This window comes from Patiria miniata, unplaced genomic scaffold (genome assembly GCF_015706575.1).
Source record: "Patiria miniata isolate m_02_andy unplaced genomic scaffold, ASM1570657v1 HiC_scaffold_18, whole genome shotgun sequence".
Taxonomy (NCBI): domain Eukaryota; kingdom Metazoa; phylum Echinodermata; class Asteroidea; order Valvatida; family Asterinidae; genus Patiria; species Patiria miniata.
In genome coordinates, this window is record NW_024037056.1 from 16,128,852 (window position 1) to 16,382,131 (window position 253,280).

Consider the following 253,280-nt stretch of genomic DNA (forward strand, 5'->3'; position numbering starts at 1 on the left):
ATCTCTGCATATCGTTCGTCGCCATGGTTTCTGGGTAAACAAACTCGGCGATTATAGTGCTGGTTGCCGGTCATCAGGCTTTTTTCCGAATCACTTCGCAATTTCAGAGTTGAAGTGGGTTATCCTTTCCTGCACCCCCCCCCCCCCCCTTGGAACATCGTAAAATTTTGAAGCAATGTAGGGAAATTTTCGTTTGAAAAATCATGCCTTTATTTGAACACAAATAATTTAAAAACTCTTTTAAATATCAAACCAATACTCGCCAGAGATAAAGTTCAGATTCCAATCTTTAAAATGGTATAAAAATGATGGCGGTTACGTGTTTCCGTGCCGACGATAGAGCCTCGCGAAAAAAAACGTTGCGCGTACTTCGGGACGCCCTGTACGTATCGGCACTTATACGAAGTCCTTCGAATTCACTGATGCAACTAGGCATAGGCCTATAATTATACTAAGACAAAAATGTAAAAGTACAAAGGGGCTATATCGAATCCGTCAGAATTGTATCAAGCTTTCTCAAAATCGAAACGTCGGGCTCTGTACTAGCAACATTGAAAAAAAATCTGATTTCCGTTCACTGTATTATGCTGCATGCTTACGTGCGGATTCGAACGCCTGATCCTTGTAGTAAACTCGGTCATGGTTAAAAAATGACAAACTGTCTCAGATCATGTCAACGCAAGAATTTCATTTGTAAAGGTGTGTACAAAATGAACTATTGTTGGGAAAGAAAAGGGCCCTGGTCTCCATGGATTCGGGTAAACAAATAGTGAAGGTACAAAAATGTTGCCGCAGGGTAGGACAGCCCTATACATAATTCCATGAACGGGTGCAATTATGTATATGTGCACTATTTTCTGGTTATAGGCCTATACTTGATCCTCACAATATATTGGAAAGTAATGAAATCAAATTTGAAGGGACCATTTACGGATGATGTAACGAACAAGTTCTTCCAAAGCAGTATATTAGTCATCGTGCCGATAGCAAACACTCCAGAAATAATTAAAAACCTTCAAGCGGTTTGTTTCTCCGATTCGCTGTCAGTTTGAGGATCAGACAATCACAGGTAGAGCCACACTACAGGGTGGATAAAAAAAACCCAACGAAACCGAGATATTATTGCTAATTGGAACAGAAGTAGGGCACGTGTGAATCAAAGGGAGATATCCTCTGTTAGGGTTGAATCTCCTCTTTGAAATGACACCCTGATCATGTCATTACATTCACGGTTGACTGAGCAGTGACAGATTTTATGAAAGGGTCTATGCGCCACTTTTCATGGTGAAATCTCTTTCTTTTTTCCCCCCACCTGCCTTGATTGGCAACCATAGCCTTTCACTCTGTGACAAATGACGCAACAAAAACCACAATTGAAAAGTGGCGCAATTCTCTAAACAGACCCTTTCATAAAATTGGTCACTGCTCAGTTAACCGTGAAAGTAATGACATGATGAGGCTGTCATTTTAAAGAAGAAATTCAACTTTAACAGAGGATATCTCCCTTTGATTCACATGTGCCCTACTTCTGTTCCAATTAGCAATAATATCTCGGTTTCGTTTTTTTTTATCCCCCCTGTACAACGTCTGATATATCCAAGCATGCTAATTTTATGCAAACCCCGCGCGCCAGCAGCAAATCGGAGCCGCCTTTAGAACTTGTGACGTCATTTAGAGTATAAATCAGGCAAAGCTGTTGATTGGTCAATAGCTGCCTTGTTTTGTTATCATGCAACATCGGGTTACCGAAGACACGATAGAAGGCGCCCGCTGAATGGTCAGAATCTGGAGGAGTAGATGCAGCGTTGTTTCGGTTAATAAGTTGTAGGCATACCACAAAAGCTTGCTGTCATAGGCTTCTCGGTCAATGGACTTCTGCAAAATGTTTATCAACCGATTCTGCATTGTAACTCAACTTGGGGCTCGTACGAAAAGAGAAATTAATCTTTGGACGTTGAATTGCTACACTTTTCAGGTGGCTGCAGAGTGAAATTCAATCAGATTAAGCAAAACAAAAGTCGGTCAATAAATGACCAACCTTTTAAGAAAAGTGTCACTCGTTATTGACACAATGTTCGACAGCACAGCAACTAATAAGCCTTACAGAAGTGCACATTGTCTATTCTCTTTCAGAAAGGTCTGCGCAAAGTTTATGCAACTAAAATCTTAAGTGTATGCCCACTTTATCTTCTATTTGAGTTAAGTCAGTGAAGAGGCAGATAACATTCATGTTGAAAGAATTTTGACCTTTTATTGCGACGCAATGTCTGGGCAGCGCTACTTAATCACTTGGATATTATCACGCGACATTTATGATGAACAGAGTGTATTCTCGCACCCCCAAGGGCGGATTTAGCTTTAAGGAAATGGGGGGGGGGGGTCTACGATGTTTTCTAAGGCAATTCGAGAATAAATTTAGGAACTTTATCGGTCCATCTATTATTTTTGGCCCCATTGTACTGTAATAATAACATTAGTCAGTGCCTGAACGTGGGGGGGGGGGGGGGGGGCTCCTCTAAATCCGTCACTGCTACTTGGTTCTTTCGACCAATCATATTGAATACTGAAACAATGACGTCATGACCTAATTAGTGACGCCTTTTCTGATTGGTTTGCACCAAGGGCCACTCACTTGCGGGGTCACAAGTTCTAGCTCACAAAGTCACGCTATCACGCGAGACAAAAGAAAACCCCACATTGAAATAAGCGTTAATGATGAAAAGTCAGCAATCAAAAATGTGCATGCGTCATCGATCATGGAGTCCTGCCAAGTTTTGGAAATTGAAAAAAAAACACCTTTGTGCACATGCGCAACTGATTAAATACAAACCGGTTACGCAAGGCAATCAATCAGCTGATGTGAGAATTGGGCCACGGTGACACATTACATAAAACAATTGCATGCGCTTGCGCAACTGTCCAAATACAAATCCATCACGGAAACAGAAACTTAATTGGAATAAGGCAGAATTGGCAATCGTTCAGCTGATTTGAAAATTGTGCCACGCTAGCCAAGAACTGGAACAGTCAAGATAACACACCTCGATCTCCGATCCAGGAAGATCAAGAGCTTTGAACCGGGATTTCATCGACCGCGGAAAACAATTTTTACCTTGAAAATAATTCGAGGTACCTGCGCATTTCCTGGATGTGGTAACCAATTTCAATAGTATGCCATGCGTCGTGGACGAAAAAATATTGCACCAAAAGTGAAACTTTGACGGTTTATTTCAGAACACAAAAAGGATAAATTTTTGCCAAAATTAAGAAATATCCCAATTAGTGTGTACAAGGTTTTAGTTAATGTGCTGTGGTTTTGCCGTGTTTCATAAATTCCCTGATGAAAATTCCTAACTGTCCTGAGTGCTTTTTTTTCTCTGAAGACAATATGACAAAATTGAAAATATTTTACACATTGAAAAAATCTTTGAATTAAAATATGTTGATATGACACTTTCTTTTTTACCTTGTCGTTCTGATTACTTGAATGACTTACTTGTAGTCAATCCATTTAAGACAATGCCGTGAAATTGCGCAGTTGCCAAGAATGTCTCCGATTTCTTCGGTACATTTTGTTTTGAATTATTCGGAATCTTTTTTTCGCCAAGATGAACAGTTGAATAAAGGCAGATGAATTTTAATAATTATACAGCGTGTTAAAAAATAAACGAATCCTCAAAGCCCCCTCTTTTTCACAGATTTAAGAAAAAACCTTAATACACTGTATATCGGAATACATGTGGAGAGTATAGTTCATAAGCTTTTCACCAACGAAAAGATCTTGCCAATCCGGTAAATATTTATTGAGTTTTGTCAAATTTAAAATACCTGACGATTTTTTAATCTGTCAACGGTCTCATTTAATTGTCATTTGATAGGAATGTAATACATTTGGGGCGAGAGTAGTTTTGCTTTCTTTAATGATTTAATCTTCATTCTTTATTTGGTTCTTTTTCCTTTTTTTGCAACAATGGTCATTTATCCTTTTGGAAGTAATGGTAGTCCTGAAAAGGATTGTTTGGTTAACTTCTGTTTACTGTGCTGCTCTGTCTCTGCCCCGGCCTCTACTTGGTAGCCGGCTTTTTCACAAAAATGCAAGTTTCGGCCCGTGTTCATATTGCGGCAGTCAAAATATCAGTCGCCATGGACAAAATGAAAAAGCGGTACTTGTACTAAATTGGCCATAACTCAATGAATATCAACCCGATTGGAAAGATTTTTCGGTGTCGAAATGCTAATGAAATATACACTCTAAATGTGTATCGATATTTGCGACGTATTTTTTTAAAAGCTGTGAAAAACAGGGGACTTTGAGTGTTTTTTTTTTAAGACACCCTGTATGATTTTTATAAGAATTCGTTTCACGAAGCTGACGCGGACAATAAAATACATGTGCATTTTGTTGTCTTCAATGACGAACAAGAAGATAACTGGGCCTTGTTATACCAGTGAAATATAATTATTATATAGGCCTGCAACACGCCTATATAAGTAAGAATTCATTGTGGGGGTGTGGCCTTGTGATAGGGTTCATGACTAATGATTAGAGGGGGTCAGGGATTCGAATTCAGCTGCTGGCCATTATGTTGTGTTCTTTGGCAAGCCACTTTATCCCTACTTGCCTCTCTCCACCCAGGAGTATAACTGGGTACCGACATTAGCTGGGGAGCAACCTGCGATGGACTGGCATCCCATCCAGGGGAGTAGAAAAACTCTCGGTGATTTAATGCCATTGAAACCGGAGATAAACGCCAGCATGATGGGCCACATTGGTTCGTGACAGACTTCACTAACTCTCCCGACATATGGGCCTATGTGTTCCGGTCAGTTGACGTTCTTCACGTTTGCACGCCTCCATTCTCCCCTTTTTTGACCACAACACAAAACACGAGATCATCTCTAAACGTATATTCAGTATATACTTGCGAATGGCCATAGCATTATGAAATTAACCATAATTTGCATTACATGCATGGGTGGCTTACATGGCACCCACAAACACCACACAAAAGTTTGATAGTGTCTATACAGGTTACTGTAACATGACCTAGGTACGCAAATTGTCACTGTACAGGGTGATTAAGAAAAAAACGAAACCCAAATGGCAGGACCCATTTTTGAATGAAGTTTTGCCTGTAGCACTTCCAAAATCTAGGATATGAAAGCCCAGTCATTAAGCTTTCTTTTAGTACAAGTATCATTCAAATCACTCATGTACTTTTCAGGTTACGGAATTTTGAACACAAACACCGTTTTAAAGTTCTGTCCACGGATCATAAAAAAGAACCGGTATAAGTGTTTTTTTGCAGCAAAACGAAAACAATTCTCATAGGGATGCATGTGAACTGTTTTCGTTTTGCTGAAAGAACACTTACCTTTTTTGTTATAGCCTAAGCCATGGTTTCTTTCAGTCAAATCTGAAATGTTCCCTCGCAATGAGGCTCATATCGACGAGGCCAGAGACACATAGGACTACAGCCTCGTGGTCTCCGAGTCTGTGCGTTTTAAGTCATGCAGGAGTTGTATAATGTGCACATTTCGGGGCTCGAGTTCAGCCTGAGGGAGCGGTGTGTGTCCTAGGGCAAGGCACTTTGTCACAATTATGTTGCATCTTCCCATCGTTTGAATTAGCAATTTTCGCCTAATGGCAGCATAGAGGTTTATCCCGAGGAGCCGACAGAAATGTTTATAAGCCTAATGAACAAAATTCTACCTTTACAAAGTCACATTTCCTGGAGCCCAAGACTGTGTTAACCGGATACCTACCTCCGGACCCAAGCGAGTTGCCAGCACCAGGCCCAGAGCCGGCATCATACCCGGCCCCGTCCGCCGATATCCGGCCCGTGTTGGCGACCGTCACGCTCGCCGCTCTCAGAGTCACGTACGACGAGCTCGTGGACTGGAACAGCAGGGTCCCCCGGACCTCCAAGCTCGCCAGCTCCCCCGACAGACCCGGTGGGTCGATGTAGCAGGTGGACCCCGCGGGGACGATCAGATCCCCACCGGAGAGGGGGTCAGCACAGGGTGTGGTGGACCAGGCAACCCCGGCCCCATGCAAGACCACCAATAGCATCAGCATCGGCACTGCGATGCCCGCATCCCGAACTTGGAATGCAGTAGTTCCTTTCCTGCGCATTTTCGAATCCCAGAGCATCAGTTGATGCACAGAATAACCTAAAAGAAACTCACATGAATGAAGAAACTCCCCATCCTCACATCTCCTACAAATAAGTATACCCTTCCACCAGACAGAATGATAAAAGTCGTGGCTTTCAGAACCAAAGATTCAAGTTGAACTGAAATAAAGTCCGATTGTTCTCCAAACTGTCATTCATGTGTGACTTCTCGCACGTGTACAAAACGGAGTGCGCTTCGTATTGCGACCCGGGCCTATTCACTGCCTGGTAATAACTAAGTGTTGGCAAGTACAGCTCTGTGCTTTTATTTGAACAGTCGAAGTGTGTACGGCGGTTTGCGTGCCGGCAGGTCATGCAAATTCGCGAACACCCCACAATACACGAAACTGCAGCCAACGTACAAACACAATAATCAAAAGATCCCTCCTGGTTTGTTTTTTTATCTGTACATAACAGCTCCCCACAAAGGAAGTTTTCTTTTTTTGGTGTCCCGACATGACTGGCGCACGTGCGGCCCCACACAGAGCCGAAAAAGCGGAACTTCCTTTGAAATTCTACCTGGAAACTCAAGCCAACTTCCCCTCAATTTCTAATACGCCATTGCAAGCCTATTAGCTCACACAAAAGAATACATTTCTAAAATATCTGAGTTAAGTTTCGCGTTTTGTTAATATTCGGCTATTGATTTCTGGTGAACGAAGTCTTCTCTCATTTAAGTTTATGGATCGGATCTTGGATTAAGCTGAATAATTCTGCCACGATAATAGAATTAATCAAAACTGGAATGTGTGTTGGTTTTGTTGTTCAACTTTATTAAGTGCATTTAGTACACTGAAGTTCCAAAGTCTGTAGTTAATGTGATTTGAGACATTGTGTGGTGAAGAGTGCAACTTGTCATAGAAATTGTGTAATGCAGTGATGACTGGCTCTATGAGAGAGTTATAGGCGTAAAGCTAAACACTATATACACTCAGAGAACTATTATACTCAGGCTTTGCGAGAAAAACCTTCTTCACAAGCTTACTCGAACCCACGACCTCCTGCTTACTAGTGCAGACGTCTTACCACTCGACCACCGAGCTTGCCTTGGCTGCTACTTCGAATCTGATAAAATAAAGAGGTGCTGCAACCGAAATATGTATAGGATGGAATATGCGTTTAGACATGTACATTGAGTATTGGATTTTACCCTTCTTTTGACCATCTTCTTTTGAAGACGGTCAGATGATACTGACCGAAACGTCTTCTCTTAACCACTTCGCCTTGAGATACGTCACATTTTGAATCTTCCAATTCTAATCCAGCCCGGTACCTTATCTAGACTATCGACAGCGTTTTATCGTCTTATTAACAGAGGCTTATTTTTCCTGAAGCCAACCTGAACTCCGTAATTCGGTGAAGGACACATTGTCATTTGATATATCCGAGTACATTTTGTACCTTATAGTTCCTGTCCAAACACCGCCACGGTGAGCTGTGTAATTGGCAACTATCAGTTAGCTTTGTACGGAAGGGTATAGACCAGCCAAGTTACCGAGTTACTGAGATAGTGTATCGTAGAAACACACACAGCTGCCACACGAAAACACAGATTTCACCGATAACTTGAAACTGAAATAAAAACATTAAGTGGTAACAAAATCGGGAAAACCCACATTTCAGCGAATCATCCCAGTAACGCGGTTTGGCATAATACGCTTCCGTATAAGCTTTGTAATGGGCACTTCACCGAAATAGTATGGTTGACCACTAGTGACCATTAAAAGCTCACTGCTATGAGATTCAAACGTCCTTGGGGAATGTAGTGAATCTTTACCTATTTTATTGGACAATATAAGGCTTATAGGCTGATGAATCGAGAATTAAATAATGGATTTGCTTCAAATTTTGCTCCTTGGTGTGATTGTGACTGCAGGCATGACTCGTTATGTGTTTTCTATGACATTTCCGCAGTAAGAAGATGGTGCTGGCTAGTATAAAAGGATGCAATAATGGAACCATTCGAACATTATATTCAGGCTTAATAGTCCATTGCAACGTACGGTCAAACGAAACGACTATCATGATTCAACCGACCATTGAAACTTCATGTGTAGCAAAAGATTGTTCACTAGCAAATTGGTACACGAATCAGTGTTGTCAACATCTTACGTAAAAGGGATCCTCAACAGATTGACCGTTCGTAACCCAGCCATGTGCCATAATTTTTTAGAGCTCTCACATAATAGGCATACTTGTATTAAAAACGCGCGGTCGTCTTACAAGGGCGGATCCAGAACACAATTTTGTTGGGTTTGTTTTGGGGGATGTTGGGCAAAAAATAGGTCCAAAAAATTACGGCGTGGGGTTCGGGGCCGCTTAAGGGCCCCGAAAATTGGTTTTTTTTTTTATTCTAGACGCTCTATGGTGTGATCTGAGGCAATTTCCGACCGCTTAATTTAACCAATATTAAGAGGAAAAGGTGGTGGTGTACGCAGTATCTGCCTTTACTGCGACGTCACTTAAGACAAATGTTTTTTTTATGGGGGGGGATGGCCCCCGTTGGCAAACCCCACAGATCCGCCCTTGTCGTCTTAACGGGTGTAATAATTTATGTACGGTATGCAAAAGTACTAAAAACTCATAGGTGTTCAGGCTGCACAGGAAAAAAAATGATGATCCACATGTTGTATTTCATTTTCCGTTCAATTCTTGGTTGGTTGACTAATGAATGAGAATGATAAATTCCCACAGAGACCAGTGATAAATCCGGGTAAAATCCCCATAGTTCACAATTCTTTTAAATGTTCTCAAAACTCTCTCAGGCTGCACAGAAAAATGACGATCAACATGTTGTCTTTCATTTCCGTTCCATTCTTAAACAATGACTTAATAAGTTGAAAAATGTTCACCCAAATAAGAAGACCACCCTTGGAATGAATTTTCCAAACTGGAAAAGTAGCCATTTTGAAAAAAAATAGATCCCTCCACAACATGGCTAAATAGCGCCACTTTCGCACCCAATGACATCCAAAATGCTCAGAATTGTTTTTGTATGCGGTGTCTGGGGTAAAAACAGAGCCAACTTAATTCGTCGCAGCGCGCGAGCACGGCAGGAGTTACGATAACACGATTTTTTTAAAATTAAACTGTTACGATCTTATCGAGACAACATGCAGTATCATATTTAATATTAATGTGAACAAATTGGAAAGGAAATTAGTATTTTCGAGAAGGCATGGACGAATGTTCGCGAAAACACGTACTGCACGTTGTGAATAACAACACCAAGTACACGATAAAAATCCATTACTAGCCAATTGCGGTATCGAATCAGGATACAGGAAGAAAGTTTCCTCTCCAGGGCTTACTATTGGAAACGAGGTTGGAAATAAAGTAAGCACTGGGGTTGAGGTTGTAGCGTCATAACCTTGGCCGTTGGATCCAGGGCATTTTACTGAATCAGGAAGCGAACCTTGGTGACTACAGTCGAATCACAATCATGTTCGAATCACAATCCCATTTCCAAAAGAGTTTACAAGGTCCACACATTGGTTTTATTCACGAGTCAGCCATATTAAATTGAAAGCGAGGTAGGATCTTCATTTTTTGGAACTTGCGAATAGGAATGAAAGCAATGGCATAAAGTTACTTTAATACCAGTCTGCTCTGATGAATAATTTTAAATTTGTGATTAATATAGCCTAATGTTTTAAGCCACATTTAAAAAAAAAATGCAAAAATAGTCTGGCACCCTTCCATTTCAACTGTTCACAAAAAATCTATAAAATACATTCAGGGAACACGACCAAAAATAGATTCTCCTCGTGAATAATTAGGTGCATACGCACGCGTTTCAAACTGATTGGAGATATCATCTACCGGCTTTTCGTGTTAAAGAACCTTTGCAGCAGTCTCATTACTGTCAAACGGATCCGCTTAACGCCCTCTCGCGAAGTTGAACTTTGCCGGCCGTTCCGCGCACTGTGCGCAGTCTGCATAATTAAGCCTAACGTCGAAACTATTATTCATGCAGTCGACGGTCTTCATCTTTGCAAAGCCATGCTTTTCATTCCAAATTTCAGACGCTTCTTGTCGCTTTCTAGTATCCAGAGAATGGCTATAAGGATCAATCAACAACTTTTAACATAGTACACTAACAGCCAGTATTATTGAATCTATTCAATTGTTATTTCTTTCCAGTGGAAAATATAGAGATATACACAATAATTTATTGTTCCATTTCATTGATCATCACTTTCTTCGCTTTTGGCAAAATATATGAATTCCGTGCAGACAATTATTGTTGCAATTCACGCTTCAAGTTATAATGTTGATCATTCATCATCATCTGGAACATTCCCATGATCAGGAAGTTAAGAGTACACGTATATATTTCCAGAGAATGATGAGATTATACACACCGTACTTTCATCTGCAAAACAGTTATAGTTGTATTCGTAAATACATGTATACCAAACTTCGTGGAGGTTTGATATTAGGGAAAATTGAGGTTAGAGTTGGAAATGTTGTGCACAACACAATGGGAATGCCTCTCTTATGTACGATCTTCGGTTATTGTTATTAGCTTTCCAAATGCCATCATGACAGTCGTCCTGATATGCACTGAATATATTTTCTGTTTCTGGCAAAATTGAGGTATATTTTTAAAAGTTGTGGCTATTTCATGAAAGAAGAGAGATGTATCGACCTGTAGGAGTGATTTGAAGCTGCGATAGCTTATAGGGACATTGTTTATAAGTGTTTAAATGTTTTCACAATTACAATAATGTTGAAATAATATTTTTGAAAAGGTCACTGCTTGCTCAAACGTACCAAAAAAATCCTTCCATTGAACATAAAGCTCACATTATAGTGAAACACATTCTAATCCGTCATTCATATTTGATTTGGGATGAAGGTAAAACAAATAAATGGTACTAGATAGATAACATCAGAACATAACTTGATATTATTCTACAACATGTTGCAATTTCTACAAAGAGTATCACTACACGTTTTAAATGATAAGGCCCAATTCATCCCTTAGACAAATCTTACATTATTTGACTTGACATTTGGCAAACAAATAACTAGGCGATAACAGGAACAATGCTGAAATATTTGACACTGGCTGTTTAGAGCTATCCAAAATGATATCACTAGGCCTACACATTAAAAAATAGACACTTCCACAAATCAGACATCCAAATGAAATATGGTATAGTATTAAAATAAACAAAACATACACTTTTGTAACAAGGATAAGAATTCTGTATTATACAACGACCGAATATATCCCCGTCATCTGATTGGAGCGTCTGTCGTTGATCAAATTATTCGTCCCATTTCCCCACTGCCCAGCCGCACCGCAAAAATAGAAGTTCCATTCCACGGTAATAGAAGTTCAGATGACGAGGATATATTCGGGCGTTGTATCATTGAACGAATAGGCATAATCAATATTTTACAGTCGTGCAATGGAAAGAATAATTTCGTTCAGTGATATATAGGAATGTTGTACCTTTCACGTCATGAAATTATTCTTACCATTGCACTCATAAACATTTACTGCTTGTACATTATTCTACAATCTTCGGTTCATTGTGCTCTAGGCCCTTATGGCTCTCACTACATGCTTTAAATCGTTTTTCACAGTCAGTCAAAATGAGGATGTTCAAATGATGTTTGGTTATTTAGAAACAAAGCATTAAAGCTGATAATTCTAACATATTTTAAATATAATCGCTCAAGACAAGCAGCCAACAATAGGCCTACTGAATATACGAAAACTATATGAACGTACAAGCATGTAATATCGTACTTACTTCTTGAAAATTAACCATGATAGTATACATGTATAAAAGATTTTCGGACTATATTTTTTTAAACAAATGTATAGTGTACTATTACTGAGAATTCTATGGGATCTCCGTTTACCAAAAACCATCCCGTTACTCGCTTTATAATGCATCCCTGCATATTTTCATTTTTGACATAGTAGTAAAAGTACTTTAACGTACGGTGATATTCCAATCAATGTTTTAAAGAAACTATATCTGTTAAAGTGAAACTTTCTGATTTAACACCTTGCCAAATCTGTTCTCATTTCTTAATAAATCTTTTTACTGCTGTGTATACCACACATTATAGCTCTATCCAATGCTACGGTATGAAAGCTAACAATAATTTGCTATCTATTTCAAATAAATGCTTATGACATTCCAATATATTGAAGACAAGCATTTTAGCTTCGCGGGTGCCCCTATCATACTTTTTCAACATTATTATCCGAATATCTTTTCGTGTAATGTAAAAAAAAAAACACAAAATAAACACACGAAAAGTTGCTGTTTCTACGCCTTTATCATCTCGCAAATTTTCGACTGTGAGGAAAAAAATCTTCATTTAAACACATGAAAAGAGCGGCTCGATTTTGTGGCGATCAAGAATTAAGCGTTGGGAAAGTTCCGTTAGCGAAACTGGATGGTACAGCATTAGTAATGAGACTGTCCTTTCTTGCAAGGTTAACTCCAATAACGTGGTAAACAAATTACTCTTTGGAGCATTTGGGGCATGCTGGTTCCTGCTGCTCTGCTTGTTTGTCATTCTCAAGACAGAACACGTGACCTCGAGGGCATCTCAACCATCTACCTACTGCGAAGGACACACTTGAAGAAGCACCCTTACCCGAAGAAGTAGAAGTCATATACAACCCAGAGAACATTGTTCTCCTTTGGTTGCACTTCTTTTTGGCTGCATCAACTGATTTCTTTATAATACCAAGAGTATCCTGATAACGAGGGCAGCTCAATATTGGTTCCTTGCATTTGGGACATAGCAGGGAACGAATTTCGAAGAATCCGGTCCTTAAGTGACTTTGGATATTAGCTACCATTCTGTCGAGGGTTCGAGTCTCGCAAAGGTGGCCGCAGTCTGGTAGGTAGATGAAAGTGTCTTTTTGGCGAATGTTTTTGGGCATATCAGCTTTCCATTTAAATTCGTCACAGACATTGCATAATGGTGGACAAGGTTCCCCGCATACACCGATGCAGGTATGTTTTCCACGTTTGCAGAGCTGGGTGCAACGAAGTATGCAGGCCTTAGATTTCAGTTGACGGTTTCTCATGCCACGATGGGTACATCGGTAAGTCTCTAAATCCTGCGACTCGTGCCGACTTGAGCGACTCTGATTTGATCTGGAATTTCTCCTGCAGCTTATGCAGTCCGGTGGACAAACTGTATCACATTCGTGAAGGCATGTGTGGCCGCACAGAAGCTGCCGTTCACAGCTTTCTTCACACGGTACGTGTTTTTCGCCTTCCTCACAGTCATCACAGTTACCACGACATCTGTGGCCACAGGCTAGGACGCCGGTGCACGGTTCAGAGCACGCGTGGTCCGAGTCACCAGCAGACCTGCAAGCCATATCTTGTTCATGACCACAAGTCAAGATCTTCCGGACGTTCGCTTCACATACTGTATGGCGCGGCCGGTGCACTGTTGGCTCATCTTCGTTTGACGAAGTATCATCTTCGAAGCAGTCACTGCATGTATTGGGACACTGGTGACCGCACGGAAGAATCTGCTCACACCTTTCACTGCAATATACCGTCTTGATATCTTTGAAGCATGGGAGGTCAACACTGTGATCACAATCCAGAAACTCTTTCCTCACAATTTCAGTGCATCTTCTTGCAGGAGTTCTTGCTGCTGTTGCTGCAAAACGAAGTAAGCTGCTCGGTTCATCTTCGTCGGAGAGCAACGCCCCTTCAGTGGGGCAAGGCTCCCCACATTTGTTGGGGCACCCGTGCTCACATGCAAGTTTCCTCTCGCACTTCTCTTGACATTCATAGGAACTTAAATCTAGATAGCAAGAAAGTCGAACGGTGTGATCACAATTGGGCAGCGTTTTCAGCACGCTACGGAGGCATTTGCAAGCAATTCCACATTTGTTTTTACAGACGTGGCCGCAGGACAACGTCTTACCACAAATTTCAGAGCAGGATAAAGCTGAGACATCCTTGTGGCATTCCACTTCAGCAGTGTGACCACAACCAGGGAGCTTCTTCTTAACAAGTTTCTCGCACTTTGTCGAGACGCCTACCATGAAAGAACCATACAACAAGTGTACATCACCAGGACAGGGTTCACTACATTTGTTCGGACACACATGACCGCATGACAGTACCTTCTTGCATTTGTCTCTACAATATCCAGAAAAATCGAACTCGTGCTTTACATAAAAATATATCATTCTTCTACTGAGTTTTTCTTTCGGGCACGGCTCTGAACATTTCTTAGGACACAGATGACCGCATGACAATATCTTCTTGCATATTTCAGTACAAGGTACCTCACACACATCCTTATGACATGGGAGCTTAATGACATGACTACAAGACGGATAAGACTTCTCCACAATTACTTCACAAACTTTCAAGTCATCAATCTCTTCGAAAGCGTCCAGATAAGAAATTGCCAGTATCGGCGAGATGTCGGAAGCCTCACACGGTTTCCCACAAGCATTTGGACACTGATGGCCGCAGCGAAGAACTTTGTTGCATCTGTCCGTGCAATCTCTTGAATTGGGATCAATGTAGCAGGGCATAGCTTTTTGGTGCCCACAGCTCTTCCGTTGTTTGACCACAGACTTCTTGCATTTGACCTTTCCAGGATCCTCACAGCAATCCACCAGGACATCATGGCCACATGAAGGATGAGTTTTGGTCACAAGTCTTGTGCACTGGAATGCTTCAGGGCTTTCACCGCACTCCATGAGAACCTTGTGCTGACACTTCGACAAGATTCTCGTGACCTTAACCTTACAATAAGATGTGCAAGTCTCCTTACAAAGCTCTTTGCAGGGATGACCACACATTAGCTTCCTTCCACACTTTTCAGGACAGGCTTCCAAACAACTTTCACCGCATGTCCTCCGGCATTGGTGCTGACAGCTCGAAAAAAGCTTGGGACACGGTTTGGGACAGGGAATCTCAGTTTGACTGCAGTCCATCGTGACTTCATGACCACACGTCTCCAGGATTCTCTTGACTCTGACTTCGCAGTATGTGTTACATGGCCTTCCGCAGGGCTCCGTGCATGGATGGCAACAAACCAGTGACTCCTCACATTTCTCTGGACATGTCTCACACCGCTCACTGCATTTTCTCTGACAAGGATGACCACAGCTGGCAAAAACCTTCTTACAGGGTTCAGGACAAGAGACCGTGTCAAATTGATGACACAAAACCTGCGTTTCATGTCCACACATTTGGAATAATTTCTGAACCTTCTTGTAGCAAGCCCCGCATGATTCATGACACTCAAGGGGACATTTATGCTCCCCCCGTTGACAAAATCTCTGACATGGTTCGTGGCACTCGTAGTCTTTGTGCTGGCGGTCGTATGGATGACAAAATAAACGACAAACGTGACCACAAGTAAGTGTTTGACCACATAATCTGTCACATCCACCACAAGAGGCCTTCTCTTCGAAGTCTTTGGAAGTGGCAACCCTTGTAACTTTGGAAGGATGGTTTTGACAGACTAATGAAAGCCACCGGTCGATCTTTTTCTGAGCCTCAAGAGTAGTAATGATGTCTTTCCAGATATGGGCCTTCTTTAAGATGGTGAAGTTTCCGATGCAGTAAAACCCCATCTTAGCTCTGGACAGCGCAACACACACGCGGTTTTGAGTGCGGAGAAACCCGATGGAACCCTCCTCGTTGCTTCGTACAAGAGATAACAGAATGATATCATTCTCTTCTCCTTGGAAATTGTCTACAACAGACACACGAACCCCGTCAAAGGTTGCTCTATCCATGAGTCGCCTAATACAGAACAACTGACCCTTGTATGTGGTGAGTATAGTTATCTGGGAGCGATCGTAGCCTTGATCCAACAAATACTTGCATAAGCCCACCAAGACCTCGGCTTCGTGCTGATTGGACCTCGTCCTGTTGTCATCAAGCCCATCCTCTAATCGTTGATGGTTGATGAAAAACATGTTGTGTTGCATCCCCATGACGTTCTCCATATCCAGTACACATGTATCATCGTGCAGCCGTTTATAGAAATGTCTCTTCATGAGTTGTGAGATTTCAGGACGCATGCGATGTTGATGTGACAGTGTCTTGCAAGGGACACCGTTGTTGATCATCCTCTCAAATAGGGATGTATCCAAGTTGAACAGCTTCGCCAGGCGGTAGACAGTTGGATTAGGCTTCAGCTGTTGGTGGTCACCAATGAGAATGAGATGCTGGCATTTTTCAGTCAGGGTGGTGATGATGTGTGCTTCTAGGACCTCTGCAGCCTCTTCCACCACTACAATTCGAGGACCAAGACGCTGCAGAACATTCCGACATCTTGCCGCACCAGTTGTCGTCATACCAATCACGTTGGCCTCGCGTAGAACCTCGAGGTCACCCTGAGCTTTCAAAGTCTCCCGCTCCTTAGAAAAGGCCTCAAATCGCTCTCGATGCTCAACTAGCCTTGCCCCGTGTCTGTCTTTGTATCTTTTGACCCAGAGCCTGTACAGACGCCAACGGTCACTCAAGTCAAGCTTCCAGATGCGTTTTAATCTGTCAGCCCGCTGATCTGTCATTACATCAGATTTTTGCATCTCTGCCACTGACTTAGAATCTAGAGTACGCTCCATGGTATGCGCAGCATTTTCACTGCAAATCGCGCGCTCTAGAGCTTGCCTGTGCTGGTCACGATCTGTGACAAAGTCATCGTCAGAGTCGTCAATTTGACGCTCCCGCTGAATTTCCGCTCCCTCATCTTCCACTTCCATTGGATCTTCGACATCACCAGTATCTTCCGACTCCTTGTCCGAAACTTTCTCCACCTTTTCATTTGGTTCATCACCGACGTCAAGCCAATTCATAAGTTTAGCTTCTTTTTCACTCTGCGGCTGCTTTGATGACAGTTCCCTGAAGTTGTCCATGCTCATGAAGTCTTGCAGAGCTTTAACATCAAGAATAACCTTGCTTGGAAGATGAAACATAAAGAGAATGCGTTGAATTGCTAGGTCTAGCTTTGCTAGTTCTTCCTCAACTATTTTGAGTCTTTCCTTTTCTTCCCGATAAATATCGGCTGGTCTGTGTCTCCTCAACATGGCCAGGTTCTTATTCTTAAGTTTGACACTGGAGCTTCGGCTTCCAATACGAACCACGTTATGTTCACCGAATTCAATAATACCCTCAAGGAACTGATCCAGTGCGTGATTTGTGTAGCAGACCACAAGGATCGGTGAGGTCTTGGCTTCTTCGGGTTGGTTGTTATTCCAGGGTGAGTTATACAGAAGCAGTTCAACTATCTTCAGACCGATGTAGGTCTTCCCTGTACCTGGAGGGCCTTGGATGATGGCAAACTCCTTGGTCAGAGCTGTTTGCAAGGAAGTCAACTGAGAGTCATCAAGGTGTAGGATTTTTGCACTCGGCCAATTCCCTGGGTCCAAGATTGGCACATAGGATGCATTGACGATGTCTTTCACTGTCTGCGGGTCTTGGAAATCCAACTGCTCAACAGGACCTTGGACAAGTGGTCTCAGGTCGTACGTAACTTCTTCATCATCTTGTAGATAAGCAGGTGGCTCTACTTTGGAGGCTACATCTACGATGTATTTCTTGAATGGGAAATTTTTCTCATTCATTTGCTGGAGCCCCTTAAGTACGTGCCGATAAGCCTCGAAGTAAGCAGCTGATTCAGCCATGATGAAGGGACCCTTACATTTAAGAGGCACCTCTGTCAGAAAGCGAACATGCACCCTTCCATCTTCAAGATCCGTCAAATCCCTATTCTCCACAGTAGCACACAAAATGTGCTTAAAGTTATCGCTTGATAGACAGACGAAGGACCCATACAAGAGACGCTTGCTGGTCTCCCATCGCTCAGGTCGGCGACGCCTCAACTCAAACTTCAGTGTGTGCACGATTCCATTTGATGCTGTCTTCGCAGCCTCTACAAAGACATCGTAATATATACGAATGTCTTGGAGACGGCCGTGGGTGGTGGAGAGAAATTCGGTTATTCCTTCCCGCATCGGCGCCACAAAGTCTTCCCTCAATAAGCGGAACTGAACGTCAAGGTAATGCTCAACACTGTCGTATCTGCCTCGAACAATGTTCTTCCTCAGAAAGGGCTTGCCCATCTGGCGAAGCTCTGTGCTCCTTGGGAAGATGGGAATGTCCCTGAAATCGTCTGGAGGTGGCTTCTCCTTGACACGTTCTCTAGCTGTCTTCTGCGACTCCTCCATGCAGTTACAACATTCCTTGACCACCTCTACCTTAGCCATCCGAGAACCCTCTGGGTCGAACTCACTGTTATTCAATGCTGCCGTAGTCACTACTTTCTGTAAGAGAACCATAACTACGCCTACCTCCGAGAAAGCAGAGGGTTTTGTTATCAGAAACAGCTTAAGAATGTCCAAGATCATGTCTACATCCTCTGCAAGGTTCCTCACATCTTTGGTTTCTTCATCGTCGCAATCGTCTGCCTGCTTTGAACACAAGCCAACTAGGTACCTAGACAAATGCTTACTGAGAAACAAAGATGATTCAATCATACTTAGAATTATGCTTACTTCTCGAGTGTACGCTGTTTTAGAGACTTGATCTAAATGACACATACAGGACAAAACACGTATTATCAACAACAGTGTGTTTTCATCTAGGTCACTAGCAGACAAGATGCCCTCAAGCTTGTCCTTTTGACTCTCCAGTTTCAGGAGAGCATCTTGGGATTTTTCGTCCAGGAGGTTTTCAAGTTCTTGAACTGTGAAGGAAGGTCCGGTGGTTTTACGTCTCAGCTGAGTCCTGTGCAGATATGGTGCGTGAGTTTGCCTCTGCTGGCTTGTAGACTCATCTACGTAACGGTCGTAACCAACCGAGTTGGAATCACTGTAAAAAACAAATTACATGACGGCAGTCAAGAAAAAGCATCAGTAAAATGTCCCACCCTTTCGAAACTCTTTCTAAACAGATTTTACCCTCTGACCAGTACTTGAAACAATCATGAAAATGAAGAATCTAAAAAGTACGAGTTCCATCTATACAAATGATCTATTTTCTGTTGTTAGGTGATATATTTTATCGCAAGTAAAACATTATTCTTAATTGAGTGAAACGGGTTTTTATATTTCACACAAACGATGTAGACGTACACCTCACAAGGCCAAAAGTAATTTTTGCTTACACAACTACACGAGTTAGTAAAACAGCTAGGGCAAAATGTAGGCCCCACATGCACCGTGTACATTTTCCCACGAAACGCTAAAACATTTAATCCAAACATTTCATATATAGGAATCATTAACTTCACTGCACTTTGTCGATTATAGTTCAAGTTTGACAGAAACAGCTCCGTTAAGAAATCTACCAAGCCACCATTAGGTTTTCTGACGATGCAGGTGATTACGTTTGTCAACAAACTTCGTGACCTTTGAACCTTTGGCTGTCTACGGCTGTTTTCGGATGTATTTGTCCTGACAACTCATGTTTGAATATCGTCCATGCAAGTCCCGCGAATTCGCGTGGACTGGTAACTCTTTTGGTCCGCTATGAATTAATATGCGTGCATGAATATCTTCTCGGACATGTTTAATTAATACAAATTTGTAGGATTTCTTTTAAAATATCAAATGAAACAAAGTTGTTTTGGAGGAGCACCGATTAGCATAACGTGGCAGTCGTGATACAAACAAAATGTCGGCTGTTTGAAAATATATGTAATATGCAAGAACAACCTATGAAGAAGGACGTATGTCCGAAAGATTGGGAATTACTTTGGTAAGCACTGCTTTTGAAATGTTCTCTATTGTTTATATAACATGTATTGTGGTTTCGGCGCATTCTTTCCATTAATTATTGACAGTATCAATACACCAGATTTATAACGGAATCGTTACACCCATTAATAGGTGTATTGATAACTTACTTGTAAAATGTTTCTCCATCTTCAGTGAAGCCTCCAAAATCTTCATCTTCCTCGGAAGGTTCGGCTTGTAGTTTTTGTTCTCGGTGTTTTCTCCAGCTGGCTGCATCGGGGCCGTCTTGCACTACTTCCAGTGCAAGAAGGGTGTCGGCGTCTCCCTCCGATTTGGTATTCTTGGCGGCTGCTCTTCCGGGCTTCCTGAAGAAATCCCTGGAGATGCCTGCTCCTGATTCTTGAAGGCGCCCTCCCGAAGGCACAGCTTCGATCCTTTTGTCTTCTTCTGATGATTTTGTGTTTCTCCAGGTAGCTGCATTCGACCCTTCTCCGGGAGAATAACGCGTGGACAAGGAGGTCCTGTCTCGGAAGCTACTAGAACTGCTCCAAGATCTTCCGATTTCTCGGCTGTCTCCTGGGTTCCTCCAGTTTGAAGAATCAAATCCACGTCTAGGAGCCTCCTCTGTCATCAAGGATCTTTCGTCCGTATTTCGAAAGTTTTGACCGCGTTGGCCCCCTCTAGCGCCACCAGTACCCCACGGATTGGAAGAGTGCCGCAGGTTCGCATCATCCCCGAACCCGAAGGTGTCAAAAACATCATCGTCTTCAGGAGGCCTTCTCCATTGTTCAGATGTTCCCTGTGGGTTAGTGTTTCTTGCAGACGAATCAGAAGACTGTTTTTCATGTGAATAGACTAGTTCCTTGCTGGGATCAAATCCATTTGCCATGGCTGAAATAAAAAGACGGGGAAAACGAGCTTCATTTTCAATATCTTTCGGATTTGCTGCAGTTAATTGCATGGATTTCTAAGCTTAAAGTGATAATTACGGACTGTTCTGTCCACGGATCACAAATAAGCAGTGGCGTAGCCAGGAATTTTTCAGTGGGGGCGCTGGGGGGGGGGGGGCTGGAACATTTCATGGGGGGCGTCATGTAGATCAATGATAAAAAAAAATTTGAAACTCAAAATCTCCGTGGGGGGGCCGACTGGGGGGGGGGGGGGGGCGACAAGGTTTCGGGGGGGGGGGGCTGTCGCCCCCCACGCCCCCCCCCGTGGCTTTGCCACTGCAAATAAGGTGTGCGTAGTTTCAGCAAAACGAAAACAATTCACACGCATCCCTATGTGATTTGTTTTCGTGTTGCTGAAAGTGAAACAACACTTACCTTTTTGTGATCCGTGGACAGAACTTTAAAAGGGTGGTTGTGTTTAAAATTCCGTAACTTGAAAATTACATTAGTGATTTAAAAGATTCTTGTACTAAAAGAAAGCTTATGAATTGGGCTTTCAGATTCTAGATTTTGAAAGTGCTACATGCAGAACTTCACTTAAAGGGAATGTACAACATTTGCTTTTGCTGCAATTTTTAGAAATAAATGGATTTGGAGGATTATCATGTTATACAAATATTGTTAAAATTACTTTTTTCCATGTTTTGGGCTTGTAGATGTTGGAAAAACCAGGAAAACCAATCTGTTCTTGCAGTCTTGTTCCCTGACCCCACTTAAGATGACATGGAGCAATTTATAGACTTTGGGGGAATTGTAAGGTCAGAGAATCAGTATAGCAGACTTGTACCCCTTCACATGTGTGTAATCAATTGCAAAGAAAATGTGGAATAAGTAATTATGAAAATTCGGAGCAGTTTTTGAAGAAAAAAAAAGCCAGTTTTCTCCAACGCTGGTCGGCCGACCAGCGTTGGAAAAATACCATTTTTCTTGAATATGTCAGCACACCAGGAGCCACGATTTTACAGGATGCTTTAAACTGTCATTCCCTAACAATCCAGTAAGGTATTTCGTGATAATTTGATAATTTCGTTTTATGATGCTTGCAAATGTTGTATCTTCCGTTTAAACAATGGTCCCGACATTTGGGTTTCGGGTTTTTTTTTTACTCACCACGTACATTACAATAACACTATAAAGTTTTCTTCTTTTGTCGTTTACTTTTCTTGCCACTTATTCAACTTTGCCCTCGGAGCCTGCCGTGAATCCAAGCTTCTTGGGTGTGACTGCTCTATGCTCCGACACCCCTATGTTCCGACTGCTCAACCTATCTTCCGACACCCCTATGTACCGACAACCCGCACATAATAAGATTGTGTTAGCCCGTTTAGACTGCTGCGTTGGGGCCAGAGATCAGCCTATGCACTATGTCGGAACATAGGGGTGTCAAACATCGGGATGTCAGAACAAAGGTGGAACAGTCGGAACATGGGGGCTTCGGAACATTTACTTAGGGTGTCAAAACATAGGGATGTCTGAACACAGGGGTATCGGAATTACATAGGCTGAGCAGTCGGAACACGGTGTCGGAACATCTATGTCGGGATACAGGTATATTACCTATTTGGGATATACACTCCCTCCAAAATGGAACTAGGCCTACATGTGTAATTATTACGTCAGGTGGACGAACACATTGGTTAAAAAAAATGGGAACATGATTCCCGAGCCGACTATTTCTAACTGCACAACTTACCTGCAATGGATGACAATTCATCAAAAGAAGTCAAGTAAAACTGGCCATGATGACGGCATTTTCACTGGGCGAAGAGTTTTAAGGAACTTGTGCAGTTGTATAAAAGGACCCCTTTCCTTATCATCATCCACGTCCAGTAATGTATGTACACGTAGGTCTGCACGCACAGAACTCGAATAGGCCCAACATGAACTAGTGCGCAACTTTGCAACGCCCATGCTGCAGATTTCTTAGCCATGTTTCAAGGTGCCGAAATGTTATGAATAATACCCATCACTGAGGCGTACAATCGGCGGTTGGTTGAGGCGCCTTGATCAGAGGCTATAAATGCCTATGCAAATGAGTCGAGTTCAAGTTCGGAAACTGCATTTCACATCCTGGGAATTTCCAAAAAGTGCAATAAATAACCATTATTCCACACAACCATTGTGGGACATACAAAGTCAACATGGCGTGTCACTCGAGTGGAAACTTCTCATCAAAATAAAAAAAAGCCCAACAAGGGTGAAACTTTCAGGAGAAATGAAACATAATGGCCTGTTTTGCCGGCCTGCAACCTACAGTATTATTAAATTTAATGGTTGACATCAGTCGATTGATAAAGTTGATAAGGCCAAACCGCTTCTGGCCGTTCTTGAAACAGTCCAAACATCTGTCGTACAGGTTCGATAGTAGATAGAGGTTTCATGGAAACGTTTCGCGTATATACTTTCCAAACGCAACAGTAAATGTCAATTAAGTGTCAATAATAAAAATGTTGTTTCTCCCTTTCTTTCCATTGACCTATCGTGCGAACGCAATCAGCCAGTTGTGGACCGTACGTAGGGATCTTTGTTTAACAATTACTGAAACTTAAAACAAAAATGTCCTCTTTTTCAGACTTCTTTCTAAATGTTTTCAAAGTGCCAACCTCGACAAATTTCAAACAAAACACAACAAAACCAACAAACAAAACACACTTTAAACGAATTTAAAAAAACCTACCCCCCCCCCCGGATTAAGAACGGCAGGAAGAGAAATGTCTGTTTGAATGACTCACATTATTGTTTGCTTTTTATCATAATACTTGCGCAGTGTATTGCACGGCGTGGGGAATTCCCGAACTGAGTAATCCAGTCGTAACATTTGCATACTGGGCAGCCGTTAACCTCCGTTCCAGGCGTATCTGCCAATTACATGCCTTGTTTGTGACAGTTAAAATGTTCAGGACACCTTGAAACACGTCTACGAAAGCAAATTCATGGACATTGCAGAATGTTGCGCACTATAATAGTGCAGTAAGTCGTCTACGTGTACATGATATATCTATGCTCGTCTGCATTATAAAAAATATTTTCCTGAGCTATATCCTCATCACACACAGTGGCAAGGTGTTGAAAATGGCGAAGCTAGCGGAGTGCATAAGCCTACTACAGCACTCGTGCCGAGTTTTACTTGATGAATAACGACTGCGGGTAAGTTCAGTGAGTGTGATGATGTGGAATGGTCGGCTTGGGAGTCATGTTCCCATTTTGTAATCGTTTGAAGGAAATAAGTCCTTTCATATTTAAGCTTAGATTCACAAAACAAAATGTGTTGTCTCCTTTTCATGACTTGCTAGCGGAAGTTAGACACATATGCTTCGGTTTATTTTATTGTCGTCATTCCTCCACAAAGTTATTTGCTTTTGGTGTCAATAGTTGTCCCATAAATGGTTAAAAACTCTTAATGTTACATTGAAAATAAAACTGAACATTATTCTTTCTCCCTTTCGATGCGTGATTTCATTCCAGAAACCACTATCAAATGGGATATTTCATTCTTAATTACTGCAAGCTTTTTAGACCTATCATGCTTGGATCAAATAGCTAAGACCCGTTTTAATTAACATTGTTTGAAAAATCTTGCAGGAATAATATTCAGACATGTTGCACTAGCTAGTATAGCTAAAATAATGGAATATTAAGGTTTAAAAACTACCCCTGTTGCAGAATTGTAAGACTGATTCCCTTTATGTGTGTTATATTTGTCAACAAAAACATTCAAACTGCACTATGCACCACCGTAGAAACCTTAAGATTATCGTACTTGACATAATCAGTATTACCATTTGATACAATAACAAAAATAGCAGACGAAACTGATTTCATGTTTTTTTTCTTCAAATGCAGTCATGGCTACTGGGTACGACCCCAGCAAAGTACGTTATTCCCGTGACAGACAGTCTTCTGATTCGTCTGGAAGATACACTCGATCACAAGGAAGAGTCGAAGGATGGAGAGGAGATCCTCAAGACGATGATGTTTTTGACAGCTCCGGGTTTGGAGGTGCTGCAAACCCCCGACGCGGCTCTCCAACGCCATTGGGGACTGGAGACGCAAGATCTCGAGGGGGCCCCCGCGGCCGAAACTTTCGGAACACGGATGGACATTCCTACAGGAGAGGACCTTCGAGAGGGGGCTCTTCAAACTGGAGGAATCCAGGAGGCAGACGTGGAAATCGTGGAAGATCCTGGAGCAGTTCAGATAGCTACCGAGGCAGAACCTCTTATTCCACACGTAATTCTCTCGGAGAAGGATCAGAAGTCGGCAACTTGAGAGACACAACATCACAAGGAGGCGAAAGGAACCGAGCTGTGCCTTCGAGAGGGAGGCACCAAGAATCAGCAGGCATCACGAGGGACTTCTTCAGGAGGCCCGGAAGAGGAGCCGCCAAGACCAAGTCGGTGGGAGACTCCGTCCCCTATTTTGCTGAGGAGACCACAGGAGAGGTTCAAGATGGTCCTGATGTGGCTAGTTGGAGAAACACAAGGGGATCACAAGGCAGTGAGCAAGCCGAATGTCTGGAGGAAGATGAAGATTCTAGAACCTTCACTGAAGATGAAGACCAGTAAGTAGGCCATCATTTGGTAATCTTTTTGTGTAAAACTGTTATGAATGTATTTTAAAAAGTGTGCGGAGAGAAATTGGAGAATCAGCCGACTTTTTTTCGTTTCACGACTGTCACATATTACGTCAATCGGTGCTTTTTCCAAGACAATTATTTCGTCATATTAATAAATTGAGATACCGATGTTAATTCACTTCACTGAAGCCAACCATGTATCGTGTTGGACTGGGTAAAAAAAGGAAGAAAAAAGTCATTCACGGACGGACGTCGAGATCTCGAATTTTTATTCACTCGCAGCAGAATGAAACAGCCGTTGACAACCAAAGGTTCAAGGTTACCAATTTATTATTGACGGTGTAGCGTGAATATCCGACTCCATGAAATGTGGACTCATTGGTAGTACTGCGCACGCGTGAGTACGATACTATGCTAAAGAGTGCTGGAGAGTGACCAGTCACGTGCGAGGGATTAACCAATAATAGGGAAAAAGGGTTCCGATTTTCATAGGAGTCGGATTTTCATGTGACAACGGTATGTTTGTACATAATGTGGGGCCCAGAGTGTTACGTACGTACATTCACACTACACACACACACGTTAGTAATGGAATGGCGTTCTATCTGGTTAATTTGATCTGACATGTAGCTGTTTTGTTTATTTTTATGTCAAGTTAGAAAATTTGAGTTACAGCAGTGTCAATGTTACAGCAGTGTCGATGTTACAGCAGTGTCGATGTTACAGCAGTGTCGATGTTACAGCAGTGCGAATGATTTAGTAGATCTATTGAATAATTGGAATCAGTTTAAATGTATACATTTTGTCTGTATTTTTTGTGAATTGTGTCGTGTTTCCCGAATCGGTAAACACGATGTAATCCATGCAGGCAACGGAATACTTTTTTGTCCTCCGGTTTGAGGTATAGACCCTTTACATGTTGCGACATGACAGAGAGCAGGTCTTTGTTCCTGTGTGATACACTTGCTTATAGGCACTTAGTGCTTTCATTGTAACTGAATTTAAATAACAAAACAGAGGTGCACTGTCATGGCGTACCGTGCAAAGGGTCTACCGCCTGCATGTTGCTCGAACATTCAAAGAGCACTTTTGAAAAAAATAATAGCATCGGGAAGGAATTTTTAAAGGTCAAACTTCAATAAAACTTTCGAATGCAGACAACGATTAGAAATTGAACATATACTCATTCTTCATTTTCATGTTCAGAAAATGAGGCCTGTTGTTCTAGACGCATTATGAACATCTTCATCCCTTAAAAATTCATTAAAGAGCCATTTTCCCTTGAATTTACCGTGAATTAAATTTTCACGGATTTTTCAACATATTCGGGGGAAAAGGATCGTGAAAACACCCTTAAGGAAGTCCTTTGTTTACCCATGGAGATAGACCCAGTGTACCGTTATGTATAACCAATGATAATCCTCAGTGGCCAGGGTCATTAAAAAAACGTGAAAATACTCTTACATGATTAGTCCTATAAGCGCCCAGGAAAATATCCGTGAAACATCTCTTAAAGATTAATTTCAAGGAGAAGTGGACTTTTAACGAAAATTTAAGGGTTCAGATGTTCATAGTAATGATCGCGCGCAGTTATCTTTAATTTGCCGCAAGATCCCTCGTCTACAACTCAGTAGTTGCTGTAAACGCCGAACGTAAATTTGTGGAACTTTAATGCACCCAGAGTAATGCAACAGATCAAGCAGTTCAATAAACTTTCAGCGCGATCAAAATATTCGCATGCGCGTTCCTAAAATGTTTCAACCTACTTGAAATTGAATAGGGTTCGGCACGGCACTGCCACACTGATGACCGTTCGGGGCGACAGCGGGGCAGCCCGACGATAGCGCGGCAGCCGTGCCGAACTCAATTTACCGATCCAAATAGTTCTAAACGCCGTGTGGTATCGCCGTGCCAAATTGAAAACTGTCACATTAACTGAGTTCGGCACGGCGTCCAGAACGGGCCTAACATAATTATGCTCTTTCATTTACTTGTTGCAGTGATTCCAACTCGGCAAGCTATGCAGATGAGTCTACAAGCCAGCATTGGCGAACCTATGCATCAGATCTGCACAAGACTCAGCAGAGACGCAAGACCACCGGGCCTTCCTTCACGGACCAAGAACTTGAAAGCTTCCTGGACGAAAACTCCCAAGATGCTCTCCTGAATCTTGTCAGTCAGAAGAAGAAATTTGAGGCCCTTTTGTCTGCTAATGAACTAGATGAAAACACGCTAATGTTAACAATACGTGTTTTGTCCTGTATGTGTCATTTAGATCAAGTCTATGAGGCGATGTACACTCGAGAAGTAATCGTGATTTTAAGTATGATTGAATCATCCTCGTTTCTCACTAAGCATTTGACTAGGTACCTAGTTGGTTTATCCTTGAAGCAAGCAGACGATTGCGATGTTGAAGACACCGTAGGTGCGAAGAACCTTGCAGAGGAAGTTAACATGATGTTGGACATTCTGAAGCTGTTCCTGCAGCGGAAGCCATCTGCTTGCGCAGCGGTGAACGTAGTTTTGGTTTTCTTACAGAAAGTAGTGACCACGGCAGCGTTGAGTAACAGTGAGTTCGACCCAGAGGGCTCTCGGATGGCGAAGGTAGAAGAGGTCAAGGAATGCTGTCACTCCTTGGACGAGTCGCAGAAGACAGCTAGAGAACGCGTCAAGGAGAAACCACCTCCGGACAATTACAGGGACATTCCCATCTTCCCAAAGAGCACAGAGCTTCGCCAGATGGGCAAGCCCTTCCTGAGAAAGAACATTGTTCGAGGCAGATATGAAAGTGTTGAGCATTACCTTGACGTTCAGTTCCGCTTGTTGAGGGAAGACTTTGTGGCGCCGATGCGGGAAGGAGTAACTGAATTTCTCTCCAACCCCCGTGGCCGTCTCCAAGACATCCGTATGTACTACGATGTCTTTTTAGAAGCCCAGAAGATGGCAACGAATGGAATTGTTCACACACTGAAGTTTGTGTTGAGGCGTCGAAGACCTGAGCGATGGGAGACCAGCAAGCGTCTCTTGTATGGGTCCTTCGTCTGTCTTTCCAGCGATAACTTCAATAGCATTTTGTGTGCCACTGTGGAGAACAGGAATTTGAAAGATCTTCAAAATGGAAGGGTGCATGTTCGCTTTCTGACCGAGGTGCCTCGTAAATACAAAGGTCCCTTCATCATGGCTGAATCAGCTGCTTACTTCGAGGCTTATCGCCACGTACTCCAGGGGCTTCAGCAAATGAACGAGAGAAACTTTGCCTTCAAGAAATACATCGTAGATGTGGCCTCCAAGGTAGAGCCACCTGCTTATCTAGCAGGTGATGAAGAAGTTGCGTATGATCTAAGACCACTTGTTCTTGGTTCTGATGAGGAGTCCGATAATAACCAAGACATCGTCAATGCAGCTTATGTGCCAATCCTAGATCCAGGGAATTGGCCGAGTGCAGAAGCCCTACACCTTGACGACTCTCAGTTAGCTGCCTTGCAAACAGCTCTGACCAAGGAGTTCGCCATCATCCAAGGCCCTCCAGGTACAGGGAAGACCTACATCGGTCTGAAGATAGTTGAGCTGCTTCTGTATAACGCACCTTGGAATAGCAACCAACCTGAAGAGGTTAAGACCTCACCGATCCTTGTGGTCTGCTACACAAATCACGCACTGGATCAGTTCCTTAAGGGTATCATTGACTTCGGTGAGCAGAATGTGGTTCGTGTTGGCAGCCGAAGCTCCAGTGAGGAACTTGAGAAGAAGAACCTAGCCCGTATGAGAAGAGACAGACCATTCAAAGAGTATGCACAAGAAAAGGAGAGACTCAAAAAAGTTGAACAAGAACTAGCAGAGCTGGATAAGTTAATTCAACGCGTACTCCTTCAGCTTCAACTTCCAGGCAAGGTAGTTCTTAATGTTATGGCACTGATACACTTCATGAGTCCGGGTCACTTTAAAGAACTTTCTCCAAAGCAGCTGCAGAGTGAAGAGAAATTGAACGAAACACGATCAGCTAATCTTTTGAAGTGGCTTAAGGTTGGTGATGCTTCAAATGAAAAGGAGGAAAAAGTAGCAGACCCAGACCGGAAAGAATTGGATGCTGCTGTGGAAGCCAAGGATCTTACAGAGATGGAGGATGAGGGAGAGGAGATCCAGCGGGAGCGTCAAATCGACGACTCTGATGACCTTGTCAAGGACCGTGAGATACAAAGGCAAGCTCTGGAGCAGGAGATTTGCAGTAAAAGTTCTGCACATGCCTTGGAGCGTAGTCTGGATTCTAATTCAGTGACAGAGATGCAAAAATCTGATGTAATGACGGATCAACAGGCTGGCAGATTAAAACGCATCTGGAAGCTTGACTTAAGTGACCGTTGGCGTCTCTACAGGCTCTGGGTCAAAAGATACAAAGATACACATGGTACGAGACTGGGTCAGCTTCGGGAGAAATACGAGGCACTTTTAAAGGAGCAGGAGACTTTGAATGCTCAGGGTGACCTGGAGATTCTCCAAGAAGCTAACGTGATTGGTATGACAACCACTGGTGCGGCAAGATGCCGGAATGTTCTGCAGCGACTAGGTCCTCGAATTGTTGTGGTAGAAGAGGCTGCTGAGGTCCTGGAGGCACACATCATCACCACCCTGACTGCAAAATGCGAGCATTTGATTCTCATCGGTGACCACCAACAGCTGAAGCCTAATCCAACTGTCTACCGCCTGGCGAAGCTGTTCAACTTGGATACATCCCTGTTTGAGAGGATGATCAACAACGGTGTCCCTTGCAAGACACTGTCACATCAACACCGCATGCGTCCTGAAATCTCACAGCTTATGAAGAGACATTTCTATAAACGGCTGTACGATGATAAATGTGTACTGGATATGGAGAACGTCATGGGGATGCAACACAACATGTTTTTCATCAACCATCAACGATTAGAGGATGGGCTTGATGACGACAGGACGAGATCCAATCAGCACGAAGCCGAGGTCTTGGTGGGCTTATGCAAGTATCTATTGGATCAAGGTTACGATCACTCCCAGATAACTATACTCACCACATACAAGGGTCAGTTGTTCTGTATTAGGCGACTCATGGATAGAGCAACCTTTGAGGGGGTTCGTGTGTCTGTTGTAGACAATTTCCAAGGAGAAGAGAATGATATCATACTGTTGTCTCTCGTACGAAGCAATGAGGAGGGTTCCATTGGGTTTCTCCGCACTCCAAACCGTGTTTGTGTTGCACTGTCCAGAGCTCGGATGGGATTTTACTGCATCGGCAACTTCAACATCCTGAAGAAGGCCCAAATCTGGAAGGACATCATTGCTAATCTTGAGGCCGAGCATAAGATTGCCACGTCCCTTCCGTTAAAGTGTCAAAATCATCCCGACAAAATCTCCCAGGTTGCCACTGCAAAGGACTTTAAGGAACAGGCTCCCTGTGGTGGATGTGACAAGTCGTGCGAGTATAGGTTACCGTGTGGCCATGTTTGCCGTTTATCCTGCCACCCCTACGATCCTCAGCATCAGAATTATCAATGCCAGAAACCATGCACGAAAAGTTGTTCAAGAGTGGAGCACAGTTGTCCGCTTAAATGTCATGAGTCATGTAAACCCTGTCAGGAAGAGGTTGAGAAATTGATGCCTGATTGTGGACATGAGATTCGGGTTTCCTGTTTTCAATTTGAAACAATTTCTTGTCCTGAACCGTGCGAGAAGCTCTACACTAACTGTTGCCATCCTTGTCGGAGGAAATGTGGTCAGCGCTGCCATGTGACATGTCCAGAGAAATGTGAGAGGTCACTGGTTTGTTGCCATCCATGCACGGAGCCGTGCGGAAGGCCATGTAACACATACTGCAAAGTTAGAGTCAAGAGAATCCTGGAGACGTGTGGTCATGAAGTCACGATGGACTGCAGTCAAACTGAGATTCCCTGTCCAAAACCGTGTCCCAAGCTTTTCTCGAGCTGTCAGCACCAATGCCGGAGGAAATGTGGTGAAAGTTGTTTGGAAGCCTGTCCTGAAAAGTGTGAAAGGAAGCTGGTATGTGGTCATTCCTGCGAAGAGCTTTGTAAGGAGACTTGCACATCTTATTGTAAGGTTGAGGTCACGAGAATCTTGTCGAAGTGTCGGCACAAGGTTGTCATGGACTGTGGAGAAAACCCGGAAGCATTCCAGTGCACAAGACTTGTGACCAAAACTCATCCTTCATGTGGCCATGATGTCCTGGTCGATTGCTGTGAGGATCCTGGAGAGGTGGAATGCAAGAAGTTTGTGATCAAAAAAAGGAAGAGCTGTGGGCACCGAAAAGCTATGCCCTGCTACATTGATCCCGATTCAAGAGATTGCACTAAGAGATGTAACAAAATTCTTCGATGTGGCCATCAGTGTCCAAATGCTTGTGGGAAACCGTGTGAGGCTTCTGACATCTCGCCTAGATCTTATCTGGATGCTTTTGAAGAGACGGATGACTTGAAAGTTTGTGAAGTGATTGTGGAGAAGTCTTATCCTTCTTGTAGTCATGTCATTAAGCTTCCGTGTCATAAGGATGTGGCTAAGGTACCTTGTACTGAAATCTGCAAGAAACTTTTGTCATGCGGTCATCGATGTCCTAGGAAATGTTCAGAGTCATGCCCGAAAGAAAGGTTGAGCAATTCATTATTGAGAATTCATGCTAGGTGGGGGGAACAGTTTTCTGGATTTTGTACAGACAAATGCAAAAAGGAATTGTTATGTGGTCACATGTGTCCCAACAAATGTGGTGAACCCTGTCCAAGTGATGTAGGCGTAATGCATTGTTCCTCCTTGGTAAGCTTTTCAACAAAGTGCAAGGAACTTGTGGAGAAGAAGCTCCCTGGTTGTGGCCATACTGCTGAAGTGGAATGCCACAAAGATGTCTCAGCTTTATCCTGCTCTCAAATTTGTGGTAAGAAGTTGTCCTGCGGCCACGTCTGCATGAACTTATGTGGCATTCCTTGCAAATGCCTCCGCAGTGTACGGAAGATGCTGCCGCATTGTGATCACACTGCTCTACTTTCCTGCTATCTTGATGTGAGCTCCTATGAATGCCCAAAGAAGTGTGAGAGGAAACTTGCATGTGGGCACAGGTGCCCCAACAAATGTGGGGAGCCTTGTCCTGGTAATGGGGATAGCTCGACCGACGAAGATGAACCGAGCAGGTTACTTCTTTCTGCAAGAGCAGCGAAAACGCCGGCAAGAAGATGCACCGAAATGGTGAAGAAGGACTTTCTGGATTGCGATCACAGTGTTGACTTGCCGTGCTTCAAGGATATCAGTACAGTGAAATGCCATCAGAGGTGCTTACGGCTTCTTTCGTGCGGTCATCAGTGCCCCAATAGGTGCAGTGATTGCATCGAAGAAGATGCTTCGTCGAGCGAAGACGAAATGACAGGGCACCGACCGCGCCATACGAAGTGTAAGGTGAAAGTACGGAAGATGTTGCCTTGCGGTCATGCCCAGGATGTGGCTTGCTGGTTTGTCGACTCCACCCATGCTTGTCTGGAGCCGTGCACCGAAGTCTTAGCCTGTGGCCACAAATGTCATGGCAACTGTGATAAATGTAAGCAAGGCAAACAACACGCAGGGTGTGGACAGAGCTGTAAGCGTCAGCTTTTATGCGGCCACACATGCAGAGACATCTGTGGTAAAGTTTGTCCACCAGACTGCCGTAGCTGCACAAGAGACGCTGTATGGCAGCGTCATTTGAGCCTACGCGTGGCACAGGGTTTGGAGACTTATCCATGTACACAAAACATAAGAAACCGTCAACTGAAGTCTAATGCTTGCATTCTTCATTGCACCCGGCGCTGCAAACATGGCAAACATCCCTGCATCGGTGTATGTGGGGAGCCTTGCCCACCATTTTGCATTATATGTACAAGACGTGCAACTATAGACGCGATGCCCAACAAAAATATTCGCCCAAAAGACACGTTCATCTACCTTCCAGACTGCGAACACATGTGTGAGACTCGAACCTTAGATAGGATGGTAGCTAGTATCCAGAGTCCCTTAAAGAACGGATTCTTTGAGATTCGCTCCCTGCTATGTCCCAAATGCAAAGACCCAATACTGAACTGCCCCCGTTACAAGGAGACCCTTGATATTATTAAGAAATCAATTGAAGCAGCCAAGGAGAAGCATAACCCAAACAGGCAAACAGTTTCTGGGTTGTCTAGGCATTGTGCCAAGTATGTATCAAGTATGTCATTTGCAGTGGGTAGATGGTTGAGATGCCCTGAAGGTCACGTCTTCTATCTTGAGGATGACAAACAAGCGGGACAACAGGATCTAGCATGCCCTGAATGCCCCCAACTCAAAGTGCATGATGAGGAATTTTTTGATTAACCGGATTAAGCGATTATACTGTAAAGTCTGGGAGAGGAATGTGCATTGTCAGTGCTGCACAATTAAAACTCGGGCAGGTTGGTCAGTAACTGGCTACAGTATTGAGCAAAGTGTCAGTTAAAATGTAGGCCTATTTGGAAATTACTCAGATCAAACTTTATAGTGCGAGACAACATAACGTGTTCATCATACTGTAAATAAGCCTATACTCCAAATGACTAACCATGCATTATATAAGGGATATATATACATATACATATACATTGTATAGTAGTTAACACAGTTTTGGTATATTAATTAAGTAAACCTTTCATTTACCGCTTAACACAAGACGGTTACGATATCTTATACCTGTCAGTAACTGCCTGCAGTGGTATGAGCAAATTGTCAGTTAATATACGTTTGGAAATTACTCAAATCAAACTTTATGTTAGATAACTGTAACGTGATCATCATACTGTAAATATACTCCACTTTCAAGGGATAGATATATATACACATTGTATATGGCGGGTTTGCAGTTAACACAGTTTGGGTATGCATGTGTATAAGTAAACCTTTTATTTGCCGCTTGTCATAATGCTTTTTTACGATAACTTATACCTGTGGTTCATTTAGTAAACTAACAATGTAGGCCTACCACTTTATCATGAAACTAGTTCCGGTATATATTCGGTGAACATGACCTTCTATTTGCTGTTTGTATGAGAATTGTGGTATCAATTACACACTTAGGTCTGGTTTCTTTAACATTTACCGCTTATCATCAGACTTGTACGTTTATCGTGTAGTTTGGGTGTATTCAGTTAACCTAGCATTCACTTTTCTTGAGATTTGACACTATCATCTCATGAAATTTACTTCCAGTAAATTCAGTAAGGCCGACATACGTTATCATTATTACATTTTTTGTAGATACACTTACCGCTTGTCATGATCATAATACTTTTACGTTATCATATTTTTCTGGTATATTATTCAATAAACCTTTCATTTACCGTTTATCTTTAAAGACATATGTTATCAAACAGTTCTGGTTTAACCAGTAAACATATTTGTCTTTAACTTAACGTTATCATTATATTCAGAAAACCTTTGGTATTACTCGGTTACGGCTTTATCATAACAGTTCTGGTATAATATATTCAGTAAACATTATTTACCGGTTGTCTTGAGACTTATACCTTTTATAGTTTTGGTGTATATTGTTACAATCGCTTTTGTCTGGCCTACTATCATTTCAATATCATATTTGACCTGTTGAGGTTTTTTTTTTTTACGTGTGCGCATGCAATGGGACTACTATGTTCTCAGTTAGGGGCCGAACTGTGCCTTGAAATATAACACAAATATAGTTTGTTTTGTTTCTCATTTGTCATCAAGTGACGAAATAACTGATACAATACTGTGAAGTGTTCCGATTTTGTTCACAATGTTGTTTTTTTTTAGTAAGTAGCCAACAGTTACATAAACTTTCAGAACTGTTATTGTTTTTGCGATTTGTGACTTCATTGCCAAATATCACGTCATTGTCAAATTATAGCCTAGTTACAAAGTGTTGCGATATTTTAGCTCGATGGACCAATGTCCGTAGTACATAGAGTTGTAGAATATCGGATTAGAATTGTTGTTAAAACAGCTTTATTTTACGCCTTCTCCACTACCAAATGACGTCTGAATATCGAATATGCAAATGATGAAATAACAATTTAGAATGTGTGGTGATATTTTAGTGCAATGGAACGATAACATTTATGTTTATAAAAGGAACAGCACATATTTTTATGTAATTTACTGTATTTCAATGTTTTGTGTCTACATTGTCCAAATCTTATTGAATGTAAAAATTGTGAAAGTGACATAATAACTACAAAATGTATATATATGTAGTCAAATTTGAGCACAGTAGGTGGATGAAACCAATTTAACAACCAGATGCAGGTTATAGTTAAACATTTCCTTTCTGTCACTTATATTTTGTTTGTTTCATTATCAGACTCAAGAAGATTGGTTATACACAAGTTTGTAATTCCAGTTCCAATCCGGTTCATAAATGACTTCGTCATATACGCCCATGAATGGACCGATCCAGTAAGCACCGCCCCATGGTATTCTGGCCAATCACAGCCGTGATTATGTTCGACATGCGTGCACAAAAGTCCGACATGCGTGCACGCGCGTATGATGCGCGCGGCAGGAAAATGCAGTGTGGCATTGGAGAGGAGCACTGGACGGTGTCAATTTGCCCACGTGCGCAGTGGGAGGGGCTTACTGGATCGGTCCATTACTGAGTACTAGTGCCCATTGGCTAAACACGCCACTTCTGGTTCCTATGCTACTCCATGTGCAGTGGGCATGGTTTAAATGGAAGTGATGTCACACTTGCAAACCGGATGGTTCTATTAATGCAACTCCGTGTGCAGTGGGCGTGGTTTAGGTTGAAATGATGTCACACTTGTAAACTGGTTTTGACATAAATCATAGCTGTGCTGGTCAAAAACAATTGACCTTTTGTGGTAGAATCGCGTCAACCCAGCTTGTGAAATATTGTCCAATTACATGTTATACAAATGGACGCGAAACGCGCAAAATCTGAGACAAAAAAAAAGTAGTGTACAAAACTCCATATGGTTGTCTAAGGGGCGTGGCTAGCTCACAACCGGCGATAGGTCATTTGTTGGGCGGAGCTTATATAAAATGGCTCGGTCAATTGGCTCAATTAATGCAACAAGCCAGAAATGGAATTAATTGTATGCCCCTCATAAGTTTGAGGGTCACGCCCATCAGATAGGACTATAAGCTGGTACTTTACTTATTACGTAAATCATGCATATGAATGAAAATAGACATTTTGTTTGTGAAAAACTTAACTTACGCGCGTTTATTTGGTCGAGCGATTCACCAAAGTACATTTAAAACGGTACTGAAATTTGGTCACTTAACGAACAATAATTAATTATGGTACACATGTATATTACATTACACGTACTTTGTAGCAGACCTAATACATCGTGGACACTTCTAAACATTTAAAACGGAATGCCCTTAGAGGGCATTCCAGGTCTATTAAATACCCCGAATTTAAATGGTGTCTGCATGAATTAAAATGGTTGTTGAACATTATGCTGAAAGATTCCCTTTTTTTTGCTGTCTCCAAGGACCGGCCTAGAGTCCTCTTTGATGAACTGACACACCGACTGACTGACTGACTGACTCAATTACTGTCATTTGTGAGCCGGGCAGTGCCATCATGTAGGATTACCCTGTACTACTAATGCCAATTAGGGGGCTAAAAACCCAGCCCACTGTAAAGACATGTGTGAAAAGACTTCCAGTGAATAGCCATTCTGAGCAAATTGAACGTAATTTTGTGGGAAAGATTTCCATATACGAAGTTCACTCAACACTCTGTGTACAAACCCTATGAGAGTGGACTGAAAAATTCTAAGTGTTTCTTAAGAAAATGCTTGTATTTTCTCACTCCTCAAATTGACTTTGATGACATGAAATTGCTGTCTGTTAGTCAATACTGAGAAAATTAGTGAACTTCGCATATGGTAATCTTGCCATTTTGTGCACTCTTGGCCAGTTTCACTAGGGTTGCCTTCTCTTGTTTTGTATATGTACAGACGAACACTGACATAAAGAGCACTGTTAATACGAGACCCTGCTTATAACAAGCACAATTTTAGGTCCCAAGTCTTTGTTTTTCTTTGTTTTCCATTACTGATAATACAAGGTACAGTCGAGTCTCGTTAAAACAAACTCGTTCGGACCTAACCAAATTGTTTGTTATATCAGAATTTTGTATTAAGAGGAACATCAGTCCCATTCGTTGCGCACATAAATGCACAGTCGGGACCAAGGCTTTGTGTTTGTTATAACCAGAATTTTGTATTAACGAGTTTGTACTAACGAGAGTGGACTGTACCTGTTATAACAAGGTTATTCGTAAAGTCCCAAGGACCTTGTTATAAAGGTGTTCGACTATATATCGTCACAGCAGCAGTATAATTAGTTACAGCTCAAGGTGAGTACAATTTTGCTTACCACGAATATAACTCCTAAGCATAAACGGTTACAAGCCAATAGTGTTTTGCAATGTAGTCTCATCCACTGCTTCTCAGTTACCATTCTGCTAATAACACAGTGTACAGTACATAATTTTCTCGAAAAGCAGTTGAGTTAACGACAAAAGGCTTCTGTGGAAAGCTGCCAAATTTTCCAGTTCTTGGATCTGATAATTTTGTTACATTTACAAGTACTTTGTAATGCGCATTACTTCTGAGTTTCCAAACCTGCATATTAAAAAAAGCTCTGTTTTTACGATTGGCCATAATATTTACGAGACCATTACAAGGCCAGTTTTGTAAAAAAAAAAAATTACCTTACAGTTAAATCGATTAAAAATTAACCCTGCATAATCTTCTTGAAAGACATCGGTCTAAAAACGTCACACTTATTGTCATACAACAGGACTCGCATAAAACTACATAATTTTAAGGCAGATCATGGGCTACTATGTTCCTTGAAAATTCCAAATCTTCAGGACTAAGTTAAAAAGTAAGGAATAGGAATAAGTTATCCCTATACATTGTAAATCAGGAAGTTAAAAAACATAACTGACAGAACGGACACCATATCCTGGGGAGGAGGGCGCTATATGGATACACTTAGTGGTTTTCAAGAAGGATGACAACTTATCCTCGTACCCAATGACACAAACGACTTCAAAGACAAAGCAAAAACAAACATTGCGTACCAAAAGTGCATTGAAAAACCACAATTCACTCCATAATTATTATGCATCAAAAACCATCATTCAATTCACTTTCTACTTGGGATACACGAGTACAATCTGAACCCATCTATAGATGAATTTCTTATTGGCACTGAAAACGAGGCCTTGGTGCTGTCTTTTGTTGAGAGGATTAGGAAAAGAGAAGATCCTCGATTCATACAATGGCTCAGTAGCGCCGAGAGCCTCGGTTTCATGCTAATTTGAAATTCTACCATATAATTATTTTTGACCAAGTGAGGGCGCTATAACGGCGCCATATAGGTGCAACAAATACATGTGTTAATTACTTAATGTGTTGCTATAATTCAAGAATTCACATGTTTACAACATTCAATGTATAAATTGAAGTGAAGCAACTAAACCTGACGTTTCTACACATTTGCATCTCCTAGTCTTGTGGTTCAAGCGCCCCCATTTGATCGAAAATAGCCAATTCTGAATACATCTCTTCAGGTGAAAGACAATTATAACCATACTTTCAAAACTATTAATCATCAATAATGCAGACCTTGAATTAAAAAAAAATCAACCCTGCATTATTAAAGGCTCACTTTAAAAACAGCACCAATTTATATATTTGGCATTTAAAACTAAAACAATACCCTTAAAAATCTTGCATTAATTACTTGAATATACATTTGCTGAAAAGGTAATAATTATACATTTGCGAGCCAGCTAGTCTGGTTCCCTGACCTGACGATTCCCCGTTCTCTATAAATTACTCTGTTTTGTTTGAAGTAGGGTCAGGGAGCCAGACTATAAGAATTGCATTTTTTTTTTCTTGGCACTTCCAGCATCTACATGTATGAACACAAAACTTTACAAAGTCTGTTAATATTTGCTATAAATACTAACCCCCAAATCTATCCATTTCTGAAAATTACCGCAAAAGCAAATGTTGTATATATTACCTTTAAAGGGACACTAGATCCTGGAACAGCCCAATTGGGCTACAAACCATGCTTTGAATGAGATGATGTTAATCGGAAAGAACATTTAAAAGTTGGATATAAACATCCACACAACTATCCTTTCAAAACTGGACGTTTTGTGTTATTCCTGTATTATGCGTGCGAGAACGAATTTCGGGGTCCAGTTTTGCGACCCCATAAATTCGAGCTGTTTGAATGCTAGTTGTGATTTCATTCGTAAAGTGTTCGCCTTTTGCGGACGTTGAAGAAACCATTTTTTTTGCATTGGTGATTGGTCACTGCTGTTCCTGAGACACACAACGTGTATATCATACACTTAGAACGACACGAGAAACGTATTCGTACTCCGTCATGTCCGACGTAAACAAGCGGGTTTGTTTTCGTCTTTTCTCGGGAACGGTAAGGCATTAGGTTGTTTCCTTTCAACCAGATTTTTGAAATAGGCTAAGTAAACAATCCAAAACATAGAATTTTCGGGGATTTTCAGGACCTAGTGCCCCTTTAAACTGAATACAATTATACATGCATTACATGGTGGCTTGTTGCTGCACTAAATGACATCTCCACGATTTCTGAGTTTGGGAATAAAAAACATCCCAACATTTCTAAAAAAGTGTTTAAATAAGTTTGAGTACTTCTTACCCTGGGCATATTACATGTTTAGTACTCTTTATTAATTTAAAAAAGTTCGGCAAAATTATTTGAAAGATTATTTTGTTTTAAACAAACGAAAATCTCACCAACCAAGTTTTAGTTTTCAGCCTCATCAAATTGTTGCTTGACATTTCTAATGCCTCCCTAAAAAAATACAAACCTCTGATTGGTCCATTTCAGACCTTTGTCAGGTGTGATGGGTCCTGATTGGATGTCTGAGGGTCATGTGACTCTTCTGCGTACCCTGCATTGTCGACTGCTTGCATCTCCTCACCAGTTTCCTGAAATTTGAATATAAAGTGTCAGAATCAATTAAAATTTATTTCATATTCTTTCCGGAACCAGGCAGTTCCACCGTATGGTTTTCATAGAAATGTTCTTTCTGGAAGTCTCGTAGTCGTTTCCATCACAAATATATCACAAAACCATCACAAGTCTTAAGAAAATTCTTAAGCACAGAAAATTGCTAATCACATAAAAATGTTTTCTTGGTGGAAACAGGTTACCAGCCAAAAAGTCATATAATCCACATGTCTATTTTTTTAACTGGTTCCCAGCTAATTTTTGCTTAACCAGTAAACAAGCTTTAAGGTTTTTTTCCACTCGGCAATTTAATGAATTATTAGGGACCAAATTCAAAATTTTGCTAAGCTGAAAATACATTCGCTAAGCAAAACTTGGTCACCAACCAAAATGTCACAGGATATGTACTGCTTGTGACCGGTTCCCTGCTCCTTTCTGCTTAGCAAGAAAATCTGCTGAGCAGAATTGTCTGCTAAGCAGCTACATGAATCTGGTTCCCTGAAGCCAAATGTGTGTTAAGTAAATGGTCCTGATCAGGGTACTATACCTTTGGTAATTCTATGTGTGTGTTCATCGACTGTAGTGCCATGGTTAAGCTTTTCCGCCACTGTGGATCTTTCAAGGCCAGCGTGCTGCTGTTTGAGTAGTCCTCCCTGCTTACTTTAATCGAGGGTTTCTTGCTAAGCACGTTTCGCCTGGTTCTCATCCACAAGAGTAAGCATAGAACGATAACTGCAGATGAAAGAACAATTTGAAATCAGGGCGGGAAACTGACTATGTGGTTATAATAATTTGTTAAAGTTGAACAAAGAGATTGATGAGTGGGGTTTGAACCTGTGACCTCCGGATTGCCGTTCCAGTGCTCTACCAACTGAGCTATCCAGCCCTATGTTGGCGGCTCCCCATTTTGTCAATGTCTTTGTTCAAGGGTGCAAGTCAGCAGCCATAAACCCATATATGCCATGTAGCCAGGGATCACACTCAAAGTCACGATGCTAGCAACATTAGCAATGCTGCAAACCTGGGAAATAGCAAATGGGGATCACTCAAAGAAGATACGTCTTTTTTAATTACAACTTCATAAAGGACCGTTGACTTTAACAAAACTTACCCACTATTGCAACAAACATCCCGATGGCGACACCAATTCCTATCCATTGTTCTGTCGTCAGTGACGACCCACCTGGCATTAACCTTGTTGCTGCAGTGGTAACTGCTGTTGATGTTGTATCAAAAATAAAAACCGTAGATGCAGCACTGGTTTTGACATTGTTTGACGTTGATTTTGGTGTTTGTGTTGCAATGTTGTGAGGCGATGTGTAAAAAGTACTAGTTTCTGGAGTAGAGATGGTTGTTTTTGGTGTTGTGTGTGGTGTTTCGGTAGTTACACTTTGAGATGGCGTGACGAAAGTACTGGTAGTGGTGGGCGTGGTTTGGGCTGGATTTGTGGGGCCTTCCCTTGTTGTGTATATAGATGTTGTTTCTGGTGCTTCAGTTGAAGTATCTTGAGACAATGTTGAAATAGTACTGTTGGGTGTGGCTTGGGATTTGGTGGGTGTGGCTTGGGATGGGGTGGGTGTGGCTTGGGATGGGCTGGGTGTGGCTTGGGATGGGGTGGGTGTGTCCGACCGAGTGGCTGAGGTCAGTGGTGCTACAGATGTCAAAATTCGGGTTACAGAGATACCGGCGGTAAAAAAGCTTTCTGTGGCAGTTGTTTGTGAAACAGTATTTGCGGTGCTCATTTTTGTAGTTTGGTTGACATTTGTCGATACTTCTCTTAAATTTGTCGTTGATTCTGTTAAAGAGTTGGTAGCTGAGGTTAACGGTGTTTCGTAACTTGAATGTGGTTCATTGTTTTTGTCTGGAATGGTAGTTGAAATTTCTGAGGTTGGTGTGCGAGTTGGTCCATGTGTAAGGTTTAACGTCTTTGTTGCGCTGCTAAGTTGCGTTGATAGAGCAGCATTTCTTGAAGTTGAAGGTGTAGAGTCAGTTGGCGTTGCAATGCTTCCTGTTGATACTCCCTCTGTAGGTGGCTGTTGCGAACTGGTATTTACCGGTGTTGCTATGGATTCAGAGGGTGGGGCGACAGTTGTTGCAACAACGCAAGGCGTGAGAATTAGAATAAGGAGAGTTGTGACTGAAAACAAAATAATAAGTGATTACAGATAAAGGAAAGGTTTGGTGTTAAATCATGGTTAAATCTGCTTTTTTATCATAATTGTTGAACTTATTTGATATAAATAATAGCATGTAACCACAATTAAGGTATAAATCATAAACTCCATAAAATTACCGATAATTTTCCAAAAGTCAGTGTGGTGAAAATCACTTCCTGTTTGACATGTTTGATGACCTTCCTGGCATGCCTGAGAACAGTTTGTATCATCCATTATTGCAGCATTTTCTGTCACTGGAAAAAAGACAAAAAAAAAAAAATCAGAAAGAATGTTTATCAAGACGCCACTTCTTTGGTTGTACTACAATTCAAGTCTAAGGAGAGTCGAGTGCATTTTCAAAGTATTTTCTACCAAAATTAGAAATGTCTCAGTCCCAGATTCATGTCTTTGCAATGACTGACGTTAATTGTCATTGATGATGAACAAAAGTGCCTTCAAGATGCAACATTCTTTCCAAAAATTTTTAACAAGAAGGGTAGACACGGTGACCAATAAGTCAATGATTTTCCCTCTTTACGTAAATGCACAAGACAAAGAAATCTTGGTTTACCATGTCATGATGCCATGTGTGTGACATGTTTACGTGTGGACTGAGGCATTGAATTGGCAGTCATGGCAGTACGACGACGAGGCCGCCCGCGCGCCGACATCGACACTGCACTGCCTAAACCAAATGACCAAATTAAAACCCAACTGATGCTGAACTGCCATCCCAACATGCCCAATTCTCAAATCTTCAGTTCTCAGCCCTTGAGGCAATATTAATCTGTCTGTGTTCAATGAAAAATATCAGAAAACCTACCTCCTCGACGTCAATCAATCAACAACAACCCGATCCGGAAGTACCAGCACATTTCGCACGCATGTCATGCATATCGCATGGAGCCCAAATGGGTATTCCGTTTCACTAAAAGAACCGGCAACTTTTGTGCTACAGCCGAGCATTTCTAGGCGCTAAAATAGCCCAAAATTAAAAGGGCGATATATAGCGCCCTCTTTCTTGATTTTTTTTTTACCACATCGGCGGGGGTGCAACCCTCGAGCTGTAAAAAAATAGTTTTAAACAGCTAGCGCTATGGGTGCAACCCAGGAAATAAATTCCCATCGATACCAGTGTTGAATCCCCATACTTCAAAATTCTTTTACAAATACTCAGAACTCTCGCAGGTGTTCAGGCTACACACTTATGAAAGTGCACCACATAAAAAAATCCCCATAGACAACAGTGATAAATGCCCATGCTTCAAAATTCTTTTAAAAATTCTCAAAACTCTCACAGGTGTTCAGGCTGCACAGAAAAATGAACAACATGTCTTTCATTTTTCTTTCAATTTTTGGTGGGTTGACCAATGAATTTTTAGAGAAATTCTCACCCAAGAACATGATCACCCCTCAAACGAATGATATCTCCCAAACTGGAAAAGAAGCCACTTGCGAACTTCGCTCGTACCCCCCCCCCCGCCCTGTTTGCAGGTCTCGAACTTGCAAACTGGATTGGATGGACAGACGCACGTGTTTTTTTGCCCACGTGCGAAGTGGGCGTGGCCTCATAGCTCGGTCTATTTATATTTCTCAAAACAAAACACACTGCGCACACGCTTTCCATATGTCAATATTTATTCTCTGAAAGCATACAAATGTTTATTTTTCTCTCAAAATAATCAGCAGACACAAAAGAGTAAAATACCTTTAAGCCACAGCAAAAAGCATAAACAGAGTTATACATTGCAACAAATAAATAAAAACGATGTTGTTAATTCATAATTATTGTGCTGCGAGTGGGATAACATACATTACCTACTGACTTTATGACTATTTTTAGATAATGGAAAAGTACTACGTTAACTGATAAACTTTTACGGCAATATTGCGTCAAAAATTCTCTAACATTCAGACACTTTCATGTTGGTCTCGAATAAAAGAAAATTTGATTTGAAAACGAAACTTGACTCACATGTTAGTCATTTCTTGAAACCAACTCTGTCAAGGATTTTAAGAAGTTGGTACTTGTGCCCTTTTGTATAGATAATGTTGAAGATTGCAGTAAAATTATTTCAGGATACAACTGTAAATTAGACTCACGGCATCTTCAAAAAATATTTGACCAATATGCATAATCTAGGCTACACCTACATGATATAATCTGTGTAGTAGCTATGTATGATATATTTGACCTATGGTCACAATGAGGCTTTGTTGCACCTACGTAGAAGCTACAATCTCGCCTGGGTAGGACCGATGTTACATTGAGGACCACTGTGGAATCTATATCATTGATGGCAATTTACGACTACAGTATCTTGCATGGCCTATATATGTAGGATCTATTTGACCTATGGTCACAGTGAGGCTAATTGTGGCACCAACGTAGGTGCTACAATCTCACCTGTGTAGGACCAATGATACATTGAGGACCACTGTGGAATCTATGTCATTGATGGCAATTTACGACTACAGTATCTTGCATGGCCTATATATGTAGGATCTATTTGACCTATGGTCACAATGAGGATTTGTGGCACCTATGTAGGTGCTACAATCTCAGCTGGGTAGGACCAATGTTACATTGAGGACCACTGTGGAATATATATCATTGATGGCGATTTACGACAACAGTATCTTGCATGGCCTATATATGTAGGATCTATTTGACCTATGGTCACAATGAGGCTTTGTGGCACCTATGTAGGTGCTACAATCTCACCTGGGTAGGACCAATGTTACATTGAGGAACACTTTGGAATACTGTGGGATCTATTACGACTACAGTACCTTGCATGGCCTATCTCACCTATGATCCATAGGATCAGGTACAAAGGACCTATGTAGGATTCACTTAAAGCAAGAACTCTTTGGATCGGGCTCACCTTTACAACGGTCTGGGTCTAACACCTACACTGGATCTACATGTCACATACTGAGAAAGAATACGATCATAGGCTCACAGGTTTCTCACCTACAAAGGACCTATGAGTGGGAACAATCCCAAATTACAGGACCTATATTGGATCGTACATGTACAAAATCAGTCAAATTATGTCCTAACATTGCATATGACCAATTAAAGGAACATTATCTTTACTAAAAAGGACCTACACCAGATCGTACAAAAAAGCCCTGTAAAGATGCCCTACCCCTGTAAAGGACCTATGCATTGACCCTTCAGGTCCAATAATAGATCCTACATAATTCGTGTCAAATAAACTACTGTTTCCTGTCAATTCTAAACCTCCATATGCATTTTATCTTCACATTTTGCAGCACAAAACAGCCGTAGACTGTTCTGAATCCACATCAAAACAAAAATTGCAGCATATAATTCAACGTCCAAAGCAACACTCTGAACAAAACAATACCACAACTTTTAAAGATACAATCAGAACAAAATTCCACCAACATTTTCGGATTTTTTTTTAGATTTCACAAAATTTTCGAACAAGCTATGACAACAAACATGGTTTTATCAGAAAACAGACAACTACACCTTAATTTTAACCTACTTACGGCTCCACTTTCATTAAGAAAAAAAAAATAATGGCTCATCACTGCAAAATTTTCCTTCTTATAAGTAATCAGTAAATCAATTCAGAAAACAAATATGTAGATAATCAAATAGAAATAAACACATATAAAAATTTAAAATGAATGGTATTTTTTTTGGCTCAAAAGTAGGAATTATTTCTACCCCACTAATATACATGTAGTTAGAAAAACTAGAGCACTGTAACAAATTGAATTGAGGTTTTAAGGTTGTAGTTTCAACTGGAACCAGTTGGAGATTTTGTACTTATCAGAGTAAAAGCTAGGAAACTATAAGTATACACCTACAGTGCAATGACTGTTTACGAGTGCAATAGTAAGAATAATTTCATGAGGTGACAGATGGAATGTTGGTCTCGTGGCATGGAACATTCAATCTGTCACCGAATGAAAATACAAAAGTGAAACACTTATTATTTGTTTTATACAACACCTGAATAAATCCTCGTCATCTGATTGGTCAGAGCCACAATGGTGTGACCGTGCAATAGAATTTCTATTTACCGTGGAATAGAGCTAATCTTGTGGTGCGGCTGGGCCATGGGTTGGGACAAACGACTCAATGTGTAGGGGATAACAGGGATTTATTCAGGTATTGTATAATTGATCTCAAACAACGATAGTCTGAAGTTATACACACAAACGGCATAGTTTCTGATCTACCATCTCAAAATTGTTGCGATGGTAGTTACTGTTCTGAGAAAACAAAATCACACCAAGAAATGAAACTTTCATCTAACTTTATCTACAAATCACGTCAACACGAAAAAAACACTTATCCATCTAAAACTAATGATTAGATTGATCATGATTTCGTTTTCTTTTCAAAATGTTTATATTACACAAAAACCCATGACACTTTTTCTTTTCAATTTTTATTGGCCGGCGCGGACTATTGCTATATTTTTCAATTATATTTATTAATAAATATTTGTTTTTTGTTATTTCAAAAGTCATAACTATTGCATTTTCTTGTTCCGTTATTTTACCTCATGAGTCCAGCACCACGAGGGCAAATCTCAGGAATCTGCTTAATCACGGGAAAAACCTGCTTAGCGGAAATGGGATACCAGCCAAGATGCCATGCGATGTCAATGACTTGTGACCGGTTCTCAACTTATCTTTCGCTTAGCGCATAAAGCTTCTAAGCATTTTCGGCAAAGCAGCTTCCTGAAATTGGTCCCAGTCAATAATACACACACGCCACTATGACCTTTGAACTTTACCCTGAACTCTGCACTGTGAACTCTGACCTCTGCACTTTGACCTTTAAACCTTTACACGAATAGTACGTTCTCACCCAAGAACAATTCTCAAAGTCACATTGTCATGAAAATGGCAATGTAATGACGCATTTCATAAATTTGACAGTTATAGGTATTTTTCTCTGAACTTTTAAGTTGTTTTATCGCTAGATACATAAGTTATGGAGATATGAGATCTTATCGTTCCAATTAATACCAGAAATGATGAAATTTCTAAATTTTGAAAGCAAGACCAGTAAACTGAAAAATATATTTACAGGAGTCAAAATTTCTGCACAAAATGTGACATGATTTGCTTCAACGCAAGTTAACATCTCTCAAACTATTTCTTTCTTCAGACATGAAATAGCCACACCGACACTATTAACTGTACATGATAAATCGTTCTAAACACTACGACTATTTCATGTGTTGATTATTTACAAAGACCACTTTGTGCATAGTGTGAGGTGATTGCAGTGAAGTTAAACAAGCGCGAGTGTTTAAATTTTTTTTTTTATATAATGCAACGCTCGACTGATCCACAGGCACATACACACGTTTACGGAAAATGTAAATATATTCTAGCCATAGAAAAACAAGACGAGGCAAACCTAATAAAGCCGGTCCCAGAGTACACAGAATTCTCTTCAATTGATTCACATGACTATTAACTGTAAAGCCTTGAAGCTCAGATTGCCACACAGTGAGTTTTTTGCCTCAAAAAAAAAAAAAAATCAGGCAGGATAGATATCTACCTCACGACCTTGCGAGGCAGAAAACTCAGCAAAAATTTACCGCACACTGGGACATTTTGTGAGCTACGTGCTGAGCATACGGCCTTGAATGACTTTTTGCTAAGCACGTAGCTCTCGTGTGCGGCGGGCTCGAGTCTCTCCATGCATGTGGTGTACACATTAGGCTGATTCAGCCCATCCGTTGGCATTACAAGGTAATCCTATACAACAGCACTGCCCGGCTTACAGTCAGTCCAACAGATACAAAGGGAACACTAGGCTGGCCCTCTGGGACCAGCAAAAATCAATAAATAAACAAGTCAAGTTAGAGACTACATGTACAGACTCCAATATTGATTTCAAGAAGTCTAAGAAAGTCAACCACTTTTGTGACTTTTTAAGGTTGAATTTCAAGGGACATGTAATATTATAACTGTACATTATTGTCGGGCTCACTGGTCCAAATACATTACATGGTGTGCTTTGCAGCGCATTTTAACTGTTGGCTACTTGGTATTAATTAAACATGGTTCCACAAGTACATTTCATGGATCATTTTTGACATCACAGAGGGCTACAAAAAATCCAAGGATTACTTTTGGCATCAAATATGGCTCACTAGTAATCCTGGACGAATACTAAGGGGGGGGGGGGGGGGGAGGAAACCACGTAACAAGTTCCGCTGTTTTTAAATAGTCAATGTATACAATGTATAACATACTTCATGAATGGCCAATCCAGTTACGACTGACTCGTAGTGCTGTAAGTAGTAAACCTGGACCTTATTGGACTAGAGAGGGCAGGCTTCTGATAGGGCAGTCCCGAAGAGAGTCATTATTCTTAGTGCTACACAGTCAGTGTAGTTCTCTAAAGGTTAGCAAAGAACTCATGTTCAGATAACATTAAGCATTGTGTGGAAATAAACAGGGTGAAAATTGCAAGGCTAAGTCAAGAAATTGTAGGAATATCACTTTCTATCTTATTGCAACAATCGGGTGGAAAGTTAAAAAACATCTGGGCAAATTGGACACAACGTCCACAGAGTTGATTAAGAAAACATTATTGAGATTAATTTTGTATGCAAAGAAGACTTAGAAAACCACTCAAATAATTACAACGGCCAAAGTTGCTTACAACGACAAAACGAAAATTGCTTAGCCCAATAGAGTTGTGCCGAGCTTAAAAACTGGTAACCGCGCAAAACGGCATGTAATGTACAATGTACATTGCTTTTCACTGGTCCCCAGCTCATCTTTTCTCGAGAGACATATTTGCTTAGCCTTTTGTGTTTCAGCTTGGAATTTCTGCTTAGAAAAAAAGTCACGTCAAACTCTAAGTAGCTGAACACTGGTATCTGCTTAACACAAAAAGCTTCAGCTAAGCGAAAACAGAATGGTTACCAGCTCAAAACTCATGTGATGCATATTACTCAGTAACTGGTTTCCGGCCCAGCTTTGGCTTAGCGTCAAATGTGCTGAGCAATGTTTTTGAGCTCTTACTGTTTCACGCAACGGACAACATTACCCTTATGATTCCTTCTGCGCACCCTGCTAAGTGAAAATGCTAAGCGAAATACATGACCCGGAGAATGTCGTCGTGGACTTTCACCGCCCTCATCATCTCCTCTATGCTCCGCCCCCCGCTGGTACTTGTAGTGTGGCTACCATCACCACTGGTGGAAAAAATAAAAATAAAGGGAAAAAACATCAATCTCCGGAAAATGATATGTGACCTGCCATAGCATAACGAGGAATAACCACACCTTTGACTTTTCACGTTGTGTACATCATGTTTAAGCGCAAATCATTGGCTTTCCAATGATACCAAATTTATTTCTGGAGCTTAATTTATTCCAAAGATATGACGCAGGAACTTCAACAGTGTCCTGCCAACTTTCTTTAACTTCATTTCGAGAAAAACGGCTTTGAAAAAAAATTAAAACGTATTGCGCCGCCAAGGACAAAATGTTCTTCAGTTTTTTCCACTTTTGTAGGTATTTTTTTCCCAACAAAAATGCATAGTGTGATCGTTGATACCTTTGCTACTCAAAAATACAAAATAATCACTATCAATTTTCACATGATTTTTCTGGTATATCCGACTTCAGGCGTCGATTATTCACATAGAACAATTAAAATTACAGCAAAATAATTTGTTAATGACTTTCTTAATATTTCATTTCAGCAACACATCTCTTATACCAGTACATTAGATACACATGTGAATCTAATTTTTATTCTTCAAGGCTCGCGTATAAGCTGCCCTGTGTATAAGCTGCAGTAAACATTTACATGGGCAAAATCAATGTATAAGCCGTGGCTTATATTCCGAAAATTATGATACTCACTTGCTGTTGGTTCCTGAATGATGACCACTGTGGGAGAAAATGGCAAAAAGAAGAAGAAATTATTCATTAATAAGTTGAAATAAAAGTTGTGGAAACGAAAGGTATTTTGCATGGCGTACAACTATGGTTGTTAAAACGATCATTTAGGTATTGGTGTGTAGACCTTTCGTACGCTATATCAATGTAGTTTTTGCCAAAATGGTTTGCAAACTTTGGTTGGCCGTTGCAAAAACAGAACCAAAACTAACCAATTTAAACAAAAAATCATTAAGAGCACTGAGTAGTCTAACAACATTTTGATAACTATAACCAATTTTCAAATAAACGTCATAGGAAAACTGACTAGGTGCATTATAATAATTTTAAAGTTGAACAAAGAAAGTGACTTGAGCTAGGTTTGAACCTGCTTCCTCTGGATTGATGTTCCGGTGCTCTACCAACTGAGCTATCAAGCTCTATTTCTGTCAATGTCTTTCTTCAAGGGGCGCTAGTCGGAAGACATAAACCTGAACCCCCAACATAGGGCTGGATAGCTCAGTTGGTAGAGCACTGGAACGGCAATCCGGAGGATGCAGGTTCAAACTCTGCCACATTCAATTTCAAGTTCAACTTTAAGGACGTAACCACTTGATAAATACTGAGGACGTAAATGTTCACTTTGAGGCAAACCACGGCTGAAATTTGTGGTCAATAACTTTTTTTTAAAAAACCTCTAAGTTTTTAAAACCAAACTCTACGTTTTCATAAAATTAAAGAAAGGTTTACTTGTAGGTTTTTATAAAACAAATGTTTCATTATCACTACACTTAATTTGTCTCATAATGTGCACAATATTTTTTGTTTCAAATCGTCAGGGCTCGTCATAAGTGTAAATTCTAAAACTTTTTCTTGCCTGATTATTATAACAGTTGCCTTTTTTTGTTTTTTTCGTACCTGACATAACCGTCGTGGTCCTTCTCGACAAGATGGTAGCGCGCCCGGAACGCCACCAGATGCGCGTAGTAGGCCGGTGCCGGGATGGAGACGCTGCGTGTGCAGCGCACGTAGGTATGGCACAGTTGATAGGTCAGGCACTGCAGGTCATCGGCGGTGAAATCGTTGTCGTCCCACAGGACGTGGTAGTGGGACGGACGACTTGTCCCCTAAAAGAAGAAGAAGAAAAAAGAAGAAGAAAAAAGAAGAAGAAGAAAAAAGAAGAAGAAGAAAAAAGAAGAAGAAGAAAAAAGAAGAAGAAGAAAAAAGAAGAAGAAGAAAAAAAAAGAAGAAGAAAAAAGAAGAAGAAGAAAAAAGAAGAAGAAGAAAAAAGAAGAAGAAGAAAAAAGAAGAAGAAGAAAAAAGAAGAAGAAGAAAAAAGAAGAAGAAGAAAAAAGAAGAAGAAAAAAGAAAAAAAATCGAAACAAATTCAAATGGTGTTCCATGACTGTCAGATAAGCATGGTTTTAACAACCCTGACTTTGAGCATTCCATGCGCCATGCGCGAACAAAAGAGGGCGCTATTTCACCTACGAGAGCCATGTGGATGGGACACGACACGTGTACGCACGACTTCCTGAATGTGCAAAAGCTAAAGCCACCGTGTCTTCACGTGAGCGTCAGGCGTCGTCGGTGCACGGATACGTTCGAATTCAACTTGTGAAGGTCTCCGAAACTAATCCCTGCCTCCAATAACTTTGGATACATACGAAATACGCAGTGGATGTATCGAGAGCCAGCCTAGATCTTCCCCAACTATCCTTTTCTGGCCGTTGATGGGGTACTTGTGCACGGAGCCCATAGCCAAAGGTTCGCATGGCTTATTTTATGAGTGAGTCTTCGCGTGAGTGTCGGGCATCGTCGGCAATGCCCGCCACTTGTACAGAACTCATCCCGGACGTGAAATGAGACGGGCCTTTACCTGGATACCAGCGTGACTGCAGAGGTAGAAGTCAAACTCGTTAGGGTGGGTGATACCGGTGTCCACCGTGGTACCGGCTGGAATGTTACCACTCTTGCCAATCTACGAGAATGAAAATGACAGAAACCAGTGAAAACGACGCCGAATATGTCTTAATCCTCCCTTTGCTTAAGAGGTCACCAATGGTCAAAATTGTCTTCCTCACCTCCTGGCCTACTGTGTACAAACCAATGGGGGGTCTTGACCAATATTGACCCAAGTAATAAGCAGGCTGACAATGCATGTTACCATAGGCGGGTTATTCGAATGAGAAACTCTAACAATGCATTGTTGGGGGATAAACACACGTGAGTGCAAAGTCATTGTTGTAAATTTAAATATTTCTACAGCTCTAAAATTACATTTTAACATTTTTTAGAAAGTTAGCAAACGGCTTCAATAAATGGGATTTTTCTAGTGTCCGTACCAAGAAAATTGTGTCATTACGACAACTCTTTTGCTAAAAATATTGAGGATCCTTTTCTTCAAAATGAAGAGTAACAAGAAACTGTTAAAAGTTTTGAAGTTGTGCACTGAAGAAGGGGAGTGTTGCCTAGTGGTTAGGCTTCGTGAGTCATTACCAGAGGGTCAGGGGTTCGAATCAAGCTACTGGCCATTTGTTGTGTCCTTGGGCAAGCCCTTTCACCCCAACTTGCCTCTCCCACCTGCGAAGAACTGGCATCCCGTTCAGGAGAAATAGGAGTATTCCCCATTATTTCATGTCAAGGAAACCAGAGATAAACGCTGGCCTGATTGGCCATATTGCTCATGACAGACTTTGTTACTGAAGATAGAGTGCCGAATCTGTCATACCTGTTCCTTCTTGTCAGCACAGAACAGCCTAGTATGGTGCCGCTTCTGCACAGCGATGAATGTGATTCCGGGCTGGTACCCCGCCTCCAGGGACATACAGGCCTCGCGGATTGCACGCAGCTCGTGGTTCAGAACCTGATGGTAAAAAAAACCCACAAAATTTCAAATAAAAAAGTTACGAAACAAAAGAATCCACAATGATGTTCGTCATTTCAATTCTGCTGAAATCCCAACCCTTTTGATCAAAGTACGAAGGCCTGAAATATATTTCAATTTTTTGATGCAGTTATCCTCGACTCTTCCAAACTTCAATTGTTCACGTACTTAATGAACTTTTAGTTTGGAATTGTCTGGTTTGATGCGACTCTAGAATACCACACTGATATGGGTGTAGGAAATTGGTATGTTCCCATTTTCAGGTCGCTCTTCTTACCTGTGGGAACTGGCCTTCGCTCACACCGTCCCGGTACAGGATAATACGGGCTGGCTTGAAGCGCGTCGTTTGGTAGAACTGGATTAGAATCTCTCTGACCATGACCTTGAGGTCGACGATGATCTCTTGACGGTGCTGCTGGACGTGAACGCTGGCTGTATAGCGGCTGGGATGGGCGTCCATGCTACCCACAACCTGCAAGTGCAATATTCAAGTTTGTATATAATGACCAGTCAATAGTTTTATATCGGCTGGTCAATAGTTATATATCGGCTGGTCAATATTGGTACATTGGCCAGTCAATATGTGTAGGCTGTCTGGTCAATCAATCTGTATATTTGCCAATCAATATTTATAATATTGGCCAGTCAATATTTATATATAAGCCAGTCAATATTCATATATTAGCCAGTCAATATTTATATATTAGCCAGACAATATTTATATATTGGCCAGTCACTATTGCAATACTGACCTGTCAATATGTGTAAACTACCCGTAAATGTATTATGACTGGCCAATCATAAGTTATGTTGGTTATTCAATATTTTTATGTGGACCGGACAATAGTTGTATATTGCCCAGTTAAAATGTGTATAATGCCCAGTCAATAATTGAATATTGCCCAGTCAATATCTGCATATTTTACAGCAATGTCAACAAATTTCTCATGCTTCCTCCTTACAGCAGCAATGGAAGGTTTCTTGTCATCTCCAGCAGGTGGATGAGTCACATCAGCACCCAGGAAAATGACTGGCTGACGGAACAACGCTGGTCTGCAAGATGTAAAAATAAAATAAAATAAAATATAGTTATCAAAAAAGTGGTTATCATTCATCACTTTCTCAGCAACTTCAGGACCATGATGATCTTTGTGATCAGCAAATGGAATGGATGTTGACAAGTTAAGGATACTGTTTTAGATCCTCATGTATAGCAAACCTCTATGTCTATAAAGAGGTGTTATAGCGCCCTCTACAGTGAATGCACAGAGCCAATACTGAGCTCTGGCTAGTAGGAACAAGGATAAATGACCCTTTAAAGCTACAGCAGAGTTTAAAGGATCTAGGAATACTTGGGTCACATTTGAAAAGTTAATCGTCTTGTACCAGCATTTTGATTGAGACCAGTGGATACGAGTTCAACGTAGACACGTAATATCGCCCTCTGCGGTGCATGCGCGGAGCCAATACTGACCTCTGGTTGGGCACCAGGATGTTGTTGACCCCTCCAAGCTTGACGTTGATCTTGAGGCAGAGGTTGGACAGGGTCTGGGCGGTGGTGCGGTTGACGTTCTTCATCTGGACGCACTGGGTGGCGATGCCCAGAAGCGTGTCGCCTATTCTCTTGACCTCAGCTGGAAAAAGAAAACCACAACGCATTGAACAAAGTATTGTTTTCTTCCAAGTTTAGTAATTCAGCTGGAGTAATTTCACAGGGTATTTGTACCAGTCCTATCTTCTCATGAAATCAGCGGGTGTGTTACTGAGCAATGTAGCGGCTCCACGTGCCTTTATTAATTATCCCTAACCGCCCTGAATCCTTCAAAATCCTCTTTGCCAAAGTGGAGGAATTTGGAGGATTGAGGTTACATGGCAAAAGTGTGATACTGATTCCGTGGGATGCACTTTGTCGAGGTCTTGGGCCGGACCTTGTGTTGTTTTGCTCAGCCACGCATAAATATAGGCATGGATTATGCTTGAAATCCTCCGTACTGCTCCAGGATGTCACTGGCCAAGCCTGAACATATTGACAGTCACTGCCGCAGGATTTTGCAGGATTCAGGCAGTGGTTACCCCTCAACGGACCATATTCAAGAAATAATGGAGGAATTTGCAGGATTGAGGCTATATGCTATTTTTCCATGAGGCCAATTGGAGTATTTTGCAGGATTGAGGCGACATCCTAGCAAAAAGGCCTAGGGAGTTAGGGTTAAGGATCTTCTTTAGAAAGTCCTGAAAGTTTTTTTCAGATCCTCACCGTAAACGGGCGTCTTTCCCGGGAGGACCACCACGATGAGCTGTAAATCGGGGAACTGTCTCTTGAGATAGCGGAACATGGGTTCCACCTGGTCAGCGCCCTGGGCGTACTTGCAGAACACGGGCTGGCAGCCGATGGGCATGCCGGCGTCGCTGGAGATCTTCTGGAGTTGACTGGTAAAATTCCTAGCGTGGAAGATGAAAGCAAATTTGCTTAGCATAAACAAGTACTGCTGAGTGTAAAAAAGGATCTTCTGAGCAAGAAAGGGTAACCAGCTTAAATGGCACACGATTATATTGCTTGTGACTGGTATTCAGCCAAATTTCATGCCGGCGTCGCTGGAGATCTTCTGGAGTTGACTGGTGAAATTCCTAGCGTGGAAGAAGAAAGGAAATTTGCTTAGCATGAACAGGTACTGCTGAGCGTAAAAAAGGATCTTCTGAGCAAGAAAGGGTAACCAGCTTAAATGGCACACGATTATATTGCTTGTGACTGGTATTCAGCCAAATTTCATGCTGGCGTCGCTGGAGATCTTCTGGAGTTGACTGGGGCAATTCCTAATGTGGAAGATGAATGGAAATTTGCTTAGCATAAACAAGTACTGCTGAGCATTAAAAAAAATCTGCTGAGCAAGAAAGGGTTACCAGCTGAAATGGCACATGATTATATTGCTTGTGACTGGTATTCAGCCAAATTTCATGCCGGCGTCGCTGGAGATCTTCTGGAGTTGACTGGTGAAATTCCTAGCATGGAAGAAGAAAGGAAATTTGCTTAGCATGAACAAGTACTGCTGAGCATTAAAAAACAATCTGCTTAGCAAGAAAGGGTTACCAGCCTAAATGGCACATGATTATATTGCTTGTGACTGGTATTCAGCCAAATTTCATGCCGGCGTCGCTGAAGATCTTCTGGAGTTGGCTGGTGAAATTCCTAGCGTGGAAGGTATGAAAATTGCTTAACAGCATGCACATATTTGCTTAGTGGAAAAAAAATATCTGCTGAGAAAAAATACATTAGCAGCCTTTACGATCTGTACTCCTTGTGACTGTATTCAGCCAACTTTTGCTTAAAAGCGGGTAGTCATAAGTCATCGTAAGTCATCACAAGTCATCACAAGTCATTCACTAGTCATTCACTAGTCTTCTAGTCTGGAGCCATGCAACAAGCCACTCAAATGAGAAGTAACAAGGCCTTTCTTTTATCATTGTTCATTTTGTGATTGACCTGTGATGAGCTAGTGATGGACTTGTCAATGACATGTGACTGACTTGTGTTTTACTAGTGATTTTCTTGCCGATTGTCTTGTGAAAGCTTGTGAAGGAGTTGTGATCGATTTGTGATTACGTTTGAGGTGGAGCTGTTGTACTTGACCTGCTATTGACTTAGGAATGACTTATGATGGACCTGTGATTGACTTATGATTGGCTTTTGCCTGATCTGTGATAGCCTTGTGATGAAACTTATGCTTGATCTGTGATGGACTTGTGATTGACTAGTGATGGCTTGTGCCTGATCTGTGATAGCCTTGTGATGAAACTTATGCTTGATCTGTGATGGACTTGTGATTGACTAGTGATGGCTTGTGCCTGATCTGTGATAGCCTTGTGATGAAACTTATGCTTGATCTGTGATGGACTTGTGATTGACTAGTGATGGCTTGTGCCTGATCTGTGATAGCCTTGTGATGAAACTTATGCTTGATCTGTGATGGACTTGTGACCACACTGATGTTTCACTACTTACTTGAGTGCTTCTTCTTTACACTGGTGCTGTTGTGCGAAGCAGGCGATGGCCCAGGTGCTGATCTTGACTCCCGTGTGGAACTGCTTTCCCCGCATGTCCCAGACGCCCTGCGTAGGCACCGCCAACATTCTGCCACTCTGTTGCTGTACGAATTGAACAAACAAAAAGGTCACCCATTGCGAAAGGGAATCCATGTTTAACTTGGCGTGGGTTGTAATCGAGTCCTTCATAAGTCTTTCACAAGAACCCAGTCATCCCTGAGCAGGATGATGAACTCTTTCCAATTAGGTTAAGCCTAATGTTCAATCAATGTTGCTGGAATCTAAATAATTAATATAAAACCAGGCATTTGTTATTTTTTTATTTCGGAGTGTTAAGCGTTAAAAATTGGAAGAATGGAGGAATGTTTACACCCACTCGTCCTCCGTATTGGATCTTCGGAGCCGGCAGGACACGCCCCTCGATGCGAACCATGTCCGTGCTGATGTTGAGGCTGAACTCCTGCACGTAGGGGTCGTTGTTGAACTGTGCCCTGTGAACCTTTGTTGATCAGAACAAAATGCAAAAGTGGTGTCAGCGGTGGGATTACGGCCAATGACAGAGTAGTTTAGATTATACAACACAGTGGTTGTTATTGAATTGTGCCCTGTGGACCTATACGGATCACAACATGAAGAAATGTGGTGTCAGCGGTGGGATTATGGCTAATGACAATTTAGATTATACAACACAGTGGTTATTATTGAACTGTGCCCTGTGGACCTATACGGATCAGAGCAACATGAAGAAATGTGGTGTCAGCGGTGGGATTACGGCAAATGACAGAGTAATTTAGATTATACAACACAGTGGTTATTGAACTGTGTCCTGTGAATCTATACGGATCAGAACAACATGAAGAAATGTGGTGGCAGCGGTGGGATTACGGCCAATGACACAGTAATTTAGATTATACAACACAGTGGATGTTATTGAACTGTGCTCTGTGAACCTATAAGGATCAGAACATGAAGAAATGTGGTGTCAGTGGTGGGATTACAGCCAATGGCAGGGTAATTAAGATTATACAACGAAGTTATTAAACTGTTCTCTTCACAGAAAATACTCACCAGGTTGTTGATTTCTCGCTCTCTGTCTGGGGCTGAGCGTGCAGTTGCCTGATTAAAAAAGTAAATAAATAAATCCTTGTAAACAACGTGTCCAAAACAATGTGTCCAAAACAATGATTGTATCTGCACATTTTTGCAGAAGGATACAGCACAATGGCTGAAAATTTTGTGGCAACATTAATGGCACTATTTCGATCAAAATAACTGGTCAGTTGAGATTCATACAAGATAAAAATTTGTCATTTCAGTAACTGAAGTAATAACAAGTACAATTCTTACACAATAATAAAAATGGTCAAGTAATACTTAAACAGTAATATCTACCAGTTCATATTTGAAAATATTTTCCATTTCTATAAAATTGTTGTGTACATACTATCACAACATGTTCAAAATAATTTGAGAAAATACAAAACAAGATGAATACATACCATTTTGAATGAATACAGAAGTTTTTTTGTTAGCTAAATGTATCTAACTAACTAATGCTCCAAATGTATTGTTAAAATAGCGGTTTAATTTTTAAGCACATAGCTCCTGAGAGATCTGAAAAAAAATTCTGACAAGAACCTACACTGCCTGTTGCTAGGTTATATCTACTGTATCTTGATGTAAATCTTCTGCAAAATATGTCATTTGGAAGTTACCATGAAAAAAATGAGACTATTGGCGAAAGGTTTTGAAAAGACTAATAAAAAAAAATGGTATCTACAATAATCTAAGCCTGTTCTACAAGCAGCTGTAAGCGCTTGTAGGTTTCAAGTAAGGGAAGCCTCCACACAATGTATCCAATCCAAATCAATTTTTTTCTTTCCGGTCCAGAGTAAAATAAAGTTGTTGAAGTTATACTTGAAAAGATCAACTGCTTCTGAGCTAACGTTTCCAAGGAATTGCAACATGAAAGATTCAAATAGCTAAAACTTGTCTACAAGAGCGCAAGATTAAGAAAAGTCAGTAAAAAGCTGTAAGCTATAAATAAATCTCCATCATCATTTTGAGAACGTTGCACATTCCCATTGTATTTTTAAGACGAACAGTCCGTTCTCAATCAAGAATGCAAAGCAAGTGTATAGAGAAGTTTGGCTTTTTACAAAAAAGAAAAGTGTTATTAATTGAAACTGACAGAAACTTAATCAGTTTGTAACTTCTACAGACAGATTACTAAACACCGCAAAAAAAAAGGTCCACACTCATTGGAGGGGTCATAATTTTTAATTTGATCGTCTTATGACGATGTCATTTATATCCATTGGGGAATTTTGTTAGCTACATTTTGATACTCCGTTTACTATCAAAGATTATACAACACCTGAATAAAACCCCGTCATCTGATTGGTAAATTGTAGATCACGTGACATATTATTATTCGGTATAATGCACGGTGCGACCATGCGTTATACCCATGCGTTATACCGTTTCACTTTGCGCTTCTTCCATGACGCGGTATTTGCGTGCAAAATGCATGCTGGTGTGCACGTTCAGCGTAGCGCGTATTGTTCCAAAGAGCCAGCGCTACAGCGTTGGGTTCAAACATTTTCGTGAAGGGGTAGTTCAACATCTTTAAAATCAAAATAAATTGTAGTTTATAATTTACCAATCAAATGACGAGAATTTATTCTGGTGTTGTATAAAACAAATAACGAATGTTTTACGTTCGTGCGATGGAAAGAATAATTTCATTCGGTGACAGATTGAATGTTCTATTCCACTCGGCTTCGCCTCGTGGAATAGAACATTCAATCTGTCACCTCATGAAATTATTCTTACCATCGCACTCACAAACATTCGTTATTTGTATACTGTAAAGTGTCCAAGATTGACAACTGTTTATGAAAAATGATGCAGTTTGAATATTTGCAAATTAAAAACACACATGCCCTTAATTGGCCCTATCGACTGCACAGTGCCCGAACTAAGCCCGGGTAATTCAATTTTGCGTGCTCTATGCATGCAAGCACTGTGCAGTGGATATTCCCTACCAGTCATTTTGGGCACTGTGACATTGTAACGCAGCAATTTCCACTCACGCACTCTTTAAATTTGCAACTTTTTTCAAACTGCATCATTTTTCATACACCGTCGTCAATCTTGGATGATTTATGGTCTTTGGTAGCAAACGGGGTATCAAAATGTAGCTAACAACATTCCCAAAGGTCTATATAAATGACGGCATCATAAGACGATCAGATTCAAAATTAGGACCCCTCCAATGAGTGTGGATTTTTTTTTTTTGTGGTGTTCATTAACACATGTTTTGAATGCAAATTGTGCTCATCTAATTATTACAAAAGCAGAAGGCATCTGTTCAAGTGAAACTCCAACAATGTGGGTTTTCTGAGGGTTTTTCTGACCGAATTTGTCTGAGAATTCAAAGTTTGATTTGGAGGGGACACACGTGAGGAGACGGCAACTTATTTGAGCAACCTTGATCATGGTAGAGGTTTGCATGTCGGTTAGTTTCTTTATGCAGCGCTGGCCTGGCACTATGTTGCAAACCTGCAAAGAATGAGAGAAATAAAAATAAGAAACAAAAGATTTGGTAAACAACAACAACAATAAACAAATTCAGCCACAATGTAACATCAACCTTCTTACTTTAAAAATTAAGTAAATGCACTTTTTGATATCTGACAATTTTCAATGGGAGGTTTAAAATACAAAGTACACGTACACACTACAAACACGTGCTCTTTATCAAAAAGAAAAAGAAACGAAAAGGAAAAGCTTAAAAACAAATTTGAACAAAAACAAAAGGTATGCAGAGTCTGCATTTCTCAGGTTAAAATAATAATATCTCGAAAAGAGACAAAAAACTTGACCAGTAACAAAAGGTATTCAAAGTCTACATACCACAGCCAAAGAGAAAAATAAAATCTAAGAAAAAAAAGAAAATAAAAATTTTTTTGAACAATTACAAAAGGTGTTCAGAATCAGTGTTTACCTCTAGAGGCAAGTACGTGTGGCGCTGTTCTTGTCCAACTTGCAAGCAAGGCAAAAACGGGTACCTAGGGTAGAAAATTGACAGGAAAATGGAACAAATTATATTTGATCTTTGGTTCAATAAGGTTCAATTCTAGGGGAAGTGTGGCCTAGTGGTTAGGGTTCTTGACTCATGATCAGAGGGTCAGGGGTTCGAATCCAGCTGCTGGTTATATGTTGTGTCCTTGGGCAAGCCACTTCATCCCCACTTGCCTCTTTCCACCCAGAGTATAAATGGGTACCGGCAATAGCTAGGGAGTAACCTGCGATGGACTGGCATCCCATCCAGGGGGAGTAGAAATTTTCTCAGTCGTTTCATGCCACTGAAACCGGAGATAAACGCCAGCCTGATGGGCCATATTGGCTCGGGACAGACTTTAATTTTTACTAGGTTCAATTTGGGACGGAATCAGAAAAATGAAAAATAAGGGTCAAGTCTAACAATTTTCAGGAATAAGCCAACGTTACTGATAAAATACAACGAGTGGCTTGCCAGTCAACAATAAACCTTGATTTAGACGAGAAAAACCAAGGGGTTAAGAATCTTGAAATCACGACGAAATGAGGAATTTGACTAACTGTAATATACGCCTGTGTCGGTCCTTGAAATACTTGGCCACTGTGCATTCCACCGTCTGTCCGTTCTCCAACTCCAGAGGGAATCTGCAATGAGAAATAAAAATATCAAAAAAGTAACATTTATGAAACATTTAGGTGTCCTTCATGGGCTTCCATGGATAGGTAGCATAGTGCCCTCTATATGCATGCAAAGAGCCAATATGTAAAACAATACAATGGACGAGTTCTCATGTAACGAAAAGAAGTTTAAAAGTGCAAAAGAAAAAAATCATGAAACAGATGGGTGTCCTTCAATGGCTGACATGGGTCGCTGTATAGCGCCATCTATGGTCCATGCACAGACCAAATGTGGTTTAAATGTACAATGGACAACTACTCACGTCTGTGCTTGAGCAACTCTCCTGGTGACGTTACACACGCGGTACTTGCGACGCATGTTACCACAATGTGTAATCTCAATCTTCAATCCTACAAAAAAAAAACAAAACAAGCCTATTAACCTACACGGTAGAATCGCATCAATGCAGCTTGAAAAACATTGTCCAATTACATGATATACAAATGGACGCGAAACGCGCAAAATCTGAGACAAACAAAACTTAACCTACAAAACTCCATAGGGTTGTCCAAGGGGCGTAGCTAACTCGCAAACGGTGATAGGTCAGTTGGAGCTGGTCCCAAAGTGCACAAAATTATATTCCGGTGATTTGGAATGGCTATTCACTGGAAGTCTTTTCTTTTAAGTAGTGCACACAATGGGTAATCCTACAGGGTAAACCTATACAATAGCACTGCCAGGTTCTTTTCACAAGCAAACAACAAGGCTAGGTGTAAGTCACACGTGGCAGGCATCAGTGAGTCAATCAAGGAGGTTTAAAGAGAGGTGGCCCATCTGGGCCGAGCAAAAATGGTTCAAACTTCTTTAACCCTAACTGAACCCAACCCATCTAAGTTCAACAGCAGGTTTTGTTTAAATCTGTTGGGATAGGTACAGTACCCCTAAACTGATGGTCTTTTACACTGGGGTTGGCATACCTCCAGAAACTAAGTCCAACAGTGTGTGTGTGTACAATTTCCCATGTGGGTGTTGCAATTTGCTTGAATGGGTACGCTTCCTAGTAAATTATGCTGGGGAGTTAGGGTTAATAGGGGTGTCACTAGCAAAAATGTTGTCCAATGTTGTTCAAAATTTAATTCAAACTCCCCAACACAGAAAGGAAATAAATGACAAATAAATATCTGACCCTTGATTTCTTTGGTGAATTTGACTCTCTGTGAGTCGGTGAGCGGTCGGCGCTGGTCACTGCTGGTTCCGATGTCTAGAACCTCGCACATAAAGTCTATGACAGGCTGGGCTTTGTAGAACGCAGTGGCTGACACTGAAAAACAAAATAAAGAATATAACCGTCAAAAAAGGTTGAAAATGTCACCTCAAACTAAGCCATTAGCTTAGGTTGTATCTGGCTCACTCGGCTACAGCCGAAAAATAACACACGCACCTATGGAAGCCGCTGGCTAGCCGCTGTAGCCACTTCACATAGACTTGTGTGTTATTGATGGCCGTAGCCATGTGATTTGTTTACTTCCTTTTTTATAGTCTGGTGCCGTTCCGACTTACCGTCAATGTTCAGCATCATTTTCCACTTGGACGGCCGGACGCTCTGATGGAAGCCAAACCATACCTCCCGCCCCCCACCCAGGGGGTGGAAGTAATCGTCAGGGGGTGAGAAGAAGGATCGCCCCACTGGGGTGTAACTACAAAAAACAATTAACAACAGTTCAGTCAAAATTGATACACAAACTTCTTTTTCTTTACCGGAAACCAAAGTAGTCACCATGATTGTTTGCTCAATAAGCCATTTGCGAGTGACCTATACCCTTTGGGATTTAAATTTGAAAAACGTCTGGTACACTGACTTGCTCAGAATGCTTGGCACATTTTAACTTTGAATTCTCCAGACCAAAGACACTGTTGCTAATCACATGATTCGGGGCAAGCTCTTGCATAGTTAAGTAAGAGACGCTCAGCACCAATACATTGTTCACAATGGGTGAGAATGGCACAAAGACACCAGACCAAGCCGGAGCTGGGGGTTGCTAGCATAAGGCTTGCCCCGAATCATGTGATTCTTTGGTCGGGAGAATGCAAAGTTAAAACGTGCAAAGCATTTGATTAAGTCAGCGTTCCAGATTTTATTCAAATTTTACTCGCAAATGGCTTATTTAGGAAGTCTCTGCAAAACTAAGACTGTGACTGTCTCAAAATTGGCAGTTGTGCTGCTCCTGTGGACTGCTGAAAAGCGACAAGTTCCAACTAATTTGTACATTGTACTGATTTGTCATGAAGCAAGTTTTAACCCTGACAGACACAATGCAGTGCAACAGTCTGTGGGACCTTGCTGCATTTGCTATCAACTGCCAATTCTGAGACAATGACAGCTAGTCCCATTGAACAACGCCACAGTTGCATCCTGCTGCAGTTGGCAACCATGTACTCTGAGGCAGTTTGACCTGTATCTTGTTTAAATTGTGTAGGCTTCTCACTATGACAAAGTGTTGTGTTGGGCATGGTTGGGTATGGTCTGGACAAATTGCCCTTGAGGATGAGAGGTAATTGTTTACATGTACTTCCTGATGTCTTGCGTGCAGCATAAGGGTTGAGGTTTTAAGATTCAAAATATCGATTGGGACTCACGTCATGGAGGGTAGATGTCTCATGACGACGTCCAACGCCAGGACCGGATCATGGGGGATGATGTTGACCCTTCCTTCCAAGGCATCGGCCAGGGACTGCAGGCTGACCTTGGCTACATACCGGATGGACACCTTGAAAGACCGCTCTTTGCCTTCCCCTGGCAGGGTCACCTCCAGGTCAACCTGAGGTCAAAGGTCAAAGGTCAAAGTGTTTTTAGAAAATGATGTAGACCCTGCCTTCCAAGGGCGTACGTTGGCCATTAGCATCAATTGGTGAAAATGGTTTTGAAACCTACAGATTCTGAACCCTAACCTTCCAAAATCCTTCAAAATCCGCTTTGCAAAAAGGAGGATTTTGCAGGATTGAGGCTATATGGCAAAAATGTGTGGCTGATTTTGGAGGATGCACTCTGTCAAGGTATTAGGCCGGACCCTGTTTTGTAAATGCTCAGACGTGCATACATTTAGGCCTGGATTATACTTGAAATCCTCCGCACTGCTTCAGGATGTCACTGGCTCTGCCTCAACATATTGACAGTGATTGCTGGAGGATTTTGCAGGATTGAGGCAGTGGTCACCCCTCCAAGAACGTCATTCAAGAAATAACAGAGGATTATGCAGGATTGAGGCTGCATGCAAGTTTTACATGGAGGCAGTTGGAGGATTTTGCAGGATTGACGTTGCATCCTAGCAAAATGCCTAGGGGGTAGGGTTAACCAATGTAATCTAAGAGCAATTTACAGAGATGCCAGGGGATTGTCAGATAAGCCGACATGACTAATGCAAATGCACACAAGGTCACAAAAAACCCCAAAGCCAATTTCTCCTTCTTAAATTGATCAAGACCACACTACCTTCTCTTTGCCAATGGGCAACTCCTGTCGGCAGTACAGGTTCTTACGCCCATCAAAGACCGGTTTGATGTTCTGGAATATTCTGTTGGTGTGTTTGACCAAGGTGTCCATCACTTCCCTGGGAAACAAGAACGAAAGAACCAAAGTGGTTGATATAATAACACTAGTATCACCAGTAAATATGTAATTACAGTCGAACCCTGACAAGAAGAGCACTGTTAATACAAGGACCTGCTTATAACAAGCAAAAATTTAAAAGGTCCCAAGTCTTTGTTGTTCTTTGAGTTCCTTTGTGTTCCATTACTGTTAATACAAGGTACCTGTTATAACAAGGTAATTCGTTAAAGGGAATATACAACATTTGCAAACATCGAAAAATAAAACTACCAAGTTTTTAAGAGATACCTTACTAGGATGTTGGTAAATGACAGTCTAAAGCATCCTGTAAAATTATGGCACCTGGTGTGAAGTCATTTGCAAGAAAATGGTATTTTTGTATACATTTCCAATGGTGGTCGGCCGACCACCGTTGGAAAAACCTAACTATATTTCAACTACTGCTCCAAATTTACCTTTTTCCAGTCCAAATTTTGTTTGGTATTGGTTACATGTTCATGAACGGGTGCAGGCCAGCTAGACTGGTTCCCTTACCTTACAATTTTCTGGCAACTATAAGTTGATCCATTTCATCTTTAGTGGAGTCAGGGAGCCAGACTACTTGAACAATTTTGTTTTTCTTGGTTTTTCCAGCATTTTCGAACATAAAACTTCAAACATGTCAGTGTAACAATATTTGATATATTATACTAACCCCTCAAATACTCCATTTCTGAAAATTACAGCAAAAGCCAATGATGTACATTCCCTTTAAGTCCCAAGGACCTTGTTATAAAGGTGTTCGACTGTATCTGAATATCCAACGTTTGAATTTTGTTGTTGTTGTAATACTTGGAAATAAAATGCAATTAAAATGCAATTAAATAAAAAGAAAAGAACAAATTTGCTTTTTACCGGAATTGTATTTCTCATCTTTTTCTTTCATTTGATGAAACCTTTTCAAAGCATGTGCATTTGACATCCTGCATATTCTATCCTAAAGTTAATAATTTGTCCTTCTTTTGTTTATGTGCAACACCACACACATATATGCTAAAAGCGTTCGGAAGCATTGAAAATAAGCCAACAGCTTTGACACACACAAAAATCCAACTGAAGTCACACACGTGCGCCACCAAAGTTGAAAAACTGCAGGGGCTTGAACCTGTGAACTCCGGGTTGCCGTTCCGGTGCTCTACCAACTTGGCTATCCAGCCCTATGTTGGCGGTTTCTCATTTTGTCAATCTCTTTGTTCAAGGGGCGCTAGTCAGAAGCCATAAACCTGTAAATCCCACGTAGCCAGGGATCACATCCTAAGTCGCCATGCTAGCAACGTTAGCAAGATGCTGCAAACCTGGGCAAAAGCAGACTGCGAAAATGGCCAACAGTATGCTCTTGTGGCGCACTACGTTGTGAATTTTATTCATGTTACCTGTTCACCCTACGTGGACACTTCTCAGGCACGATGGTCACCTCGTAATGGTTGATAGTGTCGTGTGGGATGGTAATCTTGAAGTGGTTGGCACGCAGCGTGATGGCCCGTCCTTCTTTGCCGAACCCGGGCCGCGAGGGCATCTTGGAATCCAACTTGGGCGGGGATGGGGGTAAGGGCAGGGTCGGGGGGAGTAGAGGGGGCATGCCCATGTGCAGCATGGGCGGCCGGATGGGTGGCTGGCCGGGCGCCGGTGGTATACCCATGGCGGCTGACAAGAAAAAATAATGAAATAAAGGGAGTGTACATGTGACTGTGAACCGGTCCCCGATTGTTTTTTTCTTTGTATCGGCACTGCACTGAACATGTGCAGTTAGTGTCTTTTTGGACTTAGAAATTTGTATGGTGACAAATCTTAGTCTGGTTGCACGCCAGCATGGGATAGGAATCAGACCATTTACAATTTTGGACTTTATTTCCCTTTAAAATAAATCCTCCAAAGCCACGAATCAGACAAAGAATACTCTGTAAATAAATGTAGGAGTCAATGTAAAATAATAAAAGAAGAATATTCTTATTTCTTGTGATTAAAAAAAAAAACAACGAAAATGTCAGATGAGCGCAACAGGGAAATCGAACCTGGGATCTCTCTCACTTACATTTCAGGCGCGCCATCGACGGCTGTTGCGTAATAAAAAAGTCATGCAACAGCCACCGTGCAGCCGGTTAGCATGAATTTAGAATATGGAAATACGGAATTGTTGCGCATGCCGAACATGCATAACCGGTCACATGAGAAGGCTTAACCAATAATTTGGAAAAGTGAGTCCAATTTTCACGGAGAGTCTGATTTTCATATTACACCGACCGCGCGCTGCGAGCAAAACATCCACTGCCTTACAGCCAACAACATCCAAATAAAATCCCAAAATAAAATCCATCATCAACATTTTCGCATAACTGGATGTGCTTTTATAAAAAAAACAAAAACAAACAAACAAATAAATTTAATTTTCATGATGTTCATTCAGAACTTCAGCAAATCATGCCAAACATCATGAACTTAGACCGAAATTTAATATTACATAAACAGATAAGAGCAGTTGTCTTATCCAAAATTATTTCATCAGTTGAAGGCCTAACGTGATGAGGCAAAAAGTAATCAAAACAAAAGATATTAAAGTCAAACGATCATGTCCGAATACTGGGCCACCAGTCCATATTCAATCTGCGTGAGAAAACTTCGTCGCAATTTTTCGACCACTAATTTGTTCTTATACTCACCAAAATCGAGCGGCTGATGTGGCTGATACATGTCTTACTATCTGAAGAAAACCCCTTCAAATAAATTAACAGTGTTCACGAACCCAATGGTATATTTTGAGGGTTATTTCTTCCGGTCATTGTTTTGTTCTAGTTCTGTTTTTTTGGTCAAAATGGCCGCTGCTTTCGGTTTACGAATGTCGATTCTCTGAATTGTTGCCAATGGCTCAGATAGAATATAATCGATACCAGAAACGATCCTTTAAAATGCACGCAACATGGATTTGACCCACGATTATCGATACTAGCATACCATTCTTCTTTTTTTTTAATCCGAATACATCAAGCTATGAAACTAGCGCTTTATTTATGCATTTCCCTGTACTTTACGAAGTTTCGATTCCACTATTCGGTTTTGTCACTCCATCCAAAACCAAAAACACAAGGAACGCGCGTGCGTGCCATTCCTTAACTTTAAAGGGTTGAATGAGGGGGGGGGGTGGTAATTATGAAGAAAAAAACCACCCCGCACTCACCCCTCACCCCTACTCCTAAACCTCGCTTTTTTATAGCCAGTGAAAAAAATGTTGTTTTTTAAAGTATTTTTAACCTTTTATAAAACAAAAACGATTTCTTTTTCTGACACTGTTTGGTCATGCTGATCGAAATATTTTAAGTGAAATGTTGTCATTTTGCACACCAGTCCGTTTCACCATGGTTGCACAAAGGTCAGCAGAAAATCTAAATAAATACACAGGAAACAGAGTGCTCGGTTCGACCATGGATTTTATTCATGCGGTGTACCCCTTTAATTAAAATTAAGGTCACATCAGGTGCCGTTGCACTGTATATGAATTTCAAATTGAAGTAGTCAGGTCACCAGAGAACATGATATTAGACTGGTTCCTGAGATTAAGAATGCTCTTTCGTGTAATTTGTATACGCTCAAACTAGGTTTCCGACGAAGGGGAATTACCGTGCTGAGGCAATGCACGAAAAAGTTAGCGCAGATCCGGCACGTCGAGCTAGGAAAAACTTCTTCAGTAAATCAGGAGATGTAAGCCAAATTCGGTGATGAATTTTCATTTATAGAAAGTCATTGATAGAAGACAAGTTTCTGAAAGTTACTATCGACTGATCTTCGAAATTAATGTCAAAAGTAACAGATTTTATAGTTTCACATTTGTCATGCTTGTTTCCTCATGTTCCTCGCTATAAGCTTTCGAGTCAACTCGTACCTTGGGCGACTCGTACCTTGGACAACTCGTACCTTGGACAACTCGTACCTTGGACATCTCGTACCTTGGATAACTCGTACCTTGGACAACTCGTACCTTCAATTAAGACGACTCGTACCATCAGAATAAAAAGTAGAGTACACTGTACGTGCGTGACTTAGTGTGTGGTTCCTTGATTCCGAAACGATATGATTCTTTTCAAGTCAAAGTTAATTTCTATCTCACAGAACCACATTCAAGATCTAATGGCTTTGCCAGGCAGCATGATTTTCCGCATTGGACCTGGCGGGCCGGCCTCCGAGGGCGCGAGCAGCGGTCGGTCGTGCGCGGTACCGATGCCGGTGACTCGGAAGCGGCCGGCCTGCGAGCTGCGCGGCGCGCGCGGCAGTGCCATTCTGTTTTTAATGGATAAGTTAAGATAGATTGAATTTTACAGTGGAGAAACTTCAGATGCGGATTTGGTGTGGTTTAATTATGCAATACAGCCTAACCACCGTAACATCCTGTTTCCAGAGCGAGCTTTATTAAACTCTATTAAAACCAACCGACAAAATATTAGAAAGCAAATTTAAACATTTAATTTGTCTAAATAAAGTAATTTCTGCGTTTTCTTGTGAAGTCTAATAACCAAAGTATACAAGATCAGTCAGTACTTTTAAATGATTCAGTCCTTTCCTAGCTATAAGTCTGAAAGTCTAAAATGTAAAAAAAAATTTCACAGTTGGTTTATTCATCAACTGGTTTATTCGAAACATTTACAAATTGGGGGCGGGGGTTTGGCCAGATGTTTCGTCATAGTCCGACTTGTTGAAATGAAATGATGAACAGCAGACAAGCAATCGTCTCTTGAGCAGCGCAATGGTTCATCAGAAACCCGCAAGATCATCTGAAAAAAAAAATTAGCGGTTAGCACATAGTTTTGGGATGAAAATATATCGATTCCGTAATACATGTATTTGCAATTTTTTAAGTAGGCCTAATTAGGAAATTAGTATTTCCTAACAAAATTGGAAATATTTGTCAGTCCAAGATTCACGTCTTATCATTTTTGCGGGAAAAAAAAAAGTAGTTCAGGCGATTATAGGGATCAATAATAGGAAAAATGTTGCAACCTGACGCCACTTTTTTCTTCATATATATATATATATCATCTCAATGATGGTCATTCATTGCAAAAATGATGGTAAGACGTGAATCTTGGATAAAAACATCAGTTCCATAATATTTTCACGTAGCCTAAGTCTCTAAACGTAACGGCAGACTGCATCAATGTCACCGTGCACAGACGTCCATATTGACCGGTCAGCGCGGCGCAAGAACCGTGTCACTTTGCAGGGATGCCGCGTGGGCCTGTGCATGCCGCGCACACAGTAAGCTGCCGCGGCCGGCTTCGCGCTAAATAAATTCCTCTTTTTGGGGGGAAAGAGAGCCCATACCAAAAAGAGATTCACCTTTTTTTTAATAAGCAGTCCACTTTCAATGAGTTACGGTCCACTTTATTCAGCCTCGGATCATTATCCTGATTGACGGTACGACTTGACTTACGCGTGATGGTACGAGTCGTCTTAACTGAAGGTACGACTTGCCGAAGGTACGAGTTATCCAAGGTACGACTCGGTATAATGACGTCGAGTTGAAGGTACGAGTTGTCCAAGGTACGAGTTGCCCAAGGTACGAGATGACCTGTTACCTGTTCCTCCACCAATATCCATTGCAATTTTGCATTGGTGTGACCACAGACTGACGTGATGAGTTATCTGGAGGCTAGGCCAATTCAGACTAGAATGAGAGACTTATAAGACGTTGGTGGCAGCAAACATACCGGTCCTTTTCAATTGTTTACGTCATATTTATGGCAAAGCGCGCATGCTCATGAATATGACGTAGACAATGGAAAAAGGACCGGTGTTGGAAAAAATTCCATACTCGATCGCCACTTTTTCAATTAATTTTCAAGAGCCAAAAGTTGCATCCTTTATCATTGGTTATTCCCTCCACTTTCCCTCCTCTACTCTCACCCTCTCCTTTCCTTTATTTCTATTTATTAATCAGTCGCTTACTTCATCGAGATTCGAACCTCGGACTCTTGCTTGAAACACGGGACTCTTAACCGCTAGGCCGCGCACGATCGCTGTTGCAATAATCAATCTTTGGACGTATTTGAAGTAGCCATTAAAATAAACTAAATATTCATGAGAAAATAAATATTCATAAAAAGTATTGCACTATCATTGGCCGGCTCATGCGACGTCATGGTTGTCGATGTCATGCGTATAACGTACCGCTGTCTTTCAGCCACTTCAATCAGTTTCGACCGGCTGCTTCAACTTAGTTCTGCACGACGTGTGCATCCAAAATGTGCTCTAAAAACACATTTTGCCTAATTTGTTTTCGCATTTACACAGCTTCCTGGATTCCTCTTGGGTGAAATCACAAGGTGAGGTGAAAATTGATGTGTTTGGTGGCAGTTAAAGTGGCGATCGAGTATGGAAATTTTCCCTAATTATAGGATGTCCGTTTTCGAATAATTTAGTATTCGATTACTCGAAACTGCATTTGACCGAATATTCGGATATCTTGGTGTTACAACTGTTCACTAAGCACTAAAGCAGCTAAGCATGCCAAGTTACTTTCAATATGTAACAGTTACAGATAAAATATTTTCCTGGTGAATTTGCTCACCGAGTGAGTCTGGCAGGTCTTTTTTTCCATTAAGCTACAAGTACAACTCTCTCTGATTGGTGAAATCCCAATTTGCATTAGGTCTGATTCCCATCTCCAGAATAGTCACAACAGTGATGTAATCACGATACCAGACAGCAAGCCACGATAATCAGGATAATAAAGCATTTATTCATAACAGCAGCAGTCCATCTAGCCCCATAAATGTGGCCTATTTACTGGACTGCCTCCGTAAACATAGGCCACACGTCCACATGTACAAAAATCGTGTCGACTTTGCCAAATTTTGATTTTCACATTAAGGCTTAGTTTGTAGGATTTTTTTGCTTTAGAAGCATACTCACCCACTTTATAGGCTAATCAGAAAGTGCTGCCTTTTTCAGATGTATATTTTTCGTGAAATTTCCAGATTCATTTTTACACGTTTGCGTATCAAAATTTCAACATGAAATTTCACAAAAATTAGACATCTGAAAAAGGCAGCACTTTCTGACTAGCCTATAAAGTGGGTGAGTATGCTTCTAAAGCAAAACAATCCTACAAACTAAGCCTTAATGTGAAAATCAAAATTTGGCAAAGTCGACACGATTTTTGTACATGTGGACGTGTGGCCTATGTTTACGGAGGCAGTCCAGTAAATAGGCCACATTTATGGGGCTACAGTCCATCATGTCCATGGTTGATTGATTTATATTATTGAAATTGTTATTTTATCCTTCACAGAAAGCCAGGCGATTGTAAGCTGAAAACATGGCTGGTCCTCAATCTGGTTTCGACAATCTTCTAGGGTCAGCGTCACCATCATCTGGACCTGTTCCCCTCCATCACATGGATTATGCGTACATCGGACTTTGCAGGAATGTCAAGGAGCTGGAGAAGATCTTGAAAGCTCTCAGGTTTGTCCTCAGTGTCTGGTCTTGTTGTAGTCCATCTGAAGTCCTCACTTATCAATCACAAGTCCCCATAGGTCATGAGTCCATCACAAGTGTATCACAAGTCCTCACAAGTTCATCACAAGTTCATCACAAGTGAGGCTGTCGTGAGTCCATCACAAGTATCACAAGTCCTCACTAGTCATCACAAGTCCTCACTAGTCATCACAAGTCCCCACAAGTCATCACATGTCATCACAAGTCCTCACAAGTCCTCAAGTCAAATGACATCCCAAGTCACCACAAGTCATCATGTGTTGTCCTAAGTCCTCAGAAGTCTATCACAAGCCCTCAGAAGTCTATCACAAGCCATCTTAAATGTATCTTAAGTCCAAATTCTTCACACATTTCTTTGTTTTTCTAGATCGGGCGCGGATGGCTACTATCCGGATTTGATTAAGTGTTGTGAGCAGAGAATTGCAACTCTGGATCCAAAAAGGTAAGACTAGGCCTATGTCTATTGTCCGAGGAAGGTAAAGCGGTCAGTCCCATTACTTTGAATGAGGCTTGATGTACTTGAATTTTGAAACTTAGGTACAAAGATTGTGCCATTGGTTCTTGCACAGTGGAGGATTTTGTAGGATTGAGGAAGATAGAGCAAGGCACTATTACTTTACATGGCGCTTGATGCACTTGAAACTTGGTAGGTACGAAGAGTGTGCCATTGGGTTCCTGCAAAGTGGAGGATTTTGTAGGATTGAGGAAAGTAGAGCCAATCCACTATTACTTTACATGGGGCTTGATGCTCCTTGAAACTTGGTAGGTACAAAGAGTGTGCCATTGGGTTCCTGCACAGTTGGGGATTTTGTTGGATTGAGGAAGGTCTAAAGAGCCCAGCCACTATTACTTTACATGGGGCTTGATGCCTTGAAACTTGGTAGATACAAAGAGTGTGCCATTGGGTTACTGCACAGTGGAGGATTTTGTAGGATTGAGGAAAGTAGAGCCCAGCCACTATTACTTACATGGGGCTTGATGCATCTTGAAACTTGGTGGGTACAAAGAGTGTGCCATTGGGTTCCTGCACAGTGGAGGATTTTGTAGGATTGACATTGCTTTGTCTGTAATATCTGCTACTGAAATGAGTCCCACGTTCAGAGCTCACTGGTTATAGACCTAATGTATGGCAGCCATCTTAGAGGGCATCTTTTGTGATTTTAATTCAGTAACAGTGACTGTGCAAAAAGGTTCACTTATGCATGTCCCATTTCTGTGGTCTGTTTCGCCTTTTGTTCACAGCAAGGCGTTGCGGAAGGACAAACCCCCAGCCTCAAAAGGCGACTTGGGCAAGGAAGAATGGCAGCAAATCAACTCCGATATCAAGGTATCCCGAGACAAATTTCCTCATTCTAACATGAATTGTTTTGATATTAACCCTAACCCTCCCAGACGCAACACCGTGCAGCAGGTGTACAAGTCTGTGGGATCTTGCTGCATTGAGCCATCAACACCAGTGCATAAACGGCCAATTCTGAGACAATGAGAGCTAGTCCCATTGAACAATGCCACAGTTGTATCCTACTGCACTTGATGACCATAGACTCTGAGGCAGTTTGGCGTGGAGATTTTTTTGACTGTATGAATCTCAGGCTGCATCCGAATCAACTGTCTAGAGCTAGGTCTAGGTCTGTGCCCATTGAAATATGCGGGACGCGCTGACAATAGACGTAGCCGTAGCTCTGGAAGCCCGTTTCGGACACGGCCTCACATTTATTTGGATCTTTGTTTTAACTTTTTTCAAGTATCGCGCAAGGTATGGTATTGTGAGGTGTGTGTTGTGGTGTGTGTTATATCGTGTCACAGACATATTTTTTTCACACCTATCAATGTGACGAATATCAATTTGTGCTGGTTTCAGAGGACCACCCTAGTAACTGACAGACTGACTGACAGACTCCCCGTCACTTGACATACTTCATGGGAAAGCAAGTGCGAAGCGAAATTCATGTCGTCAACAATGGAGGACGCGCTACAAACTTATTGTTGATGTCACGAATTACGCTTCGCTTTCGCGTGAAGTACGAACCGGGCTTATGACTGGTGGAGTGAGCTGGGCAGTGCTATTGTATAGGATTACCTGTGACACCAATGAATTGGCTAATTTGGCTTATTGTGAGAACCAGTTGCATGAAAAGACTTGCAGTGCATAGCCATCCTGAATCGCTTGAAGAGAAGTTTGTGTAATCTGAGATCTGCTTTACTAGGCTTGGCCTTTTTTTATCATCTTGCTCCTGGGATTTTCGCTACTCTTCTGATCGTAAGTTTCTTCTCGTTAATCTCAGGACTGGACAACTGAGATGGGCAAGGAGTCTGCCTCAAGCTCAGTGCGGAGCAACGACGACAAAACGCTGCCGCCGATTCGGCAACCGGCCACCGTGGATACCAGCGGAAAGAAGAAAAAAGTGAGTTTTGATTTTATTTTAGTCAGCAGTTATGTTTATTTCAGCAGTTGTAATATATCATGCAAGTCTTAAATGTGAGGCATTCTTGCAAAATGAGATGGAACTGGCCACAGGTCGTAGTGGAAAAAAATGAAAAATAAAAACCGACTGGGATGTTTTTCTATTCTTCTATTTTCAGATTCATTGGTAATTGTAATTTTTGATACAGCGTACGTCTACTGTTTTAAAGGAAAAGTATGTTAATTGTGGGATGTCACTCTGTTTCTCTAGTGTCGTGAATGTTATTGTTTTGTAAGTAAAAGGCCCCTTTATAGGTGAGAGGCACACACAAGTGACACAACACTGCCTGACTAACACGGCTGCCCACCCATTTCTTTGCTAATCCCTGTTGTTAGTTATGACTCATTCCATTTTGGTTAGGTACGCTGAAAATCAAGTAAGATTTGAGGCTTTGCGTGGTGGAGATACTAAATAATGAAAGGTTTGCGGAAACACCATGTGCGAATAATTTCTCAACTAAGAGAATGGTTCTGAAAAGAACCAGAGGTATAAACTCGACGTTCCGGTCAGTATGCTCTGACCGTCTTCAGGAGAGTGCCTAAACTCTAAGAAGAAAATTGTCCTTACTAACTGCCTGTACATGTACATGTATGCAAAATGCCAGCATGCCGGGGGATCGAGAAGTTTTACCTGCAGTATTTTTTTCCATAAAAGGACGAAGACAAAGTCTGGGCGAAGCCGTCCAAGGAGCGAATCAAATCCTCCGATTACCGATCCTGGGATAAATTTGATGCCGAAAAGGCGGCGGAAGAAGCGGACCTGAAGAAACACGGCAAGAAAGACAGCAAGCAATTGAAGAAGTCATCTGCGGCACTATCCAGCATCATTAACACCGATGGTCAGTGTTCATTTGCATAAATCTGCATATTGGTCAACATCAATTTACATAAATTTGCATATTGGGATGATTTTTGTTCTTCATGTTCATAAAGATTGCGATTCTTCATATAAGATGTAAAGGGGTAAAAATGAGTATTTATGAAGTACATTTTTAGAGAGGAATTCAGTTTACTGTTCTGATCGTCCTTTAATTTTTTAGAAATTTGGCTTAGTATTCCCAACCCTATCACCCGTTACATTTCTATTTATGTACTCAGGCATGACTGATAAAGAACGGGAGCTTGTGGCCAACAAGGAAAAGGACAAAGGCAACGAGGTACACACGGTGTTGGGATTTGTTTTTAAGCCTTTAGCACTTTGACGGTTTAATTGTATTACATTGCATTTACTCCTCCGTGAATCCATAAAACGATAGAGTGCAGGGAAGGTTCAGGGAAATATTGCGAGTGAAGACTATTTTCCATATCGAGGTAAGAAACGCGGAGAGCAATGCACAGAGCAATGCAAACAAGACCTAAACTGCAACGCAGACATGTGGAAACATTTCATCTGTAAATGTCACCGACAACCGCAGACAGATGCAAACTATCTCGCAGTCGATTGCCGACGATTCCGCGTACTGTCTGCAGAATCTGCATTCGCTTAGCGTTGATATGGTAACTAGGCTTAACAGATAACACATTGTTGCTATGCATTTCGAGCGTGCCGCAAGTCTTCACACAACTTCCATCAGGTAAATTTAAAAAAAACTAAAAATTGTAAAAATGTTTGCTATGGCAGCAGAAATGGATACCGTGGACGTCAGTCGTAATGCAATGAAGACGTCCTCCAACCTGGGCCGAATTCACGGCGCTGCTAAGCACACGATTGAAAGCTAACAGAGCCTCCGTCTATTTCATGGAGACTGTAAGCATAAGCACAGCAAAAGGCACGCTTACTTCAGAGGAAAAATTTGCTTAACTTAGTGACGTAACAATAGAAATCTCCATGCACGCGCGAGCGTTAGCACGTCCACGCCGTGAAATAGTGCTAAGGGTTAGCAAATTTTTCTGCTTTGCTTAGCACACCTTTTCTGCTAACTGTTAAGCAGCGCCTTGAAATTGGGCCCAGGGCTAAGGCCACACCCATCATTTTATTTCAGCTTAATTTTTCAAGATGAAGTTATTTTCAACTTAGTAAGCTGATAAAAATGAGTTCCTTGTCCACAAGTTAATGATAATGAAAATAACTTGCAGAAAGTCGTTCAACAATTTGGCCTGCTTTACCAGCCTGAAGCTGCCCTTCCTACTGACCCCTGACCTCTGACCTCAACCCATCGTCTTCTGTGCTTGATATTACTTTTACAGGCTTTCAAAGCTGGAGATTATGAAGAGGCCGTGCAGTATTACAGCCGAAGCATCTCTGTTATACCGTCGGCACCGGCCTACAACAACCGCTCTCTTGCAAGTAAGATTTAATAGACCATCTTCATTTAAACAATTCTGAAATATGCCAAGTTTTAAGAAATGCACGTTTTGTTTGAAAATTCCCTAGATTAAATATGATGTAATTATGCTGCAGTTTTTTCATAGATGTTTTACTAAAATAGTGTTTTAATGAAATGTGTATTAAATATGATGAGATTGAAAAAATAAAAATAGTTACGACATTTTCCATTTCTTACTCTGTGGTTTGAAGGAATCAAGTTGTGTCAGTTCATCGCAGCTGTAGAAGACTGCACTAAGGTTTTGGAGCTGGAGCCTGAGAACATCAAAGGTTTGTTTTCTTTGTCCTATAAATTCAGTTAGTTTGTCCTGATTAGGGTTTGCGACTCATGATCAGAGAGTCGGGGGTTCGAATCCAGCTGCTGGTCATATGTTGTGTCCTTGGGCAAGCCACTTCACCTCCACCTGCCTCTCTCCACCCAGAAGTATAAACGGGTACCGGCATTAGCTGGGGAGTAACCAGGGATGGATTAGCATCCCATCCAGGGGGATTAGAAATATTCTCAGTCGTTTCGTGTCAAGGAAGCTGGAGATAAACACAGGCCCGATGGGCTTATTAGCTCATGATAGACTTGACTTGAAATCATTTAAAACTGTTTTTGATATTCTTTTGTCTTAGCTTTACTCAGACGTGGTACCGCCTTAAAGTCGTTGAGACAGTTCACTGCTGCGAAAACTGACTTGGAAGCTGTCTTGAATGCTGAGTCAAACAACAAACAAGCTCTGGTAGGTGTCTGCATTGTTTTTACGTAATATGCAACATTTGCAAACATAAAAAAACAGAACTACCAAGGTACCTTCCTTGACTGTAAGTGAATAACAGTCTCAAGCATCCTGTGAAATCATGGCACCAGGGCCGAAGTTCACGGCCCTGCTTAACAGTTAGCAGAAAAAAACTAAGCATAGCAGAAAAATTTGCTAACCTTAAGCACTATTTCACGGCTTGCATGTGCTAACGGTCGCGCGTGCATGGAGATTTCTATTGTTACGTTACTAAGTTAGGCACAATTTTCCTCTGAAGTAAGCGTGCCTTTTGCTGTGCTTATGCTTACGGTCTCCATGAAATAGACGGAGGCTCTGTTAGCAGCAAATCGTGTGGCCCAATATTAACACAAAAGATAAAGTTATTCAAAATGCGAAAACTTTTCTGTGTCTGTAAAAGTGAGAATTTTTTGTTTTGTTTTTGTGTTGCAGGATCTTTTGGCAGATATTATGTTAAAAGAAACGGTGGAGCAGAATTCGCCGAAACCGTACAAGGAACGTGATGTCGAAATGGAACCAACACATGTGGGGCAGGCCGCACCGCCGGGGCGACGGATGATCATTCAAGAGGTCGAAGACGAGAGCGACAGCGAAGAGGAGGATGCTGGGAAGGGTCAGGGGTCACTCGTCAACGGAAGGGGAGCACCAAATTCTGACGAGGGCGCTGTGAATGGCGCAACCAAAGCGAGCGCCATGGCAACTGAAAACCAAGATGGTGGCCAAGGTGCGGTTTCTGCAGAGACCTCTCTTCCATCCAGCAACGGAATCCCCGTACAAGACGGGCCAGTTGCTGCGGCAACCCCGCCGGTGTCCAATCCGATCCCGGCGCTGCCCCTGCCTGATGATGTCATCGCACTGAAGGATTCTGGGAATGAGCTGTTCAAGGCAGGGCAGTACGGCAACGCCATGGAGAAATATTCTTTAGCCATCAAAAAGATCCTTCCAGGTAGGAATACTTCCCAACTTGCTCAGCCATTTTGTGCCATCATGTAATTTCCAGTCAGTACTGTTCAGTGGTAGCCAGACCTTTAGTTGTGCCACGCTTAATAAGTTGCTCGTCTGTCCTTTTCAACAGATTAAAATTTGGAGTTTCAATATGTATGTTTCAGTTTTGGTGTCTGCAACCCTCTGATAAAAAAGTCTTTTCTTTTCGGTTAATTTTACACTGCTAATGCTCAAAGAGATCCGCTTGAATTATTTGGGGCCATCAATAATTCAAAAGTTGTGAAGTACTGAATCGATAACTAAACGTTGATGGATTTTATTTTTGGTCAGTGTCTCATTCATAAGGAATTATTTTTGCCTTGTTGATTTTTTTTAGTTATTTATTAAAAAAACAATTCTTTAGGGCTTTTTCACTGATCCACGTGACCCGGCCTACATCCAGGTACTGGAAAGTCAGCGTCGCCATTGTAGTAGGCAAAAAACCTTCAAAGCTGTGATTGCCATCCATGGCAGAAACTGAGAAAAACTGGAAGCCAATTTCAAGTGCTGCGTTAGCACGATTTTGACAACCGTACACTGCACAGGTAGTGACCATTTGGCCATTTGGTAAAGAAATTCGCAATTGTTTTACGTGAAAATAATCCATACTGTCTAGCTGACAACGCATGACGTGTTTGCTAACCAAACGCTTGCCTACTGCAATGTCGGCTGATAAACCGGATGGTCACGTGGTTCTTGGACGTCACCTATTTCGGTGGTGAAGCTGGAAAACAGAAACTTTAACGTCAATCAATTTTAACTCCAACAGATAAGGAGTCTTTCACCGCCGCCCTCGCCTCCCTCTACAACAACCGCTCTGCCTGCAACTCCAAGACGGGCCACTTGAAGGAGACTATAGAAGACTGCGATGCGGCGTTGGAGATTCAGCCCTACAGCGCGAAGGCTTTGGTGCGTCGAGGAGCTGCTTACGATGCTCTGGAAAAGTAAATAATACATTTTGTTTATTATTTTGCGAATGTTAGGACACCCCCAGAAAAGTACTTTTGCCTCGAGTTACCCAACTCACCCTAATTTTACAGCTCTCAAAACTGTTTTTTTTTTAATCATTTTGTGAATTTTTTTAAAATCCTCTTCCCCCAAATATGCTCCCAAAATGCTCACAATCTCTTTGCCATTACCCTAAAGCCCGGTTCATGCTTCATGCGAAAGCGAATGCAAAGCGAATTTGACGTCATGAAACATTCGCTGCGAAATTCGCCCGAGTTGAAGTATGTTTACGAATTCGCAGCGCGAATACTTGCCATGACGTCACAAATTCACTTTCGCGCCGAGTATAGATCGGGCTCTAGGTAGTTTGGCCTTGAGACTTTTGGCCCGATGCATTTGGTTCACTGGGTAGGTTCTCCACTTAGTCAAGTGTTACATGCTGCTACGTTTGGCGGGGTTCTGGCAAACATACCCTGGAGGGTTAGGGTCAAGAGGAAATAAATGTGTTCGTGATTGATTGATTGATTGATTGTTTGTTTTTGATAGGTATCGTCACGCCTACGTTGACTACCAAACTGCCATGAAGGTGGACGCTGCGAACCAATTGGCACAGAGTGGAGCAGCAAGGTAATCCAATATTACTTTAAAGGGAAAATACAACATTTGCAAACATCAAAAAATAAAACTACCAAATCATTTTGAAATACCTTGCTGGACTGTTAGTGAATGACAGTGTAAAGCATCCTGTAAAATCATGGCACCTGGTATACTGTCATTTTCAAGAAAAGTGGTATTTTTGTATCAATTTCCAACGCTGATCGGCCGATCAGCGTTAGAAACAACTGGCTTTTTTTCAAATACTGGCCCCAATTGACCATCGCACTTGTTTGCAATCGATTACAAACCTATGAACGGGTACGAGCCAGCTAGACTGGTTCCCTGACCTTACAATTCCCCAATGTATGTAAACTGCTCTGTTTCTTCTTTTATGGAGTCAGGGAACCAGACTACAGGAAAATGATTGTTTTTCTTGGTTTTTATAGCATTTTCGAACCCAAAACCTCAAAAAAGTCAGTGTAACTAAATTTGCTATATATTTCCAATCCCCCAATTCCATCCATTTCTGAAACTTACAGTAAAAGCAAATGATGTATATTCCCTTTAAATGCTTTGCACAATTTATTGAAATAAAAAATCTTCTCAAAATGCATGATCTTGTTCTGCACCCCAATGTTTTTTCACCTCCCACACGCAACATTGACCAATCAAATTAGATCATGTGCTCATTAATATGCATTAATTGTAAATATTAATGAATTGTAAATAATGTGTAAAAAAGTGTCTCGAAATGCATTATATTGTTCTGGATACCTTAGTTTTTTTTTGCCTCCCAAGTGGAATATCCTAGGCATTTTTGAAACTTCCTAGGCATTTTTGCTAGGATGCAACCTCAATCCTGCAAAATCCTCCAACTGCCTCCATGTAAAAATTGCATACACCCTCAATCCTGCAAAATGCTCCGTTATTTCTTTAATGTGGTCCTTGGAGAGGTGACCACTGCCTCAATCCTGCAAAATCCTTCATCAGTCACTGTCGGTATGTTGAGGCAGAGCCAGTGACATCTTGGAGCAGTGCGGAGGATTTCAAGTATAATATAGGCCTAAGTTTATGTACAGCTGATCATAAACAACACAAGGTCCGGCCCAAGACCTTGACACTGTGCATCCTCCAAAATCAGCCACACATATTTGCCATATAGCCTCAATGTATGTATGATACAGCTATGGACAAAATTTGTAATGCATCTGATAGTTTAATTGATTTGAATTGTGACTGGTCTATACTCTTTTTTTCAGAGTGATGAAAATCCTGTCGGAGCAGGACGGACCAAAATGGCGTGAGAAACTCCCCTCCACCCCCTCCCCGCTTGGCTTGCCCCTCCCACCCCCTTCCCTGACCACCATGGCCCCTAGCAACGCACCGGTTCCCAGCGTCACCTCCACCACCAGTGTAACCAACCAGCCGTCCATGGCAACCAGCCAGGTCAAAGGTCAAGATGTCCAAGGTCAAAAGGTCGAGCCGAAACCCAGCGCCCAGGACCAACCCGACACGGCTCCGGTACCCAATGCGAATGCAAGCAAGGGGTCATCGGAAAAGGCCAAAGCCGAGTCGGAGGTCAAGGGTCAAGCTGACCCCGTGGCAATGACTGATCCCAAGCTGAGCGTGGAGGACAACTTCCTGAAGTTGAAGACGAAAGGAAACACGCTGGTTCAGCAGGTGGGTAGTCTTTGTTCAAGTCTGTAGTTGTTTTTTGTTGTAATGCAGACTGTCCTGATCCCTTGCAGGGGCAGTATATTATCAAGCTGCGGTAGCACTAGAGGGCGCTGTCAACAACACAAATCCAGCCCTGGGAACTTTGGCACTGCGAACCACAAAGTTCCAAGCAAACCTCACGGGTAAGCAGTAGCTCGAATACAGCCCACGTGAGGTATGCCCAAGATTTCATGGGTCGCAGTGCCAATATTCCTAAGACTTGATTTGGAACATCTTCTCAATAGCACCCTTTACCGTCTCTAAATTGTTGATAGCGCTTACAAGGGATTTGGACCGGCTAAATCAGGAAAACATTTCTAGACTAAAATGTTTGTGTCTTTAGAAATCTGCACAAGGTATGATATTGAAGTGGTTATTTGTACAGGGGAACTATGAGAAGGCAGCGGAGTTCTACACAGCCTGTATCGCGTTGGATCCCAAGCAACTTGTGAGCTACACTAACAGGGCACTGTGCTTCATCAAACTACTCAAGGTACTTTTGTTTTATTTTGCAAATAGGGTGTTCTGTTTAAAATTCTAAAGGAGATCGTTAACGGGAGAACAATGCAAGTACCCCCGAACTCCCATCTGCGCGGATGGCCATATCCCCGTATGTATGTTAAAGTTGAGGTGAAGTTTTTGAAAACAATGTATAACTTCTACATGCTTTCTTGGATTTTGATGAAACTTGGATGCAGTGACCCTTGGGTGGGAAGACACAATTTGTCATCGGATTACTGAGGTCAAAGGTCATGTATAGGTCATTAGAGGTCATTAGTGGTCATTGCTCAAATATGCTTCAAATGTTGCTTTGTCTATAGAATGTGATGGATTTGAATGATACTTGGATGGAGTGATCCTTGGATGGGGGTTCATAACAAGTCTTCAAAAATTGGAGGTCAAAGGTCATCCAGGGGTTTGAGGTCGTAAAAAAATTCAAAAAATTTGACTTTTTTTAAGAACACAAAACATATAGGGATCGACACGTGCGATCCGCTGATAACCTTGTTTTGACTCATGGTGATGTAAATTTAATATTGTTCTCAAGTTGTATTGACATGAAACCTTTGAATAAGAACTAATTTTTATAAAAATGAATTTATTTATGGCAGGGCAATGAAGCAGAGGCTGACTGTACTCAAGCATTGGAACTGGACGATGGGAGCATCAAGGCCTTGTATAGGAGAGCTCTGGCTAGAAAGGTAAAAATAGATATTATCCCGAAATCCTTGTTAATTAAGAGTGGGAATGGAACCTGTGACCATTGAAATGCCGAACCATTGCACTACCAACTGAACAATCCAGACCTTATATGCTGTTCTTCACATTTGTCATGCCGTGAATCCCTCTTAAAACTCCCTTCATTTTTTTTTTCAAATTTCAGATGCTGCACAAGTACAGCGATGGCATTCGCGACCTGATGACCTTGCTCAAGATTGAGCCCCACAACGCCTCGGCGAAGAAAGAGTTGGATTTAGTCAAAGAGCTGTGGCGGCAGGTAAGTTAGTGTTTTACACCCATGAATTTGAAACAGTTTTTGTTTTAATTGGCCTTACATAAAACATGTCATGTAAGAAAAAATAAATGTTCATATTTGGTCGCCATTATCTAGGAGCTAAAAGATAACCAGCAGAAAACTACTGAGAAGCCGAAGCAAACCACCCAACCACCGCCAGCTCAACAGAAGTCAGAGGACAAGGTCAAGCCAGAGGTCAACTCGGCCGAGGTCAAGCCCGCAGAGGTCAAACCAGCTAAGGGCAAAATCTCTGAGGTCAAACCGGCAGAGGTCAAATCCTCGGAGGCCAAACCAGCTGACGTTAAACCTGCAGAGATGAAACCAGCAAAGGGCAAATCCGCCGAGGTCAAAACCTCAGAGGTCAAATCCTCAGAGGTCAAACCAGCGGAGGTCAAACCGGCCCAGAAGAAGAAAAAGAAGGGCAAACGGATGCAGATCCAGGAAGTGGAAGGAAACAGTGAAGATGAGGTTAGATTTCTTTTAAATAGACCTGACCTTTAACTGCATTTGATATATTTTTTTTTAAATTTAGTAGCCTCGAAGAAACATTTGTGCTTAATACATTGTCAACAGTTCAAGTTCAATAAGACAAAGCATCTACAGTCGAACCCTGATAAGAGCACTGTTAATACAACATCCTGCTTATAGCAAGCACAATTTAGGTCCAAATTCTTTGTTTTCCATTACTGTTAATACAAGATATCTGTTATAACAAGATAATTTGTAAATTATCATTTGTAAATTATCAATTAATCAATTACCCACATAGTAAGCATTGCATTCGATGTATTCGTGTGCTTGAATGTTCGGCCAAGCTGATTTAAAAGACAAAAGAAGGTGTAGCAACTAATGAAATCTAACAAGGACCTTGTTATAAAGGTGATCGACTGTATAATTATGATCCTAAATATTATACCACGTGTCTGTCCACGAATGAGTGTGTCTTTCCATACACAGAAAATGAGGGACAAACCAGTTTTGAAGTATGTTATGAAAATTTGACATTTTGCAAAAATGCTTTGTCCAAGTTTTATGAAGTTTGTTTCAAAATGTCAAGACATTAATCTACAAAACTCAAATGCTGGGTATGGAAAAGTAAAGGGCTGCAATGATTTCAGAAAAATTGTACGGTAAATTTGCAGAAAACCTGGTCACCAAAATCATGTGACTGAGTTGAAATTAGAAAATGGCCGACATAGATTTTCATTGGTTGTATGAATTGTTTTTATCAGAATGATGTTAAAAAGGCCAGCCCTAAACCCACCGAGAAACCACCCGCAAAGGACAAGAAGGGCAGCAAGACCCCCAAAGACACAGGGAGCCAGAAGGGTGGCAAGACCCCAGGGGGAGAGGACGACAAAGTCACTGTGCCAAAGCTGACCAAGGTATGTGTCGCTCTTTTCTGTTGGCAAAAGCACTTGAGAAAATTATGGCTACGGGCGAAAGCAGAAATATTATTAACAACAAACGTAAACATACAGTGAATTTTTTATTAGAACTACTTCAAATAGCTAAAAGCATTGTAAAAGCAAACGAGCAATGTAATCTATGAGAAAACAATTGCATTCACACTTAGGCGTTGGAATGAAACTACTTTTTCCAAGATCTCAAATTTTTGTTACACTGCACCATTGACTCATCACCACCTTTTGTTTAGACTAAACACCACAAAAAAAGAAAGTCCACGTTCATTGCAGGGGTCATAATTTTGAATCTGATCATCTTATGATGATGTCATTTATATAGACCTTTGGGGAATGTTGTTAGCTACATTGTGGTACCCTTTTGCTACAAAAGACTGTAAATCGTCCAAGATTGGTAATGGTTTATGAAAAATGATGCAGTTTAAAAATTTGCAAATTTAAAAACTACGCGAGGAGAACTTGCTTAGCGCAAACACACATGCCCGTAATTTGCCACTATCGACTGCACAGTGCCTGAACAAAGCGCAGGTAATTCAATGTTGCGAGGAGAAATTGCTAAGGGCAAACACAAACACACATCATGCCCATAATTGGTCCCTATCGACTGTACAGTGCCTGAACAAAGCCCGGGTAATTCAATGTCACGTGCTCCCATGCATGCAAGCACTGTGCGATCGATATTCCCTGTCCTTCGTTTCTGGCAGTATAACATTGTCACGCAGCAATATTGTTTCATCTACATGTAAAGGACTCCTCTTTCCCACATTTAAAATCTTACATATCACAAAAACCTTCAGTGCCCCCCCGCCCCCTGAAAAAATTTGTGTTTTTCTCTTAAATTAATCAATATGAGCTGCTTCTATTTGTAATTACCAACCACTCAAAATTTCATCAATGATGCGTTGCCGCGGAAACCCACCGGAAACGCTCCTGGATCATTTCCTGTTGTCGTCTGGTCAATTAGATTCGCCCCAGTGGTTGAAGTAATTGCATGTTTCATATATATGACATTTTGTAATTGTACACATCGTACGCTACCCATGAGGTTTCAAACGGCTTTGAGGATATGTGACGTATTCTGGCAAAAATGAGACAGAACTGGGCAGAGGTCGAAATGAGGGTTTGCTGGTGTTGTAATATAGAACAAATTTTCCTTACAAAACTGTTTGTTGTACTTCAATCAGACATTCCGTTGACAAGTTATGGCTGTTTAGAGTTGGCAGTTATCGACATGTCAAAATCTAAATACTGTGAAAAAGGCTTTTAAAGTTCGACTGTTTTGTAGTTGTGGAAATAAAAGATGCCAATTGTTTTTCCTAAAGGAAACTTTTATTCCACAATTTTTGTACTATTTCTTTAAACTATGTGTAGTAGACATGTCAACTATTACAAATATCAATAAATCTGAAATTCGAAATAAATCATTCAGCATATTTTTTTTGCATTTTTCTCCACAACAGCTTGTTCCTAGTTTCATCTCTTTTTTGCCAGAGCGCCTCTCACATATATACACAACAGACAATTTTAAAGAAATCCAATCTTTTTTTTTACAATTTTTCAAATGAACCACAAATTGTTTTTACATTCAACCACAAATTGTTTTTCCAAATAATAAATTCATGAATTAACCCTCCTAGTCTTCTGCACTTCACAACCCGTCAAGTTTCGCAAAACCACTTTCGGCACTCACACTTCAAGTTCGTTCGAGGTGTTTTCAGTGGAGTATGGATAACACTTCAAATCCCGGCACAATTCTTTTGTGTGGTTCAGCTCAGGGCAAGCAGGCAGATTCGGTCTGGTGTTTTGTGTGTGTGCAGTGACTCTCTGTGTGACACAGTAACATGTACTTCATATCCCTGCACTTGAAACTGACGTGCAGGGTTTTAAAGGGTTTCCATGAATAATATTGACGTCTCACTAGGAGGGTTAATTATAAAATAAACTCACTACCACAGTTAACTGACACTATTAGTTATCCCGCGAGCGTGAGTGGAACACGGAATAATGTAGTGCGTCTGTGTCCCACATACCAGGAGGCCGAAGACCGAGTTGTATGTGGGGCACAGTCGCACTACATTTTCCGTGTTCCACGAGCGCGAGCGTGTTAACGAATTTATCTTCAAGCAAACTTGACGCACTTCAACAGATTGAATAGCTTGCAGTTCACAAACCTTTCAGCGGTTATCCTATTACACGTGCATGTTTGTACAGAATGGCGCGTGCATCTTGGAATAGCACAATACGTGGAGTGCGGTATGGAACGTGGCCGTGCTACATGGTTTTATGTAGGACGGTTTGTTGCCATGGATCAGCCAATCAGGATCGAGGATTCAAGTTTACTTGAAGATAAAGTTTTATCTACTTTCATGACATTTCATATTCAGAAGTATCCACACCACACTTGTGTCCATAAAAATTGATCAGAAATTCAACAAACGCTGAAATCATTGCTTGAAAGAAGAAACATTTTGATCTTTTTTTTTTTATCTACATTGGGTCCTAAATTGATTTAGTACAATAAATGTAATGATTTACCACAGTTTACCAATACAGTATTATCTACCTACAAGACATCTCATAGAGTATCCACACCACATTTTTCTCCATTTAAGTTGATCAGAAATTCTACAAACGCTGTAATAATGTCTCCAATTATGAAACATTTTCATATTTTTATCTACATTGGGTCCTAAAAGGATTTAGCTCAAATGTAGTGATTGCTCTTCTGTTGAGCCAAAGTGGCTCTTGTACATGTACATCATCATGTTTTACTCAAGCGCAGCAAAGATTTTGTGCTGGTCCCAGAGGGCAAGCTTTTGCCTTCTTTTTACCTATGTCACTGACTGACTGTCACCTGCAAGCCGGGCAGTGCTATTGTATAGGATTAACCTGTAACACCACTGAATGGGCTAAATCCACCCCTCATTTAAACTACATACATGTAAAGAATTCCAGTGAATAGCCATTCTAAATCAATTGAATAGAATTTTTGTGTGCTCTGGGACCAGCCTTGATAAGCTTTCCTTGTCTCGTTACATTGACTTTATTAACTCGCAAATTATTGGTTCATGTACTTTTACAATAGACGCCTGTCTCAAAAAGTCTCTCGAGTAGAACCACGTCCTGAAATATCTGTGCATCTACAGATGCTCTTGAAGGATTTTTTGGTCTCCAACACACTTTTTTTCCAAGCAAAGTCTGCCAACAGTTCTTTCTGCATGTTGGAGAAATCAGTCTGGTGAAGTCTTATTTGATATTTAATATTTTTGCCATTTCGCACATGAAATTAAAGTGCGAACGGCACTGTAGATCATCCCATGCCTTCTTTTCCCCGCTTTAAAAAGCGCAGTCCAGATTACCACCAAAATTATTAGGTTCCCGCTATTTCAACCATTGAATCCAACACGATATCCATCGGTCCAAACCAAGTCTTGGTTACACAACCACCATTTTACACATGAAGTTGTAAGAATTGCCACATTCTTTGTCATCCCAACGGCCCCCCTCAGCTGGATCCACAAATGCACAGTCTTGACCTCCTCCCCAGTCATTTGGTTCTCCTGGTATCCAGTTATCAAAGTTCCCAGAACTTCTGTCTGTCCAAACGAACTTGTTTTCGAGTACTCTGTCACTGTATCCGATCCAGACAAACTCGCTGCTCACTGCCTTTGCATACTGAAACACAAAGTCACTTTCTGTGCGGTCAGATATAGACACGAGGTGGGCCGATCTTCCAGGGTTGGAGAGATTTTGGCAGTAGCGCTCAGCATCCATGAATGGTGTTGGTTGCATCACGTACAGGTAGCAGTGATTCCTAAAGGCCAACCAAGGTGGAGGACATTTGCTGGACATACGTGTGCGAGCCATGTCCATGCAGCCTGCTGAACTTAATTCCAACACCGCGAAGATCAGAGTCAGCTGAAGCAAAAGCATTTTTTTTCCAACAATGGATTGTTTGTTGGTTCAGTCTGAAATTCTCGTTGAATTCTTGACACTTAGTTTTCTTCCTAACAAATGTGTTCATTCAACTCCCAACAGCATGCACAGTCTGCAATTTCATTCTCCATTAACTGGGCCTCTAGTGTAATCCAGCATTTCATGTAAATTACATTTGTAGCAATTCACATAAGGACTGACAAATTGAACACCGTTCAGGTACTTTAAAGGTATTCACATGAAAAGTGCCACCGTACTCCTAGTTGAAACCTGCTCTTGAGAATAACGCAGTTTTTTGGTAAGCTGTGTGAGTACATGCATTGTACCGGTATTTGCAAGTGGGCCTACTGGCAGTAACAAAATTGTCCACATCGACTGACACCTTGACGGAGAAATATATTAAAAATGCTGCTCAAATTAATTACTTCAGGAGACACACTTGTGCGTCACACTAGTTTCTCATCGACTGTAACTCGGAAACCCATTCAAAGAGTTCAGTGAAGAATGAACAAAACATTGATTTTTGTTTGGGATGGAAGCAACTACTCGGTACTGCATGACTATTTTGTGTTTCTCCAGTTACTTGAAGTAATAAACAGAGAGAGCCAATAACGTTCACAAACGCTCTCCCCAGAAATGCCCTTCACCGTTTAGCAGAAAATCATCAGCAGAAATAGGGTTGTCACGAATATACCGAATATTCGAATATACGATCATCAACTGAATATTTGAATAGTTTTTGCCTGTTTGAATATTCAAAAAAGAGAAAGAACATACACACATTAAGTACAACACTGCTGTAATGTTATTTCCATCGTAAAGTTGCGCTTTTTTTAATTGTCAAATGCCACTTTTGGTCCCATTCTTTCAGCTGATGGGTAAATCTCTGGTCAGTTATACAGTATTTTAATACTGTAAAACACTCCAGCGGCCCATAATGGGCTCCCTGCACCAACAAAGAGGGCGCGTTTTTACCACTTTTGAGAGCATAGTGGATGGGGCACACAGCGTGCGTGTACTGTACGGTACAGGTTTTGTGCAAGAAGTATGCACGACTTCCTGGATGTGCCAAAGCTATTAGGCACAGCGGCTTCACATGAGTGTTAGAATTTAACTTGCGATTGTCTCCCAGTCTAATCCCAGCCCCCAATAACTTTGGATCATTCGAAATACGCAGTGGATGGACCGGGAACCAGTCTAGGTCTCCCCCAACTCTCCTTTTCTGGCCGTTGAAGGAGTACTTGTGCACGGAGCCAATATCCATCACTGCATGCAAATCTAACTGACGCGCTTTGTATGCAACTTTTGACCTGCAGCTGGCATACTGTGTAAAACTTGATCGGCGAGTTTCGAATATTCGAATATTTGGTCAAGTGCAGTTTCGATTAATCAAATAGTAAATTATTCGAAAATAGACAGCCCTAAACAGAAAGCCTGTTTGAACAATGCATGTATTGATTTTAATACAGCGACATAACCGCACTACATGTGTATTGTGTATTTCCCCAGTTCACCCCAGAGGTAAATTTTCATCCAGAGTTCAGTACTCATATTTAACCAATAATTGCAGAACCCAAAAACATTTTTCTTCATCTCCCTTGTGGACAATTTCATTACTATTTTTGGTGGTTCAAGTCGAAACAAACGTTTGCCGACATTTGAATAGTTGGTTTTGCCCTTAACCGATGTACGCATTCAGAATTTAAATAAGTCATGCCTATTTTGGGCCATATGTGTGCCAACCAGTACATACATGTACATGGTTCCTTATGGGGGAGAAAACACAATGGAACAATTGATCCCATAAGGAAGTCTTTAGGAATCAATCTGCCCCATAAGGGAAATGCTATGGAGTTCGAGATTTCAATAGGAACAAAAGAGAACAAAAGAAGGGAAACAATGGGGCTTTCGAAAGTATTCACAAAGCGCCATCTAAGGTTCGTGCCTTGGTTACACAACCACCATTTTACACATGAAGTTGAAGGGAACGGCACATTCCTTGTCATCCCAACTTCTTCCCTCAGTTGGGTACATAAAACCGCAGTCTTGAACTCCCCCAAAGTTATTTGGTTCTCCTGATAGCCAGTTATCAAAGTGCCCAGGATTTCTGTCTGTCCAAATGAAGTTGCCTTCAAGAACAATGTCATTGTATCCGATCCAGAATATCTCGCTGCTCACTGCCTTTGCATACTGAAACACAAAGTTACTTTCCATGCGGTCAGATATGGACACGAGGTGGGCCGATCTTCCAGGGTTGGAGAGAGTTTGGCAGTAGTGCTCAGCATCCATGAATGGTGTTGGTTGCATCACGTACAAGTAGCAGTGGTTCCGAAAGGCCAACCAAGGTGGAGGGCAGGTGCTGGATATACGTGTTTGAGCCATGTCCATGCGGCCTGCTGAACTTAATTCCAACATCGCAAAGATCAGAAACAGCTGAAGCAAAACCATTTTTAAAACGAGGGATTATTGTTTTTAATTCAGTCTGAAATATCGGTTATCTTCTGTCAAAATAGACTTTAATCATGTTGGTGTTTGTAGGGGTTCCCGTGCTGAAATGCACGTCATTCGAGAGTCGGTTATTTGAGATTCATTTGAAATTCTAAACAGCTGCATCTGTCTTCAGTTAAACAGTTGATTCTCTCCTGTGCCACAAGGGTTTCTGTCTGGGCTCTCGAGTTATCCTCTCCCGCAGAATTCAACACTTTCGTTCTCTGGCTGTTTTCAGTGGTCAGACATGGGTCATATCACGGCAGTCTTTATAAGGCGTCTTTACTTGCCTTTGGCTCCAGCACGTTGTAGCTTCTGAGTTGCGAGTATGAACATTTAGCCACCTCCCGCAATTACACATCAAAATTGCCACCAAGTAAAGAGATAGTCTAAAGAAAAGACCAAATACTGTGAGCCGTTGGCTAAATGTTAATTGCAGATCGGCGTAGTGGCAGTAAACAAAATTTGTCCATATCTGTTCACAGTCTGATGGAGAACATCAATTATAAATTGAATATGCTGCTCTTGTTAATTAAAAGAAAGCCATTCACTATGCACACACATGCCCTTGATCACTGAGCAGGAGATAATTTCACAGACAGCTAGCTCACTTCCAAATGACAAACGATGTATTGATTTTTTTTTTCTATTAAGGGCCCTGCATCGTGCAATCATTCGAACTTCGCCGTTTACTTGAATTAATAAACTGTGAATGGAATTCACACACGCTCTCCAGAAATGACTTTTATGGTTTAGCAGAGACCCATTAACAAAAAGCGTAGGCCAAAAAAAAAAAAAAACCTTGAGAGGCCACATAAAGCTTATAAGATCGTAACCCCATCTAAAAACACGTTAAAATTGTGCAGCAGCAGGATTCCAGTCAAACCAGTGAGTTTGGCGGTTTTGAGACATCATCTTTCATTGAAAAAAAAAACTTTTTAATTTTGCCAACGCGCATGCAGACCAGAAACCGGAGAGTTTTTTTTTGGCCTTAAACAAGAATAAACAATTTGTTGATTTTTGTTTTTAATGGCAGCACCCGCTCGGCACTGCAAAAACATTTTGTGTTTCTCCAGTAACTTGGAGTAATGAGCTGAGAAAGCAGATGTAGTGCACACACACTACCAATGAATGTCCTTCAGTGTCTTGAACAAAGCTCAATTATGAGTAAACAATAAAAAAAATATTGATTTTGTTTGTTTGATGGCAGTAGCAACAATGCACGTCAAAAGCATTTTGTGTTTCTCCAGTATTGAAGTAAGGAACTCAGAAAGCAGATGTAATTCACACACGCTACCAATGAATGCCCTTCAGTGTCTTGCAGAAAATCATGAACAGAAAGCTCAATTATGAGTGAACAATAAAAAAAATATTGATTTTGTTTCTTTAATGGCAGTGACAACCATGCTCTGGAAAAACATTATGTGTTTCTTCACTTATTTGAAGTATAAAGAAAAAAGTCAGTACAAAAAAAAATGTCCATCAGCATTTAACAGAAAGACATTAGCAGAAACCTCATCAGAGTGAACCAATTTATCTTGGTGTTAATGGCATGGTGGCCTTGCACTTAAACAGTACGTTACTGGAAGTATGTTTTCAGTCTGATTGCAGATTGAATTTTTAGCTGCTGGTAGCAGCTCAACAGATCATCATGTCTCTCTGTTAGTTATTAATTAGTTCGTAACAAACTTTGACATTGTCTATTGCTCCAAAATACTTTGACTGATTTAACCAAACTTTGTCAAAAGTATCAGTAGCCCAGCCCCAACATGTCACATGACCAAACCAGGGTCAAAGGTCATCATGGGGTCAGTGCATGGGGTCAAAAACCTGATTTTTTTAAACTCAAAACACTTCTCCTTCCAGAAATTCCATGGCACAATAACGTGACTCGTGCATGGCAATGCGAATTCATTGGCCTGCAGCTTCCGAGATCCGATTGAGCTTGTTCATGAGTAAATGACAGAACAAAAATGGATCAATTTTGTTACTTTTGCTTTGAGCAATGCCTTCATTGTTTTCAAGGGCAAATCCTCAGGTTGAAGTTTACGTCTCACAGATGTTTACATTGATTTTGTGTGCTTTAAATTTAATTTCTAGTGTGTAATGAAAATTTGATCAGCCTACAATTTGAATTGGAGATTACTGAAATAATAGTAAAATTCAATAACAATGAATGCATAATAGGTGTAGTCATGCGTATCCCTGTAGAACAAAAACACATACCTTCAAGATGATAAATGGTCTATTGTATAATTATGATATCAAACTTAATTCATCACTGTGTCGTTCATTTGAAAAAAAAATAGTTCATTAAGGCCAAAAAAAAAAAGTCTCCGGTTTCTGGTATGCGCGCGCGTCGCCGTAGCCATGCGCGTCGGCAAAATGAAAAAGTTTTTTTTTAATGAAAGATGATGTCTCAAAACCGCCAAACTCATTGGTTTGACTGGAATTCTGCTGCTGCGCAATTTCAACGTGTTTTTAGATGGGGTTATGATCGAGAATAAGCTTTATGTGGCCTCTCTGGACTCCCATATATTTGCACTAAGTTTAGTCGAGCACCATTTGCAGTCATCAGCTGACATTTGAAGCAAAAAAGTCGGGTAAAAAAAAAAAAAAAAAAAAAAGCCGCGTCGCCGCACCACTTTTTGGACAAGCTCCATACCAGAAACCGGAGACTTTTTTTTTTTGGCCTAAGAGAGGTGTTGTCAATTAAGTTAAAAAACTAAAATCATCTACATCCTTTGCTTTGAAAAAAAAACTTTGTTAATTTTTGTTTTAATTTGGTTCAAGGTTACAGCCTATGAGTTCCTTCAAGCTTGGACGTCTCTGAAGCGTCAACGAAGCATGCTCGCCTATGCGGAGTTACTCAAACAGATCTCACCAGAGGAACTACCAGAAGGTATGAGTATTGAGCCCTAGCCCTCCCAGATCCAAGCCAATTCACCGGCTTGAAGGGTTTGGTAGATTTTGTAGGAGTGAGAAAGTTGGGCATTATTTGCCACTATTAATTTACATGCTTTAAACCTTACATTTCTGTTCTTTAATCTGTAGTTTTGACCAACAAACTCGATGGAGACATGGTTGTCAATATCGTCAAGGCTGTTTGTGAACATCTCGTAGAGTCTGGTAAGTTATATGTAAACCAATTTTTTTTATAGTCAGGTTTTCTTCTGAAAGTCCAAGAAGTATACTGATAAGTAATATGGACCTGGTTCAGTTGGAATTACCTTAAACTAGAAGTTGTGATCTAGAATGCTTTAAAAAAAAATGGGTTTTCAATTTATCGTAGTCTGAACACTATGATAAAAAATTATATTGAAATGTCCAAAATCTTGCAAAAAGACCTGGACTCAAGTCGGAGTCCGAAAAGTTGCTTTCAAAGGGTAGGTAGCATAGTGGAGTAAGAATCCCCCAATTGCATTGCGATTTTGCTGTTGTAGGGTAAAAGTGCTCCTCTTTTTGGAAGATTTATGTGATAATATTATATTTAAATCAATTTTGTTTTTGTTTTTTGCAGATGGGGATCTGAGCTATGGCTTGCTGGCTAATCTACCCAAGGTGGAGAGGTTTAAGGCTGTCGTCATGTTCCTATCGACTAGCGATAAGAAACGTAAGTTTTTCATGTTTTTATTTTTTAAGAAAATACTCTGGGTATGTGGTGGAGTTGTCATGTGCATCACACTCAGGAGGACAGAGCACACCGTCCGAAACGTTGAGTTCTACACTCAACCAACCGGTTCTTTTTATAGGCCATCAGCCTCGGTCCAAAATTTTGGCCACTGGTATCAAATGAGGGGAATGATGCTTATAGCGATTTTTGGCAAGGCACCTCCAGAATTGGAAAATATGTGATAGCATTGCAGCGGTGGCAGCTTTTTGGGTGTTATCACCCTTTTTTTCAAAATGTCCATCAAAATGCTTGTTACCACTCTAGGGGCGGTATAACTTGCGCATGAGCACTATAATCATTTATGCCCTGATTTGATACCGACCAACTCCCAGGCTGATGGCCTATTAAAATCACATTTCTTCCAAGAAGAGATTACTTGCGTGTATACTACCTGAGCGCAACTTATGCAAGCCTGGTGCCACCTCAGATTATGGCTGTTGCCGACTTAGTCTGTACATTGAGAAGAGTGTGTTCAGTTAAGGTTACAATAAAGTTTTCACTCTGGCAAAATTGACATCAAGCATGTCAAAAGATTGACATCAAGCATGTCAAAAAATTGACATCAAGCATGGTATCAAGCATGTCAAAAGATTGACATCAAGCATGTCAAAAAGTTGACATCAAGCATGTCAAAAAGTTGACATCAAGCATGTCAAAAAGTTGACATCAAGCATGTCAAAAGATTGACATCAAGCATGTCAAAAAGTTGACATCAAGCATGTCAAAAAGTTGACATCAAGCATGTCAAAAAATTGACATCAAGCATGTCAAAAAATTGACATCAAGCATGTTAAAAAAATTAACCTCAAGCATGTCAAAACATTGACACCAAGCTTGTCAAAAAATTGACATCAAGCTTGTCAACAGCCGAAGATCATAGAGCACCATTTAAACAAAATTCTGTTTTTTGTTTTTGTGCTCTAGGTCTGCGGAACTCACTGAAGAAGTTGGGGTCTAGGAAGAGTGAAGCGTATGTAGAGTCAGACATCGAGAAACTGCGACAGCACTACAGCCTCAAATAATTATTGGTTCAAATCTTCTTGCATCATTGAACAAAAAATTGTCGTTCAAGTCTGAAATGTGAACCTAAATTGAAAAAAAAAAATTCTAATCCTGTTTAAACTGCTCAAAAACCAGTCAATTACCTTAATTCTTCCACAACTTTCTCAATGCATTAGGAGATCTTGAAGGATTTTGTAGGATTGAGGAAGGTTTCTAGCCAAAAATGCTGACAGAATTTCAGCTGGAAAATCTGTGATTATTTATTTCTTGCATGAAAGGGTCCATGAAATTATATTTTTCTTTTCTTAGGAATACCTTTTGTGCAACTTTCCACTCTTAAATGTATGAAACTATTTGACACCCCTTTTGGGTTAATTTTACTGAAAAGTGCACTTCTGTAAGGACTTCAGATTTTCCATACTTTTCTGGACAACTGAAGGCACTATTGCTGTGATGTCATTTCAGGAAGACACTGTTCAGTTTAGGGGTTTTCTGTTCAAATTGTGAACCTAAAAGTTTGCTGAAAACATCTGTGAGAATAGTTTGCACTGTTACAACAACGAATCCCCAAAGAACAGAAAATGTATGACGGCAAAATATCCAAAATTCTGGCAACTTTTGATGATGAAATAACTGTAACATTCGCTCTTTTCACACACTCTGCCATTGGGCATGAAGGGCCTCGATCTGGCAACTTTACACAATAAAAATAGCCGGCTCAGTGATCTGAACCCCGACACGGGAATCACTGAACCGACTGTATTTATTGTGTAAAGTTGCCAGATCAAGGCTCTGCATGCCCATGGCGGAAGTGTGAAAAGAACGAATTGAGGGTTCTGCCTGAATTTACAAACTACTTTTGCTCATGAATATAGAAATTTGCATAGAAAGGTCTTCCCCAAATCCAGAACTTTTTTAGTTTCCTTGATTTTTGGTCGAAAAAAGACAAAAGATATCCGGTCTGAATTAACAATGTATGAAATACGCCAACCTTTAATTTGAGAGTGTCTCTAGATTTTATTTGGTTAAGTCTGATTTTTTTAGGTTGTTTTTTTTTAGTTTCTTTTACTGTTTCCACCAGTTAATGTCTTTTCAATAATTGGCGTCATTAAAAAAAAAATTTCAAAGAATAATATTAATCCACAAACAGAGTAAAGTATTCTCAGACTAATATCACTTGTTCAAACTACAACTACAATGTATATCTATGTTGGAAATTCCCCAAGAAAATTCCAGTAAATTGAAATATTTTGATTTGAATATCAAAGGTGAATTTTGATTGCAGCTGTAATGAGTTTGTGACTTTTTTTTTTAGAAATACATGTATAGCAAAAAGTGGTTTCAATTGAAAAATGTTGAGAGTTCGCACTGAGAAAAGTTAAATATTTTTTTAATTTTTATTTTCAGTTTGTCCCGTTACAAAGTTTGTAATTTCTTGGTGTTGAGATTGGAATTTATTCCAGAACATGAAATGAATAAAATGCCAATGAGAAGATTCATTGAGAACTAATGCAACTGAGTAGTTGTTAGCGTGTCATTTTGTTCTTAGAAGTCACTTAGGGAAGAATTCTGTGCGTCGACATCTCTTATTTTTCCCTGCAGTGACCTGTTAGCCATCAGAAAGCGATAAACATGTTCTAAAAAGTCGAATTTAGCAGGGAAAATATTAAAGCATTTACTGAGAAAACACTTGGAATTTTTCTGACCAGTCACATAGGGTTTGTACACAGGGTGTCAAGTGATGCCCAGGTATGGAACACTTTCCGTGACTTGATTTGAAAAGTTGCACCTTAAATACCCAAATTCCTTTTTTTTTAATTGGCCTATTTTTTAGATGATGGACAACCTAAGTAGACATAAAAATGCATTATACTTATTTTTTGTACAAGTTTGACAACAATTTGGTCAACAATTTTTGATTATTTCAAACTCGGGGGGGGGGGGGGGGGAAGACGGAACTTCAACAAACCAGGCAATTAATATAAACGTTCTTTTATTTCCAATGTAAAATAATGTAACATGGTCAATCATGGTTATATATCCGTCACTAAACTAAACCTGGGGGCCAGCCAAAAAATACGTAACTACATCAAAGAAAAAGTCAACAGATTTGCAGTTTCGTCTCGATCTTAATTACGCTGTGCTTGAAATAAAAATGCACCAAAAACAATAGAATAATATTATAAAACTTGTTACATTGTAGAATACACACACTGACAAGCATTGTGTTCTCTTCGATCCATTCAAACATGTACATACATACATACAGTCGTGAATTTCTATACGCCTGAGGACAATGCTTTGTGTTTCTCTTTGTCCCTGTAATATAACACTCTCCCATAGACGAAGCACATAACTCTAGGATCAAGGACAGTTTCCAACAAAAGACCCAACGCTCGAGGACTGAAAGGATCTTTTGTTTTTCCTTTGTGTGTCTGTTCTCTATCGTAAAGCCACACATGTACAAAGTCAAAAGTACAGTTTGTTCCAACATGAAATTGTTTGGAGAAATTAACTGCAGGACAGAATTAAAAAAATGTAAAGAATTGAAATATGCTAAATTCTCAGAGAATGCGAGGAAAAAATAAAAGTCAATGGATGCCACCAAAACAAAAGATAAAAGAGGAAAAGATGTTAAGGAAAACAAGGGTGGTTTACAACTGACCTTTAACCCTTAGCAACTCCATCAAAATCTGTCGTCCCCCCCCCCCCTCCAATTTTGGGAGATATTAGCAGAAAAGCCACATGTACCAAGTCCATCAAAATCCACCAGCACCAGTGGTGGATTTCAACGGATTTGGTCCTGAAGCATTATGTGAAGCAGAGTCGGTGATGGATTTTGACGGACAGGTCTCCCAAGTAGAAAGTTGGGTTTAAGAACCAAAAATAAAAGTGGCTAATGAACACTTAATACAGGTATCTTATCTGGATAATCAATGCATTAAAAGCGAATTTTTGTTATAAAATTCTGAGGTAATTATGGGAGTAAGGATCCCCCAAAACTTGACAGCAATATATTTCTTACTACGCTTCAGTACACATGCCCGAAGGGTTATGCCTGTCTTTGTGTTCAATACCCTTAGTTTTTGAGACAAACTGTTTTGGCACTGCAAAAACAATTTGTCACATAAGCTAAGTGTATGTTTCTTCTCTACAGTATCATTTTTTGTTGACTAAATCTTCATACCAAAGATACATTTCAATGGAATGCTACAATGAAATAAACATGATGAATCAAAATAAATACGATGCATACTTTAAAACAAGAGAGAAAAAAAAACCTACACAGGCAACTACTTTCATAGCAGATTCTGAAAACTGATTTTCTACACAATCATCCGTAAGTAAGAAATCCGATTAATTAATATTTACACTATCACAAGTGGAATTGGAGTCTTTTCATTTTTCAGGTTTCAGGAAGTTGTGTTTTTTTTAAGACTTGGCCAAACTGATCAAAAGAAGTAAAATTGAAGAAACAGTTTCTCAAAAATTGTGGGAAAACCTGATATGATAAAGGCTGTACCATGGAAGATTCCATTGTATATTCAGGGGTGTCATGCTCTGTTAGGCCGAGGGGGCATTGGCCACTGGCGTCCTGGTGTCATGATGTTATGTGATGAACCTCAGAAGACCTGTAAAAGAAAAAAAAAGGAGGGGAGTAAATAACATGTAATTTATCTAAATTTATTTTGGAAGAGGGTTATTATGGGCCCAAGTTTGGGGACTGGGAACATGGACCATTCCAAATTTGGCTGGGCGCCCCGCCCACCTTTGGTTGATTCTGTGGTCACCTGACCAAAAGTCGTGATCTCATTGGTCAATGCACACTGTCTGACTGACAGGCAGGGCGGGTCCATTGGCCTACTGATCACATCTTTGGTCACCTGACCAAAAAGCCGTGATCTGATTGGTCAATGGGCACTGTTTGATTGACAGGCAGGGCGAGTCCATTGGCCTACTGATCACATATTTGGTCACCTGACCAAAAGTTGTGATCTCATTGGTCAATGCGCACTGTTTGATTAACAGGCAGGGCGGGTCCAATGGCCCACTGATCACATCTTTGGTCACCTGACCAAAAGTCATGATCTCATTGGTCAATGCGAACTGTTTGATTGACAGGCAGGGCGGGTCCATTGGCCTACTGATCACATATTTGGTCACCTGACCAAAAGCTGTGATCTCATTGGTCAATGCGCACTGTTTGATTGACAGGCAGGGCAGGTCCATTGGCCCACTGATCACATCTTTGGTCACCTGACCAAAAGCTGTAATCTTATTGGTCAATGCGCACTGTTTGATTAACAGGCAGGGCGGGTCCACTGGCCCACTGATCACATCTTGTGTTTTGGAAGTTTGATGCACTAGCTGTAAGTACACTTACTGTTGTTGCTTTTGCTGTTGTATCTAGGAATGCCTGTCATCACGCGCTGGCGGTCTGCAGTTCAGCAGGCAGGGGGCTCTTGGGGTGCTTACTCTCGAAGTGTTGCTTGTAGGTCTTGGGATCCGGCATTTGACTCTGTGAAATTTAGAAGCATTATGATTGAAAGTTAGAACAGTAGTAAAAACTAGTATCATTAGAAGAAGATTAATAAAATGATTACGATGATGAAGGTGGTTAGAAGGGACAGTGATCCCGGGCGAGTAGTCAATTTTCAGTTCAAGTACTTGCAGCAGATAATCTCCTGATGCATTTTGACCATTTTAACTGGTGCCCTTACTTTGCAGACGGTGCATGTGTAGGTGAGTGCCTTGGCGGCTGAAGCCTTTTGACTGGTCCCCTTCTTCAGTTTGGCCATTTTCTCGGCGTTCTTCTGCTGGGATTGGATCTTCTGTTGGCCGCGCGCCATGTTGGTTGATCACGATCAGAAACACGAGGGCTTGGTAAAGCTGTGAAGAAGAAAAAGCATTACAATTTTAAAAGAATACTTCAATTGTCAAATTCGTGTTTATGACCAGGTGCAGTTTTAGGTGGGGTGGAGGTGGGACTGGAGGTGGGGCTGGGGAATTCGGAGGGAGGCTAATCGCGCGATAGTGGCTCGAACTTGGGATCTGACATGGTCAATTTACGAGTCAGGTGCGCGTGCACTGCGCTATCCACTCAGACACACGTGCTCCTTGAACGATGATGGTGATTTGTAGTTGTACTTGTAGGCCTTCTCATATATGCGTCAAAGAGGGCGCTGTTCGATCTGCCGGCTTAATATAGTTTACTAAAATAAAGCCGGTGCCGGCCAAATATCCATTTGAACATGTGGAAAGACTGGGCATAGCCATTGTGACGTGAATGGCTGACTTGAGACAGGACATGCAGAAAAAAAAAGTGGCGATCGTGTAGTGTAACGTTCACGTTAGGGCCCCTGTTTTGTTTCAATCAAATGAGAGTCAAGAGTGTTTTTTATAATTCAAAAATTATGTTTTCAACCTAAAGCAGACTTCTCACAATTTTTTAATGACAACTTTTTGTAATTTTTGAACAGATTCTTAAGCGCTGAGTAGAAATTACGATATTCCTCCGGCGTCACGGTTTATGGTTGGTGCCGTCCGATTCAGCGCGCCTTGCACGCTCACGGTACATCGCACGTTGTCGCCATCTTTATTTTTGTACTTCTGTCGTCGTCATTGTGCCATTTTATCCCCAAACTTCTCTCAAAAAATTAAAACCCTGCCCTTTATCTATGACATACCATATGTTCTTAATGTCGCCAACTAGTTTGGTAGGTCAAATAATGGATTTTGTTCCCTTTACTAGGAATCGGGCCCGTAGATACACGATCGCCCAAAAAGTGACCGGAAATCTTGCACAACGTCATGAACGTCAATGCAAATTTGGCGTTGCAATTTTTAATGGACAAAAAAAAATGCGTTTGCAATTGAAAATAACAAAGCACTGACCGATAGATGTCAAAGTTAACATTTAAAGAAATTCTGCAGTCAGTTAATTATGTATAAAAACTTACTTGAATCAAAAACTTGGTATCTTTTTCTTCAGCAAAACATAAAATCGCAAGAAAGCACAGCGCCAGCGATCAATCCGCCATTCGCTGATTTCGCTAATCCGGTACGGTGGCCTATATCGGCTGTGGTTTGGAACTCCAAACAATGTGCATTGTCAAAATTGTTCATCGGGTAATGAATACAATAACACAGAAAAAAATTCAAATTACGTAAATATAATTATAGGCCTATATTTTGTGATCATTTCACTTCCAACTCAAATGTTTCTTAGCTACGTAAGTTAAGAAAAAACCCACTTTATAATTACCATTTTGCTGGGGCTGTGTCCTCTCTTGGCATACGTAGAATACGATTCAAAAGCGCGCCACCATGAGACAAGACGGATAAGCACGTGCAGTGCTAAATTTTATAAAACTGAGATATGTCAGTGTGTTGAGCGTTCAGTTGTTGGTTCTTTTCTAAATTCAGGTTTTGTGTTAAGGTAAGCTTCAAAACCGAAAGTAAAGTTGAAACAGTCTGTTTATCAAGGGGAAAAGTGCAAGTTACCTAAATGTTGTCATTAAAATCTTGTTTCACAACATGTTAATTACGGCCGGCTGTGCTGCGAATTAGAAAAGTAATTCCATTTTTTTTTTGATAGTGGATATTTTGCCGGAGGTAATGACGGCAAACTAACGATTACTAAAGGTTTGCCGGCGGCAATCCATATCAACAGAGGGCGCTGTACTCTTGAAAATAGGGCTGAATTATAAGATGTATTAAATTCCCACCAAAAGTTGTGTAGCACGGTTGGTGTAATGGTTAAGCAAAGGCTCTAGTAAGCGGGATGACTCACGTTCGATTCCGACCGCACCACATTTTAAAGTTTTTTTTCTCATCCCCAAATAAATATGAATATTCTTCTTTTATTATTTTAACATGTCTCAAACATTTTTTGCAGAGTAGGCCTATTACATTTTCTTTTTCAGATTTGTGGCTCTGGAGTCGGATCAAACATAATCAAGATTTTCTATCTATGAGTAGGACTACAAGGCAGGATTCTTCATGGTCGGCTGGCACATCTTCAAGTTCAACTCTTGACCTACATTGACAACTTCCCACTTAAGAACTTGAAGGATGAAAGTTAATTGACGAGTCTTCAAAATTTCAGTTGTCGAGCTGATTGTGTTATTGAAAGAACAGCCCACAAGAAGAAATGACAAATTGAAAAAAAAACCTGAAATGCACCATTTATAAGTTAAAAATTTCAAACCAACATGAGTGCCTGTCAATTCGTGAAATTCTGGCAAACATGGCAAACTGCTCCAAAAGTCTCAGTGAAGAAATTTTTGGGGAGTCTGAGTTCAGTGATCTGAACCCCGACACGGGAATCACTGAACCGGCTAGATCTATTGTGTAAATTTGCCAGATCGAGGCTCTGCATGCCCATGGCGGAAGTTTGAAAAGAACGAATTGAGGGTTCTGCCTGAATTTACAAACTACTTTTGCTCATGAATATGGAAATTTGCATAGAAAGGTCTTCCCCAAATCCAGAACTTTTTTAGTTTCCTTGATTTTTGGTCGAAAAAAGACAAAAAATATCCGGTCTGAATTAACAATGTATGAAATACGCCAACCTTTAATTTGAGAGTGTCTCTAGATTTTATTTGGTTAAGTCTGATTTTTTTAGGTTTTTTTTTTTTAGTTTCTTTTACTGTTTCCACCAGTTAAGGTCTTTTCAGTAATTGGCGTCATTAAAAATTTTTTTCAAAGAATAATATTAATCCACAAACAGAGTAAAGTATTCTAAGACTAATATCACTTCTTCAAACTACAACTACAATGTATATCTATTTTGGAAATTCTCCAAGAAAATTCCAGTAAATTGAAATATTTTGATTTGAATATCAAACGTGAATTTTGATTGCAGCTGCAATGAGTTTGTGACTTTTTTTTTTAGAAATACATGTATAGCAAAAAGTGGTTTCAATTGAAAAATGTTCCTAGTGTGTTGAGAGTTCGCACTGAGAAAAGTTAAATATTTTTTTAATTTTTATTTTCAGTTTGTCCCGTTACAAAGTTTGTAATTTCTTGGTGTTGAGATTGGAATTTATTCCAGAACATGAAATGAATAAAATGCCAATGAGAAGATTCATTGAGAACTAATGCAACTGAGTAGTTGTTAGCGTGTCATTTTGTTCTTAGAAGTCACTTAGGGAAGAATTCTGTGCGTGGACATCTCTTATTTTTCCCTGCAGTGACCTGTTAGCCATCAGAAAGCGATAAACATGTTCTAAAACGTCGAATTTAGCAGGGAAAATATTAAAGCATTTACTGAGAAAACACTTGGAATTTTTCAGACCAGTCACATAGGGTTTGTACACAGGGTGTCAAGTGATGCCCAGGTATGGAACACTTTCCGTGACTTGATTTGAAAAGTTGCACCATAAATACCAAAATTCCTTTTTTTTTTTAATTGGCCTATTTTTTAGATGATGGACAACCTAAGTAGACATAAAAATGCATTATACTTATTTTTTGTACAATTTTGACAACAATTTGGTCAATAATTTTTGATTATTTCAAACTCAGAGAAAAGAAGGAACAGCAACAAACCAGCCAATTAATATAAACGTTCTTTTATTTCCAATGTAAAATAATGTAACATGGTCAATCATGGTTATATATCCGTCACTAAACTAAACCTGGGGGCCAGCCAAAAAATACGTAACAACATCAAAGAAAAAGTCAACAGATTTGCAGTTTCGTCTCGATCTTAATTACGCTGTGCTTGAAATAAAAATGCACCAAAAACAATAGAATAATATTATAAAACTTGTTACATTGTAGAATACACACACTGACCATCATTGTGTTCTCTTCGATCCAGTCAAACATGTACATACATTCATACAGTCGTGAATTTCTATACGCCTGAGGACAATGCTTTGTGTTTCTCTTTGTCCCTGTAATATAACACTCTCCCATAGACGAAGCACATAACTCTAGGATCGATGACCAAAAAGCCGTGATCTGATTGGTCAATGGGCACTGTTTGATTGACAGGCAGGGCGAGTCCATTGGCCTACTGATCACATATTTGGTCACCTGACCAAAAGTTGTGATCTCATTGGTCAATGCGCACTGTTTGATTAACAGGCAGGGCGGGTCCAATGGCCCACTGATCACATCTTTGGTCACCTGACCAAAAGTCATGATCTCATTGGTCAATGCGAACTGTTTGATTGACAGGCAGGGCGGGTCCATTGGCCTACTGATCACATATTTGGTCACCTGACCAAAAGCTGTGATCTCATTGGTCAATGCGCACTGTTTGATTGACAGGCAGGGCAGGTCCATTGGCCCACTGATCACATCTTTGGTCACCTGACCAAAAGCTGTAATCTTATTGGTCAATGCGCACTGTTTGATTAACAGGCAGGGCGGGTCCACTGGCCCACTGATCACATCTTGTGTTTTGGAAGTTTGATGCACTAGCTGTAAGTACACTTACTGTTGTTGCTTTTGCTGTTGTATCTAGGAATGCCTGTCATCACGCGCTGGCGGTCTGCAGTTCAGCAGGCAGGGGGCTCTTGGGGTGCTTACTCTCGAAGTGTTGCTTGTAGGTCTTGGGATCCGGCATTTGACTCTGTGAAATTTAGAAGCATTATGATTGAAAGTTAGAACAGTAGTAAAAACTAGTATCATTAGAAGAAGATTAATAAAATGATTACGATGATGAAGGTGGTTAGAAGGGACAGTGATCCCGGGCGAGTAGTCAATTTTCAGTTCAAGTACTTGCAGCAGATAATCTCCTGATGCATTTTGACCATTTTAACTGGTGCCCTTACTTTGCAGACGGTGCATGTGTAGGTGAGTGCCTTGGCGGCTGAAGCCTTTTGACTGGTCCCCTTCTTCAGTTTGGCCATTTTCTCGGCGTTCTTCTGCTGGGATTGGATCTTCTGTTGGCCGCGCGCCATGTTGGTTGATCACGATCAGAAACACGAGGGCTTGGTAAAGCTGTGAAGAAGAAAAAGCATTACAATTTTAAAAGAATACTTCAATTGTCAAATTCGTGTTTATGACCAGGTGCAGTTTTAGGTGGGGTGGAGGTGGGACTGGAGGTGGGGCTGGGGAATTCGGAGGGAGGCTAATCGCGCGATAGTGGCTCGAACTTGGGATCTGACATGGTCAATTTACGAGTCAGGTGCGCGTGCACTGCGCTATCCACTCAGACACACGTGCTCCTTGAACGATGATGGTGATTTGTAGTTGTACTTGTAGGCCTTCTCATATATGCGTCAAAGAGGGCGCTGTTCGATCTGCCGGCTTAATATAGTTTACTAAAATAAAGCCGGTGCCGGCCAAATATCCATTTGAACATGTGGAAAGACTGGGCATAGCCATTGTGACGTGAATGGCTGACTTGAGACAGGACATGCAGAAAAAAAAAGTGGCGATCGTGTAGTGTAACGTTCACGTTAGGGCCCCTGTTTTGTTTCAATCAAATGAGAGTCAAGAGTGTTTTTTATAATTCAAAAATTATGTTTTCAACCTAAAGCAGACTTCTCACAATTTTTTAATGACAACTTTTTGTAATTTTTGAACAGATTCTTAAGCGCTGAGTAGAAATTACGATATTCCTCCGGCGTCACGGTTTATGGTTGGTGCCGTCCGATTCAGCGCGCCTTGCACGCTCACGGTACATCGCACGTTGTCGCCATCTTTATTTTTGTACTTCTGTCGTCGTCATTGTGCCATTTTATCCCCAAACTTCTCTCAAAAAATTAAAACCCTGCCCTTTATCTATGACATACCATATGTTCTTAATGTCGCCAACTAGTTTGGTAGGTCAAATAATGGATTTTGTTCCCTTTACTAGGAATCGGGCCCGTAGATACACGATCGCCCAAAAAGTGACCGGAAATCTTGCACAACGTCATGAACGTCAATGCAAATTTGGCGTTGCAATTTTTAATGGACAAAAAAAAATGCGTTTGCAATTGAAAATAACAAAGCACTGACCGATAGATGTCAAAGTTAACATTTAAAGAAATTCTGCAGTCAGTTAATTATGTATAAAAACTTACTTGAATCAAAAACTTGGTATCTTTTTCTTCAGCAAAACATAAAATCGCAAGAAAGCACAGCGCCAGCGATCAATCCGCCATTCGCTGATTTCGCTAATCCGGTACGGTGGCCTATATCGGCTGTGGTTTGGAACTCCAAACAATGTGCATTGTCAAAATTGTTCATCGGGTAATGAATACAATAACACAGAAAAAAATTCAAATTACGTAAATATAATTATAGGCCTATATTTTGTGATCATTTCACTTCCAACTCAAATGTTTCTTAGCTACGTAAGTTAAGAAAAAACCCACTTTATAATTACCATTTTGCTGGGGCTGTGTCCTCTCTTGGCATACGTAGAATACGATTCAAAAGCGCGCCACCATGAGACAAGACGGATAAGCACGTGCAGTGCTAAATTTTATAAAACTGAGATATGTCAGTGTGTTGAGCGTTCAGTTGTTGGTTCTTTTCTAAATTCAGGTTTTGTGTTAAGGTAAGCTTCAAAACCGAAAGTAAAGTTGAAACAGTCTGTTTATCAAGGGGAAAAGTGCAAGTTACCTAAATGTTGTCATTAAAATCTTGTTTCACAACATGTTAATTACGGCCGGCTGTGCTGCGAATTAGAAAAGTAATTCCATTTTTTTTTTGATAGTGGATATTTTGCCGGAGGTAATGACGGCAAACTAACGATTACTAAAGGTTTGCCGGCGGCAATCCATATCAACAGAGGGCGCTGTACTCTTGAAAATAGGGCTGAATTATAAGATGTATTAAATTCCCACCAAAAGTTGTGTAGCACGGTTGGTGTAATGGTTAAGCAAAGGCTCTAGTAAGCGGGATGACTCACGTTCGATTCCGACCGCACCACATTTTAAAGTTTTTTTTCTCATCCCCAAATAAATATGAATATTCTTCTTTTATTATTTTAACATGTCTCAAACATTTTTTGCAGAGTAGGCCTATTACATTTTCTTTTTCAGATTTGTGGCTCTGGAGTCGGATCAAACATAATCAAGATTTTCTATCTATGAGTAGGACTACAAGGCAGGATTCTTCATGGTCGGCTGGCACATCTTCAAGTTCAACTCTTGACCTACATTGACAACTTCCCACTTAAGAACTTGAAGGATGAAAGTTAATTGACGAGTCTTCAAAATTTCAGTTGTCGAGCTGATTGTGTTATTGAAAGAACAGCCCACAAGAAGAAATGACAAATTGAAAAAAAAACCTGAAATGCACCATTTATAAGTTAAAAATTTCAAACCAACATGAGTGCCTGTCAATTCGTGAAATTCTGGCAAACATGGCAAACTGCTCCAAAAGTCTCAGTGAAGAAATTTTTGGGGAGTCTGAAGCCCATTCAGCATGTATTTGCTGCTAGGACTGGCAGTTGCAAGCTTTATGTCACCAACTACGTGACCAAAATCCCTTGCCGGAAGAGTTTGGTCAACTATGGTTGCAGGACTGCCGTCACGGCAATAAGAACAACACCAAGTTGTAATTTCTCAACTTCAGCAGTATCTTCGTCGAAGATTTCTACTCCGTCCTCGTTACCACCGTCCTCCGAGGCGCAACGGAGACAGGAAGAGGCGAGTGACATGGCAACGACTCAACTCGTCGGCAAACACAGGAGACGTCAGGATCGAGTATACGTCTGGGGGCTGTCATACACCGGCGCGCTGGGAATTCCAAGTTTCGTCAAGCCGAAACAGAAAGGGAAAGATCGTAAGCCTAGAAGGAAGTACCAGTCTTCCCCGTACTTGCTTCAGCAAAATGAAAAGGTGAAATATTGTTGTCAAAAGGGTGCAACCTAAGGGTGCAACCTAGTAGGTTTTTAGACTGCACAATGCTGAAACCAATAAAATCTAAGTAATTGACTTATGATTGACTTGTGATCAACTTGTGAATGACTTGGAACAGACTTGTGATTGACTTATGATCGACTTGTGATTTACTTGTGATTGGCCTGTGATGAAATTGAGAGTGAGTTGTAATTGAATTGTGATTTGATTTGTTGTTGACTTGTGATTGACTTGTGATTGACTTGTGATTGACTTGTGATTGACTTCAGATTGACTTGTGATTGACTTGTGATTGACTTGTGCTTGACTTCAGATTGACTTGTGATTGAGTTAAGATTGACTTCAGATTGACTTGAGATTGACTTGGGATTGACTTGGGATTGAGTAAAGATTGAGTTAAGATTGACCTTTGATTGACTTGTGACTGACTTGTGATGGACTTGCGATGGACTTGTAGTTGACTTGCAATTGACAGTCGGTTGACTCGTGATTGACTTGTGATTGACTTGAGGTTGACTTGTGATTGACTTGTGATTGACTTGCAATTAACTGTGATTGTGTCGTAATTGACTTGTGATTTCATTTGTGATTTACTTTTGATTGACTTGGGGCTGACAGTGATCGACTTATGATTGACTTGTGATTTGATTTGTTATTGACTAGTGTTTGACTTGTGGTTGACTTGTGATTAACGTGATCTGGTCATTTCATTTTCAGATTACCTCCATTGCGTGTGGATACGGCTTCACCCTGCTAGCGAGCAACACACTACAAACCACCAAAGTCTGGGGAACCGGTATCAACACGGACTCACAGCTTGGGTTCCAGCCCAGAAGCATAGAGAAAGGTACTGGTGAGAAAGTTTGCTTTAAATTCCTTGGGCAATAGAATATGGAGATATTGTATTACCCTCAAGCCACATACAAATTATGGGGCTACGGCTAAAAATAATGCACAGGTCTATGGGAAGTCACTGCAGCCGCTTCCAAAGCCAAGTAATAAGCCATTTGCAAGTAACGTCTACCCTTTGGAATTTACATTTCAAAAACATCTGGTACACTGACTTGCTCAGAATGCTTGGCACATTTTTACTTTGAATTCTTCAGACCAAAGACGCTGTTGCTAATCACACGATTCAGGGCAAGCTCTTGCATAGTTACGTAAGAGACGCTCAGCACCAATACATTGTTCACAATGGGTGAGAATGGCACAAAGACACCAGACCATGCCGGAGCGAATCACGTGATATAGTAACAGTGTCTTTGGTCGGGAGAATGCAAAGTTAAAACGTGCAAAGCATTGGATTAAGTCAGCGTTCCACATTTTAATCAAATTTAACTCGCAAATGCCTTATTCAGACATGGCAAAGCATCTAAGACATTCGCAAGCTGAAGAAACCATAGAAAGAAGACAGGGAAGAAATTACATTTTTTAGAGGTGGGAGGAAAACCTCAGAAGAATATTCTGGAGAAAACCAGAAATTTTAATCAAATTTAACTCGCAAATGCCTTATTCAGACATGGCAAAGCATCTCAGACATTCGCAAGCTGAAGAAACCATAGAGAGAAGACAAAGAAGAAATTAGATTTTTAGAGGTGGGAGGAAAACCCCAGAAGAATATTCTGGAGAAAACCAGAAATTTAAATCCAATTTAACTCGCAAATGCCTTATTCAGACATGGCAAAGCATCTTAGACATTCGCAAGCTGAAGAAACCATAGAGAGAAGACAAAGAAGAAATTAGATTTTTAGAGGTGGGAGGAAAACCCCAGAAGAATATTCTGGAGAAAACCAGAAATTTAAATCCAATTTAACTCGCAAATGCCTTATTCAGACATGGCAAAGCATCTTAGACATTCGCAAGCTGGAGAAACCATAGAGAGAAGACAGAGAAGAAATTGCATTTTTAGAGGTGGGAGGAAAACCCCAGAAGAATATTCTGGAGAAAACCCCACGGAATCAGGTAGGGACTGAAAACCCAATCCACGTGTGGAACAGGGCAGGAATCGAACCCGGGCCACAGCGATGGAAGGCGAGGAAAGAACCACTTCACCAATTAACCTAACTCCTTGTTTTATTTTGTTGCTAATTTTAGAGGAAGGTATGGATTATATACTGGCCCCTGTTCCCATCGATCTGCCGCTGACCAGACCGCGAGCAACCAGAGTCGCCCAGGTGTCGTGTGGGAGGGCCCACTCACTCATACTCACCGACAACGAAGGAGGTAGCTGGAAGGGTCAATTCAGAAAGGGCAGAGGGAATTTTGTCAATTTTTGATAAAAAATTAAAAACAAACAATTTAAAAAGATAGTCTGTTGTGTTTTTTATACGGCAGAGGAAGGGGAAAACAAGATTACGAGTGCCTACTCATCAAGCAGTACCTGATTATGTTAAATGACTCACTCACTTACTCATCAAGTTGGTCAGTGACTCGCTCAGTAAGAGAACGCTAGGTTGGTTCCTCCGGGCCCAGCAATAGGTTTCTCTCAAATGACGTCACTTCCTACTGATTGCCACCTGCATTGGCATTTCGGGCGTCAATTGTTTTGACGCGCATCGGCTGCACCGTATTTCGAAGAATTTTTTAGCGACACGCGCACGTGTTTAGAACATTTTGCACACTGCGCGCACACGCACCTGATGGCGTTGAATACGCAGTTGTAATTTTCCTACGAAGAGGAGGTCCTATGAGAGAGATCTATACATTTTTTAAGATTTAAGAACCATCGCAGTCCGGCAGTGAGTACAATAGTACTGTTTCAAATGTTGTTGAAACCAGTAGAAGGGCGGATCCAAAACCAAAGTTTCCGGGGGGGGGGGGGGGGGGGGGGCTAGAGGGCAAGTATTTTTTTCCAAGAAGGAGAAAGGGATTAAGTATTGAGTATCGTGTGTTATTTCCACATTGTAATATTAAAACTAAAGGGTATGTGTAGCTGATGGCTTGCGAGGGCGATACGCACCGTTTTAATTAATTTCCTGAAAATTTAAGACAAAAAGGTGTCTTCACTCCTCCGATTAAAAAAACTTGTTGGGGGGGGGGGGGGTAGCTGCCATGGCCCCTTTTGCCCCCCTCCTGGAGTCGCCAGTGAACTAGTATTGAAAGAAAAATGGAAACTGATTACATACTTTTATCTTCCTTTTCCTATCCCTTGTGCTAACATCCATGTTGTTCTTTACATTGTTGTAAGAAAAATGTACTTTTTTGTTTAGTTTTTAGTTTAGGAAACAATGCCCACGGACAGTGCGGAAGAACCATCATTGAGACTGAGAACTACAGATCCAACGCAGTCATTCATAACATCAAAGGAATCGAAGGAACAGTGACGCAGGTAATGCTGAAAAACTTGTGTTGGAGTTTCTTTATCCTTAACCCTTCAAATTCCAACAGAATCCATGAGGTGTTTTTTAAAAGGATTTTGAAGGAACAGTGACACGGGTAATGCTGAAAAACTTGTGTTGGAGTTTCTTTATCCTTAACCCTTCAGATTCCAACAAAATCCATGAGGTGTTTTTAGAGGATTTTGTTGGACTGATCTGGAGCATCCCATAGGCGTTTTTACAATAAATTTGCTTGATGCCCTATGAAAGTGAATTGCGAAGAATGTGTTATTTGTTTCCTACGCAGTGGTGGATTTTGGAGGATTCAGGAATGCTCACAGCAAAAATTCATGGGGAGTCAAAGTTAGCATAGTGCTTGTTAATTCTTTGGCATCTCTAACATATTCAGGCTAATATTTTACCCAAAATTGGTAAAACTATATTTTCACAACTTTTGCAATCAAATTCCACATTCCCGTCATGTGTTTATTTTCATTAGCCATTTGAGATATTTTGTACTGAATTTTTTTCGTTATCGTAGGTTGAGTGCGGTCACGACCATAGCCTTTTCCTGACAGAAGAGGGCGCTGTTTACAGCTGCGGCTGGGGCGCAGACGGCCAGACTGGTAAGAACGTGATTATTAGAATGTTCATAGTGATTATACTTAAGTATTGGATGCCTCACATGATTTTTACTACCCCTGATTGATGAGATTATACTCATTTCTGGCTCAGACCGTAACCGATCACTTGGCTAATGCCAGGAATAACATGCACACCTATGGAAGCCACTGGCTAGCGGCTACAACCACTTCCCATAGCCTCGTGTGTTATCTCCAGCCGTAGCCATATGTGATTTGGACACGGCTTCAACTGTTAAATTTTCTTTCCTTCAACAAGGACTGGGTCACTACGAGAGCGTTGACCATCCAGTGCCACTTGAGGGCGACATTAAAGGAGAGAAAATCATCAAAATATCTACATTTGCTGACTGCTGCCTTGCAGTGTCTGGTGAGATTTGAAAAATTGTTGAAGGTTTATGGTAACACCATGAAAAGATATCTTTGTTGGGGATATATGTCTTTTTAAAGTACAGGATTATTAATTTATAATAATTATGATAATGTAGTGCTTATATGGGCTCCGTGCCCCGACGAAAGAGGGCGCCCTTTTACATAGCAACGACGTCCCATGGGCGGGACATTTCGCTGGTTAGTGACGCGCACCGTTCCTTGTGTGTGACGCACGTACACCAGGGGATTTGTGCTATGTACACGCAGTGGCCGCGCTTCGCGGCAAATGAATTGCAGTCAGGCAAGATGGCGTTGGTTGGTCACCCCCAACTGTACTCTCTTTGCCGGTGAGAGGGTACTTGTGAACGGAGCGGCTAGCACTCAGTAGTAGAGTCTCAAAGTACTGCATAATATTACCCCCGTTCATTTATTAGGCACGGCAACCAGTTTTCTATAGCAGCTCGAGATCAGCACAGTCTGGTCTCTACCCTCACAGATACTAATTCGTACTCCTGAATTGAGATAGGCAATTGTTGCAAAGTGTCTTGCCCAAGAACACAAACATCACGTTCTTGTCAAAGATTAAACCCACATACCATTGCACATGTATAGTGTAAAGGGAATAAACATCATTTGCTTTTGGTTGGATTTAGGGGGTTAGAATTTTATAGCAAATATTGTTACACTAACTTGTTTGAAGTTTTGTGTTCGTAGATGATGGAAAACCAAGAAAAACAATCATGTTCCTGTGGTCTGGTTCCCTGACCCCACTCAAACTGAAATTTATAGACATCATGAAATTGTAAGGTCAGGGAACCAGTCTAGCTGGCTTATACCCATTCAAAGCTGTGTAATCGATTGTGCACAAACAAATATGGACAAATTATGTTAATGCCATGGTCAGCCGACCAGCGTTGGAAATTGATACAAAAATACCACTTTTCTTGAAAATAACAACACACGTGGTGCCACGGTTTTATAGGATGCTTTAGACTGTCATTCAGTCCAGTAAGGTATGTCATAATAATTTGGTAGTTTTCTTTTTTGATGTTTGCAAATGTTGTATATCCCCTTTAAAATCCCTTTCTTAAATTGAAATTGTGGATTTTAAATTTTTTTTACAGAGAAAGGTGATATATTTGGATGGGGCAACTCGGAGTACAATCAGCTTAACAGCGTCACAGAAGAAATGCAGGTAGTTCATTTAAATTATTTCTTATATGGCCTTCACATTGTAAGATTGCTTTACCCTCCTCATTACCTCAAATAATAAATGGTATGGTCTTGACTGTGTGTAGGTGTACGAGCCAAGGCGTCTTCCATTCAGCGGTGTAGGGAAGGTAGTGGGTGCTGCAGCTGGAGGGACCATTTGCCAGCTTGTTAATGGTGAGAAAATGTGCATTTTAAAAGACACAAATGTACCATCATACAATTAAAATCGTAAGGACTTACGATGACTTGCAATAACTTGTGATGACTTGTGATGATGTACTTATGATGACTTGTGAACACTTACGATGACTTATGATGACTTATGATGGCTTGTGATGACTTGTGATAGCTTATGATGGCTTATGATGGCTTATGATGACTTGTGATGACTTATGATGGCTTATGATGGCTTATGATGGCTTATGATGACTTGTGTTGAAGGATTTGATTTAACTTTTGGAGGAAATTAACACAAAAAAATTGACAGTTATGTGTTGCATTTTCACAGCTTTGGTTAAATGGACAGACTGCTTCTCAGTGTCTCTTATTTTGAATATTCAAATTCGTGTATGAATATTCATGTTTGCAGACGCCGGCGATGTTTTCGTTTGGGGCTATGGCATTCTGGGTAAAGGACCCAAGCTGAGCGAGAGTAAATATCCGGAGCACGTCCCGGCCATCTTGTTTGGACAGACAAAGCTGAAGCGGGACGTCATGGTAACCCAAGTGCATTGTGGGTTGCATCACTTCGCTGCAGTTACAAGTGAGTGAAAGAGATCCAAAAAACGATAATTGCTGATTTTTTACTAAACAGGACGGAATTTCAGTTCTTATTTTCTATTATGTATCTTTGCCCCTGCCGCATGATGAAGTACACCTGAAGTGTCAACCTTGTACCCAGGGTATACTTCAAATTTTGTCTCAACAGTAGACCCTGGATGATAACTTGCTCCCTGTTGTCTGATTTGTTTCCACGGTAACAATTAAACTTCAAGGATTGTGCACATAGGTGATTTAAAATTGGACATGTATCATATATTTTTTTGTAGACATCATTGTAGATATCATGTTCGATCTACAGTATGTCTCCAAATCAAAAATCCGTCTGACTATTTTTGAAATAACTTCAAAATCATAAGTGACTTTGGAAATGTTTTAATTGTGCTAATACTCCTTATCCTTGGCCCAAACCCCTATGAGTTTCATTCAATTTCAGTCACGCATCACTACACAATTGTCAGTTCATCACAACATTTTTTGGACACTGACCAAGTTCCTTGCCTTAATCAATTTCAGTACTGTGTTAAGTAAGCTGTGTAAAATCCTTCATGTTGTGAAAAGGGCTGCGGTTGGGATTGGAATCATTTGCCTGGCTATCAGTCATCATGGCAAGACCTCAGTTTAATGCTCAAGGGCAAATGATTCCAATCCCAAACCACATCAGCCTTTTTTTTCCAACGTGCAGGATTTTACACAGCTTACATAGCACAGCACTGAAATTGATTATTAAAGGCAAGGAACTTCGTCACAGTTTAATAGATGGACACTGTTTTTGGGACAAACTGTATTTTTTTCAGAAGCAAATCTGCCTATTTCCATTTTGCCGAGTATTATTTGAAGTGTAATTAAATTTGTTTCAAATTTTAAAAGATAATTTTTCATCTTTTTTTGTTTTGTAGATCATGGAGATCTGTACACCTGGGGAACGAACGACTCAGGCCATCTGGGCTTGGCAAGTCTGCAAAACCAATTCTTCCCACTCAGGGTAAGTAGAAAACTCTGTATTAAAGAACCCCGTGTGTAAAAATATGAAGAACATTATTGTGGATGGACACTTTTGAAGAATTTTCGTGGTTTTTTTTTTGACCACAGGTGTGTATGGCAGCAGAAGTCAAAACAGTGGCCTGCGGTGTGGATCACACGGTGGCGCTCTGCAAAACATTTGTCTGATACAGGTAAAAACATGAATGAGATAACTGTTTTAAAAATGGCAACTTTAAAATCCAGTGGAAAGTTTACCGGATTTTGAAGGATTGAGGAAGGTAGAGCCCAGCTAATTTTGCTATACATGAGGCTTGATGCTCCTTGAAACTTGGTGGGTACAAAGAGTGTGCCTTTGGATTCCTGCACAGTGGAGGATTTTGTAGGATTGAGGAAGGTAGAGCCCAGCCACTTACTTTACATGGGGTTTGATGTAATACTTGAAACTTGGTAGGTACAAAGAGTGTGTGTGCCATCGATCCTGCACAGTGGAAGATTTTGTAGGATTGAGGAAGGTAGAGCCCAGCCACTATTACTTTACATGGGGCTTGATGCTACTTGAAACTTGGTAGGTACAAAGAGTGTGCCATTGGGTTCCTGCACAGTGGAGGATTTTGTAGAATTGAGGAAGGTAGAGCCCAACCACTATTACTGTACATGGGGCTTGGTTCATCTTGAAACTTGGTAGGTACAAAGAGTGTGCCATTGGGTTCCTACACAGTGGAGGATTTTGTAGTATTGAGGAAGGTAAAGCCAGGCACTATTACTTTACATGGGGCTTGATGCACTTAAAACTTGGTAGGTACAAAGAGGGTGCCATTGGGTTCCTGCACAGTGGAGGATTTTGTAGGATTGAGGAAGGTAGAGCCCAGCCACTATTACTTTACAAGAAAAGTAATAGTAAAAGTAAATTTTCACTTTAGAAGTTCACAGAATTGCCCAGCTTTCACTATACATTTAATCATGCTGCAAATTGAAGGGCCCCGTCTCAATTCATATCTGGGACGAGTTCCGGACAAGTTGCGGGGAGAATCATTCACTCCGTACGGAAGAAACTCTGCATTTGTCCCGGACATGTTCCGGGGAAATTTTCATTAGCAACTGCTTGATGACTCACCAATACTGATAGCGTCATTGCAGGAAGATTGCGGGGAAGTCGTTTAGAACCCTGCAACTTATACCCGATACAATGTCTGCAACTTGTCTGGGCTATGAATTGAGATAGGCTCTTTAATCTTATTAAACTATCGCGGTAGAATTGCGTTAACGCAGCATGTGAAATATTGTCCAATTGCATAGTAGAGAAATGGATGTGGAATGCGTGAAATCTGAGACAAACTCAACTTAGCTTACAAAAATAGGGTTGTCTAAGGGGCCTGGGTAATCATAAACGGCGATAGGTCAATTGTAAGGAAAACAATAATGACATTATATTATGACATTGTATTTAAACGTTCCATTCAGCATGGAGAACAACTTTATTGTAAAAATTTACCACCATCTTACCCAAAGATTCGTTTACATACATCGCTCAAATTAACATGACAAAATATTTCTATAGAAGTTGAAACATGAAGATATCGATGCATACATGCATATAATATGTACAGTATGATTTCTAATAATGTTTAGGCAAACTTTAATAAACTTTAAACCTCTTCATTTCAAATATTTGTTAACTATTTTGTCTTGTTCTTTCATGCTTTTTGTACATAGAATTAACTATGAAATATAATTTCTAAATAATATAGCTATTTAATGCATCTTGCAAAATATTAATTCACCTTACCAAAAATTGAACCTTTTTTTTGGTCTGAAATGACTTACCCCTTGAAATAAAATCTTATAGTACAATTTTTTTGTTTGTTAATAAAATTCTTCAACAACTGAAAATTTCAAATTGCATTGACATGAAAACAGGAATTAAGGGAAAAAGCAATTTAAACAATTCTACATTTTGGAAGTCTGCGCATCTTTACAAAAATACATATTCTGACCCAAATAACATGTTTTTATCAGATTCATACAAAACTCATTTTTCTTAATAATGAAATTCTTAGTCATAAACAGGGTAACATATTCTATTTTTTTTACCCAGGATTTTTTTGTTTTTTACAATTAAGAGCATCTCTCAGAATTTTTTTTTTTAGAACTATTGGATTATAACTTAAAAACAATGGGTTGAACAACCAGTGGCGCCAGACTCTACACATTTTTTAATTTTTTTTTTTTTTGGGGGGGGGAGGGTAGTCTATGAAATAGACCCTGGCCCAGGCGAAGCCAACCATGGTCTATGATATGTAAACAGACTCGGCAGTTAATTATGCAACTAGACTGCGTATGACCTCAAAAAACTGACCAATCAGCAGGTGCCTCCTATACGTGCGTAATTCGAGCTCCCGTGTGCGTAAACATCACACCCACGATGAGTAGCATTTTTGACAAGGTTAATTGTATTACAAAATGCAGCATCAATTGACCTATCACAATCTTAGTCCTGATTTCGGAATGAATGACGTCAAGCATGCTTAGATTTTCTGATCTGAAAATTAATGTGGCCTGACATTGCGAACTTAACAAGTTCTTCTTCAGAGGCTAAAACAGAAATGACAGAGGTACATACATTAACATGGGGGTGCACAAAAACATGCAGGGCTGAAAGAAGAAACACAAAAGGAGGATTAGGTGGGAAAGGTGTGGAAAGATGCAGGGGAGGGTGGATGAGAGAACAAAGAAACAAAGGGAGATGGCAAACCACAAGGGGTCTGGTATAAACAAGGGAGGGACCAGATTTTCTGATGTTAGAAGATTTTCTGATGTTAAAAGGGAGACTAGGCTCCATGGATAATGGGTGATACTCAGACTGGGAGGGGGGGGGGGAGGAGGGGTGTTTCTCAAATCTTATAGGTCAAAGTGGAAAATACATGTACAAACAAAAATCACACTTTGAAATGAATCTTCAGAACTTCTCCATATACAATTTGTAGCATCGGCCATTATAGAGAAAATGTTAAGTGCTTTTGTACAAATCTGTACTATACAAAGCATGCCCGACATTTAGAAGTACGTGTATATTATGTATGAATATAGGACTGCCCATTTTCTGCTCAGGAATACAAATGCAAAGCAAGATGTGTCAGTCTGCGTATTATATCGTACAAGCACAATAAGACAACTTGGAAGCCAGTTCACATAAAATGATAAGTGATGAAGGTTATCTGCATATATTGAAATTGTAGAAATGCACCCAAAACATGCCTTTCAGACGAAGCCGTTTTTAACAGATATATTTGTACAGCTTTTATGCTCTGTTTTCTCATTTCAGGTTTATTGTATCTCGTCAGAAGATTTCGTCAGCCAGAGCCTCGCGCTGTTTCTGCTTGGCCTTGGCCCAGACGCGGCGCCCTCCGTTGACCGAATATGGGTCCTCGGGCACTTCAATATCCTGGGCCCCGGTCTCCTGGAAACGCTTCAGACTCCGCTGGCGGAAAGCAGCTGAAACACGATAAGTAATTACAAGACATTTAGTGCCTTTAAAATGACGTCGGCAGTCGGAGGAAATGTTGCAATAAATTGATTATAGAAAATAGTGGATGCATCATGTGTTAGTTTGAAATCCGAGGTGTTCTCTCGGTCACTAGTACTTTCGATGTGGAGTCAACTTTAAGGAAAGTCTCTGTGTACGAAACTATTGCCGGAGTAAACAATATGCTATGACCTTTGAGCAGTTGGGTCAACTTGTTCGCAAAGATCTGAGGCTGGACACCATACTGAAAGCATATTAATGAGGTGCTGATATAGTGCTTTATACCAAAGGTCTCAAAATGCTTCGCGATTATTACCCCTGTTCATCAGGCCATGAGACCTGTTTTACAGAACCTCGAGATCAGCGCATCTACCTTCACAGGTACCCATTTATACTCCTGGATGGAGAGATGCAATTGTAGTAAAGTGTCTTGCCCAAGAACACAAGCGCCATGGTCTCAACCCTCACAGGTACCTATTTATACTCCTGGTTGGAGAGAGGCAATTGTAGTAAAGTGTCTTGCCCAAGAACACAAGCGCCATGGTCTCAACCATCACAGGTACCTATTTATACTCCTGGTTGGAGAGAGGCAATTGTAGTAAAGTGTCTTGCCCAAGAACACAAGCGCCATGGTCTCAACCCTCACAGGTACCTAATTATACTCCTGAATGGAGAGATGCAATTGTAGTTAAGTGTCTTGCCCAAGAACACAAGCACCGTGTTCCCCATCAAAGTTTGAACCCTAGTACCATGGGGCGTGAGTCAACACCGTAACCATTCGACCACAGCGCTCCACCAGAGTTTTTATGTCACGCCAAGTTACACACTGCAAATGTGCTATGTGGTTGAAACAGCATATTAAGCAGCAAATTATTTATGAAATTATCTTGGCTGCACATTCGTGTAAAATGTAAGATTAGACCGTGAAATCCTAGACTTGCGTCATGCTTACCAGCATTACGGACCGACAGGGAGCGCAACACTGCGCGTCGTACCGACGAGCTTTGATATCCTCCCTCGTCACCTTGGTACAGACTGGATCCAGTGTCGCTGTCGTTGGAAACGATAGACAGACGGTCCATTTCTTTGGTCACAGCTGCAAATTAAACGGAAAACATAAAAATTGAAAAAAACATTGCCAGCTCTCTTGAATGATGCAGTGTGTTATTATGCACAAAATAACTGGAAATGAGGTCACAAGTCTATGAACCCATGAGTGACCACACGAGGGTCCAGTAATTCAGCTTTTGGAAATAGGACCATTGAAAGGTTACTCACAGGCGTGAGGGAGCATACATGTGATGCGATCAAGCTAAATGAGTCGTTTGTCGGGAAAATTCATTTGGAGATTCAGGCCAAAATACTTCACATCACTTTATCAGATTTCGTGGTGTTGCGACTTCCATAAGTTTTGAACTAAAGATGGTACCAGCATGCTATTTTCGCAGCAGGAATGCTGAGATTGTGCTCTTTTAAAATCTGTAAAAAAACAACAAATTGACCTGGGTCGACAAACGACTCATTTAGCTTGATCGCATCACAAATATGCACAAGTGCCCAAAATTAATAGTTATGTGTTTTATAACACTCCTCAATCCGCAAAGTTGCTATTTGTTATGACAATAGATGAGCCTTTTAATAACCTTGAACAAAAGTTTGGTGTATAAAGCCAGACTGGGCACAACATTATATAATTCCATTTCAAGACCTTTATTTTGAGCATCAGAAAGGTCCAGGAGGAAAAATGTTCACTCATTTATTCTCAAGACTCACCAGGCTGGTTTCCTTTGTCGTCCTTGGGGTTCTCCCAGCTGTACATGGCTTCCATGCCCATTTTCTTAGCTTTCTCCATTTCGTTCAGTCTCGCTTTCCGTCCGTCCTTCTTGGTGTTCTCCTTCTCAAAGTTGGAGCGGCGCATGTTGGACTTGGCCCACTTGCGGCTCGCCTGTTTTAAAACACAGGACAAAATTGGATTCAGTTTCTTTTCAATCTTGTATGCATCAATTCTAAAGGACTTGGATTTGGACAGTTGTAAGGACCAGTTCATACTAAGTATTAGCCCAGGTTGGACTCGGTTGTGTACACGCGACGGAGTCCAGCGTATAAACGTCTGCTGCCATTCTACATTATGAACACTGAATCATCATTAACTTTCTGTACTATCAACTTAACATTGCAACATGTGCAATATTGGCATTGAGGCATGTCAGTCCATGACACATTCTCAATAAAAACTTTTGACCTAATTGTGAAAAAAGGTCTAACACAAGATAAGACACTACCCTTCCCAGACCTCCATCTTATACCGCAATGTCATCCTTCAATTCTCTCGAGACCATCCCAGTTAAATCTTTACACCTTACAAGTCTTTGCTAAAATTTGACACAAATTACTCATAGCGTTTTATCAGATCTTTTCTCCGGTTTAGTCTAAGGCCAAATATCCCATGCATTTCCTTGTTTTGTGATGCGGGTCCTGATACTGTCTTTTCTCATATAAGCAAGTGGCCTCAATGATAAACGTGTAAGAATGGTTAAGTCTTTGGGATTAAGCAGGATTTTGAAGAACTTAAAAGATTAAAGGATTAAGACTTAAGGCAGTCTTGATTTTGAACTTGGTTTGTAAGTGTCAGTGAAGAACTAAATTTCATCTGCCTAGAAGAGCCATTTTAGAAGATTGCTGAAAATGCCTCTTTAATCCAGATAATTTGGAAAGGATTAAGAGCTTAGTCAATAATTATTTAATCCCATTACTCATAAGGCTAGACTTGAGGTAGAATTTGAATCATATCTGTGAATTGTACATTGTTCTAGAACAATTTCTATGGACGTTTATAAAGTGCCTCTCTCCCACATTTGATCAAATTCTCTTATCCATAGCCTACAAGAAAATAAAAGCCGGATATAATATGATAAAAGTGATCATTTCTTTTGTAGATTTCTTTGCTACATTTCTTTTGCAGATGTTTTTTCATGTATTCCAACTTTGTGTATGAACATGTTCACTAACTTACCGATCGGCCCATTTCACTGGATTCTATCTGCTTCGCTGTTCGGTAAACGGACAGAATCTTGGTAGCATCTTGCAGGACTGCCAAAGAAAACAAATAATTAACATTAACTCACGTTAAAAATCTGGCATCAGAAACTTAACGGATATTTAACCACATACAATCTAAAAACCATACTTTTAGCTTTTTTGCCCCACCTCACCTTTCACATTCCAGAAATGATTTATAATAATTTTTTCATAAATTTATATCGCACAAATTCCATATGAGTATGATCAAATGCCCATCACAATTATTATTATCCCTGGTCATCAGGAATGAGACTCTGCAGCAGGTCAAGATTTGTGCATTCTGGTCTCTACCTTCACAGGTACCCATTTATACTCCAGGGTGGAGAGAGGCAATTGTAGTAAAGTGTCTTGCCCAAGAACACAAGCACCATGTTCCCTGTCCGGATTCGAACCCATGTATCACACACACAAGTCGAACACCGTAACCATTGGACCACAGTGCCCTACAAGAAATTAAAGTTACCATCAGCCTCTGGCATAACAGTTGCTTTAAAAATATTGTGTCTTATCAAATGTTATGCTGAATTATAAATGCATTTGACAATGTTAACAGAACTCAGCACTACAGTCAATGTCCACTAAAACAACACACAATGAAAAGCACATTACAATACAACTTGGAGTTTAGACTTTTTTTGTAGGATTGAGTGTATATAATAGGATTGAAGATAAATAAAAGAATCATTCACTTTCAAATTTTGAAAGAAAGGAGCATCCTACTCCTTATCCCCAAAAGGTTGGGTATGTATGTATTCAATCTTCATGTTTAGTATGTAATGAAAACAGTGTTTCGGGAAGACCATTGGTGAGTGCAGGGTGTATAATTGTGCTACATGTATGTAGTGTTGTGAAAGCATTTCCTGTGTTTGGAAGAGAGGATATTGCAAAGCTGCTTCTTCAATTGAAAGCTTATTTTTGTTTTGAAGTATGTTACTTTTCAGCTTCTCAAACACATGTGCAAATCATCTTTGAAAAATGCTGACTTAAATAAACTACAGCAGAACTATCTAAGTGATAAATATCATAAACTACAACTACTTTTGCTTTGCTATGTAATTAGGAGTACATGAAGTGATGATATCTGTATCTAGAAATCGTTCTGAAAGTATCAAATTTAAGGAGGTGCTATTCCAGTGCAATGTCTACTGAAGTCTTCATTGTTAGTCATGGTTTCGATTGTGGAAACAGGATATTCGAAACCAACCTGAACAATAAATTAAGCCTTCCAGTTTTTGGTGACACAGGCTATAAAGAAAACAACTGGCCCAATTTGCTCCTCGGACTCTGATTGTAACTGCATTCACTTACTGGTGGTCATCTGGGTATTTGTCCATCTTATCAGAGACTACTCATTCATTGTATTCAACATTACAGCTCTGAAGTGTTTTTGTAAAGACCCAGGGGTCACTGAATCCTGCAAACTATACCCAGTCATTGGGAGGGCATTCTATGCGGCAACTCACTCGTCACTTTTTGTTGGCATGACTGAGCTGGATGGGAACTTCTGGTGAAATCGGATAACTGTTGAGCCCAATTTTTAAGTGTACTTCATGCCAATGCTAATGCGAAGCGAATTTGACATCACCAAGCGGTCGCTTCGAAATTCGCTGAAGTTGAAATGTGTTCAACTTTTGCGAATTCACGGCACAAAAACTTGCCCTGACGTCGCAAAGTCACGTTCACGTTCGCGACGAGTATGAGCCGGCTTTTATTCCGTTTGAAACAATCATTAGGGTACAATGTAACTAGATTTTGAAATATGTAGATTTGCGGTCTAATTAACGCAAGTATGAACAGAGCACTACAGCAAAGCATGATTTTGCTATGTCGCTACTCCAAGCTTTAAGCATTGACACTCTGCAGTTTTTGACGCATCTTCTTACCATCTGCAAATTTGTTACCAAAGGGCACACCTGTCATTGCTTGAAGGACTACAGATAAAATAAAACATCATGCATCAACAGAAGAAAAAATGAACAATGACTGCATGACAATGAAAACTTTTCTGATGTTGCTATGTGGGAAGGAAGGAAGAACTGTTCTACCAATATTTTCATGATAGGTGCACCTATAGGTTGCAGACAGTAATTAAACTGCCATTATCCTCAGTGATAATTACGCCCTCTTCCCAAAATTATGAAATATACTCACAACTCTCCAAGGTGTTTGAGACAAGCATCAAAGTAAAGCTTATTTTATCATAGTACGTGTACATGTACGTTGTCTCAACCTTGGTTCCCCTTTTAAGGTGTTGTACAGGAGACCTGGCTTTTGGAAACTTACTTTTGGGGTTGTCCAGTCGGAGAGCTGGTAGCACCACGATGCTTATCCAGCAAGGCGTGTTGACATCCTCCACAGCATCCTTGACAAAGCTGAGTGAGACGTTACAGAGTTGCTTGAGTCGCTTCTTGTCGATCTCCGACTGGTCTGACTTCTTGGCCTCTAGAGCCAGCTGGATCTTGTACTCCTTGATGTCAAACACCTGCGACAACGGAGATTGAACAACTGAGAACCTTATTGTTGGATCTGTGTTGTAGTCGTGTCTATCATAAGTCTTATCAAGTCAATCACAAGTAAATCAAAAGTGAATCACAAGTCCATTCTGGATAGTCCCTACAGAAGCTCCTTGAGAGTTAGTCACGGAGGCACTGAACTTTACCTTCATTGGGACGTTGGTCTCTAGGTGGCCCATCCTCTCGATGACGTCGGCGGAGATGCAGTGGTTCTCAGGATCAAAGCATCCCTTGACGAAGACCTCGTTCTTGCCCAGCCTGGTCGCCCAGACGTTCCCCTCTTTGTCCACTTCAACCTGGACGCCTTTGCCGATGTGGCCGCGGACCTTTTCTGTCTGCTTGTCACGGAGGGGGTTGTGAAGAGCCCCAAAGCCAAGCCTTGGCCAAAAAAATTGTGATTGCTCAATTATTGTTTACTAGGTAATGAACTTTGGGGTTCCTCGAAAGTGCACAGGCACTGTAGCTAGTAAGCCTGAGTGTTGACAGTCATAAAGATGAATAAGGGCATTGGCAGATCTGTGGGGGAGGGAGTTCAGCTGCCAAAAAATGGAAACATATGCATAAAAACGTAGCACTTGTCTGCTAACTCCTTTCCCTTGGCAGCTAACCCTCGGCTCTTGAGCCAAAGCTAGATCCACCCCTGGAATGTTCAATTTCGGTGGTGGGAACAAATTATGCTGAATGATATTTCAGGGAGCCCACAGAATCAGATGTACTCTCTGAAAGCCTGTAGGATGTGGGATCACAGATAAGGCATGAAAAACACTACTGTGCCAGCCTGAACCCCATAGGGAAGATCAAGGAGGGTTCCTTGTGGCAAATTATGACAAGGGAGTTAGGATTAAATCTGTCTTTGATGACAAATGGTAGTCCAACATTGCAATCCCCTCACTTATTCTTCCCCAAATTCATCAGGTGCACCACAAACTTTCAATGCAGCATCCACGAAGTGATGGATTGTGTGGACTTTGTTTAGACTGTCACAACATGGTGCGGCAACGAACCACGATATGTCAGTTCATGGTGCCACTGACGATTTTTAATTTCAATTAGACTTGCATGTACCTTCCTGGATACTGGAATTTAGATCCATCCACGATGACTGCAGCCGACTTGATGTTGAAGTCTACCAGTCGGCACCGTTTCTCAAGGAAGTAAACCTTGGCCCAAGCATCTGGGTCTATCCTAGGAAGCTGATACCCCAGTTCCTCAAGGAGTTCCTGGAAAGATAGTTATACAAGGTTCTTTAAGAATCTGTACCGTGAGGTTTTGAAGGGCCTGGATGCTCCTTGATAGTTAAATTACAAACAGGGTGCCTTTGGGTTCCAATCCATCAATGCTGTGGATGGAAATTTGGAGGTTTCGGGAAGGTTTCAGAGTTCTTTGAAGTTCTTATTTCAATCCTAACAGATCCTTCAGAATATATTCTGAGGTGTCTGAGGCTTTGTCATCGGGCCGTTGAGGTATTCGAGACTGCGCGTATGCAGGCTCAGGAGGTGCGCAGGCTTCGGATGCGCAGCAGCAGCGTCCCCCTCCGGGTGATAGTATCCCTTGCCAGGTCTGGGAGCGTTGTGCCTCTAAATCTGCCCTACTAAGCCATATGAGATAGATCACATGCACCCAGTAATAACCTTTTGTTATTTTGGAGATTTGTGAGGACATCATCGTTGATTCGACGGACAACCACTACACAAGGTTATGTCAAAATAAAGTTAAAAGTGCAAAGAATTCGCTATTGTTTCTTGGCACAGTGGAGGATTTTGGAGAATTTACAAAGGTTACCTCCCCCCCCCCCAAAAAAAACCCCCCGACTTTTGAGTAAAGGGTAAACCTTTCTTGTGAAAAAAAGGAACGAGGTGTGCTTCTGGAGTAGGAAGGGGAAGGCCAACCAAAAAATGTGTTTCTAAAAAGATGGTTGTTGCTTCATTAACGGAAGACCTCTAAGATGCTTTATCTCACCTCTTCGATTTTGCTCTTCCTAGTCGGTATCTGCGTCCTCTCCGTGGGCACCCCATTGGTTGCTGCAACCACTGGTACCCCGTAGCTGTATCTCTTGGGTGCTGTGGGAGGAGGGACCTTCTTGCGTTCGTTCTGCTCTACGATGAGTCGCTGCCTCTCATCTGTTTTGACTCGTAGTTCGCCCAGCAACATCTGAGAAGAATTGTATCAGTTTTTACACAGTGTTAATGGTGTCCACATGTGTGACAAATTTCCTTTTGTTCAGTAGGGCTTATTATAATAGAGGCTAAGGTACCTTTCCTTTGAAGGATGCGGAATTTTCAATGGCAGAATTAAAAATCAGGAACAATCCAAGATCTAGCTAAATACGAGCACGGGCAGAGGTTTGTTTGAATTTTTGGAATTTATTAGCATCGTGGACCATATTTTAAATTGTTTCCGTATTTAAATTACATAAATTAACTCCCAAAATAAGAATATCCCAAAGTACATCTCACTATTAATGTCACCAAACTACACGTATACAGACACATTGCCACTGGCACTATTAGTGCATGCCTAACTTTCACCGGAACTCATTTTTGTTCACAGAACTGTGCATGTGCTTGCAGGATATTTTCGCGCGTATACACCCATGGTCACAAAGCCGCCACGGGAAGAACTTCATAAAATGTTACATTCTCAAGAGAAAAATATTAATGATCACCATTTGCTGTCGAACACGTCATAGTTAATCATTCCTATATGACCGACCGTAAATTAATTATACCACTGAACGATGTGTTTCATAGCTCAATGCTTATACCAAGCATCCCAAAAAGTCGGAATATTGTTTTGGTAAAAGAGACTGTAATTAGTACACAGCGCTCGATTTTGTTTTATTCGTGATACTTCGTGATTCATCGTTTCACCACCCTCAGTTATATTGTTTTATTGGGTTTTCCAAAAGTGTAGTGCAGCCGGATGCTCCACTAACATTCTTTCCAAAAATATCTCGCGGCTAATGGCCAATTCCGATGTTGACTAACATGAGTGAAACAACGTTAACTTCGATTAAAAAGCTGTATAGAGTGAATTCTTTTTTTTTGCCAGTCAAGCATGTGTGTAAGCACATGGATGACTTTGTCACTTACGCACACTGTCGTCGCTGTTTGACCTTTATGACAAATCTACAATTACTTCAAAGTGGAAGATGTCAACAGGTGCTTTTGATTCACTTCTTTCCCGATTTTGTTTTAATGGATTTGAACTGAGTTGGCGTTTGTTTCAAAGATTGAATACGAAAATGTTTAGTGGCAGATTTTTAACATTGTAATTGGAAGCTGTGGGGAAAACCGTAATACACAAACACGTGTTTTCCGTATACGAGGACTGCAATACAAAGGGAGGACAACATATTCAATTTTGTCCTCAGACGTAAACGATTTGTCGAGAACGTCCTCGAAACGAACGTGCGTCTGCGTGCTTAGTCTATGGGAGAGTGTTCTATTATATAAAACATATGGAACACAATGCCTGGCCCTCGGACGTAAAGGTAAAGTTCGACTGCTGTGTGTACAAGCACGTGTTTGAAAGACGGCTATTTCGGCGCTTGTTTAAGTATAAGCTTCGACCGAATTTATACGTACCAACATAAAAAAGTAGTGAACGGTCCTCGAACGTACGTCCGTGTGCTTAGTCTACGGAAGAGTGTTATTATAGTATAGAAAGAAACGGAACACAATGCGTCCTCGGACGTAAAGATAAAGTGCAACTGCTGTGTGTACAGGCACGTGTTTGAACGATGGCTATTTCGGCGCTTGTTTTTGAAACAAGTATAAGCTTCGACCGATATTATGCGTACCAACTTAAAAAGTACGCAAGAATAAACATGATAAAACTACTTACTTTGCGTGAAGGCAGGGGACGCATTGCAACACACATCATTGTAATTATCTCTGATTTAACACCAACACACCTTTAGCTGATATCTGAACTTGAAGTGATTTCAACGCATCAGATATCTACCTTATATACAGGGTTAACTCTCGGTCACCGCAACGCGTCGCCACGGCAACCGATGTGACGTCATCATCAGCTTGGAAACCCCTCTCAGGAGGAAGTTGTGAATCACCTCCTACCCGTTTAATGAACGCGTCGCTATCAGCTCGGTGCCCTAATTGGCCCAATTTCCCCTCCAGGAAAAGTTGGAATGTTTCTATACAAAGGTCTGTCCCCAGCCTCTAGTGATCCCATTCTATGGCACTGGGTAGTTTGGCTATCGGGATTTACGCACGTAACATCCTGACTTAAAACGGACCAGTGTGTCTAAACATAGACGTTTGTCTATTTTTAAAATGGTACATTATTTGTATTGTGGTCCCTGGATATACCAAGTTGAATAACTGAAATCGGAGGTAGCCCTCGATAACCAACTATATCCTTGGCCTGATTTTACAGGGCTAACTTCGAGAGAAATTTAGGTATTGTATACCATTAAAACATTTCATTGTAATTAAACAATAAATTGTGAAATAAATTGAATTTTCTAAAGGTGCATTTTATTTCGCGTCATATTATGTCGAATGCACCTTAAAAAATTGGGTCGAATTTTACTCCTTTTTTTTAAAAACATGTTTCAATAAAAAGACGATTGTCCACCCGATAAGCTTCGTTTTCGCGTTCCCATATTAGTCGTACCAAATCCTGTATTGTACATAAAGCTCATCTTTTTCGGCTACCACAAAACGGAAGCCATTTTTGTTGCACCACGTTCACGTGCGAATGTTGCACGCTATCTCAAATTTAAAGCCACTCGTTAATTTTGTTGACACAATTTTATTAGTCGAAAGTGCAACGAGTCTCAGTGGTTTGGCAAACATCGGTAATGCGGTCGCGGGTTCTTGTAGTCTGAAAACTGCAGCTTTTGAGACGTTCCATCAAAGTTTGCCTGACATTTTGTGGAATCGACCGAAGGGAACTCGAACTTGACTCGGGGACATTTCCGTCTCGGGCCTGGCCTCGAAAACAAATTTGCAATTTCCGGTACTTCAGCCAAAGTACATCCGTCTTACTTGGCCCTTTTCCCAGAATTTGCCCCCCAATTTGTTCCCCAAAGATACAAAACAAAAATGGCCTTAACGTTTAATACAGATATAGATCCGGAAGTACCCATTATTCTGTCGGACAAGTGACTCTAAAACATCAATGTCGGAGTGAATAACATGACTCAAAGTCGAAATAAGAAAAGGAACTCTAAATGTCAAGCACCGAAAATGACAGTGTGAGCACATAATGTGTCATGCATTTCAATGCTGCTTTGGGGGTATTTAGGAAACGCGAGTTCCCCAGTTGCCGAACGAACACCCCCGCTTCCTTCCTGTTCACCCACATGGCTGTCGGGTGTTCATAACTCAGAACCTTTTTTTGATTTCCACGTCCTCAAATCTCCTTTTCTCCCGATATACACGTGTACTGTTCAGATGTGACACCTATTAGTTTCTTCGCTGTTAAAGGATGTTGTGTGTGCGTGTTTATGGTGTAAATCGAGGACACACACGTGTAACATCATCGATGAATTGAGGACAGGAGCCATATCGAGGACTCTAAATAATGTGACATCTATCTTCGCTGTTAAAGGATGTGTGTGTGCGCGTTTGTTAATTGTATAAATCGAGGACACACACGTGTAACATCATCGATGAATTGAGGACGGGAACCAAATCGAGGACTCCTCGGTTAGAAAACGTGTACAAACCCCCCCCCCCCCGTTTGTTTATGGTGTAAATCGAGGATTTTCTATTGTTCCTTTTCCATTTTCCTTTGTTTATACTCCGGAGGTCGCAGGTTAAAACACCGCTCCAGTGAATATTTTTGTTGAACTTTAAAATTATTAGAAGATTAAAATTGTTTCTAGGTATAACTGAGTAGCGCCCCTTGAACAACAACACTGACAAATTGGGGAACCGCAAAGATAGGGCTGGATAGCTTAGTTGTTAGAGCACCAGAACGTCAATCCGGAGGTTGCAGGTTCAAACCCCGCTCCAGTCAATTTCTTTGTTCAACTTTGAAAACAAAATTAATAGATATAACTAAGAAATATTGGTAACGAACCTGTCTCTTCTTAGCTTCGAATCGCTCCTTATCGTGCTTGTCCATCTTCACCATCAACCTTAAGATCTTCTCGTTGTATAACTCGACGTCCTCCAGGAAACCGGCCACGGCACCGCGTTGCTTCCAACCCTTCTCGCGGACGGATCGCGTGAATTTACGGCCCAGCCTCCCGCGCACGTACCGCTGGCAAGTCACCACGCTGGACACGAGTTGGTCCAAGCGAGTGTCGAGTTTCTCCGAGTGCCAATACTTGAGAAATACCTATTGGGTGAGGGTGGGGGAGTATAAAAAGTAAGGTGGGTGGGATGAGCGAGAATGAGTATTGATATCAGTTGGCTCGTGGGTAGATGTACTTGGCAATGTGACAGAATGTGGTTACAGAGTTTTAAAAGATTTGAGGGGAAAAAACCGCATTCTCTGAAGCTGATTTGATGCATTATCGATGCTACTTCAGCTTATGTACTCGACGAACATTTATCACTGAAAACAAACTAATCATGACTGCCCGATACCACGATGAGTACTGGACAGCACTTCAGTTGAATAAATCTAAGCTAGAAATTAACACGAAATATAAACGAAACAAGTGCCAAAATAAAACAACGTATCTTTACAAACTGGCGATCGGTCGACCTTACGAGATGTCTTCAAAGACAAAGACTGCATTCTACAAATGGTTATCGTGGCTCGTTTTTATACTTTCTAGTTTGTTTGTGAAAACCAATTCGATGCAAAAAGCACGTGGAGTTGCGGTTAGAACAACGCGCGCCCGTTCTAAAAATGAAAACCGGAAACACGTCACAGTTATCTTCCCAGGCACAACATAACTTTTTGCGCACGTATATCCAGCGGTGTTCATCACAAATTACTCCCAGGGACCAATGCTTATTTGACTGCGAGTATTTTAGACCATTGTATTGTTATAGAACTGTTATTTTAGAACTACTAGAAGGTCAGAGAAGGGTCAGATACAGGGTGAGTAAAGTCTGGACCATTCCGAGCTTACTATCACTGTATATTCTTGGTGACCCCTTTCAATGGCGATATCATTGTGCTAGCTATTGTTCAGATAATGCCGTGGGGTCTTTGCTTTGTACAATAGCATGCACAATGTTTTCGCCATTGAAGGGGGCCTCTGTAAGTAAACAGGGCGAGTGAAAAAACCGGCAACCTAAATGGCAGGATTAACTTTTGAAAGAATTTTTGCCTGTAGCACTTTCAAAATCTAGGATAAGAAAGCTCAATCAATGAGCTTTCTTTTAGTACAAGAATCATTCTGATCACTCATGCACTTTTCAAGTTACGGAATTTTGAACACAAACACCGTTTTAAAATTCTGTCCACAGATCACAAAAAAGGGTAAGTGTTCTTTCAGCAAAACGGAAAACAATGCACATGCATGAGATACAAAATTGGTCCTGCCATTTGGGTTGCGGGTTTTTTTAACTCGCCCTCTACAGTGACTGCAAGCTAGGATTGGTCAGGCTTGGTCCTACAATAGGCCTACATAATTAGTCTTTGGCAAAACGTTTTGTTGTTGAGAATCGTAAACCACGAGACAGATCGACATAAGGTGGTAGCTATAAACACAACAAAGGAAACAAGTTAAAGAAAGAGAAGGAATGCTTTGATAAGTTTCAAGAAGGGGAACGCAAGATACACAGACCCTGGGTAAGGTGATCTTGAAATCCCCACCCCACTAAATGTGACCCCTGGGTACCCCTCTCATCCCAGGGGGAGGCAAGGTGCAGTACGTCACCAATGACGCAAGTCATGCTTGCCAATATGTATGCAGAATATTGATAAGTAAATTGCTTTCATGATGAGGTCAGCGTTTCGGTCACGTATGACCCCATTTGACCCCATTGATTGTTCCTCATTGCACCTCACGATTTATTTAATGAGCATTTTTGTTATTCTGAATTTTGTTTATTAATGAATATTAAAAACAACAACAATTATAACATCTTAAAAAGCCATTTTTTTCACACAGGTACCATGGAAGATTTTAACTTGCTGACAAAAAAAGGACGTTATGGAAGATGCATAGAAACGAATAAAATTCTTAAAATAAAAATACATGTGATTAGAAAGCGATAGGCCTAGGCCATACAGTGCAGTTTTCTAACAGAAACACCATTTTTTTTTTAAACATCCACCAAAATACACAGTTGCTTTCCCTTGTTCCTTCGATAGGATAAAACCATGATCAAGTGCAAATCTATCGGCTGAATGCCACCTTAGTCGTCTGATGAATTAACTCAACTTGAAGCCCTGCATAGTGAGAAACTCCTCATGCATATTCAAGCAGCGCGTCTGTCGTCATCCCATGACGTCATCATAAACTTGTCAAGTCTCGCGCGCGCTCCGTGACAGTTATCAGATTTGACAGCACACATAAGCCAGGGGTTTTACACGCCTAACGAGTCGTAAAGCGCGTCGGGGATTACCTAATTTGGGCAAGTCTTGTTTGGGAAAGCGGGATAATCCTGGGGCTCCAGGCTCTGAGTGAAGATAGCGAGAATACGTCAGCTTCTCGCTTAAATGTTCATTTTTGTGTGGACTTAATTTCAATACAACACAGGTGTGATGAATCAGTAGAAAATAATGCGATTGTTTTATGGCTTGTGATCTGGACGCTCGTGATTAAAGGTACGTCATTGAAGATTTTTTTTATACAGGAAAACACTGCAGAGTATGCGTCAAATTGTACTTTCTATGTCGTCATCTGAACGTAACTAAAACGGTTTTGAAATCGATACAATGTATATCTTAACAAAATTAAGTACTTTGACGAGTAGGCCCCCTACATCGATACTGTTTAAGTACACACCATCCACCTTTGCCAAAACATCTCACCGTACCCGAAACCCTGCTAACAAGACACAATCATTAACCTAGTTTTTTGTGTTTGAATGTAACCAGTGCATGTTTAATATGTTCAAATAAGGATTCAGCTTTAATAAAAAGTTAGCTCTGCGATTTTCGATCAACATTATCGGCCAATAACTCTGACGAAAATTGATTTTTATTACTTGAAATTCATCAACTACTTTTGCTGTGACGTAGAAAATGTATTTCACGGTCAGACAATTGGAAAAATAAAGAGAAGAAATATATAAATTACCTTTGTTTTTCCGATCTCGAAGCCCGACAGTCCCCCTGCTTGTAGAATCTTCTTACACGCCGCCGCGTTGGCCTTGATGCTTGCCGACAACGGGAACCCTATGAACTTATACCTGAAACACAAATAAAATAATAAAGTTACTCCACTTTCGACGAACTGTCGATGTTAATTTCAAAACACGCGACTTAAAACTAATATGAAGTAGTTCATTTTTTTCAAGAAAACTTTTTAAACGACAGCATACTTATGACATAGAGCTAGGCCTATGCTTATATAGGTCACAAAAGTGAATATTGCAACTATTAATTGCGAGTATGTTAACACAAAAGTATGCTGCAGTAATAATGAAGAGCTCATTTTGCGGGATGCGATAGATACTCTTGCGCTACACAAGCTTGACAAATTACTGTTTGCCTATAACGATTCAGTTCCGGGTACATTATCGTTATCATAATCTGTCTCTATAGAATTAGTCTCGTGGTTCTGTCTCTATAGAATTAGTCTCGTGGTTTGATTTAGCAACGAGACATGTTCGCACATAAAACGTTTGCACATCATTATACAACAGGTGTATTACTTAAGCAAAGATAAAGCAATGCCCGTTTACCGAGTAAACGGCAATTTAGACGGATTACCGTCCAGGATTGATTACGTAATCACTATTCATGGCAACGACGAAGGTTGGGATATTTTTGTCCGAGGATGAACTTGAAGAATCATTTCTATTTTTGGTTTGTGACAGCTAGAATCTGTGTTCGAATAGTGAGATTCTCGAGTTTAATGATCCACTCGTCAGTCAAAAATCATTTTAATGTGGGTCTTCCAGTATTAAAAAGTTAGATTCTACTAAACATTACGAAAGCTTGACATTAAACTTCGTATTTCATTATTATTGCAGTTGTAATATTGTACATTAAAGTTTAGTTTTACGTCAGCTCATATTTTTAAGCAGGTTTCTCGGATGTCTAGAATTACACTTTCCACCAATTAAAAGCTTCGTATTTATTTCTTAATAGTGTAATGTCGTCGTGAATGTAAGATTCAAAAGCCTTACTATTATACCTTCTGATGAAGTCCGCGAAGTTCAGCCGCGACGGGAAGCCCATGCGCCGTATCTTGATCGTCTCCAGCACCCCCGTGTACTGCAGCTGCCGCTGGACTAGCCGGTCCTCGTAGAAATCGTTACGGCTCTGGCTGTTGGGCTTGATGCACCGGACAAACTGGGGTTCGGCCCCTAAGATCTTGGCCATCAGATCGGTCAAGGATCGCTGGAAGAAAAGAGGAAGACAGATAGAGAAATTTAGATTTTAAGATTTGGAGCTTTTGATGAGTTGGGAGTAAGTTTTGTAATAGCCGTGTGGAAATGTTTATCAATTTAAAAAGATGGTTTGGGGAAAAATCACTGGGTTGTTATTCAACATTTCGATCATTATGATCTGATCGCCTTCAGCAGAACTGGTGGACATCAATTTAACGAAAAATGTACAAATATATTATATTTATACTGTGTGATTTTTGTATGATGATGCTTGCGAATTTATAAACTTCTAGAACGAGATTTTAGAGAATAATGTACTGCATCTTCCTGGGTATCCGTATTTTGAAAAGTAAAATGGAAATTCGATGCATGTCGTATAGTTTGCCTAAACCGAAGACTTTACCTTGAAATGCAAGCCGATAGAGGGCAGTGTTGGTCTTCGCTTTCCTTTGTCACTTTGAGCCTTCCCATCTTTCATTCTGTATAAATAATCAGAAAACATAATATCGCATCTAAAATGGCTCTTTATATAACATACTTATATATACAATGTACAATATAATTGATTTTTATATAATTTTTTTCGTAACATTTATTATGTAATAATGTATAACACCAATACTTACAAAAATACATTTAAACAGTTTCAGGAAATTTGACTTCTAAAGTATAATTTCAATCTGATGATGAACTACATCACATCTCATTGAATATGGTTTTAAGTCTGGTACCGATAATGGTATAAACAACTTACTGTTTCTTGAGTTTCTTGGTGGCGGCGCGAGACAGACTGACCGTCCCGTCGTGGATGATTTTTGGCGGCGGCTTGCATAGAAGGATGTCCTTTTGACTCTGTGACACTGCGAATGGGCCCGACTGTTTTCTAACGGAGTATAAATTTAATTTCAAATTACTGTGGTTCTTGAAGTGTTTGCAAGTTAACTTACATATTCACATGGGTAGTTCTGGTTGTGACTACTTTTAAGCATATCGGATTTTATGCACGTGCGCTTATAATGGGTTCAGCAATTTTCATTGACGAAACATATATAAACAAGTCCATCACTATTTTAGTTGATATTACAATATTTGCGTTTCTCATCTAATAAACCACAAAAGGAAACAGAATACAACGCACACATATAACATACGTTTCTTATACTTCATAGTTTAAAGTCTATGTTCACTCAATTAAATTGATGTTTGGAGAATGATTCTTTAGTAGGCCTATTTTTGAACTTACGTTTCTCATAAAAGTAATCACCTGTTCAAGAATTTGAATTGATCGAACTATAAAGGTTTTCTTTGGAAATAAATTTTAATAGTAAGAATACTATTGTTACTTGTTGAACTTACGATTCCGATAGTTCTGCTTCGCTGGCACTGAACAGATATCTGAGCAGTCCGTTCTGGCTGTGTAGCATGCTCTCCGTCAGATTCGCGCTGAACGTGTCCCGGTTCTTCTCCAGGAAACCGCTGGCGTCATACCACAACTGGTAGAAACAAATTTAAAGAAGCCTTTATTTTGTTTTTCAATGAAAATTGATATTTGAAGTATTTTTAAACAAGTATTTATGGCTTAGCTCAGACAAGTAGAATATCATTGCTTTTATCAGGGGTGTGAAATTTCAGCTTTAAAGCCGATTTCAGCTTTTTTTGTTTTGGATTTCAGCTTTTTTCCCCCCTCACTTGCTGTGTATAAAAGTACAGGAGATTTCCAAAGTTCAGCTTTTTTACACTGTTTTTAGGTGTTTTCAGATTTTGTTTTATCAGAGGACACTCACAACCCTGTTTTATACAAGGGTCTATATTCTTACATCAAAGTTTCGAAAGAAATTTACATTTATTCCGAAATTTGATAGATTTGAAGAAATGAAAAAAAAATTATGAAAATTTGTTTATCATTTTTTTTGGGGGGGGGTACGAAATGTTATGTTGACCCAATTGAGTGAAATATAAAATCACTTCAATTTCAAAATGTTATAACAGGCATAAGATATTTCAGATTTTGTCTGAAATCAGACTTTTCGAATATGAGAGAAAGACATTATTAGTATATAGGGAGATATGCATTTTTCTGACATTTCATCAATTTGTAGTCCTTTTTTTAAATTGACAATCTCATCCCTGAGTATAGCAGTGTAGTCAAAACATGTAATCAGTAATGTTTATGCATTTGTTTACCATATTTTTTTTCCCCAAATTTTCAGTAGGCCTATTCTTAAAATCTTATCAGTTTCATATTACATTGATGTTCGCCTCAATACTCTGTATGCGTATTCTCCTTAGTTCTTTACATATCATAAATTACAAGGAGTACATAAGAAATATTGCCAAAGTATTACAAACTACATCTCTATTTCCATGGGTAAAACTTACTTCTCCAGCGTAGTGGTTGATGCCGAACTTGGTTTGTCCGCGGGATTTCTTCTCCTTCAGGAAGTTACTGTTCTTGCCGTGGTTGCTGATGAGCTTGCTGACGAATGTGACGTCAGTGGCTTGAGGGAAGCGGCTCTCCTCGTCCAGAATGGAGAAGAGTCCGAGCGGCCTCTGCAACAGAATTGAAGGAATTGAAAGTAGATAAATGTTCGTATCTTCCCCCGACAAATTATCTGAACAATAGCTTGCACAATGCTGTCGCCATTGAAGTGATGATATCGTGACGGCATCGTGACGGTATCGTGATGGCATCATGACAGCACCGTGACAGCACCGTGACAGCATCGTGATAGCATCGAGATAGCATCGTGATAGCATCGTGACGGTATCGTGACAGCATCGTGATAGCATCGTGAGATTATGTATACTCACAGCAAGGAAGAGATCCAGAACCGGCTGGTTGTCCTGGAATTTGATCTTGGCGTGCGAGATTCCTTCACTCGCGTACTCGGCCAGCTCCCAGGCGAAGATGCGCTGGTTGAAGTAGAATTGGAGCTGCTCGTTGGTCACGTTGATGCAGAGTTGCTCGAAGCTGTTAGTCTCGAAGCTCTCAAAACCGTAGATGTCCAGGATGCCAATCTCGTAGCCTTCCGTTCCTCTGAAAAACAAAGACAGACCTAGTTAGAATTTGAAGGTTTGCATGGTGAAGGTAGCAGTAGGATTTAAGTTTGCCGTTGCACCATGTAAAAATATCTTTTGTGAATTTGTGAGGTTCTGAAAAGAACCTCTTTACGATGACTAGTGATTGTCTTGTGATCGACTTGTGATCACAAGTGAAGCACGAATCGGTTGCAACCGATTCGTGCTTCACTTGTGATTAGAGACTTTCGAGTGATTTGTGATTGTCCTCTGATTGACATGCGATTTACTTCTGATTGACATCCATTTGACTTGCAATTGATTTGTGATTTGACATATGATTAGACTTGCGATTGATACGTGGTTTTCTTCTGATTGACATCCAATTGACTTGCGATTGATTTATGATTGGACTTGTGATTTTGTGATTAGACTTGTGAATTTGTGATTAGAGTTGTGATTGACTTGTTGTTGAATTGTGATTGACTTGTGATGAAGTTGCAATTGACTTGTGATTGGCTTGTGATTTGACCTGTGATTTGACCTGTATTTATCTTGTGATGATTTTGACTTTTGATAAAACTTCTGATTGGCATGTTATTGAATTTTGATTGGCTTGTGATTGACTTGTGGATCCCTTGCGATTATTTCTGATGGACTTGTGATTGACTTGCGATTTGGCTCGTGATTACTTTGTGATATATGACCCCAAACTCACCCCTGTAGATGTGGATCCGGCGCTATCAGCGTATTGACCTGCCTTACAATCCACGTGAACAGCTTGCTGTACAGCGCCTTGGCCAACGCGTCACGGCCATCGTTTGCTTGGGCTACTGTCTTCAATGTCAAAATCTGTTCACCTACATAAATGATAAAAACATACTTATCTTCACAAGTTATTCTTAAACTTATTGTGTATATTTCCTTGTTATTGTTTATATTAATAATTCGACTTTTTGTTTAATGATAGCAACAATAAAAATACCAGGTTATACCAAAAATACCAAAAAAAGGTTTCCAGAAAAACAGTTGAAGTTGAAATTTGTAAAGTTCCGATTTGCTTTTTGTGGTGGACTATTTAAAAAGTTATAGGCCTTCTCTCACTAAAAATCAACTTACCTCTTGTGTATGATACGTTGGACACGAGTGCTGTCGCCATTTCAACTACGTCCAGTCCGAGAAGATTGCACACTAATAAAAAAACAAAAAAAAATTCGTTTCACAAAAACTGATTGCTTCATTAGTTATTAATTATGCAAAAATGTAAGGTCAAAGTTCACTTTTTTCCATTATCTTTGATCCCCGTCATGAAATTCTCTATTACAAACAGGGGTCATTTTCGAAACTTTGGATCTGTCTCCAGCATTGGCTACTAAATTGGAAGCAAACGAAAAATGTCTTTGTTTTGCATCAAATTACTAAACTTCGGGTCGTTTATCAAATTTCGGCCTTGTTTCCAGCTTTGCCTGTTTGGAAACCAGAGAAACATTTTCCATAGATTCACCTCAAAATGGGCAATTTCATGTTTCTGTAGTAGAAAATGGAGCTACATGTACCTTTATCTGTATACATTCAACCCTGGGGCCTAACATGTATAGCCAGCCTGAAGCCGATACTAGAGGCAAAGCCGAGGTTTGGAAAACACCAAAGACAGATTTTGCACTGGAAGGATTTTATAAACAGCCTTAAAAAATCGAAGAAAATTTCATTAAAGCTTAATACATGTATTATGCAAACTCATGTGAAACACGCACCGACTTTGAGTATGTATTCGTCCACGATGTACGAACCACCTGTCTCGTCATCAAGATCAAAATCGATATCTGCTATTTGGATAATCGCTGACAGTATGGTGAATATCATCCAGATATCCTGTAATATAACAAACGATATTTGTGAGGTAGTTCTCCACAAATAAGGGATGTTCTTGAAATATTGATGTAACAAATAATCGCTGATAATTTAGGTAATATTACCCTGTAATATTACACAGGATACTTATATGTCAGACGTAACAATACATAGCTACCTCAGTTGGTGAATGTAATTGCTGCTAAAGAGGGATATTCTTGAGATATTTTAACGAATAACTGCCGACTCTTCGGGAAATATCATCTGAGATATTCTGTACAACTGAGAAGGATTATGCTGTATGATTATTAAACCCAGCATTAGCAATCGGATCGCTGGAAACTAATTATTCAAATACCCTTCAGATATTTTATGGCATAACGTTTCCATTCTTTTAGTTTTGTTTTAACTTTTAATTTTCAAATATTGTTTTCAAATGTATATTAAAAAAATAAGAAGGAATATCCAAACCCACCTCCTGTGTGAATCCGACCAGCTCCATGATATCCTGCAGCTCATCGTACATCTTCTGATTAAACAAGAACTCTTCTTCGCTCTCATATACTCCTTGACCCGAAACAGCATTTATTATTCTACAATTAAATAAAAACAAAATCCATAAATTATTATTCAAGCACAAGAATATTAATTGATTATTATTCAAGCACCTGGTATGCAGTGCAAAACAGTATAACGTAAAATAACAATGCAGCAGTCCACTTGGAAATTTTGATCTATAGACCTGATCACTATATACCGGTAAATATTAACGGGGTATATTATAATCACGGGGAAATATTTCATAATATTGTCTTGTGATTGGTATTAGATATTGCGTCATCATACGAGAGTTATTTTGTCGGTCATTTTTTTTCGGCTGCTGAGTAACTATCGTTATTTAAATGTCAGTCGCAATTGCCAAGAAATGTTAATTAAACAGGTAATTTAAATTATTTTTTTCAAGTAACATAAGACGTTCCATATATGAACATAACGAAGATTGAACGTTTCCAATGCAATTAGTTTCAGTGTGCAAAAGAAGGCAGTGTGGTTTACCTGTGCTTTTCAGGGGGTGACAGCAGTAGATTCAACAGCTGCTGTTCCGTCAGTCCTGCAAACATGTAGTAGAAGATGTGGAAGTTTCGCTCGCCTTTGCCTTGGCTCACCACGCGGGATTTCTCCAGGAGATACTGGTCAATGGTGGCTGCAAAAAAAAGCAATTATCAAATTGCTTGCAAGCCACGCCCACAAGTTTCCTCCACTGTTTCCTCCACTGTTTGCTGCCATTACCCACGACATGGAGTGTCATGGCCTAGCGGTTAAGAACACCGGACTCATGCTCTGGTGTTTCAGAGGCAACACTGGCGTGGGTTCAAGCCCGTCGGCTGGACACGTGTGCCCTTAAGCAAGGCCCTTAACCATTTTGCTTCGTCCTTCGGATGGGACGTTAAGCCGTTGGTCCCATGTGTTGTGTAATGCAATGCACGTAAAAGAACCCAGTGACACTTATCGCTAAGAGAAGGGGTTTGCCCCGGTGTTTCTGGTCTTCTGTATAAACTCCCACGCGGAGTATTTAGGAGATGAACCAACGAAGAAACAATTAACGAAATAATCTAAATACCATTATAATCCGTCTTTCATTACTGAAATGAAAATTATCGTTTGTATTATATCTAGGTTCCCATTACCTCCAACGATTCTTCCATCGTGGGAAAACTTCAGTTCCAGAAACTTGCCGAACCGACTGGAGTTGTCGTTCATGACTGTCCGTGCATTGCCAAACGCTTCCAAGAGAGGATTAACCTAAGAAAAACATTACAAAGAACAATTTTAAAAATTACACATCGCAGATTCATGTAACTTTCTTTGTTTATTTTAAAAGATATTTACTTTCTAAGGCTAAGACAGCATCTGTTGCAGGAAAACATCTGATTGTCGTCATGATTTATTTTCTGAGTTTTAAAAATCCCTAAATTATTCAGCCTTGTCAGAAAAAATTAGTAGAGAAAATAAACCGAAAATGATTTTATCTTATTTCACTTTATTTATTTAAAGCTCGAGTTTTGTAATAAATGGTTTCAAACAGCTTCAGAACAATCAAATGAATACATTGTAATGTACATTTGCAATCTACAATTTGATACAGTGCTAGAATGGAATCTAATAATAATGACAATTGCAAGAACTGATTAATTTCTTTACTTGTAGAATTTTCTCCTGCAGGTTTTTCTTGTTGCTGCTGCAGTGGCTGATCACGTGACCAATCAGATACTTAGCGCTCTCGGTCTTCCCGGCCCCTGATTCGCCGCTGATGACGCAACATTGGCGCATGCCCAGTCGCTTCATGCTGCTGTAGGCCTTGTCGGCTATGGCGAAGATATGGGGCGGGAGTGCCTGCCTGTACTGTAGGTTGGTGTATGAACATGATGTCTGGGAAGAGTAGAAATCGATTACAAGAAATAAACATTATTTTGCTTCTTCAATGAGAAAAATCATCATGTGCGAACTCGGCAGCCTTACACACAGTCGCGTATTACTATACTCTCGAGGACAATGCTTTGTGTTTCCCTTTGTCCCTACAATATAACACTCACATACACTGCAAAAGCAGTGGTGTTAATTTAACACCATTCGGTATCTATATGGGACAACACCAGTACAATTTAACACCAGATGGTCCTATAGGCCTATAGATACCAATGGTCTTTTTTTTTTACACCGCAGTTTTTGCAGTGTAGACTAATAAGTACGCACACTCACGATGGACCGTTTTCAACAAAAGATGAACTCTCGAGGACAAAAAAGATATGTTGTTCTCCCTTTGTCTGTCTGTCCTCGGGGTGTATATAGCACATTACACTTGTTAGGAAGATCATTGTTCCCTTCTTTTGCTCTCCTTTGTTTCTATTGAAATCTCAAACTCTATGTAGTTTTCTCAAGGTTGACTTTTCTAAAGACTGACTTGTCTGTTGTTCTTAGTGTTACTCTGTTATGTTTGTGCTTGCTTTCCCCACAAGGAACCATGTGCGTGTACGAAAAAAGGAAGCAGATTAACAAATGGACAATTCTTGAATGTTGGTATTGAAAATGGACTGAAAGCTATTGTTGCTTCGTGAGTTAAACTATGCGTATTGTGTACGAACATGATATCTGGGATAAGAGTGTATTCAAAATTGCAAGGCCATGGCTATAAATTTATGAACATCGAAAACACGTTTCTATAGCTTTTTTTTAATGAGAGGAATGTAGTAGTAGGCCTACGATTCATAAGTTAAAGACAAAACGGGCGTCGATTTGATTATAAAGAAGTACTGCTTGGCTTCAACTGCAAAAAAGTGTCGTAGATGAAAAGGTTTCGTAAAAGCATCTTGAATTGAAAAAAAATCTACTCTGTCTGCTTCGGTAAGAGATGAAGCAATCGCGCATGCACGATTTCTGGCAGACCAAATGTGGTAAACAACTTATTAAAGCAATCAAGGCTACTGTGCCTTTTAATGACTGAACGGATGTCCAGGCGCAATGCCATGCTGATTTATGTCATCCCTCGAGTGATGCTTCAAAACAGTTAATTGGATGATTTTGTTTTATTACGCAAGACCACAGCTCATTAAAAGGAACAATTGGACGATTCTGAACAAGAGAGTTTTTCTCCGTTGGCAATGTCTCATTATTGTCTTACCTGATAGGAATATATCGACAGAGGCTTGTAGGGGTTGATAGCAATCAGAATATCGCCGATGTACGTCTGTGGAAAAATAATGTTATTGGCCATTAATCTGTGATAAAATATTTATCATGCATTAATTTAAATGCGTTGACTTGCGGTTCGTCAGTTCATCAAAGAATGATGAAATGATGAAATGTGATATTTAAAAAAAAAAATAAACAGCGGTACAACCCAAACCCCCTTTGTCATATATTTATTCTACGGGATCAAATTTCTTTTGCATTTGTTTTGCTTCCATAAAAAGTGGACAATTTTATAAGAAAATATTTTGGTCAAGCCGGAACAGCTTACTGACGTCAACAATTTGCATGCCTTTCTCAATATAAAGATTTCTGTGTATTCCAAATGAACGTATTCATTCTACAAAACAAATCAGATTTATTTCAATACGAAACGGACACGACTCCGTTTTATTCTGCTTTAATAGAAGGGAAACGTTATCTTGGCCTGTTCAGCCTGATTCAAAGTTAACGTGCCGTTGAGGTTTGATTGTAACACCTTAATTGCGTGCGGATATATGGTTTTGTTTATACGATAGCGCGTGCACAAAGCTTGACGCGAAATACTTCCATGGGAATATAGAATATCCCATTGAGAGCTATCGGCAAAACGAAATTGAAACGGGATGTAGTGTGCCATATGCAATAGCATCCATTGTGTCAAACGGTTGAGGGGCAGAATGTTCAACTGCCTTAGTTTCACAGAGTCGGCTGAAAAGCCTCTGGCGGACATCTCTTTTCCATAATAAGATTGGTTTTTCACTGTGCATATTAACCAGGTGATTTTTTTGTGATGGAAATTAGATTGATATGTTACTGATGATTGCACGCGTGAGCAGAAGAAAAGACAAAATCAAGTACGTTCTGAAATGAAAGGAATTGTATTTTTAGCCTAAATTATAGGTGAATATAGGTGTATAGGTGCAATTTTAGGCTAAACTTTAGGTGTATATAGTCAAAACTATAGGTGTATATAATTATAGGTGTATATGTGTATAGGTGCATATTTAGCCTGAACTATAAATGTTTTATAGAGAAGTAGGTGAAATTTAAGTCTTAATTATAGGTGTACATGTATATAGGGGTATAGGTGCAATTATAGGTGCATATTGATACATAGGTGCAATTTTAGCCTAAATTATAGGTGTATCTATTCTAAGTTACTGCCCATTAATTGTTCAACCAATTACTAACGATGAAGTATGCGAATTCTCAGTTGACAATAAATAGAATTTGCCAAAACACACAAATTCTTACATAGATGATGTCATTTGCATATCTTCTCTTGAGTTCTTCCAAGATCGCCTTCTCGTCCAGCGACTCGAGCGTGGCGAGATCGTCCACGGGTTTCAGCGCCATTCCGGCGAGTCACGGTGGGGCAACGGGGGCTTATGGACGGTGGGGTTTTTCTTCAGTGATCGGTCAGTGGCTAACTCAATTCTCTCTGAAAAAAATATGTGCAAAGATTGAAATTATACCTACATGTTAGTTCGTGATTCATAAAATAAAAATACGAAAGAAATCAACAAAACAAAACATAACTGTAGTCATGAAACAAAGGATAATATTTAGCATGACAAACTATCAGACCGTTTAATTGTGATTTTTTTATTTGTACGTTTCAGGTCAATCCAGTCAGTAAGCAGTTTGCAGCAGTTTCATTCGTTTTCATAACAAAATGTATTCAGTTCGGATACAAACATTTCAAATAGGGGGTCCTACCCTTGCAAAAAGCATTTCTTTGTTAATATTTAACCACCGCCAGCAAATCCTAGAATTACTTCACCAATCAGCTACTTGATGAGACGATAAATATTAATTGATTATCACAAAAACGTAAACTGCATGCTGCAGTGAATATTTCCTTTTTTTTTACACGGAGCTGTGAACAACGAAACGGCCCTCGCGGTACCCAGGTTTCCATGTGCATATACGAGACATATTCAGTGTACACACAAATAACCAAATATATAACATAGAATTATTTCTTATATATCTAGCGATAAGACGAATCAATTTGAAAACATACTTGTTACTATCTACTGCAACCGTTCCATCCAGCATCACCCAAATAAATCTTCAAATGCAAAGTTCACAAGATGATAGATTTCATTTGGCGAAACGTTATGGTTGGAAACAAAAAACCGTATTCACCACAAATTCCACTTATGACATCAAGCACACGAGAATAGCAGCGACCTTACCAGGCACTTGTATGTGACAACCAATGAAAATAATATCACCAAAATCGTTACCGGTATGTTCCAATCCAACGGAAATGCGGCATGCTCATCACATGCAAACAGCTGCCTAAGCACTGCACTCCTGTATCGAAATAATAGCACAATTCTCTACTGCTGAACTGATATATTAAATAATGTCACGGTGCAGGCTGCCACGGCCCATTCGATGTTCTGATTCATGCGAATCATGACGTGCGATACAAAGTCCAGGACAATCGCATTAGGCCAAAAAAAATAAGTCTCCGGTTTCTGGTATGGAGCTTGTCCAAAAAGTGGTGCGGCGACGCGGCTTTTTTTTTTTTTTTACCTGACTTTTTTGCTTCAAATGTCGGCTGATGACTGCAAATGGTGCCCGACTAAACTTAGTGCAAATATATGGGAGTCCAGAGAGGCCACATAAAGCTTATTCTCGATCATAACCCCATCTAAAAACACGTTAAAATTGTGCAGCAGCAGGAATCCAGTCAAACCAGTGAGTTTGGCGGTTTTGAGACATCATCTTTCATTGAAAAAAAAAACTTTTTCATTTTTTCGACGCGCATGGCTACGGCGACGCGCGCGCATACCAGACCCGGAGACTTTTTTGTTTTGGCCTTACTGCAGTTATTTATTAATAGGTTATTGTGCACTTGTCGGCTTCATATTCTGTCTGTGAGAATCATTTTTTTGGCTACACGAGTATCACTTCAAAAATAATATGTTCTTGTGATATTTATTGTTCATGTACTCATCATATCGACATTTGGTGCTTCAAAATTAATACCAGGATTTTTTTTTCATTTTGTGCAAACATGGCCAATATATAAAGAAAGAAAGTTACTGTCAAAGGTATTTCTTGTATGACTGAGTAGCGTTCCACAAAATACAGTAAATATCTATAAAAAATCGGCGAGCTTTGTGGACGAGTGGCTAAACAAAACATCTGTACTATTGTGAGTTAGCCCCCACCCCGAACACTAAACTTGTAGTATGTTTTTCTTGCAGTTGTCGAACGGCACTGAGTGTGCATTACTATTATGAAAATAACGTTGACAATGAATGTGCAGTGAAAAGTATTTCACATCCCTAGTTATTTTATTTAAAAGTGCACTTCCTTAAACTTAAAAAAAATGCCTATGCTTTTCCGGACAACTGAGGGTGCAACATTTAAAACATTTGAGAGAAAGGTTTGCTCATTGGATTACTGCCATGTACTGACACAGCGACGAATCCCTAAAGACAAGAAAATGTATGACAGCAAAATACCCAAAATTTCTGGCAACTTTTTTGTGCTAGTAGTAGTAGCTGTAACATTGAGGTTTCTGCCTGAAATGACGTCAAAGTGTGCTCGTGAATTAGTAAATTCGCATCAGCACAAAAACCAGCACCACCTTTGACAATGGCAAAACTAAAATTGAAAATAAGGTTAAATGGGACACAAAGGAGTATTTTCAAGGATTGGATTAAATAAACAATACACTGACGGGGCCCGTTAAGTCTTCAGAGATACGTCACCTATAGTGGATTGCCAGTACAAAACAATCCTGGTGATAAGCAAGGCTAATAGGATGAAGCCATTGTTATCTACATTATTGTTTTACATCTTTATGATACTATTGATAGGTACCAGACGATGACAGAGCTATGGTGCATGTTATCGTCATTCAAACACGACATGCAAATATTACTGGCCGTCGGGAAAACCCCATCATAAAATATCAGATACCATACAACCATAGGACCACAAGCCTAGTAGAAACGAGTATACAAAATGAAATCACGAAAGTCAAACCTCAGTGGTTTCTGAGGAAACAAATTGTTTTTTTTTTGGTAAAAATATTACCATGAGATGATAGAGTGTTTCTTTACCCTTGACAGGAATTTTGTTCTGTGTGATTTGGACCGTTAGTTAAAAAGTAATACGGCAATGCTTACTATACAGACAGACATGCAATTCAGACTATCAAATCGGTCAGGGCCGCTTTCTTATTGCTCACAATACCTTCTTGGTATGTGAATGCCTTTCATCAGATACCAGATAATCTGGAAAGTGGCCCAACTTGGATTTCAAGTAATTAAATTTAAATACCTTTGGACTAGGTTGTCCAAATGAGATTGGATAAAGACCATTACGTATTTACTAACACCTTCAGACTATAGATAAGTTTTTCAAAAAAAGAGTGTTTGTATTTTTTTTTTTTTTTTTTTTTAATATTTATGGATTGACTGCTTCATTTTTATTGACACGCGCTGTATGAACAGAGTTTCAAGTTATCCGACTTTGAGGTAATGAGAGTTTACTGTGTTATACGAAGTGTCCTTAGGCCTATACTTTAACTCTAACCTTGCGAGAGCCCCAAATCGGAGTTCACGGTTCAACGAATAAAATGACATCACACAAAAGACTTTTGTGTGCAAGCATTGTTGTTGCGGTAGGGCACTTCCAAAGAATGTGTGAGCAAACAAGGTAGTGACGTACATGTATACGTGTGTCAGTAAATTGTTGGCCCCAAGTCTAAAAAAGGAAAGAAAGCAGCGGAAACCCACTCACACCAGACAAAAGTGAAATTGCTTACATGTTTAATTATAGCGTCGTTTTCAAACAAAACTATTCCTTAAAAAGAAAGCCAAAAACAGAAAAGTAGGGTCTGGAGTTTCAGTTTTTTTACCAAATAAAAAAAAGACCTGGAAAAAACTTGATGAAACAGAATAAAATAGTTTGTGCTTGATGGTCATATGTCAATGCATCTGATAGATTGTTATACATAGTAAATGAAGGTACAAGTTAGGGCATAATTTCCGCCATATTACGTGCATAGCAGTATTCTGTTCGGGAATATACATGATGCCAACAAGTCTGTCAAAGATATTATCCTTAATCGCATGCATTCTCCATCATAAATTGGAGACGCTTATAATTTGAGAAGGGTGTGTCCCTTGTTTTGAGGAAAAAAAGCCATCTCAAGTAATTAAACTGCTTCGTGCTGTGCGTACGATATAGAATTCCCGAAGAGAAAATATTTACCCAGAACAAAGCATTTTTACCCAAAAAGTGAAGAACAAAACGATAACAGTGTTGTATGACATCATGCTGCATTGCTCGGGGCAGCACTTGATATTCAGTGCTAAAAAAAAAAAATGAAAGACAAACCTTTTTTTTTAAATGACAGTTAGGCCTGAATTATTTAACATGTATCGAAATATAAAAAAAACAAAAAACAACAACAACAACAACAACCACTTTTTACTTAATTAATAACGTGCTTCCACGATTCGGCCGAAGAAATCACGTAGTTGGAACTTTTTAAAATATTAAATGTTATTGACATGAGATTAAGTTGAAAGTGTAGTATTGCGTGTCCATGTTACTAAGGAATGGTTTAAATTCTCAACGTCTGAGGTAGGCCTACTCCTGTTACCAAAGAGATGATGGATAGCCATATATCGTGGGTCAGGCGCTGCAATGACGTCGTTGTTGCATTATCCATTATGTTAAAACTCCCTTTGCGTGAATTATGCGTTCTGATCGAACGATCAGTGTTATTAAATAACTATTTTCCATGACAGGGCAGGTTTTTAACCAAAGAAAAAAAAAGCTGTGTCTGCGATAAGTGCATTTGCATTTGGTTGCTTTTCTTTTGAATTATGAAACGTTTCAAACTTGCGGTAAAAAAAAAAAGCGGTGGTAGTTATAGGTCCTGCAGTATTAGAACGCACACACCGTATAGTGTTTATTCAGTTATACTACTTAGAATAAGTTTAGCTATGTCACATCGGGCGACGACCTTGACCAGACTTTTAAATGACAAAAGCCTTAACAATAGAAAAACTATTCTTCATGCCTGATATGCGAAGCGAGAATTATCGCCGTGTGGCTTAACGCCTTAATACGCGATCATTGGGTGTTCTTAACTCCAGGAAGAAACCTTTTTTTTTGTCAGGGTCAACAAGTGGCTCCTATGTTTGCTATCTGCATTTGAATGTTGCACTCAAAACTGGCAGTTTTTTTTGAAGTTGCAAGGGCTAGCCACTCTACAAAAACCATAGCAGCGAACTTTGGAATGCGATAAACTAATCACGAAAAGAACGAATGCTCAACATTATCTGAAGATGTTCTTGAACTTTGGAAAAGTCTGTTCCTAATGTGCTTTGATTTTTTTCCGAGTAGAATTTCAAACTTGATTTTACATTACAAATGCATTCATTTATTAACTAAAACCGTAAAGACAATCGCCCGTATGAGGCATTTTTTTTTATCGGTCATTGAAAATGAGGAAGACAGTTAAATTAATAGATAAATTTGTATTTATGCAGGGCCTGCATAAGTGAAACTTAAAACTAACCACATAATAGCAACAAGTTTCACATGATAGTTTTGTCATGTATACACAATGATATGATATGCACGCACAGTGCATATTACAATGTATTCATAATACACATGTTGTTCTTGTACATGTACACGTAATTCATAACATGGCTGAAACGTTGGTCAGGGAACACGACCATTTCCTTCTGTATTGTATTAAATACAGTAAATAATGTATATGTATTAAAGTTATAGGTTCTGTTTATTCAGTGATTATGGTTGTATTTCCGCTATGGTATTATAGTCTGGGATTAAAGTGAAGCACATGTACATGTACATGTATGTCAAATACATGTAGAGGACCAAAAACGGCACCATTTTTTTTTATCGTACCAGGTAACATGTGGAATTTTGCCAGTCTATGACGTCAACATGTTCGAAACTGTTCCTTACGTACAAGTTGTTCATCAAAAACACTTTTTGAACATGATGACGACAATATGGGAGTAGCCCCCACATAAAGCCTTGTCATTCATGCATGTTTTACGCATACCAAAATAATTTCATTCTCCTAGGCCTATCTACTCTGTAAAAAACAATAATGACCTTGTACTCGAATCATAAAATGATCTGATAAAAACATCGCAGACTTACCAGGATAAAAGCATCCAAGTTCCACCCTATGAACTGGTTTTCGGTGACATCTAATGCAGCTTTAGTGCACGGCAGTCCAATGGTGCGTGATTTCAGGTGAGTCATGCGGTATATACACACACACAGAAGCCAAATGGACGTGGCGTTCACATAACCAGCAAATTGTCTTTTGATGCAGTGATTAATTACGTTAAGTCCACGAAGCATTCAACACGAACCCACGATCTCACAGACTAGGATAAATTTAGTCCATATCATGTGGTTAAATGAAAGCTAGGCGCAACAATTTTGTTAACATACTTTGATCACAGTGGATGTTTGTACAAGTACAGAATGCCGACTTTGCATTGACCAAAGCAAAATATAGCACAGCGAATTCAGTATCACCTGTGGACATGGTTCAATGGGTCGGGCCTTTGTTATTAAAATTCACGTGTTAGACTCGTGCACCAGCGCTGACTTGTTATTTTTTTCCGGTTTACATGGAATTGCACACCGCGTGTGCTTTTTAGTCTTGAGGGCGCACTCAATATGTGACCGTGATGGGATTGACTTGTTTTAAGACCAGGATCGAAGTTTTGGAGGAATGGTCTTTATTGGTTTTTTTCCTCCAACTTTTTACTTTATTGTCCTAACTTAACGAAATTAAGCAATAAAACCGCCTTAAAAATACACAACGCTCTCTGAGTCGTTTAATTTAAGGCACCTATTCAAAATTCCCCAAACGGGATTTCTTCTCCTAGAAAAAAAATGCAAAAGTTAAAAAGACATGTTGTTTTTCCTGTTGAATCCTCCCTTTATTTCAAACTACGAGTTCTGCAAGGGTTCCCCAGAAACACCCCCCCCAAAAAAAAGGAAAAAAAAGAAAGAAAACCCACTCCCATTTTAATGTTCGTCTTGAGGTCAACGCACTTGTAAAGAAAGAACATAACTCTTGAGGGCGCTATATCAAGATGTCAGCCTCCGCACGTGTGTATGTACCGTGTATGTCTCCGTGTAAAACTGCAGAAGTTAAGTTCCAAACAGTAGGCCTATTTTATTATTAATTTGTCACAATGCCAGGCGACTTTAAACGCATTCCGTGTCCTCAAGAGACGTTCCAACCCCAGCTCTACTGTAAATCATCAACGAAGAAACAACTGGTAGGCCTATTTTTTTGGTAATCCTTACTTTTAGGACCCCTTTCCTATAAGGTTAAAAGACTCACCAAAACAGCTGACTATGACATTCAAAAGTGACATTATGATATTTATTGACACATTTGAACATTTGGCAATGACACCTCTTGAATATCAGCAGGTTTAATTTTGTAGAAAGAGGGCAGGGTTTTGATTTATGAGGGGTTAAAGACGACGATGACAAACAGAAAATAAATTTAAAAAGCAAGATGGCGAACTGCAAAAAAAGGTAGGAAAGTCACATTTTCTTTGAAAGTGCTTTCAAAATTATAACTAACATGAGTTTGTCTGAAGAAAAAAGACTTCTTTAGCCTGCAAAAGTCACTTTGGTACTGGACAGTCATCTGCAAAAGTCAGTTTTGAACAGAACTCGTACAAAATAGAGGTGTCCTAAAAGTAAGGATTACCCTATTTTTAGTATTAAAAAGTCTGTTTTCTTTCTAGTATTCGTCATGTTCGTGGTCTTGACTTTGACTTGAGTTTGACACTTTGAAACAATTTTAGGAAGGTTCAAGTAGATAGAATTTGGCTTGCGTATAGTACTCAGTCAGTCTCGCATACTGCATTCAAATTCATGCAACCATATTTTTTTTCAATATCAATTATCATGCCAACTTATTAAATTCACCCTATTTCTTTTCATTGCCTTCCACAGCTTCAAGAAAATGGAAAAAGGGCAGACAACAGGAGTTTGGATGAGATCAGGCCAATCTGTAAGAAAAATTGAATTAAGCTATTATTAACAGAAATAATGTAGAGTAGACGTACATACTATGCCACTTCTATGGTCACTGTCGGTTGTGTACAAAATCTATGGAAAATCAAGTTCATTTTCAAAGTATTTTCTAACAGTAACACAATTAACATGTTTGGAAATGTTTTTCAGTCCCAGATTCATATCTTTTCAACATTTTTGCAATGACTGAACTTCATTCAGATAAATATGCATGATGATAAAGTGGCGTACGGATGCAACATTATTTCATTTTTGGAATATATGTTGCAACCTGACGCCAATTCAGCGGTTGTGTACAAAGTCAATGAAGAGTCAAGAACATTTTCTAAGTATTTCCTATATTTGCAATGTTTCTCCCAGATTCAAAACTAATCATTTTTGCAATGACTGACCTTTATTGAGGTGATATAGAAAAACGCAGTGGCTATCGTTACGGCAGCAGTAACGCATTTCCCATTTTCTATCGTTACGGTAGTACTGCAACTTTTATAAAAACATGAGAAGAAAATATAAAATTAGAAGGAAAACAAGTGAATTTAAACGTTATGAAATTCAAACTTTATTTCCCTTTTAAAAAAAATCCTCCAAAGCCTCAGGTTAGAAAAGGAAAAAATTCGAGTGCAAAACTGAGATGCGAACCCGCAACCTTGCGGTGCAAAATCCTACCCTCTATCGTCTGAGCTGTCACACTGCTCGCTAAAACGTGGGGAAACAAATAATTATATACCTGCGTGCGTATCAAAAAAGTATCGTAGAGGGCACTAAACAACGGCTGCCGTAACGATAGCCACTTCGATAGAAAAAAGTGGCATCAGCTTGCAACATTTTTTCCCCATTTTTTATTGAATTAAAATAAAACCCTCCAAGTAAATATTGAACAATTTTTTTATTTCGAAATTATGATTAACTGTATTAAATGAAAACAAATGAAGTTTAAATAAATGTTTTTCAAATCAAATTGCTTCAATACAGATAGAAGGCATTAAACATGTTAAAACATGCAGTCCTGTCTTGCGATCTTAATCACACCATGGAGGAAGCATGATCACACTGTTTTTATTTGCGTTACACTTTGTCACACAGTTCTCAAGGCTGGGGTAGTGAGCCAGGCCCGAGGCTCCGCCTACATAGAGGCGTGCAACACGAAGGTCATCTGCGCAGTGTACGGTCCGCACGAGGTGCAACGCCGTGAGGGGTTCAGCATGCAGGGGTCGCTGCGCTGCGAGTTCAAGTACGCGACGTTCTCGTGTCCGGGCAGACGGCAGCATCAAACGGACAGCGAAGAGAAACAGATGGGTTTGGTGATTGCGCAGGCTCTGCAACCTGCTATCTGCTTGGTAAGTTAGACTGGCAGATTCAGAAAGGGGGACAGGCTCGTCGCCAGGGGGGGGGGGGGGGGGGGGGGGGGGGGAGGGGGGCCTGGTGGTGCTGGGCCCCTCTTGGCGAGCAATTGGCCCCCCCAACAGCAAAAACCATACATATGTATCTTTGTATTTGTTATGGTAGTGGGCCTCCTAGGTGGTACTTTAATACATCCCCACCCCCACCCCCCACCCCCCGATGCTCAGGGCTAGCGATGGGCCTGGGGGAACTGAGACGATACCCCCTCCCCCTGGTTAGCTCTTGAAGCCCCATCATCAACCCCCCTCCCCCCTAAATCTCCCCCCTCCCAATCCTCCCAATATATGAAATCATCACCAATAACATGTTCTGTACTTGCCAATCTCGTGAAATTGTCCCCTGGGTACTATTAGGCCAAATAAAAAATAAAAAAACATGTTTAGCGTCCCCGCCCACTTCCTTTTTGGAAGCTGCCTTTTTTTTCTTTTAATTAAAACAAAAAAAGATTTAAACAGGCATGCAACTTTCTCGGATCAGCTGATTTCCTCTTTTTTTACTTCCCATGTGTGCCATTGAAAATAGAAAAACACTGTACAAAGTCTGGGAAAAATTTGAATTTCCTCTTTTTTCTATGATTTCCCAGTTGCATGCCTGCTTAAACAGTTGACATCATTAAATTTTTAAACAGTGACATCATTTTGGCCTTTTTGTCTCTTGCATCTAGCCCATATAAAGCTGGTATGTCATTTCCTGAGTCCAAGTGACGGCCATTTAGAAAAAAAAAGCTGGTCGTCATTTTGAAAAGTAGCCCGGTCAGGCGGCCATTTCGGAGGGAAAAAAAAGGCCGCCTTCCTTTTCTTCAACAAGGCATGAGGCTAAACATGTTTTTTTTATTTGGCCTTACTCCTTTTTTAAACTTCAACATTTTACGAACTCAATAACTAAAAGCTAATTTTTTTTCCACTCGTTACAGCACAAGTTTCCGAAGTCACAGCTAGATATTTTTGTGACGGTTCTACAAAATGACGGAAGTGGTACGTGTAGTTGTTTCTATAAAGTTTTTTACATGGTTTCTGTTTCATAGACAAATTTTAATCAACTGATTATAAGTGAAAAGAAATTAAAAAAAAGAAAAGAAATTTGTGTCCAGATATTGCCAGGAATATGTTTTTATATATTTTTCTTCAAATATTCAGCAAAACATATAATTGGTTATTCTCTTTTATTCCTTCAATGTTTTGTAGCATTTGCTGCTGCCCTGACATGTGCCTCAGTAGCTGTGGCCGATGCTGGGATCGAAATGTATGATGTCGTCATCGGATGTTCATTGGTGAGTTTTAGGCTGAGCTCAAAAAAATAATAGAGTTTTTCTTCCGGGGGCTTTTGAAAAAATGAAGGAGGCAGCTGTTAGTTTGCTTGTGATTTTCCAAGTCGCCAGACTGATACTTCCCTTTTCTCGACTCTTTTGCTGATACAAAATTGTGTCCATAGGAGCTATTCTAGTTCTTCAACCCTGTCTGCATAGCTACAATTGAAACTGTACTTCCCCTATTTGCCCTGTACTAAAAGTTGTGCACTCTTTAGACTATGTTGACTTTCACAGTTCGTAGTATAACTAAACAATAATGGGCAGACAAAATTTGTGGTGCAGTCATTCTTGTGGCCTTCGATCAGCATCCCATAAACAAAGATACTGTATTCACCATCAGAAACAAAGTGCTGGATAGCTCAATTGGTAGAGTACTAAGATAGTTTTTTCCTGATAAATTAGTCTTCCTTTTTAAAGGGAATATACATCATGTGCTTTTGCTGTAATTTTCAGAAATGGATGGAATTGGGGGGTTGGAAATATATAGCAAATATAGTTACACTGACTTTTTTGAGGTTTTGGGTTCGAAAATGCTATAAAAACCAAGAAAAACAATCATTTTCCTGTAGTCTGGTTCCCTGACTCCATATAAGAAGAAACAGAGTTTACATACATTGGGGAATTGTAAGGTCAGGGAACCAGTCTAGCTGGCTTGTACCCGTTCATAGGTGTGTAATCGATTGCAAACAAGTGCGATGGTCAATTGGGGCCAGTATTTGAAAAAAAGCCAGTTTTTTTCCAACGCTGGTCGGCCGACCAGCGTTGGAAATTGATACAAAAATACCACTTTTCTTGAAAATGACAGTATACCAGGTGCCATGATTTTACAGGATGCTTTACACTGTCATTCACTAACAGTCCAGCAAGGTATTTCAAAATGATTTGGTAGTTTTATTTTTTGATGTTTGCAAATGTTGTATTTTCCCTTTAAGCTCTGTGTTCTTTTCTTTGAAGATTTTCTGTTTAATTTTCTCCTGTCTTAGCGTCAGGCTGGTGAGACAACGTCTGTGCTGGATCCCACCATCACCGAAGACTTCTACAGTCGATCGGTTGACGGGGATGCTAGCAATCATGGCTCGGTTACAGCCGCTTACCTACCCTCACTCAATCAGTTATCGGCAATTCAGCAGACTGGGGAGATAGAACCTGAAGTTGCTGCAAAGGTAAGTCTGTGACATCCAGGGTTGTATAAGACAATAACAAGTTATTTATCTATTCAAATCTATTCAGATGTACTTTGGCATAAACACCCTTAGTCATTGTTCATGCCCTATTACTTGTTATTGTCTTGTGAGTGACTTGCAGTGATTTTGTGATTGGCATGTGATTGCCAATGGGTACTTATAAAGTGCACACATCCACCTAACAAAGGCGCTCATGGCGCTACAATAGAACAGAAAAAACACGATAAAACAAACAAGAACAAAAAAACAATGTATTACTCCCTAGTCTGACAAGCAGAAGAGCTTATTATGTGGTGGTGTAGGCTAGATTATAGTAGTGTGTTTTCAGAGCCGTTTTGAATGAGCTGAGAGATGTGCTAGATCGGATGCTAATGGGTAGACTATTCCAAAGACGTGGTGCAGCTATACTAAAAGATCTGTCCCCCCAGGATCGGTACGATCTGGGTACAGCTAAAAGGTGTTGGTTAGCAGACTGGAGACCAGAACGACCGGATTGGTGAGGAGCTAGTAGCGTAGTTAAATACCGAGGGGAGATGTTGTGTAGTGAGCGATAAGCGAGAAGCATAAGTTTGTACATGATATTAAATTAAATCGGAAGCCAGTGGAGATTTACTTGTGATCGCCATGTGATTTACTTATGTTTGGCATGTGATTTACTTGTGATTGGCATGTGATTTACTTATGTTTGGCATGTGATTTACTTGTGATTGGCATGTGATTTACTTATGTTTGGCATGTGATTTACTTGTGATCGGCATGTGATTTACTTATGTTTGGCATGTGATTTACTTGCGATTGGCATGTGATTTACTTGCGATTGGCATGTGATTTACTTATGTTTGGCATGTGATTTACTTGCGATTGGCATGTGATTTACTTATGTTTGGCATGTGATTTACTTGTGATTGGCATGTGATTTACTTGCGATTGGCATGTGATTTACTTATGTTTGGCATGTGATTTACTTGTGATTGGCATGTGATTTACTTGCGATTGGCATGTGATTTATCATGTGAATTGACTTGTGATTTGACTTGTATTGACTTAACTACAAATCTGCCAACAACAATTTCATGTCAAATTAGATAACATTTGCCCTTTATGATAATTTTTGAAGTCTTTTAAAAGTATTAGAGCAAGGCACATTATTTAAACAGTTTTCCATTTATTAAATTTGAACTGATAATATGATACATGTATAATAAAAATGGCAAAAATGTGTTAAAACCGTGAACATTTTAAAACCAAAGTGATCATCTCAAAACTATGATTAAAATGATTGTGCACAAAGATAAACTGCAAAACTGCACACTTCCCATGAAATTCTGATGTCAAGTTTTACTTTCAAAATTTATATGCACACCAATATAATCGTGTACAAAACTGATAAAAATTATACATATTTTCTTTCCCCACAATATTGGCAGTGTTTGCAAAAGTGCATTGAGGGCAGCGTGAGGATTTTCCCGGTCGTGAGCCAGTGTCTGATCAAAGCGACCAAACGAAAAGCCCAGAAATCCCAACAAACAGCAAAGAAGGATGACGTATGATGACGACACATTAAAGGTTTGTGGAGGCCTTGATGAGTGTTAAACATCAACGTTTTGATGCTGTTTACGTTATTACTTTGTTATATAATTTCATTTTATCTTGCATCTTCATTTTGTTTTACGCTCATAACATGTACACATATGTAAAAGAAACAGTAAATTACAAAATGATGTTAAAACCTCTTAAAGTATACATAAGCAAACAATTGTCATATCAGGAACAACAATTTTATTTTTTAGTTTTTTTTTGACTCACATGTAACACTTGCTGAAATGAAAGTCTAACACGAAAAGTGTTTTAAGATATCAAACATTATAAAGAATAACCAATAGTCACCTAAATAGGGCACTTTTATATCGTGAGCATGTAACTGCCCTGACATAAGACCATGTAAATTAACCATAATGTGAAACAATCACTCTTTCGTGTGACAAATTTGTAGGTGATATACACACCTGTTATGTTTGGAGAAAGTGACACTTCAGAAAAAACCAAGTTAAAATACCTGCTGTATTCTTTATTTTTTTTCTTCTCACTATTCCCGCTTCATCACAGTATAGTAATGCAACATAACAGCGCTCCAACAACTGTAGAAATATATACAGATATTGAATTGTGAGGTAGTGGATTAAACCTAAAATTACACAAAAATAAACCATGTTTAATGAACATAATAAATAAGACATCATTTGCCAGTCATTGAATTATTTGTACAGTTTTGGTGCATGTTTTCTCCCTTTAATCCGTTTACATAATAAATTTTATCAACATCTCAACCATAACATTTGGAAAAACACACAAGGGAAAACAAAACAAATTCAGTTCGTGCGAATAAAACAAACCAAGACTCAACATCTAAACATTGATAACCATTGAATAATAAATGAATAAGTAAAAGCAACGTTATTCCAACATTGTGTATAAGAAACACACGTTGTGAATGATAACTACCTGTTATTATGTGTAAAAACGATGGGGAAAGTGCGAAAAAAAACACCTGTTTACAAAATCCACTATAGTAAATTGTTGAACTACATGTAATAAAATAAAACTTAATTTCGAGTAATTCTTTATTGATCATTATAGGCAGTGAAATGCAACATTTTTTTTATCCCCACCCCCAGTTATATGGCTCTTCGTAGTCTGTCAGTCCGTGTTTTGTCCGTTATTGTGTCGTCATGTCCGTCTTTCTGTCTGCCACAGTTTGTCCAGTCCTGTCTGAGGTATTCGCTCGCATTTACTTCTGATAATCATGACTGGCATCTTTGCAACATGATTTCATCCGACTTTTCGTTCGTCGTATGAATATCGTATTTTGTGTTACGCCGCATACTGTAGTGATCTGACTGTGGCGCAAATATCTTTATTTTGAGTACAATCGCTGCTTAAATTCAGAGGTCGGTCAATAAATTAAAATAAAAGTACAGCTTTTTCAAGGTTTAATCTGTCAAGTTATAATTAAGCAGGGTTGCATATGAGGAAATGTTTAGAAGAAAAGTTGACTCTCGTTAATACAACTCAGCCGGATCTATAGCCAAAATGTTTGTTATATCAGAATTTTGTATTAAGTAGAGTGCCGGTCCCATTCTTTATGCACATACACAGTCGGGACCATGGCTTTATGTTTGCTATAACCAGAATTTGTATTAACAGTGATTCTATTAACTAGAGTCAACTCTATTTGAACACCAGTGATATGAATCGAATGGTTTTCTTAATCAAAACTTTTCATTGTATGTATTAACTCTTTTAATACATTAAGCATTTTGAATTTGAAGAATATAATATGGCAATCGATTTAAAAGTAATTGCTAAGTTAAAGAAAGAGCAAATAATATTAATCGATCAATTTTTGATTCATCTCGATTGATCGTGATTAATCGATAAAATCGATTAACCTTGATGAATTGCGATTTATCATTAAGCACAATCAACATTAAGAAGTAAATCTCTATTATAAAGCTTTGTGCGATTAGTTGATAGCGTTGTGCAGGTAATCGATTATTTACATGTAATTGACAATCGTGCAACACTATATACACTGTACACATCGTAAATCCGAGCTAGCTAGCTGGTAGCCGGATCTTCCTGAGACGTTCCTGCCGTGTTGATTCCCTCATCTGCTGAGTCCCTGTGATGTTTGGTCTGGCCGCTGACTCCAGCTGTCTCCAGTTCCTTTATAATGTCGTCCTTCTGTTATAAGAAACACAAAGATGGATAAAAGGGTAGAGAATGTCCAGAGTGGGTAAAAAAACGCAGACTTGTGACGTCACAGGTGATGTTAAGAACAAAGTAAAGGACAACTGTAGAACGTAGAGAATGGGTTAAATACATTGTTGTAGACCCCCTGTTATAATTACATGTGACGTCACCTGTGACGTCACTTGTGACGTCAAGAACAAAGCAAGGAAGTCCAACCTAGTACTTTCAGAACGTGAACAATTCTAAGACCGCCTGTGAAGTCAGCAATGTCGTTAGAGCTGTGACGTCATGCCTAACGACACCGACAGACTACACGTTGATCCGAGCATGTTTTCCGTGATTCACATCATTATGTAAACATGACCATGTAAAAATCACCTATATTTAACCCTCCTATACTTCAAACTATCACAAACTATCAAAAACCCTACCCAGATTGGTAGACCATTAGTACAGGTTGTGCAGCAATCATTTTAACCTGTCATTTGTACCAATATATATGAGGCCAGTTTACAGACCTTTTCAAAGCTGTACCCGATAGATTATGATCCATAGTGTTACTCACTACACATCGTCACTATAGAGAGGGGAGTTGTGTACGTGCAAGAATGAGCGGCTATTGTTTACTGTTAAATGCACCAAAGTTGAAACTGGAAGTTTGGAGAATAATTAATGGCAAATATCGGATATCTATAAATTGGTATGACAGTTATTTTTGATGTAACTGGGAACCCGTTATGCTTTACCTTAACGAGCGATGATTGTAACCTTTGAATCATATCATTGAGAATGCGTATTCGTTTGTCCGAGTCACTCTCCCCTTCTTCGCCGCTCTTCATGGTGGACAGCATGCTGCCCTTCGGGTGAATATCGTTCCGAACCTTCAGCTGAGAAAAAATAGAAAAGAAAAATGAGAAGAAACAGAAGAAAAAAGACCTCTTCGTGAATTATGAACGGGCGGGGCACTTTAACAACACCCATTGTCGGTTTACCATTACTTCGAATTCAACGTATATTTATTTAAAAGCAACTGCACTTTGCTTATTAAGTGACTTTTCCAGATTGAGTAAAGCGCCCTTTAAATTGTAATGTATTTACACTATTTGACATTCCCTTTTGGGTTAATTTTAGTGCACTTAGAAAAGAGTACTTCTATTTAAAAATTTCCAAGCTTTTCTGGACAACTGCGGGCGCTGTTGCTGTGATGCCATTTAAGGAAGACTTTGTTCAGTTTAAGTGTTTTCTGTTCAAATAGTTATCCCTAAAATTTGTTCGTTGAAACTATTTGTGAGAAAATGTGATCATTGGCTGACAAATTTGCCTTAGCATAAAAACCAAAAAGGCACCAAAATACCCTTGAAAATGGCAAAACGGAAAATTGAAAAAAAAGGTTAAATGTGACACAAACGTGCATTTTCAAGGATTACATTAAAAAATTACACTGATGAGCCCTTTCAATGTAAAAGTTGTATACACATGTAGTCTCTGTGTGTTTATTTCATCATCTTGTGTTTTTTTTTTCAGAAAAAAAACATTATTTTACCATTTTTCTAATCTTTACCTTTGGAACGAATACCAGACACAGCGTAAGTGTCGTAGCGAACACGTTGAAGATAGACATGATGACGTAACGAGCGTTCACCTCGTCCAAGATGAGTGAAACAGGAACCACAATGAACGATAGGATCACGGTGTTGTAAACGCTCATTCCTATGGACAAGAACATTTTGTTTAATAACATTTTCCTACTAATTTGGCGTCGTGTTCCTTTGTCTAATTGACCAAAAAGACCAGCGATCAGCGCTATGTGACAGAGAACTCGTACAATGTCTCAGATATTGGTGTTCTTCGTCAGTACTGTTAGCGTTATTTTTTTTCCTAGGAGGGTTAGGGGCAATGTCATGAATAATTCAGTTTTTCCTTTGAATCATTGCAAGACTTTGGTTCTCGTTCTATTTTCCCCTTAATTTAAAATTATCTCGGTGATAAATTTGGAGAAGAAAAATAGCTGATGAAAAAGTGCAGCGACGACGTGGATGCGAACCAGGGATCTTTGTATCCATAGCTCATCTCGCTATCCACTAGGCTACTGTGTGGTAGCTCGACGATAACCGTTCTTTAAAATGCTTTAATGTATTGTAACTAGTTGAGTAACTAACAACAATGCTGTTGATGTCATTGTCCGTTCTCATGGATAAACATGAATTATTCATGACATTGCCCCTATTAAACCCTCCTAGGATTAAAAATTACGCGTACTGTTATATAATAAGAAACAAGGATAATTACCAATGTTGCCTATAAATGGAAACATTTCCCGGTATGTTATTGTCAAAATGGAGTTTTATATTACAATGTGGCGAAGCACATTGTATTCTTTCATAATGATATACTGAACGATATTTGATTCCCATTTTCCCCGTTCTGCGTAAAGTTGTTCAATGATCTTGGATGTAATACAAGGGAAAGCCTGAGTTATATTTGAGTCTAATCTGATAAGTTCAGAAATAAAAGACTGGCAACAATTTAATTAATTGTAAACTACTATGGCGTGTAATAGTTGATTTGATATTTATGAGGTTGAAGATAAAAACGAACCTGCGACCTTCGGAATTTAGTATTATGTATATATTTTGTTCGATCGAATATTGATTAAATGTGAACCTAGCCAGTTTCTCTTAATGGTCTTTTAGATTTTGATGTCAGTTGCATACATCATCAAAGAGAAACTTACCTATGTATTTGGAATCGTTTAAGGCTGGGACCGTCACCTTTCTGGTTTCCCAGGCCAGGAAGGCGCCGAAGACAAGCAGTAAACCCTCGATGCAGATGAGAGTCCCGACCCAATACACCTGCCATGTGGACTCACAGGTCACGTGGACAGGAATGATGACCACATCCAGGTCATCTGTTTGCTGTTTATGATAAAAGAAAATGTTTTTTTTTTTTAATAACTATTTCAATGTATTATGTCAATCAAAGCCTAACGCTTGTAATGAACATTGGTTGATAGGATGATTGGAGTGCGTGCGTTACTGTTGATCATTTACCAACTTGATCATAACAGATCAGTGGGTTGGTTGGATGGTTGCTTGATGGTAACTGTTGATCAACTGATTGGTGGATCAGTGGAAATGCCTACTAGTTGATGCACTCATTGGTGGATATATAATAGTTTTGGTGTCTGTCTACTGGATCAACAAGTGAATGGCGGATCGTTGAAAGTGTCTAGGCTTACGAATAACTGATTTCTGAATTGTGGATGCTGGTTGATTAAGTAACTGATAGAGTGGTCGAAATGTCTTTCCTAGTTGATTAAAGATGTGTGGATTACTGGCAGCGTCTGCTGTTTATATCACGGATACAGGGTCAAGTTAATAGTTGATCAACGGAATTGTGATTAGTGGTGTTGGTGTCTACTAGTTAATACTGATAGTTGGAATTCATGTCTGCTTGTTGAACACAACGACCGTGTATTGGATATTGGTGGATATTGGTGACTGAGTCCACTGGTTTATTAACGCATTGGCTGATGAGTGGAAGTGTTTGTGGTTGATTAAGGGATTGGTGGATTGGCAACAATGTCTACTGGTTGATCCACAGTCAATGGAGTGAAATGTCAACTAGTTGATCAACGGAACGCTGGTAATATATAATGGTTGATCAAGACATACGTGGATTAATGGAAGTGTCTAGTAGTTGATCAACGGAATGATGGTGATATAAACTAGTTGATCAGTGGATTGATGGATTGGTAATGGTTGATCAAACTGATAGACCAACAATTACCTGTCTGGCTGCTTTTCTTACTACCGTCTGTAGTGGATCCACGATCTCCCAGATAACCAAAACCAGAGTGACGATCAAAACTAGAACAGCCACCATCACATAGAGCTGGTAGTCTTTTATTATCTGTAGTTCAAAGAAGAAAAAAGGATCACTAATCACAGAAGATAATATAAATTTAGGTGTCGCATTACCAGGAAAATGGTTTCTAATCAGTGATTTAAACATTAGTCACTGCACCATCCAAACCGCCCTGCCTGTCACCCGGGAGCTGCTCACGTTTTTGGAAGCTTTTCACTTTTTTTGGAAGAGTCACTGCGACATGTAGATATAGTAGATCCCTGCAATGGACAAGGCAGTGTTATGAGCTAGAATTGTTACAAAATATTCAGTAGTAATATTTTTTTCTGGAGTAATATAGTATGAAATTTTTACCGTTTTCATCATGGTTTTGCTGGTAAAAATCTTATGCACTCGCCAGGTTTTGCTGAACATTGCGCCAAAAGCCAAAGAGAAGCCGATGCCGAGGCACCAAGTATTGGCCTGAAAATACAAATTATAAAAAAGTGCAACAATATTTGTGTACATCTGAGAGAACAAAAGTACCCAGAAGGGACGCTAATGCGCTTAAAAAGCTCTCGCTGAGCGAAGTTCACTCGGAAGTATCTGAGTACTAGAAATGAGAATCCAATTACGGTTTGCGCCGCATGTAATGCCCATGTTCATTACTGCATTATACAACACGCGTGGGGTGAATCCATCAGGTGCGCACGATGTTGATTACGATGTAAATTGATTGTGATGAGCTGTTCAACGCGAAATATGAACGACTCCTTTGATATCGATGTGTGACAAACTCTAGACAGTTTTGCATTTTTGCGGTACACATTATAGCAATAACAGATGAATATCGTTTCGTTAACTCTTGTCGGCATTATAAAAACGTGATTATGCGATGTTAAAACACCAACAGCGTGCATGCACGTTCAAGAACGATACGTCTAACACTTGCGTTCGCATAAAGTGCAAAGAAATCAATGCCAAGAAATAAGTTGCAAGAAATCAGTTGTAAGATAACTCACAACCACACATGCAAAAGAGATACGCAGTGCTGCCGCAGAACGTCTTGTAATGGAGTCTTTACCATGCAGATTTCACGTCTTTACATAAACAAATCATCTCATACATTGTCCCCATGAAATCTTATTCCATAAACACGAACGCCTTTTGCACATTGTTTTCCTTTTGTACCTAGAACTTTACCTTGCACATCCAGACGTACGAGTCAAACGGCACCCTGCTTGTGTCCAGTCCGTTGAAGAAGATTGACACATACATCAGCATCCCTCCCAATAGAATGAGATTGTTAATCTTCGGACTGGACATCTTGATAAATCTGTTTCAGAAAAAAAAGAAATAATTAAACAAGGAGCAGCTTTGTATGTACGAGAACATTTTCGGAAAGAATGTTGCAACCTGACGCAACTTTGAACAAAGCCATTGACGAATTGGGGAACCGCCAACATAAGGGCTGGATAGCTCAGTTAGTAAGAGCACCGGAACGGTTCAAACCCCGCTCCAGTCAATGTCTTTGTTCAGCCTTTCAATGAATTATTTCTAATTGAATTGTGAAGACAAATACAGGAATGGCCATTGCTTGAAATCTGTAAATCGTGTCTTCTTGTTCTAATTAGGTTGACTACTCGACCAATAACCAACGACTTTTTATAAGCAATCCCCTGCGCCACATTTCACTCTCCAGATATGGCAGCATTGACCTTTGACCTGAAGACGCTCGTACGGTAATGTAATTGAATGCTCTCTACCGGGAAAGGTCCCAGACCCAACAATTGAGCCAACCCAGGCCGGCACTGAATGATGCGGGACCCAATTAAACTCTTAATCCAATAAAACAAGGACGAAAAAAGCATTGCCAATTTGCCATGGCCTTTTGGCAGAAAATGCTTAATTTGATTTCTTAGCGTACGAAACAGTAACGAAATGTTACCGAAGGATGTTAGGAACGAAAATAAACAAATACCAACGTCTGGAATCATTATTAGATTCCCGTTAGCCTTTTCCTGACTACATTCCATTAGCTTATTGCTACGTGACCTTCAGGTCTGTCAGTGTTCCAGATTTGTCGATCTTCGTCAAAAAAATATTGAGAAAGAAAATAGGTTTCTTTTATGGTGTAACATAATGGCAGCAGTGTTTCAAACTTACCTGACCTTTTTCATGGCCAATTAATACAGTGGTATTCTAAATGTCCATAGAAAATTAACTTTTCTTCATTGATTTCCAAGGTGTTTTGTGTGTGTGTGTGTGGGAGATAACATAATAATAAATTTGATTATTCTCCAAAATAATCAGCTATTTTTTGCAACATCTGTTCACTGAGGTTTTTGTGTTGGTCAACGGACGTAATCAAATTTATTTCTCATTTATTGGCTGTGCCCTTCACCGATATAAATCTGTTGGAACTGCATACTCATGCACGTTGTAATGTCAATGTCACTGGTTTAAAATAAACACACCTGTCCTCGTTGAGGGCGCTGTGTGCGAGGGGCCGATTCGTATGAGTAGATTTGATGGATAAAAACACTGAGAAAAGGAAACTAGAGTTTAACTAAAGTTATCTTCTGAAGCGATCATTCGAAGTCAGAACCACTCATCGCCAACATGGTCCCAGCGGCAGCCGGAAGGTCGACATTGATTGATATTAAATAAGCAACTGTCCTCGTTGAGGGCGCACAGCACAAGGCGCCGATTCGTATGAGTTAAATTTGTTTGATAGAAGTAATAGAAAAAGTAACCTGACTTAAAACGCACGTTGAAATCCAAAACAAAAAGAGCCCTATCGTCAGCACACTGCGGCAGCGAGAGTAGACAATCACTGGTTTAAAATAAACACCTGTCCTCATTGAGGGCGCTCTGTGCAAGGGATCACTTGGTATGAGTTTGTGGGGAAAAAAGAAAAAGAAACAAGGGTTTACCGTCTGTTTCAGCAGCACACGTTGAATGCCAGGAATCCTATCGCCAACACGATCCCTGCGGCAGCGAGAACCGATATTTTAAATAAAAACCTGTCCTCGTTGAGGGCGCTCTATGCAAGGGGTCAATTGGTATGAGTTGAATTTGTGGGGAAAAAGTAACAGAAACAGAAACTGGAGTTTACCGTCTGTTCCTGAAACGCACGTTGAATGCCAGGAAGCCTATCGCCAACACGATCCCCGCGGCAGCGAGGATCGCCATCCCGATGAAGAGGTCCTGCGAGATGGTCTGAGGCAGCTCCTCCTCAAGGATCGAATCTGCAGGTGGCTTGCCACCTGCGAGTCAGAAATACAAGGGTCAAAGTTCAGAGGTCAAAGTTCATGTTACGGCAAAGTTCAATGATGGATTCTGCATGCAGTGACGTGCGACCCTTTTGGTGGTAAACTGGAACAAAAATGGTGAATTTTCTGATATCTGAAATACTCTGAAATTCTCTGAAGTTCTCTGAAATTCTCTGTTATTCTCTGTAATTGATGATGTTTAATGGTAACGTTCTCTGTTAATGACACCCCCAGAAAAATCTTTGTTTTAAATAGAAGAGGTGTAGGTATTTGTATATACATTTTGTATTAGTGATTGTTGGCGCTTAAATATTGCCTATAATTATATTCAAAAACTACGTTTTTGGAGTGTTCAGGTAGGCCGACTTTGTAACTCATTCGCAAGACGACAATGTATTGTGAAATATCTGCAGTGAATATGACCTATAGGTTATTGAAGTTATGAACTAAAATAGATGAAGAGCCCCTAATCTGAATTGCTTAAAAGGCCATTCAAAATACTCGTCTTGAAAGACTTTAAAGTGCTTTTCTTCATCTACTAAATCACATTCCTTCTAAAAAAAAATGGGAAGCATGGCCAATTATTTACCTTGCCAGACGATGCGAGGGTCATTTGTCCACCGAAGCTTATTCTCATCCTCGGCTGTGGGATGATAAATCCCCACTCTCACTTCAGCCCCATCTGAAGAGGAAAAAACACACATTAAAAACAGCATCTTGGCGATTAGTCTTCATCGAAACTACCAGCTTGACCTTGGTAATGATCGTTTAGAATCACGGGACTTAATGAATCCATTATTGGTAATTCATGTTAATTTCAGTGCTGATGACCGTACCTTGGTTCTGTTCAACTTGCATTAATCCCTTGCGGTCGCCATCGTATGTGAATTGCACAGGTCCCTGGAGGAATTAATGAAACGTACAGGCGAATGTACTACATGTACTGCAGTTTTGCCAAATAAAAGCCAAATAAAACATGTGTTTTCCCTCTATTTGGGGAGTGTTGCCTAGTGGTTAGGGTTCGTGACTCATGATCAAAGGGCTAGGGGTTCGAATCCAGCTGCTGGCCATATGCTGTGTCCTTGGGCAAGCCACTTCACCTCCACATGCCTCTCTCCACCCAGGAGTGTAAGTGGTACCGGCATTAGCTTGGAGTACCTGTGATGGACTGGCATTCCATCCAGGGGGAGTAGAAATATTCTCAGTCGTTTCATGCTACTGAAACCGGAGATAAACGCCGGCCTGATAGGCCACATTGGCTCGTGACAGACTGTACTTTACTTTTCCCTTTATTTAGAAGTATGATTCCATGAAGGTTTATGTCTAGCATTTTTTTTTTGAAATTTGGTTACTCGTCATTTGAATCCAACATGCATTATCAAAATTAATAAAATCAATTTGATAAGTTCTTTCTTTTTATATACAAATTTAACGAAATTGCGGTAGCTCTTGTGTTCAGAAGTATAGTTCTTTGTCTCTTACGTGAATTAGAATTTTGGCCAAGCGCTGGTGCGATCAAACTTTTTTTCTGAATAAAATATATGAGTTAATGATAGTGGATATTTATGTCAGCACATTGAAGATCTTATATCGGCAGCATAATAATGTATTTTACCTTATAAATACAATTAAGTTTTACCTATACATATTCAGCGTAGGAATGATGCTATCTACTGAAGATAGCAGTGATTTCTACTATTGCTAAATTGCCTCATTAGATAAAACAGCAATGTCTTACCGAGACGCCTTCGAAGTTTGTAGCGTTGATAACCTCGAAGAATATTTTTGCCATCTCATCGTCATCGTATGAGAAGTTTGCAATCGTCTTGGGAGGAACTATTAGAAATATAACAATGATCTATTAGGTAAAGATAACGAACTACTAAGAGTGTTGGTCGAGGAACTTGTGATGAATCATAAGTACACCACAAGTCCGGTCACAAGTGCATCACAAGTCCAGTCACAAGTACATCACAAGTCCAGTCACAAGTACATCACAAGTTAAGTCCAGTCATAAGTAAATCACAAGTCTGGTCACAAGTAGATCACAATCCAATCGCAAGTCCAGTCACAAACAAATCACAAGTCCGTTCACAAGTACATCACAAGCCCGGTCACAAGTTCATCACAAGTCCAGTCACATGTAAATCACAAGTCCAGTCACCAGTCCATTCACAAGTCCGGTCACAAGTCCAGTCACAAGTAAATCACAAGTCAAATTACAATTACAGTCACAAGATTAAGAAACAGGCGAATGAAGAGTATTAACAAAGGACTGCATTTGTCACAGTTGTGTATTGTGCTGGACTTGTGACGGACCTATGATTTCCTGTGATCATCTGTGATCCATCACAAGGATCTTGGCTTCAACACTGCTGCTTAATTATTCACTATGGAATCCAATCCGTGCAGATGGGGCGGAACTCCGTGGCTAGGCAATTAACTACAGTAATTTTGACAAAATTAGTTTCGAAAGTCAATTTCACCTCATCACAGGAAGCCGTGTTCTCGACCGTAAAACGCGATACGTAACTTCAAGTCGGCTGTATACTGTAGCACATTGTACAGACCGAAATTTGTTTAATATATCGCGCAGGCCCTAATGAAAACTTGTCCGGCCATCAATCCTCGAGAGATCTCGCTCTTGATAAATAGTGACGTTTTGAAAACGCGGGATCAGGTGCAGTTATTGCCGGTTAAATTCGCGAAGACAAGGCCGGCATCCGGTAGTCGAGAAAGCGAATATCCTCGCTTCCTAAAAGAGGTCAGAATTTTTGGTTGATTGCTATGTCGCTTAATTATTTGTCTGACTTCGTAGCTGGCATTAAGGTATCGCGTGTTCCATTTCGTTCTCGTGAGTACGGAGAGGTTATATTTTCCCCCAGATTTTACCGAGACTGGCGCTCTATAATCACAGATTGACTTGCAAGCTCTTTGAACAGATCAAGTTTCAAATTTTAGAGCAGTGGTATCGAGTGACATCAGACTTACACCCATAAAGCAGGGCACTATACCAAAACACAGTCGTCGGCTTGCTGTTATCTATGTCAAGGTAGAAAAAAACTAACCCAGCCTTGTAGTGTAATGTATTCCTCATGGCGATTTTTATCGTCAGTTTTCGTGATTTTGAGAGACTGTACAATGTAACGATGCTTTTAGTTTCAAGACTTATGTTGGCTTCTTATGTATCTGTCGGTTTAACGATCTGTGTAATGCTCAGTCACTTTCCATTTGTCACAATAGGTACACGATGCTTTATTTGTTTAAGTTTATGTTCTCACCGGCGTTGGTTTGTCTGTGAACAGGATAACTCAAGGGGTGGTCCATGCCAACCCCTTATGGGACACTTCTGGGATCTCGGCGGTCCCGGTCTACACACTTCCTTCCCTGTAATAAGCCCGGAGGGCCAGGCACCATGTAAAAGCAAAGAGCTAGGGAGGAACAAGGCGGCACCCTAAGCCCTGAATTGGCACAAGTAAAATCGATTAGATTTTGGAAGTAATCCGGATCTGCTTGTGGGTGTAGGATTTTTTTCCCAGGATTTATTTTACCCATCATATGGAACATGTTGCACCCTGCGTGACCAGCTTCGTGTGCGTGGCACTGACCAGGTGACCCTGTATGCCTTATCACCCACCTAATCAAACCAAACTGGGCAATGGACTAGACCATTTATACATTGGGGAGTGGAAAGGTAGACCAACACAGGCATGTACATGTTAAATACAAAATATATGAGTTTACGAATTTATTTTAGAAACCACATTTGTGCTTGCTGCTGTGTGTAATGGCGGGGAATTGTTTAGCCTTGGCGGAGGTTTGCGCTCTCTGAGTGCTTTCCAGTTTTGTTATGTAAGCAAACTATGCTCTTTGAGATTTGAGTTAAAAGCAAACAAACAAACTATCATTAATGTTTTCATTTTATGTATCTTAATCATAATTATTTAATTATATATTTATATTCAGACAAGACAACTTCAAAAAAACTTTTAAAAAATAAAGAATGAAAAAGAACAAAGACATTGGAAATAATGAACTAACAAAGCAAGCGAATTCTGTCTTTAAGGTGCCATTTTCGTTTTCAAAACAAACGAACTTTGTACTCGCATAATTAACGCTGAATACACTCCACGTTTATGTAAATTACTTCATGCAAAGAATACAAAAATGCACGCCCATCCTTTTCCTGCGCCTACATTATGTATACTCCTTTTAAGCGTTGCCTCGCAACATTTTCTTCGCACTTTACTGATCAGTTTTAGGTTACACATTTCCACCTGTTCAATCCGACATCATGCACAATGACTGTATGCACATGCCAAATGCACATCCATTCCGTATCCTTTGCCTATTGACGTTGCCATGTGCTAAATCCTTTTCTTGGCAAGATAGGAATTTCCTGACAGTTATATATTCGTCAGTTTCAGGTTTCGCACTTGCCACATGCCCATGTTTGCGTATAAACCCGCGTGTGGGACGGGGTTCTTCAAGAGTACAGGGCGACCCCAAAAAAGTTGTGCAAGCAGAAATCTTTAAATTACTCAAAAGGTACCCAACATCATTTCATGTTGATGAGGTATATTGCCTGTACTCGGTGTGTATAATCACAGCGAACATTTGATGAAAATTCATTCATGCACACCAGAGATACAACAGATTAGAAATGGCAATGTGTTTTTCACCCGTTCCAATGTGATTTACACAGCTAATAAAAAGACCCATTGCAGAGTGCCGGTTGAGCGATTTCCAGTTCCCATTGGAACGGTTGAAAAACCACATATCCTTTTATAATCTGTTACAGCTCTGGTTTGCATGAATGGGTTTCCATGACGTTGTCACTGATTATACACAAGAGTATAATTAATATGCTCCATCAAAATGAAACACTCATGTCAGGTACTTTTTGAGAAAATTAACGATATCTGCTTGCACAACTTTTTTGGTATCACCTCATGTGTGCAAAGTTGAATGTTAGAGAAAAGCCGTTGTTTAAAAAATATATATATCTAAAGCGGCTTTGGCTATTCACCGTATCCTGCTTATAGCAATAACAGCCGTAGCCATAACTTACCCAAATCCTGCAGTCTGGTCTCCGCCTCCTGCAGGGCTAGCGCTATCGTCCACACGCTGTCGAAACCATACGGGGCTTCCTGGTACCCGGACAACGTCTCTGGTTCCCCGCCGACATACTCCTTGTATTCCGCTTCAAATTGCGCTGTCGTCTAAATTGAGTGGGAAAAAAAACAAGCTCGATCGGCAACGAATTTGTGTTCATGCATGAGTCACGTGATTGGGCCTTGTAATTTCTGGAAGGAGTAGTGTTTTGAGTTTTAAAAAAATCAGGTTTTTGACCCCAGTGACACCATGATGATCTTCTACCCCAGTTTGGTCATGTGACATCTTGGGGCTGGGCTACTGCTACTTTTGACAAAGTTTGGTTAAAAACTGACAAGTTCGAAGTAAAGGTATTTATTAGAGCTGCGTGAGTCAATGGTGGTCTACAACCAGTAGGCTGCAAATATAGGAAAATCATGCACACATTTAGCACATTCCTGCTAAACCACCAATCCCCTTCCCGATAGCTTACTCCCCCCCCCCTTGATCCACAGCTGATCCACCCCTTGCAACCTCAAGGACTGGCCATCTTAGCCTGTACTCACAATGCCTGCTACTCCGGGCTCCTTAGCCAGGCTGAGCGGCAGCGCGTCGGTCGTAAAGTAGCCCTGCACGGCCTCCGCCATCTGCTCCTTGGTGCAATCGTGTCTGTTCTCGTCATCTTCTGATAACCACCATTGGTGACTGTACCAGCCTGCCATTAACGACAATTGAATCAACACAGACCATCTGAGATGTGCGCATGTAATCTGATCCCACGAAATAAGTCCTAAGGACAAACTTGTCACGTTGTTTCTAAAAATGCAGTTGGAAGCACATAATTTTCTCCATTTTGGTATATCACTCAGTTGGACACCTTAACAAGTGTTAGGGTTAGGTTTAGGAATAGGGTTAGCGTTAGAGCTAGAATCATAGGGTTAGGTTTAGGGTAAGGGTGACGGTTAAGGAGAGGGTTAGTTAGGGTAATTGTTTAGGTTGGGGTAAGGGTTAGGGGGTTAACCCTAAGCCCAACCCACAGCAGTGTAAGATTCTTTTAAAAGGCTTATTACTAAACAGTGACTCTTGCGATATATGACTCAGTTTTTTTTTGTTTTAATCTGAATTCCAGGCTTATTTTAGAAGCCATTTACTCTTTGTATCTCCACGCTCCTTGTAAGCAGAAGGACTTGGTTCCAGACAAACCAAGGATTGCTTAAAATCTTTTTTTTTCAAAACAAAATACTGGAATGTTTTAGTTCCCGACGCAGTATTACTTTATTGTGTTTCTTTTGCTTTTTGTTTGCTTCTACGATTATCTTTTTTTTCCTCTTTTTTTGGTTAGGGATAAATGGCTGTTGAAAATGACTGCATTGCAGAAATTTGTTTCCTAAAGTACTTAAAGGTATATGAAGTAAGATATAACTATTTATATTTTTTTGTCAGCTACGTTCAACAAGGCGTTACCCGAATTACAAATAACCATAATTTATATCACATTTTTGTACGTCAGAAAATTTGGGTGTCGTTAATCACAGATTCCGAAAGAACCAATTTGTCTAGCTCGGCAGTGGCGCTATATTTGACAAACACATATCCAACTGCGTACGTGTTTTATTAACAGAAAACGTTAAACTGAATGTTATTCAAAAGTTTCACTATACATTACAGCATCGATAGACTTATTTGACAACGGCAATTTCGAAACAAAGAGAAACTCAATCCTCCCTTCATGACGATATATTGAAGAAAATATCCGTTCCATATATTTTGAGGAATAAAGATTCCGATGCTTTTATGTTAACTGTAACACTATTTCCTGTTATGATTTGCAAGGTAACGATTTACGAGCGAAGCGTAATGCATCACCAAACTACTTCAGTATATCCCTTCCCCCGTGGACTCTTTGGAAATTGTTGTCGGATTTGACTTGACATAAATCAAATGTGGTTTGAATCTTTAGGTATGAGGTTCCGTTTGTTTGGGACCACCCTATACAGAGTGAGAAAAAACCGAAACCCAAATGTTGGGACCATTGTTTTAGTGAAGTTCTACATCTAACACTTTCAAAATATAGGATATGAAAGCCCAATTCATAAGCTTTCGTTTAGTACAAGAATCATTCAAATCACTTATGTACTTTTCCAGTTACAGAATTTTAAACACAACCACCGTTTTAAGGTTCCGTCCACGGATCACCAAAAAAGTTCAGTGTTCTTTCAGCAAAACGAAAACAAATCACATAGGGATGGGTTGAATTGTTTTCGTTTTGCTGAAAGAACGCACACCTTTTTTTGTGATCCTTGGAAAGAACTTTAAAACGGTGGTTGTGTTTACAATTCCTTAACTTGAAAAGTACATGCGTGATGTGAATGATTCTTGTACTAAAAGAAAGCTTATGAATTGGGCTTGCATGTCCTATATTTTAAAAGTGCTACATGCAGAACTTCAATAAAACAATAGTCCCGACATTTGGGTTTCCTTTTTTTTTACTCACCCTGTATAGGTTTTCATTGAGTGTGTTTGTTGACAATATTAATAACATTTGAAGACGACAGTGCCAAATAGATGAATTGTAGATTAAAACAGCACAAATTCTTTTGCAGAGAAAGACCAAATCTTCTCCAGTTTTGCCTTCAAGTAATTTGCATCGAAGGATGCAATTTAATAGTATTTCCTGAAGGTCAATTTCCTCTTATTTCTATTATGTATAGCCATAATCGAATCAGGTCACGAATCGCCACGACTGCGTATTCGAGATTGCAGCGTGACTATTTATACCGAAACTATTCTCATGGCCAGATATAAAAACACAAATGCCGTGGCCACAGGCATTAATCTAGGCCTCAATATCAAACATGATGACCACTGTTTTCAGGGAAAACAAAATTTAAAAAAAAACCAACAATGTACATCGCATACAACGAAGTCACTGTGGTTGGTCCTTCAGGTATGAGATTTGTCAGACTTTTGTTCTGAAGTCAGAGTTTTTTAATCTGAGAGATAAAAGGTACAGAAAGATACGTATTTTTTTCAGTGATTTATTCGATGTCCAGACTTTTTGAATTGACAGTCTCATTCCTGGTTCTTGTAATACTTGTCTCAGCTGAGATATGTTCGTCGGAAAAGTTTACTTTATGGTAAAGACGATGCCAAAGTATTGATGGTACGGAGTGGTTTACGGTCCATTTTCTCAAATTACGGCTTCGTTTTAAGCTTCGGGTTCGTCTCTGGCCGCGGAGAGTAAAAAGTAAATTCTGTCACGAGCCAACGTGGCCCATCAGGCCGGCGTTAATCTCCGGTTTCAGTAGCATGAAACGACTGAGAACATTTCTATTCCCCCTGGATGGGATGCCAGTCCATCGCAGGTTACTCCCCAGATAATGCCGGCACCCATTGATACTCCTGGGCGGAGAGAGGCAAGTGGGGTGAAGTGGCTTGCCCAAAGACACAACATATGGTCAGTGGCTGGATTCGAACACCTGACCCTCTGATCATGAGTACCGCTAACTACTAGGTCATCCTCCCGGAAAGGGATATAATTAAGCATGCATGAGTTTTTCCACACATCCACCGTGATTTGTTTTATCTGATGCATGATTCGATTTAAAAAGCATGTCCCTCACTTTTCTATACCCATAATCGGCCCAGCTCACATTTCAGCACGATTGCGTGTTCCAGATATTGCGGCGTGACTATTTCCAACAAAAACATCTCAATTGGACCTAAAAGCAGGAAACGGCAGTCACACACATGACTGTAGGCCTTGATATTTTAATCATTGTCCGCTATTTTCAGGGGAAACAAGCATGTCGCATCATTTAATTCACGGTGGATTGTCCTTGTTCTACTTCCCTCAGCTAAGTAGTGTTCTTTGGGAAAAGTAACTCGAATGGACAGAAGACGTTGCCAAAGTATTGATGGAAGAGTGGTTCATGGTCCAAATTCTCAAATTACAGCTTTGTTTGAAGCTTCAGGTTCGTGTCCAGCCGGCGAAACCATTCTGTAAGCATTTGGTGTTCGAATCACGAAAAAGACGTCACCAATAATTTGACAGTGAAGGATACAATTTGACGTTCTACACAACAGAAAAAAAGAACCCATATTGAGCCAGCACCTCGAAAACCATTAGTTTAAAATAGGTCAGTTAGAGTCTCAAGCCGATTCGGTGATGAGCCGAAGTTCACAATATGGCCATGGTTTGGTTAACATCTGTACGGGTGAGCTAGATAAAAATGACCGCCCGTAATTTGTGCCCAAACGGATAGAGAATTGATAGCTTGTGTGCTTACCGGTGATGATCCACACGTATTTCTTTCCGTACATCCCTTCTTTGTAAGCCTGGCAAAACACCTGTCTCGCTTTGGTCTCGTAGAAGTTACCAATGATTATCCTCGCACCTTGTTTCTGAGAAAAAGGGCAAACAAGTGATATGCTAACTATAGCATACATTCGGCAGAGTACACGGTCACATAGTTTAATGTGTTAAATATAAATCCTTATTATTTCACTATTATTAATTCCTTATTGTTGCACTATTTAAAACGTAATATAATCATGAAAGTACAACGTTTTTATTAGGGGGACTCAAGTTCCACAGCGGTATACTTTCCTCGCCTTCCACCGCTGTGACCCGGGTTCGAATCCCGCCTGGGTCAAAAGGCGTTTTGGGCTTTCAGTCCCTGCCTGATTCTGTGGGTTTTCCCCAGAAATTCTTGTGGGGTTTTCCTCCCACCTCTTAAACTGTAATTTCTTCTCATTGTCTTCTCGCTGCAGGTTTCTTCAGGCTTGCGAGCTACAGTGCCTAGGGTACTTTTGAGGAATGCTTGGTTCTATAACCAGAAATAAATAAATAATACAAAAAGTAATAATAATAATTCATGACTTACCTTGAGATTCGACACCTGGATGGCCGGACTGTCGGCGAAACTCTCAGACGTGATGATCTCGATTCCGTTTTCTTCGGCGTGGTCTAGGAAAGCAACTGTCGGCTGAAAGAAGCAAATTTCTGATACACCTTAACTATCACGAATAACATTTAAGACTTTCTCAGATTATTAAAGTCTGGCAAAATGTTCTTTGGAGGTCGCTATTTTACCTTAATTCTAGGCATATCTTTTATCGATTTATTTTGGTAATATAATGAAGCCAGGAGTCAAATGTTATTGCACGGGCTCCAGAAGCCGCTATAAGTGGTGATATTGTAAATAGAAGTCCATTTTGAATCTTTGCTGATGTGGCTAATAGGTAAATTTTAATATACTCAATGAGCAACGGTTTAAAAAAGCTCGAAATGATCTCAGAAGTCGCTGTAGCCAATAAGTCATGTACATGATGTGAAAGTCTGTTCTTATAGTGCACAACTACTCACGTGGTCGTGACTGTCAATGGAAAAGGATTCCCATTATTTTGTTGAACGTCAGTTGGTGCATGGAGCGTTTTATAGCATGTGGAACCCCCAAGTGCAGTACAGTGCTAGCCCCAATGCGAAATGAGTGACCTCGTGACCCAATTTTCCACGACTGCAATAAATTGGTAGCTGGTAGTGAACACCTGAAGCACGTGTTGTTGCGAGGGACTAAGGGACAAGGTGATTGATTGCCAAAAAAGGCATGTGCTGAAGTTTGTTACTAACCAACGGAGATACACAATTTTCTTGAGCTGCTTGCCGCAGCTAAAAACATGCACTTACCAGAGAGAACAGATCGATAGTCTGGTGCAATGTGGCCACCCGTTTCCAGCCGAAGTGTTTCAGCATGGCGAACTTGACCACGTTGAAGACGGTCTCCGGGGGGAAGGCTCTGAAGAACTTCGGGAAGAGGTTTCGGTTGGACAACAGCGGGGATGCTGAGGAGTAGGACAGCTGAAAGGAACATAAAAAGAAGCAATTTGTCAAACTATCTTGACATGATGACAAACAATCCTGTCAGGATAGCAAACTATCTCGTCGGAATGACGTCCCGTTTTGTTATGATGATGCTATATCTTGCTAGAATGACGAGCTGTCGTCAATCTGACAACTTATATTATCTTGACGACAAGCTGTCTTTTCGATATGAAGAACCATCTTATATGTATTACATAACCCAATACCTGAATTAGGTTCCAGTGGTGTGACGCCTGCGCAGTAGGTTGGGTGACGATAGAGCATCCAGCTCCTAGTACCATGATCTTGGTAGTGGTTTTGTTGTAGAGCTCACGGTACATAACATCGGTTCCTTTTCCTCCATTGCACTGCAAACAGGTAAGAAACAAAGCTATACTCTATTATCTACCACAATGTAAAAATACAAATGTCCGAAATCAAGGCATCGTCTCCGACTTCGCCTTACCGCTCACTCCTGAATCGTTTAGAAGTCTTAAGTGTCTAAACCGAAGGAGATGCTATACAGGAATTGGCATGCCATTTTGGGTCCCTCCATCACCTCTTTGCCCGTCGATGGTATCCCATTTGTTACACTCGTTAGTGGGGTGCTGTGGCCTCGTGGTCTGGAGCATTGAATTCGTGTTCTGCGGGTAAATCTAAAGGTTGTGGGTTCGAGTCCAGCCTGCGGCTATGGTGCGTGTGCCCTTGGGCAAGGCACTTTGTCACTCATTGCTTGTCTCCACCCAGGAGTTAATGGGCACCTGTGAGGGCAGAGGTGGTTATTGTGGTTGATTTTAGCTGCTTTGTGCCGAAATGGCAACATCGAGCTGTATACTCCCCAGGGAGCTGAGATTGTCGTTGGAATGTTCATTGGCCCAATGAGCAGGGTAATAATGATGTAGCACCTTGAGCACAAATACTGTGGATACGTGCGCTTTATAAATACACATTATTATTAATATTATTATTGTGGTACAACTGGCCAATTAAAACCAAAGTATGAATATTTTCGAGGAAGCGGAATGGGCCGATTGCTCGCCGATGCATTTCTGTTTTCCTGATTTTGGGTACATTCGGACTCTCTCGTAGCCAGACTGTGATTTGATTTGATTAGAATTGATTTATTTGCAATTTCCACACAATAATGATACAGTTTGAATATAAGTTGATATTTAACAAAACACATCAAACTTTATCAAAAGTCGTATAAACAAATAACAATAAAACTTAGAAAATCCCTATGCAGTGGAAAAAGCGGAGATACGGTGATGTTGTCATCTCCAGATGGAAAGGTAAACATCACCATTCATCGTCCGAGGTAGGCATTGTGAATGTGAATTCATTACTGTGATCGAAAAATCCCCATCAAACCAGGAACGCCACAGAAAAGAACTACATGTAATAGACAATCTAATGAAATTACGAAATGAGCGGACTCCAATAAGATTATGATTCCATGGAATTTCCAATACATTGTTTGCCTTTGAGATTTTCTAGTGGTTCGGCATTGAGACTTACATGCTGAGCACTGGTATATGTATTCACTCGTGCACCTTAACATTTTTGGTAGAATATATGCCCCTTCTCTGTACTGAAATGCGACAACTATACAGGGTGAGTCAAAAATAACGAAACCCAAATGTCGGGACTTGGTCAAGTTCTGCATGTAGTACTTTGAAAATCTATGATTTGAAAGCCGAATTCATAAGCTTTCGTTTAGTACAAGAATCATTCAAATCACTCATGTACTTTTAAAGTTACGGAATTTTAAACACAACCACTATTTTAAAGTTCTGTCCACGGATCACAAGAAGGTAAGTGTTCTTTCAGCAAAACGAAAACAAATCACATAGGGACGCGTGTGAATTATGTTAGTTCAGATTTTGTAATGCGCATTTGAACATTATTATGGTATATGCGCATAATAAGTGCAATTTTATCATTATTATTATTACACTCTAGCTGTGCCGAGAACAAAGAGCTACTGTAATAGCTTTTTCCCACGTTCTGTATCTCTTTGGAACTCCTTGCCTAGTGGCTGTTTCCCTCCATTCTATGATCTAGCCTCTTTTAAGAGGAATATCAACTCCCACCTTCAGCTAATTCCTGATTATAATTTTTCTTTTTATCATATTTTCCTCTGTCCAGCCCTTTTCCAAGAGTGGCTTTTATAGCCTTGGTCGGGGCAATTTTCCATTTTAAAAACTGATTAAATTATCTAATTATAGATTTTAATCGCGCCATCGCCTGTCAATCACATGTTATCCAGTCTAACGTGACTCAGCAAGCTCGCTCAGTTAACTACGAAAAGTGCATTCTTTTATCATTGTTCATCTTCCGTTAAGACTTACTATTGAACTTGCTGGATATTTCAATTGTGATTAGCGTATAGTTCACTGAATTAAGACACTAATTAAATTATTTGTGAAGGCATGAATCTTGCACAATTGTTAAGTGCGTATCGTGTGGATAAACTGTAAAGCACCCTTCGTGGATGCACTTTTGCTGTGGTTTATTTTGTGTTATTTTCTATTTTAATTGGGTGACCCATTATTTGTGGAATCCACTGGTCTCCCATGGGACCCAGTAAAGAGAAGACAGTGTGAAGAAATGACAGTTTTAGAGGTGGGAGGAAAACCCCAGGAAAATATTCTGAGGAAAACTCACGGAATCAAGCAGGGACTGAAAACCGAATCCACATATTGAATTGGCATCGAACCCGGGTCAGGAATCGAACCAGGAATCGAACCCGGGTCACAGCGGTGGAAGGCGAGTGAAGTACCGCTAGGCCAACTTGACTCCCCGACATGTTTGTATAGCAGCTTTTGCTGTTCCCAGAGCTGACTAGCGCTGACAATTTAATCAACTGTCGTTTCATTCAACCTTATTTCCTTTTGGCGTACGACTGTGCGGAAGTTTTTTAGAAACAAACTTTCATAACCAAATTAGGTAAACAATAACATAAAATAAAAAAGGTTAAAATACTGCTTCGCCAATCTACTGTGACCCTCCTCGAGTAATTCGGCATGTAAAAGTAAGTCACCCGCTTATTAAACCGTTAATTACAGGTTATGTTGACGTCAAGCACGAGAAGATTAAATTACTTCCTGACTTGCCCAATTAATAATTCGATTTTCTCACGCCACGTTCGCCTTCAAATGCCACCCGATTTATATTTTTTTCCCAAGTCATATCGACATATAGGTCCTTGAAATGAATTGTTTCGCGTAGGCTAATTGGTATCCGAAGGCCATCTGCAGTATTGGATTAACCTTATTAGAGATAAAACAGTTTTACTTAAACTAGTTTTAGTGGTATAAGTGTATTTTCATTACTTGCGAGTTTACGTAAGGCGATCGGTTAATAAGGTTTAAAGTCGTTCAAGGATTGCATAAACACAAACTAACATTGAAAAATAAGAGCAATAAACAAACTAGAAAAGTATTTGTCACGTGGACAAACACAGCTGTTTCGGCTGTTTGCAATGACTCTGTGACATGTGATGACGTCATCATGATGTCACTTAACATTTCATTTATAAAACATTGCGGTCTATATACCTAACAAGTTACAACAAAATTGGACATACAGTTCTGTTTATATAGACATTTGAACTTGCACATTTAATGCGACGTCACTTGACTTGACATCACTTCCATTTTCACCTATAGCACATCCCGGTCTAGGTACCTACCAAGTTACAACCATATTAATAAACAAACAAACTTTTGCTGGAAGACGAAAAAATGCGACCTTATTCTCAATGCCAAAATGTCTTTTTTACGACCAAAAGAACTGATTATGCAAAACAGCATGGAAAAACTCACTAATTCCGTGGGCCTACTAAAATGTTTCAATGTTGCGATGTGAGACGACATTTGGAGAAGTTCGTGTCATTCCACGGAACTTCAATAGGCATATATATTCCTACGAATTGACACCACCAATTCAGATGAGCAGTTAGGCAGTAATCAGTAAACACTGAAATTTAGTATTTGGCATTATCTCCTGGAGAAAACATAAAAAATAATAAAAATTAAGTTTAGTTCGCGCAGCGGTAACTAAAATTGGTTGACGTTTGTTTTCTATCTGGCACGATATCCGATGCACAATGCAGTAGGCAATTTTGAAACAAACTAATTTTTGTCGTCGAGTCACGTAAAGGATCCTGGGCCGAATAATTGTAAACATGTAGTATATCATTTCTAATGTTTGATGCCTTTTGAAAACGAAGAGGTCGATCACTGAAGATTACTTAAGCCTATAATAGCATTTTAACACCAATTAAATTCCTAAAACTTTGTTTGAATTTACTGAAATGAATTGTCATTTTTATCGGTACTTTGCGGATAGACGAATCCGGCACGTGGTCATATATACACTCACAATCGAGGCCCCCCTCAATGGAGAAACCATTGTGCACGCTCGTATACAACGCAATTGCCCCGTGACGGCTTATCTGAACAATAGCTAGCACGGTGCTTCCGCCATTGATGGGGGCCTCCGTGATATAATTGGTATAGATCGCCCAGATTGGTTTATATACGTTGTCATACATATAAAGTATGGTACTATCATTCCTTGAAGCTATCACTCTAGAAGGTCCCGGGCAAGATTTCACCCGGAATCCGGATCCTATTTGAATTGACACTTTTCGGGGTCAATAATTATGACACTTCTCTGAATCAAAATGACACTTTTCCGGGTCAAATGATACTTTATTTTATTCTTTTCCGGGTCAATTTGACCCGAAATTTTTTTTAGACACGGAAAAGTTTCATTTGAACTCGGAAAAGTGTCATTTTGACTCGGAAAAGTGTCAGTTTGACTCGTAAAAGTGTCAATTTGATCCGGAAAAAGTGTCAGTTTGACCCGGAAAAGTGTCAGTTTGACCCGGAAAAGTGTCAAACCCCGTAGGACCTGGATTCCGGTTCAATTCTGATCGGGGAATATAAGATATAGCCATTTCCTCATAATGATAATTCATTGGAGCTTTACCTTGCCCTTTTGCAGATGAACTTTAATTAATTGAATTGTCCTATTGACAGGGGATCGAACCGGAAGGTGTACCTCAAAAATATTAAATGAATGATAAAAGTTAAACGACTTTAATGCCGCCAAAAAAAGGTTACATTTCAATGATGGTGACGTTTGGTATAATTTAAGTCCAGACGCTGTGGTCACGGCATATAGGGTATTAACAAAGAGAAATTTATGCCGTGCGTGATGGCAGCCTCCAAGGTTAAGTTTAAGGCAAGATCGATTAGAGAATTACGTGGAATTTCTGCGGTTTCATCGTTTGTCACGACCTTTAGAGTCGGACAATTAAACAAGCATTTCAAAAAAAACCAAATTGCAGGTTTTGTAGGTCTCTGCTCAGTATTCATCGCATAACCAAAATAAATAAATAAACAAATTAGGCCTATATTACATATTAGTGGGGCAGAAATTGCTTATAAAAACAAACGCGTTTAAAAATCAGACACCAGTTACGGTGGTCTTTAGTGGTTTACATAATACAATTTTTAAAAATAAGTCAGCTGAAAATATTTAACCGCATTTGCCAAAGAAGGCTATCTTCAATTTAACTATACAGGGTGAGTCAAAACATAAACGAAACCCAAATGTCGGGACTATTGTTTTAGTGAAGTTCTGCATGTAGCACTTTTAAAATCTAGGATATGAAAGCGCAATTCATAAGCTTTCTTTTAGCACAAGAATCATTCAAATCACTCATGTAATTTGCAAGCTACGGAATTTTAAACACAACAACCGTTTTAAAGTTCTGTCCACGGATAACAAAATAACAAACAAACTGTGCAAACCCCGTGAATAGTTTCACGGGGTGTTTTAGTGCGAGCACGATCTTTAATCCAAGTAAGCTTTCTGAGAGTAATTCGGTCGGTTACTTTTGGGATAAATGCAAATGATCATATCTGCCTATTTAAGGGCTTTCCTCTTGTACTACATGAAAGGAATTAAACAACTTGTATTTCGAGTTCTTATATATGCATTAGTTTGATCTATAATTATTGAATGATGGATTAGCGGCATACCACTTAAAATTGAAGTTTTATTCACGGGTGAATTTTAGGTGACAATTTTCAAATTTCACTCACCTCTGTGTCCCAAGGGATAAGAACCAATTCGTAACCGGTCACAACCTTCTTGGCGTTCACGTGCTCAATGCCAAGACGCGTGGCAGGCAGCTGGCCCTGGCCGCCGGGCCACTCGCCCGATAGCGGATACAGCCCAAGTAGATACAGGGGCGTGGTCGTGGCGTTTACGGGTGTCGCCTCGTTCGCGTGAAACCGCAACCCCATAGCGTACAAGCCGATCAGATAAAGGAACATGCCTTGTAATGAATGATGCATATTGGAGGTGTTCGTAAAAATATTTGACGATTTTTCGTTCGAATCCACCAAAGTTCTTATCTTAATAAAGTTAGGTATTGATGAGATGGTAGTGCTTAAGAAGGACTAAATATTTTTTAAGAAGTACAAAATGTCTTTATTCGACTGTTTCTGAAAGAGAGAGTGACTTCTGATGTGAAGAGAACCAGAGATGTTAACTCGACGTTTCGATCAAGATTCTCTGATCGTCATTATTTGAGTTCACCCCTGAAGTTGCATGATGAAGATATCAGTCACCGATTTGTTACGATTCAACACTTAAGTACACTATTTCTGGAAGAGAGAGGCGCTTCTGAAGAGAACCAGAGCTGTTTACTCGACGTATCGGTCAAGATTCTTCAACCGTCTTCAAGAAAGTACGTTACCGCTACTCATCCTCATTGGTTGGTCAGCAATCGTGATTTTTCCGATCTACCAAGTGAAGTGAATATCAAGCGAAGTGGCTCTGGGCAGAACCTGTGTCGTAAACTCGATGCTTCGATCCAGACTCTTTAATCGTCATTAGAAGAGTTCGCCATCGCTTGCCCGTGCTTGATCGGCTGAACTCGGCAGCAGTACTGGATTAATTCGTAATGGCCACGGTTTTTATATCCGATTGGTGTTACAAGATATCCGCGCATTGCGCAGCTCCTAATCGGCATTTACACAACAGCAAGCGTCACATACTCCAACCGTGTTCCTGATCACTGACTTCTGGGACTGAACTTCTGGATTCCAAGTGGCGCCTTTTTTACTCCTCCCGTAACCTTGAACAAATTAATTGATCACCATGGCAACTCCTAGCTGACGCAAGGTTGAGAATTAACTCTATAAGTAGATTGATTTTTTTCTATGACCGCTAGCTTTGATGAAAATTGCGGTCCGGCGAAAATGACAAAAGGAACATTATACCTCATGCAGAATCTTGATTGTTGACAAAACTTTGACGGCGACACAACAATAATTATTGAAAAAACAACAATGGAGGCTAATTTGTTTAGTGTCTTTGGTAAAGGTTGAACGGCCGAGCGGCTGTTTTCATCACACGAATCGTCACAAAAAGCACACCGTCATTTCAATTATATAATATTGTCTTTTTGTGTAGGGGCTCTGTTAACAAAATTTCGTATTACATTCTTTGCAAGGTTAGATAGCGCTGTGCGAGCGCGCTCGAGGGCGTAGTACTGCAAAAAGCGCTTGGGAATATTTTATAATCAATTCTGGTAATTATTTCATCAACAATAACAACTATAGTGTATTGTGTGAACAGTCTTCATATGAAAGACCAAAAAGTACACATCTGAAAAGGTGTTATTGGATGCATGCACCGTGCACAGTAGACTTACTTTTGTATAGGCATGTATTTTTGTTTTTACATTTAAAGGCATCACTTTGCATGTACCCTATAGTAAGCTGGCGAATTGTTATCAACAATCTTACCTGGGTTAAAGATCGTGCCGGTACTAAACACCCAATGAAATTATTCTATCTGACTTGTTCTCATTTAGATGAAATGAACAAATGTATGGTGATTTCGTAAAATCATTCAAAAGTGGAAATCAACAATTCTATGGGCGAAATCGTGTTTCGATCGTGATCAAAAGGTTGTGCATGTCTTTTCACTGTTTTCTCGAATAGTGTAATCCACTGAGCTGTAACGGTATATCTACAACATGTTTGGATTTTAACATCTACCTCTTTGGATTTTAAGTGGTGTTATTGTTGTGTAAGCGATCAAAATGCACGAAAAGCAAATGATCATACCTTGAAAGCACACGCGTTGTCTTACTTCAAGATGGCGTTTCTAGTTTTCAAGAAGCCCACACGAATCTCCAACCTCGAAAGCGTTATGGTATGATCATGTTACATTACAAATGCATTTAACCTCCAGTAAAGTACGACGGTCCATCTAAACCAGAGAACATCCGTGTAACACAATACGGATTCAGTGTCTTGAGAAGAGACTGCACTGAACGCAGAGTGCAGTTTGAAATGTTGCCAATCTGATTAGTATTTCCCATTGTGTCTTACCTTTTCTTTGCATAAAGTTTCGTACATTAAAGGGGTCAGGAGATGAATTTTTCTGAGGAACATATTTTGTGCAACTTCTACTGCTCTCAAATGTATGAAAACTATTTGACATACATTTTCGGTTAATTTTATTGGAAAGTGCACTTCTTTAAACATTTCAGATTTTCCATGCTTTTTCCCAGACAACTGAGGGCGATGTTGCTGTGATGTGATTTCAATAAGACAATGTTCAGTTTAGGGCTTTTATGTTCAAACTGCAAACCAAAATGTGCTCATTGAAAACATTTGTGAGAAAAAGTTTGCTCAATGGCATTGCTGGCAACCGTTTGATGCTGTCGGCTTAGTGAAAACCACTCTAAAAGAGGCTTCCATGCATTCTTTCGTGAGTGTCCTTCAAGTCATTTTTGAGTGTTTTTTCCCACTCTTTTACATTAAGAGAGTTTATTTTGTAGTTGGCCTACAATCAACGAAATTGCACTTTCTTGGACGATGTGTATCTACGGGGAGAAGACGATAAAGTACAACTTTATAGCTTGCTCAAATGGGTTTACGCTTATCTTGTAGTACCATCAATACAAGTAAATTGCACTACGCTTGTCTTTCTAGTATAGGAGGGTGAGTAAAAAAAACGAAGCCCAAATATCAGGACCATTGTTTTAGTGAATTTCTGCATCTAGCACTTTTAAAATCTAAGATATGAAAGCCCAATTCATAAGCTTTCGTTTAGTACAAGAATCATTTGAATCACTCATGTACTTTTCAAGTTACGGAGTTTTAAACACAACCATCGTTTTAAAGCTCTGTCCACAGATCACAAAAAAGGTGTGTGTTCTTTCAGCAAAACAAAAACAATTCACACACATCCTTATGTTATTCGTTTTCGATTTGCTGAAAGAACACAGAACTTTTTGTGATCCGTGGACAGAACCTTAAAACGGTGGTTGTGTTTAAACCTCCGTAAATTGAAAAGTACATAAGTGATTTGAATGATTCTTCTACTAATGGAAAGCTTATGAATTGGGCTTTCATATCCTAGATTTTGAAAGTGCAACATGCAGAACTGCACTAAAACAGTGGTCCCGACATTTGGGTTTCGGTTTTTTTTTACTCACCCTGCATACAAGGAAATCGCACTAGCTACGCCCAAACGGAGTACCGTCAGTACCCGTGATTGTAGTGCTTTCATTTCGAGAGGTAATCCTCATCAATATTCCACTGAAGTTCTTATATCTTTATTCGATGTCAAGCTGGTTGCCGTTATATGAATGACAGTGCGCTGGAGATCAAACCTTTTTACCGAAACACCGATTAAATCAGACACGGAAAAAGTGACCATGAAAAAAGGACAAGACCTCTTTAATATCGAGTAAAAGCTTTCCCCTCCGCGAAGTCTTCAGCGTTTAAGTTGGGAAGTTACATCTGCTGTTCCACAGGAGCTAAACGTCCATCAGCCCTTCGCGATTGAAGGACGATAAAAGTATAAATTAAATTGTGAACCTTGCAATCTTTAAGAGGTCATCTAAAACTGCCCTTCTGCCTTTTGAATCGAATGAAAAATGAAGGACCTCTTACAAATTTAAAGCTTTTTAAAAGGTGAGATTTTAGTGAGTGACAGTTTGACCGCTATGCCGGTGGGTTTTTTTTGGTGGTTGTATGTTGGTTATAGAACTTATTCATTCTCCCCCGCACCGTTTAAAAGTCCATTAAGTTCTGTTTTTGGACGTTTACAACGTTTTGCATCAGCGATAAAAAGTGCATAGTTTTAAGATTGCGCGTCAGAGTTACCAGTCAAGCAAACTCGATTGCATTGGGCCTTTTTACAGAGTAGGCTTGTGTTATACGGGGTGGTACCACTGATCTCTATATAAAGACTGGATAGCTAATACAGAGCCGCACAATGTACGAATTTGACGCCATATTGGTGAGACCGGCTGGTGATCTACAAAGGACAAGTTGCCGTTTTTATAGACAGCATGATTTATTTTGTAACGTCGCGGTTCACTTGACTTATATTTTGACCACCACCACTGACCAAGGTTAACTACAGTTTTTCTAATGTCGTGGTTACTAAAATGCCGCAAATATCACTTTTTCGGCGTTTTGAAATAATAATCACTACGGAAATGTGTCCCTTTTAGGACATCATAGTATGTGTACGTGACCAAAATGCGCGTCAACTGTTGATACAACGCGCGCGTATTTACGCGTAGAACGTTTGTATATACGCGGCCATCTTCGTGAGACCGGGGCGAATTGGTCAATATGCAAAGTCTACTGTGTGAATGTTGTATGCATATCCGCTATCCAGTCTTTATATAGAGATCAGTGGGTGGTACAGAAAGAAGGAACCACTTTTGACCACTTTTTTCACCTACTTGTTGAGCATATTTCAAATATTCAATTTAATGGTATTAATATATTAATGTTTAAATATACGTGACGAAAAAAATGATTGCAAATGCATATTTTGTACCTGAGATATGGTTGATTAAAAATTTCATTTGCCAAATCTGTTTGTCCACGAACGGCTTCATTCCAACTGCTTTACTGAGCTCCGGAGCTTGATTTGAAGACAAAAAACCCACTACACTAGACTTACACGTGGACAACAGTGATTTTGGTGACTTGTATTCAAATTAGCATTATAACACTTCTTGCGATTTTTACATTTTTTTCACCACGTATGGTTGAAGAGCTATACTTCACTACATTATAAAAAGAGTGACTCTTGCTCGCTCAATACTGGGTGAGGCAAAAAGAAATTGACCGAATTAGAAAAATTTAAAAAATGGCTCGCTCTTTTTCATAAAAATGTTCACTTAATTTGCGTGCTGCATTCCCAAGTTATTATTATTTTAATAAAAGATCACACAATTCAGCTGTCCACCACTGATTATTTACCGTTCTACGAACTGATGAATACCCATTAATATGCAATGAAACATAAACGTTTTTCCTCCTTCATGGATAAACGAAAACTTGCAAAAGAAAACAGACAAAAAACGCCATCAATATTTCAGATTGCATGTGAAATGCATGTGAGTTGTATCCGAATGCGTGTGTGTAATCTGTAATTCTCACTCAGCTCAATAGCTTCCAATGACATTCCATTGACAGCTATAAAAAAATATAGGTTATTTTAGTAAAACATGCATAACTTCTGATAGCATGGATCAATTTTAGTAACGGGGAGGGGGAGTTTTTTTTTCCAGATGAGTGGAAGAACATGCTCTTTTGAAACATACTTCATTCAAGTGTTACATTTTGATTGCTTTATAAGAAATAGAATCATCAATCCAGGGGACTATCTGTATATCTCAACCTGTATTGAGCGAGCGGGAGTCACTGTGCAAGAAACAGTCATTCTACGGGTCGATGAACAATCAAACAAGCAAGCAACATATTGGACAACAAAACAAACAAATTAACAAACCAACAGTCCAACACACAAACAACCAAGTAAACAAACACCGAATATCAAAAACAACACAACAAACTTCCCTGCAAACCAAAATACACTTGCAACAAAAATAGTCACACTAAAACCTCGAGTTGTTGAGAGAAAAAAACACATTTGGATATGGTTAGTTTTAACACTGCATCTCTCTTATGTAAACATTCCCTGCAAAAAGACGTCCGAGGTTTTGATGAAATTGCAGCTTTCGCTTCAAAGAATAAACAAATATTGAGAAAAGAAACTCTAATTTGACAATCTGACAAGGCTGGCCTCCTTCTGTCCAGAAATGGAGAGATTACAAAATATTTGTAAACTCAATCTCAGATCGAACAAATTGCTTCTCCCTGCCTAAAGATATTTACAGAATGTTCAACAACGCGCGTTCATTCAGACACCAACGCTCATGTAATTCCGGAAAAGTCAAACACAGTCTCATCCAAAAGAGAGTCGCGGTTCCAGACGTGTTGTTTAGATCGTGTTCACCGGCACAATGCGGTTTCAAACGAAATCGGAACAACGCGCATTGAAATAAGACTAGGAGGGAAGGTCAAGGAGTTTTCGAACACATTCTTCATGCCTTAATTGTCGTGTTTGCTCGTAGGCATTTAGTGCCCCAAGAGATTTAGCCGGGCACCGTTTTCCGATTGGTAATGGATACCAAATCTGAATTATATGGAAAGGCTGTATGGCGGTCCACTGCGGATTGCAGATGCCATTCCGTAAATAACTGCAATTACTCAGCCTTATCACTCCTCATCTTCCACGCGCCGTACAGTACTTTGCATGTGTCCCATTCGTAGATGGTTTGATATTGAAGTTCCTGTTTTCATTTTTTTCTTAAAAGGTTTACCCTTTACCGACGCGCAGTGTTTTAAACTCTTTATATGCACATTGCTTTCTGGTAGTAAAACAAAATATTAAGCTTAACGCCCTGAATCTTTCTGAATTCTGACGATTGAGGTTACATGGCAAAAGTGCGTTACTGATTTCCTAGGAGGTAATTTGTCAAGGTCTTTGGCCGGACCTTGTGTTGCTTTTGCTCAGCCATGCTTACAAATAGGCCTGGATTATGCTTGAAATCCTCCGTACTGCTCCCGGGTGTCACTGGCCAGCCTCAACACATTGACAGTCACTGCCGCAGGATTTTGCAGGATTCAGGCAGTGGTCAACCTCCACAGACCATATTCAAGAAATAATGGAGGAATTTGCAGGATTGAGGCTATATGCTATTTTTCCATGAGGCCAATTAAAGGATTTTGCAGGATTGAGGCTACACTTTGCTATTTTTTTTCATGAAGCCAATTGGAGGATTTTGCAGGATTGAGGCTTCATCCTAGCAAAAAGGCATAGGGAGTTACGGTTAATACTCGGGCAAGCCCGAACCTGCGATCACCCCCCTTGCCGATGTATTCTAGATGTTTTTCTCCTCCAGACTAGAGTATAGGGCCAAGGATTACATGCGTAGGTGTTCTTACAGATCAATCCGGGCACGCAACAAATTCTATCACGAAGGCCCCCTTCAATGGCGTCATTGTTCTAGCTATTGTTCAGATAGGATATAATGGTTTTTCCATGGAAGAGGGCATTATGAGTGTATACAATGATCACATACCCGGATTCATCCATACACAGCTTGCCCAAGTCTTCTTAAGTATCCCCTCGAAAATTGGGGCCAAGAATTACAGCTAAATTGCATGTGTTGTTATAACTTGCATAACTTACTTTGTAATGTCCCTTGTGTGACACGGGCCTATAGCTGCTTTTTATTACTTGTTCAGCAGCTGCATGAAATTTTTACACTCGCCTAAACGGTCGCTCTAGCAATATCGATTTCCGTCGCTGGATGCAAGACGTTATTTGATGCAGTGCCAACTCACCAGAAATTTGTGGCGTGGACTTCTAATAGGGAAATATTAATATGGTCTACCTATAGCATTCACCCGCCCAAGAATTCAAAGGATACCAAGCTTTTGTGCCAAAACGAAATACGACCTCAAAAAAGCCTATAGGCCTGTTCAAGATTCATTTGAGTCCTTAAAATAGCAAAGACATTTCCGTCCAGACAATCCGTTGATTAAATTCAAATCGCCCACTCAAAGCGGTATTTTAAAATGTTATCCACATAATGAATTTCCCAAACTCGCTGAATTGTATTTTAGAATTCAATCAATTCTGTCGGGAGTTCAATGCATACGAGCAGTCTATTTACAGAGAATCGTTCAATCAATTCGAGATGTTTGACATTGCGATGATGACAGTAGATTTATTATGTTGGTCGGGGGAGTCAAGTGGATTTCTTATTAAAGGCTTTACGGGGCAAAATGCTAAGTTGAGTTTAAACAGAATTCTTGCTCTTGTTTTTGAACCTGAAACCAGTTATGCGCTGTACGATTGGAACGCTTGTTATTGGAACGTTTGTTGTTGGAACGTTTGTCAATTGAACATTTGTTGTTGGAACGTTTGTTATTGGAACGTTTGTAACTTACATGTTTCTGTTACTGAAAGTTTGGTTTTGGAAGTTTGGTTTTGGAAGTTTGGTGTTGGAACATTTGTTGTTTGAACGTTTCATTTGAATATTTGTATTTGCAACGTTTGTCATTCAAACATTAATTTTGTCGCAGGAACGTTTGCCATTCAAACGTTTCTTACTGTAACGTTTGCCATAAGAAAGTGTTTTGCTGGAACGTTCGTGGTTGAGCATTTTGTTATTGGAACATGTCATTGGAGTATTTGTTGTTGGAAGGTTTGTTAATGGAACGTTTGTCATTAGAACGTTTGTCATTATAGAACGTTTTTCATTGGAACATTTGTAGCTGGAACGTTTGTCGCCGGAACGTTTGATGATCGAAGGTTTATTGCTGGAACATTTCTTTACGTTTGATTTGAATATTTGTTGTTAGAACGTTTGTTGCTGTAACGTTTGCCATAAGAAAGTTTGTCGCTGGAATGTTCGTGTTAGAACGTTTGTATTTTGAACGTTTTGTCATTGACATATTTGTTGATGAAAAGTGTTTCATTTGAGAGTTCATTGATGGCACGTATCTAATTGTGAATAAGCACCCACTCCGCAGTCGAAATCAGTGGATGTTGAAAACCAATTCCTAAGAAATGTAATACGAGGCAAGAGACGCAGCCGCTAAAAAAACCACCGAGTTTCAGAAAATGTCTAATACAGAATTTATAACACTATTATTAAAAACTTCAGTGGATGATAAAATCAATGTCAAGGTCAACAAGCCGCTCTATACCTCGACAAGGCCGACACAAAATTTCTACTTAATCCAACCTTCGATAATTCCCCCTTCGAATCAAAGGCCTTAAAATGCGTTGAGAATTAACATATAGACCCAGTTTTTCTCAAACCTAACACGCTCATTCTCAGGCCAATCTGTCTGCCGTCTGAAACGGTTAGAACACCGTCGAAGTGTGTCATATTCTGATCAAATTTTACAATTACATTTGATCTACCACTAGTGTGTGTCTGTGTGATCCATGTCGTGCATCGTGGTATCTAATTAAGACGAGGCGTATATAATTCGCAACATATGCGATTACGCGCGTACAAGGCCCTAGATGGCGGTGACTTGCCAACTGATTAATTGAGCCAGGATTGGACACGGAGTAACTTTGGTGATGTTGAGCGATGGGTGAGGAAGGACTACTGATTGGCTCGCAGAGACATGAAAGATAAAGAACATGAAAGAGATGAACGAAATTGCCTTCGTTCGTAAGCGCTTATCATGCAATTTGATATCGGAGTCGAAGGAATCTTTTTTTTATAGTGATTTTTGATAATGATTTTGTAACAGATCCCTCTTCGATATTTCTCTTTACCAAAGAATTAAGGTATGTAGTATAATGATAATAATAAATAGAATAATAATAATAATTACCGATAATTTGTCATTTGGGCGACATTCCCATAGACTTGTGCACAAAAAAAAATCCAACTTAAATGCCACTTAACCCCAATTTCACCTGATCATATCCCCACGAATTTTGGTATAACATTTTGCTTATAAATAGAGGTTGAGGCATAAGGGAGACATTGAAATGTCTCCCTAATTCCACGTCTCCCAAAGGTATAACTTATGGCGCTAAATTGTCTCCCAAAGTTTGTACTTGTAATGTGGTGCTTATAATTATAGCGCTTTATACCAAAGGCCTCAGAGCGCTTCACAATTATTACCCCTGTTCATCAGGCCATGATACCAGTTTTTGCAGCAGCTCGAGATCAGCATAATCTGGTCTCTATCTTCACATGTATACCCATTTATACGCCTGGGTGAAGAGAGTAATACATCCTTATACCATTATAAGTTTTGAATTGGAAAAATACCGGAGTTTTATATAACGTACGTATATCTACCAACAATTAGGTACTCAAGGCGTTGGTAATTATGTATTTTTTTTTAAAGACAGATAAATGAAGTTTATGAGAAATATGAGAAATATGAGACCCATTATGTAGCACCTTTATAAGGGTTTACAAGGGGTGCTGTGGTCCAATGGTTACGGTGTTCGACTCGTGTGCCGTGGTACGTGGGTTCGAATCCTGACTGGACATGGTGCTTGTGCTCTTGAGCAAGGCACTTTACCATTATTGCTTCGTCCTTCGGATGGGACGTAAAGCCTGCAGGACCCGTGTGTTGTGTAATGCACGTTAAAGAACCCAGTAACACTTATCGTTATAGAGAAGGGTTTGCCCCGATGTTTCTGGCACGGTGGCTGCAATATGCGCTGTGCTTGTAAAGCCTTATAAAGGTGCTACATAATGGGTCACATATTTTTCATAAACATCATTTACCTGTCTTTAAAAATAGACATAATTACCAGCGCCTTGAGTACCAAATTGTTGGTAGATACGTGCGCTATATAAAACTCCAGTATTATTATTATTCACATCAAAGCGCTGGATCATGCCACAAGAAAATAGAAATTTATTCTCTTATTTTTTTAAATTTTATAAATAACTATTGGGTCAGCAATTCGGTAGATAATTATGCGCTCTATAATCATGACGATCGGGGTAATAACGATGGCCGCGAAGGTCGGCCAGTGTTTTCATGATAATTGTTTTCAAAATCTCTCAGCAACAACCAAACACACAGACGGGACGAGGGACGAACGGACTTGCCTGCGTATCCGCGTCCTCAGCAGAGGCCGGCTCCATCACCAGGCGATAGCCTGGCAGCACGGCCGGGTTTGAATTGACGTGCCTCAGGCCGATCTCCACAGCGGGCCGCTGCCCCTGGCCTCCGGCCCAAGACCCTGACATCGGGAACAGAGTCAAGATGTACAGATCCGTCACATTCGTCCCTTCCGCGGCTCCAGAAATAAACAACCACAGAATAGCCACAAAAGCGCTCACTAAGATCCATCCTCGCTCCATCCTGTACAGTTTCTGAATCAACGAAAGCTAGTTCGGTATAAGTCAGAAGGCTGATACAGAGAAGAGCAGTTAGCGTGATTTACGAGGTCGTAATCAATATTGGGGCAGCATCATCTAGGAGCAATAACAAGCAGCATAGTTTCAAGTCTGTAAATAGCACGGACGATCTTTTATATATGCAAGCTTACGACCAACAGGTCCGAACGGCAATGTGCAATAACGAATACAGTGCGAAGATCGCATGCGCGAAGCAGTTGCAAGAATATATAAAAAAAAAAGGTAATATGTGAATGCAAATTTGAGTCTGTGTACTGCTAGAAATTACTTGGTTTTAAAAGAGGAAATATTTTTAAATACAAGCCACCGACGAACATGAGTTCAGTCCCGACATATTAAGTTTGAGGGCTTAGATTTGAACACTTTTAAAAGCAGATTTTACTTTCCGGGTGGAATTTCATGTGTCCAATATATAGATACATTTGCAGATTGAAGTTTTGCGGATCGCAGTTACACTGCAAAAACTGCAGTGTTAAATTTACACCATTCGTATCTATATAGGACCATCTGGTGTTAAATTTTACTTGTGTTGTCCTATATAGATACCGAATGGTGTTAAATTAACACTACAGTTTTTGCAGTGTATACTCAAATCAGAAATTAATGTTCTTCTGATGACGCACTATACCACTGCATGTATCTGGTTTGTGTTATCTATATGAAGAATAATGGCAAAGCTCAATATGTATAAACCTTACTGCAAATTCAACATCGTAACCCATAATTTGAAAACATGGCTAAAGTCACAACAGCTTCCATGTGGTTTGGTGCTAACCACGCCCCTTTTTGTGTGGCCTATGTCAAAAAATGTACTGGAAACAGTTTCAAATTTCGTGTCCTGATAAAATTTGTTGTACGTTATATATTGTAAATCTCAGTTCGGTGCCTTGGTCATTGTGTGTTGACTTAAAACCTCAGCCGACGCCCACTACCGGATTTTCATAGGACGCATCTGTCTTGGTTCAGAAGTAGATTAAGTACATTCTTAGGTTTTGCCCTTCACCGACGTATCAACACTGAATACTCAGTGTGTTAACCCCCCCCCCCCCTCCTCCGAGTGAAAGTGAGGACAAAATCACTCGGTGGATCGAACTCGAACCTACGACCTCCTGCTTTCCAGTGCAGACGTCTTACCACTCGACCACCATCGACGTCTGCACTAGGAAGGAGAAGGTCGTAGGTTCGAGTCCCAGTCCCACCCGAGTGATATTTTTCGCCACACTTTCACTCGGGGGGGGGGGGGGGGTGGACAAACTGAGTATCCTACAGCGTTTATACGTCGAAAAAAAGGCAAATCTTATTCATTTACATCACCGTCCGACCCGGCGACGAAAAAATCCATGTAATGATTAGATACGCGTTTAGAAATCGGAAGTCCCCTCCCGCTTTTCAAAACTACAAATTTATTGCTTCAAGATGATGCACATTTGACTTTTTTGTGGATTCTAACAGGTTTTTTTGTTTTTTTTGGGGGGGGGGACTTTAGTTACAAGGCCTTTAGACTCCAATCTTCAAACAACCGTGAGCGTGAGAGATCTCAAGTTGCGTGTTACAAATGTGTTGTATGCACACAGCCACCAGGCAATTAGACAGTTTCTTCTCTGCAATGTGGCGCACCAACATCGTCGCTGTTTTGCTAGTGCCAAAAAAAGAAAGAAACAGAAGCAGAAAGAAAAATCGATAACTGTCTAATGACTTGCAGTTGCCGTATGATTGCCCACCAAATGTCCTTGCAGAGGGAACCGTCACGCATATATTGCGCTTGTTGTGCTCTATTAGTATCAAATATGATGAACAGTAGACTTGGCAGGGCGGGAATTGAAGAAACACAGCCGTTGAATGTCAAGGGCATTTGGTTGTTTTTCTTCAGTTACTTGGCGAATACGGAAAAATGAGAGATTGTGCTCGGCACTCTATGTCAATAAACCTAGGGGGGCGGAGGGGAAGGGGTAACTGTCAATGGGGGACCAGCACGTGCTACATTTTTCCTTGGGGCGGGGGGGGGGGGGGTTGTTGACAGCCTACAAAAAAGCAATGATTATGCCGGTATCGATTTAACTGCATGCCCGTTCACGTCACATCAGGGACGTACTTCACTATAAGTCCGATTAAAACTGACAATCGAGTTTTGGGAATCGATAAAATGTCATCAACCTAATTTTTGGATCAGTTATTTCTAGACCAAAATTTTGCTAATGATATTCTAGCGCGACATGACATGAGGAAATTTAACGTCGGTTGAACACCGTCGTTGCCACAGTAACGTAAAGCCACTTGGATATTTATTGGCCATGAATTTCAGTGATAGCGCCACCATTCTGTCCGCCTACGTCTGGCTTTTTACATACAGCAAGAAAATGCATGAGGAACAAAAGACTGGGGAAAGTCTAAGTCACGGTTGAAGCTTAGGGAGACGTCCACATGCTCTGGATTCCTGTCCTGAACATTTGACCAATCAGCGACGGTGCTCACGCGGTTTTGTTGACATGAGCGATCCCTGTTTGTTGCGTGAGGGGTAAACAATGATGGCGGGGTTTTCAATGGACGGTCATTCAGTGTGTTCGGTCAGACATGTTCGATGTTTGTGAATGTCTGTCTGCTTCGTGGGTTCACAACTTTGCATGCCTGGATCGATTTACTGCGACCTCGTCGATTGGTCACTGTGCTGAAAAACATAATGAGGAACTAGGCCTATGCTAGAAATTAGAATTGGATTTTGGAAAGCTGTCGTTTTAATGACAAATGACAATGACATGGGATGGACCTGTGAGCTGTGGACGGTTGAATGACGACAAACACCATCATTAGCATCAGACCATCAGACCTTGGCTTTGGATTTGCGCATCTAAAAACACACACAAAAACTGCCCTTCCATCCAGAGGAGAGCGCTGTGGCTTGATGGGTTAACCTGTTGACTACCATGAATCCGCGCTGCGCTGTGAGTGTGAGAATTTATTGTTAGTTTTAGTAATAGTATCCTCTTTTTAATTTGTTCTTTTTAATAAGCAGTTTCACCATGTTCACGGTAATATGCGCTGTCTTGTTCGCGGGGCAAAAAGAGCATGCGTTGCTAGACGCAGGCGCATTTTGGAATGACCGCATGATGACTTGGAAGCGCCAAAGTTTTCCATTGATGATGCGTACACAGCAACGCCTGGAAAATTGCCCTGTCGGCAAGATGGCGTATATTACCGTGAAACACCTCATTGTAAACATGTTAAATTAATCATGTTTATTGGTAATCGAGTAGTTTAGGACCCCGTTCCATATGTTTTTGGACTACCTAGTCCTAAATAGTTACCAGCAGGAAAACTCATTTTATATTTTTGAGTTCGCTAAGTGAAATACCATGATATAGGCCTATATCAGCAGGCTTAATTTTGTAGAAAGACATGAGAGAGGGCAGGCTTTTTATTTCATGTTTATGAGGAAAATCATAGGTGGTGTGACTCGCACGTCTCTTGGTGCTAAAACAGGTAAGAAAGTCTCATTTTACAAAATTACAAAACCTATAGTAAATAAAAAATGTTTGGGGCTGCAAAAATTATTTTGAAAAATTTGACAGTTGCAATTTTAAGCCATTTTTGAAAAAAAAACAAGCAAAAAAAGGGAGGTGTCCTAAACTACACGATTACTGTTTTATTAATGATTTTCTTTGTACACTAATGTTTTTTAATCAAAAATCTCTTTCTTTATTGAAGTAGATTTCATTTTTTTCTAAGTGATCCATGGCTTTGGAGAATTATTTTTTTAAGGGGAAACAAAGTCCAAGAACCATTCGGTTGATAGTCTGGATCCAAGAGCCAAAGATCCTGTTGTTTAATATTTTCAGGTCAGGGAACCAGACAGTAGACTGCCATAACAATAGCCACTTGATAAGTTAAATTTCAATAGGCCTAGGCAGTATTCTCCCCCCCTCTAAAAAAAATTGTTGTTTAAAAAAGGGGTGTTTGCATGTAAGTATGCAAATAATATTTCGTTTACTTCCTCTTTGATGAATGTGAATGTTTTGTTATGTTTGCTTGAAAGGTTTAGCGTGTACCCACCCAGGTGTGTTAGTTGGCAGTTTTGTCGGCTTTTGTTCATTTGCACGGTTGCCCATTCACTTGGCAACAAAAGATATTTCTGTGAATCATAATCCTGAACCGACGCTAGTAGGTGCACGCCTCATGCGTCACATTGCTCACTGTTAAACCTGTAGATATAGCCAGACAGTTTTGTTGATGTTTCTATTTATAGAAACAGGATACAAAATGTTCTCACAGCTTTTCGCAAGTAGAGGAATTTTTATCCCTTAGACATTAAATGTCTCCTCATGAGAGTGGTGAAGATTTGTTTGCAAGTTTTGAGTTGAGTTCCTACGTGGGACATCGTTCCTGGTTACATATTGTTTTCTCACCTGTGTGTTTAGTAAGTTCCTTTTAGTTATTGTACTACTTTGCTTAGGCTAAAAAATAACTAGTTCTGCTTCCGATTACATGGCATTTGAAAATAGGGTAGGTAGGTAGGGAACATTTTTGGTTGGCAATTTTTGTGTGTGTACGATCATATGGAGGTGCGTGTAGTCAAGGGTAAAAGGTAGAAATTTATGATTTTCAGGGTTTTTTTCCTCGTGTTTCCCCCCAAAAAATTAGGGTATAGGGGCTGTCAAAATAGGGTAGGTAGGGTAACCGGAAGCAGAACTATTATTATTATTTTGTTTTTGCATTATGTACAGCACTGTCAACAAAGGTTTTAGACAAACATGTGGAGTTGTTACATACTCAACTCATTTGAACTTGTAAACTCTGAAATGGTTTCAATGTTTTTAGCTGCGGGATAGCAGCTCAACGAATTATCATGTCTCTCCATTGTGAGTTAGTTAATTAGTAACAAACGTTGTCATTGTCTATTGCTCCTACATATTTTGACTGATTTCAACCAAACTTTGTCAAAAGTATCAGTAGCCCAGCCCCAACATGTCACATGACCAAACTGGGGTCAAAGGTCATCATGGGGTGACTGGGGTCAAAAATCTGATTTTTTTTTATTCAAAACACTTTTCCTTCCAGAAAATTACATGTACATGCATGAACACAGATTTGTTGGCCCGCAGCTTCCAAGATATTCCGATCCCGCTGGTTCGCTTATACATGTACAGTACTGTCAACAAATGTTTTAGACTTAAAAACATGTGGAGTTGTAACGCAACTCATTTGGATTTGTAAAGTTTTGAATGGTTTCAACGTTTTTTTCTTCCTTTTAATCAAGTGCATTAGGATACCCATCTTACCATGATCACCGTTTGTGTTGAAGCCCACTGCTTTTTCGGTAGACTTGCTGGCTAGCAACTGGATATGTACAAGGGACATCAGGGAAGATTCTGTATGGGTGAGTATTTTGCTGGAAGCCCCAGTAATTTGCGTATTTTGCATCCAAAGTGTGACATTTTTTCCTGTTACCTCAGTACTTGGTAATTTTCCACTCAAATATCATTAAAAGGTAATACAACAATAAAATTGTGCTGTAATTTACAGAGATTTGGGGGTTAGTATTTTTATAGCAAATATTGTTGCACTGACCTGTTTAAAGCTTTGTGTTCATAGATGCTGGAAAAACCAAGAAAATGCTGTTTTTGTAGTCTGGTTCCCTGACCCTACTTTGGACAAAACGGAGCACTTTATAGACGTCTCGGAATTGTCAGGTCAGGGAATCAGACTAGCTGGCTTGCATCCGTTCACGGATGTGTAACCGATTGCAAACAAAATGTTGGCTAACTAAATTTGGTAAATTGGGGACAGGATTTGAAGAAAAAAAAAATCTGGTTTTTTCCTAACGATGGTCGGCCGAGCATTGTTGGAAATTGATACAAAAATTCCACTCTTCTTAAAAATGACAGCACACCAGGTGCCATGATTTCAGAGGATGCTTGAGACAATTATTCACTTACATTTACAGTCAAGTAAGGCGTTTAATAATAATATGTAGATGTTTTTTGATTTTGCAAATTACATGTATATTGTATATTCCTTTAACAATACATTGAGTACCCCTCCTTCAAATGAGGGTCCCCCAAGTGCCACTATGCAAATTAACCCCAAGTTATGCAAATTTGTATACTCTGCGCTTGACGAATATTTGTGATTTGCAAATTTGAACTGGCACCCGGACTCCCCTGACAGTGTGGCGCTGTGCATGTTAAGCCCCTTCCTGCGTCTGTTCCGTAGGGAGCTCTGACTCATATGACAAGTCATCCGAAAGTTTCTTGCCGGCAGGCTATATTTGGCTTGCCCAATCGGTAGGAAAATACCGTTTCCTGTCGAAGGCTTATTGGGGGAAAAAAAATGGGAAAAAAGGCTAGATATATGTAGTTTTTAATATTGTGAAATCTTGAATGCATACATGTACATTGACTGGCATGTATGATACCATGTTGCGTATAAATTTGTCTGCCAGCTAAACAGGGGCCGTTTCTTAAGTCCGACGCCTCATAGGTCCGACACCTCATAATCCTGAAATTTTGGACTTATGAGGCATCGGACTTATGAGGTATAAATTCCGCCTCATAGGTCCGACGCCTCATAAGTCCCACGCCACATAAGTCCGACAATGGACAAACGCTGTTTCGGACTTATGAGGCGTCAAAGGTTTGAGGCGTCAGACTTATGCGGTGTCAGACCTATGAGGCGGAATAAATAAACTGTATGCTTCATAAGTCCGACGCCTCAGAAGTCGGACGCCTCATAAGTCCGAAATGCTTTTAGTAAATAACATTAAAAAAGTTCTAAGGTTCAAGGAGCGTTAAACACCTTGGAGGTTAATAGTGGTTAGACACTACCTTCCTGAAATTTGAAAAATTCCTCCCAAGTTTCCTAGTGCATTTTTTCAGCATCTGGAGCTGGGTTGACCCCATGTAAAACTTTTACCCTAGTGAATATTTCTGCCATCTATAATAATTTCTGCCTGTTCTGAGAATATTAGCAAGTTATTTCGACGCATGAATATTAATTTGTCAGGAATCCCGACTCCGCGATTAATCTTGATTAACCATGAGTTGCCAGCGATCGGTGACGACAAGCGTTTCCTGTGCGTTGATTATCACCCCTCAATATGTTCCACGTCAGAGTCAAGGATGTCGCCTACATGTGCGCGGTTTCTTTGTGGAAACCGGACTCCGCAGTTAGTCATAATGCGGATTAATGAACCCCCGTTCTACTTTTTTTTTTCTCAAGTGACTCAAATGAACCCCAGTTCCATAAAGTTTGCCAAGACCTAACGGTTGGATCACTTCCAGTGAAGGCGATACAGTAGCTCAGTGCTGAGTACTGTTGACCAGAAATTTGTTCGGGAGCCTGTGGATTGTTTTCTTCTTCGTGGAACCTGTTGGAATATTTTGTCTTGGTTTGCATAACTGATTACTTTTGCTTGTTCCGTTTAAATCTGTTTGCAGTTACGACTTTTCGATTTTGAAGTGGACTACAACTGACAGAAGTACCATTTCACTCACAGGTAAGTAGATTTTGTATTTTTACAGTAGTACTGGCCAAGTAACCCGAGTACTTCAGCAATCCCGAGTAGTGTTTGCTACTCGGGACAATCCCAGGGTAGGGGACAGGAAGGGCTTACTTGACCTCAATGTCCCTCAGTGACCTGGGAACTATGAACTTTTTTTTAACCTGAATTCAGGTTTTTTTTGTTAAAAATGTGACAAATTGAAAGTTCTGGATTTGGTCTGAAATATCCAGAAAACACATTTTTGAAAGGGGGGTGAGGATAGTTTCAGGTTTTGTAGTAGTGTTTCAGGCTTTTTATGATTGGTGGCATCTCTGATTGAGGTTGTGTTGTGACAATTTTGAATGAAAACAAAAAGGAAAAAAAAAAAAATAAATTAAGATTAGGCCCCCCCCCCAAAAGTCTCCGGTTTCTGGTATGCGCGCACGTCGCCGTAGCCATGCGCGTCGGCAAAATGAAAAAGTTTTTTTTTCAATGAAAGATGATGTCTCAAAACCGCCAAACTCACTGGTTTGACTGGAATCCTGCTGCTGCTGCACAATTTTAACGTGTTTTTTTTTATTGAGTTATGGTCGAGAATAAGCTTTATGTGGCCTCTCTGGACTCCCATATATTTGCACTAAGTTTAGTCGGGCATCATTTGCAGTCATCAGCCGACATTTGAAGCAAAAAAATCAGGTAAAAAAAAAAAAAAAGGCGCGTTGCCGCACCACTTTTTGGGCAAGCTCCATACCAGAAACCTGAGACTTTTTTTTTTTGGCCTTGGGCAATTTCGTCAGAATATGTCCCCCTCCCAATTCACTGGATATGTTACTGGCTAGTAAAACACTGCCACTGATAATGGCAAATTCATTGTTAATTTAATTCACACCTGTTTTGTCCGTCACATATTGTATATTTGATTGAATAATTTGCCAAATCATTAGGGACTGACCATAGCTCCCAGGTCAATCAGGGACATTGAGGTCAAGTAAGCCCTTCCTGTCCCCTACCCTGGGATTATCCCAGGAATTATGTCAGACTATGGACATGGAGATTATGGAGGTTGTCAATTTTTAAAAAACAAATTTGGTATTTTTTTTTTTTTAGTCCCACGATTTGGCCGTGGTGATATGAATGTGGCCTGTTTTCGAGTAGTATAATAGGGGTGTAAGTGGCGCCACCAACGTCAAAATAGGCCGCCCTTCCAAAAAATAACCCAATTTTTTTTCTGCGGCCAAAAATTGTGGCCAAAATTGTGCGCACAAAAAAAATCAACTTTTAACAAATTAATTTTTTTTTTTGGAGCCCCCCTTTAAAACCACATCTTGCGTGCGCCACTGCGATTGTGTTATCTTCAACAGGCAATTAAACATTGTACAATATACCTCTGTGTTTGTTCAGCAGGCCAATTCACAGCGTGAGCAAGGTCCATTGACATTGCCAATATGTGTTGATATTTGGACCAGGAAGCTATGGACGCCGGCAAAATGGATCGAGTTACACCTGATGAATTTAATTCAGGTACGTTCAATCAATTTGTTTAAATTATTTATGAGGTCCGTAATCAACACCCTCTGTTTACAACTTGTGGCAAAGATATACAATTGTCATTATGGCACTCTATCACTCAGTTGTTTCACCGTAACTGATGATGCCCTGGTCTGGATGTCTACCCTTGGCCTAAAACCGTAGGCTGTGCACGCCAGACGAAAGAACTAGAAGTCTCAGTTGTCGCTTTTTGGTTTACGTTTAGGGCTGCAAAAGTAAACAGGCAAGATTTAGAAAATGTACAAAAGTTGATGTAATTGCTTGTTAAAACATGGAGGATTAGTTACGAAAGGCTTGGATGATAGGTCGGGTAGATGGAGCAATTAATTGGGAGCAGGGAGCCCCCCCCCCCCCCCCGAGGCGACCTCCACACCCCAAAGCCCCGCCCCCTACAATTGTACCTGTCTTGACCCCACTAGCCTGTTTAAAGAATGGCAGACACAATAGAGGGCGCTGTTTGAAAAATCGGCTACCTCGTTTTTTATTTACCCGAATTGCACGCTTCAAATAGCTCTATGGGCTCCATGCACCACCTAAAGAGGGCGCTTTTTAACCACTTTTGAGAGCCCTGTGGACAAGACGCACAGCGTGTGCGTACTGTACTGTACTGGTTCGCGTGCGAAGTATGCACGACTTCCTGAATGTGCCACAGCTATTAGCCATAGCATCTTCGCGTGAGCGTCAGGCGTCGTCATCTCGCGAATGCATTCAAATTTATCTTGAGATAGTCTCCCAGACTACATGTAATCCCCGCCCCCAATAACTTTGGATCATTCGAAATACGCAGTGGATGGACAGGGAACCAGTTTATGTCTCACCCGGCCAACTGTCCTTTTCTAGCCGTTGAAGGGGTACTATGTGCACAGAGCCCATATACTAGTGTGTCTGTCATACTTCAAAAAGGCTAATAAAGGTTATGTACTAGAAGTATGGAGTGTGTGGCCTAGTGGTTAGGGTTTGTGACTCATGATCAGAGGGTCCGGGGTTCGAATCCAGCCGCTGGTCATATATTGTGTCCTTGGGCAAGGCACTTCACCTCCACTTGCCCCTCTCCACCCAGAAGTATTAATGGGTACCGGCATTAGCTGGGGAGTAACCCACGATGGACTAGCATCCCATCCAGGGGGAGTAGAAATATTCTCAGTCGTTTCATGCTACTGAAACCGGAGATAGACGCCGGCCTGATGAGCCACATTGGCTCGGGACAGACTTTACTTACTAGAAGTATGGAGGAATATAAATAAGGGAAGAATGCTGTGTTTTGACATTGGGTATAGTGTGTTAAGATTTGAGGTGGACATGTGCATACATGTAATTGTGACGGACAGGTTAAGCCGCGTGGATTTACACGAAAGTGTGTCACACCAACACTGCAGGCAAGAAGTGACTAATAAGTGCAAGGTGGTGTAGCCAGCCAGGCATAATCTTGCTCTGTGGATAGGGTAACTTCTTCACAGTTAGGCCAAGTAAAAAAAAAAGTATTTTTCGTCCGGATTTTTGTTAAAAGGAAGGGAGCAACCTTTTTTCCCCCGCAAGATGGCAGACTTTCCAAGATGGCATCATGGCAGATGGTTCTTCCATTTCGTGACCCTTTTTGCTGATACTTAATTGAGTCCAAAGTGCGCACTCACATTTTTCCATTATTTACATTTTGAATTCGCATACATATCTTCATGTATAATTTTGCTGGAAACAAATAAACAAACAAAATATATACTGTACATGTATGATTAAAAAGAAAAGGAAAAAACAGAAGCCGGGTTGGAAAAAGGAAGTGGGCGGGCACGAGAAACTGGTTTATTTTTATACTTGGCCTTATGTTCAAGGCTGGTGGATTACCAAGCCATCACTAGTGTCAGTGAGGAAAATAATTTGTGATTCTCAAGGATTTACAGAGGCGACGTCCTGTATTCTGCAAGATGTAAATTTTTTGGTCAACATTAGGGGAAAGGGATTCAGAGATTCTTTTATTTAAAAGGACATCAAATAATCTGGTGTCTTTATTTTGCATTTTTGCATATGACAAGGTAAGCTATGTAAGTCATGCTTTTCCTCCAATCAGGCTGATTTCCTCATTTTTTACTTCTCATGATATGCATTACAAATTGAGAAAACACTGTACAAAGTCTTATGTGGTTTGGAATTTCCTTGTTTTTTTTCTTCTTCTAAATTCCCAGTTGCATGCCTGTATGATGCAGTTTTATTTCTCTGAAATTTGGTGACTCATAAGTGTGAAAATTCAAAGAAAAAAAAAGTCTCTGGAAATAAAAAATTATTAAAGCCCTCATTCAAAATCCACTAAAAGTACTTAAAGTCCAGCGGACAAGTGACAAAATTGTGCAATTTTTCATAAAAGTGTGAAACTTGGAACAGATGTTTATATTCATTAACATTTTCTCGCACGAATATAAACATCTGTGCCAAATTTCACGCTTTTATAAAAAAGTGCCACTAAAAGTACTTATAGTCCAGCGGACAAGTGACAAATTATGCAATTTTTCATAAAAGTGTGAAACTTGGCACAGATGTTTATATTCATGAACATTTTCTCGCATGAATATGAACATCTGTGCCAAATTTTACGCTTTTATAAAAAAGTGCACAATTCATCGATATTTTGTCACATATCCGCAGACTATTAGGATTACCAGCAAATTCAGGAGCCCAGTGAATGCGCATGAGGAAACATTTCAGGTTGATAATTATCCAATCATCCTAGAAAACCAGTTTATTCTGAGCAAATAAATACACAATGTCTTTATCCTGTGATGACAAGTAAATAAAGTGCGACCTACTTGTCTACATATCCCTTGAAGGTTTTGTGATGTCCCCAGGGTGTGAGCATTCCAGTTTGAGGTCTTGTAAAGAGTCTACAGACCCATGGCCTTTTGGTGTCAAGTTCCCAACCCTTGGATATCAACTCATGTCTAGACTTCATTCCAGGCTCTTTTGCCTTTTCTATGTGTGAGGCTAGTCTATGGAATATCCTTTTGGTTTATGATATGCAAGCAGATTTGGTGATTATTTTAGGAAACTATATAAACTGCGTCTTTACCTTGAGATTCTGACTAGTCACACACACTGCAGCGGGCGCCTTCTATATTGGGCCCTTTTATTTGACTAAGTCAGCTTTAATCTAGTTCTCCAGGTGAATATTTGTCAACTTCAAATGTTTGGGGGGCCAGTATCGACTGTCCACTCTCAAACGATATTGTGTATACAAAAGCCAATATATTATGGTTTAAGCAAGAATTAGGTGAGAACCAGTGACAACTTAGCAGTATACATGTACAAATTTTTTGGGCTGGTAATCAGATTTTGCTAAGCAAACATGATTTGGTACTAAGCAAATTCTGTGCTGACTGCTGAGCAGTTTTGACAACAGATCTATTTCATCCTTCACACTGGATTTTAATGTGTTTGATACTTTGGATTTAGCACCTTGAATCAAGACTAACTACTACCTCCACTCTGCCAGTCTGGCGCTCCTCAACAAAATTCCTTTGGCTTAAGCCTGAGGTCACACGTAGTGATGTCTAGCTTGGGAGCCAGTGCCCATTTGATCACTGTAGTTATGTCACGAGTGACAAACATGTGGCTTCTTGACTGAGTTGTCTGGATTTGCTGCTAGCGCTTGGTTCCTGAAATCAGATTTTGGGCCAGCGGGGTTCCAGCTACTGAAAGTCAAGTTTCTAAAGATACATTTTTCATGTTTCATGCTGCATTATAAAGAGGGATTAGTCTCTTAATACTGACAGTACTAGCTGGAGTGGTGAACAGTACTTTCAATTTGTTGGATTTTGGACCAAAACATAGTGTGGAGTAAGGTTGTTCCTCTTTTGGATTATGATGTGGACTGTCAGACTGCTTGTAGACTGCCTTGTAATTGTATTTGGACCAGGACCAGACAAAGTGAGTAGATGTCAGTTTTGTGGAATGTGAAGCTTGAGTTTTCTGTTGTGTACATGATGATGTATACATTTTTAAAAAATTGTTACATGTGATATGTGTCACACACAAGTTTTACAACTATACAAGAAACTGATATGGATTAATGTGTCAAAAGTTTAAATCCAACAGATGGTTTTCCACTACTTTTATTAATTTTACAGGCCAGGTTGTTTAAAATATAGGGCTTGATCTGTTGATCAGGTGTTGATCATTTCTTACTTTGGCTGAAATTGTTTACATTTTCCAAAGGTATGTTTCCAAAGGTTCATACCTTGTTGTCATGCCATGGTCATACATATGTGGTAGTTTGGATGTTGAGGTGTTGGGGGGGGGGGGGGGGGGTGGATTGGACATGAAGGTGTGAACTTGTGAATTGGATTTTATTCTGCAAATTACATGCATGTTGAATTATGAGAATTTATTTGATAAAACTGGTTTATTTGCTGATTCAAAGAAAAAATGTCAACTTGTAGTTGTACAAATTCAAACACTTTATAGGTTTTTCTGTTTTACGAACATTTCTGTAGTTCAGATAAAAATATTAAAGTTGTCATTTTAATGAATATATTGACATGCGCTTAGCTTGAGGCTGAGTTGTTCGGGAAATTGATGTAAAATTGCTGCTTTTGGTTATTAAGATAATGATCAAGGCAAACAAATTCCTGTATGATATGAACCCGTTATGACCAACATGTGTTTACCATGGCATGCATGGAGGTATACAGCTACCTCCATGGGTTTACCATGGATTGTACATGACTGTAGGCCTACGCCAGCTTGTTTGTGTACGTTATAATGCACGCCACTGTACTAAACAGCTTTGTGGCCTACTCTGAGATAAACATAGAAAACACACTTGAGATGTCAGCTGAAGGTCAGCCAATATAGACTGGTTTATTTTTGTTCCCACCACTTGTGTTGTGTCCTGTTTATGTGATGTTTGACCTTTGACACCAAAGAGGCTTCCTCAAGAGTGTTTGCTTTTCACCTCAAGGGCAGGGATGAGTAGGGTGGGTTCTTATCTTTGTATGCTGCAAATAGAGAGTGATAAGACATTAGCTAGAATGTTGCAGTGGTATAATGTTGGCATCTTCAGCAAATGGTGCAGTCATTGTGTCTAGATGATGAATAGAGTGGTATAAAGAATGAGCACTTCCATTTCCTAAATGTAAGTACTACATTGTGCCGGGTATATGAAGTATGTGTTCAAATACATGTAGCTCTGTAAATTCAGCTTAGTTTGTTGTAGAAACAGATCTGTCTACGTTCACGTGTACGTTGTTGTATGTCTTGTAAAACATTTGTGAATGGCAGCTCTCTGACTATTCTTATTCAGTTGCTGTTGCACGTTGCTGCTGCACAATTTTAAAGGAGGGGGTGATGGGAACTACTTTTCAGGACCCCATTTATTTGTAGGAATTTGTGAAATTTATTAAAGAGGTTTGGCAAGTTTTGATAATTGTTGGAAATGTCTTTTGAAAAAAAAAATTAAGTAGAAGTTTGTAAGAATTTGGTCAGAAAGGAGAAAAGAAATGAAAGAAGTTCTCAGAAAGTTGTACAAAAATATAAAGTTATTTATTAATATTTAACTGGCTGGTGTGGTCGGGTTTCCATCGGTGAAGAATATGCTGGGCAGCTGTACATGTGCAAACTAGTTCTGTGCACATTTTTTAAAGAGGTTGTGGAATGCTCAAAGACATTTCCGTAATTTTTCGGGTATATGTAGCCTAAGGTGTGATGCAATAAAAACGATTATTGTTTGTATCATAAAATGAGTACAAAAGGTACTTTTGAGAGCTGTTTTTCAAGTCCTGCCTGTTTCGACCCGAACGTGCAATTTGTGTAAAAGTCGTCGTTGCGGGCAGCAAACAAAACACAGTAAATCGTGACGTAATAAACAGGACTCCCGATGCAGAGTAGCATAAACGAGTCCTGTTTATTACATCACGATTTACTGTGTTTTGTTTGCTGCCTGCAACGACGACTTTTACACAAATTGCACGTTCGGGTCGAAACAGGACCTTAAAAATAGCTCTCAAAAGTACCCTTTGTACTCCTTTCATGACAGAAACAATAGTCGTTTTTATTTCATCACACCTTAGGCTACATATACCTGAAAAATGACGGAAATGTCTTCGAGCATTCCACAACCTCTTTAACTTAAGTTCAAGTGGTCCCACAAGGAAATGCCAGTAGACTCATTGGGTAATTGCCTACATTTTCCAGACTAGTTTCACGTAGGACAGTGTGTGCCAAATTGACTCCAACCTGTTCCAAATAATACACTTGATATTTATTTCCTTCTGTACTGCCAGAGTGACAAGAAATGTCCGTCAGGGGATTGAGTAGACGCAAGTGTTGAACTGAGAAAAAAAAGGAGAGTTGAAAGGGTAACTACATGTATGGCCTGTTGTGACTATGTTGACCTCAAATGCTGCGTGTGTTCTGTCAAACTTTTTTGTAGCCGCAAACCTCGCCAGTTCTCTGCAACCTAATAAAATTTGTCACCTGCTGAACCCTGGGAACCCCATTTGAGGCTTTAGTTCAAAAGGTCAGGGGAAGGCGTCCCTGAGGCATTGATAAAAAAAAGTCAAATGTCAACCTTTCGATTGGGATAATTATTTTGTTGGAAAGGTACAGTACCTTTTTGTAGTAAAAGGGAAGCTTTGGAGAGTGAAAGAAGATGTTGGATTTAGGAAGATTTTGTTTAGAAGTTGGCTGGGAAAGTAGCTGAATGGGGAACACACTTTTTTGAAACTAGAGATTTCTCAATAAGTGAGAGGTTTGCGGTAACACCATGTGGAAAATATCTCTTTTGTGAGTATGTGTGGTTCTGAAGAGAACCTGTTGGATTAACTTGACTTTTCGAACAGTATGCTCTGTTCGTCATCAGGAAAAGAGATATTTCCACATGGTGTTACCGCAAACCTCTCACTTATTGATCTTTCCACCATGTAAACCTTCAAGTTTCATTTAGAGATTTCTCATACATATTTAGTTAAATTTTGGCCCAATTGCCTACCTGGTTTAAGGCACATTGTATATTTTTTGCATACAATACACCTTTAATACAGAGATACACAAAAATGTACATTTGTGACAATATTTTTTTCTTCGCTATGTTTCCAGATTTTGTTTGCTAAAAATTATACTTAATCAGTCTGCTAATTAAGATTATCTGCTATATTTTATTTTTAATGAATTTGGATAACAGCTTCATAAACTCTGCCCCGAGTTTTGAACCCAGTTCACATTCAGGTAGCCACCCTTGCTATTAAAGATATAGTCCATCATTTGTAATTTGTGCATTTTGTTCGTTTGAAGCAACAAAAGTGTTCAAAATCTAATGAAGGATACTGAACAACTAACCTGATTAAGTTTCAGCTCAGCTTCAGCTGTATATTCCGAGAAAAACAGCATTCTAGGATCTCAATTTCAAATCAAAAGTTGCTGAATCATGTTTTGAATTGCAGCTATACGCGATGTTGCGCACTGATCCGACGAATTATAGCAACCGTGCGCGCCTGTGCGTCGTGCCAATGCTTGCGCACGCTGCGCGCAAATAACAAAACGAACTACTAATTTAAATTTTCCTATGGTGCGTCTTAAGATGCACCCTTGGAAAGGCCTTCTTTCGTTGATTACTTCAACATGATAGCTTGCCAGAAAGATTAATTTCACAGGGAGTTTAGTCTACTTACTATCTTTCAACCAAGTATGTTTTTCAACAATAATACGCCAGTTACTTTTTCGGATGGCTGCAAATGATGGACTATAGCTTTAATATAAGCATGGTATAAGCCAATATAATATGTGGCGTCTGTATCTTCATACACAGTCACTAGACACCCACAGGATAGACTCTATGCAGCCTTTGACTATATAGCCTACCAGTAGTCTTAATTAGATATGCATCAGTAGTTTAGGAAACTTTTTAACTGTGTATTCAATCATTCAATTATCCTTGTATTGTAGAACTACATGTACATGTACAGTGTCACCACTGTTACTGTTGGCCTGTTAAGCAATGTATGTATGTATACCCAAAAAGGGGGCGTGTTGTTGGTTTGACCTTGCCAAGCTGGTACTGTGTGTTACCCAAACTCTGGTTGACTGATAACCTTTTGACAAAGAGAAAGTCATTCCTGAACAAAACCTACCTCTCCCATGAATGGACTTGCCCTAAAAAACTACAAAAGTAACTTGGGTTTTAGGCCGCTCCCAAATAAACAAAGGGGTGAAAGTTACAAGGGTTATCTTGTGAATAGAGTTGAACTGGTTTATAAGGAAACTAGAGTTTTGATCAATTAGAGTCCGTGTTTACAAGTGACAACTGGATGAAAGGGGTGCTGGTTGGAATGGTATGGCCAAGGTTCTTTGACTTGTCACAGGGCTGTGTGGAATTCTGTACATAACTGCCTAGCAGGTGGCAATATGTTACTGTTTGTGTATAGTGATGCAGGGTGGCATATTTTTACAGGCTTATGACTTGTGTGGTACAGAACTATTACATACTGTAGCCTTTTTACTAGCCTTTTGTGTCCATTATGTGAAATGTGGTGATGTACAGTACTTCAGGAATTTGGTATTGCAGGGAGTGCTGAGGTAGGTTTAATTTCTGTTTAAATAGGACATACGTGTGTATGTGTGTACTAAATTTTTGGTACTTTCTACACTAGTACCGGTACTAGTAGTATAGTATGCACACTTTCACTAAATAAGTGGATTTATGTAGGGGCCTAACTTAAAAAACTAACTTTTGAAAGATTCCCATATCTGGCCATCACCAATTTTTCCCTTCAGTAACCTATCAGCCATCAGAAAGTGATAAGTCCTAAGAAGGTCAAATTTAGCTGGGAAAATATTGAATTATTTACTGAGAAAACACTTAGAAATTTTTCAGACCAGTCTCATATGTACTAGAGTTTGTGCACAGGATGACAAGTGATGGCCAGATATGGGAATCTTTCCCTAACTTGTTATTGATTGTAGACTAGAGTTAATAAGAAAGGTATCAGTAGAAGAATTTGATCAACAGATTAAAGGGAAAATACAACATTTGCAAACATCAAAAAATAAAACTACCAAATCATTTTGAAATACCTTGCTGGACTGTTAGTGAATGACAGTGTAAAGCATCCTGTAAAATCATGGCACCTGGTATACTGTCATTTTCAAGAAAAGTGGTATTTTTGTATCAATTTCCAACGCTGATCGGCCGATCAGCGTTCGAAACAACTGGCTTTTTTTTCAAATACTGGCCCCAATTGACCATCGCACTTGTTTGCAATCGATTACAAACCTATGAACGGGTACGAGCCGGCTAGACTGGTTCCCTGACCTTACAATTCCCCAATGTATGTAAACTGCTCTGTTTCTTCTTATATGGAGTCAGGGAACCAGACTACAGGAAAATGATTGTTTTTCTTGGTTTTTATAGCATTTTCGAACCCAAAACCTCAAAAAAGTCAGTATAACTATATTTGCTTATATTTCCAACCCCCCAATTCCATCCATTTCTGAAAATTACAGCAAAAGCAAATGATGTATATTCCCTTTAACTTGTACTTAAAGATAATATACAAGATTTGCAATCATCAAAACCAAAACTACACAATTATTCTGAAATACTTTACTTCATCATATCGCCTGCAGGCGGGATCCCCTTTACTTGACTGTATAAAATGATGGGTCCCAAGCATCCTGTGAAATCATGGCACCTGGTGTGTTGTAATTTTCAAGAAAAGTGGACATTTTTGTATCAATTTCAATTTCAAAACCTGCCTTTTTTTTCTTCAAATACTGCCCCCAATTTTCCAAATTTAGTCAAGTCCACATTTTGTTTGTAATTGGTAACACATCCGTTATTGTACCGACAAAGTCAAACAGGGCATTGTGTAAAGTTTACATACGCAAGCAGAAACGGTGCAAGCCAGCTAGTCTGGTACCCTGAGTCCCTGACCTGACAATTCCTGACGTCTGTAAATTGCTCTGTTTCGTCTGAAGTAGGATCTGGGAACAAGACAACAATAACAGCATTTTTTTGGGGGGAGGGGGGGGGGGGGTTCCAGCATCTATGAACACAAAACTTTAAACAGGTCTGTGTAAAAAATATTTGCTATGAAGCACTATCCCCAAGGAAGATTTTGCAAGATTGAGGTTGCGTATCCTAGCAAAAATGCCTAGGGAGTTGGGGTTAAGCCTTAAGGTTAACCATATAAATAACAAAAAAGAACACCCCCCTCCTCAAAAAAAAAAAAAATAGAAAAATCAAACAACAAACCACAAACGAAAATAAGCAACCCCAATATTAAAAAGTCATATTTCTGCATTTAGCAGTCACATTTAGAAGAATAAATATGTACATGAAAGACTACTAAACATAATGTACCAAAGTTTGACTGATGACTATGCACATGCTTCATTGGTGTTCTGTCAGAGCTCATCAGGGTCATCCGTGGGTTGCTGACTGACCTCAAATATTGGTTCAGTTCAAGGTCTTTATTAGTGAAACTTGCATAAGTTCACATTGTACTTTGCCCTTTGCGTTTCGTGTTTGTACTTCCATTTCCCTGACTGTTGGGAATTTCCTACTAGTCGGAAAGCTATGAAACTAAGCTATTAAATTTTTTTATCAAATGAAAATTTGAGGAAAAACTTTTTATCGTATTGGAAACAGTTCTGTAAAAACAGATGTTTTTACATCTGTAGGTTATGTTGAATTATGATAAATAGGACAATTGCTGTTTACTAGTCCTAATATTTCTTTTATTGTATTCAGTTATCCGCTATGTAAAACTTTTTGTATGACATTATTTAGTACAAGCCAATGTCGATCATCCTATACACAATGGGAAACTGACATGGTTCTTTTCTAATCAGTTGAGTTAGTAGAGTGCTGTTATGGAATTCTGGAGCCCGCAGGTTATGTAAATATTGAAGCTTTTGCAGTAAAAACATTTTTTCCCTCTTTCTTTGTTGTTTACAGGAAAACTCCAAGTAAAGGCTTTGGTCGCCGCCCTAAACACTGATGAGAAAGAAAAACCTCAAGAAGACTCTGTTGACAGAATACCGGACTCAAATTTACAATTAGGTCATCAAAAAGGTTGTTGCAAGATTGCTAGTTTAGTGCTCACCGGTTGTGATCAACATGTGAACCACGATCCGGAGAATCAGCAAAAAGAGCGTTCACTTGATCTAGTAGAGTCACCCGACAGGCAGCTTCAAGGCAATAACTCTAACACGAATACTGTGGAAGTCATAAACCAAGAGACATTTTATGCTAAGAGTAAACAAACTATTCAAGAAGCTGGGACCAACATTTTCAAGGGGGATTTTCTAAGCACGAATGCATCCTCCGAGTTAAAGATTGAATCTTCGGCACACTTGTGTCTGGCTCAACAGAACTTGCCGCCAGACTTGTTTGATGGCGTGTTGGATATAAACACTGTCGCGTCGTTACTTCCCAAGGACAGAACGTCCACCGAGGAATCAGCCATCGAGCACATCCTGGCGCTGGAGTCCGATCAGTCGCGGCATCGCCATCACAGCGTCCCAAACGAAGACTGTAATGGGTTCACATCCGAACAAGACAGCGGGATCTTCGACTTATCTTTAGTCCAGCAAGACGACTTTGAAACTTTCGACAACAGAGAGGCTAGTCGGGAGTGGCCAGTGAGGAACATCACTCCAGAGCAGCGGAGAAAGCACTTGCAGCGGTCCGTGTCCGACTCCTCTAAGTTGTTAGGACACAGGCCAAAAGAAGGCTGTCACTGTCAGAAAGTGAAGAGAAACTTACGCATTCCTTCCTGTTTTATAAACAACCCACCTTTATTTCTAGGGTCGGAGGTATGCGAAAACACGTCAGGTCAAAACATTAAACTTCCTGTGAATCCTCCCGCAACAAACACTGAAACTAAACAAGCTGTTGAGAATATTGCTGAAAGCTGCAGTCAAGTGATCACTGATTCTGAAAGGGGTGAAACGAGGTCAACAAATTTTCTCGAAAGTGGGACACAGAACCTGACTCCACCCAACGCGTCTGAATGCCAGGAACGGTGCAGTTTGGTAACATCATCAGATTCAGAACCAGAGAGCAACAAAAGTCTTGAGGATTATCTTGAGGATATCACCATGGGGAAGAAAACGCAGTCGCTGTCCAAAGGGCGGCAGCCTCACGTTGTGTACTCAAAGGAAGAGTTCAGTGAGGAGTACGCCTCCCCTAAGAGGAGCAAATCCTGGGACAAGAAGAAACACGGGAAGAAAGGCAGCGAGAAGAAGGACAAACAGAAACCCAAGGACCGGAAGAGAGTCCTGTCAGATCCTTCCCAAGGGATGGACTTGAAAGTTGTCATCTCCCCGCCCCTGACAGTTTCCCAGGAGGAGAGCCTGAGGAACAAAAGGCACACTATTGGTGGATTCCTGATGACAATGCCTACCCAAGAAGCTGGTACTGATACCTCTGAGCTCCTGGCTGACTCTGAGATGCTGACAGCTCATCAAGAGTCGCGCCAATTTGCTGCCACTCCCAACGTGTCAAATAACAACCAGGAGCAGCACAAATCAAAAAAGAGACTTGCCCAATCCCGTGCTGGAGGAATATCTCCTGAAGTCATTCCAACAGCTAGTAGACACCCCCTACGAAAGCAACAGGGTCTAAGCTCTCCGGAGGTTATAGCAGACACCCTGAGCAAGGCATCTTCGTCATCAGATGTGATCTCCGACGGGCCACCTCCGCCGAAGCCCAAGCGCCTCAGTCTGACCAACCAGCTGCAAAAGCAAAATGACAAATCGCTGGATGTTTCCATACACCAGGATGGCTCACAATTGCCGTACCCAAAGAAGGATAACGTCTACGAACGGAAGACGGAAATTGCAGTGGAGCGTCAAGTTCTACTTAAACAAGCCACCAAGAGCAATCCCCTTGACCAACAAAGCCAGTTACACGATTCTGCTGTGAGCTCCCATAAACAAGCAAACAGGTCTGATGCACCAGGTCCTTTCTCAGTCGTCACTCGTTATGGTGATGATGGCGAAGAAGAACTCATTCTTGGTGCCTTACCTCTTCAAGAGAAACAACAAGAAGTCCCACCCGAAAGCAAACCTTCCGTGCCGAATGTTGCCAGAAAACCAGAGAAGCCAATTCCTGCAAAACGTAAAATCCGCCATTATGCTTGCATAGAGCCTGTCGGAAAGCCAGTTCAGGCCATCAAAACTGAGGAACATAAAGAAGAAAGCACACCAAAAAAGTCTCCCACTGAACCTCCAAAAGAGGAGCAATCAAAACCCAACTTGGACCAAATTCCCTCCTCGGATGAAGCCGCACCAGTCTCCAAGAGCTCTACCATCGATCAAGAGGTTAAACCTCCAGTCCAACAAACCCCACCAGTGGTCATCACAGGTCCACCTCCAGATACCTCTCTGAAAGTCCGTGATGTCACTCCCGATTCCCCAAGCACCTCCTTGCCTCCCAAGTCCCCAAGCTCACCAGAAACCCAAGAGGATCCCCCACAAAGCCAGACAAATGAAAACACCCCCCTGAGTGTGGATATCAACCGATCTAGGCTCACATCCTCCTCGGATACTGCTTCCACCGCTTCCATCCCGCCCCAGTCCCCACCGGATTTAGACTACCAGGAGCTCCTGGCTCAAGCGACGCCCTCGGAGCATTCTCTACCCTCTTCGTCTGAACCTTCCATCAACATCGACTTTGCCAAGCTGGACCCGGCCATGGAGCAGAAGATGGTGACTGTCTCAGTGGGGATGATGCCCGAGGTTCAGAAGGCGGAGGTGACGGTCATCAACGAAGACTGCCAAGAGGTGAACAGTACTGATGAGGTTGAGAGACAAGAAGCAGCCGAGGTCCAACAACAGCCAATGAGCCCTGATACCAAGGTAATAATCAATGCATTTCTTTTATAAGCGCACATACATGTATTCACCATTATTGGTGCTCAAGATGCAACATCATTGTTACCCCTGCTCATTAAGCCAATGAAACACGTATAAGACAATTTCAGCTCCCTGGGGAGTATACAGCTTTGTTCAAATTAGCAGCTAAAACCAATCACGGTAACCATAATGCTCCAAAGCACAAAGCCACGATGCTCCAGTTTGTCAGAGTGTCAAATACGTGGTAGATGCAGGCGGGACATTCTCTTAAGATTTGCATGAGGACACAAAACATATTCACCATTGTCACCAACTGGATTCGAACCCCTGACTCTCTTACCACAGGTCACAAAAACTAACTATTAGACTGTGCTTCCCAAACACTGGGCTTTATAAATTACAGTTGTACATGTTTTCATTCATGTAGGAGGAGTCTGCCACTGAATCACCACCTACCTCGGAAGTGGTGACGTCGCAGCCCGACATTCCGTCCATCTCCAGCAAGGAGGAGGACGAGGTGGACAACGAGGAAGACGAAGACAGCGGAGTCTATGACGCCAGCTACCGGCACTCGGATTGGATCTACGTGGGTAACAACCAGGAGCTGCAGATGATGACCAAACAGGTGGAGATGCAGGCCGGGGCAGCCAAGTCTTTGCAGACAGGTAAGACAGTGTCTACCGCTGGGCGAGTAACTCGATTACTCAAGTACTCGCGAGTAGGTTATGCTATTCGTTGTTCTACTTGTGGTTTTTCATCTACTCGAGTACTCATCCAGGTGTGAGTAGAAGCAGGTACTTGCGAGTAGCAATTTAGGGTGTAGGGTTCACGGCTTAATACGTCCCCTGCAAACCCCCCCAAAAAACCCAAAAAAACTCAAGTAAATGACTCAAAATGGCGCACAGTAATGATATCTCAGTGCTTAAGAATGTGGTGTAACTTGCACGCTATTTGCTTGTAGTTACTGACATATATGACATTTTTCTACTTTTATGGGAATTCGGTTAACTACTTGTAAACTAGTAATTTCTTTGCGAAAACTCAAGTAGAAATCCACTACTCGGCCATGCCTAATGGTGTCTGATAAACTTGACTTGCTGGCAGTTATCAATTAAGAATTTCATATATCTGCTCAAGCGAAATCTAAAAATACTTGGTATTCGAAATGGCACGGAGTTGCAGTCTGGTCAGTTAAACGAATGCTTGCTGGCAATTCGGGCGATTCACAACGCAGTGCGCCATCAAGAGTTTGCCATGGAGAGTTTATGTTACCCAATGCATTGTTGGAGATGGTCGACAAATTCGCAGCACAGGACATTTAAAATTGTTTGTTTTTCTGGTCAGTAGTTTCGTAAGCGCATGATTTGAGTATCTGTTTGCCCTTTTCTTTTCTTTTTATCAATATGGTGTTTTTTGTAAAGCAACAGAACGCTATGCCCCAATCTATAATAAATTAGCTCAAGTTGTCATCTGACACTCATTCAAATGTCAGTTGACTGTAAACTAGAAAAATTGACTCTCCGTAGCAAACTCTTGGTGGCGCACTGCATTGTGAATCGCCCCTGAATTCCAGTGTTATGAAAGGAAGTGTAATGTCTTGGACAGAGCCAATTAATTAACCATTTTAAGATTTGATACATTTTTTTGAGGTTTATTCACTGAGCTTTTAAAAGCCCTGTCATGGAATTTACCTTATGGGGAATGTTTCTAACATTTTCCAGTAGCTGAAGTCAACAATTCGCCAATTAATTAACCATTTTAAGATTTGATACATTTTTTTTTAGGTTTATTCACTGAGCTCTTAAAACCTCTGTCACGGAATTGCCCTGATGCAGAACGTTTCTAACATTTTCCAGTTGCGGAAGTGAACAATTCGCAAGCAGCTGACGAAGTGCCGCAGTTCGACCGCGCAGACGAGGCCAGGGAGTCTGTGACAACGACCTCGTCGGAGAACGAGTTTCGCATGCAGCACCAAAGCCTGGCCTACCGTCGCGTCCATCGGAAGACGTCGGCGATAGACTACCAAAGGCTGTCCCTCATTGGTATGGTGGCATCAAATGTTTCGGCAAAAGTTTTTGGGGGGAGGGGGAAGGGAGAAAGAAGACAATGGTTGAGAAAGGGGAGGTGGACCTGATTTGATGCAGGGGGGATGCTTTTTTTCCCTGGGGAGGTGATAGCATGGCCCCTGTTCAAAAGATTTAATAAAACTGACCTTAGAAACTTAGGAATGAGAAAAAGTCAATGAACTCAAAAAGTTATTTCGAAATCTCCCACACCCAAATCTGTGATGACACACGGTTCTTAATACTATAAGTAGTTGGGATTGGCAGAGTTTATCCCTGAACCTGTTCAGGGAAACAAAGTGCGACAGGTGTACAAATCACTGGTAACCTTGCTGGGTTAAACAGTTAACGGGACTACAGGAGAAGTGCATACAACTGCCAATTCTGAGACGAAGAGCTTGTCCCATGGAACATCGTCACCATTTGTTCAGGGAAAAAGTTTGGCTTGACATTTGTTCAGGGAAAAAAGCTTGGCTTGACATTTGTTCAGGGAAAAAGCTTGGCTTGACAGGCTTGGTCAAGGCTACATTTGATCCTGTGGTACATTTGTAGCTTACTCAGATCATCTGAGGCCGCTTAGCTAACCTCTGGATAGTTGTCCTGTTGTATCTTGTCGAGTGGGCTTCTCAAATTACAGCTGTTGTTTGTTATTGGGTTGACTTCGGCTCTAGTCAAAGACATGCGTGGGTGGTTTGGGTTTATCACCGTGTGGTGTATTGTCAATTCAACTTTGTGCTTGCGTGTCCTTGAGCATGACACTTTACAATGATAAATGCTGTGGGAGGTTACCCTTAATCCAGGATTAACAGGAACAGCATGTAAGGCTGTCCAAGTGAAGTTTCCAGGGGTATAAGGCCAAATAAAAAATTGAAAAAATTTTAACATCCTGCCCGCTTCCTTTTTTTGGAGGGTGCCTCTTTTTTTTTTTTTTTTAATCAAAAAAATTACATATTTTAAACAGTGGCATCATTTTAGCCTCTTTGTCTATTGCATCTAGCCCATATAAAGCTGGTATGTCATTTCCTGAGTCCAAGTGGCAGCCATTAAAAAAAAAAGCCATCTTGAAAATAGCCAGGTCGGGCGGCCAATTTGGAGGAGAAAAAAATAGGCCCCCTCCTTTTTTTTGCAAAAAGGCAGGACCTCAACATTTTTGTTTAACTTGGCCTAATATTACTCATTACTTGCCTTTCCTTCCCCCCCCCATACACCTCCTCCAACTTATCCCCCGCCCACTTTTTTCTCCCCGTTACTCATCAGCACGCGAGAGGAAGGTCACAATCAAGAAGGTCAACAACATGTTTGGGTTCCGCATTCAGTACAGCCGGCCGGTGGTTGTCACCGACGTGGATAAAGGTCAGTATTAAAAAATGGCCAAGCGTAGGGAATTTTCACAAAATTGGGAACATTCGTATTCCATACGGAAAGAGTTATTGGGAGAGGGAGTGGATGTGATTCATTCAAATGCAACCGTAAAACATTTATTTGTCTTAAAAAAAAAGGATTGGTGGATTTTTTTGTTTTGGGTATCAGATTAAAGCTGAGAGCTTGTCTTTCAAATATTAAAAAAAACATGAAAATAGCACTTTGGGTTACTGAGAAAATGCCAATTTAATATGTAAAAGTAGGCATTTTTCATCCTGTACACAAATATTTTAAACTGAAACATTTTACTGTAAGCCTTCTGTGAAATTATCCTTTATTTGTGCAGTTTCTTTAATATTTTGACATGATGATGCTGACAAGGTTTAAAATATGGCTGAAAAGGATGAGATACCTGTTCAGGTGGAACATGAAAGGTATTTCCATCAAATTCATTTGTACTCGTCATATTATTTGCTGTGTTGTTTGTAAGGATTAGGACATGCACAAATAAGTACAGTGAAAATCCCTTACTGTGGTAATTTTAATGTATACAGCATGAAAAATGACTACTTTTACATAATTGGCATTTTCTCAGCAACCCAAAGTGCTATTTTCATGATTGTTTCAGTATTTAAAAGACATATACATGTACGTGTATCTCTCAGCTTTACTCTGATATCCAAAACATAAAAACCCACCGATCCCTTTTTTTCAAAGGCAAATGTTTAGGGTTGCGCTTTTTTGGGGTCATCCTGTAGATCCAGTTTATTATAGCAAATTTCGACTGAAATTGTTCTTTTGCAGGTGGTGCAGCGGAGCAGGCAGGCCTGCGTGTAGGTGACATGGTCCTGAGGGTGAATGGCCATGATGTCCGACAGGCACCGCACTCCCAGGTTGTACGTCTGGCAATGAGTGGTAAGCAAAGACTACAAACGGTGCAGTTGAGTCTATCACACGTTCAGTCACAAGTAACAGTCGATGCTCAGTAAAAAGGAAAGCAGTTATCACAGTTTGTTTGAGTAATAACAATAATGCGGTGCTTATTTAGCGCTTTATCCTACAGGTCTCAAAGCGCTTCACAATGAGACCAGTTTTTGCAGCAGCTCGAGATCAGCGCATTCTGGTCTCTACTTTCTTAAGTACCCATCTGTTCTCGTGGGTGGAATGAGTTAATTGTAGTAAAGTGTCTTGCCCAAGAACACAAGCACCATGTAATCTGGTCTCAATCCTCACATACCCATTTATACTCCTGGGTGGAGAGAGGCAATTGTACCCTTGTGTCCTTACCCAAGAACACTTTCAGTTCTGTCCACGGATCACAAAAAACGGTGTGCGTTCTTTCAGCAAAATGAAAACTATTCACACACATCCCTATGGGATTTGTTTTCATTTTGTTGAAAGAACACTACATTTTTGTGGGATCCTTGGGCAGCACCTTGAAAGGGTGTTGTGTTAAAAATTCTGTAACTTGAAAAGTATTTGAGTGATCTAAGTGATTCTTATGCTATAAGAAAGCTTATGAATTGGGCTTTCATATCCTAGATTTTGAAAGTGCTACATGCAAAAGGTCACAAAAACAATGGTCCCGATATTTGGGTATCGTTTTAATTTACTCACCCTGTACTTCCCAATAAGGACAAAGGAATTACTTTTTTTTAATTACAAAAACAAACAAACAAACATTTTTTCTTTGAATAGGCCCAGATCCGCTCGATCTTGTCGTGGGCACCAACGTCTGCAACACTCTCAATCTCTATGCCGAGAAGCCGGTCATGTGTGGATACTTGCACAAACTGGGCGGAGCCGGTATGATCCGCACCTGGAAGAAGAGGTGGTTTGTGCTCAAGTACGACAACTGTCTCTACTACTACAAAACCGAAGATGTAAGTTCTGCTTCTGAAATTGCAAATTGCGACTCATAATTAAAAAAATTTAATGTTCAAAGGACTGCAATATATGTTCATCAGAGATGGTTCCTGTTTATATCCAATATGCAAGATTTGTGAAAAAATGCCCATCCCCGCTAAAAAGGTGTGTGAACTACAGAGTGGTCCACAAAAAGTTTACACTTTTTCAGATGCAAATTTCTCAAAATTGGGGAGACATGTTGAAATTGTTTTCAGATAATCCTACACTACAAGATCTTGGTGGAATATGGTGAAAACGGCGTTGAAAATAAAGCCCAAATTAAGAAATGTGACCATTTACAGAAAAATGGTCAAAAACCAATTTGTCCACACGCGAGTCTACAAAAACAAAGAACTATCGCATAAGCACCTTCTGAGGGGGCTCGAAGCTGCCTACACCGCAAAGTGGATTAGGCAAAGCCTCATCTCTAAAAAGTACTTCGTGCAACTTTTGATTAATTCTGTTGAGTTGGGTCACATATTACAATATATTGCACAATTTCTTTCTTACACTACTTCTAAATAGAATGAATCTCTCGCAGTTTAGTCAGTACTTCCAGCTTGTGTCTGTATGTCTTATCTCAGGACGTAGAACCTCTGGGTGCCATTGTTCTGTGCAACTACACCGTCATGAAGGCACGGGACGTCGGCAAATCCTACGCCTTCAAGCTGACAAAATGCAAAGCAAGGACCTATTACTTCTACACAGCTACAGAAGAAGAAATGAGCAGGTAAGATTTATAGTATGACTTTTGTGGTGCGGGAAAGTTTGGTTATCAGTATCTAGGAAAAGCCTTGGTTTATGTGTCTGAGTATTAGGTTCTGTGGGCTTTAATCCCTAACCCACCTAAGAATCCACCTTGCGGTTTTGGAGGGTTTCGGAGTACTGAAGATGAATGGTGTTATGAAGAGGTCAGCAGAGACACCAATAGCTGTGACCATGCAATGATGAGTAATAGGCAGGGCAGTTTCGGGCGGGCGCTTTAGTGACTTAAGGGTTGAACCATAATAAAGACTTTTGTCGGAGTACTAAGTGGAGCTTATTTTCATCGCTCAGGTGGGCCAAGAATATTACCGAAGCAGCCAAACCCCAGAACACCTCTGATATCTGGCTAGACATCAGCACTCACAATGTGGGTCTCCCGGCCCTGTCCATCAGGAACCCGGACTGCCACGGCTTCCTGAACAAGCTGGGTGCCATCAGGAAGACCTGGAAGAAACGGTTCTGTGTGCTGAAGGATGCCTGCTTGTACTACTACAAGGACATTGATGCTCAGCATGCCCTTGGTGAGTTATCGGTGGCAGAAGTGGGATCAGGGATAGGTCCCCAAAATAATCAAAATAGAGCATATATATTGGAGCACCAGTAGTAGGCTAGTGGTGCCTGCTTGTAAAACTACAAGGACATTGATGCTGAGCATGTCCTTGGTGAGTTATTGGTGGCAGAAGTGGGATCAGGGATAGGTCCCCCAAATAATCAAAGTAGAGCATGTTTGTTGGAGCATTAGTAGTAGGCTAGTGGTGCCTGCTTGTAATACTACAAGGACGTTGATGCTCAGCATGCCCTGGATGAATTATTAGTGGCAGAAGTGGGATCAGGGATAGGTCCCCCAAATAATCAAAGTAGAGCATGTTTGTTGGAGCATTAGTAGTAGGCTAGTGGTGCCTGCTTGTAATACTACAAGGACATTGATGCTCAGCATTCCCTGGATGAATTATTAGTGGCAGAAGTGGGATCAGGGATAGGTCCCCCAAATAAACAAAGTAGAGCATGTTTGTTGGAGCATTAGTAGTAGGCTAGTGGTGCCTGCTTGTAATACTACAAGGACGTTGATGCTCAGCATGCCCTGGATGAATTATTAGTGGCAGAAGTGGGATCAGGGATTAGGTTCCCCAAAATAATCAAACTAGAGCATAATATAAAGGAGGACCAGAAGTGGGCTAGTGGTTGAATAAGGACATAATTTATGCATGCACACTTGCAAACATCTGAAGTCAAACTATGGTCGAAATGTTGTTGTGAATCTTCTTGATCCTGGATCCCTGCTGTGCATGATAATTCATTTGGCTATTGTACACATTGTATGTGGCTAGTGCTGCGTAACCAGGTACACAACTGATGCCAGCAGGCTTGTCCAAAATAGTTGGCTACACTTGTCCAACTACGGTCGACAAGCATCGCTGGAACTTGCTCATGGTAACTGTTCATCATGGAATAAATCACCAACTGTCATTCCAATGTCTTTCAGGTGTGGCCCATTTCCATGGTTACAGTATCCAGGAGACTGAAATCGGCAGCAAAAAGTATGGCTTGGTCTTGAAACATCCGAGCCAGGAGCTCAGGGTCTTCTACTTTCTTGCCGATCATGAGACGGACCGGAAAAGGTGAGACGTGTCTTAAGGCCCCATCTTTCTCTTTTTGAAAAAAATCCGGACGATCGACTGGTTTTTGTTTACTTATCAATCTTGCAAATTTTTGTGTGGCTATGTTGCATTTTGGAATTTACCTTTTCATTTTTTTCAAGGTGGGTGGCCGCTTTTGCTATGTCAATCGGTCGCTGGATTCAGACAAACAACGGCGAGGAATCCGATGAAGAGAGCGCTGAAATGCTGATCTGAAGACCAAATCCTCTTCTGGTAACCGGAGCTCTAATATTGCAAAACTACTCTTTTTTTTACCCAGAAATTGGGTAAACTATGCACGGCTTAGCTAGTTCGCGCCGGAGGCCATGTATACATTCAAAAGTTTTGCGGTATGCGAAACAGATGATGGATAAACATGCAGGGAGCGAGGCCGGAAATATTTGTCAGCGACCCACTCGCAGCTAGCGAGGCCGGTAATATGAGTGTGCTGCCTGAGGGTGATGGCTTCAACCCGCCTGGCTTGAGGTCGAGTGAAAAGTAATTCGTTCCGTTCTTGTCAAAATAATCCCGGCGCGAACTGGTTAAAAACGTATTCTACTCTGTTGCACTGTGTATACCAACAAAACAGGCCACTATGTATTCCGACCAGTTTTATTCATAAATTAAATACAGAATAAAAACTTTCTCCTTTTCCTGTACAACATATTTATTATGGTCACATATGGATACAAAGCTGAGATTCTGTAAAATAACGGGACTCTTTTCATTTTGTCTCAAGACCCAAGGATAGTCATCTAGTTTTGAAATGACTTTCAAGAAAACTAAAGATGTAAAATTCAACAAGGGCCTATATGTAACGACTATAAAACATGTTATAAAAAATATGAAAATAAATAAAAAAAAAAAAATACAACTCAGACACCAAACAATATATTTCTTGTACAGTTTTAATGTTTTATTTAATTCTGTAGCCAGCTTAATATACATGTACATTTAATATTTTATTTATGTTTATATATTGGACATTGTATTCATTGGTTTATATTCATATCTACACATATGTTATTATCGTTATGCTATAAAGCAGAAGCAAAGCCTGCCAAGTTTAATAATACTACAAACAAAAGTCTGTCGTTACTTTACATTTTCATTCTTAGTCCATTACCAGCTGTTCAAGAGAGAAAAATCTCCCTCCTGTTTCCAAAATTTTACCTTAAAGCCACAATTGACTAGTCTGTGGAATATCCTTTTGCACAGCAAGGGTCTATGATATGCGAGCAGATTCAGCGATTAATTATGCAAAGCAAGACTGCGTCTTGACCTCCAGATTCTGACTATTCATTGGGCGCCTACATCGGGTCTTCGGTAACCCGTGGTTGTATTGTAAAAACATGGTAGCCAAATCGACCAATCGACAGCTTAGTCCACATTTGTGATCGACATGATGTCACACTTCTAAAGTCAACTCCGATTGGCTGCAACGCGGGGTTGCTTTGCTCACATGAGACGTTGGTTACTTGTCCAACGGTTCATACTTACCATTGACCGGCTGCTGCTTCTTTGGATTTTTGGCAATGTCAATACCCATTTGGTATTAGATCGAAGACAATTTTGTTATACACTTCTAGCGCTTGAGGTTACAGTTGAAGAACATACACTGGTTGTGCTCTGTACAACAAACTGTTCCCTCATTAAAAGAAAAAAGCAAGTTCTGGTATAATCTGCGATTAATGGTAGCTTGAATCAAGCTACATGTATATGTATGTATATGAAACTTACCATTATGCTATCCATAAGCTTACTTTTGCCGCGATGACCAATCTCTATTGTCTTATGTTGTAGTGGAACTCTCTACACATATGCATTTCCAATACAACACTGAATTATCGGTTACAGTGTATGTTTTCTCCGTATAGTGAAACAAGTACACTGACTTAAAACAAAATAATCCCGTTTTTACGGAATTATGTATTTTTGTAAGATATAAAAATAACCTGCTCTAAATGTATAGTTTTTTAAGTGCATGAAAAATATTTTACTCAAGATTTTTTTATATGAACGTTTTAAAGAAAAAATATTGAAAGTGGTCCACAGTAAAGACCGACCACAATTTCACAAAACTATGCACATTGTATTTATACTGAAAAGTCTATGCAATTTACTCCTGCAATGTTTTAATATGCTTTTCTAAACAGTATAGTAGAACTGTCAACAAAAGATTGCTTTTGTATTCGTATTGATAATAACGATAGTAGCAATTGAGAAGTTATGCTTTTCTAATAACAAGGTAAGTAGCCCCCATGTGGCAAAATCTCTGTTAACATGCTCAAACTGTATTCTTTCCGGCCACTCAATACTGGAATTTGTATCCTTGTGGAGTCATTTCTTTGTTCTTGTGTACTAAAAAAGTTTAAGTTTGAATATCTAGTTTCAAAATGCGCCTATTAAATCAGAATTAATTTCCTGGGCTGAAATATCGGACTTAATATCACTTGCATAAAATACTTCAATTTGAGACAATCAAAACACCTGGGAAATTCCTAGTTTTTGAGTAAAATCCATATATATTTTTTGTGATGATAACCTTGTGGAGACGTATAGAAAATTGCTCTGTGGAGACGTATACAATATTTTGTTCCCTATTGTGCACATGTCTCCAGATGACACCGTGTACCAGATCACACACACACGAGTTGGAACAGATCTATAGAAGATTTCGTGGCCATTATAAACTCGGTGGTATTTTAGCACTGCTGTTTGTATTATGTATTCTACCAATTTAAATATGTATTTATATGAACTATTCTTCCAATCTATGTAATAAAGTATTCAATATAACAGTCATTAGATGGAATTTGCGTCGGGGTGATGTAAATTCATTATTCAATATAAGGTTATTAAAAATGCTATAGAGTATTAAGACGCATTCGTAATGAAGTGAACATTTCATGGTGTTTTGTGATTGAAATCGCCATCACATTATTTTCACGGGATGAAGCTATGGGCTATCGCCGTTTGCGAGTTAGACACGCCCCTTAGACAACCTTAAGTTTTGTTTGTTTCAGATTTTGCGCGTTCCGCGTCCAGTTATATCATGTAATTGACTAATTGGACAATATTTCACAAACTGCGTTGACGCGATTCTGCCGCGATGGGTTAACTGACCTATCGCCGTTTCCGAGTTGGCCACGCCCCTTAGACAACCCTATGGAATTGTGTACGTCAAGTTTTGTTTGTGTCAGATTTTGCGCGTTCCGCCTCCATTTGTATATCATGTAATGGGACAATATTTCACAAGCTGCGTTGACGCGATCCTACCACGATAGGTTATTTGTTGGTATGTTCCTTGATGGACAATAGGAAGGACAACCGTGTGCGGCACATGAAGTTGGATGTTATACTTTATCAATGGCAGCTGCAGTACAGTACAATCGGGCCGTTCGCAATAAAGGCCCCGTTTTTAATTAGTGAAGGGCGCGTTGTCGCTCCGCATTGTTCTGCAGCGAATACCTGTTTCTCTTGGTATTGCCAAAGCTTTTGTTCGAGAAACCTGTTGTATATTGTATAGCGTGGTGGGCTAATTATCAGTCCAGAAGTGCAAAGCTTGTGCTTACGGTAGAACGATCCCGGAAAAGCGGTGCTACGTTATGAATGTCAAAATAACTGATCATTAAACAGTACCGAAGTATTAGACAATCGCAGTAGTTTGCTGGATGTTAATGACGGATCTCTGGAAAAATGGACGCAAGCTTTCCACACGGTCACCAGGAGACATTGGGCACAAGGAATGCCGTAAGTGAAATTTGTAATGAACTTTGATTTGATTTCATTGCTTTAATCTCTACTCGCAAGTTCCATAAAGGAAGAGTTTATCAAGCTTTCAATTGAATATGGCTTTTTCGCGAATATGCTAGCGTCATGACTTGTGCTTGCTCGTAGTTTTCCCGCAGTGTGTCGTTTGTTAACATAAGCCTAAATCATTGTCGATTAAAACCCATCTTTTGTTTGATCAGTCACAGACAGTCTAAAATTCAATCCTGTCACATTATATTCACCAACAGTCGGGTAATATTTTATGTAGACACTGTGACAGTCAAATTCAATCAACGGGCAAAAACAGGTGACTGGTACTATAGCTAGTGGTATACGGTCCAGCTGGCTTATCAATCTTTTACAGTCAAAGCATTTGCTGTATATCAGGTTTCGTAACAATCACATCCAGTCAATCCTGCTTTATGGAGGCAGGGAGCGCGCAACTGTAAAGCAGTCACTTGGTATAGTTTGACTGCTGGGCCGGCATCGTTGAAATTGCCAGCCAAAGAGGGAGGCTAAGAACATCTTCGACCAGCTAGGCTAAATTTGACCCTTCAGTTTCAAATAAAAGAAGGAAATTTCCATGGGAAACTTCCAAGGGAACCAACTGAAATAGGTAATGGCTCATTCAGTTGTTTTCAGGAGAAAAACTCTAAGTTATTTTGAGGAATTAACAGATTTTAATACCGATGTATAATTTGTTAATAGGCCTAGGTCATAAAGGAAAACTAACCTTCAAGACCAAACAGTTTTCATTAATGTTTGGTCATGATAAGCCATGGAAGTGTGTTTACAACTTTCGTTGTGATGTGTCTTTATAAAACAGTACTCTTACCAAACATTTCCAGTGTGTGACCAGCGAAAGTACGGATTCCGAAAGTGACCAGCGCCAAAGCCAGAAAGAAACACGGCTCGAGGTCCCAGCGGGGTTGACGGATAGCGCGCCACCAAGAGACGATAGTCAGACACGAGAGACGAAGTCTTCAAGGAGGGGAGTGATATACCTTGCTGTAGTGGTTTTGGTTCTTGGTGCTGTTCTGTTGATAGCTGGGCTGGCTGTTTTTCTGGTGTTCAACTTCACAGGTACGGTAGGCGGCCTATATAGACACGCATAGCCGATCATATTAAATGTGCTCTTTTCTGTTGTCGGGACGTGTTTGTTTTCAAACTGCCTCCGTACTGTGAACTTTTGTTGGCCAAGTGATGTCCGAAATGGAAAAAAAACAAAACTTGGTGACAATAATCTTTGAGCAGTGGGGACTTCAGATGTCTTGAGACATTTGGGTCAAAAGTCATCTAGAGGTCAAATGAGGTCATTGTTGATTTGGTTAGTAACTGTTAAATGAAGTGCTGTCATATAAAATGTCAGACTCCAATCTCAACCAAACTTGGTCCATTCCATTTTGGTTATGTACACCGACAAGTGTGCTCACTGACTGACTGTATAAATACTGCTCGCATGCCAGGGGGTCGCACAAGTTTAAATTGCAGTATTTTTTATACTGTCATCCTTTAGCATCCGATCGAGCCCAGGCCAACCGAGTTACCACAGACTTCAACATTACAGACCTAACTACCGTTTTACCAAATGCAACCTTGTATCAGCCAAACAGCAGCTCCGCTACAAGCTTCGGTCTACAAACACCACCAGCGCTGCCGTCAGCTGATCCTTCAGCTGATGCAACAACATCTCACCAAGTTTCACCATCAGCACAGCCAACTGATGTGTCCACTCACCAAGTTTCACCATCAGCACAGTCAACTGATCTGGCCACTCACCAAGTTTCACCATCAGCACAGCCAACCGATTTGTCCACTCACCAAGTTTCACCATCAGCACAGCCAAGTGATTTGTCCACTCACCAAGTTTCAACATCAGCACAGCCAACTGATTTGTCCACTCACCAACATTCACCATCAGCACAGCCAACTGATTTGTCCACCAACTCAATGAGCGAATTTACCACATATCTACGCACTACTACATCAAATCTACATCCAGTTGGTTCAACCATTGGAGCATCAACAAATCCACTTAATCATCCACAAATTACACACGATCCACCAGAGGCAACAACTGCAATATCCACTACATCTCTGATACAAACAGGTAAAATCTTAAAAAAAAAAAATAAATCAAAGAATCATTAACCATTTCAAATCAATGCATTTTTTCGAACTTATCATTTTCTTTATATTTCAGAGACTTGCACTCATACCGAGTTTTCCTGCCTGTTGGATGGTCTGTGTATCCCAACCATTAATGTGTGTGATGACGTCCAAAATTGTAATGATGAATCTGATGAAAATAACTGTTACAATGGCCCAGGTAATCGTTTACTCTCTTTAAATAAGACGATATCCTTTATTGTTATGTGGAATCAATGGTATTTTGGTAATGACATAATTTCCGTAATTGCATAACAATACGTTATGTAAAAACCCGTAGTAGGCCGATTCGTTGAAAATTTGCTCATTAATGTCAGTGACCTTATAAGACGTCTTGAAGATTACTATAGCATGTCTTACTCCTTCCTCCTGTAAAAAAAGCAGGAGACGATGAAATACTGCGCTCTAAATACGCCAAGCGCTCTTGTTTTACTATACTCCCAAGGACAATGCTTTGTGTTTTCTTTTGTCCCTGTAATATACAATGTAACGCTATCCCATAGACTAAGCACACAAACATACTATAGAGGACCGTTTTGAACAAGACCCAACTCCCGAGGACTAAAAGGATCTGTTCTTCCCCTTTCTGTGTCGGTCCTCGGGGTTATTAGCAGTGGCCCTAACTTTCTTTCTTTCAAAGCAATTAAATTAGTCTCTTTGAAAGAAGACTAATCAAACCTATAGTTGAGTACTGAAACCATGTGATTTTCCACCTCTTTGTTCATTTGTACAAGTCTGTCAAGGTAGGCACTTCACGTTCAGCTTAGACTTGGACGAAGTCGTCACAATTACGTCTCCCCGGTTCCCTGCCAGCTACACCCTCTACGAGGAATGCCACTGGTTTCTCACCAGACCGCCGGGTACCAGCTTCATCATCGACATCATTCATTTCGATGTACCAATTCCAGATGCTGTGGCAATTTACGAGATTGAGAGTGGCTTCAGACGACTGGTGATCACGATGCATGAGAGTTTGGGTCAGGGGTTGAAAATGGCATTCGAGAGTCAAGATCTTGAGGTTTTGTTCGTGAGCAGTTATAACACCCACGGCACTGGTTTCAACTTTAGTGTGCGTGCTGTTCATAATGACGGTAAGTTAATGGAACAGTCAGCAAAACGGGGCTGCAGTTTTAATCAACCACAATTCATCACCAGTCAGTTGGAACTTCAATCACATGCCAGTCACAAGTCTATCACATGCCAGTAACAAGTCCATCACATGCTAGTCTCAAGTCCATCACATGCCAGTCACAAGTCCATCACAATGCCAGTCACAAGTCAATCACATGCCAGTCATAAGTCCATTACATGCCAGTCACAAGTCCATCACATGCTAGTCTCAAGTCCATCACATGCCAGTCACAAGTCTGTCAAATGCCAGTCACAAGTCTCCAGTCACAAGTCCATCACATGCCAGTCACAAGTCAATCACATGCCAGTCACAAGCCAATCTCATGCCAGTCACAGGTCAATCACATGCCAGTCACAAGTCAATCACATGCCAATCACAAGTCCGTCACATGCCAGTCACAAGTCAATCACATGCCAGTCACGGGTCCATCACATGCCAGTCACAAGTCCAACACATGCCAGTCACAAGTCCATCACATTCCAGTCACAAGTCCATCACATGCCAGTCAAAAGTCAATCACATGCCAGTCACGGGTCAATCACATGCCAGCAACAAGTCCGTCACTTGTCAGTCACAAGTCCATCACATGCCAGTCGCAAGTCCATCACAATGCAAGTCACAAGTCCGTCACATGCCAGTCACAAGTCAAACACATGCCAGTAACAAGTCCATCACAATATGCCAGTCACAAGTCCGTCACATGCTACAAACCAACGTGTCTTTATTTGAAATCTTCAGAAGTTCGAATCTTTTTATTGTCAAAAATCTGGACTTTTTCGGGAGTTACTAATTTTACATTGTTTACTTCTTTTGCGTAGAATATATCATATGTGACGTTCCTCCATATGTGTATGGAGTTGAAGATGTTTGTAATGATTTTTCTGATTGTCCCGATGACACGGACGAGAAGGAGTGTGGTGAGTTCACTGTACTTTAAACATTAAATAAATGTATTGACTTTATTGTCGCTAGTTTTAAAAGTCTTTAACATTTTCTTCCGAATGCAAGAACGCTTTTCATTTTATGAACTGATTGTTCTGTAATTGGAGAACAGGGTAAGTCACAAAAGCGGAACCCAAACCCCCCTCCCCAAATATATTTCTTATTTAAATAAATATGTAGCAGCAAAAATCATAATAACTGGAAAGCCAATTTCTTAAACTACTTGTAGATGAAAAAATTATTGAAATTGCTCAATCCGTTCAAAGAATATCACCATTTGCAATGACCCTTAAACCTCTTTCGTCCAAAAATGCGATTTCAAGAATCGTCGTCACAATGTCTTCAAACATCACCAGCCATAAAACATCAGTTTGAAAGTTAAAAGATTCAACAAATCCTTTTGAAGTCCTGTCTTTTAAAAAAATGTTGATTTTATAAATCATATTGTTTGCCTAAGCAGGGTTATTAATAAAGATATTGTGTATTACACTTGTTGATAATTATTGAAACAAGTATTCTGTGTCATTTTCTTTGTTGGTCCAAACAGTCAGAACACACAATAAATTGCTTTTTTTTTGGACGAAACTGGTTTTAGGGTCATTGTATTTAAATGGTGATGTTATTTGAACGAATTCAGCAATTCTAGTTAATTTATTCATCTAAAAGTAGTTTATAAAATTGGCTTTCCAGTCATCATTATCTTTGGTGCTTTACATATTCGTTTAAATATGAAATATATATTTTGGGGTTTGGGTTCCGCCTTTTTTTGACTCACCCTGTACGTATATTCCAGAATGTGACGAGAATGAATTTCGCTGCAATAGTGGGGTTTGTGTCAATGGTGGAATCGATGTACCATGCAGCGGATCTGCCCAATGTAGAGACTTCTCGGATGAAGGTCTTGAATGCCACGAAAGTAAGTGAAAGTAGTTTTCTTTTTGAACTGATATACTGAATCTTATTCCGTCTGGCCGTCCTTTTATTTCAATTTGCATCTGTTCAAAGGTTGCGGAAACATTATAGCTTTGGAGTGTTCGTTAATTGCTACAGGTTATGTAGCCTAGTATTGCATTTTAGGCCGATATTAATGTGTATCCTTTAGTTATGACAATTTGTTCTAGATTTTTAACTTGTGATTTTCATAAATGTCTATTGTGTGAGCAGTCATATCCAAGCAATTCAACCTGAACATAATTAGCTTTACGATATGATGTATTTTATTCCGTACAAAACTGGCTGTGCCAACTCGTTTAGATTTTTTCTCTTTTCACATCGTAGTCTATTGCGTTGACATCCACCATTCGGCCTGCGCGGTTATTTTGCCGTACAACCGGACCTTCTATCCAAATGACCGTGCCGACTCCTTGGAAGATGCTTACACTAAACTCTCCGCCTTGGAGAAACAGTTATCATCAAACTGCGCTGCTTCAATTAGACTGGCAGCCTGCATACTACTGTTTCCAGAATGTCCCCGCTTCAAGCCAACGCAGACCGTGTGCAGACGCTTCTGTGATACGAATCTTTCCACCTGTTTAGCTTCAGTTGTGAATGCTGATTGGTTGTCATGTGATATGTTACCTGATGTGGAGATGCGTGCTGGTAGTACTTGCATGTACGATGAAGACGGTGATTAAATGTCTTCTGATAGACATTTAAGAAAGTCAAAGGTTTATTTTCCAGGGATAAGAACTTCTGATTATTTTGCAATCCTTACTGCTGAAGTAACATGATTGATAATTAGCTTTACGCCATTGCAAATCATTACATTATGTAAAGTCAGTGCATTCAGTTCTTGGGCAAAATAAGCAAAATTATAATTTTTCCAACAATCGACGTACTTGATCACAATAAAGCCATGATGGAACAAGCCATTGTATGATTTTTTAAATATCTTGTCCCGTGTTTTGTCAACTGTCATTGAATTGTTTTTATTTGTATGCTTGCCAATTTATTTTAGGATTAAAGTTGGATTGCCAAATGCCAATAGGCCTTCTTATTGCAAAAATCGAATCACGCAAAAATTTAATTGACGAAAATTAAATACACACTTAACTGTATAAGGTTTTAACATTATTTTCCTTGGTAGACTTGTTGCATACTGGAATCTGTGGAACCAGACAGACCAATCCCCTCTCGCGAATCGTTGGGGGCGTGGCCAGTGACATAACAACCTGGCCGTGGATTGGCTCGCTTCGTGATGAATATTCAGAGCACAGATGTGGGGCGACTTTGATAACCAATCAATGGGCCGCTACAGCTGCGCATTGTGTGTAAGTTCAAGGAGTGGTCATTTTTCTGTAGGCAAAGGTGTGTTATAATATAATTATATTTCATTAGATGAACTTGACATTTTTTTTTAAATTTGTTTGGATGCAAATATGACTACGTTTCAATTGATCGATGGAAATGCGTTCGGTTACCTCATGAAAATCCTTTACATTTAACCCAGTCATGAATCTAGTGGAGTTATCGAAATTTATTTCTTATTTATGAAACAGAGGTTTCTTCGATCGTATCGTGCTGGGTTCAACAGATCTGCACGGGACTCCAGCAACTCGCCGAGAAATCATAATAGACAAGGTTATCGCTCACCCCTTCTACGATGCAGTAAACCTGGACAACGACATAGCGCTTATCAAGTTGCGAGCTCGTGTCGAATTCAGTGATGACATACGACCAGCCTGTCTCAACACTGTGCAAAATGAAACCTATCTCTTTGATAACTGCTACGTTGCTGGGTGGGGCCACACCAGCGCAGGAGGTAAAGGTCTATTCAGTGGTTTGGTCAAATTAATGAAAAATATAAGTCGCTTTCCTCCCCTTATAATTCCCTGTAATTTTGATGTTTTGGAGGTTGGCGTAGCAAGACTTTCCCCGCCTTCCACCACTCTGACCGGGGTTCGATTCCTGCCTGGGCCAAAATGTGGATTGGGTTTTCAGTCCCTGCCTGATTCCTTGGGTTTTCCTCAAAATATTCTTCTGGGGTTTTCCTCCCACCTCTAAAATTGTAATTTCTACTCATTGTTTTCTCTCTACGAGCTACAGTGCCTTTTGACGAATCCTTGGTTTCTTAACCAGATAAATGATAAATAATAAAAATAATAATTCTGCACAATATTAGCACAAAACACACCCTTTTCCCAGAGAAGAGAAACTTATTTTAGTAACAAAATTATCACTAGGTTCTATATGAGAGAAACATTTGTATTTGCAACTGCTACATATTTTTATCTTCTTTTAAGGTGCTGTTTCGTTTGATTTGCAAGAGGCCATATTACCTTTAGTTCCCCGCGATATCTGCCAGTACCAGTCTAACAGTCCTCATCTTGTCTCGTCGAATCAGTTGTGCGCAGGATTCAGCGAAGGAGGCGTTGACACTTGTCAGGTAGGGCATTCACAATAATTTTGTTTGGATTCAAATGCTTTCTTTTGATACAATTTCTCATTTGCATACGAATTTGTAATGATGCCTCTTCTTTATAGTGAAATCGTCAATAAGACAATGTCAGAAGTATACAGGGTGAGTAAAAAAAAACGAACCCAAATGGCAAGACCAATGTTGGAACGAAGTTTTGCCGGTAGCACTTTCAAAATCTAGGATATGAAAGCCGAGACATTAAGCTTTGTTGAAGTATAAGAATCATTCAAATCACTCATGTACTTTTGAAGTTACGGAATTTTGAACACAAACACCGTTTTAAAGTTCTATCCACGGATCACAAAAAAATACGTTTTTTTTTCTTTCAGCAAAACGAAAACAATTCTCATAGAGATGCAACACAGCAAGAGCTTAATGTGCATTCGCACTTGTTTTTAGCCGTGGCGGCTATCTGACCTAATATTTGTCAGAAATATTTGTTTTGGTCCGGGAACTAGATTAACGGTCTGGTGGGCGCAATGCGCATGCTCAGGATGACGTGTCATAACACTCTGCTGCCACCAAGAGTCTTAACTGGGTATATTTGATTAATTTGGTCAAGGGTGACAGTGGGGGACCTTTGGTATGCCTGGGCGCCGATGATCGATGGAAACTGGTTGGTGTTACGAGCAGCGGGAATGCAGCGTGCGGCGCCCCGCAGTCTCCCGGCATCTACACCAGGGTGTCACGCTACTTGGACTTCATCCGGCAAACCATCGCAGCGGGTGAGTTCAAAATTCTTCTCACAAAATGAAACATTTTAGCTAATTCTGCAGCAGTGAGTAAATCTTTAACGACGGATCATTTTGACTTAAAAAAGAAAAGGCACTGATCTATTTTTTTTAAGGAGGAGGCTTTCCAAAGTTCAAGTTTGGGGATTAACCAATGACGTTTGAGGAAATTTTACGTGAAAGATGATCACCCCTTAATGAAGTCGTGAGGTCCGTCGCCATTTTGAAATATGATCTCTTCACTCCACCTTTAGATTTTAGAGCCTCAATTCATCCAAATTTCACAGAAATGCTAGCTCAGACGCCTGTGCTGAACACTGTGTCTTAAGCTGTACAAATCCTCAAGTAAAATAGGCAAGAAAAACCTCTAATAAAAGAATAACATGTAGAACACGGAAATCGTTATTTGGCCAGGGCATGCAGAAAATGTGGGGCCTATTTCAGTGCCAATCTCAATTTATATCTGGGACGAGTTCTCGATCAGTTGTATTCAGAAATTGTGTAACTTATAGGTCCACCCGATACAATGTCCGCAACTTGTCCGGAACTCGTATCGGATATGAAGTGAGATGGGCCCTTCCTGTCGTGTATTAACTGCATTGGTGTCTACTCCTTGGTGGTATATTTTCAGATCGCACGGATGACTGCACAGCAGGTCAGTTTCAGTGCGAAGGTCAAATCGTCTGTGTGCCGGACTCAGTCGTGTGTGACGACAATTGGGACTGTGCCGACGGGTCAGATGAGCTTTACTGTAGCTGAAATGCAGTCGACTTCCGTCAGTACGATATCTGCTAGAACGAAATCCGGTTATAACAAAGAATTATCTCCGGTGGACGACGGCAAAACTGCACACTTTTAATTGGGGACAAATTCGCTTAAGACGAACTCTGGTAGTACAAATGTTCTGTTATAACGAACATATTTGTAGTTTGAAGGACTTTTATGAATGGAAGAGAGACTATACAGAATAATAGCATTGTGAAAATAAAAGTAATTAAAGTCTATTCAAGTCATTTCCTTGAGGACAAAGGGCTCCAAGGTAAAATGTTGTCAGCTGTGATCATTTTCTCGAAACGTTTAATGTCCTCCGGTGCAACATAATTATGTGCAGGGTTTTCAATTCAAAAACCCCAAAACTGAAGAAAAAATTTGCAAGGGTTACACTACATTTGTAATCAAAGTGTGGCCAAAAATGGGCTTTTCTCTTAACGCTTTTGTCTTATTTTTGCGGTTTTCAAAACTGGGCAAAATTTGACTTTTTGGGAAAATTCTTAAATGTCAAATGTAAATTTGACTTTTTGGGGAAGATCCACAAAATAAGGGTAAGCCTTGCATTTTTATCAAAAATGGGCAAAATATAACTTTTTTGGGAAATCCAAACTGTAAGAGGTTTGCCTTGCATTGTAACCAGAATTTGGCAAAATGTACCTTTTTTTGAAAATCTAAAATATAAAGGGATTAGCCTTGCATTTCTATCAAGATTGGGCAAAATTTCACTTTTTCGAGCAATTCCAAAATGTAAGGGGTTAACCTTGCATTTCTATCAAAAATGGGAAAAATTTGACTTTTTTTGAACATCCAAAAAATGTAAGGGGTTAGCCTTGCATTTCCATCAAAAATGGTAAAAAAATGACTTTTTTTTGAAAATCCAAAAATGTAAGGGGTTAGCCTTATATTTCCTTAAAAAATGAGCAAAATTTTACTTTTTTGGGAAAATTCAAAATACAAGGGGTTAGCCTTGTATTTCTATCAAAAATGGGCAAAATTTTCCTTTTTTTGGAAAATTCAAAATACAAGGTGGTTAGCCTTGCATTTCTATCAAAAATGGGAAAAATTTGACGTTTCAAGAAATTTCAAAATGTAAGGGGTTAGCCTTGCATTTCTATCAAGATTGAGCAAAATTTCACTTTTTTGGGAAAAACCAAAATATAAGGGGTTAGCCTTACATTTTTCTTCAGATTCCGCAAAATTTCACTTTTTCGAGCAATTACAAAAATTTTTTTTTGGGAAAATTCAAAATACAAGGGGTAAGCCTTGTATTTTTATCAAAAATGGGCAAAATTTTGATTTTTTGAAAAAATTCAAAATACAAGGGGTTAGCCTTGGATTTCTATCAAAAATGGGCAAAATTTGACTATTTCGAGAAATTTCAAAATGTAAGGGGTTAGCCTTGCATTTTTATCAAAAATGGGCAAAATTTGACTGTTTCGAGAAATTTCAAAATGTAAGGGGTTAGCCTTAGCCTTGACCAAGGCTATCAGTTGTTCCCATATGAGCTTGTTCCCGCTACCGCACACGGCGCGCGCAGCAACACAATGTTGTACCAGTGTTGGAGCAAAGGCTTTGACCCTCAAGGCCAAGGCCAAGGCCAAGGCTTTGACCCTCAAGGCCAAGGCCAAGGCCAAGGCTTTGACCCTCAAGCCTCGAGGCCAAGGCCAAGGCTTAACCCTCAAGGCCAAGGCCAAGGCCAAGGCCCTGTTTTATGAAATGACCACTAATATAGGACTAATTATAGTCACATGAGTGACACATCATCACGCAAGGGCGGATCCAGAACACAATTTGCGGGGGGGGGGGGCAAAGAAATTTTGGTCCCCCCCAAAAAAGTGGGTCAAAAATTACGGCTTGGGCTTCGGGGCCCGCTTAAGGGCCCCGAAAAAAATTTGGATTCGAGATGCTCTGTGGTGCGATTTGAGGCAATTTCTGACCATTTTAACTGATGTTTTTTGAGGAAAAGATGGTGGTGTACTCATTGCCTGCCTTTATTACGACGTCACATACAAAAAAAAATGGTTTCGTTTTTTTTTTTGGGGGGGGGGGGGGCATGGCCCCTTTTGGCCCCCCTGGATCCGCCCTTATCATCACGAATTGCTCGTTACGAAGAACAACATTTCTTTAATTGCAATCAACATGCTTGCATAGGCCTACACCGTTTTATGACTGCATTGTATCTATTAAAGTATAAGTTCAGGTCTTCAATATGGTTTAACTAAACAAAATAATGATTTACTTCTATATTGACACACAATTCTCCCAAGTGTAACAAAAGGGGGATTCAAGAAACTGATTTGGGAAATTTTTATTTGCTGGCCCAACATGGTCAGAAATATCAGCATTATCTAAAACAGATACATGCAAATCTTTAGCACTTATCAGGGAGACATATACAACCAATCAGATCCATTCCATAGTTATATGCAATTAAAGTGATCATCTCATTAGCTCCACAAGTGTACGGAATATTTTTGCAGCAAATCTACTACAATGGTAACAAAATGTGATGCTACAAAAGTGGAAGTGTGCCCAACACACAAATCTATAGGGTGCTTCCCTCCTCCATGGTAATACGATTAAAATGGTAACAGCAAAATTTCGAACAGATTTATCTGGAAAATGCAAAAATCTATGGGCCTTGAAGAGCCTTGACTCAAAATTGCAAGGCCCTGAACCCTCAAGGCCAAGGCCAAGGCCAAGGCTTTTGCCCTCAAGCCTCGAGGCCAAGGCCAAGGCCCTAAAATCCAGCCTTAAGGCAGCCTTAAGGCCAAGGCCCAGCATCAAGGCACTACATCACTGTGTTGTACTATACCGTTAGCCCCAACGACCCTTGCGTGTGCTTTGGGTGCATGTACGTACGCCCCACACTCACTTCCGCAAACAGCCGTACAGTAAGTCGAGGCAGAAGATAGCCTTGACGCAACCGTGTATGCTGAATATGATAATTAGTTCGCGCTATGGTAAATAGTCTTCTCTCATTGGATAACGGCTGACAAAAATATGAATATTTATTAAGTTGCATAATACGACCAAAGGTTTATAAACCAGACGGCCTGTGGTAACAATAATTATTGTAAAACACCCCCTTAAAATCTCAAATAATAGTAGAATAATATTTATAAAGTTACACATAGTTTGGGTCGAAAATGAAATGAAAAGGATGAACAATTAGACCTTCAAAAAACGGCAAACGGTACAAAACCGCACGCCGGCAAAAACGATGTCACCATGCACAGAGGCCACGTTGGGGCCGTCCACTGTAGGCACCGGCCCGGCTGGCGCTATGCAGTGAGACACGCTGCGCTTTCACGTTCAGCGGCCAAAAAAGCGCTCACACTATTGAGTATGTATCTACTGCTGACTTTTGGGGGGGGGGGGGGGGGGGGGGGGGGGGGTATCTCTCCTTCAGCAAACTTATTCTGTAAGACTGATTTTAACTTGTATGAACAACTTATAAGTTATATGTCGTATGTACGACTAATATATCGACAGGGTACGACATATTTCGACAGGGTACGACAGATATCATCGACAGGTTACGACATATATGTCGACAGGGTATGACATATCAAACATATGACATAATGTCGACAGGTGCCGGTACGACATATATGTCGTGCATAAGTCGAGTCGACAGGGTACGATATATTTCGCATACGACAAAGTCGTATATATAAGTACGACTTAATATCTCGTGTGTACAAAATATGAATTGTAACTCGTATGTTCGACTTGTTTGTCGATTATGTCGTACATACAACATATCTTGTGAGAACGACTTGTATCTCGTACGATTTACATCTACGACTTACATGTCGTACATATGTCGTAGGTACGACATACGATTCATACGTATGCGTTAAAATACATGTGTCATACGTATGAGATGTACATGTATGTTGCACATGGTACGAATTCAGGGAGAGTTTTTTTTTTCACCATGTACCTGACAGTTTCGTATATTTCCATCCCAAAGTCAATAGCTCGTTTCTTGCACTTAATTCATACGGGTGCTTATAGATACGAGTTAACCTGCATTCGATTAAATGGGTACAATTTGACCTGGGTCCGAGTTGACCTATTCCCTACATTCGCTGTCCGGCAGAATAGCACGGGCAGGTAGCGGCGTGATAATGTACGCTGTTGCACCGACAAAATGTCGGCGGACGGTCTTGAACTGCATGTCCAATTCGCAATACATTGGAAATATATCATTTTGAACAATTGTTCACTCATATAGCGGCATATTTTATTTGTTTGTAATAAAACTGGAGAAATGGTTTAAAATGGGACCATGGTTTGAGTGAACATACATGTACGTGGTGTATACAGTAATTTGCGGGTCATGAATATGTATATCGCGGGTCAAAGTTTACGGGCTTTGATTGGATATCGTGTAATATATGCGCATCAGAAATTTTCGGCCGATTTCGGTCGAAACTATAAAGAAACACATAAGAATTCGCCACGGTTGCGTCAAGGCTATCTTCCGCCTCGACTTGCTGTACGTACGGCTGTTTGCGGAAGTGTGTGTGGGGCGTACGTATATGCACATAAAGCACACGCAAGGGTCGTTGAGGCTAACGGTATAGTACAACTAGTGATTGTGTCGCGGTGTGCGGTAGCGGGAACAAGTTCGTATGGGAACAACTGATAGCCTTGGTCAAGGCTAGGTTAGCCTTGGATTTCTATCAAAAAGGGGCCAAATTTGATTGTTTCGAGAAATTTCAAAATGTAAGGGGTTAGCCTTGAATTTTTATCAAAAATGGGCAAAATATGACTTTTTTTGGAAAATCCAAAATGTAAGGGGTTAGCCTTGCATTTCTATCAAAAATGGGCAAAATTGAACTTTTTTTGAAAATCCAAAATATAAGGGGTTAGCCTTGCATTTCCTTCACAAATGGGCAAAATATGACTTTTTTTGGAAAATCCAAAATGTAAGGGGTTAGTCTTGTATTTTTATCAAAAATGGGCTGAATTCTTCTTTTTTGGGGAAAATTCAAAATGTAAGGGGTAAGCCTTGTATTTCTATCAAAAATGGGCAAAATTTGACGTTTTGAGAAATTTCAAAATGTAAGGGGTTAGCCTTGGATTTTTATCAAAAATTGGCAAAATATGACTTTTTCGAGAAATTTCAAAATGTAAGGGGTTAGCCTTGCATTTCTATGAAAAATTGGCAAAATATGACTTTTTGTGGAAAATGCAAAATGTAAAGGGTAAGCCTTGTATTTTAATCAAAAATGGGCAAAGTTCTACTTTTTTTGGAAAATTCAAAATACAAGGGGTTAGCCTTGCATTTCTATCAAAAATGGGCAAAATTTGACGTTTCGAGCAATTTCAAAATGTAAGGGGTTAGCCTTGCATTTTCATCAAAAATGGGCAAAATAAGTCTTTTTTGGAAAATCCAAATTGTAAGGGGTTAGCCTTGTATTTGTATCAAAAATGGGCAAAATATGACTTTTTTTGGGAAATCCAAAATGTAAGGGGTTAGCCTTGTATTTCTATCAAAAATGGGCAAAATATGACTTTTTTTTGAAAATCCTATCTGTAAGTGGTTAGCATTGTATTTTTATCAAAAATGGGCAAAATTTTGATTTTTTGAGAAAATTCAAAAAACAAGGGGTTAGCCTTGGATTTCTATCAAAAATGGGCAAAATTTGACTATTTCGAGAAATTTCAAAATGTAAGGGGTTAGCCTTGCATTTTTATCAAAAATGGGCAAAATTTGACTGTTTCGAGAAATTTTCAAATGTAAGGGGTTAGCCTTGCATTTCTATCAAAAATGGGCAAAATAATTTTTTTTTTGAAAATCCAAAATGTAAGGGGTTAGCCTTGTATTTTTATCAAAAATGGGCAAAATTTTCCTTTTTTTGGAAAATTCATAATACAAGGGGTTAGCCTTGGATTTCTATCAAAAATGGGCAAAATTTGACTGTTTCGAGAAATTTCAAAATGTAAGGGGTTAGCCTTGGATTTCTATCAAAAATTGGGCAAAATTTCACGTTTCGAGAAATTTCAAAATGTAAGGGGTTAGCCTTGCATTTTTATCAAAAATGGGCAAAATATGACTTTTTTTGGAAAATCCAAAATGTAAGGGGTTAGCCTTGCATTTCTAACAAAAATGGGCAAAATTGAACTTTTTTGGAAAATTCAAAATTCAAGGGGTTAGCCTTGGATTTTTATCAAAAATGGGCAAAATTTGACGTTTCGAGAAATTTTAAAATGTAAGGGGTAAGCCTTGCATTTTTATCAAAATTGGACAAAATTTGACTTTTTTTTGAAAATCCAAAATGTAAGGGGTTAGCCTTGCATTTCCTTCAAAAATTGGCAAAATATGACTTTTTCGAGAAATTTCAAAATGTAAGGGGTTAGCCTTGCATTTCTATGAAAAATTGGCAAAATATGACTTTTTGTGGAAAATGCAAAATGTAAAGGGTAAGCCTTGTATTTTAATCAAAAATGGGCAAAGTTCTACTTTTTTTGGAAAATTCAAAATACAAGGGGTTAGCCTTGCATTTTTATCAAAAATGGGCAAACTTTGACTGTTTCGAGCAATTTCAAAATGAAAGGGGTTAGCCTTGAATTTTTATCAAAAATGGGCAAAATATGACTTTTTTTGGAAAATCCAAAATGTAAGGGGTTAGCCTTGCATTTCTATCAAAAATGGGCAAAATTGAACTTTTTTGGAAAATTCAAAATACAAGGGGTTAGCCTTGCATTTCTATCAAAAATGGGCAAAATTTGACGTTTCGAGAAATTAAAAAATGTAAGGGGTAAGCCTTGCATTATCAAAATTGGACAAAATTTGACTTTTTTTTGAAAATCCAAAATATAAGGGGTTAACCTTGCATTTCCTTCAAAAATGGGCAAAATATGACTTTTTTTGGAAAATCCAAAATGTAAGGGGTTAGCCTTGTATTTTTATCAAAAATGGGCTAAATTCTTCTTTTTTGGGGAAAATTCAAAATGTAAGGGGTAAGCCTTGTATTTCTATCAAAAATGGGCAAAATTTGACGTTTTGAGAAATTACAAAATGTAAGGGGTTAGCCTTGGATTTCTATCAAAAATTGGCAAAATATGACTTTTTCGAGAAATTTCAAAATGTAAGGGGTTAGCCTTGCATTTCTATGAAAAATTGGCAAAATATGACTTTTTTTGGAAAATCAAAAATGTAAGGGGTTAGCCTTGAATTTCTATCAAAAATGGGCAAAATTGAACTTTTTTGGAAAATTCAAAATTCAAGGGGTTAGCCTTGGATTTTTATCAAAAATGGGCAAAATTTGACGTTTCGAGAAATTTTAAAATGTAAGGGGTAAGCCTTGCATTTTTATCAAAATTGGACAAAATTTGACTTTTTTTTGAAAATCCAAAATGTAAGGGGTTAGCCTTGCATTTCCTTCAAAAATTGGCAAAATATGACTTTTTCGAGAAATTTCAAAATGTAAGGGGTTAGCCTTGCATTTCTATGAAAAATTGGCAAAATATGACTTTTTGTGGAAAATGCAAAATGTAAAGGGTAAGCCTTGTATTTTAATCAAAAATGGGCAAAGTTCTACTTTTTTTGGAAAATTCAAAATACAAGGGGTTAGCCTTGCATTTTTATCAAAAATGGGCAAACTTTGACTGTTTCGAGAAATTTCAAAATGAAAGGGGTTAGCCTTGAATTTTTATCAAAAATGGGCAAAATATGACTTTTTTTGGAAAATCCAAAATGTAAGGGGTTAGCCTTGCATTTCTATCAAAAATGGGCAAAATTGAACTTTTTTGGAAAATTCAAAATACAAGGGGTTAGCCTTGCATTTCTATCAAAAATGGGCAAAATTTGACGTTTCGGGAAATTAAAAAATGTAAGGGGTAAGCCTTGCATTGTCAAAATTGGACAAAATTTGACTTTTTTTTGAAAATCCAAAATATAAGGGGTTAACCTTGCATTTCCTTCAAAAATGGGCAAAATATGACTTTTTTTGGAAAATCCAAAATGTAAGGGGTTAGCCTTGTATTTTTATCAAAAATGGGCTAAATTCTTCTTTTTTTTGGGAAAATTCAAAATGTAAGGGGTAAGCCTTGTATTTCTATCAAAAATGGGCAAAATTTGACGTTTTGAGAAATTACAAAATGTAAGGGGTTAGCCTTGGATTTCTATCAAAAATTGGCAAAATATGACTTTTTCGAGAAATTTCAAAATGTAAGGGGTTAGCCTTGCATTTCTATGAAAAATTGGCAAAATATGACTTTTTGTGGAAAATGCAAAATGTAAAGGGTAAGCCTTGTATTTTAATCAAAAATGGGCAAAGTTCTACTTTTTTTGGAAAATTCAAAATACAAGGGGTTAGCCTTGCATTTCTATCAAAAATGGGCAAAATTTGACGTTTCGAGCAATTACAAAATGTAAGGGGTTAGCCTTGCATTTTCATGAAAAATGGGCAAAATATGTCTTTTTTGGAAAATCCAAATTGTAAGGGGTTAGCCTTGTATTTGTATCAAAAATGGGCAAAATATGACTTTTTTTGGGTCATCCAAAATGTAAGGGGTTAGCCTTGTATTTCTATCAAAAATGGGCAAAATATGACTTTTTTTTGAAAATCCTATCTGTAAGTGGTTAGCCTTGCATTTCTATCAAAAATGTGCAAAATATGACTTTTTTAGGAAAATCCAAAATGTAATGGCTTAGCCTTGCATTTCTATCAAAAATGGGCAAAATTTGACTATTTCGAGAAATTGCAAAATGTAAGGGGTTAGCCTTGCACTTCTATCAAAAATGGGCAAAATAATTTTTTTTTTGAAAATCCAAAATGTAAGGGGTTAGCCTTGTATTTCTATCAAAAATGGGCAAAATATGACTTTTTTTTGAAAATCCTATCTGTAAGTGGTTAGCCTTGCATTTCTATCAAAAATGTGCAAAATATGACTTTTTTAGGAAAATCCAAAATGTAATGGCTTAGCCTTGCATTTCTATCAAAAATGGGCAAAATTTGACTATTTCGAGAAATTGCAAAATGTAAGGGGTTAGCCTTGCATTTCTATCAAAAATGGGCAAAATAATTTTTTTTTTGAAAATCCAAAATGTAAGGGGTTAGCCTTGTATTTTTATCAAAAATGGGCAAAATTTTCCTCTTTTGGAAAATTCAAAATACAAGGGGTTAGCCTTGCATTTCTATCAAAAATTGGGCAAAATTTGACTGTTTCGAGAAATTTCAAAATGTAAGGGGTTAGCCTTGCATTTCTATCAAAAATGGGCAAAATATTTTTTTTTTTGAAAATCCAAAATGTAAGGGGTTAGCCTTGTATTTTTATCAAAAATGGGCAAAATTTTCCTCTTTTGGAAAATTCAAAATACAAGGGGTTAGCCTTGCATTTCTATCAAAAATTGGGCAAAATTTGACTGTTTCGAGAAATTTCAAAATGTAAGGGGTTAGCCTTGGATTTCTATCAAAAATTGGGCAAAATTTGACTGTTTCGAGAAATTTCAAAATGTAAGGGGTTAGCCTTGCATTTTTATCAAAAATGGGCAAAATTTGACTGTTTCGAGAAATTTCAAAATACAAGGGGTTAGCCTTGCATTTTTATCAAAAATGGGCAAACTTTGACGTTTCGAGAAATTTTAAAATGTAAGGGGTTAGCCTTGCATTTTTATCAAAATTGGACAAAATTTGACCTTTTTTTGAAAATCCAAAATATAAGGGGTTAGCCTTGCATTTCCATCAAAAATGGGCAAAATATGCCTTTTTTGGGAAAATCCAAAATGTAAGGGGTTAGCCTTGCATTTCCATCAAAAATGGGCAAAACATGACTTTTTTTGACATTCCAAAATGTAAGGGGTTAGCCTTGGATTTCTAAAAAAATGGGCAAAATTTGACTGTTTCGAGAAATTTCAAAATGTAAGGGGTTAGCCTTGCATTTTTATCAAAAATGGGCAAAATATGACTTTTTTTTGAAAATCCAAAATATAAGGGGTTAGCCTTGCATTTCCATCAAAAATGGGCAAAATTGAACTTTTTTGGAAAATTCAAAATACAAGGGGTTAGCCTTGGATTTTTGACTTTTTTTTGAAAATTTGACTTTTTTTTGAAAATCCAAAATATAAGGGGTTAGCCTTGCATTTCTATCAAAAATGGGCAAAATTGAACTTTTTTGGAAAATTCAAAATACAAGGGGTTAGCCTTGGATTTCTATCAAAAATGGGCAAAATTTGACGTTTCGAGAAATTTTAAAATGTAAGGGGTAAGCCTTGCATTTTTATCAAAATTGGACAAAATTTGACTTTTTTTTGAAAATCCAAAATAAAAGGGGTTAGCCTTGCATTTCCTTCAAAAATGGGCAAAATATGATTTTTTTTGGAAAATCCAAAATGTAAGGGGTTAGCCTTGTATTTCATGAAAAATGGGCAAAATATGTCTTTTTTGGAAAATCCAAAATTTAAGGGGTTAGCCTTGGATTTCTATCAAAAATTGGGCAAAATTTGACTGTTTCGAGAAATTATAAAATGTAAGGGGTTAGCCTTGCATTTTTATCAAAAATGGGCAAAATTTGACTGTTTCGAGAAATTTCAAAATGTAAGGGGTTAGCCTTGCATTTTTATCAAAAATGGGCAAAATTTGACGTTTCGAGAAATTTTAAAATGTAAGGGGTTAGCCTTGCATTTTTATCAAAATTGGGCAAAATTGGACCTTTTTTGAAAATCCTAAATATAAGGGGTTAGCCTTGCATTTCCATCACAAATGGGCAAAATATGCCTTTTTTGGGAAAATCCACAATGTAAGGGGTTAGCCTTGCATTTCCATCAAAAATGGGCAAAACATGACTTTTTTGACATTCCAAAATGTAAGGGGTTAGCCTTGGATTTCTAAAAAAAATGGGCAAAATTTGACTGTTTCGAGAAATTTCAAAATGTAAGGGGTTAGCCTTGCATTTTTATCAAAATTGGACAAAATTTGACCTTTTTTTGAAAATCCAAAATATAAGGGGTTAGCCTTGCATTTCCATCAAAAATGGGCAAAATATGCCTTTTTTTGGAAAATCCAAAATGTAAGGGGTTAGCCTTGCATTTCTATCAAAAATGGGCAAAATTTTATTTTTTTTGAGAAAATTCAAAATACAAGGGGTTAGCCTTGGATTTCTAAAAAAATGGGCAAAATTTGACTGTTTCGAGAAATTTCAAAATGTAAGGGGTTAGCCTTGCATTTTTATCAAAAATGGGCAAAATTTGACTGTTTCGAGAAATTTCAAAATGTAAGGGGTTAGCCTTGGATTTCTATCAATAAGGGGCCAAATTTGACTGTTTCGAGAAATTTCAAAATACAAGGGGTTAGCCTTGGATTTCTAAAAAAATGGGCAAAATTTGACTGTTTCGAGAAATTTCAAAATGTAAGGGGTTAGCCTTGCATTTTGATAAAAAATGGGCAAACTTTGACTGTTTCGAGAAATTTCAAAATGAAAGGGGTTAGCCTTGAATTTTTATCAAAAATGGGCAAAATATGACTTTTTTTTGAAAATCCAAAATGTAAGGGGTTAGCCTTGCATTTCTATCAAAAATGGGCAAAATTGAACTTTTTTGGAAAATTCAAAATACAAGGGGTTAGCCTTGCATTTCCTTCAAAAATGGGCAAAATATGATTTTTTTTGGAAAATCCAAAATGTAAGGGGTTAGCCTTGTATTTCATGAAAAATGGGCAAAATATGTCTTTTTTGGAAAATCCAAAATGTAAGGGGTTAGCCTTGGATTTCTATCAAAAATTGGGCAAAATTTGACTGTTTCGAGAAATTATAAAATGTAAGGGGTTAGCCTTGCATTTTTATCAAAAATGGGCAAAATTTGACTGTTTCGAGAAATTTCAAAATGTAAGGGGTTAGCCTTGCATTTTTATCAAAAATGGGCAAAATTTGACGTTTCGAGAAATTTTAAAATGTAAGGGGTTAGCCTTGCATTTTTATCAAAATTGGGCAAAATTTGACCTTTTTTTGAAAATCCTAAATATAAGGGGTTAGCCTTGCATTTCCATCAAAAATGGGCAAAATATGCCTTTTTTGGGAAAATCCACAATGTAAGGGGTTAGCCTTGCATTTCCATCAAAAATGGGCAAAACATGACTTTTTTTGACATTCCAAAATGTAAGGGGTTAGCCTTGGATTTCTAAAAAAAATGGGCAAAATTTGACTGTTTCGAGAAATTTCAAAATGTAAGGGGTTAGCCTTGCATTTTTATCAAAATTGGACAAAATTTGACCTTT

The 253,280-nt window shown here is 40.1% G+C and overlaps 13 protein-coding genes across 22 annotated transcripts; 6 read left to right on the forward strand and 7 right to left on the reverse strand.

Annotated features, from left to right (window-relative positions):
- Positions 1-10,362: 10,362 nt before the first annotated feature.
- On the reverse strand, positions 10,363-20,776 carry LOC119725185 (NFX1-type zinc finger-containing protein 1-like). Its single transcript, XM_038196546.1, has 2 exons — positions 20,058-20,776; positions 10,363-19,021 (listed from the first exon to the last, which is right to left on the reverse strand). The coding sequence occupies exons 1-2, from the start codon at positions 20,774-20,776 to the stop codon at positions 12,670-12,672; spliced, it is 7,071 nt and encodes a 2,356-aa protein (XP_038052474.1). The 3' UTR covers positions 10,363-12,669.
- A 3,905-nt stretch (positions 20,777-24,681) lies between these two features.
- Positions 24,682-35,951, forward strand: LOC119724877 (NFX1-type zinc finger-containing protein 1-like). The gene is made up of 2 exons (XM_038196166.1): positions 24,682-25,398; positions 27,414-35,951. Exons 1-2 carry the CDS (start codon positions 24,683-24,685, stop codon positions 33,763-33,765), a joined length of 7,068 nt encoding a protein of 2,355 aa, XP_038052094.1. The 5' UTR covers position 24,682; the 3' UTR covers positions 33,766-35,951.
- Positions 35,952-39,887: 3,936 nt separating this feature from the next.
- On the reverse strand, positions 39,888-43,580 carry LOC119724878 (mucin-2-like). Of its 2 annotated transcripts, none has more exons than XM_038196169.1 (5): positions 43,183-43,337; positions 42,749-42,865; positions 41,567-42,592; positions 41,003-41,187; positions 39,888-40,433 (listed from the first exon to the last, which is right to left on the reverse strand). In XM_038196169.1, exons 2-5 carry the CDS (start codon positions 42,843-42,845, stop codon positions 40,329-40,331), a joined length of 1,413 nt encoding a protein of 470 aa, XP_038052097.1. In that variant the 5' UTR covers positions 42,846-42,865; positions 43,183-43,337; the 3' UTR covers positions 39,888-40,328. The 2 variants fall into 2 exon arrangements, with proteins under 2 accessions (XP_038052097.1, XP_038052095.1); XM_038196167.1 differs by lacking the exon at positions 43,183-43,337 and adding an exon at positions 43,435-43,580 and having other exon boundaries at positions 39,889-40,433.
- A 651-nt stretch (positions 43,581-44,231) lies between these two features.
- LOC119724879 (protein argonaute-2-like) lies at positions 44,232-68,616 on the reverse strand. Of its 2 annotated transcripts, none has more exons than XM_038196171.1 (22): positions 68,431-68,616; positions 67,147-67,417; positions 65,618-65,735; positions 64,765-64,946; positions 63,688-63,824; positions 63,314-63,448; positions 62,450-62,537; positions 62,070-62,153; positions 61,453-61,516; positions 60,936-61,007; positions 58,512-58,559; positions 57,820-57,942; positions 57,403-57,545; positions 55,660-55,844; positions 54,877-55,036; positions 54,365-54,455; positions 53,680-53,874; positions 53,247-53,381; positions 52,395-52,496; positions 51,434-51,642; positions 50,501-50,527; positions 44,232-49,825 (listed from the first exon to the last, which is right to left on the reverse strand). In XM_038196171.1, the coding sequence occupies exons 1-22, from the start codon at positions 68,459-68,461 to the stop codon at positions 49,717-49,719; spliced, it is 2,709 nt and encodes a 902-aa protein (XP_038052099.1). In that variant the 5' UTR covers positions 68,462-68,616; the 3' UTR covers positions 44,232-49,716. The 2 variants fall into 2 exon arrangements, with proteins under 2 accessions (XP_038052099.1, XP_038052098.1); XM_038196170.1 differs by having other exon boundaries at positions 57,814-57,942.
- A 719-nt stretch (positions 68,617-69,335) lies between these two features.
- LOC119724880 (sperm-associated antigen 1-like) lies at positions 69,336-98,611 on the forward strand. 2 transcript variants are annotated; one of them, XM_038196173.1, is made up of 23 exons: positions 69,336-69,480; positions 73,053-73,225; positions 73,626-73,700; positions 74,501-74,585; positions 75,544-75,663; positions 76,378-76,561; positions 76,821-76,879; positions 77,910-78,009; positions 78,241-78,318; positions 78,667-78,773; positions 79,242-79,755; positions 80,563-80,737; positions 81,288-81,368; positions 82,598-83,018; positions 83,440-83,547; positions 84,167-84,256; positions 84,439-84,552; positions 84,667-85,038; positions 85,803-85,955; positions 95,211-95,319; positions 95,472-95,546; positions 95,938-96,030; positions 97,015-98,611. In XM_038196173.1, the coding sequence occupies exons 2-23, from the start codon at positions 73,080-73,082 to the stop codon at positions 97,110-97,112; spliced, it is 3,357 nt and encodes a 1,118-aa protein (XP_038052101.1). In that variant the 5' UTR covers positions 69,336-69,480; positions 73,053-73,079; the 3' UTR covers positions 97,113-98,611. The 2 variants fall into 2 exon arrangements, with proteins under 2 accessions (XP_038052101.1, XP_038052100.1); XM_038196172.1 differs by having other exon boundaries at positions 69,336-69,466.
- Positions 98,612-99,068: 457 nt separating this feature from the next.
- Positions 99,069-103,158, reverse strand: LOC119724881 (zinc finger protein 706-like). 2 transcript variants are annotated; one of them, XR_005270681.1, is made up of 4 exons: positions 103,053-103,158; positions 101,814-101,982; positions 101,477-101,611; positions 99,069-100,724 (listed from the first exon to the last, which is right to left on the reverse strand). XR_005270681.1 is itself a non-coding variant. In XM_038196174.1 (3 exons), the coding sequence occupies exons 1-2, from the start codon at positions 101,940-101,942 to the stop codon at positions 101,516-101,518; spliced, it is 225 nt and encodes a 74-aa protein (XP_038052102.1). In that variant the 5' UTR covers positions 101,943-101,982; the 3' UTR covers positions 99,069-100,724; positions 101,477-101,515. The 2 variants fall into 2 exon arrangements, 1 of the variants encoding a protein (XP_038052102.1); XM_038196174.1 differs by lacking the exon at positions 103,053-103,158.
- A 3,364-nt stretch (positions 103,159-106,522) lies between these two features.
- Positions 106,523-108,243, reverse strand: LOC119724885 (zinc finger protein 706-like). The gene is made up of 3 exons (XM_038196180.1): positions 108,120-108,243; positions 106,881-107,049; positions 106,523-106,678 (listed from the first exon to the last, which is right to left on the reverse strand). Exons 2-3 carry the CDS (start codon positions 107,007-107,009, stop codon positions 106,583-106,585), a joined length of 225 nt encoding a protein of 74 aa, XP_038052108.1. The 5' UTR covers positions 107,010-107,049; positions 108,120-108,243; the 3' UTR covers positions 106,523-106,582.
- A 224-nt stretch (positions 108,244-108,467) lies between these two features.
- On the forward strand, positions 108,468-120,799 carry LOC119724883 (RCC1-like G exchanging factor-like protein). Of its 4 annotated transcripts, none has more exons than XM_038196178.1 (13): positions 108,468-108,598; positions 109,058-109,886; positions 110,625-110,754; positions 112,002-112,130; positions 113,117-113,235; positions 113,766-113,850; positions 114,125-114,235; positions 115,362-115,432; positions 115,536-115,623; positions 116,039-116,212; positions 117,129-117,214; positions 117,322-117,404; positions 120,536-120,799. In XM_038196178.1, the coding sequence occupies exons 2-12, from the start codon at positions 109,374-109,376 to the stop codon at positions 117,397-117,399; spliced, it is 1,584 nt and encodes a 527-aa protein (XP_038052106.1). In that variant the 5' UTR covers positions 108,468-108,598; positions 109,058-109,373; the 3' UTR covers positions 117,400-117,404; positions 120,536-120,799. The 4 variants fall into 4 exon arrangements, with proteins under 4 accessions (XP_038052106.1, XP_038052105.1, XP_038052104.1 ...); XM_038196177.1 differs by having other exon boundaries at positions 109,063-109,886; XM_038196176.1 differs by having other exon boundaries at positions 109,086-109,886.
- On the reverse strand, positions 119,966-152,959 carry LOC119724882 (myosin-IIIb-like). The gene is made up of 26 exons (XM_038196175.1): positions 152,547-152,959; positions 146,619-146,805; positions 145,315-145,380; positions 143,838-144,065; positions 143,324-143,438; positions 142,692-142,839; positions 142,111-142,228; positions 141,539-141,656; positions 140,904-140,975; positions 140,503-140,644; positions 139,578-139,803; positions 139,146-139,316; positions 138,123-138,259; positions 137,521-137,649; positions 137,170-137,245; positions 136,571-136,776; positions 135,509-135,620; positions 132,382-132,642; positions 128,290-128,481; positions 127,396-127,550; positions 126,477-126,708; positions 126,101-126,299; positions 123,750-123,826; positions 122,510-122,681; positions 121,689-121,832; positions 119,966-120,705 (listed from the first exon to the last, which is right to left on the reverse strand). Exons 2-26 carry the CDS (start codon positions 146,718-146,720, stop codon positions 120,551-120,553), a joined length of 3,753 nt encoding a protein of 1,250 aa, XP_038052103.1. The 5' UTR covers positions 146,721-146,805; positions 152,547-152,959; the 3' UTR covers positions 119,966-120,550.
- A 534-nt stretch (positions 152,960-153,493) lies between these two features.
- LOC119724886 (exosome complex component MTR3-like) lies at positions 153,494-168,130 on the forward strand. 2 transcript variants are annotated; one of them, XM_038196183.1, is made up of 8 exons: positions 153,494-153,688; positions 154,380-154,437; positions 155,544-155,797; positions 156,775-156,835; positions 157,046-157,131; positions 158,154-158,333; positions 159,782-159,920; positions 167,149-168,130. In XM_038196183.1, the coding sequence occupies exons 1-7, from the start codon at positions 153,602-153,604 to the stop codon at positions 159,902-159,904; spliced, it is 849 nt and encodes a 282-aa protein (XP_038052111.1). In that variant the 5' UTR covers positions 153,494-153,601; the 3' UTR covers positions 159,905-159,920; positions 167,149-168,130. The 2 variants fall into 2 exon arrangements, with proteins under 2 accessions (XP_038052111.1, XP_038052110.1); XM_038196182.1 differs by lacking the exon at positions 167,149-168,130 and having other exon boundaries at positions 159,782-160,971.
- Positions 161,824-180,553, reverse strand: LOC119724887 (gamma-aminobutyric acid type B receptor subunit 1-like). The gene is made up of 17 exons (XM_038196184.1): positions 180,413-180,553; positions 180,012-180,182; positions 179,209-179,310; positions 178,612-178,726; positions 174,889-175,037; positions 174,300-174,450; positions 170,967-171,064; positions 170,065-170,128; positions 169,818-169,910; positions 169,072-169,222; positions 167,157-167,289; positions 166,329-166,436; positions 165,897-166,019; positions 164,842-165,022; positions 163,669-163,817; positions 162,854-162,994; positions 161,824-162,098 (listed from the first exon to the last, which is right to left on the reverse strand). The coding sequence occupies exons 1-17, from the start codon at positions 180,524-180,526 to the stop codon at positions 161,973-161,975; spliced, it is 2,169 nt and encodes a 722-aa protein (XP_038052112.1). The 5' UTR covers positions 180,527-180,553; the 3' UTR covers positions 161,824-161,972.
- A 19,477-nt stretch (positions 180,554-200,030) lies between these two features.
- On the forward strand, positions 200,031-230,994 carry LOC119724888. Of its 2 annotated transcripts, none has more exons than XM_038196185.1 (14): positions 200,031-200,453; positions 202,766-202,885; positions 204,945-205,003; positions 206,393-206,509; positions 217,476-220,381; positions 220,806-221,043; positions 222,235-222,420; positions 223,699-223,794; positions 224,608-224,718; positions 225,502-225,686; positions 226,296-226,441; positions 226,768-226,997; positions 227,960-228,095; positions 228,236-230,994. In XM_038196185.1, exons 4-14 carry the CDS (start codon positions 206,461-206,463, stop codon positions 228,327-228,329), a joined length of 4,377 nt encoding a protein of 1,458 aa, XP_038052113.1. In that variant the 5' UTR covers positions 200,031-200,453; positions 202,766-202,885; positions 204,945-205,003; positions 206,393-206,460; the 3' UTR covers positions 228,330-230,994. The 2 variants fall into 2 exon arrangements, with proteins under 2 accessions (XP_038052113.1, XP_038052114.1); XM_038196186.1 differs by having other exon boundaries at positions 220,809-221,043.
- Positions 230,995-231,812: 818 nt separating this feature from the next.
- On the forward strand, positions 231,813-241,359 carry LOC119725186. Its single transcript, XM_038196547.1, has 13 exons — positions 231,813-231,866; positions 232,736-232,970; positions 233,404-233,997; positions 234,091-234,216; positions 234,791-235,147; positions 236,007-236,105; positions 236,924-237,046; positions 237,409-237,756; positions 238,217-238,400; positions 238,629-238,891; positions 239,373-239,515; positions 240,111-240,273; positions 240,911-241,359. The coding sequence occupies exons 1-13, from the start codon at positions 231,813-231,815 to the stop codon at positions 241,036-241,038; spliced, it is 2,817 nt and encodes a 938-aa protein (XP_038052475.1). The 3' UTR covers positions 241,039-241,359.
- The last annotated feature ends 11,921 nt before the right edge of the window (positions 241,360-253,280 follow it).

Bases quoted from the DNA above. Each gene is read 5' to 3' on its own strand.
- LOC119725185 (XM_038196546.1), bottom strand. From the start codon at position 20,776: ATGGCAAATGGATTTGATCCCAGCAAGGAACTAGTCTATTCACATGAA. The intron at 19,022-20,057 runs GTAAGTTATCAA...TGTTTTTTACAG, and splicing joins GATGGAGAAACATTTTACAA to TGATTCCAACTCGGTTGGTT.
- LOC119724877 (XM_038196166.1), top strand. From the start codon at position 24,683: ATGGCTACTGGGTACGACCCCAGCAAAGTACGTTATTCCCGTGACAGA. The intron at 25,399-27,413 runs GTAAGTAGGCCA...TACTTGTTGCAG, and splicing joins TTCACTGAAGATGAAGACCA to TGATTCCAACTCGGCAAGCT.
- LOC119724878 (XM_038196169.1), bottom strand. From the start codon at position 42,845: ATGGATGATACAAACTGTTCTCAGGCATGCCAGGAAGGTCATCAAACA. The intron at 41,188-41,566 runs GTAAGTTTTGTT...TTTCATCTGCAG, and splicing joins GATGTTTGTTGCAATAGTGG to TTATCGTTCTATGCTTACTC. The intron at 40,434-41,002 runs GTATAGTACCCT...TTCAAATTTCAG, and splicing joins CACACATAGAATTACCAAAG to GAAACTGGTGAGGAGATGCA.
- LOC119724879 (XM_038196170.1), bottom strand. From the start codon at position 68,461: ATGTATCAGCCACATCAGCCGCTCGATTTTG. The intron at 58,560-60,935 runs GTTGCTCAAATA...TTTTTTAATCAG, and splicing joins AAACCTCTACCATGATCAAG to GCAACTGCACGCTCAGCCCC. The intron at 50,528-51,433 runs GTACGAAAAAAA...TTTCTCCCACAG, and splicing joins GACCACGACGGTTATGTCAG to TGGTCATCATTCAGGAACCA.
- LOC119724880 (XM_038196173.1), top strand. From the start codon at position 73,080: ATGGCTGGTCCTCAATCTGGTTTCGACAATCTTCTAGGGTCAGCGTCA. The intron at 80,738-81,287 runs GTAAATAATACA...TGTTTTTGATAG, and splicing joins GCTTACGATGCTCTGGAAAA to GTATCGTCACGCCTACGTTG. The intron at 85,956-95,210 runs GTATGTGTCGCT...ATTTGGTTCAAG, and splicing joins CTGTGCCAAAGCTGACCAAG to GTTACAGCCTATGAGTTCCT.
- LOC119724881 (XM_038196174.1), bottom strand. From the start codon at position 101,942: ATGGCGCGCGGCCAACAGAAGATCCAATCCCAGCAGAAGAACGCCGAG. The intron at 101,612-101,813 runs GTAAGGGCACCA...TAAATTTCACAG, and splicing joins ACACATGCACCGTCTGCAAA to AGTCAAATGCCGGATCCCAA.
- LOC119724885 (XM_038196180.1), bottom strand. From the start codon at position 107,009: ATGGCGCGCGGCCAACAGAAGATCCAATCCCAGCAGAAGAACGCCGAG. The intron at 106,679-106,880 runs GTAAGGGCACCA...TAAATTTCACAG, and splicing joins ACACATGCACCGTCTGCAAA to AGTCAAATGCCGGATCCCAA.
- LOC119724883 (XM_038196178.1), top strand. From the start codon at position 109,374: ATGAGTGCCTGTCAATTCGTGAAATTCTGGCAAACATGGCAAACTGCT. The intron at 113,236-113,765 runs GTAATGCTGAAA...TCGTTATCGTAG, and splicing joins TCGAAGGAACAGTGACGCAG to GTTGAGTGCGGTCACGACCA. The intron at 114,236-115,361 runs GTGAGATTTGAA...TTTTTTTTACAG, and splicing joins CTGCTGCCTTGCAGTGTCTG to AGAAAGGTGATATATTTGGA.
- LOC119724882 (XM_038196175.1), bottom strand. From the start codon at position 146,720: ATGGCGCTGAAACCCGTGGACGATCTCGCCACGCTCGAGTCGCTGGAC. The intron at 144,066-145,314 runs GTAAGACAATAA...TACTCTTCCCAG, and splicing joins TGTCGATATATTCCTATCAG to ACATCATGTTCATACACCAA. The intron at 140,976-141,538 runs GTGCGTGTTTCA...TTTTTTTATTAG, and splicing joins CGAATACATACTCAAAGTCG to TGTGCAATCTTCTCGGACTG.
- LOC119724886 (XM_038196183.1), top strand. From the start codon at position 153,602: ATGCCAGGCGACTTTAAACGCATTCCGTGTCCTCAAGAGACGTTCCAA. The intron at 154,438-155,543 runs GTAAGAAAAATT...TTTGTCACACAG, and splicing joins GGATGAGATCAGGCCAATCT to TTCTCAAGGCTGGGGTAGTG. The intron at 157,132-158,153 runs GTGAGTTTTAGG...CTCCTGTCTTAG, and splicing joins TCGTCATCGGATGTTCATTG to CGTCAGGCTGGTGAGACAAC.
- LOC119724887 (XM_038196184.1), bottom strand. From the start codon at position 180,526: ATGTACCGTGAGCTCTACAACAAAACCACTACCAAGATCATGGTACTA. The intron at 169,911-170,064 runs GTACGGTCATCA...TTTCCTCTTCAG, and splicing joins GCAAGTTGAACAGAACCAAG to ATGGGGCTGAAGTGAGAGTG. The intron at 165,023-165,896 runs GTAATTGTTGGT...TATCATAAACAG, and splicing joins TAAGAAAAGCAGCCAGACAG to CAAACAGATGACCTGGATGT.
- LOC119724888 (XM_038196185.1), top strand. From the start codon at position 206,461: ATGGACGCCGGCAAAATGGATCGAGTTACACCTGATGAATTTAATTCA. The intron at 226,442-226,767 runs GTAAGATTTATA...TTCATCGCTCAG, and splicing joins ACAGAAGAAGAAATGAGCAG to GTGGGCCAAGAATATTACCG. The intron at 226,998-227,959 runs GTGAGTTATCGG...AATGTCTTTCAG, and splicing joins TGATGCTCAGCATGCCCTTG to GTGTGGCCCATTTCCATGGT.
- LOC119725186 (XM_038196547.1), top strand. From the start codon at position 231,813: ATGGACGCAAGCTTTCCACACGGTCACCAGGAGACATTGGGCACAAGG. The intron at 233,998-234,090 runs GTAAAATCTTAA...TTTATATTTCAG, and splicing joins TACATCTCTGATACAAACAG to AGACTTGCACTCATACCGAG. The intron at 237,757-238,216 runs GTGATTAAATGT...TTTCCTTGGTAG, and splicing joins TTGCATGTACGATGAAGACG to ACTTGTTGCATACTGGAATC.